We start from the raw sequence: 259565 nt of genomic DNA, 5'->3' as shown, positions 1-259565 counted from the left end.
ATTATTTGCAGGGATTCTCCTTGTCAAGGTGTTATAGCGGAAGAAATGGAGTTAAGTTACAATGTAAAGAAAGGGTCATTTAAAGAGGGTCTCTCTCTCACTCCCCTGCTATTCATGATTTCCTTATAGAATTACACAAATAAAGCAGAGAGGGTTGTTGAGGTGGGGGGACACCATGTTCCCAGGGTGTGTACTCACTCATTCTCACTGGTGACAAATACAAGACGGAGACACAGAGATGTCAAATTTCACCAGGACTGACTTGAACATGGGAAAATGTACAAGTCCATTTTTTTAAGCCAGATAAACATCTGCTTTGCTAAATAAAAGTGGTGCCATTATTGTCTTTATACATCATTAAGTCAGACTTATTATTATTATTATTATTTTATCAACACCGCGTCTGCATGCTATATTTGTTGACTGAACACATCCACAGGTCTTCATCAGTCTGTAGCACCAGAGCCTGACTGAAAGATTATGGCAGTGACACTGGGAACATCTGAAAAGACATAGTTCAAGTCATATAAATCTAATAAAATGGCTCTTAAACAAAGACTTCATATCATCCATGTAACTTGGGTGCATCTCACCATCATCACAAAGTGATGGATAGTGTTTAGCCTCTGTGGTTTCTCTAAATGCAGGGAAACATGCAAGGTGCTTGTTTTCTGGTGATACAATGCAACCTCCTGGACTAACGTCACTCATGATGATGTTACACCCTCCAGAGCAATGAAAAGACACAGTGGAAAGTGTCTCACCAATCACACTGCAGCAGACAATAGTATGACAGAGTAGGGAGAGCAGGAATAACAGCAGCAGTTGGTGAGATTCTCCAGGTTTAGTCTGAAAATACACAGACTAAGGAGAAGTGTGCTTGATGTGAGGAGTGCAGAGACCACTTCACTGACCAGTGCTTCAGAAATCAGTCAAGGAAACTAATTCCACTGGCACACAGTCTGGGTATTCAAACTGCTCGAGGTGACCTGGGTTATGGTGGTTATTCTGCTGAATATTCAGGCCTGGATTAATGGGACATAAGCAGCAATAATATAATTAGAGATATAGCCAGAGATACTGAAACTTTTTGTTCTTGTTTTAAAAGACTAATTACCATACATAGCATCAAAACAATAAATAATTATTCCTATGCATTCTTACTCTTACTCTATCAGCTGCATGTTTCTGTGTACCTGAGTTAAGTCCATTCAGTAACTTAGGAAATTATCAGCAGTTTAGAAGAGCTGGCTCCTGATTCAACAGAAGTACTTTTTACTGTAAAATGAAATCAGCTGTATAATAGAAACACACTGGGAAGAGTAACATCTCCTCTAATGTTCTTGAGTTTGTGTCTGTATGTCAACTGAGCCACAGCACAGTTCTCTAACAACACAAATTGAACAGGTGTGTGAAGTTTGCATGGCACACCTTTAATTCATGCACTAATACAATTATTATCTTTATGTATAGGGTATCAATTTATTGATTAGTACAAATCTGTTAACTTATTTTCAGCACACTGAAGTACTACTAATGGACAAATGTACTTGTTACATGCAAAAGTGTGTGAGTGTGTGTGTGTGTGTGTGTGTGTGTGTGTGTGTGTGTGTGTGTGTGTTTGGTGTTTGTGTGTGTGTGCGTGTGTGTGTGTGTGTTTGTGTGTGTGTGCGTGTGTGTGTGTGTGTGTGTGTGATGTCTAATGTCATCTACTTCTGTTCAAACACTGAGCTGACAATGGCTGACTGATTATATTGCATCTCAACAGTGACTGTTACCAAAGGTACCAAATGTTCCCTTTCAGAAGTATCACAAAAGAGCTGAACACAAAATATACAGAAGATGGCGTCTACAAAATACCACATCTGACCACTTTTTGTAAGAGGGGTGTTGGGTGGAGTGTGTAAAACTATAACACTACTCAGGGGCCCCAGGTTTGAGAGGAGGCCTAGTCATTTACTTTCTAATTCCATCTCATAATTTTATGTGGTAGTGTATCCTGAATGTATCTGAAAATGTTTAAATAAACTGGAACCAAATTTTTGTGCATGTTTCTAACATGATCATTGTTTTTAGACATTTAAGCCCTAATGTGAAATGAGGAGTTTAGCTTTCAGATAGTTTGGCTTTAAGATATTATACCCAGTGCATTACGCTCAACGTCACAGACACATCTAAAACTGAGGCGCTCTTCCACATCGCAGTCTTGTCAAATTAGTGCATTCACCTGGGTGTTTCGTTTCCTTCACTGCCGACCAGAGGCAGAGCCGATAAACCTGTCTCTTCAGCAGAGTGGTTTGACCCGGGGGTGATTGCAGATACATATCCAGATGTTGGTGGGTGTTAGTGTGTTTTTGACCAGTGGAAAAGGGACTTGAGTGTAATGCAGAACACAGTTTGCAGTTGGCGCCTCACTGCTCATTAATAATTAGGATGGGACAGATGCAGTTGATATATTTACCCGTCTGCACGTACTTCAGCGCCAACCTATTGCTTTGTGATTATCCATTAAAGGAGTTCCCTGCATACAAAAGCTTGTCACTTTGAATGTACATCAGCACACTGGCACGTATGTCACAGCCATTTAAGAGCGGTCGTGCAGCTGTTCTGCCCTCAGTGAACCTGGCCTCCTGATTCATAGCCGGCTGTGGTGCAGGAATCTGGTCTGACTGCACCAAGCATGCACAGACCAGCGCAGGAATCCTACAGGCTCTGCGCCAGCCAGGAATGTGATTCAGTAGCATTACGTCACCAAGGGGGGAAGCAACTAATTACAGTTACCTCCTGTTACTCCAGTATTTGAAGTGGTTCCATTATAATTTTATTGATACATACTCAAATTCCCTTTGCTGCTTCGTAAAACCATGTGCATCATAAAGTAAATAACCTTTTTAAAGAGATTACTTCATGAAAAATGAAACAAATGTTCTCCAGCAATTTCAGAACGGAATAAGTGATCTTTTTCACATCAAAGGTTAGATGGTTTTATATGGGCTGAAGGGTTTAAAACACAGCAGTGAAAGAAAAGAAAAACCTTTCCATCCAGGCAACATTGATGCTTAACTTAATCACCAATGCTGGTAAAAAAAAAAAAACCATACACATGGCAATAACTGAATAATGTGGAGTTTCTTTTAATCCCAGATTATATAAAGATTTGTTATTTATCCTATATATGATATACTTTATATTTTATATTTTATATTATATCCTATATATTTATTTACTGCTAATTAAATGAAAGAAGGCTTTGTCCAGATAAAGCAAAATCTGAATTTATAATAACACACGTGTTTACTTCACTTGCAAGGATTAAACTAAAGACCTTAAAATAAAGCTTTACAACATAAAAAATACAATGTTGGTTTTAGTTATGTTTATGTTGGAGCCAGCACTCATGTATGCTGGTTCACATTTTGATTCATCATAGAAGAAGATGTGTGGGTGGCTCTTTTTTTTTTTCAAATAAGTACGTCAGAGCAGTTTTACTTTGGGGCAGCAACATTGCAGCCATATAACTGATTAATGTGTTTCTCCACATGTGACATGTCAAAATGTATTTCATTAGACATGGATACAAACATATTTATGTGTATTTTCAATCAGATAATATATAACCAACATCAAAAAGAAGGGACACAATAATGATAATACCTGTGATAATGTATCTTCTACTTATTTATCTTATTTTTTTATTCTTTGCAGACTTTGATACCTTATTCTTTTAAGTCTTTATACAACATAATTGTAATGTCCCATGAATCACATTTTTCATAAAATAGTAAAAAACCGTCAGCTGCAGCACAAAGATTTCACTTAATTTTTTTCAGTTTTTCCTGCAGAGAAAAATCTTGTTTGTTAACTGACAAATGGCCCACTAGTTTGAAACAGGCTAAAGGATAATTTGCTAGAGTTTGATTTATTTATTTTTTCTTTCATATAAAACAATACCACAATCATTCAGAATATCTGGGACTTAGCTATAAAGGATGTGATGTTTCTGGGACTATGGTCATTTCTTTCGCCTGAATGTGAAACACAATGATGTCTTCCTCCCCAGCATCAATGAGGCCTGGGGCCGATTATGTTAAACGGCTAAATGGTTTTTGTGTTTGTTCTCCAACTGATAAAATCAGAGCTGCATTTAACCAGTCAACTGAACCCAAGAACTAACAGGCCTATTTAAACACCATATTGGCTCTGCACGAGTTACTGTGAGAGGAAAAGATGTAAGAGCAGAGCTTTGAAAAAAAATCCCATGTAATGTAACCAGTGACCAAACAGACGAGTGCATGGATCTCAGTTGCACTGTACCTACTGTATGTCACCTGGTTCCTGGCAGTGAAAACAAGCCTTGTGCTTCTCGGTTTATCAAGTTAGCCTACTGTGTGCGCCCATAGACTGGGACACAATGAGGGCTTAGCTGGTGGGGGGAACTCACGGGTAAATTGAGGCATTTAAAAAGAAGCTCTGTTCAGTGGTAACCTGATCCACACCTGACTGGGGCTCGGCATTCCGGTCTGTCCAAGGGAAGAGTTCACAATCATCAGAAGCTGCTACAAAGGGCCAGAGCACGGGAGATGTGAAAAATAAAGATTGTAGAAACTTGGTAGGGAATAGAAAATGAACAGAAGAGACATTTCAAATTTGATTCAACTTTATTTAATCTTTTTGTTTACATTACATCATATCACAAAAAAAAGCATTTAAAATAATGTACAGACAATAGTGATGTTTAAAACATTGTGCACATTGTTCTACTTTACCTGAAAGCTCCTAGAAGGAATGTATTTATTGTGGTTAGAGGAATAAAGATCTTTCAACAGATAAAGGTATTTTTTATTAGATATTTTTAGATAGCTTTAAATTTAACACTGCTGCCGCTCCACAGTGCAAACTTCATCAATAAAGCCTATTGTAAGTAGAGCGATTGTAACCTGGACTGCTGCTCAGTGAAGAAACTCTGACTCCAGTCACATGGAAGAAACCCCTATAATCAATCACTCTTCCAGTGCAAGGATCATAGTTCCATAGTCATCATCATCATTCTGCCAATACTGTCAATATGTCGATTTGCTTCCCTGGACTGCCCTTTGTCAATACGCTGCATGTCAGATGCAGGAAAAGCGACAGAGGGGGAAGTAAGAGAGCAGAAGGTAATGCCATTTAATGGACGGCATTACCAGACAGTATTAGACACCAATAATTACATCTAACCATGTCTGGTAAGACGCCTATCAACAGGCTGGAAGGATGACCTCTGAGCTTTCACCTGTGCAGAGAAGAAGAAAAGTGCTGGAGGAAACAGAGCAGTGTGTAGCAGAGACAGAGTGAAATGAGCAGTTCCTCTTTTTGTTGCAATCACAGATGCTGTAACGCTGTACTTTCATTCATTCACACATTTAAATTGCAACCCATCAAGCACAGCGAGAATAAAAGCTGAAAGTCAACATATCAAGTAAAGAAGCAGAGTAAGCTTAGTAAACTCTGTTCCAATCTTTATACATTATTGCATTAAAAGACAAATATGTGACGCCAACGCAAATGTCTCTGTGGCTTGGATAATGGAGCTGGGTGGGCAAATAAAGGTGTGGCTCAATGTTTGCGGGGTAATTCTCCCTCCTTACACAAATATTAGGTTTCTGCTCGCCTATGTCTATTATTTACCTTTGTTTCTTTTGTCTGTTGAAAGGCTGTATACTTTAAATTATCATTTTTTACTTTTCAATGTCCTCAGTCAAATCATATTTAGTCTCCATTGTTTTAAATCAACAGTGCCACGGAATCAGTGTAAGTTTTACATTTCTACATATTTAATTGTACAAGCTGAAGCTCTTTTTTGAGTTAAAACTCTGTTTAGTGTCTGCCTGAAGCATTAATCTGTCAATCGTCCTAGAAAAGCCTCAGAAACCAGAGAGGAGGCAAAAGCTTTCGATGTAAACCTGCTTGCACTGAAAAAGGGCCGAATTTTTTCCCTGGTGGAGCTAAAGTAAAGCAGTTGTAGCAGTTTTTCTTCTTCTGCTTCTTTAACCAGTAAAGCGCTCTCAGGTGAGCTCATGTGTCAGTTTCAAGATCTGCCACGCAAGTAAGGCTAGTTGGACCAATCAATGACACGTAACACAAAGACCAACAGTGTTGAGGGGAGGGAACAAGGAAACAAGGCCTCGCAGGACCGGTGGAACCATCAACCGACTGCTATTCTTTGGGTGCGGTGGGGTTGCCATAAAAGTAAAAAAAAGACAGGGAAGTAATTCAAAAAAAAACATGAAAGCTGACCTGAGCAAGTTGTTCCTCTCCACAGTCGGCAAAGTGCTGCTCATTGTGGGAACTGTTGGCTTTCTCTATATTAATAAAATTTTAAGGTCTTGACCTTCTATGTAAAGTGCCTTGAGATAATGTACATTATGATTTGGTGCTATATAAATAAAATTGAACGGAACCTTTAGGACTATCACTGTGTAAAAGATCTGTTTGTAACAGAAATCCATCTCTTTTAAAACAATTTGAATTAACTCCACAGAGGAAACTTAACTTCGAGTTAGAAACTTGACAAATATTTTCCAAGCGTTCAACCCCTCAGAAACCAGAGCTAACCATGTGATTAACCCTAGTGACAAGATCAAAAAGAGAAAAACAGTTCTGGATTTAAAGATACATTTTAAAAGCAACTACCCAAGAGTCACGCCGGAGACCACAGAGTCACCCAGGAAACATCGTTACCAGACAGTGTTAGAACAACAGTTGTACAATCCAGCACTGTAAGGTAAGATGGATCCTGAGAGCCATTTCTTGTGCCGCTCAAGCACCTGAGCCGACCCAGGGGCACGTCGCTTCTAACATTGCCAAGGTGGTTTGTCTGGTTGCGGGCCGTAGATGACTATCATCATCATTACCAGGCAGTATTAGAGAAAGTGATGATATCCAATGCTGCCTCGTAAGATGGAGATAATCACCCAAACACAAAAACATCTTGTAACTAAACCCTGAAGTGAACAGCACTCACTGATACTAGGCTGAGATACCTTTGCCTCTGGAACATAATGTGATATCAGTGCCCATTATTAAAGGTTAATGAATAAATCAATGTGATATCTGCTGAGGCTGACTATGATGTGAGTAGTAAACGAATCTTACATATCTCTGTCTGAATGAAAAAAGGGAACTCAGCCTTAAGTAATTGTAATATGATTATATTAAAAAGCAGAATATTAATGTAAATAAGAATGTGGAAGTCCATATTTGGAGACCACCTCTATGTAGTATAATTATTGAGTCCTTGTTGTGGTTAAAGTTTTTAGCTTAAACTTGCTGTCACAGAAGACTGGGCCACAGCAGTTGTTAATGATTGCCCAAACCTGTTCCAACTAGTCTAAATCTATGGCACGGCAAGGCAGAGAGGGCTGCTTTTCACACAATACACGGCTGTTACTAATTTTAAACACCACACATCACAAACATGCTCTCCAAAAGGCCACCAAGTCAAACGCATGCTCAGGATGTTTCTGCTCCTGTATCCCAGCGGAGAGGACATTGTGTTTTATGTTGCAACTTCTCCTCTTGGCTCTAATAAAGCTATACCGTCAAATCGCTTTCAACAGATATTTTTCGTGGAATGGACGAAAAGGAAAAGACGATTTTTTTTCTTTCAGTTTTTCATTGGTGTACCTCTCAGGCCGTTGTCTTTGTTTGCTGAGTGATGAAAGGCTGATGGAATGCTGCTTAGCTCGACCTGAGGCTACGCCGTGTATGCAGAAGGTCACTGAAACAGCCCTCGTTTACTGAATAACGCGGATAATTCACAGGTACACTGTGCGAAATCCTCACACCCCAAACGGACACTTAAACGTACATTATTATTTAATTACCTAAACATTCAAGAACATTAAAACATCAGTTATCCTAAATATCTATATATTATACAGTATATATCATCCCATAAGCTATTTTTTGTAGTTGAGAGTTCCCTTTTTCTTTCAAACAAAGATTTGATCAGGTGTACATTTTTGTTAAAAAAAAAATCTTCCTTCTCTTCTTAAAAGCACATGAGAAACGATTTTAGAACAGAAGCCCTGTGATGATAAGGTGAGATCTTATTGTGTTGGATAAGAAAGAACAGGTTTCCAGTCATCCTGAAAGCAATGCAAAAGTAGAGCACAAGCACGAGGGGGAGGGAGAGGGAGAGAGAAAGAAAAGAGATTATAAGGGAGGGAAAAGTTCAGGGAACGAAGGTGGAGAAGGAAAATGGAGAATGCACCTGTAACCTTACCGTCATGAAAGGTACCCCAAGGAAAGAATGTAACAAAACCAAAGTAAAGTGAGTATATTTGGAGGGAGGGGGCTGAAAAAAGAAAGAGAGAGAAAAAAAAAGATCTTGAATTTCCAGCCCGCTGCCTGAGAATGCTTCGTCTTCCTCCCGGTCAGTCAGGCCCCATGAAATGAGAAAGCCAAGCAGACCTGCTCTCCCAGACTATTTAGTTAATCATCAGCATTATAAACCAGTGCTGCAGGCCCTCTGAGGAAGAAAAGAGGGAGAGAGAGAGAAAGAAAGAGTGAAAAAAAGATTAGCCCAGAAAATTCTAGCCGGTGGAAACGAGCTGTGAAAATACCTGATCAAAGTGGAGCACGTCCTGTGTTACCTTTCGAAAATGTCTGACCCCTGCTTCCAACAAACTTCCTCTCACTTTGTCCTCCTTAGTCCAAATATCTCCTCCTCTGCTCCCTCTCAAGGTTATGCACTTCAGAGTTTTCCTCGTTCATTTACATGGTGCAGCGGGAGCTTCAGCCGCTGACGGCTGCCCGTGCTTTTTGCCTGTTGCAAGTGAGGCGTGATCAGGTAACTCTGCCCTCTGTGCTGGAATGTGACTCCACTGTGAAGTGAACAACCCGATAGGCAAACTGGCCTGGCCCTTAATCAATAGTTGCTGTCTTTGTCAGAAAACAATGGCGGGGGAAACCCAAAACCTTATTTAACTGCGGACGTTATCTCAGCGCCACCTAACTGGGCCTTCAGACTACTGAGGAGCAGCCTGTAATATTCAGGCCATGATAGTGATAATCACCACATCTCTCTGCACCTAACTATTTTATGAATGTATACTGTAGTTACAATTTACATATCATTTTAAAGCTAGGAGCTCTTCCCCCTCACTTCCTGTTACTTCACCTCTGTGTTTTATTTAATTCTAAATAAACTAAAATCAATGATCATCAAAAAGTAGTTTGGACTTTTCTTTTCATGTGCAAAATGTTTTGCGAATTAAACCTACATACTTAAATTCAGCTGCCTATCCATGGCTCCTACCACAGTAGTTTTAATAAAAAGTTAAATCATTCATAATATTATGAATAATTTCATATTAAAATGTCGTCACCTCCCTGGAAGCACAAAATGCAACACTACATCTGTCAAAGTTGATTAAAGGTGGAATAAATTAAAAAAGAGGAAAAGATCTTATTTTGTTAAATCATATTTCCTCATCATAGTGGCTACTGGATGAAAAAAGCAAACGGCTTTCTTCAGACATTAGCACACCATTAAATGACCCTTAATGTTGTGTCATTCCTCCTATCAGCTGCATCAAACTGCAGCTTTAGCTTCACCTCTCAACCTATGAGGTGATAAGAGCAACAGTTCCCCTTCCTTTCAACCCTGTGACTGGAAACAGGAACAAACAGCTTTAAACCGCTCCACCATTTCGTCTGGTCTCAAATCCCATGTTCTGCTGAAATTCTACTCTGCACTTCCCGCCCCCGTCGCCGCACACTGGTAGAGTGACTCGCGCTCATGTGACTTGCAGCTATTCAGGTTTATGAAAGAAATGAACAAATGTTTCTCTTTCCACCAATCACAATCCTCCACCTCGCTCTGGGGCCGCCACCGTACAGTATGCGGTCGACATTTTCCCTCCATTTTCCCTCCTTCTTCCCAGACTGCATCAGTCCTCATCATCTTAGAGGAGGCTATATGATATGAGTTAAAAAATGTTTTATCTAGTGGAAACTATCTGCTCTGATAATTCCGATACGCTGTGTGTCTAGACTCGCAGCGAAACCTCTGAGGGATGGAAAACAGACGAGCAGACATTTTATGTTCGACAGAGATCCACTTCAATATACACAAAACTGTTACTGTTCAATCAAATACCTATCCTAAAATGCTAATAGAGGAAAGCAGAAACAGGAAGACTGTGGAAATAAAAACTCTGAACAGGTAACTTTACAGTTCAACAGGTAGTAAAGAAAATTTGTTCTGAACTAATTCAATAATTATATAACAATTTTTTTTGTTAAACTAATGTGTTGTTTTCAGATTATAAATTCGTAAAGCTGTTTCATACCGTAATTTGGTGGATGTCTCCTCATAAAGCATATTTGAACGCCCTAAAAGAAGAAGGAGTCAGCCGCTGTCTTCATATCCTTTGACAAGTCTGGCAGTTTGCCTGTACCTGCCCCAACTGGTCGATCCAGTTTAGGAATGAGCGTTGGCTTCTATTGTTTCCTCTTCTTTCTCTGTGGTTAAATGGAACTGGAATTCGATACACATTATTTTCGCTTCCCATCGAAACTACCTATACCCTGCTAGACCCGCACAAAATTGCCGAGGGCTTCGTACAATGATCTAACTTGTTTGTCGCACATTTCCTGATCTTAGCCGCTGAACAAATGTCCTTAAAGTTTTTTAACTATGCCACCGCTGAGCAACAGGTCATGACGACAGCTCGAGCCTCAAAGATGGAGAATGAAGACAAAGAAGGGATCACGTTTGTGAATTTACCCCGTCTTTTTCCCAGGTGTGGTCGCCGAGCCATAAACCCAAGACAAGAGGCATCATTGTATGAGGGCTCTTGACGCCCCGTTGGCTGGTCTTCCTCTTTCCTGCTCCCGCTGAAGGACAGTCGACCTCTGGAGTGGTGGTTAGGAGGAGAAAAGACGTCCCTTTCAGGTCGATGCGGCCGTAGACAAACCCCGGAACAAAGCCAACCAGTATGAAGAGCGTCAGCTATCTTCCTGCTGCCCGAGCAGAACTTGTCTTTTTTTCCCAGGTGCTCTTGTCAGCGGTGTTAGGCGGTTAAGCTCCTCGAGTAGACAGTGGCTGAATTTGTAAAGGGCTTGGTTTACATGTAGCCTGACCCCCCCTCCTCCCGTTTTCCCCCACAGGTGTAATTTTCAGGTCGCAGCCAATGTCCTTAGCCTCTGGCGCTCACAGGTGTGTCCCCCATGCAGCCTTCAGCCAATGGTGGTTGAGACCAAACCCAAATCCCCCCCACCCCTCGCACCCCAACTCCCCCCTCACCGGTTCGCTCACCTCCACCCTCCTGATCAGCCCCCAGGTACCTTGTTGTGTGTTTTTTTATGATGTCAGCTCAGGCTTCTGTGGGAACAACCTCCACTGCTCCTATTACTACACAGACAACAGCAAAACCACCATCATCCTCAACTGTAGAACACACCCATCCTGTCCTAGCCGGGAAAATAAATCATGAGGCCCGACATGCACCATGGGGGCCTGGTCACTCAAAAATACTGTCTGTAAAACTATGAGGTATTTTCACATGTATAAACCTTCACCTGCTTCTCACATGTATAGCTCCGCCATAACCTGAAATACCTGCCCTTTGCTCTCATGCCTTCCCTCTCTTTGTGTTCACACACCTTTTTTGTCCTGACAATAATCCGGCTGAGTTACAGCGAGAGCGACAGATGAACAAAGTGCAGGTGAGTAAAAGTTAAGAAAGACACACCAGCACAGTGATGTCAGTCTGAGGTGGGGGAGCAGCAACAAGTGGGGTGGGGGGTGGGGGGGGTCATGGCCCCCTTTGGGGCAAACAGGGGCCCAGTCCAGAGCCTGCATGGCCACGACTTGGCTGGATGCTGGGCAAGGCAGCCACTTTCGGTCTTGAGGTGTAATTGTCGGGATTAGTCTCTCACAATGAGCACAATGCCAGACCCGTATCCTGTTTCAGCAGGGGCGTGGCAAGGGTTGCTGCGGAGCTACCTGGCAAAGATAGAGGACAGCGATTGTGTGAATTTGTAAGTCATTAAACTAAAAAGACTCCTGAAAATACTGGGCCAAACAACCATACATCACCCATTATCCACCAACCAAACAGTTTTACTTTTAATTCTAGGACAGTCACTACAATAAAGGTTTGGTTTAAATTGCACTGTGGATAATGAGCTGATTCAGACTGAATGGATAATTATCTTACCTGAACAGAAAAGACCTTATCCACATTGCAGAAAAAAAAAAAAAAATAAAATCCTTACTGTGTTAACAACAGCTAATAAACCAGATTATAGGAATGAAACAATCAAAACCACTGTTTTTAATAAACAGAGGTTTGCTTCATTTAATACTCAACCAGACCAGCACACTTAGACTAAGTAAGTAGTGACAGAAAGGATATGCTTGAGCATTAAAAGTAACCTATTTGTTTTTTTGTCTGTCACTGCGTCAGACCTGAGTGAAGCTCAGTCTCTTCAAAGGGACAGGTTTGTACATTTCTCTGTGCTGAAAGCTTTGCCTTGTTTAGGTTTTTCATTTGCAAACCAAATGAGATGTGGAGTGAAGCACAGGGGCCTGACCTGAACTTATTTGGGTACTGATGGCTATCTGGCCTGCAGGTCACGCAAGGCAGGGTATAAGCATATGCATCAGCAGCACTGACCTAACAGATACATTACTAATACAAACACACAGGAGCAAAAACCTATGCTCACATATACACTTTAATACTCTGCCTAACAATACTCTTCTGCAAGGATTATTTATTTTTTTTAAAACATAATGAGGAAACATAATAGAATTAATGTAGGAAATACATTAAAACGTATGTCCACAAGTTTCCACTCTCTAAACAATACAAATCTTTGCTTTCAGTGGAATATGAATTATGCCTTGTAACGTGCAACCTTCAGACTTAAACTATGCATCATTTATTTTGATATTGGACTGAGAAATGTGGATACACTGAAAGTTTTGACCATAAACAAATCTAAAAGACTGACTACATGCTGCCCTTAACACAGTGGTGGAAGACGTAGATCTTTATTTAAGTAAAAGTAACAATGATTTTAAAATGATATAAAATTACTTCATCTAAAGTTAAAGTCCAACATTTTAAAATCGCACCACAGTTGGAGCTATACTCGTTCTACTCTCCGCACAGTTCATTCAGGTGAGAGGGTTTTATTAGTAGTATTTTATAAGACTTCTTTGATTTTTCTGAAAATCATTACCTGATGTACAACTGACTCATAGTCACATTTTGATATGAAGTCAAATTCAGGGAACTACTGGTTTAAGCTTTAGTAATGTATTGTATTAAATAATATTATCATATGACCTAAACGTATACATCTTAATCATAAAAGTAACAACTCTAGTGGATTAAAAAGGACATTTCCCTCTGCTGTGGCATGGAGTATGAGAACAAAGAATCATAAAATAGAAATTACACAAGTAAAGGACAAGCACTTCAAACTGTACTTGAATTAATGTACTTACTTTCCACCGCTGCTGATACAAGAGGGGTAGGGACAAAGTATATGATGTTCATGAGTATTTCAGGCGCACACATTTTTAATTTGAAAACACAAATGATTAAATTGTTCACACAAACTGGGAAAAAAAATCTCCATGACGTCTCCCTGCTCTATGTGATACACCTACGTTTATTTTAACTGTTGTGTTGTTGTCACTTGTTTACTTTCTTACCTCATCAGTTTGAAATTTGAAACTGAGGTTGAACTGTGTGGACAAATCTGTGACATGTACTATCCTGCTCACTAGGAAACAGTTAACGTCATTAACGGACACGCAACAGTTTGACAGGTTCGTATGGATATTGTCAGTACAGTAACGTGTAAGCAGAAGTGTGGATCCCGGTCTGGATCCATGCCACAGCTCTGTCAACGGAGAGAAGAAAGACAGTGACTCATGTTTGTTTGATGTTTCCCCATGCGCTGTTGCAGAACCCTCCACTTATCTGCGTTCAGTATCCAAGGTTACTAGTAAAGCTGGACATGAATCTCCCCTCAGGCCTTTAACTGAAGTCATGATGCAGCTTTTATGGTGCTTACCCAATGAGAATCACGTTATACACAAGACGTGACCTTGAAGGGTTCACTTAAAACACAAGACAGACAGAGTGTAAACCCTTTACTGATAAACACATGAAAGATAAAGGAATAAATCATTTAACTCAGACGTCTCAGTCAATCCCTCAACACGCTGTGTCTTTATGGGACCATCTTGATTAAACTCTGACTTAATACTTATTTCATATCATCACTGGTGGTATTTTCACCTCGTTTTGTTACAGTTTCCCTTTTAATAACTCCAGAAATCTCTGTTTGTCTGTATGTGGCTCGCATATCTCAAGAACTGTTCATCTTAAGGGCTTCAGACAAGGCCTATGAAAGTGCAGTGTCAACTTTGGTGTGATTTGGACATGTGATATGAAAATTCAGCCACCTTCAACAACACGTTCACAACAACACGTTCACAACAACAACAGCAGACTTTTTCAGTTCTGTGTTATGCGTACTGAATAGAGCTTACCTTAGTGGTGCAGCTTCAGGGTTCTTGAGTCTTTACTTGAAACTAAATTACTGCAGGTAACTTTCACAATTTCAGAGAGAAAGCTGCACCCAGCGATACCACAAATAATTCTTCACTCTCTCTATCTCTTTTACTTATTTTATGAATTTGTCCTCAGGTAAAAGGTAAAAATGAATAATAAATAATCATTATACGTGTGATTAAGACTTTGCTGTATTGATTGTCTGAGGTGAATAACACGCCTTAGTAAAATGATTTTTATACAGATCTGAAATAAACAGAAACCAGGTGCAGCATGCAAAGCAAGGCATTCAATTAAAGAAATATGGCACCATTTAGAAAATAGTGTAAAGCACTAAATACTTAATTTGTGTTAAATGAGCTACAATACTGTATTCAATTCTCGCTACTCTCACATAACAAACCTGCTTATGTGCATGAATATAACACTATTGTAATGGTTCCTATTGAATGATCATCCGGTTCAGAACAAAACTGGATAAAGTAAATTTAGCTTAAGGGCTGCTAGGCAGAGGTCATCAGTACAACTTACCTAGAGATCCATGTCTAAGCACTTTTGAGGTCATGGCAGAACTGTCACAAATAATGTACAACAATAGGCTTTTACTTAAAACTGTTGTCTGACTGTTGTTACTCAGATTCTGGATTTAGGACAGTTTCCTGATAGAAAGAGTAAATCCACCTGAATATTCCAGTCTGCTGCTGGTTTACAGCCTCTATGAGTCTGTACACAGGGATAATACATTAGAAATCACATTAGTTTTAATGTTTATTGTTCACTTGCTCATCAACAACTGAGACTTAGACAAAACAAATCAGAGATAATAGAGAAAAATTATATATATATATACAGATATAGATAGAGATACATATATCTTTATGTATACTCTCTGGAATATTTCCGTTCTTCATATAAACACTTAAATAAATAGATAGATAAAACACACACATTCTCATCACATATGACACATCCTCTGAACAGACCCAAAGCAGCCTGGCAATACAGTGTGAATGCATCTCATATAGATAGTGATTATTAAAGCAGTAAATGTTTCATGCAATGGACAAGTCACAGCACTCAGATGAGGCTGTGTTTGCATGTCCTGAAGTAAATAGACACCTCGTACTGTAAACCAGGCAGCTCATGAAACTGATCCTGAACACTACCCAGTGTGTTATAACAAATTCATCAGTGATGAATAATGGATAACAATCTTTCCATGCTCTGTGAAAACTCATAGACACGGTGTGAAGCCATCAACAGCTGATATTCTCATAGGTTTTCCCCAAATTAGAGGCTTCATCTCTCAATATGCAGCATCTGTCTGCTGAGTCCTCTCTGTTGTTTTATCCACCTGTCTCCTCGACGCTGCCCTTCTGCTCAGGTGACTGTGGGATAATTACAGAGATTTACTTTGTCTATGAGGAAATTGGAGGACTTAGCCCAGGTGTGATGTATAAAGGCCCCTCATTACACTGATCAGCACTCAACCACTGATTTTTACCAGGTCTCTCGCCAATTAGCTCCCTGTCTGCCTCACTACCGGGGCAGCACAACCCCACACCATGTTACTTTATAGTAGATTGCAGATATATGGATAACATCCCTTCTTAGCAGTTTGGTTTTTTTCCTATATTGCAATATTTAAAATTGTATATTCAAGTTTTGTCTCTGCCTGGTGATGTGAGGGGATTCAATCCTGATTTAGTTTCACAAAAGCCAGAGAATCATCAGGGGAGCAGCGTGCACACCAGCGGTCCAAGAGCCACAGCCGTGCTCCGACTTGCCGCCTGCCACCAGCAGCGGGTAATTGGCCCCCAAAGGATTTAGGGCGGGATGGTGTGTGTGGATGGTGTGGTCGTATCCCATAATCTCCGATGGGGCACGTTGCCATAGAGAAACAGAGCGAGGCATACCAATTATTATTGCATCTTATTCCACAACACACCTGTTTGGCTCATCTGCTAGGTCAGAGCCAAACTGCTGCTGTGATGAGTCTGACATTCAGGACAAGCAATAAGATAAATCAACTAATAGTCATTAATTCAGTTATATTTATAAAAGTCTTCCCATGTTTATTGGTGAGGATTTATATGTATAATAAATATCCTAAAAAGGTTAGAAATACATTCATATACTTCACTTTTTCACTCTTGCTAAACATGTTTGTGTCAGATGATTATTACTGTTCAAACATAATAGAAAACATATTGAGTTATGTGTTGGTTCGAAGCTTAAATCAGAGGGTTGGTCATAGTTAAATGTGGATTTGTTCTGGGATGCCTGCATATCCTCCAACACACTCTGTAAACAGCACAATACTCCATTAAAGTTGCTCTGCTGTGTGCATGGCACTAAATCACATTTTACTGAAGCCACTGAGATCATGGTTCCGAGTATAACCAGCGAATAACATAAAATAACAGTAACTATACAGAACTAATTAAACATTAGTTCTGTATAGTTAATGATTTGAAACACATGATCGTTGGGTGCGACAACAAAGATGCATTGTCGTTGTCAATGGCAAAACTTCTTTGTGTATTTCTGTATGGATCCCGGTCCTCCTTAAACATCCATGTGCACACATCTTGCACAAACAGTGACACACACACATGCACACAGTCACTGTCAAACACACCTGCAGAGCTGACTGCCGGGTCGAGTTTCATTCATTCACAGCCGAGACGTTGCAGTTTGTTTAGGAAATGAGCTTAAATGCAGACCTCAAGGTCATCATTCATTGTGACTGACTCTAAATAGCATGTCCGCCTTTGCGTGCCACGTGGCAAAATGAGGCATTGTCAGGCAGTGAAAGGTGTGTGTGTGTGTGTGTGTGTGTGTGTGTGTGTGTCTGTGTGGTCACTGAGGGCATTGTGAGGTGCTATGATAGCCTACCGTCTCCAAACACACCTGCCTGTTTCTTCCATAAGACTTTCTCCTCCGTTTGTGTAATTAGCTCACTGTCTAACATGTTTACTGAGGCATTAGCATGTGGAGAATGACAATGATTTTCAGAGAAAGAGCTAAATGCTTTAGTTTGTGTGTGTATGTTGAATTCATACAGGCATGAAAACATATGAATGGCACAGACAGAGAGTGAGTGTACCATAACATGGAGCCTGTTGAATCCTCTGGGCAGAAAACGTCATTCTGTGAAGCTGAAGCTTTACAGCTGAGGATCATTTGAGTCAATGCCACACTTATTAGATTAGTGAAAAGGCTTGAGATAAATACTAATAATATTTACAGTGGCATTTACATTAAATAGAAACTCCTGTCTCCTCCAGATCAGTCCAGAGAACTGGACTCGCTCCAAAACAATTTGTAGGAGAATTAAAACTGGTTTAGAAAAGCTCCTGTATGATCATAGTTCTATTGTCAGAAACATGGCTGACAAGTCTGGTTTGGCGTCTTTGTGTATCAGGCAACGTGTCACTACTTTCACTTTAGATTTTCACTGAAAGTTTGTTTGAGTTGTAATCTTTGCTCATGATGCTACAAGAAGACAGAGTCACTATGTTGTTCTTTTAGCTCACAAACACACAACGGACAGGAAGTCCACCGCACAAGTTCTCACTGTTGAGAAACATTGCAAGTTATGTCCTCTCACTTATTCGCTCAGTGGCTTCCTATCTGATTGAATGCTGCCACAGTGTAATGAATGGCTTGTGCCCGACCAAACTCCACCCTGAAAGTTCCTGGCTGCCACTGAAGCAGGGGCCATTTCAGAGAAGGGAGGAGGAACTAAATGTACTTAGTTCCACTGAAATGCAGGTAAACTCTTTGAGTTCCTTAAAAAAGTATCCTGAAAGGTGCCTGTGGTAATAAAAGTATTACAAGACTTTAGACCTAAGACTGTTTTCTGCTCACCACTATTCACACTAATAACCTGCTCTTTGTATCAATGCCCCAAACTACCAAGAATTTCATCTGTAGAAAGACTCTGGATCCCAGTGTCAGCCTGACATCACATCTCTGTCTCAAGTGTTTTATCAGTGGAAATATACAAGTCTCCACTAACAGGTGTTTTCATACCTGACTCAACTATTTTGCTTTTTTTTTGTGAATTACTATTCTATCTCTTTAAAAGATAAAAAGATAAAAGAACAACAATAGCCACTCTGTTGGTGTATGCTTTCGCCAACCAGTGCAGTTTCAGCCTACATAATATTTTTACAGACTCATATGAGGTCACACTGACCTTTGACCGCTGAAATTTGATCAGTGTCCAAGTGACAACAGGTCAAAGTTTGAAAGGCCAATAACATGTTTTGTGACCTTGACCTTAAATTGCCCAAATCTAAGACAAGTGAACATTTGTACCAAATCTGAAGAAACCCCGCCCACGTGTCCGAGAGATATTGTTCTGACAACAATTCATCAGATGGACAGATGGACAACGTGGCTGTCGCCAGCACTGAGACATAAAGTTCACTATTTAGTTAAAAGGGTCACAAGTGGAAATAGTGACAAGAGGTCCAAGTTCACATTACTTTATTTGAAGGAGATCTGAAGTAAAAAAGTATTCTTAAGGCTTCAGCAATAAAAACTTGTGGATGTGGGAGTACAATGGATTGTATGACATATAAATACACTGTTTATACTGTTATCCTGTAACACGCATTCAGCTGGTTTTATTTTGAAGATGCTATTTTGTGGTGGCATGAACTTTGTTAAAAAATCTCCACAAACACTGTAAAGCTAATCATAGGACACAACCGTAAACCCCATAATACAGAGGTCTTTATAATATAAATGTGTCTTATTCATGCTGCTTTATAACTTTATATTGTTGTAACGCTCCATCTCTGTGTGTGTACCTGCTGGTTGATATGAGGCCTTGAGATAGGGGGTATTCACTGTGTGATGGATAATGACTGATCTCTCCCACTGAGTGTATCATGGGCTCTGGCTGCAGGATAACAGCAGCTCCTGCTAATGATGCAAGACATGTTTTTGATGTGGAGGCTCTCTGGGGAGGCAGGGTTCAGGTGAAGCTGGAGTCAGGCAGCGGCCCAGTGGGACCAGTTACCAAGAAACACAGCCCACCAACCCCCCCAACACCCTCACCTGTACACTGCACCTCTCCACTTCCTCTGTTCCTCTGTCAGGGTGAAGGCTGGGCCAAAAGTAAAATCATATCAGACATTTGAATGTGCCTGAGGAAAATTGATGTCAATAAACTTAAATCTAGTTAAACAAGGATGTAGGTTTTTTTAAATCAACATATAAACTGAAATATCAGGGGGTTAGTTATCATATCACCACATTTCCCAGAACTCTCCTCAGCTCTTCCTGTATCATTTACCTAACTGAAAACAATCACCATGTCAGGACAGATTTTCCAGTCAACTTTTACTGAAGAACAACGCCCTCTTTACTCTATGCATGGTAAAGGAACTTGTGCAGATTCATTTTAAACCTGCCTGTTTGGGCGGTTCTCTTGTCCTGTGTTAATGCTCTGGAGCTACTTCAGAATTATTCCTTGCCTTTAGTGAGTCCTCCTCAAACACTTTTTATTGTTTGTGTGCTGGACGTTGTCTTGAGAGATTTATATTAACAGTCACACAAGAAGTGAATCTTTGAATGTTGCTCCTATGATGGAGATTAGCACCTGCAACACCCGTGAATGTCTGTGTCAGTCCGACATGGTGAAATTAAAATAGTCAGCCTACTGCACGTTAATGAGTTTATCTGAGGACATAGAGGAAGACATGTTCAACTCGCTCTGCAGACTGAAGGCACACTGCCCTGCCCCCACTGAATCCAAGCTGTTGTTCACATGTTTATCCAAATCCTATTAATAATGAACATATCGTGTGTCCAAATCCCAAAACTGCAATTCCTTGGGCCACTAAGCACACACAGGTGTTAAGTCAATAAAAAGAGCGGTTCATGAGATGCGGTCCACATTTACAAACAGACAGACTTTTGTGGGGCAACTTTCACTGCACATCTGATCTGACTGCACACAATATTAAATACAGTGGAAAAGCAAATGGAAGCTGTCAAACGTGTCCCTCGTGTTCAAGTTTGTTCTTCATCATCCAGAAAACTGTCAGATATAAGTCAACGATTCCACCCGGAGAAAATCTTCCATCTGAGAAACCTGCCTCCCATTCAAACATAACAGGTGACACTTACTGCATGCATGGCATTGTTAGCTTGTTCTTTCCATTTTAACTGTCACTTGTTTATTGTTCCTCACAGGGAGACGCATGTACACAGAGACCTTCCACAAACTCTATTGTTTTTCTACACAAAATATTTGTGCATTACACAGAACTACCTTTGACAAACCACTTTTTCATGTTTCTGCATTATCTCAGCTTATAAAACTATCATGAGAGAGTTGTTTCCCATCAAGGCCTGTTGGCAGTAAATTACTGCTGAGAAATGTAGGACAGTTGCAATTAAGTGAGATTTATAGCTTGGAAAGATTAAGTGCTCTTTGTAACCGATAGCCAAAATGTACAGCTGACCTCAGCAGCGAGCAGGTTAGAGAGATACCAGGATATTCAACCTGCCCAAAGGAAAAACATAATCATAGGGAGGAGAATATGAGGGGAGATCTTAAACATGTATGATTCATATTAAAAAGAAAATCGATTTAAAGGTGAGCGTTGTCTTCCATTAATCCGATCTGCAATGAGTAACTGAGGAGGAGAGCACTGATGTCTTATAGTTCTCCTCAAAAGAAAGTGTTACTGAGAGTGCTACAGATCTTAGTCTGTTTCTTTTGTTCCTCATGCAGACAATACTCAGGTTCCTCAAATGTGAAACTATGACAAAGGTGGTTGAGTGACTATTTTAGAGGAAACTGATTTCCCTGCTGCGCTGATTAGATCCTGTTGTGATGCAATGATTTCCCCACATGTCTGATAATGGTCTGTATTTATATAGCGCCTTTCAAGTCGTTATAACCACTGATAGTGCTTTACAGTACAGTTTATTACCATTCGCCCACTCACACACATTCACACGGTGCATCTATGGGGAGAACTTTCTCTATTATACATCAATCATACGCAGCCGCCAGGGGCAATTTTGAGTTCATGTCGGCACGCAGAATGGGAGAGACAGGGATCAAACCAACAACTTCCTGAACCATAAGAGCTCAACAATAACTCACAGAAACACATGGAGCATAATATGTACAAAGGCTGTGTTGTTGAGTGGTTATGAGACAATTGTCTGTAACTTCAGCCTCAGTTAACAAAAAAAACATCAGTGCAATGTAATGTGAAGGCAACAGCCCTGAGTTACAGTCTGATATGAAGGGGTGAATAGCACTGGGGTTGAGAATAAACCCTCCTATACAGGCATCCTACTCTGGAAAAATCTCACATCGGCTTCAACCCTGAGTAGCTCTGAGTCTGTCCTGAGTTTGAGTGCAGGTAAATGATCGGCCAGATTTCATTCTTATGCATGAATCAGGCAGAGACGTATCAAAGTCCACAGGCCTAAACATTACCTAAACCTCGTTGTTACACAGAGCCGTCACTGTAAAGAGCTACACATTAACACATTCAACACACTGGCCCTTCTCGAGCCTCAGCCAGGCTTTTACAACCCTCCAAACACACCCTTTGGATTTGGGTGCCGCTCTGTCAACACTGTAGTCTCCAGACGCCAGGAACATTGGTTTGTCTCGTTCTCCCCGCCAATCAGAGAGCGGCAGCTAGGTGAGACGCGGTCCCATGAGAGCCTATAGGAGAGCAGGAGCCATGGAGACCAGCTGTTCCTCGGACAGTGATGTGCGAGGAAGTGTTGAGGGTGCAGGTTGAGTGTATGCACTGAGCTGGTGGTGCAGGTGTTTTACAGTCAGTAAACTGTGCATAGTTTATAGAGTCTAATCCGTGATCATTCAGGAAGCGGCTCTGAATCAACATGGTGGAAGTTAGCTGCACAGTGGAAATATATCACAAGCTGCATATAAACAGCTTGAATTTACAAATGCATCCTAATCACCTGCCTTCATCTGTTCTTTATACCTGACTCACAAAGAAAATGAGCAGACTCTACTCTGTACATTTCCCATGAGTCAAACCTCCCTCCTGTTTCCATACTCTGTCTCCTATCAGGTAGGAGGCTACAGACACTCAATAGATGTGGGAACACCTTCAGCTTTAACCCCAGCTGACCTACCTCTTGATGAATATGACCTCTGCCCTGGCACATCACCCAACCTCTCCGTCTATTCAAGAGAGAGAATCTTCAAACACAACGCCTTAAGTCCTGTCTCCTCTTGAAAAGGCTCAGAATGGGAAACTTGTTCTGTCCAGCTCATCCTAGGCTGTGAGACAGACTGTATTTAACTGGGAACTGGGAAAAAACCAAAGATGCTGGCAGCCGTGATGTGTGTTGAGAGGAATGCACCGGTGTTATCACTCACTGAGTTATGCAAGAACGACTCGGTGGAAACCTTTGCCTGGTACAGTGTTAGGCCTCAGCCTCCTTTTGCAAAGGGTAAATTTACACACACACACACACACACACTCAGAGCCAAGCAGATCCTGCCCTGAGGATTTTCTAATTACCCTCAGTGAAAGGGAGGCAGTCCGACACATAGAGAGCTGACTTCCCGGGTTATCACACACACACACACACACACACACACACACACACACACACACACACACACACACACACACACACACCACCATGACTTCCCGCTCTTCTTCCGAATGTCCTATTTTTAGCATTCATCTACAATTTTTTTTCCCTGGAGGGCATTAGGTTTATGGGAGGCACAGTGAATAGAAAACTTGTTTAACTGAAACTTTGTACCCTGAGCCAAAACTTACATTTTTACAAAAAAAGGATGCCCTGCCAGCTGCTTCTCCTGCTCAGAGGAAGTGATCTGCAGATGCCTCAGAAAAACTGGTGCTTGATCTAAACAAACAGAAGTCTTGACATTTTCAAGTAAACGTTCTCAAAAAATATCAAACATCTGGCAAATAAAGCCAGAAACAACGGAGAGGCCTCTTTATTGGCTGGATGCAGAGTGAAACATAAATTTAGCATGAGGAGCTTTTCACCCTGTTCATTGCCTCAGAGAATAGTTAGTATTTTTAGGATATTTCAACTTTTTATTTTGTGTCCAGTATGGCTGGATTTACAGGTTGGGAGGCCTCAGGGTAAAAAATGTGCTTTCGAGCCCTGTAGCTCGATTCCTTCATACATGTTGCTGTTCCTTGTCTTAATGTCTGTGGTAATTTGATTAAAACATGATCCATGTGACAGTGAAATAATAAGGAGAAGAGTTATAGAAGATCATATTCCCTCCTGAAGACAGCTCTACCACAACAAATGATCAGGATGCAGGATGTGTTTACAAACTAGTTCACACAGGCTTCAAATCACTCGACAACCTGCATGACCCTGGGATATTTACGTTTAAGTGTTTGAAGACCGTGGAGGACCACAACAGCCACAGACATAGTCTTAAAATTAACGTTAATTCTACGATACAAAAAAGGCATTCGCCATCACCATAGAGAAGCAGTTCCAGCCATCACATGAGAGAAGTTAGTGTGACATGTTCAATAATTCAGAGAGGCCTTAAAGGACGTAATAAAAATTGAACTAGCCCTTGACTGGACAAAGGTTCCTGACCCCTGGTACATCAACGCTGTTCATTTCTAACACAGATGCACTTTTTTTCGTTTCTCTCCCTCTCTCTCTCCTGTAAACATTCAGGGGGACCAAATGATTCCACATAGTCCGCAGATAGAACACAGCGCGGTAACAAGCTGCAGCCTCAGGCCGCAGAGCTGAATGGAGTGACAGTAAGGTGAGGAAGACTGGTATCGGATGAACACATGAAAGAGGGAGGTTGCTGGATTTAAGGCCTTTTTTGTCTTTGGTCGTTCAAAGGAGACAGCTGTCGACTGCACAAGGCCCGACTCCATTCATGTGGGGGGACCGCAGACAGGGACCACGCCAGTGCGCACACATATACACACACACACACACACACACACACACACACACAGTTCAAAGAAAGGTGTGTTTGTGTGTGTGTGTGTGTGTGTGTGTGTGTGTGTGTGTGTGTGTGTGTGTGTAACCTGTTCCATCCGATTCACACTATTATCATAATCACAGGACATTACCTTATTTCCAGTAACCAGATCCACGTATCTGTTCACATAACCTGAAATATTACTCATGGAGAGGGGGTGTAAGAACTACAATACTTAACGCACAGTGCGTCTGTTTAGTAGCAGTGATCTCTGGTTGTGTAGTTTACTTCCTGGATTCAGACAGGCCCTGCACTTTAAAGGAACCCTTTAACATTTAGGGAAATGCCCATGTTTGTTGTCCTCTCTTGTGTAAGAGGATTTAAATGGCAACTTGTTATCTTAGCTAGCTTAGCACAAAGACTGGAGGCAGCTGCCTTAATTACATGGTATGTCTTGATTATGAAAATGAGTGTTTACGGTCAATCACAGCTGGAAATATACTATAAGAATGAATCATCCAGGACTTGTTGGAGTTGTTCTAAAGGTTGTTTCATTCAAGTCCAAATGCATCTGTATCATCACGGAGATGAAATGATGAAATCACATGCTGAAAACTATGAATAAATAAAGAAAAAAAGATGGTGTCTGTGGCCCTCGCAGGACTGTAATGAACACGACCAATGTTTGACTTGGACCAAATAAAATGATTGGCTGACGTACCTGTCTGTCACTTACCTGCCTGCCTGCCTGCATGCACCCTGCCTGTGTTCACACTGCCGGAGTCTCCACAACTCGGAGAGACATACACCGCTGAAGCAGAGACGAGAGCCAGAAGTCAGCGAGCGAGTATCGGAAGAGTTGTTAGTCAGTGTGCATTCACATGGGTGTAACTTCCATTAGAGGTCCCATAGAAGGCAATGGGATGTGTTGATTGGAACTGTATTATTGCCTGCTCTTGTTAGTTTCTCCAGGACCTCCAACCCTAGTTTTAAACTGACATGGATTAAACACACCTGAGAGAATATGTTTGCACATGGATCAAAATGAAACCAACCAAATAAAGCATTATATTTCCTTGGCGACGTTGTTTGGTTGACATGTGATCTCAGTGAAGTAGAATTGACTGCATAGTAAGGATTTAAAAATCTTAATGAAAACAGAAAAACTAAGAATTAACTTAATTTTACAACTGGAATGGTCACACATATTATGTGAGGGTGATGCAAACATTACAATTGAATGCCCATTGCTCAGTGTGTTTACAGATTCCATATACTATTATATATTTTGATAATGAAAAACTGACATGACTGTTAACAGTGTGAACTGAGCAGATAACTCCTGCCTGGTACTGAAAGTCAAATCTCTCTCTTTTGCCTACAGTCATTTTTTTCCTGCTGTCTGAGCCGTGTCTTGGCTGCAGCATATCTTCAGTTGATATTTGCATCAGAGGCAAATCAGTCAGTCAGCCTGCCAGTGTGGGAGACTGTGTCTATTAGCAGAGCTGCAGCTACAGAGCAAATTACACTGTAAAAGTCATACGTTTTGTAACAGTAAAATAAAACATAAAGCAGCTCAAAGGGAATTTTTCGTCACAGCTCTGGAAAAAGCTGTAGTAATATGTAATGAGTAAACATCCACTTTTTCTCCTTAGTGGATCCTCTAGTGGTGGGCCACACTCTAACTCCCCTACTCCAAAAGACTTCACTTGGATTTTCCTATGCAAATAACTTTGCATTCAATGTTTGGATGCTTCAACGGCTGCAGGAGACAAGGCTGCTCTCTCATGCTCAGGTCTCTTCCTGATGTCTTTTGTTCAAATCAAACCAAGATGCAAAACCTGCTTCAACAGCTGCAGACAAAGCTGAGACACCACCCTCTGTCTGTGAGATGAAACTGCCTGAGATGATAAAACTATGTAGATTGTTTTGGGAGGAGAAAATTTGTTTTAATAAAAAAAAAAAAAAATAGCACTTTTCGAACAGGTAACCAAGTGCTTTACAACAAACAATAAGAAATTCACCAACAGAGTACCCTACTCGTCGGAGTAGGGAGAAAAAAGGTCTGAAATATAGGGAGGGGCCGGCCCATGCCTGGCTTTAAAAGTAATTAAAAGACTTTTTAAATCAATCCTAAAATAAACAGGCAGCTAGTGCAAGGATGCTGAAACAGGGGTGATATGGTTTCATTTTGGATTATGTTAAAAGCCAAGAGGCAGCATTCTGGACTAACTGTGGATGGTGGATTTATTTGAGAGGAAATAAGGGTGTGAAGGATTTTTTCCAGTTCTGTGAGAGATAAAAGATTTAACCTTGGCTGTGTTTCTTAAATGAAAAAGCACGATTGCACAACCTTCTTAATGTGAGGTTTAAAGCTCAGGTTTTGGTCAAAGCCCACCCAGATTTCTAACTGAGGAATTGATAGATATATTTTCATCGTGATATCATCCATGGGACCAAAAAGCATTTCATCAGATTTGGAGATGTTTAGTTGGAGAAAGTTGTTTGAATGGGACCTGGCTTTGAGCTCTGTGGGACCTCATACTGCATGTTTGAGGGGGATGAGACTGAGACGGCCATTGAAAACTTGGGTTGGAAAGATATGACCTGAACTTGTTTAAGGGCATGTGGGTGATACCTGGCCACTTCTCCAGTCTGTTAAATCTCATTTGGTTGTCTAGAGTATCGAAAGCAGCGCTGAGATCCAAAAGAACAAGGATGGAGGATAAAGCAGAATCTTCAGCCAACAGAAGGTCTTTCATGTGCTCATAGTAAAAAAAAATGTTGCATTTCAAATGAGACAAATTCCCCGCAGGAGACAGACTTTAAAGAAAAACAGTCCTTGTATATGACTGCGGCCAAAGATATATTTTGTGGATTCCTTGAATATTTATAAATTTAGAATGTATGTTTTTTTATTTTTTGAAGGATATGACATGATGAACTTAGAAAATATTGTGATCGATGTGGAAAGTTTATTGAAGCTGAGAAGCGGAACAAAACTTTTATTTAACCAAAAAAGTCAACAGTTTTTTCTTTCTCTCCCTGATAGCCTATGGGAGTTTCCCTTTGTTATTTAAGTAGGCTGTTGGGCCTGTTGATAAAGTTGTGATAATGTCTGTAACGGTCTGGTATCGTTTGGTGTGATTTTGGTGTTGTGTTGTTTTTGTGTGTTTATTGATGAGTTATGTTAAGGCTCTGTTGTTAATGATAGAAAAAGAAAATCCTGATAAGACAATATCTTATATTATTGATGTTTTTCAAACAACTTGACAGACTGGACTTTAAACCACCTGCGTTCAATTTTGTTTAAGGAATCTCCAAAGAAAAGGCGTCACATGTTATCTGGGTGGCATCAGGCGTTAACTAACCTGCTTCCCATCTAATTTACCCATCTGCTGCTGCGAGTCTCTCTACATATGGTCTGTATTCACCTATAGGAAATGTAATGACCACCTTCTTAACAAATCCGCAGCAGCAGAGGCCTCTGGGCCGAGGCAACAGCAGGTCGATTACAATGAGGGTGGGATGGAGGAGGGGGGCTCACCAGTCGTAGCATGGGCAGGCCATTAAAGTGTTAAGCAGTAACACAAAGGTAGGGCTGGTCTGCAGGGAGTTAAAAAAGAAGGCTATACATCGAGACATGGCTGTTCAGGTGATTCTTTGTCACACAGAGGCATATGAAGTGGAATAAAAAGTGGATTTGTATTTAAGAGCAGTTATGAAGTCACATGAAACATGATCTACTGCTGGAAAACACACAAAGAAACTGGTTCTTGTTACACCTCTCCCATAACAACTGTAATATCACGAGCGAAAACACGACAGACTAAAATTAGGCCGTGTCCGTGTACCCAGAGAGGAGAGCAGAGCTCGGCCGATATTGCATCAGTGGGAATCCCATCATAGCAACCAGGTGGCTGTCGTCAGCCTGGGAGGCAGAGATGGAGAAAAACAAGATGCTCTCTCTTTAACTCACCTGCGAATGTGAACATCAGCTCATCATTTTAAATTCAACACAAACACAAGCTCCTATATTATTCATATCTATTGTACATGTGTTTTCTATCTCAAATCTCATAGTGACACAGCAAAGTAGAACAAAGCACAATAAACCTGAACGCCCTTAATCATTAACCACTGATGACAAAGAAGTGACTGTGGCAGCCAATAGTCAGGCCATTAATGTGAATATCACTCATCATCATCAGGACACAAAGACGTTTCCCACTGAATATGAATCAGGACCTTTCTCATCTGAGTTATGACCTATAATGTGTCACGTGTTACTCATATGACTTCATCAAGTAATGGGAGGATTTACATTTTCATGTTTGAGGTGAAACATCTGTTTTCACCCCTGTTGTTGGAAGGATGTCGTATGTGTCAGGGAAACCCATTACATTTGGATGAGTATCTGGATCAGGGCGTGGACCCAGGAATTGTTAGTATATGATTTTTCACATTTTCACAGATTTCCCAGTTAATGGAGCTTGATGAAATAAATCAGAAATAAAAACTGAACTTTAAAAGTACGTGTCTCAGATTCTGCTCAGTATGTGACAGTAATTCACTGCATAAAACAGATTCTTAAACATGGTCAAAATAGAATATAGCAGCTAAGGCTTAAAAAACAGGTCCTACATTTCCCATAAGTCATTAATTTCTGTCATTAAAGCCTTCATGTCTAAAATGTCCATTTCATTAATGACCACTCTTCCAGTTTATAACACAGGCTGATTTAACTGTACTTCTACAAAATGCAATCAAACATAACCAGTGTGTTTGTGTGTGTTTGATGCAGTTGTAAAAATTATGTAATTAATGGTCAAATTTCCACAGGGTGGACAAAAGGACATAATGAAAAACACAACTAACAAATACAGAGCTGTAGTCACAGTAAGTGACTTCATGATGTAATCTGTACAGACACATTATTCTACTATTCTTCTTCTTTTTTCTGTTATATGTTGTGTTGAAAAAATATAAATGAAGTGTTGTGATGAACTGAAATAATTCCTAAAAATACAATAATGTCAAAGACATGGTTTAACAGAGGGCCAAAACAGGAGCTCAGTGTTTGTGCTTGAAGCTGTTGATTGTGTTAGAGGAGAGGAGGGACAGTCACGTCACATTTCTTCTTTGTTCCTGTCCTCCTCCTTTGGTCACATTTTACTGAGTGACTAAAATTATCTGATCTGGCAACTCTAACTTCTTTTTTTTTAAATCATGCACAAAGAAGAAAGTCTCTTCCTCTCCCGCAACCAGCATCTGCCCTCAGACATTTTAGAGCTGTAAGATGATCCCCAGAGAACCATCGGATGCTGCACACATGAAACAATAACGTAACAGCAACGCCATCTCCCCCCACCCTAACAACACAGTTTCACCACACAAACCACATCAGCAAATCCTCTGCAATTGTTCAACTGCCGGCGATCTTTTCGTTTTCTGCGTGGAAGGAAAAGCCAATGATGCGGCGCAACTTGTTGATGGAACAACAGGTGTGTAGTGACAGTGTAAACAAAGCCACCTCATCTTGAATTGCTGGTTTCTTTTGTGCTGCACATGAGTCCATTCTATAAAACCCGAAGCTGCAAAAAAAAAAAACAAACAAAAAAAACAAATCCCAGGTCCGCATGGTGTTTTTCTCCAAAACACGTGATTACTGTATAAAGTTCAGATGACGAAGAGGAGCAAAGGCTGCTCGGACAGTATTTTGTCAATGTGAAGTCAGGACACCACACCATGTGACATACAGCTCATTGTCATGGGTTGAGTCTTTAACATTCAGTTTGTTTACATCTAGTAACTAGAGTGGCACCCAGCAGACCTCACACCCTCAGCTAAGGCCCAACAGCCTCTTAATATCCAACCAAGCTGCGCAAACGTCACACACTCATAGATATCAGTCTCTAAATATGCCTGATTTTTTAAATGAAAACATATCGTCATTGTTACAAAGGTGATCAGAGTAAGCCGGAAATTCCAGATATGGAAGCTGTTATTCAAATAAGTGAATCTGATCATCATAATTTCATCATGCTCATAAACTCTGTTAGCACAACACAATCAGGACAAAGAGATTTCTGTGTTTGATTGATGTTGGCTGGGGATTTAAATATTTGCTGTATCTTCTGAAACGTGAAATGTGTGACAAGAGGAACCAGTGTCTGAAAAACTGCAGTGGTGGAAATAAACTGAATTTATCATCATGATATAGAGTTAAAAAGACTGAGGAGGTAATAATGGAGAGATGATAGTCACTAGTAACCAGACAGTTGTGTTATCAAAGAAAAGTCTGAGCTGTGAATGTAGCTTCGGTAGTCGTTGATTTTATTTAAGGCTTATTGTGGAGGATTTTGTGACACCTAGTGGTGGAGTATGCAACTTAACTGAGTACCCTCCCCTCCAGGCCGACAGGAGAACCGTGGCTCCCAGGTGATGTAAGAATACACACCTTTCTCAAAATACGTGAATCTTTATGATTGAGCGAAACTCACTTGAACAAAACTGAACTGTTGACCTGTCAACAAGTGTAACTTTATTTAACTAAATCTAAAGCTACTTTTATAAAATGTAGGGATTGTCTCTCGTCTTTCATCCTTCTCTTCATCTGCTGCAGTCATGTGAGTGAGACATCAGCTGCAGCAGGATGAAAACATGTCAAAAACCAACAGGAAACAAGAGTTTTAATCTGAAGGGGAAAGTTGATGTAGATGCTCTTAAGTTAATATTGAAACAGAGATACAAGGAAGGTACTGGAGAAAAATGAGCTACTGTGTCAGTAGGAGGAGGCAGCCTCAGCTCACGTGGAGATCAGGGAGAAGTTCTGTTAACAAGTGCGCCCCCTGGAGTCCACCTGACACTGAGAAGTTGATGATGACCATACAGTATATGATGGCCTACCAAATACCATGTGTGTGGCACTGGGGGGGGGGGTGCTTCTTGAAGTCCAGTTATGCAACAACATTGAATGGCAGTGGATGCAGTCGTAGTAGTGATGAATTGCTCAAATAGAATGAAACACAACGAGCATACATATATTGTAACTCCATTTGCTTTTCCGGAGGGAGTGTTTGAACTTCCCAGTTGAAATGACTCTGTGAGTGCGTTCTGACCTTGCTCGACTTTGCTGGGTGAAGCAGAGTAGTGCTATGGGTGGGGGGGGCAGTGCAAGTCCCTGCAGCATGTGGTGCATCTCTTTAGTTCAGACAACGATCTGCCCTCTTGTATTGTCCCATGTCTCTTGAAAAAGAGAAACCCTATTTAGTCAAAATGAACAATTTAGATCATTTCACTGACATAAAATACATTTTGAAACTGGGCTGAACTTAATCATGTCCATGAAATCCCTTTGTAAAGGCTACTCAGTCCTGAGTCTCCATAGTACCCAACTATTAAAATCCAAAATGACAAATTCATGTGAAAATAAAGAGAATGACTGATTGATGTGGGGTAATTTAGTAAATTGCCTCGTTGGTCTTGTGAATCTAGCTAGAAATGTAATCATAATGATTCAGACATAGTATAAAATAAACAGAAGTTGAATACAGTTTCTACAGATTCAACAATTGGTTTCATTCAAATCAACCACTGATTCGCCCTGTTAGATTTGGAAATTACACAATGACAAAATTCTAATAATATCATATTCAGTTTGTGTGTGTGTGTGTGTGTGAAAAATTACTCATCTCTGTTATCACTGTTGTTTGTCTTTGTATCACTAGGTGGCGCTCTCATCCAGTCAAGGTGTGGCACCTGCAAACAGCCCAAGCTTAAGAAGGTAAATGTTTTGTTTCATGACTATTACAGGAGATATTGAGTAAAAATGCTTCACCACCAAAAAGAGATCAATAGAAACAGCTGAAACCAGTAGAGCAGTAGAAAGGAACATACATGTACACAGAATGTACATAGTAATACATAGTAATACATACATGTGGATCTATACTGGAGTGTAAACTGTGAAAACATTTTAAAGCATGATCATATCCATAACAATGGGTAATAGTTTTAGATGAAGAAATACACAAATTCTTTGCTGAATAATAACACTTCAATAAACAATGTGCCGAACGGATTTCATACATATGCTGTGTATCAGAACAACCTATTAATACAGGTTACTATATATAGATATATATATAAACAGGACAGTTGTGGAAGGGCACTGTGGCTCGGTGCTTGTTCCCAGTGTTCAGAGCTCTCTTCCTGTCATCAGAGGGACGTCACTGCTAAAGCGCTGAGTCATATGCCAAAGCCATCTGAGCCCTAAGACAATTAGGACTGAGAAGTGGCAGGCAGCAGCAGGAGACTGCTGCACAGATACCAGCCTGTCTAAATGGGTTAGTGAAAACACAACCTGCTCGCCTGCTGTTTACCTGCACTGTGGAGAAACTCAGGAGGAGGGAGTAACTCACAAATAGGTCAAGAAATGTTGAGATAATAATTTATTTTTATTGTGATGTTGTCAAATTGGCATTTTTATTCATTTCTCCCAAAATTTGAATACATTTTTCAAAGAAGTCTTAAAGGTGCAGTGTCCTGAATTTATACAATTAATTAACAATTATTACATCGCACTAATAATTAATATCAAAGAAATTAATCAAAACCGCTGTTAATAATGTGAATGTCAATCATTCACATTATTAACCATGATGTCACGTCTATTGTGACTACCTGCCTTAAATAAACCACAAAGATATTCAGCTGTCACCAAAGTTAGGAGACAACACTTCAAAATTAAAACAAACTTGACACCAGGTCCTTAGAAAACAGTTCCATATTTATTGCAAAATATTTTTGTACAGAATACAACTGAAAAAACACCAACAGAGGAGGAATGGACAGTAAGGCCAACATCAGAACTCCAAGAGCAGAACTGTACAAACACCAATAGTAACGTTTGCTGCTTTTATCATGTGTTTATACATAAATTGTTTCCTGCCCTTGCAGCAGCCTCTTCTAACGGGGAGGAAAAAAGGAACTCAAATGTCTTCCCCATTTTTCTAAAACATTATTGCCTTTTGCCTATCTTAGAACACCAGTGGACAGATCCTTAAAATGGTGACATTTCTGTAAGAAACTCGTTGCTCGACTGATAACGTCTCACAAAATATAAATATAGATATATATATATAGTTGTAAAAAGCTCCAAACAATATGGGACTGATCATATTTTGGAAGTGAGCGTAGCGTCACCTGTCACAGAGAGCATGAGGAGGTTGGGAGCACTACAGCTAACGCCATTAGCTCAGCCGCTAATGTCAGTACTGTAACCAGGTGTGCTGAGTTTGCGGAACGAAACACTGACTTTTAAAGTTTGCTTTTAGTTTACTTCACACTGCTGGAATTACAGAACCCTCGCTTGAGCTTAGCTGGGTTTTTTAAGATAAATTCGGGCGTACATGCCCATGCACATCCTCATGCGATTTGGCACTGATGTAAAAGTTCTTTCCTCAAAGTAAACCTTGTGGTAAACACATCACTCCTTCTCTTAAACCTTTTCTTTTACACATAAAAAGGCAGAGTGAGACAGGATACATTTCCCCCTCGACATTCAAATGTACATCTTTAACATTGGCTCTCCCAAAATGTGGGATCTAACAAAGACCAAAAAACTCCTGTCTGCTGGAGTTAATTGTAGAAAATAAAAATTAAATAAAAGATTAAAATACAATGTTTTTTCTCATATGCATAAGCCCTTCAAGAAAACACACCGAGACAGAAAGGATGAGGATGATGTACAATCCAGAACTCCAGAGGAGAAAAAAGGGGACAGGGTTTATACTGAATTGACTCTAAGGACAAGGAACCACAGATGCAACACAACAGTGTCATGTTTTTGCCCTTCTGATTCTATATCTTACAATACTCTGGTGGATAAATAGTGATATCATGGTGGAGTACCCTCCTTGAAAGTGTGAGCTTGATACTCACTGGGGTCTCAACATCAGTCAGAACACAGACAGACAGAGAGACAGACAGACTGTGGTCAGACTAACACAATTCTTTCTGTCCAAAATTAAACAGAGTTAGAGCTGAGCGGTGCTTCTGGGATGTTTTAAGTTCATTTATTTTGTATTCTTTTAAATTAGAATGGAGGAGAATGTCAGTTCTGTTGCAGAAACTCATCTGCAAACATTCAATTCACTAATGACAGAAAATAATAGTTATGAGTTTATTAAAAAAAAAAAAGTTCCACCATCTACAGGGTTAGTTATCAATGACCTTTTCTTTCAGTGACCCTCCACTCAAATGATCTGACAAAATGCAGCTCTATTGTGTGTGTGTGTGTGTGTGTGTGTGTGTGTGTGTGTGTGTGTGTGTGTGTGTGTGTGTTGGAGGGGGGTCTTTAACCTTTTATGGATATCACAAGTGCTTTCAATAATTTGATACCCTGAGTAGAGGACATAGGCTTGGGGTGAATTTCAGTAGAAACAATAACATTTTTGCCAAGCAAACACCAACTGAGAAAAGGACATCACCAAGTAAAACCACCTCTCACACATAAATAAAAACCTGCATTTATCGGTACATTAAAATCCACAAATGTAACCAGAGAGAAATAAAAACAACGACGACGACGACGACGACAAATCACCCATGACGACACAGTCATTTTCAGCTTTACAATATGCATATACTCATGCATATATAGTGTGTATTTCCCCTTGCATACAGGCGAGTGGTTGGGGACTATAAAGAGAGGCTTTAGTTATATCAACTCCCTCTGCAGAGACTAACACTGATTATTAAGCGATTGATACAAATGAGAGCAAACAAAACTCACAGGACAGGCCAAGGGGGCGAGGACACAGGGACTGATTCTGTGCAGCCTTATAAACAGAAGGGGCCAGACAGCCAGAGAGGATGATGGGTAACAGACATCCACTTAAAGCAGCAAAAGTAGGACAGCTTACAGGTGATGGAAAAGAAGATGCTGAGGACCTTTCTCTCCCAGCTTCACATTGTCTGCTTCCCGTTGAGCTCGCAGATGATCAGTACTAACGGCGAAAAATAACGTTAAAATGATCGACGTGTTCCTGCCCGTGCTGCTCACGAGGGAAACTACAGAAAATGTAACAAACAGTTATGATGTAACAAACAGTTATGATGTAACACAGCGTCTTATAGTAAAGCATCATGGGCAGAGTGCGCATTTGATTACGTGTGGTGGGCATGAGCAGGAGGGTGCGACAGGCAAATACAGGTCGCTGGGTCTTCAAGCGATAACAGCTGCCCCCTCCCACCCCCAACCCCCACCCATACTTCTTTCCAATCCCCTGCTGACATCCTCTTTGGGTCACGTACGAGCTACAGAGGAGCTCAGACAAACAACTGGATCCGCTCGCGGATGGTTTGCCGGCAGATGGGGCAGGTCTTGAGCGCAGCGCTGCAGTCGATGCAGGAGGCGTGTCCGCACTGGAAGACCAGCTTGATGTGGTTGTCGATACAGATGGGGCAGGTGATCCGCTCCTCCATCTGCCGGTAGCGGGACTGCAGCTGCTCCAGCAGGTTGTGCTGCTCCGAGTTCTCATTTCCAGGACTGCAGTCCACCTCTGTTTGGTCTGTGTGTGTGAAGGAGGCATCAATATGAATGTAAATGTCAATTAAGAATGAATTTACAGACTTAGATTAGATCAGTAACATTTACAGGAATAGATGCAAAACTTAAACCTGGTTGAAGGGACACACTGAAACATGTAGGCCAGTACATGCAGTTACATACAACATACAAGAATGGTTTAGTCTTACCTTGTCTAATTTTCTTTGTGATTGTGACTTGGCATTTGATGCATTTCTTCATTCGATGGGCACATTCTGTTTGGACAAGGACCAGGTCAGCAAAGACAGATCAATATGATAAAACATGTTGTCCATTTGATCTTCTTCTTTCATTTCACCTTGTTTTTGTTTGTGTAAAACTGAAAACCTATGTTTTTCCCTCAGTTTCTATCTTCATCATCACTGCTCTCAGTGAGTATTTTCTTTCAACGTAAAGATCCATGTTTCTCAATAACGCACCTTCACAGGCCACGCTGTGCTGGCAGGGGCAGAAGAGAACCAGCAGAGCCAGCTCGGAGCAGATGAGGCATTCGCTGGGCCCCGGTGGCGTGGGAAGAACCAGGTTTGTCATGGTGTTGGGCGTAGTGTGGACCCTCCGCAGGCTCGCACTGCTCAAGCCCTGTCCACTTGTGATGGCCTGCAGACGCTGCAACCTGATAGACAACACAACACTCGCTGTAACAATGCATAAAACCCAGTGCATTTTTTTCCAGTAGTAAAGTAAATCCCACAGACAGTAAACATATAATTTACACATCACACTGTCAATGGAATATACTGTATATGAGAACATATGTATAAAGAATGTGTTTTTTGTAACTACCTGTGCTTCTCTGAGAAGTTTTTGATGAGCTGCAGCATTGTGCTGTCAGCCACAAGGTCCAGAGGACTCTTGCCCTTGTGGTTGGCATAGTTGATGTCAGCCCCTTCCTGTGCTAGAAAACAGGCCATAGCTGCCCCGACGCTCAGCTCCGTGTTCCCCAGAAGACCTGAAGCGCTCAGCTGTGGATACACACAAAGGTGATGGGAAGAGAGAAAGAAAGAGGATAGACAGAAGAAGGGAGAAGTCGTTTGAGTCAAAACACACGCTCAATAAGGCCAAGAACTTGTGCAAATGCTGACCCAAAAACTTTGTCAAGGACGATGTAAACAAGGTAACTGAAACAAAACGAGTGCAATCCAGCTAATGCCGCTACATAACCCCAAATCTAATAAAAACTCATCTGCTGACACTGGTCAAAACAGCTCTGAGCACTTAAGTCTACCCACCTTCAAGGCTGTGTGTGTGTGTGTGTGTGTGTGTGTGTGTGTGTGTGTGTGTGTGTGTGTGTGTGTGTGTGTGTGTGTGTGTGTGTGTGCATGTGTGGGGGGGGGGGGGGGCGTATTTGGCAGGTTCCCAGGACATTGAGTGGAGCTGCAGTGTTTGCGGTCATGTAGACTGGAAAGGACGTTCTTTATCTGTGCAATGATATCAACACTAACTGAGTAAAAACAGTATTTCAAGCGCAGCACAGAGCAGAGAGTCGAAGTCTATTAATGATGAAAACCAAAAGAGAGTTGATGTCTCTCAACAGCATGAAGGGGGTTTATTTATTTATTATTTATTTAAATTCTGATCTCATTACAGTGTGGACACAGTTGTGAACATATTATGAACAAATCCCTTAGCGGGTGTTAAAAGCTTCTCTAGTCAATATATTTATATTAACAACAGGTCGGTTGACTACATGAGTAATAATGAGAGGATGAATCCACAAAGGATTATCAGATTTACAGAGCATCTCTCAGCTCAATGTTTTGGTTTTACGATCCACAACTTTTGCTGTTTTGCTTCAGTCTCGCTGCTCCCAGCAGCAATGGACTGTTTAAAAAAAAAAACTCTGATAAACCAAGTGTGCACTACCAACCTTGCAGGGTTAACTGAGCTCAAACTTGCTTATATGACTCGAAATTAATGTTATCATAATGCTGCTTTGTGTGTTATTTGCTATATAAAGTGAGGATGTTTCTGTGATGTGTTTACAGCTTGCTGGTGGGAAAGATAATCAATCATTTCAGTGTAATGATACTGAACTCCAGTGAAGAGTCACATGCAGCCTGGGGTTTCATTAAACTCTTCATGCCCTTCATCAACATGAACAAGTTTATCCTCGCTTGTGATAATAAACATTGGAATTGCCATAGATGCAGCAGTGATGTATTGAATCTTCCATCCACAGATAAAAAATGATCACCAAAGAGTAGATGGAATCCTGAGGATTCAATCACTTATGTCTTCTGGGGAAAAATGACACAATGTGTGTTTACACTGTACTCCTTTTACATTTATCATTTATCATAACTGGAGGGACGTCTTTGCCAAATCAATATTGTCACAGTAAAGATGTTCTGAACTCCCAATAATCTCCTTAATTATCCAGAGGGACTGTATGTGAAATCGCAAATTACAGAGTCCGAGGCTTTGGACAATATCTGGAGGTTTTCTTACCAGACCTCTAGTAGCTAGAGTGAGTTTGCGTGATGATTAGGTTTTTATCACGCAACAGACACAAAAACTGACAATGAAGAACAATGCAAACATCTCAGGAAGGAAAAGAGATTGTCATGTATGAAGAAGACGCCAAAGAAGAAATCAACTTGGAAAAACAACGAGATTCAAGGGCTTTTGGTTGTAAGGACCGGTATAAATGTGCTGTAAACAAAAACTTGATCCCCCCAAAGGAATTTACACATTATGTCCTGCCTCTTGCATGATCTACTGAGATGCTCGTAGAAGGTACTGCTGTATTTTTCATTTATGAAATGCAGAACTCAGCACAACGCCCGGACCCCATTATGCAAAGATGAAAGAGTGCATGTCTAAATACATCCATTCTTTGCCTGTGCTTCCTTTTAAAACTTGAAATTAAAGGTACACTTTATCCATAACAAAATAAGTCCTCAATATATAGAGTTAAATAATTCATCTGGTTATTTTCTTTATGATTCTTTGCTCTTGTTCCCCCCAAAACACTCTGTAGCTGAAACACCTGCTTCTTCCCTACATATGATATAATACCACCTCAGGGCACTCTTATCTGATTACTTTCTCCTCAGTTAAGCCATCTCTATTATCCTGTTTACACAATAATCTTAAATTAACCATCTCTTTAAGTCTGCCTACTTGACTCACCACATTCGTTCCATCGTGTACCTGGCAACTAGCTTCTTTATCCTACATTAAAGCCTCAAGACTATAAGCAAATGACACTGACACTCATTCCCTCAGGTTTTGTTTACCATTCTCCCCTTGTGCCTCATTTGGTTATTAACTCTTAGTCTGTATTTACCTCCTTAAGACTCTACTAATCCCTCCTCCAGGCTTCAGTCTTAATTAACCAACCATAGGCGTCTACTTATTCTATCTTTGAATGTTATTTTGTTCTCTTCCTTTCGTAACTGTCTTTATTTACCCACTCACCAGTCTGTATTTAGCCACTTTTTCTTCCTGTGGGATCTTTTTTAAGTTTTGTTGTGTCTTTTTTACGTCAATCTGTCCCAGCAATACCCAGAATTCAGCATATGAGTTGAGTAATTTAAGTAAATACAGAATAAGGCATGTTAACAATCTTAAAAAAATAATTAAAATTAAAGATATTAGATGTGGCCTATTAATGTATAAAGGCACATTGTCTGCAAACTTGATCAAATATAATAAAGTAGTTAAGTTCTATTCATATGTTCATATTGGTTGACACATGCACCACCATCTCCCACAAATCCCAACGGTTACTGAAAGTAATATGAATGATAGAATCTTCCAGCTATTGTTAATTTATCGAATTGCTTTCCTTCTAAATAATTTAAAAATCTGTTAAAACAACAGGTCAACAATATGCTACTTCTCCTCCACCACCCTGTCAGTTCTCACCCTGCAGTAGAGCGACGTGGAGGAGCAGCCCTCACTGCTCTCCTCGGTGCTGCTGGTTCCCACGGTGGGACTGAGCATAACATTGGCCAGCTGTGGGCGGAGGAGGGCAACGTGCATGGCCGTGTCGCCATCCTCGTCCTCCATGTTGACGTCCGCCCCCTCGGCCACCAGAAGCTGCACCAGCTCGGTGTGGCCCTGCGTCACTGCCAGCTGCAGTGGCGTCTGGTTGCGGTTGTTGCGGATGTTGATGTCGCAGCGTCCCTGTGGAAGAGGTGGTTTAGAAAAAAGGATATTGAAATTCCCCTACTAGGAACATGTGCCAGAAATTCATAATGATTAAAAACAGTGAATAAAAGATGTATGGACGTATGAGCTTTACAGGACTCTGATTTGCTCCTGTCCTCGGCTCACCTCCTTGATGAGGATCTCAGCAACATCCCTGTGGTTGTTGAGAGCGGCCAGATGCAGCGCGGAAAAGCCATCCTCCTTCTTAACATCAACCAGCTGCCGTGCTCGAGCCATGATCTTCTCTGTGGCCCTGCCGCCGGATCAAACAACACAAGACTCAATTAGCCAGTTTGCAAAACAGCCCTCATGGCTCATTATCGTTATTTTAACAACAGTTATATATAAATAGTTGCCCCAGTACTTTTTACTATCTCAAAGAAAATACTTTAAAGGCTGCTGAAGGTAACAATTCAACTGTAATTGAACGTGATAAGCTTTCATGAGGTTAATTCTGCACCTATATCTTAATTTTAGTCTGGTGTTGTCACACAATCCTGATCAGACAGCGACTGCAATCACACAAGTTCAGACAGCACAAGAAAAACGCAACATAAACCTCCTAGAATACAAAGCTCTTCCTGTGTCACAGCATACTTGACCTGAGCTTGGGCAGAGACAGCTGTTGCAGAAGTGGATCTAACAAGAAAACACTGAGACACAGCAGGCAGACAGTTGTCACTAAATATGGTCACCTGACCTGCTCTTCTGATGAACGGCTGTCCGTGGTGAAAAGAGCCAGGCCTTTCTGCTGCACACTTCTAGTGTCCTTTAAGTGTTCCATGTAAATTGTTGCTTTAATCTTTAAATAATAATATATAACTGCCATCCTTGTAGTTTTCCCTCATATTCAACATTCGTCCAGACTGTTAATAATAAACTCCACGTCAACACGTCGCAGCTCAATTCCTGACACAACTTGGGAAATTAGATCAGATATTTTAATCTTAATCTCTTCTACTTAAATCAGATTGTCTTTAAAGTGAAACTTGCCTAGGGAGTAAAAGGTCAGTTGCAGTGTATCATGAGGCCACATTCAGTAAAGTGAGACTATGAGAACTTTTCTTCTGATTTATGCAACGGGCTGATGCTGCAGTGCGAGGTTGGGCTGCACTGTTGAGCTGTCCTCTGCTCCGTCGCTGAGTTAGTTTTATGACGTGTGAAATTGAAGCCGACAGCCTCAGGCTGCACAGCAAGCTGTCTAGTCACCATGGGGGCTTCAGAGAGAGGTGACCTAAACTTTCTATGAACATCTGATTTATTTTAGTATTAGCTCTACTGGGGTTTACTGTTTGTAAACACTGGTGTAGCACAAGTTAAGCTATAATTACCAAAATGAAGCAAAAGAATGAACGTCTTAAGCAAGCTAACAGCTGGGGAACACATGATTGACCTATACATTTTATTTAAAAAGAAATGTTCACTACTTATGATGTAAAGTTATTTCTATAAATGAATAAATAAATCTCTCTACTATTGCCATTCCTTAACACCAGTTTGGAGCCATCCTTCTTTCAGAAATTCAAATATTTTCATGTATTTGTTATTCATTCATCTGCCACCAATGTGCATTCCTGCTACAAATATATGCACATTGGTGATCAAACTATCAACAAACAAAAAATCTTTCTACCAGAATAAAACTCCTATGACACAAATGACTAATATGATACGGTTTTCGATTCACTCATTCACACACACATTCACTCTGATCAGCACCAGGAGCAGTTACATTTTCAACGTCTTGCTGATCTTTGCTCAGTGTATCATTTCTTGAGCTGTGACACTGTGTTGGAAGTCATTGGTACTTGCGATGCACCTCAGTATGAGTGTGTGTGTGTGTTTGTGTATGTTTGGCGCACTTGTGCACATGTGTGTTGTGACTTTAAATCACCTTAATTAACTTAAAGAGCATCTTGAGCCACTCAGATTAGAAAACAGCCAGGTCAGTTGTGTCACCTCTGTACCCACAATCCCTCACTTCTCTGGATTATTTCCATAATCATTACTCCAGCGTGTTCATGAATATTCAGACCTGGGCTGACGTTTGGAGGCAGTTTTGTGCAAACATGCCTTTGCACAAAACAGCCAGAGGGCATCCTGGGTAGACTGCTAATGACTTTTATGGAAACTGATGTGATCATTTGGTTATTTTAGGAGTTAACATCCCTATTTTAAAAAAACTCAAATCTGAAGAGATTTACCAATTCTACGCCTCTGTGAATGAAAAATAATTAAAATAAAGGATTTTCATTTTGTATATGTGTGAGATGGAGTGTGTTGTGGAATTAGAATAATAATAGAATAATTGTAGTGGGACAAAGTGCTTCTGGTGAAAGTGAGGAGAAAACAAAGCTGCAATGAGGAGATGAGATTACAGGGAAAGAGGGAGAAATTCAGCTAAGTAAACTTACAGTAAACAGACTAACCATCCTCTATATCTATTTGCTTCTTCTGTCATGCCGGAAAAAAGTCTGGCTGCTTGCCTTGTTTCATTTCTTTCCCAGGACTGTTAGTGAACTTGGCCTCTAGACCCTTTTTTCCATTTCCCCACAATAAATAAATAGTCTAATAAACAAAACATTTTCAGCTTTCTCTCAGAAAAAAACAACAGAGGGTCACAGCTGCTGACAGGAGCTCCATAGTAGTGTCAGACATTAAATATATACTTTTATGGATGGATACTTTTGAAGCTGAGGAAAGTAAAGCAACTATCAATTTAGGCACCGCAAGAAAAAAATCCCAGGCAGAGGAACAAACCATCCTTAAATCCCTTAAAACTACTATTAATCTTTAATTCACTCTACAGAGGCTAAAGTAACCCTCAATCTAAAGTCTGCATAGATTCAACAGCAGATTATGGTTTGTATTAAAGCCAAAACAAACTAGGAAAACACACAGCGACTCCGCTGCACCTGGACTATATCAGTGTAATGTGAGGCCGGCTTGATGATATATGAATGAACTGGTGAACCAAGCTTGTCCTGAACACTGTAAATCCTCTGGGGTTCTGCTTTTGGCGCAGCGGCCGATGTCAGGCTAAATGAATGCTGGGGAGCATGGCCTAAACTCAGCACCGCACATACGACACTAGCCAGAACAGATTGGACATTTAATGAATGACTGTCCACTGCGGCCTCTGTTCCCTTCCTTCTTCCTCTCGCAGTTATTGCTCGCAGACTGTATTTCTTTCCTGCTCCGTCCGACATTCCCCCATGAACGAGGCTGTCCTGAGATTGTATTTTCTGTGGGATCATTTCTAGGAGGGTGGCTGACAGTAGAGGGATGAGGACATGTCGGCTGGAAGGAGAAGTCAGGAGGTCAGATTCTTCACAACTTTTGATGAGAAATGACATGTGTGTGACTCATTTTTGACTAGTTTAGTATTTGACAGATGGCACTGTCTGATGGACTGTCTGCAAGCAAACAGTCCATCTACTCAATCTGTTGATGAGAACAGCGATCCCTTCCTCTTTGGAATTTAAACATCCAGGATATTATGCATCAAATGACATAAAATACCTTAAACTTCTCAGACTGAAACCTTAGTAAAGTGGCATCTCCATTGCATGGCTTTGTTGCAATTTGGGAAGGAAAGTTCATATCAGGTAATAAAAACCCCGGAAGCTAAGGACCAGAAACTGCCACCACAGTCAGGCGGACTCTGCACACTGTAAAAAATATCAAAATATCATGCATATATAAGATAAATGATTTCTGAATAGTTATATGATGCTGCATGTTGCAAACAGTCATCAAATATCATATCAGAGACAAAATGAACAGAATGGTTTATAATGACAGGTCACAGGATTGGAAAAAGTATTCATTTCATAACTTGTACAGCACTTAATTTATCAATAACATGATTTCATAACATATTCACAGTACTACTGAGAACTGTGATAAAATCAAAAAAATAAATAAAGCAACCACTGATTATGTTTAGTTTTTTCTCACAACATTTCCAGGGTATTCAGGGTGTGTGGGAGCTGATGTGGAAAAATGCACAGAGGCACAATCACACTGCACACACTGATACATTCAAATGGAGCCAGACATAACAGTCGTGTTTGGGGAACCTTATCATTGTGAGAATGTTCACTCAGGCCGGGTCAGAGCCTCGTTGAGGATCAGCGTCAATCAGAGTAAAATCAACACTGTCAGAAGACAATGGAACCTTGGAGGCAAGCTTGTTGTGTGGCCTCAAGTGTCTTGGTGTGGATTAAAAGAGCCTGAGCAGATCTTTCCCCAGTTTCCTGATGGTGTTAATGGCAGTTGTAGTGAGGAATGAAAATTATGGAGCCAATCAAAGTGTTTCCTTCTGACTCTCACCATGACAAAGCAGTGATACAACCTATAGTTGAGTCATTCTTTCCTGGGAAATAATATGCAGCTTTTGGATTTTTTAAATTTTTGTCTACTCACGGATCCCAAATCGGCATAGCCCGAGAAACAGCTGCACTAAATGTAGTTTGGGAGAAGATCTGGAGGACAAGTCAACGTATTGGGTGCAAAAGTAAAGGTTGCTGCATTTTTTTCCTGATATTGACCGCCAGTCTGCTGACACCAGCAGAAGCTGTGTGGGAGATGAGCTCTCCATTTGTAATGATAGTGAAGAGAGCTGACCTTTGAGTCCTCATTTAAACACGCAGGAGAGATTCCCACATAAGCCCATAGCAATCAGTTCCAGTGCTCCCATTAGACGCATGCACATGAGAACAACTGAACTGATAATTAAGAAAAAGACATGAGACTATTTACTAGATCATATTGTTAATTTCTACCAAGTGTCAACCACAAAGACTGAAAGTTAAAGCCTGTGTTTTATTTCTACTTACAGTTTGTTTCCTTTTAGAGCAGCATGGTGCAGGAGGTTGAAGCCTCTATGGTTCTGCTGAGTGAAGTCAATGCTGGGCACCACAACCAGGATCTCAATGATGTTGCGGAAATCTTTTGCAATGGCGTCGTGGAGAGGCGTGTCCCCATATGAATCCTGATTGGGGAGGAAAAAAAGAGTAAAAATTGGTGCTGCAGGTTCACAGACCTTTTCTTGAGCAAAATAAACAATATTGTTATAATGGCAATTATATGGATCGCAGTAACTTAAGTCAACTTGTGCATCATTAACATCTACAGTATAATATCCTCAACATCACAAAGGTGCTAATTAGTAGACTTACATGAGTTAAGTCTCTAAATAGCGCACACACACACACACTAACAGACACTCGCGCACATTTTCTGCACACTAACGATGTCTGTGCCGACATGTTTTTGGCTGAGTAGCTACACAACTCAAGCAGAAAAAGAAGAGTTATTAATTCTGGGCCTGGTTGCAGGCGTGTAAGACAAAATGCCCTAAAAGAGAAACTAAACTGCTTTAATGAGGCTGAGAGATGAAGAGAAACAGGGACACAGTCAAACACCATAAATGCATGTGCTTTTGCAACTGCTTGAAAAAAGGCAACGTATGAGTGGTTTATGACATGTGTAGGATAAATTACACAAGCAGAGAAGCTTGTTTATTGCTACCCTACACTCAGTGGTTTACGTTCAATCTCTTGCTACATGCTAAGAAATGAGCTCAGTCTCTATTCGGTCCTGATGAGCCAGAGAGAAGTGTGACAAAGGTTTGCTGTGGTGGTTGACCCAGAGATATTCATTTTAGGGAAGTAGAGTACTACATCAGTATGGACAACCCGCAAATATAATGCCTGAAAAAATCTGACCTAAATGTTAAAATCTCACCTGGAGATTGACATCAGCTGAATGTTCAGTCAGCACCCGCACCACATCAGTGAAGCCCTTGTTGACAGCGATGTGGAGGGCCGTGCACATGGAGTTGTTCAGGAGGTTGACGTTTGCCCCCTTGCTCAACAGCAGCCGAGCGATCTCTGCCTGATTACTACACCGAAAGACACAAAAAGACACGCACACACAGATTAATCCTCATTGTCATTCATTTACGTTGAGTGATTCAACCTGTCCAAACAGTGTTTTGAATTAAGGTCATTTAAAGCAGAATATAAACAAATCGCACGTGTTGGTTCTGAAAACCTACGAGGAGCCACACAAAGCTCCAGGGTTGCGTGCTAAGGCTGACATTTTGTTTGCATGGTGTCCCGCTGCTGCAAGATGTCAGCATCACAAACTTGTTTTCAACAAGTAGAAATTCCCACAGAGATTTTATCAGATGTTGGGTTTTCTGAGCATGTGTTCATCTTGTGAGGGGGGGAGGAGATATGGCTGGCTGATTAGGCAACACTTAAGTGCTGTCACTGGTGTAAATGGATTATCACATTACATGGTAGGAGAGCTCTGCTGAACAAGTGTTTGTGTGTGTGTTATCATTGCAGCTTTGTATTCTGAAAATCCGTGTATGTATAAAAAAACCTGAGCATATGTGTGTGTGTGTGTGTGTGTCTTCCTCACCCAAATGCAGTGTAATGCAATGCCGTGTCTCCATCTTCATCCTTGACCTCGATGGAGCTGTTGGCCTGCAGCAGGGCCTTCACCACCTCCATGTGGCCTTGGTGAGCAGCGACCTGCAGTGCAGTCTTGCCCTGGTTCTTTATATCCACCTGCCAGAGACACAAACGTGGTCGAAGATTCATTTCGGACGAGGGAGGCTCAGACACTAACGGAGCGGAGCACAGACCGGCTGGAAATAATCTGAGCATGAACAGCCACCAGCGTCATACACATGATACATAATCCCAGCATGTTGTGTAACCATTAACATGGAGATGCAGAAATGCTGTTGAGAACACAAGTGAAATGTGCTTTTAAGTTTTACTCATTTTAAAATAGAAACACATCTCAGCTAATAATATTCTAATCTATATAATGTATTTATATAAGATTTCATTTTGCAGGTTATTACTTTTTTACTGATTTTAAAATAGAAACACGTCATATCATCACTTGAATTTCCTTCAGGATCAATAAAGTATCTATCTATCTATCTATAATATCTATCTATCATATTCTATTATATATAATGTGTTTATGTAACTGTCATATTACAATGTCATTCCACAGCAGGTCAAAGCATTTTGTATATGTATATTATAAATATTTTTAAGTAAATAATTTTTATGGTGGCTGTTGAAAAAGAAAACTTTGTCCCTCCCTTATTTTCCTATTATCATTACTATTCAGCCTCACTCTTGACTAAACAAGCCAATGACATAATGAGAATCAGTTTCATAAATTATTAATGGACACAGTTATCCTCATCATGTCCAGTATTAAATTATTCATCTAATTTCCATATTCATAGGTGTAAATATAAATTAACAACCAAAAAAAGAGAAGCTGTCGACTCTTGTGCGTTTAAATCTTTTTATATGGGAGTCCACAACCTAGGAGAGTGATAAAATAAACAGCACCATATTTACAACAACAAACAGTGGAGAGAAAAGTGCTCCACCCCATGTTCTGATGCTGGGTGGTTGGAGGGGTGTTCAATGTGAAAATTTTCATAAAATTATTATTTGACATAGCCAGAGCAAATTCCAGTGTATCCTGTGTCACCAAGTCACTCTGTCCCCCTAAATTCCCCACCCCCAGTCTTGGTGTCCTAGTGGAAGGGGCTCTTGGAACGGGCAGAGGACTGCAGCAAAGAAAAGGGAGTGCTGCACTAACCTTGTCAGGATATTTCTGCACCAATTCCCTCACTTTGTTGGCACTGCCATGTGCTGCCTCAATGACCAAGCGACTGGGATTGTCCTGCTCTGTGGACTGAGACAGCAGCTTCTCCAACACTGAGATGACAGTACCTGCACACAGATGTAGTCAGATGGACAGGAGATGGGATAAAGGGAGAAGAAAAGGGGAGAGAGAAGAGAGACAAAGTGATTAACTAACTTTAATTAGACTAATTGGAACAACATGATTAGAAGTGTTGTCACAAAGACTTGCAGAGGCCAAAACAGCACAACAAATTCACACTGGTTAATCTTTCAAGGCTGAGCCAAATGCAAAAACCACAGGAATGAGTCAAAATGTCCCCCCATGCAGTGCAATTGGACCACACACATGGACACACATCACTCTGTTGACAAGCTCCCATCCGCTGAGCTGAACACATACAGGAAAGGTTTAGTCATGATTAAGAGACCGCTGAGAACTTCTGACATGATGACAAATGTCTGCTGTGCGGCAAAACCCTCTCGCTGTCAACATGCAGGATCACGACATGCCACAGAGAAGAACATCCCAATAAATGGACACCCTGTCCACAGATTGCTGAAAAAAGACACACAGGGAATATTTGTGACTGTGGCCGTTAATGACACAGCAGCAGCAGCCTGTATGTGAAAGCATGCACGAGGCGGAGGCAGAGTACAGATGAAGGCAGGGGAAGATGAGTGAATGCATGCTGAGGGTAAAGCCGGAGCTGGAGTGTTACAGATGAGCCCCCTTGTCCAGGCAGAGGTCTTACTTCCAGATTCGTTGGGGTTTTCGGCCGTCATGAGGTTGGCGTCCACCTCCACCGGCTGGGCCGAGAGGCACGCTGGATTGAACGTCCATGTCTGACCTCCGAATGCCACCCGAAGGTCACCATCCGCATATACTTTCAACACCTTCCCGACCTGGCCAAGCACCTAGGACAAAAACCAGTAAGTGAGGTGGAGGGGGCATGAGTGGGTGAGACAGGGACCAATACAAAAAATACAAAAAAGATAAGAATCAAGCAGCTCCCCAATGTTAGGTAAATACCGAGGCTTTTCATTCACCAGTGTGCTGTGTCTATCTGAATGTGAAATTGGAAAGTATCATCTCTAAACGGAAGTATTGTCTTATTAGTCATGCTGTGTTCAAATGCTGGTGTTATCAGGTTAAATGAGCGTACAGGAGCCATGCTGTCTGTCCACTCTCCATGGCCAGCCTGCAGTCTCTTCACGCTCTCCATGTCCTCCAACACCCGTACTAGTTCACCGACTCCAAATGTGTTCACCTGGGAGAAAGACAGATGGACAAACTATTGACAAAGTTGAGGGGCTATTATAATCATAACTAAACTCTGTCTCGATCCTTTAGGGGAAATGGATCTGTAAGTCTGTACCTTGGTGAGGGCCCCAGGATGGAAAGTCCAGCGGATGTTGTTGCTGTACTGGACTCTGACATCTCCTCGGTCAGTGATTCTATGGACAGTCCCGATCCGACAAATGTACTGCAAACACAAATAGATAGTTTCACCCCAGGTCCCTCTCTGCATGTCTGTGACCTTAATGCTCCTTTAAGCAGCTGTGATTTGAGAGTTAGATGTTCTGTTTCTTTTCACTCCACTGCACACCAACATCCAACTGAGCTACTTATATAATACAGATATTCTATATGCCAGGTTCAAAAGTCATGTGTGAGGTCATGTTTTCCTAAAGCACAAAAAACAGGTTTATCCAAAAAGTAGGTGTTGTTTTAATTGATAAAAACTGTGGTTTGTTTGTTTTATGAATTATCTCCAGGTTATGTTTTCACCAACAGCAAGATCACACTAAAAAGCAAAACAGATTTCCAGGAAAATTGGTTCAAGGATGTGGTATGTGTCACATTGCGACATGATGTATTTTCTAACATTTTCCCCTGGAATAATTAATGGATTTTAGTCAACTGACATCTATGAGTATGTCAGTATGTGAAATTTATAGCAGCTAGATTGAATTCAAGCGAACTGTACTGAGTGCCAGTCTAGTCCTTGAGATCTGCCTCAAACTGGGATCCAACTGTGGCAAACTGAATTGATTGAATATAGTTCAGAAAGGGAAATAAATTAATCAATCAAGAGTCTGAATACTTTTGCAATTAGAACTTTTAGTTTTTTTAATTTTCTGAAATTATTTCCCAAAAAATCTAACAACAATTTCACTTTGTAATGATGAATTACTGAATGTAGATAGATGGGAAAAAATGGAAGAGTAATCCATTTAAAATGAAATCTACAATCTAGTGTGACAAAAGTGAAGTGGTCTGAATGCTTTCTGAAAACCACTGTACACGTTGTACTTTGCATTAAAGAACAGCTCAACAGGAAGTTATGTACTGTCAATGGTTTCATCTGAATTGTGTTATTTGTCATTATGTCAGAAGAAAACAGTTTAGTACCTCTGCCATTTTGGGGTTCCACCCTCCGTGGCCCTCCTGCATTTGTCGCAGGATGTCCACCTCCAAGAGACACTTGACTTTGTCTCCCTGCTGGAAGGAGTGGCCATCAGCACTCTCCTGGCGCTGCAGCTCTGCGTGCTCTCCTGGATGGAAAAGTGTCAGCATCAACAAGTAGACCCCGATTTATGGGGGATATTTAAAACTAACAGCAACGATCGCCTGAGTTTAAAACTAGTGTTTATCGCTGTATTGTACATTGCAGCGATAAAGAAACCTACTAGTAGCACTTTAGACAGCTGTCAACCAGTAATTACATAAATCAGAGGCTTGTTTTATACTTATCACAATGTAGTGAGATTACAGACTATAATCTGATTATGCATGAAGGCAAATATCCTTCGCTTTACTTCTTATTATGAAATGTGAACCACTGAACAACTGAGAAATTAACGACTTAGTGTCTAGGGAGTGCAAACTTAAATAAAACAGGACTCTGTCTTACCGAGCTTTGGTAGGTGGTCTTTGTAATAGAAGCCTCCTTGGCCGTCAGACACGTATTTCAGGTCTACCTTGCCCTTGTGGCCCATTCGGTAGACATTGGTGGTGCCGTTAGACCAGGTGACACTGGCCACGCTGCGACCAGACTCTGTATCCCAGCCACGAATATCCACTACCTTCCCAACCTTACCCTCCCCGCCTACACACACATAAATGCAGACAGATAAATATGCAAGAACCAATATCATATCAGCTCGTTAAAGAAAAACATGGTTAGATAAAGATAAAGGGGATTTTGTTATGTTTGTGAGAACATTTCAACAGAGTGAACAAGAAGTGACAAGAACAATATTTAAACATCAGGTAAGAATGGAAGACAGAGACATGTGAGACAAATGAGATGACACAGAGAAACATTTTTCCTCAGTCACTCTCATGTAACCTGACAAAACACAGTCACCCTTCTCAATTCAAATACAAAAACATGAAAAGTACAAAAGCAGAATCACCATTTAACAATTCCATAGTTCCAAGCCACAATATTAATGTCAATGCTGTTTCACAAGATTGTTCAGATCCATACATCAGGTTTGAGGAGAACCCGGAAGTCACTGAAGTCCTCAAGCTGTCTCAGTAACCACACCAACTAATCCAGTGACCCATAACACTACACGGTGGGCTGGGGGTTTGTGAGCATCCTCAGAGCGTCCCGTATGCACGCCATTTAAGCCTGATGAGTGACTTGACCAAACCCAGGGGCGTTGATTTCAAAGACACTAAAAGGACATTTTGACTCATTCGCTCCAGCCCAGAGAAGGGAGCATTACTATTCTCAGAGACAACGATGACCCCAGACCAGGAAATATAAAGATATATTAACATTCTCCCTCTCCCTAAAGGGATCGTCCAAGGGTTTAAATTTAGTCCACTGATGTGGAAGATTGTTTTGAATTAATATTTAAACAATTTAAATTTAAACATCACCCTGTGTGGGCTGTTTGTATCTGATAGATGACAAATTTTTCAAAACAGTGCAGACTCACAGCTTGTTATCACGTGGTAAAAAAATGCAGACGAAAGCATAATTCAATTCAAGAAATAATCTCCAGTCTCTGCTTTCTTATTACTTGCACCGCAGACAATAGTGACTAAATAAAGGGGGTTCTCAGTTTTTGCAACTTAACGGGTCTGAACAAAGAAAATCAAAGGAGACACAGAGACTGGCACATCTGTGGAACAGACTCAAATAAGTCACTGGCAATATAAGTGCACGCAGACTAATTGAACATTTCATGGGTAGATGAGACGTGAGGTTACAGTGACACTATGGGTTATGGATAGTGGAACACTTTGAAGAGGCACAGCTCCATACTCAGGAAGGTAGGGGGGCTTTTGAGTTGGCGTTGGCAGTTCGACGATCCCCCCAGCACGCACACATGCACACATACAAACCACTCACCGTCTTGGTTGCCCCAGTCCCAGTCAGGTCCTCGAACGACTTTAACCCCCTGGAAGATTCCTTTGAGGATGATCCGTGGGAGGTTCTGCCTCGGTGCCAAGCTTACTCTGTGATTTAAAAAGCATGGACACACAGCTGAACAAACCAAACTACACACCATCTGAGAAAAAGTTAAGACTGCAATGAAATTTACAATTTAACACTTCAGGACTGTCGCAATATCGGATTTTCACGAAACGATTATCATGGCCAAAAGAATTCATAACATTATCATGATATCTAGGTTTGAAAAACAACAATAATGCTATTGGTCAATTTAATTCTTAACATAGTTTTAAGTGTGTTTTATGTAATTTTGCAAATTGGTGACACTGAAATTATTCCAAAATACAAAAAAAATTACTAAAACCAAGTGGGGTTGTGCAGAAAGATGTTGATGGTCAGAGTAATATTATTTGCATAAGGGAAACTGGATTGATGACACAATGTTATTATATTATTATTAAGGCTATCAGTCATTTGTGTTTCAAAACTGATAATCATCTATTCTTATGATTATATTATGAGTTTTAAAGATACTGTATTATTTCATTGGTCTTTTTGTTGATTTTTATTATTTGCTTTATTATCTGTCTTATTATTTGTCCTCTTGGTGAAGTACTGAAGTAGCTGTTTATGAAAAGTACGATATAAATATGATATTTTGATTTGATTATTATCATCATCAAAATCAGGATGTTGCGACAGTCCTACATTGATTATGTAACCATATAACAACCGTAACAAAGCATTTCATGTCTTACAATAAATTATAATAAATCTGTGAAAACCAAAGCGATAGAAAACACATAAAAATGCACAGTTGGAAAACCAATTATTGAGGTTTAAAAATGTGTCGGCCAAATAACAGATTGATAATTAATTAACCATTTAAACCTCATGAGGTACAAATAATCAGGGAACAACATTCTTGATGACCAATGAACACAGGGTGTAGTTTTTCAAATGATGTCTATTCTGAGGTCGCTCTTCCACAAGTGGCCAGGAGATAAACAGGATATCAAACCTGAGACAATGTCTTTGACTGAAAAACTAAAACACACTAAGGATACATTCCACACCAGTGTCTAAACCTCGCTTTCTAACATATTGACCAATATCCTCAAGTGCAATCATAGTCATGTCCTAAAATGTGACGTACCTTATGGTAAAGATTTGATCAGATCTTGGTGCAAAGGAGCTGCCTATTCCCATACTTTTTGAAGAAATCAAACCCCAGCTTCCATTTCAAGCAAACAACTTTTTAGATGAAGTCAAAATCATATAAAATCCAGTGTGATCAGAAGTAGAAGAGCCTCATGAGAGCTGTAGCCCTCAGGCTTTGCTGCCTCCTTGTCTCTCTAACACCAGGTTTTGCTTAACGTTCTAGCATCAGCTACTTTCATCCTTCTTCACTGGCCAGCTCTCTCAGGTTCCTTGGTGCTACAGCAGTACACAGTCGTACGCTTGGCTCTTTGAGTCGAATAACAGGAAGTCTCCTGTGTGAGACTGACCTTGCGCAGGTCTGTTCTGAGAACAGAGCACAGAGCTTTGAGACTAATCCTTGGACAGCAGAGAATCAGAAAGCAGGCCACCTCAGGGCAAGTCAAAGAGCATGTATGTCTGTGAATGCATTTCTGTCTATATCTTTATAAGATGGAAACTCTCTACGTGCATATGTAAAAACAGTACATAAGGTTTGTTCGCACATTATTCTGCGCTGCTTTAGTGTATCTGTGTTGATAAAGCTTATATATATATATATATATATATACACGGTACAATTGTGATAAAGATAACTATATCAAACTTGGTTAATAGACTTCCTGACTTCATAGTATTATGTTCCATGGAGATACTGTGACAAATTATTCCAATTTCCTGATGGCAAAAAGAATATTTAGTCAGAATTGAAGAACTGAAACCATACCAGAGAACGCTCTCGGACAGGAAACTATTACTATAACTCGACTCAAAAATATTTCATGAATAAAGTGGATGCAAACTGACAGACATCCCGAATTTACATAAAAAATACATGACCTTGGGGTTTGTTGTGTTGTTTTGTAGTGAAGCTTCTCTGAAAAACAAAACAGCTCTTTCTAGGGATTAAGATTTCTAATCCTACATGACCATGTCACCTCTGCTCCCAGACAGGATCAGGACAAGAGGCCTACACCTACTGACACAACTGCCAGCTCTACAGTCAGCCAAGGGTTAGCGTGAGTCTCTGAAACAAACTCAGTGGGATACACAGTAAAACCTTTGCTTTGCAGGAACCAAAAGGACAAGAATGAATGATCAAAAATATTTTATGGAATGATAACCGGTGTAGGTGGCACGAATTATCAGAGTTTTCACTTCCAAGTACAACAGCTGTGGTTTAATGTATCTGCCCTGTTTGCCCTCTACTTAAAGGCCTAGTGGAAACTTGACAACTGTAAAAACACAAATCCAGACTAAGTCTACTTGGACAGACACAAAATACATCAATACATTGACCTGTCATCCGCACCAACTTTTCTTTTGTCCACATCTTGCATACGATGAAACCCTTTTCAAAATACATTTATAAAGACAGCAGTTTTGTGGTGGGAGTAAAAACAAGAGTAAAATCTACATTTTTTCCAATTCCACTTCCCCAACCAGAACCAAGTTTTTGCAGAAATTCCAGTCACTTCTTTTTTTTTTTTTTTTTTTTTTTTTTTAGAACAGAGAAAGCGCTGGAAAACCCTGCAGGAAAGTTGTAGAGATGAGTAGGATATACTTTGAAAACGAACTGAGGAGATCAGGTGTAGCATGATATGCAAAGAAAGGATTAGACTGATAGGTTCCTTAGCAAGTGCATGTGTGTTGTTTGTGAGTTGAAGAGCCGATTAACTAACTGCATACCAACCATCTCCTTGTAAACATATGGTAAACACATATGCTGCCCTGAGCACTGTCAGCATGCACACACACCTCTATATACTACGAGGCTTAAACCACATGCACATGAAAAACCACTGAACACAGTAAACAAGCAGCAACAGCACCTCTCTGCATTTGATTCAGAATAATTAGGTTTCAAATATAGTTTATTTGAAAGTTATATTTGAAAGAATGAAGAAACACACAACATTTAATGTATCACAGGCACACAGCTTAGTGCTTTAGGAACAGCACATTAAACCTGCACCTAGATTTACTTCCCATCTCACCTGTTATCTAATACATCTTCTAGGAAACTGGAAATGTTAATATGCTAATCTGCACATCTGAGAATGTTAGCATGCTAATCCTGTGAAATCCGTTGTAATTACAATGGAACACTCAAGCAGAGTACATCCAGCTCATGTCTCGCACTGTGTCTGTGATGGTGCCGCTCCAGTGTCAGCTTACTGCAGCAGTTTATTTTGATGACAACTTCCCATTGCTCCCTCGGGACACTAATAAAGTTTCTGCCTACAGATTGGCTGTAAACTACAAATAGATCTACCCTGCTTAAGTTGCCATTAAAGTCTCACACATGTTTGGTCCACATGAAAGCGGTTCCCTTTTAACTACGCTGAGCCCAAATCAGTCTCCTCACATAAATCACTGCTGGCACAACAAGAACTCCCACTCATTATGTAGCCAAGTTAAATTTGCCTTTCCAGGCAAATATCAGAGTGTCTCATGACTGCCAGATAATAAATCAGTCTTTTGAAAATGCTGTCAGTGAAATATGGGTCAGTGTAGTGTGAAAATAAAGAAGTGCTGTGTGTTTGGTATCACATACTGTACAGTACTCCTCTCTTTAACTCATCTGATGAGAAAAGAAGTGACTTTCATGTGATGTTCTACCAGATATACACTCTGTCCCAGCGCCAGGCGACAATCACAACTCTTTTCACTAAAATTAGACAAAGATTTATTTGATAAAAGAAAGAATGCACAGTTACTATGAATAGACCATTTAATGCTAAAATGGTGTGCAGCAAATTGTGATTTCTATTGATAATCCATGTCTTGTTTGATTTATTTATATCTGTTAAGCTGGAAAATCTGCAAACATTGACTTGTTTCTGTACTAAAAGTAAATTGAATGAATGTAATTGCGTGAAAGAAAATCTAACAAATTCAAACAATATTATCGTACAAAATGCACACACACACACACCAATCACGGGTACGTGAGAATACAAATTTGGGAAAAAACATCAAGTAGGACAGGACGATATGAGGAAGATATCGATATTTATGAGCATAAATGACAAATCATTATTTCTTTTCAATTCAAAGACTACATTGTTGCGTGAGTGAAGGCTGAGGTTTTAAACTTTATGAGCAGAGACCAACACTTGATGAACAGCAAAAGATTTTACACATCTGAGATTGATCCTCAATGTGTTATATCAATACATATATCTTAAATTTTTACATTAATATTAACAAATTGCAATAATTATTGATATTGACAAATATTTAAAATCATGATTAACTTTTTGTAAATGAGTTCTCAACACTGCTGTCTGTAACCTTGTCCGCTTACAGTGGTCAGTGATGAACACCAAGCCAACATCCCACACAGTGTCTCAAAAGTCACAAAGGCTCTGAAGTGATGTCTGAAGACTTCATTCACATCATGGCTGAATGACTTCAGTGGAGTCACAGTCTTTTATGACACTTATGAACATCAATATACCATTCATGTTTCAGACACCATGGAAATAACCTCACTGAGAGCTAAAGTGGAGAGAGGCCCAGTGGGTTAGCAGTGACGTCAATTCATTCAAAAGTTCTGCAGACTGGCTGCTTGAATGGTTCGCATTTATTATTTTCAATATCATTCATATTTAATTAAACTAATACAAGGGATGCCATTATTTTTGAAAAGCAATATTCATCCATGTTAGAAATGAAGCTCTCAATCTACCAATGTAGACTTTCAAATATTAATCTTGACTATTTCATAAAGATAAACAGTTTTAAAATGTTTACTGTAATTTCATCCACATTTTACTTCACTCTTAATAAAGCAGGAGGACGCTTATAATAGAAAAGGTCCCTACAGTGTTGGACAACCAAACAACAGCATTTTGGCAATGGTATTAACACATTATACATCTAAAGGTTTAGTGCGTATAATTGAGGTGAAAGGGATCTATAGGCAGGAACTGGATATAAAATAATCCTAGTGATGTTTTTCCTAATGTGTAATCACCCCTAAATTTTACAAATTGTTGTTTTCTTTACCCTAGAATGGGCCCTTTATATTTATATACTTTATATCTACATCAGGAGCGGGTCCTCTCTATGAAGGCCGCCATGTTTTTTACATTAGTCCAGACTGGACAAACTAAACCTTTTGAGTTTTTATGACAACTGAAGCTACCAAAGGTTCTTTTTCATGTTTGGAAAGGGGAGGGTGAGGTGAGGGGTGTTCATCTGCAACATGCAACTTCACCACTAGATGTCACTCAATCTTACACACTGAACCTTTAAATTGTAGCTCTGATATTAACACGCCTTAATCCTCAAGTAGGGAATCTCTGTCGAGTTATTTTTAGTTGTCTAAATTTAGCGTCATCTCACTCAGATGCTATGTACCACCCCAATTCAAGTGGGATTAAAACAAACTCTAAATAACACAGATTAAAGATGACACATTGTCCCTAGTAAAAAAAAAAAAGGCAGGTTCTGCTCTAACCAACATCAATGATCAAACAAATCACTGAAATTGTATAGTATAAAATATATTAAAAAATATATAATTATTACAAAATATTTCAAATAATTCCCAATTCAGCTAAATGAAAATTGATTGATCAGGGAGACCAAGCCAGTGTTAATGCGGTGTCGACAAATAGAAAGCAATGACCTATTGGGAGGGTCACGTAAATACGTTTGCTCCACCAATAAAATATCACCTTAATGAAGGACACTGCTGAGCCAAACAACATTTGGGCCTCAGTGATAAATCAATAGTGAGGAGGGAGATGAAATGAGACTCTACCTCCTGTCAGAATGCTAAACTGTGCTATTCTGTCTCGCTGGGAGAGGCAGGGTTTCACTAAAAGTCCAAATCTACTGCTCCACTTCCACCCTCGTCCACGTGGTACACAATCAAATGAGGCCCCAACCAAAAACTAAAAATAGATTCTACTGAAGTTGTTTTTTCTGTTTAGCAGAGACGTGATCACAGATAATTAAAAGCGTGAAGTGATAGAACAGAGATGGCAAAGATACTAGGTTCAAGTCACGACCAGGAAATATTTTGGAGGTAGAACAATTCATTTGATTCACTGATGCATGAGGTGAACTGTTTCAATAACACACTAAAACTGTGAATTTGATGTTCTGTTTGTGACACTGCTGTTATTGTCAGACATTTGCAGATTTTTCCCATATGAACTTTAATAGATAAACTCTTTGTACTCATCCTGACTGATTTGAATAGTGCTTTTTAAACTCTTGAGAAAAAAACCTCTGGCTGACTTCACTATTCAGTTGTATTGAAGCGACAAGTCATGATTCACACACACCTATTCACAGCTTTCACTGAACATCAGACACAGGAAAATAAATGCTACTGCGTTGAACCCGGACCAGGCTAAACTATAAGATGAAATCTGGGTCATACATATCACCTCGTTAAAATGAGAACAGGCAATCCAGCTGACATTCAGACAGTGCCTGAAGCCATTTGGAGCTTTACTGTGAACTGATGCAGAAGAGTGGATTCTGAAGAGGAGAAGTCACTCTAGTTAGTCTGCATACATAGGACACTTGGAATCAGCTCACTAAACATTAAGCCATAACAAGGCCAGGCATGTTTCTGACCAAGCTGAGACAAACAACATAAACAGCACCTTTTGGTTCTAAGCGACATCCTGCTCACCATAACTATTAATGATTTACCTGTCCTTCTTATGTATGTTAGGATTACAAGGTTCTAACATCTAGCTGTTTTCCAAGAGGAAATTTTGTAATATTAAACATTATCTACTACTAGAGCAGTGTCCTGTGTGAATGCTCCACAGCTACTTCAGAATTATTCCTTGTCATTAGTGAGTCCTCCTCAGACAGGTCTACAACAAAGTGTCACTCTTTATTGTGTGTGCTGGACATGTGTGCAGGGCTTTTTCAAAACAGTCTATTGTGCGGAGTGAAGTTCGAAAATGTTGTGTTCATCCTATCTGGTTTATCTGCAATGAAGATTTTATAATCAATGTTTTTCATAAAATTAAGCTGATTTGCTTACTACTATTACTACTATTACTGTTTACGTGTTGGGTTATATAAACGTTTTAAGTTTTTTCATACATTGCATGTAGACTATTTCACCTTATTATCACAATGATCTGTCTGCGATTTTGACCAAAAGTCAGACCCACTTGCCGACGACTTTATCTGAGGACTTAAAGACAGGACATGGTCTGCAGACTGAAAGCACACTGCCCTGCCCCCACTGTCTGCTATATAAGTTAATAGGTAGATTTACTTTTACGGGCTAAAGCTATAGTGAGTTAAAGTGCCTTTATGTTTTTAGTTAGAATGGGCTGTGTTTGACACAAATAAAGTGAATCATGATCACATAGAAAATTGTCTTTTGGTTTAAATTTGTGAAATTAAAAAAACAGGAGCCCAAAGCACCACACCTCCTCAAATCCTATCTAATCCCTTCAAAATAAAATACCTGTTTGTTGTGTCAAAGGGTCAATGCTGATTATTTGACCCGAGTCTAAGACCTGTGAGATTTATGCTGCAGGCTAACATATGAGTGTATGCAGCAGTAGGAAAGTCATTAATTTAAAACTGCTGTGTATTGAAAATAAAACCAGAAATGCTGCATCTGGTCAGTTAACTGAGAAAGACAAGCTGACATTAGCTGATTACCAGATTACCAGAAGAAACTTTGTAGGAATGAACCAAAGTGGAAAATGTAATGATATTGCCAGGAAAGCCCTGCCTAAACCGAATGTAGCATGAATTAACGCAACAGCACAAATAAAGGCTTACATCCTATGAGTTGAATTCTATGTAAACAGAGCAAGTTGAGTTGAGCAGAGATATATCATAACTAGAATTGAAATGAGGATCAATTGTGGCAGCGCAGTACTCACGGCTGGGAGTGTGCCGTCTCGTAGCGCTCGAAAGCGTGGCTCAAGTCGTGCTTGTTGTTCATGTAACATTGGGTGCAGAGGTCGTAGTCGAAGCACACCTTGCACTTCCATCGCATTCCCATGATGCCATGCTTCTTGCAGCTGTCACAGATGATGTTGGAGTGACGCACGCCTGGAAAGGTAGGAGAGATGGTTAAACATATGTTCCTATTTTTATGTCTTTCTATTTCATTTCTGTTGCTTAAAACATTTGTCCAAAAACATTTACTTCCAGTACCGCAACTCACATTTGCAAGTAACTAATGGACAAAATACATATCTCACATCTTCACTGACGTTACACATCACACAAACGCAAATATCAAGAGAAGTAAAGGAACTGAGGCACAAACAGCATGACAAAAATACCCTCACGCCCTCAGTTCCTCATCTCTTATCTTCTTTTGCTCCATTAATTGAAGGATCAGCTTCTGAGGCAGAAAAATGTCACTTTAAATAGAGCAAAATGCTAATGAGTTGAGCATAAGTGTTTGTGTCATTCAAGTCCAAAATAGGACTGGATGGGCTGATGACAAGAAATGGCACCATGCTTTCTCAAACTGGGCATTGTGAAGGCTGCATGAGCCACAAACGCCATGACCAACAGACACAAGCAAGTGAGATAAACACGTGGACACAGCTTTTCAACAGAAACATGACCATTGCAGCTGATAGAGAATTAGGAAAACTTTAACATTAAGGAGGTGGGCTTCTAAAACTACTGCACTTGTTTTGTGGTCCTGCCTTCAGAAACTGTCACTTTGACACTATCGATATCTGATAAAGGGTCTATGTTGCTGGCAATATTGAATTACACTGTAACAATATTAAACACACTGTAACAATTGTTGGGGTTCCAATTGAGGATTGGATTGAGTGCTTACCGATTTGAGCATTATCATAAAGCAGCAGGTCATAGGCACCCTGGTAGCCTGTGCGGTAGTTGGTCCGTGTGCCACTGTCCCACTGTACCACCACTGTCTTGTCCGGTGTAGTAGTACTGCCTTGACGACCAATCTCCACCACAGTGCCCACGTGACCCTCACCATCATCCTGGTTTCCCCATTTCCAGTCCAGGCCACGCACCACACGCATGCCCACCTCCATGCTGCCTCTGCTGGGGCCTGGCCTGGGGGCTGAGCGCAAGGGGCGGGGCCTGGCAGCACTGTCACTTCCGCTGCTGCGCCTCTGAGGCTTATGAGGGGAGGGGCCGGCTTGCGCCGATGATATTGCGCGTAGGGACGGCCCCAGGGGTGTTTCCGGGAACAGATCAGGGGAGACTGGAGATAAAAGAAGAAAAAGGTTCAATGAAAAACACATCAACAAATCTCTGGTTAATACTAGTCTAAATTAAGTCGATAAATGGCTGTAACAAAGTAAAAAAATATTAAAGTGTCTTCAATTTAATGCTAAACAAAACAAATAACTGATCCTCACCCAGGGTTCATGTCATATCTTTATATAAGCCTCAGTGGGGTCATTCCACTGCTTTTAAACAAGGTAATCAAACAACCAGTGTGTGTCTTCTTCGTGTCTATCAGTGGCTGCTGAGGGACTCATAAAGCAACATGCCATATGTCTCCATTTCTGAGCACTGTTCTCTCTGCTGGTGGATCTTGTACCGGAGGCCTCACTGCGTGTCATGGCACACTTCTGGAGAGAGCAGCTGGACTCGACTGCAACGCCCTAGTGAGCTAACGCTCCCTGACCTGACACACGCAAACACAAACACATGCATGTGCACGCGCACACACACACAGATATTAACAGACAGGCTGGCCACATCCATACACTAGACCTCAATCATACACACAGCTACTTAAACATAACCCTATACTTGAGGTGTAAACACTTGAGAGATCATAAAGGAAAAGTACATGAATCTGGAATGCTCAGCACTGTACAACTCAGATAACATTTTGTATGAACCTTCCTTGATCTCATAAAAAAAGTCAAAATCTCATCAAAAGGACAGATGTACAAGAACTCACACATTCACACCCATGACTGATGACTGCAGTGTTTGAACAAATTCCTCCAGGCGCTAATACAGGAAGGAAGCAGCATTTACAGCATGTGGAAGCTTGAGTCAGCAATATACTCATAGAAATGAACTTTTGCAGAGGAGCCTGAGCTGCAGGTTTCATCCAATGACGTGCATTAATCAGAAATATACACTAGTACACTTTCATACACTGCACCTCCAACAATACGATTATAAAGAAGGTTTAAAACAAATTGCTACAGCTAATGCTGTCTGTGTATAATCATATAATAAAAGTTGTAGTTGATAGCATTTGTTCAAATGCACTACCAACAGTATTACAGCTTTAAATAACAGAGAGAACAGACTGTACCTACATTGTGTGTTCCTGCTTCTTTCCTTCACAATGATATCTTATTTGCATCAAGAAGAGGACAAGCAAAATAGAGAAAAAATCTGAAAAAATCTTTTAACTATAAGTTAATACACATAGACACACATCCTAATTGCTGTCACCAATCACTGTAAGGACAGACTCACACTCACAGCTCCTGCTTTGAATTAACACCCCATACAAACAATACCACCCTATGTGTTGCAGTGAAGATGAAGAAAATAGACTTTTTAAAAACCTGCCTTGTATGATTGTACTTTGAAAAGGGCTTTTAAAACCAGTGGCAGCACCTGGGCTACAGCATTAGACTGCATTTCAACATAAAACAAGTGATAACAGAAAACAGCCTGCACCCTAAATCACGTCTCGTGCTTGCCAAAAGGGTCATACATTTGACCACATTCCCTAGCAGATGGTGGTGATAATCCATCATGCTCCTGTTTACAAGAACCACAGATCTAAATTAGAAGGACAATGAAGACACTTAAACCTTTTCTGTGGCTGGAGAAAATCTTGTTAATCATCTATAAATGCTGGTGTAGACTAAAACTTTCAACACACTCCACATTTGTGTGAAAGAAATCCTAAAAGCTTGCTTAACACCCTCCGTTTATCAGGTAGTTTTCACTCAGTATGACAGCTCAGTCAACAACAGGGTGGACAGATGTCTGTAATGTAGCGGAGATTACACTCACATGCTTATCAAGATTACAATTTCATTTAGGTATTAAAGGCATCTGCTTACGCATGAAAGCATATGGGATGTAGGGGATCAGAGGAGGGAAAGCAGGCTGCTTATACTCCATTTTCTGTCCAAAACGACAGCTTAGCCGCTTTCATGCGCTGGAATAATATCCCAGCCAGTCATTTACCATATCAGCGTGCAAACAGAGACGCTGTCACAGACACACAGATCCCAGCATGCTGGGTGTGGATGGATGCAGGAAATGCCAAGTTGATCTAGATCTGCCGAGAACAGAGTAAACAATCATGATGAATTTCTCAGTGACCTTAAAGACGCCACACAGAAACCTAGGGAGGGGAACATTCCGTTCAAACATTACAAGCTACTGAAAAATTTAAAATGCGTGACAAAAACAATTAACAAACTTGCACTCTGGGTTGGGGAACTGTTTTGTAGACATAAAAAGACTCTACCTACCACCTACATTTAAAACCCCATACATACCCACCACCACCTTCTGTGTTGCTCCCACACATTGTGCTCCAGAGAGGATTCAGGCTGAACACATTGATATCATTATTAAATAAACTAGGACTGGTACTGACATGTATACACAACACAGGGGGTGAAGGGGCTGACTCTATACCCAACACACAACAAGCTCCTATCACATATCTACAGGGAAACCACTTCATACTGTCAGCTTTATCCTTTTTCTCTGTACATAATGAAGCAGAATCACTGGCTTTACCGAACACTACTCAGCACCCTTTTAAGTAAAGAACATACAAGATTTACTGTAAAAAAAAAAAAAAAAACTTTCTGAAGGTTTTCAAGAGGTTTTAGGAGCTTAGCTTTAAAAATGTTTTCATGCAGAAGTGAAAACAACTCTGTTCTGTAGCCTGACATGTCAATGAGTGCTGCTACTTCAATTTTTGTATTTGCACTTCTATGTTGACTTTAACGTCATCTGCGGCAACGGTCAGGCCAAATTCCAGGGCCTTGCTGACGACATAACTTGTTATGGATGTTTTTATAGTTCACTAACGATCGGGCACACATTAAATGCTGGACTGAAAATCACTCAAATCACCAATAGCGAAGATTAGAAACCATGTGACTTAAAAGACACAAAAGAGCCCTTTAAAAATAAATCCTGGTTATTGTCTAAACTTTAATAGTGGTTTAATACCAATAGCAGTTTACTCATTTAATAATTTGAGACATCTGCCACAGGCTGCAAAGACTAAACAAATTCAACATAAAAGTATATCTGTCTCAAATTTGGTTTAAAATACATTTTGTAATTTGTCACCAGACCCATTCTCTGGTTTATTTTGGATACTACATCAGATCCTGATGTATAAACTGAAGGACAGATCAAGTCAAACAATTCCTCTTCTATATCATTTAAAGCAATTATGTACTTTTCAATGTGAAGTTCAAAGTTGACAAACAGGTGGCAATTGAAAAAAGTATTTTTTTTAAACTGAGAAAGGTTGAAGGCTTCATAAAGATGAGCCATTAAAATGGTATGAAAAAGTTTGTTCTGTTGTTTATAAACACACAAAATGACATTTTATCAACAGCTTTACAAATATGTGGTTATATTCTTATAGTCTCCAGGTGTCTAGTGTCGTCATATTCCAACAATGCAGGTAAACAGCTAAATAAAACAAGTGCAGCTGAAAATGAGCACTGTTCTTCCAGAGGTTGACTGTCCAGCATACATTCATTCTGCTTTTCTGTGTCCGTATGTGTGCGTGCGGAAGGCAGTCATGACCAGGACTCCTGTGTTGCTGAAATGTCGCTACCAATCTGTGACAGAGGGCTGAGAGAGACAGGATTACAGCTCTCTGCCTGCAATAACAGATGGGCTAGATTCCGTCATACACACTGCTGAGGGCCAATCACACAAACAACCAGGGGTATGGCCACAACAATAATACACACCATAACAATATACACAGCACACACTCAAAACAGTTGGTCTGGAAGATTATGCAATGTCAATAAAATATGTTTAGGCCTTTTTTTAGGACTACACCTACATGCAATTGATAATGTAATTGTGATATGATTTTTTTTTAAATTAAGTAAGTTCAAAATCATACCCAGTGTATTACAAAATGATATCACAATTAGAAGTTTAAAATGAGTAAGGCTTAAATATTCTATGCATTCTACCATTTTGTACGACCTGTATATAAACACCACTAACATTTTACTAAATAAGTAGTGACTAAACTTGATGTTATTTTTACAGTATAGATGTGCTGCATACTGAAAAGTGACACTTAATGTGAAAGCTGTTGAATTGTTTCCTTTCCCCATTTGTGCTCTCAGCACGTTTCCTATCGAATATAACCAAAGGGAACTAAGATGTAGCGTGGAAGTAGACAAAACACAGTCAAGGGAAGTGTTGCAGAGGGACCTGGAACCCAAAAGTCCCATATGATGTGTGTCTGTGTGAGGAAGTGAGCGGGCAGTGGTGATTTCAAATTCTACAGGTGCACGACTGAAACAATAGTCGGTTTGAGGTGACCACATAACATGTTTAAGAATCAATACAACAATGGAACACATGTCCCAAGGCCAGTGTTATATAAGACTGAGGAGCAAAGGCCAGGGACCAAACTACCTACAGACTTGGATGATTTCACTGAGGTCGGGACAAACACATCGACCGTGAAGCAGATAAGCATATTCACAGCTCTTTATCAAACCTACAGCCAGACCCAGTTCAGCACTGTAATAATTGTCACTGTGCAGTTTCAAAATGGAAAATGAGTCAAGAGTATTATTATTGGCAGAACCAGTGCCAGTAGACATGTGCTAGTGCCTGAGGCCTACTTGGGGCTGTGTGTCCTGTGACACGTGGTCTAACTGGATTGTATCTTCACTCTAATGTCTAATAAGAATAGGCTGCCTGCCTGTGTTATTTTTTTTCTTTTTTCATCATGCAGTAGCCACTGGGCTCTAAATGCTTAGCAAAGTGTAATCTAAACATAGGCTTTTGTGACTTTAGCCTCATCGGCCTTAATATCAGCCTGCTGCAACTGGTTCATGTCAGAAACATCTGGTGGCCGAGGGGGCTTTCAGGAAAATCAATAAGGACCCTGAGTAAATAACACATTTACAAAGATTTCTTCAGAGTGAGCGACTGGACTCAAATAGTACAGTTCAGGCTTTTGCATGTTCTGCCTTTCTTTTCTCAAGTCCCACTAAGCAAAGCGATTTCATTATCTCCATCAACAAAAGCAGCCTTTGAGTGAAATAATTCAAATTGATCACATATAACTATTGAAACAAATCCACACTGTACTAGATTACCATCGTTACACAGCTTGATGCTTGCAACAATATTCAAAAAGACAAATTGATACCAACAGTACTGTTCCTATATCCCTATACCCCTGTATCCTTTCATGAAAAAAATTGCACCACAGTGAAGCCTGTTCCCTTACTTTGCATTGAACACTGCTGAAATCATCATACCAACATTGTAAATGATCATACTCACTCCCCATGATCTTCAGCCCACTTTTGAACATGCTGTCTGCTGTTACGATTCCAGTTTGTTGTGTCACCGTGAGCCTCGCTCTGCTGCTATCCCAGGCCAACCCGCAGGATCATCTGAAAACCCTGAGCGCTACGGACCGGATCTTGCTAAGAGGGGAGTGAACCCTTTTTTGGCACATTCCTACTATTTGGTGTCTTTTGAACTTTGCTCTTTGATTTTGAACATGCAGGGCTTTTTGTTCCTCTGCTTGGTTGATTTTTTTTGTCAGGCAAATGTTGCTCAATTAAGACTGGATAAGCCTAGTGCATTATCTAAACAAAAAAAACTCTCACACCAGCTGGCTGAGTTAGGTAAAGAAATGACCTACAACAGAGAAGTTGTGATCCGATGAGGGGATTGTCTTTCAGGAAGAGACTTCACTTTTTATAAACGTGAGGCATTGTTCCTTTGCATAATCAGTGTTGTGTGGAAGCTTTGATCTTCTCCAGTGTTTGTTAGGCTTCTCTTGTAAGATGAGCATGATTCACTTAACTCAAAGTGCAAACTGCCAACTGACCTCAAGTCAAACATCAAGTCAGAAGTCAATATTGAATCACATGTCGGCACTTACGTATTAAGCTCCCCTAACTTCATCTGATGTGAACATTTAAAGCATTCAGTTTTATCTAGCAATCCTGGGATGGGATCATTTCAATCAGTGGTCGAGAGGTAAATTTAAATACAGTATTCTCAGCAACACAAACGTCCTTAAATTAATCCTTCACCTACACCATGTCATTAAAATCTGTTTTTTTGGTGCTGATCCTTACTTTGCTGTGGCCATTCTCAATGTGAATTCAGTGCTACCTAGCACTAAATGTTGTAAAGCTAATAATGAACTCTAATGCCACTAACCCCTGCAATACACATGCTGTGATTAAGCTTCCAGTAATCAAAAATCCACACACTGAAACCCCAAACTACTTGCAGGACAGGTAAAATAACAATTTTTGTGCCTGTTTGTCACCAGTCAGTCACACAAAAAGCAATGAGAAGCAGCCAGGCAAGCACGGTGTCGCTAGCTGCTTGGCACATCTACCAGTTTTACTTTAGATTGCAATGACATGTGGCGCAACAGTGGTTACCAGCCACGCGTGTTGGCTTTGCACAAGATCAAGATACCAGCCAACTTGTCCACTGATGACAAAGAAGCAGCCATATTTCACTGAAAATAGATGGACACTGGGTGGATCATCCTTTTTCTTAAATGCTTCCGGAATTTATTTTCAAAGAGAACAAAAACTGTAACAATATATTCTGCTCTTTGTTAAAATATGAACATCATCAACAATCAATGGTTTTAAAAAAAGACTGAAACTACCCAAACAGACAAGATTGAGATGTATGCTTGCATGTCCTGTTTAGCTGGTTTACCTTGTGGTATAGTGATGTGCAGCTGAGCGAAAAGGGAAGGAGGGGAAGCAGCTCCTATCTCCTGCTACATAAATGCAACAGAGGATGGAGAAAAAAATATGCTACCAGTGTGCCACCAATAGCTTAACCAGCAAAAGAAAAAAAAGAAAGCCTCCTCAGGGCTGAAGCCGTGTTCTGACGCCCTCCTTGAATGAACCGGCTGAGCAGGAGGAGGGGATGCAGGGGGCAGAGGAGGAGGAGGGCAGCCAGGCCGGTATTCCAGAGACGTGATATGCGAGTAGTGTCCGGCTGTACAGGCAATCAGCCTGGCTGTAGAGGATCAAAGCAGGAGGAAAAAGAGGAGAGAGCCCTGCTGCTGGAGGATGCAGCCAGCATTTAGTCCTTTGTGCGTTGTGTCAGCAAGGATTACGAGCGTGTAGGAGGAGGAGAGGAACAGAAAGGAGAGGAGAGGGAGGAGGATGGCCAGCAAGAGCGGCTGCCCGACGAGCTCTGCATTCAGGTCGACGTTCTCCGGCTCTCGCATAAAAACAGGCCAATGGGCTTTGCTCTGCATAGGACTCCTCTGATGCTGTAGTCAATCACCGGGGGGACGTGGGCTTCAGTGACACGCGTGTGAAGCCGACACACTGTGTTTATGGATCAGTATGTACGAAAACATGCGCATCACGCTCCACATAAGGATGTGCAGCCCTCTCTTTCATAGCCCACAGGGACACCGTTCGCTCCACTACCAATGAGCTGACAAGCAGAGGGGAGGGGGGAAGGGCATACGTTTCAGGGGGAGGGTTTGCATGTTGTTATTTTTTTGGGGGGGTGGGGGCACAGCAAAAAGAAAAGGGCTGGGGTTGGAAGAGATTTTGATGAATGAGCACCTGCCATGATGCTCATTTCCAGTGGCAAACTGGTCTGTGCCACTGCTGTTGCCGATGGGCTGGCAATACCAACCTGTGCGTGTGTGTGCGTGTGTGTGTGTGTGTGTGCGTGTGTGTGCGTGTGTGTGTGTTTCAGGTATTACTGTGCATTTTGACAAATGTTTTTATGTTTTAAGGTTAGGATAAGGTTGGTTTCAGGTAAGGGTTAGGCTAGTAGTACTATTGTTTTTCACCATGCTTCTCTAACCTTGAACTACACTATTTACTGAGGCCACAGCTGTGGGAGACATCAACAATATGGTTCCAAAAAAGAAATCCAGCCAAAACGGCATTCTATTGATGCTGCACGCGGACACACATGTGAAAGTACAGCTGGCACTGCCAGGGAGTGAATAGCCCATGAATGGAAGAATGAATGGGGCTTAGGAAGTGGTTGAGACATAGGTTTATAATGAAGTTTATTACAGCACTCTCCATTGTAAACAAAAGTGCTACTGTCCATGTAATAGACTTGTTGATCTAGATCATATAAAAGGAAGCATTCATGCACACAGCTCCGCCTCCAATAAACACAGACACACACACAGACACACACACAGACACACACACAGACACACACACACACACACACACACACACACACACACACACACACACACACACACACACAAACAAGCATGGTAGTCATCAGACCAAACAGACTAGGCGGACTATTGAAATATGGGCTTGTTGCAGCCTGGGAAAAACTGATCATCATGTGTCTGATTATTCTGCAGGTAACTTATTATATTAAAAAACAGGAGGGAACTGCAAACGTTTGTTTCATTTGTTTCACAAATTATCTGCTATGGTCTAACTCAACTAAAGATATTAATGTAAAAGATTATTTAGTATTAATCAAAACTATTAGCACTCTTTTAGCATTATGTTTTAGATGTAATACTGACCAACCTTATAAAGAGCACAGCAACTCAATGGTAAACTGTGTAAGTCTAACTACACTTGTAATATGTAAGCATAAGATAATGTTTTGACTCACCAATATATGCATTCAGTTCACAACAGGATAAAGGCCAGTGAGAGTCATCCAGTAGAGTTATAATAAATAGGTGGGAGTTTGATTGATTACATAATGTATGACTGAATCAATAGGATCGGTTGCCCACTTGTACCAATCCTTATGCAACATTTATTTTGTTCCATACTAGTGCTTCTGGTTGATTTTCCTCTGGCTGAGTTGTTTACAACCCAAGAGGAAACTTTCCTCTTGCAAAATTGAACAGTAGAAAAATATATACATTTTATTTAAATATACAAAAGCAAAACATACAATAATACTCAGTCAAACGGCACATGCTACTGTGAAAGCTGTTACTGCACTGTGGTGATGGCTACAACTGCCAAGCTCTTACATTTCAATATCACATTAGTCTGTTCGCAACTAGTCTGTCTGACTTGATTCCATCAAGATCCATGAACTATTCTCTAAGAGATCAAAGAAAATGTTGATTGAATCAATGTTAACAATAGTTTTCTGGATCTGCCCCCCTATCCAGATCAACACCAACATTTAAAGGATTCTTCTTTGGCCCCATGTCCCATCCTTCTACCAAATTAAGTAAAGTCCAGTTAGTTGTTTCTATGTAATCTTGCTTACAAACAAATATACATTATATAATATCTTGTAAAAGAATTCCTGGAGTCTGGAAAAACTATGTACTTGCCTTCCAAATGCTGACAGAAACATGTTCAGAGACACATTGTGTACCAAGAATCTATGGAGCTGTTCAGAACACCGAGCACTCGAATACAATCAAACAAAAAGAGCTCTGAAGAAATTTTTTTTTTTAAAGCTAGCAATTGCACAAGCTGCCTCGATATTACCAACAGAGGGATGACTGCAGGGGAAAACCTTTCCCATAACTTATGCCAAGTGTTAAAACGTCTTACCTTGAGAATTTCCACTCAAAACTTCCCCCATTTCTTCTCAAGTCGCAATCAGCTGATCAGCTCTGTTTCTCTGAACCACTAGTCATCTCTGTGATGTAACCCAGGGAGCACTTCAGGCTTGATTACTGGGATTCAGATGTGTGGAGCCAGGCAGGGGAAAATAAAAAGAACCGAGATACAGCGAATGGCTGAAACTTTGCTCCCCGGAGTGGGTGTGGCTGAGAGCAATCCTGACTATGTCCAGCAGCAGCAGCTGGGCTCTGCTTCATCACTGTGCCACATGATGAGCAGAGGGATGACAGCTGAAGCAGCTCCTATAACAGCTACTGCTCTTTAATGTCACAGTCCTGCAACGCATGGCAGCTCAGCGACAACACTGGACTCAAGGAAACAACGAGTGCGTCCATCATTGTGCTGCATTTACTCCCATAATGCTTCATTTGGTGACAAACACTGACCTCACCATGTAATGTACAGACTGACAAACCTGCCCAGAGCTGTAGGTGCAGTAGAACAACCGGCACCCCCCACTGGTCGGCTAGCATGACCTAGCTTCCTAGCTAGACAAACAAAAAGCCCAGACACTTTCGGTTTTCTCGTGTGGGAGGGCGGGGGGACCTTACACCAAACCTCGTTCAAAATGTTGGCAATTGAATCGCTTGGGTGTCTGGGAAGAGCAACCACACGATGTAAAATAGGAGAGCCGTGATTAATCGCTGGATGTGAGTGATCGGATTTGCTAAACACATACACCAACCAATCAGACGCATTAAATGACAGGTGCTACAATTCACAGCTGACGTGAACAAGCTTCCTATCAGCCCCCATGACATTCATCTCTGACGGGGAAATGCACTGGACACGTTGGGTGTCAGCAGCAGGGACGAGCAACATGGCAGCTCACATGTAAACACATCACCGGGTGCTGCGGCTCATAGCGAAGACAGACGCTGCGTTAAACCGGGGGGATTGTGAGCGGAGTTCTGCGTGACTTTCCGACAACAGAGCGAGATTTAGCTGGGGTGACACTGACGCTAGCTAGCTAACTCGCATCTGTCCGTCTTCCACCGCCGGGAACACCGCGGGTTCTCTGCAGCAGCCACTTACCGGACCCCCGTCAGGACTGTTTAGTCTGTGCCGAGCTGGGACTCCGGGCCGCGGTCCGCCGCCAGCACCGACATGACGAGTGTTAGCTCAGTAGGTATTCACAGCGCGGAGCCGTCCCGCAGCGCAGCCATGACAACACGCCCATGTGTTGCGTCACTGCTGATGCTGCCTTCACGTGCTCCCCGTAACAAACAAAACATTTCCTGAACTCGACCCGGTTTGTTTCAATGTGACCGGCTGCAGAGGACAAGACAGTGAAGTCATCACGCATGGTCACATTAAAACACATGTGCATTTCTCTGGACTGGGATCTATTACTCAATTTAAGAACATTTATGAAGAAAAATAAACTCATCAGTATTACATAGATTTGTAATTGTGACAGTATTTATTTTGTTATTTATATGGAAGTTGCAGGTTCTGTTTACGCCTTGTTTTGGTCATGAAATTTGTGTAAGTGTATTATAAGAGTATTGGTTTGTAAAATTTATTTAGCTCTGCACTGAACAAAATCAAATAAATTCAACTTTTACACTAAAATGTAATTATGCACATGGGTGACCTCTTGCACAATGTCCTTATAACGTGTACCAATTGTATCATATTATATTATATCATTCCACATGTGTACCTCCTATTGTGAAATGTACCCCTCTGACTCACGTATTCAATATAAATTGCACCAGTAATGATTCGATCACTTACTTAAATAAAACCCATGTCAACAATATCAGTGGTCCCCAGAGTTTATTTGTATTGATTTTAATGATTTCACTTATTACTTTTCTGGCTCTTCATTGCCCATCCTATATATCAGATCTGTTATACACACCACTCTCCTTCTTGTTCTTAAAGATAATCGTCCAGAGGTTTGCTACCTGTCCTAGACTACCAGCTGAAATCTGAAAGTGACAAAGGATTTGCAGTCAAGGACTTCTTCTTAGCCCCTTCTCAAGACATACTGTCGTCAGAGAGTATTTCATCATTTTAGTTGAATTCTAGTTTTAATTCAAGTTGAATTTTGATTATCTTTAATTCTGACGAGTGTATGACATTTATTTTGATTATTGTCTTGTGATGAACTTTTTAATCTGTGCTCCATAAAGTAAGATGGTGATGATGATGATAATGATGATAGTAATAATAATAATAATATATTAACCCTCAAATAAGTGATTGAAATAATAATCACCATTTTAAGGAGATATCTTGTCATCATGTGTTTCAGCCTTTTAATCACAAGACAGGGCAGTCCACCACAGGTTCTTCAGACCTGGCATGTTTCCAGCATCTTGGGGCCCAGTTGGGATCTTTCCTCCTGATCCAGAGCCAGTGGCTGCAGTGTTCTGCAATGTGTGATGTTTCTTTTATGGTCTGGAGCAGGGCTTGTCTGTGGATCCCCAGATGTTTGATCAACCTGATGGTGGATGTTGCAAAGAAACCCCTACAGCCAACCTCCACAGGGCAAACTATTGCTATCCAGCCACATTGCTCTGCCTCAAATGCCATGTCTGCATACCACAGCCTTTTCCTCTCAGTTGCTTCATCAACATTATCCTCCCAGGGTACTGTCAATTCTATGAAGTAGACGACACGCAGGGTATTGGACCAGAGTCAGGTCTTAGGGTGGTAATAATAAAATGTGATGGGACTGTAAGCCGCTGGCCCACATCCACCAACATCTCCCAGTCTCAAGCTTGCTCCAACTGACCACTCCTGGTCAGGATGCTAATCCTGCTTGCTTCCATTCCCCACAGGTTCTTCCAGCTGATCTTTCTTTTCTCTATGCCCTCCCATTTCATCCACTGCCCCTGTCTGGCTTGAGTGACAGCCTTTGCACATCTTGCTGCCTCTTTCTAAAACTGGATTTCCAGGACTATCAATTTTTGCCACTTCTTGCCTTGTTCCACAGGAGTCTACTCTGACCTAGGCCCAAAACCTCCCTGTTGTTGTATGTGTCCCTCTCTATCCCATTTCTCATAATGAAAATATATTTAAAAAATAAACACACATATATATATATAATAAAGGGTTTTAACCACTAAATTACTATTTTATAACAGCCGTGGTAAAAATACTATTTCATAACATGATCATATTAATATCACATGTATATTCTGAAAACACAGACAAAGGCTGATTATGAACTCATTAGAATTTAGATTATGTATTTAAAGCATATACTAGGTGGGTGTGGCAGGCTCCTATTACCAAGTCATCCTCCCTGCATGTCTTAGAGCTGTGGGTGGAAAAAAAAGCACCCACAGACCAGCCACAGAGATGCAGAAGAAACTCAGATAATAATGAAGCCTGGGGGCCAACTTATTAGTAAAATTAAATTAAAGTCAACACATTTGAACACTGTACCTAATGCTAATTGTCAAAAGGCTGATATGTTTTCTCTGCACCTGTAGAAGAATGGGATACACTGCAAAGACTGTATGCAAATTAATAATAAATATTAAATCTGGCTGCTGCAAAAGATGTGGTGTCTATGCTTTGTTGTTTTTCTTTCGAGGGTTTTGGGTGTATGTTAACAAAATGGCAAAATCAATCTTGTGGTCTAATGGATGTTGTGCTATAATTGAGAAAACCAGCTTGATCAAAATACTGGCACCAACCAGACAGACAGACAAGGAGGTTAAAATAGATCAACATCAGCTCTCCAGTTACATTAGTGTGTATAAATGGGGACTTTGACATACATTTCACAAAGCACATAGCAGTCCTCCATGTTGATTTAATGGTTGTCGAATATCGCCTCCTGCTGACAGTAATGCCACTATACAGATTCAATTTAATTTTTTATGTTTTTAGTTAATTAGTAATGAAATTAATAATAAAGTGAAGCAACTTTTATTTATCAAATGAGATATTTGACCTATCCTAGCAATATAGGCCACGTCATTGATAGAAACTTGATTAAAAACTTTTCAAAGCAAAATGCAAATATCTTAAAAAGAAATGATCCATATAATTTAAAAAAATATGAGGGGAAGGATTAATGTTGCATATCGACTCACAGAGAGTTTGTAACAAAGAAATCAAATACTATATCTACTGTACTCTACTACATCTGTAGTGTTTGCTCTCAGGTGTGAACACACACGAAACTATGGAGCCTTTTGTGTTTTGCGTAGCAACAAGTGGTAACTATGTATTCTGCCAACGGTCAAAGCAAACTTTGTATTTCTCACTTCACACACGAGGAATGTTTCTATTAGAGAAAGTATGCTGCTCTGATACTGTCCACAGCTGCAGGTAGCAACTCAGTGACTGAGAACCAAGGCCTTCATTTTCGTTACAATGATACAGTTCTACCCTGCAGTCATATTCCATCAAATATTTTGAGTGGAGATAGTGGTGTATTATAACAATAATATATATATATAACTATAATTTTAAGATATGTATTCTGTTCATCTGAAATGGAACTTGTGAATATTCAAAAGAAACTGTCATGTGTTTTGTGTTAAAGAAACATGAACTTAACTGATCCAGAATGATGACAAGAAACATCAGCAGCAGTGAGTTTTATTACAATCTCAGAAAGGACTATTGAAAATCCCAATGAACAGTATGTACCGTGCAGAGAGTACAATGTTGAAAATAGTTTTATTGAGGTTTTAACAATCAATGTTACAGGTTGTGTCTTTAAAATTATGGCAACTGTTGGTTTACTGTCTATCCTTACATGAAAATATTGCCCACCTCTACAAATAACAAACATTTTTTAATTTTAGACATGTTACAGCAGGCTTAATACTGGAAAAAAAAGCTTAGGTTTTCAGTGTCACAGAGGAGGACCTAATTTAAATCTCTGCTCGACATATAAATTAAACAATAAATTAAAGCCAGTGAAAGTCTTCAGATAGCTTTGTACAAATACAAGGAGATACTTAACTAGTCTGTGTTAAAACAAGAAATTTGAAATATCAAACCTAGAGAATCACAGTAATGGCAAGCTACCAGGAGGTGCCAGAATGATTCCAAACACGTAGAAAAGTCCCATGAGGAGGTTGAGCTTGGCCGTCTTCTGGGGGATCTTGGCGTAACATCGGCCGCGGAACTGCCTCTCCAAGGGGAAGGCCATTGGCAGCGTGAGCAGAGGCAGCGCCATGCTGATGGTGTAACGGGTGGCGAGGATGCAGAAAAGCACATAGGGGACGAAGAGCAGGAGGTTGTAGAGGACATAGGAGAGCGTAGGACCTATGAGGATGGCCAGGGTGACGATGCCTGCTTGCTTGTCAGAGTCCATGTCTCTGGTGTTGTTGCTATGGAGGATGGCTTCTGTGTTGAGCGCCAGCGGGACAGCGTACACTAGAGGCAGCACTGATAGGTATCCAACCTGTACTGCGTGGGAAAACATGACTGCCAGAGGGCCGAAGGTAATCAGGATCACCACGTCCCCTAGTGCCACATACTTGAGGCCGATGCCTGGGGAAAAGGGGAAAAGAGCAAACAGAGGCGATATTTGACTTTTTGATTAATGGATGTCCACACCTTATCATCAAATACCCAAGAGCGGTTGAAGGGTAGCATCTGTTTTCTTCAAATCTCTCATTAGCATCTAATGTCATCAGGGTTATTTACTCAGACTCGCAATAGCTCTTCCAGGGCTACATTAGACATCTAGACAAGTGTTTTCTTATAGGGTGAGTAGCACTACCCATGACAACGAAACCAACTTTGTTTTCCTTCTTTAATGAAATCTAGAAAACTGTAGCGTGAATCACAAAGTGATCATTCAAACAAGTCTGTACAGTTCTGTATTTTGTTAAATGAAATGTTGATGCTGATGTATTGACATTTCAAATCAAAGGGTAAAAAACAAAACTTTTTTTTTTATACATTGCATTTTTCTACCCCCACATTTTGTGTACGTCGCACATGCAAGAGATATGTTCACTTTTTGAGCCTCACACACAAGTTTGTGTTTTTCAAACAGCAACATATTTCTGGCACAAGGAGCCATTAACATAAAATATTGCAGAGTGTGTATTTTAAATGAAAGATGTATGCCCCTCCATGTGTGAGTGAATGTGTGTGTGCTTTTTGTGACTGAGGTGGCTTATCAAATGAGGAAGCAATCCAAGAGATGTAAGTTAATGATTTACTCACCTCCGGTGTATAAAAAAGAGCTGGATAGTCCCCCAAAGTAAATAAGGGCTAGATGCTCCAGTCTGAGTGTAGACAGGAAGTAGAGCAGGGTGGCACACAGACACCCCAAAGAATATAACAACGCTCCAAACATGACAACATCCTGCGGTGCGAGAATTTCATCCACAAGAGTCCTATCGTCACTCTTCTTGTGGTCAATCCCTTTGGAGAAGTCATAGTAGGTGTTCACAAGGTTGCCTGCCCCGTGGACTACAAGGACGGTCACCGCACACACCATCAGGATGACCAAGTCCACAGAGCCATCAAGTTTGTACGCCAGGGCGCTGCCGAGGGCCACCGGCGTGAGCGAGGCACTGAAACTCCATGGTCTCAGCGCCAGCACGTATGCCGCACACTTAAGCCTGACATGTGAGGCGACGCGGGCCATCCTCGACATGTGGTTGGCCCCTGGAGGGTGATCGGTCGTGTTATTCATGCCAGTCTGCCATTGTTGGCCGCTGTGACCATTAGATCCAGTCAGAGAGAAAGTCTCCGCCCTGCTTTGTTTCTGCTCTTTGGTCATTTCTGTGCAAGGTGTCTACAGTAGCAGTGACGTTCCCAGATGCCAGAGTTTGATGTTCCTGCAGGAAGAAAAACATTTTACAGCAGCTAGCTTAGGAACTACAACTATGACATATGATCACATCACTCCCAGTTTATTTTTTGGGATTGAGTTTAAGATTTTATTTTTTACTTTTGAGGCTGGCTGCAGGGTGTATCTCTAATCTTTACGGGCAAGAGTCCGCTGTCTCTTCCTGAATCTAGACTATAAACTAGTGGGACATAAGGAAATAAGACCGTCCGAGAGGGCACCTTCTTTTAAGTACTTGCTAAAAACACAATCTTTTCAGACGACATGTTCCTGAATTTACTTGGGATGCCAGGCTATTATTGGTCTCTTCTTACTTTTATTATAACCATTATTATTCCTTCTTAATATATTGACCATTTGTTTTCTTGTGGTGCAGCACATTATTAAATCAGAAGAAACAAACTCTTACTGCACGTCGTCTGGCCATTTAACAGAGGACTTTCATAGCCACCACTTTCCTACAGAGTATAATATTTACATGTGAAATGTTGTCGCTGCAGCAGCAGCAGTAGTAGTAGTAGTAGTAGTAGTAGTAATCAGGTGGTCCACAGCAGATCCAGCGGTCACAGAGAGCAGGCACGTTCTGACAGTAAATGTCACCAACACTTTAACTCCAAGTGGTTTCTGAGCTCAACTCACATTGGCTCGTTGTTGATCTTATTATTACACACGTGGGATTAAACTATTATAGATCAGCCACTCTCACTCTGAGAAAATACTCGGTGGAGGCAGCAGGTAAGGACACCGATCCCCGTGAGGTGCAAACGATCCCTGGCTAGCTGCTGAGATTATGGGATTAGAGCTAACTCCGCTATCCGCAGAGCTAACGTTCTGTGTGCGGGGACAGCGGCTACTTACCAGCTATGTCCTCCGTGTCCGACACCACCCGGGCTCCTCTCCGCTAACAAACATGTTCCTGTGGCCCGCAGAGTCCGCTCCGTGTGTCAGCTTACGTGTCAACTTGGAGGATACTTGACTGTCTGGCCACTGCTGTGCCTGACGGGTGCCATTTCCTCCACCTCAAGTGCAACGCCGTACACGGGTCGAAGGAAACGCATCATCGCTCGCACAAGGTTCCGGCATGTGTTTCATTCCGGCAAATAAAAAGAAGAGCTAAAGAAGAAAACTTGACACGAAACGATGGAAAATAGAAGAGTAATTCTACACCCACATCTTCATGAACATGTCCGTTTGTATTGTAGAATCATGGCACGTCCCACATTGGACTTTATAGACCACAGAACCATTAAATGAAGGAAAACTTAAATACACAAATAAACACACATATTTTCTTTCATACAATAATACAAGAGCAGGCACAAGTCAAATCCCAGAGCCCAACTTGGTCTAATACACACACACACACACACACACACACACACACACACACGAACACACACACACACACACTGGGTAGAGATACAAATTATGTAAACAGCAATGCACATCATCAACAAGCAATTGTTAAATCCAGCCAGTCAGGTACAGGTACACAAAGCAACAAAACAAACAGAGAGGGAAAAATAAATAAATAACATTATATAAACACAAATTTGGTAAATTAGTACCTTAAGATTCCCCACATTTGATGTTATTTGGTTGCAGTTTCTCAATGTGTATGACTGAGACACGTTCATGCAGCCAGTTAGTAAAGTAGGGTGGAGTTGATGTTTTACAGACCGAGTATAATTTTTCTTACTATTATTTTGTAAGTGGAGTGGACAAAAAAAACACATGGAGTTCCTCAAGACTCCACACATGGAACCTCTTTTTTTTAAATTGAATCAAGTATTTACTCATTACTTACACTCCACAAATACTTACAATCTTTATTTTCTTATTTTAGTTATTCATTTTTATTCTACATACAGCTCTTTTTTATTTATATTCAAATGCATTTATCTATTATCTTATGTTACTTTTACAATTTGTTATTATGCCTTTTATATTTTATGTAAAGTACTTTCAATTGCCTAATTATTGAAATTTGCTCTGCAAATAAACTACCTTGCCTCCTCTTGCTTTACAAAAAGAAATTCCAGAGGAGAAGAGCTGCATAGCATCATGGGAACAGAGAGGCCTGGTTTGGATTAGGACACAGTTCTGGATACAACCTAATTTCCTTTGCCAGTAATTAACCCAGCTATTGACCAGATTTGAGGATAAATGTATTTGGCTAAAGCTGAACCATAACACAACCACGTGGCTACCAAAAGTGAATCTGTTCAGACTCTCTGAGGAAGAACAACCCATAGTTTAGTTTTTATGATGAGTAAAAAGGTGGAGCTACGTACAGAAATTCTATGAAAGAGTTGCTTGCTCACAGATGAGATGGATGAAATTTGCCAACATGCTATTTGGTATTTTGGACCCCAGCAGTGCTACACATCCCATTATCACCAAGGAAACAATTAATACTGGCAGTCATGCTATGGAGATCACAAGATCACACATTGTCACAGACATCAGTTCCTCTGTGCAGGTAATATTTTAATACATCATAAAGTTCATGTGAGGGTCACAGTAGCAAACAGACTGCTGTTGGGACCTGACTATGGGACATGATTTAGCAGAACCATTCCATTTTTTGGCTTTGTTATGGTGATGTGGGAAGTGTGAAGACTCTGTCTCTTTGGGACAGTGGTGCAAAAGTGCAGTGATGACAATTCTGAAGTCATCCTGTTTGGTCTCCCTTTAAAGGTCCAGTGTGTAAGATTTACGTGAAAGGGATATATTGGCAGAAAGGAATTGTTGTTTTCTGTACCCTAGAATGAGCCCTTCATATTTAAATACTTTATATTTACATCAGGAGTGGGTCCTCTCTACGGAGGCTGCCATATTTATTTTACATAAATCCAAACTGGCCAAACTAAACATCTATTAAGTTTTTATGAAAACTGAAGGCTGCCAAAGGTTCGCATTCATGTTTGGAAGGGGAGCTGAGGGGTATTCAGCTGCAACATGCAACTTCACCACTAGATGTCACTAAATTCAACACGCTGAACCTTTAATTCCACCTGAACCTTGAATAATATCAAGCAGACTGCTGGGATCATTTTCACTTCAAATTAGGTTTTGATGCACTAGTGAAGAATGTTGTTCTGTCTCCAAATTCAAGTTGTTTTAATCAATTGCTGATTTTCCAAGATGTATACATGTTTTGTATCACCTCGCCTTAATTACTGTAATGCACTTTACTCCAGTATCAGCCAGAGCTCCCTCCACCACTGCTGCCCAGCTTTTCACTGAGACAAAAGACATGACCACATTACATCTGTGCTTTCTTCTCCAAACTTGCTCCCTGTTAAATTCAATAAGGATTTTAAAATACAACTTCTCCCTTCAATGTCTTTGCACCACGATACCTTTCAGACCTATTGACCTTCTTACCACTAAGTTCCATGGATGGATTCATTGTTTCGTCCTTGTAAAGCAATCAATAACAATGTTAGGAAAAGTCCCACATAAATAAAGGTACTTCTTGATGCGTCTTTGCATGCATCCATTGAAAAACAAAGACTGCATTTAAAAAAAATAAGTGAAAAGGACAAGCTGCTTTCGGTGATGAATGTCTGCTGTTTGTACTTTGTACAACTCGTCACCCACCCATAAGCCCCAGAGTCACTTCTGCTATGGCATAACCTCAGACTTATTCAGCTTTTCCATCCCAGGCCGAGTCATCTGTATACTCACCTGCAATCTTCCTGTCACCCTGTCCTCACTGAACAAAATAAATACTAACAAATCACAGTGGGAGGCCATGCAACTCCAGTGCTTTGACATTTTACAAAACTCTAAACAATAAATTGTTTGGAAAAACTCTGAAGCTGTATTTCCATTTAGTTGAAAACCTGGAATGTAAAAACTGGATTTTGTTTAGAGTCCTGGGTTGTTTGGGGTTTGGGGAGATGGTTCACACATTGACCATTCTCCCTCCATCCAAAGGCCTCTTTGTTTGTGTTCTTCCCTCTTGCAGAAAATGTGTGTGCAGGCCATACACTGAAGTACCTTCTCTCTTCCCACAGCAGCGCTATTACATAAACCTTTGAAAGCCATGTTCAAAATGAACCATCTGATTCTGCTTTAGCTCTTCTCCAGCGGTTGCAGCAAATGGTTTTGATCGACAGAGCGCGTTTGGTTTTCATTAGATCGTCTCGACGCTGACCCCCTGCCCCCTCTGGAGTAATGTGAAACCAGCCCTCTGGCAGACGCGCTGTGCGGCCGGAAAGGAGCCGAGCGGAGCTGCTGCAGTCTGCGCTGCCTCCACCACCCGGTCCGCAGGCTGCGCCGCTGCCGCAGAGCCCCGCACATCGACCCGCGCAGTGACACACTGCCGAGACGTGCGATGGCAGAGAAGTAGCGTTCATACATGGTGAACCTGTGCAGTCTTCGCTGAGGAGATCATTTATTATTGGTATTACTTTTCCTGGAGGTGTGATACCGCAGCCATGGTGAGCTGTCAGACTCCCAGAAGTTTACGGAGAGGCGGCCGGGGCTTCGCTCCTCTGCTGGCCGCGGCGCTGCTCACTCTTCTGTCCGCAGGGATGCAACAAACCACAGCGTTTCCCTCCTGGAGGTTCGAGGTATGACCACCCCATCACATGCATCTCACCGCGGCTCCAACACCACACTGTGCGCCTTCTGATCATGACGTTACGGAAGTGAGCTGCCGTTTTCTTGATCATGTCAGGAAAATTCAACACCAAACTCTATTCAAAATGTTATGACTTGTGATTTATTATTTGTTTTCTGTAAGACGACACTCCAGGAATGCTTCTGTTTCAAAGACTTTTTATTGACCAAAGACCACTTTTAAATTCGGCATTAACAGTATTGTTATTACATGAGGCAACACTTATCTTAAAGGGTAAATGTACGAGTTAATATACTTTTTAAATTACTAGTTTATAGTCATTAGTATGATTATAATAGCAATTTAATATTAATAAACATTAAAAAACTATGTGTAAAGTGAATAACCTCCACTATCCCTCACTAATACATTACTAGGATACTCTATAATTAAAGTTATTTTCAAATTAAGGTGGATCCTTCATACCACAAGTTCTCAAAGTATGTCCGAATTAATAACCTGATTCTTAATATGCAAACTGGGCATATTTGAGAGTCAGTGTGGTCTTCAGCATAGAGAAAAAAACTGGTTTCAGGATAATCACAGGTAAACAAGAATAATTCGTTTATGCACATTATTTTCTTTTGCTGTTATCGAGTAAAAGTAATTAGTGTTTAAAGACTTTTAATAAGGACCCACTTACTGTGCAATTTCAGTCACTTCTCTGGTTTCCTTAAACACATCATCAGATTCAATCACTTACGCGTGAGCAAACGCATACATTCAATTAATGTTGGGTCTCTTTTTGAAGTTGGATAAATCATATAATTAGGTTAGGAATGGAATGGATCCCTGTGCAATGATATCTTCAGTGAATTGGATAAGTGTGTTAACTCCACACGACTTCAATCACTGCCACCCACCACACTCTCACATTAGATGTCAATCAAGCCTGGCTGCTGGTGAGGATTATATAACTGACTTAGATAAGCTTGTGGCAGGCGAGTGAATAAAGAGGTCAAAAAGCAGCCAAAGAGCATTTTAATGAGTTGTTTTTTATCTGTACTGAAACTAATGCACTGATATATGGGAATCCTCAGGGTCAGCACTCACTGGCTTTAAAGTTTTACTTTAACACCTCTGTTTCTGTATTCATGGCTTATTTGTCTTTATTTGTGCCACAGTGTGAATAGAGATTTGCAGTTAAAGACACAGGAAGAATCGAGGTGACTTTACTGCAATAAACACCTCATGAATCACTGCACATAAAACTGTGTCAGCTGAGGTCAGGAAAGCAACTTCTGCATAAAATAATGACCTTCACATACATTGCAATATAGAAGCATTATGTCAGCAAGAGACGTCATCCAGTTCAGCAGCAGTGTTGGAGCGTCTGCCAGACGGCCTGCTTCTCTATTTTGGTAAGGAAATGAAGGAAGTACGCCATCTTCTTGTCTTGACTGGGCGAAGCAGGTCCAGGAACCATACCAGGATATGGTGTAGAATACAAAGTGGAGAGGGTGGCTTTGATATTTTCTCACATGTACAGGATTTTTCCCCCATGCAGTAGGAAAATGCTGGGGCGTGAGTTTTAAAGGCTTTGCTTCTTCTCCTGTTTATCAGATTTATCTTACAACGCCCAGGCTCTGAACCGCTAAAAGTAACACTGCAATGGTTTTCATCCCAGTGTATTAGTCAGACTGAAAAATTGCACCAGTATACCTGAGCAAAAGATCTGTACAATGGGAAGAATTTTTTTTTCATCACAAAACAAAGTTGTGGGGCGCAATCCCCACAAATCCGCTGTCCAAGTTTTAGATGCTGTTGTGAAGTCTGACACACTTTTCTGAAGCATGGCCAACTCTTGGACGTGTTCCAAAAGGACATTTCCGACACTGTTAAGACAATTCGGCAAGAGTAGTTTGAAGCACATTTAGGCTTTTACTCTTACTGAACCCTGCGTGTCATTGGCAGGCTCTGTATAGGCATGTATTCTCATCAGTCTCAAGTACATGATGTTAGGGATGAAATAGGAAAAGTTCTAATTTCAGAGAAATCTAGATTCAGGGTATGTTGATGGTTGCATGTACCTTCAGCTGTTTTTCACTTTTAATATCTTTGAATTTATCACTGAGGACAGGCGGTCTCCCTGCACGAGCACACAATGGGCTCCTTGGGTCTGAATCACGGCTCAACTTCAAGTGTTGGAAGGTGGATTCACTACTTAAACCCATCTCCATAAAGAGTTATAGATTTTATCAACTGGTGCTAGCACTATTATGGATCTATTATGGACTATTTTGCAGCCAAGACAAACCACAACTTTACTTCAGTCACAGAATATTTATGAAAGCAGTAAAATGCAAAGCACCCATAGACAGCCTTTCAAATCTGTAAAAAAAGCACTGAATCCAGGTGTGATTATTTTTGAGTCACTGTCGACCCTCCCCAAAGAGTCATCCGGTACAACCTATCCGTGAAAAGGATCGTATTTAATGTTTGGAAAGTACTTTTACTGCTGATCACTTCCCTTTTCCAAGAGATGGAATGCCCTTGCATGAAAATAACTTTCACGAGTAAAATGCTGAAATTATAGCAGTTGAGCACCGTTTTAACTGTCAAGATAACAAATGTAGTCTAATGCCTGCAGCTACAAAAGTCAAACTCTTTCCAATAAATGTAATAAGCGAAGAATTTAACGCATCTCATTGGATTCCTTCAAAAGCCTTTTCGAGAAGTTAGACTGCATCCTCTTTCAATTAGAGCACAGAACCAGTTTCAGATGTCCCAGATGTTCCGCTCCTTAACTTCACTTTACGGTGCGAGCTGATTAATTAAAGGTTTTTCTTTGTCCAAGGAAGAAGCTTACACCACTGCGTTACTCATCGGGATCCGCAAAGAGGCCCGGTCACAAGTGCTTCACCTCTCCAGGAACAAGCGCTACACCCTCACACCGGAGAAGCTCAAATGGGACAAGTTTAAGCTGACATACAAGTATTGGTTTGAAACTCTTTCTTTAGCCAGCATGCAGAAAAGTGGTACTTTAGGTAGAGGGGAAAGAAAGAAAGAAAAATACTTCTGGGAAAACAAACAAACAAAAAGTTTCACTCATGGTTGTCCGACCACCAAAAGTTCATAGTGCATATTCAAACAGTGTTTACCCAACAGAACTCTACATGCATTTGTAAGAGGGGGAATTATAAGAGCAAACTTTGGGATGGTGTTCTAACTATCTGGAGAAGTTCAAGTGACATTTAAAAGATGATCTTATAAACCTTAAAGAGTTTAGACTGAGCTAGAGAGGTTTGATTGTGGTGTTTGTTGATTCTGCAATCTTAAAGGAAGATTCAACTAACAGGGCAGCAGATAAAAATTCTATCCATTCTGAAAATAAGTCATCATCTCTTCCATATTACAAACACATCCACATTAGCCTAACTCTAGCTGATACATCAGCGAGTATGAAGTCACACAAATGGAGCTGTATTTACAATGCTTGTGGGAGTTCTGGTCTGTCTGAACAGTAGCCATTTAGTTTTGGCAGATTTCCCCGCTGTAGAGGGATGTGTGTCGAGACCAGTATTACCTACCCAATGCTGTTGTGTCTGAGCAGGTTGCTCTCCTTCCCAACAAACCTCATAAACGCCAGTGACACACGTCGAGGCATCGCCAGGGCTTTTGGCAAGTGGAGCGACGTCTCGCCATTCAGCTTCAGAGAGGTGCCAGCTGACCAAGAAGCAGACATTAAGATTGGTGGGTACTCTGCATGTGGCTGTATCAGCCCGCAACAGATGTTCCTTGGCTTCAAGCTCCAGACTTCTGCTTTGTCGTTACTGTTTTTCTGTCTGCGCTGTCGTCGCTGAAATGCCTTGGCCTCCAAATTCATTTAATCACACTACCGCAACTATATTACCAAGCTTATATTCAGCATGATTCATTATTCTAAATGAAAAAAATAAAAGCTTAACATCTTCCATGCATGTCAACCCATGGTGAAGCTGTCAAAATTATGTTTATCCCGTTGGGTGCTAACGCTGTAGTCCTGCATAAATTCTCAGTGACAGTGAAAGGAATGGTCGTCATAAACCTCTGTCTTTAGTAATTCATCATCCCCCTGCTGTAGTCCACACAGCAGAAGTAATGGAGCGAGGGTTTCCCTCCACGGCTCTGAGGTATGCGTCTCTCTCGGTTTTGGCAGGCTTCTACCCCGTCAACCACACAGACTGTCTGCAGTCCTATTTGCACCATTGTTTCGACGGCATCACGGGAGAATTGGCTCACGCGTTCTTCCCGCCAACAGGCGAGATCCACTTTGACGACCATGAATACTGGATTCTTGGAAACATGCGTTTCAGCTGGAAGAAAGGTATGTGTCTTTATCATGTTTGTTGGAACCGCTGATATTTAATCCAGAAGGTGATGGAGGAAGCAGACCCTGAACTGGACAGCTCGTGGGGGTGGAGGGGTGCAACATAAAGAGAAAATAATCACCAATCTCTGTTCCAGGAGTCTGGCTCACAGATCTTGTCCACGTGGCAACTCATGAAATTGGACATGCCCTGGGACTCATGCACTCCTTGGACCCGAAAGCGATAATGCACCTGAATGCAACTCTGACGGGGCGCAAGCTAATCACACAGGATGAGGTGTGGGGTGTGCACCGTCTCTACGGTATGTTCATATGCCCGATGTTCCTTACAGAAGACAAATATGGAAGTTCTTCTTCAGTCAAAGGCAAACTTATTTTCTTTTAATATACAATGCATTTCATCCAAATGGTGAACAACTGAAACCTTGTAAATCTAAGTACCATGCAGGGATCAGGGGACATGATAGGACTGATGGGCCTGAGTAGTTTTATCCTGATGCAGCACTTGAGAAGCTTCATCACATTCTGACTAAAAGAACCAGCGCCCAGTGTGACAACTTCTACAACAGGTTCACTGACGTTGGCGTTCAACAGGGCAGAGTGACCCTTTACACCATCTTAACCTGTTTTTCATTTAAGATATCAAGCTAGGAGAAGTCGGAGTCTGTCATGTAGTCAGCAAAGTCTGGTCCCAACATTACAAGGATTTATCTAGATACTCTTATGAAAAACTAGTGGTACAAAACCAGTGATCCATCTTTGGTCACAACCAACAGAAAGTAGACCACAGTCTTTGACACCTTACACTTAAAGCCAACGTGGCATTAATGAATACTATATAAACTTCTCATGAGTCATGATTAGTGTGTATTAATAGTGAGTCATTTTCATTGGAAGAAAAAGCCGAACAGGGATCCAAATTCTTTAGCTGCTGACTGAGAGCTGCTGTCTGATCCTCCTCCTCCTCCTCCTCAGTCAATCTCCTCCTCTCTTCCAGGATGTTTGGACCGGTTATTTATCTGTCCTGCCTGGGCTCGGAAAGGCTATTGCGACAGCAAGCGCAAGCTGATGCAGAAGCACTGCCCTTCCAGCTGTGATTTCTGTTACGGTAAGACACAGCAGCAGCAGAAAACAGCAGTGCTCCAAGGGGAAAAAAAGAGAACGTTTTCTCTCAATTGAGCAGCACAAGGAGCTGCTGTGAACCGTTTGCCAATGGAGCAACGGGAGCCAACAGGTCCAGCCATGCAGAGCTGTGATGGGGGTTTTCAAGAATTTCATTTGAAAGGAAATTGCTCTTACTACTGAAGGAGTGTGTGTTTAGTTCTGGAGAATAGCAGCAGCCCAAAACACAAACAGAGAAGAGAGGGTACCTGTTGTTTCCTGTGACTCTGTCTACTGATAACACATCTGCAATTTAACAGCCTAAGCCTCTTCAGGCTTATTTGCGGCGTGCTGGTGCTGAGCCCTCTGCTGCGCAACAGGAAGTGGCTCCTCTTAACCATCATAGCTCACAGATTGTTGTGGCCGTCTGAGATTTTTGTCAGCAACAAGGGACAGTGTGGAGAGAGGCAAGAGGATACGATTCCTGGCTCACAGTAATCTGTTCCTCATTGTTGATTGGGAGATGTTGTACGGCTGTGGAAAATTCCTGAGTCAGTCCAAACCCGCTGGAATTTCAGACTGTGGCTTGAGGGTTAGAGACACACAAGGTCAATTTGGATTTTTGTGGCATTAACGAGAGCGACTGTTTTTAAGCAGAATTTGAGTTGATCAGACGACAGACTGTTGTGTTTGTCAGGAACCAGATGGGAGAGATTATATCGATAAGGCAGTCACGACACCAGCAGGTCAGGGGTTGTGAAAAGTAAACGTGATAAGGTTTGCATCAAGATTTTGACCATAGTGGAGTTCAGTGGTGTTTTTGAGAGCGTATCATCTCCAGATTATGAGAGGATCTCCTCTCAATCTTCTTCCAGAATTCCCGTTCCCCACGGTGGCTCCCACACCGACTCCACCAAGGACCAAACACAAGCTAGTCGTCGAAGGCAAAAGGCTGACCTTTCGTTGTGGGAAGAAAATAGCATCAAAGAAAGGAAAAGTAAAGTGAGTATTCCTGTGATCTTTTCCTACCTGCAGCAATGCTACAGTACAATTTCACCTCACGCTGTCTGATGTCTCAACCCCCCATTCCAGCTGGTACAAAGACGGGGAGCTGCTGGAATTCTCTCAACCCAACTACATCTCGCTGACAGACGACCACATCACCATAGTGGCCAACGCCATTAACGAAGGCACATACACCTGCATTGTGAAGAAAAAAGACAAAGTTCTCACTAACTACTCATGGAGGGTACGCGTGCGCTTCTGAAAGCCGCACCAAACATCGAACAGGACACATTCACATACGTGGTCACCAGAGGACCTCATTCTCTCGGGCACATAGTTCTTCTTTTTATTTTTTAAGAAATTGTTTTCTTGAATTTTCCACACACAACTGTCTTAGCATCGACTGTCATTGTGTAAATGTGTTTTCATATGTTAAATAACTAATAAATGATCCGTGACATGTAGCCTTTTGTGAATATACTACAGTAAAAAATACTGCCACAGTGAAAAGCAAGTAATGACAGACGTTTTATTTGGTGATGAAAAATACTTGCGACCCTTGTCAGCTCTTTGGGACGATATCCGCTCTGCCGTCATCGAGCCTGGACCTCTTCAAACATCTTGCTGCTAAGACAGTTATGGCGTGCAAAGCCACCCAGGGGTTTATGGAGTCTAACTTTCAAAAAAGGGGGCTAATTTGCTGGATAGAGCCTAATTTGAATCAAAAATATATTAGCACAGTTGGAAAATTCTCAGTCAGATTCTAGGTTCCAAGAAACAACAAACCAAAAAAAGAGGCCAGTCCCTAATGTGTTTCTTTTCAGCCTAACAGAAGCTCTTTGGTTAGTTGCATGCCATTTGAGTAATTTACACACTGACCAAACTAAGCTAATAAAGCCAGAATAAGCAATGTTGTCTACAGCCTTTAGAACAATTTGGACCTTAAACCGCATATGGAACACCTCAGACGTCTAGCTTACTTTACTAGCCTCGCAGTGAAGCCAGCAGTCTGTCTCCAGAGGCCGAGCAGTCAGCTCCACTAGCAGCTCTCTTTCCAAGCTTATTCAACACATCAGGTGTAATAATCTGCAGAAGGGCTCCGCTGGGGTCTGGGGATAGATAAAACTGATTAATGAACATTTCCATTCAGTTCTGGCTCTAGAAGTCCGAAGACCAGGGTGTTTTTGCGCGTGTATTCCAGCGAAAGCAGGGAGTAGGCTTGCAGGCAACGAAAGTGCACTGTTTATTTTTCTTCGGCTCAAAATCAAAGAATTTATTGGTTTAATACTGAAGCTGCAGAGCCATTTAAAAACAAAGACAGAGCAAATTCTGGGCCTCTTTTCCCCTGAAAGAACAAAGTACTGAGACAAAGTGTGCAGTGCAAAGAATGACATCACTTTTGGACAGCGACTATTAAATTGGGTTCAAGGCTTTTTTTTTTTAAAGCTCGACTTCCCTTGATTTTTTTTCCTGCCGTGGCAGTGTGCGGTTGTGTTTACATAGCTTGTAGAGAGTTTATAAATACGGCGAAAATGGCAGACAAAACAAAGTTTCAAGCTTTATTTCTAACAAAAACATCGTCCCGCTGTAATCAAGTGAGCTGACAGTCCCAAGTAAATTTCTAACATTATGCCGGAGGGAAAACACAGCCAATGCTGCATCATTATACAGTAGCACAGGCAGCCAGGAAATGCCAACCATTTATAAAATCAGCTCCTCTCTCATGAAGTATAAAAGGGAAAATAAAATATGAGAGCTTAAGTTCTGACAGATTTATCGTTGTCTTCTGTTTATGACCATATGTGAAATGGTGAAATGATTTGAAAATACAGAGAAGTGGATTAAAAGTGGAGGGAAAAATTCTATATTTTTCGAGCCACCAGTCTTGCTGTGAGACAGTCCTGACTATTTGGTGAGAGTTGTAATGGATCAGACATAAATCCAAAAAGTCCCAGAACTCTTTGCTCCCCCTCTTCCTCGGTTCGACAGCCAGGTGTCGTGCAATCTTGGGCTCAGAATTTGAGGCTGAATCCTGGACCGACTGCCGACGCTCCCTGGTTGCTGGTTGTCAGATGAAAGCCTGTGTCTTTTAGATCATCGTCACCCTGAAGACAAAGTGGAAACAAAGTTAACTTGTGGTAAATGACTTTCAGTTTCATCAGATCTCTGAAATCATCTCAGTCTCATTTCTTTTTTGTACAACTGATAAATACAATACTGGTTAACTTTGGAAAACCAGAAATGAACCCTAATAAGACATTTATTGTATTCCACCAGTATGCATGAACATGTTTATCATTAGTATTATTATTATTCTTCCTTGGTTTTTGAGTGTTGATGGTCTCTTACACCAGTTTTTTCACCCTGACTATAATAAAACTGATGTTCAACATGGGAAACTTTGGCAAATTTATTGATGAGAGGGAAAAATATCACCTGTAACTTCCACTGAAAAGAATATCAGCATCATCGGCCTTTAAAAAAACCAACTTCAGGGTGGGTAGGACCACTGCTGAAAACATTAAGATCTAAAGGGTGCTCATCATGGAAAACACAAGGAGGAAATACGCGGACACAAAGCAGAAGCCTGTAGGTCTGTAATCTATTTAACACAGGCGGCGTTCGGAAAGCCTGGTAGCTGTATGTAATGGAGAAAGTGGAGCCTAATGTCCTTACCAGTTGACTGTAGCCCAGGCCTCCCTCGGGTGGACGGGGACTGGTGCCTCTCTTCACCCTCTGCTGCTCGCTCTTGGCCGGCCAGGTGGGGAACATGGACGGTTCAATGGGCAGTGGCGTCTCTCTGAGGTACTCGTGCTTCAGTGCCTCATCGGACACAATCCTCTTACTGGGGCAGTAAGTAAGGAATCTGGAAAACAGTCGGTGATCAAATTCCTATTGAGATTCAAATACACTAAAGAAACATTTCAGTAAAGAATCACATGCCAACAGGCAGCTCAGACTGTTTGCTCACTGCAGGTGGGCTCAAGCGTGGAGGTGATGTCTATCGGAGACAATGCTCGCATTTGAAGGGGATAAGCTTCCACTTGTGTCTGAATTATTGTTTGTTTGGAAATTCCAAGAATGTGTGCTTCTTCCTGTACCTGGGGGTTTGATCCTCCCCAGAGCTCTGCTGATTTTTATCTGAAGCATACAGACTTGTTTATACCAAGAAAAGGGCGATGAATCATTTAGTAGTAGAGAAAACCAGTAAAATTCTGCGTGTTTAGGCTCAGGATTAAAACCTAAATCTCTTTTCTATCAAATCATATTGAAGTTTGAAGAAGCAAAGATCAGACGAGCTCAGAGAGGATACGCAATGCCTTGACCTTCAAACACTTTGCTACACAGAGGGGTGTGATATTCCAAACAGCTCTGTGATGTCTACCTGCCAGCCTAAACCTCCAAACGTCTTTTACACAGCTGCCTGAGGTTTTTTCAACAGAAATTCTACGTGTTGACCTCCTGCAGTGTGAATGTGTCCCGGAGTAAACGCTTCGTGAGCCTTCTGACAGCTGGACAGCTTCAGCAGTGTTGGCCATGCGCCAAACTTCCACTGAACCACGATCCCTCTGGCAGCACAGTGGACATGTTGTTACCGTCCTCTGCAGCTGTGAGGAGAAGCCAGTGGTATGGTTTTGTCATTTACAGGTGCAGGCAGAAAAGGCTCTGTGGGTGGGTTAAGATCTGAGGGAGGCAAGTGGAGAAACGCGTCTCTGCTCTTTGTAGCTGCAAATCTATGCTGATCTGTGGAATATGCAAGATAGAATTGTAAAGCTATTATTCTTTATGTCTCAAAAATGATATCCCAATTAAATGTGAGTTTTCTAAAACATTTTCCTGTAGCGTGGAGCATCACCATGGTGAGTGTGTGTATGTGTGCGTGTTGGAGAAACAGAACAGGAGGATGGAAAGGGACTGCTGCTAAGGTATGCTGATAAATTACCAGTCCACTACCATTGTCATGTTTTAAGTCAACTTGCCAGAAATGCACTGACAGAAAAAGAAGCTCTGGAAAGACTGAGAGAATGCAACAGAGCAGCACTGCGTTTATCCAAGTAAGAACATTTCCAGCGTCAGCGTGATGCGGATTGTTACTGATATTAGTGGCTGATATTTGCTTTTAGCTGGCCTGTGATATTATATTCTAATGGTCTGAAAACACTGCCATCAAGTATTTTAAATATAATGCATACATAGATATTTAAAAAAATTATCATTATTAAACTTGATAGAACAGACTCTTAACGCTTTTAAGAACCCTAAACTCTTTGAACATTAAAAATGTAAACTTGCAAAGACCCCTCTTCTTACTCCTCCCCCCTAATACGTCTCTTAAGCTACTGTCAGACATACTATGAAAATCTGGAGATTCTCTGCAACTTCTCCAGGAAGGTGCATGTGTGAACACAAATGTCCGAGTGAGAGCCTCCTGATTATCTGCTAACTTTCTCCACCTGGCCTCCTAGCATAAAGTCTACAGAAACACAATGAATCTGATGTGAGAATCCAGCGAGGGATGCCCACAGCGTGGGGGGATTGATGACACCTTTTAACACGGGACAGATTCAAAAATGAGCCACACACGTAGAAGATACAGATGGAAATGTTTAGAGAGTTTGTAGTGATAACAGCAGATGCTGAAATACCATGATGAGCCTCATTGTGGTGCAGTAAAGATGCAGTGTAGTGTGGAATAAGACAGTCTTTAAGAACCCTACTTGTTCATGAGGTCAAAGCCCTGGTCTGAGAGCAGTGCTCCAAAGCGCTTTCGCAGGTTGTTGTAGGGATACTCTGTGAAAGTCATCTTCTTCACAGCGGGCAGCTCGCTGTAGCCGGGCCAGATCTTCTCACTCGGTGACCCCAAATCCTACAGGCAACAAAGACGAGCCAGGAGACAAACTGTGAGTGCGAGGACAGATGCATTTGAGATATTTCCATTTTAGCAGAGTAGTTCATCGACCACAGACATGTGGTAATCCACCAGTCCCAAGTACACTTCAATACGTTAATTCATCACGGTTGACGACTGTAGGATGACATAGTCTCAGTGACATCAGTCCACACACAAGGCTGTCACACTTAATGCAGATCATCTACTGAAAATGATTCAGCTAACTCTGATGAGCTTCTTGGTTTAATAACTTCATCAGCTGCGCTGACATTTACCGACAGCTACACCCTGTGGCGCACTGCAGAACTGCAGGCTGGCATACAGACATAAGACAAACAAAAGATCAACAGGCAGTTAACAGAAGAGCTACGTATACTTTATGGTGAGGATTTATTTCATTTTATGACGGAAAATGACGGCACTTACCTTAAAAATCTTGTTAATTTGGTCAATTTCAGATTTTCCAGGGAACAGAGGCTTCTGGGTCAGGAGCTCGCCAAATATGCAGCCCACTGACCACATGTCCACAGCTGTGGAGTACTCCTGCGGAGAGAAGAACAAACACAGTGGCAGTCCACAGAAACATAAAATCGTCAGTCTTCCTGGCAGATTTCTATGCAGATCGTCTTGCTTGTAAAAGTGAATGTGCTCTGACAGGCTGCTGGACTTCTGTCACCTGGGCTTGTAAACGATACACTATAAAACTCAAATGGTGTTTTGCAGTATTTGGTATCTTTAAATCAAATGCTCGATGTCTCTAGCAAAAAAAAATGCATTGGTATTTCGTCTGCTCCTGTGATGTAGGGAGGTAGTGTGAAATTGAATTCTCACCTTGGCTCCAAGCAGCAAATCTGGTGACCGGTACCACAGGGTCACCACTATAGGGGTGTACGGCTTCAGGGGGGAACCATACTCCCGCGCCAAACCAAAGTCGCCAATCTACAGTACAAGACAGATGGAGGGAGAAAAATAACTTAAAGACATTTGTGTAGTGTTTTTTGGACGCAAACACTTAGCCCACTCCATCGCCATGGTGGTGACCTTTCATAGAAAATAAATTAACCATATATTCTGTTGCAGCAACACATAGGATACATGCTAATGTTTGAAAAGATGGATTCTGATTATTTGCTACTGCTACTACTTACATAAATTCACACTGTCTGTATGAACCTAGTCTATTTACGAATGGACACTTATTGACGTCTAGTAATCATAGCTGTTTATGCAGCTGGACTGTGCCGCGTCTAGCTTGGAGGAAAGTTGTGCATCATAGACAGACGAATCAAAGGAAACCCTATTCTTGAGTTTGTGTATTGGTGCATTCATATTGTGAATTTGAAAAAAAAGGGGGAAATACTTTTTCCTTCCCAGTTCCTTCCCTTTTCAAGGTAATATTTATTTAAATGTTAATTCCATTGCTGGACGGGGGGGGGGGGGGGGTTTCTAACTACGCCAGTGCTCATAAAAAAATTCTATCTATCTCTCTCTATTTAATACTGTAAGATTAAATACCCAACTGTAAATTTCATTTTCAGACTTATTTACTACACTTTCACAAAGAAATATTAACTTAAATATGTGTTTGGGTAGGATAGTCAACTGTGCTTCATGATCATGAACCTAACATCATGTTGATGTTTTGACATGACTGCTGAAGCCACTTGTTGAAAACAAGTTAGGATTACAATAACAGATATTGGAAACACCAAATATATAGTTATTACATATTCATTTTATTGTGTCTCACAAAGAGAGGATGCTATGCTTTATCACTACTGGGGTGATGGGGGAAATGTTTTCAACATGACAACAAACCCTAAACATAATTCAGGACACTGCTGCATTCAAAAGGTGAAATTGTGGCAGTAACCAAATACATGACCTGACCTGTTTTGATTAGTTTTAGTAAGTTAGCTTTGGGTTTTTAAGTTTTGAGGCGAGTTAAGAGACAAGTTGAGAACTCCACATCACACTTTAAGACTGTTATAGTTGCCCTCCAGAAGTAGAAAAGGAAAAATGTAACATTTGATATCAAGAATGATTAGCACAGTACTTGTAAGTTATAGAGGGCATCCAAAGCACTAGAACGTTAGACAGTCATAAACATACCTTGAGGATTCCCTTGTGGCTCAGCAGCAGATTGGACGTCTTCAGGTCACGGTGCAGAATCCAGTTGTCATGGAGATGTCGGACTCCACGGAGCAGTTGAATCATCAGAGTCTTTACTTCACCTAAAATGATTTAATATTATCACTGCTAAAGGTCACATCTACATGTGCAAAAGAGAACATATTTCTATCAGACGAAACGCAGCTCAATCCCATCTCTAATCACCTGGTAGGAAGGGCTGCTTCATGGTTTCCATCAGACTCTTCAGGTCATGTTCTACATAGTTCATCACGATGTAGATCTTGTCCATATTGCTTCCAACAACTATTTCCTGATGTAGTGAAAGAGCAGAATAGATTTTTTTTCTGGAACAGCATCAACAAAAGCATTGGTGCCTAAATAAGCATTTTCTAAGTCTACTCACCCTCACTGTGACGATGTTTGGGTGTTGAGCTTTCAGAATAGTATTGATTTCTCTTAAAGAAGTTATGGGGAAGCCCTCCTTCTCTTTCTCCATCTTCAGCCTCTTCAGGGCCACAATCTCATCTGCAAACATCAGACTGTGCATTTACTGTCTCTTCAAACAACATGTCTGATAATCATCAATGCAAATCTATCTGCTCAACCATTCTCATACCAGTCTTTTTGTCCTTGGCTCTGTACACTACACCATAGGTTCCTTCCTCTATTCGGTTAAGACACTGGAACTCCTCAACACTGCGACAACCCTGAAAACAAACAACCCAACAATATAACTGACTGAAGACTTCTACATATCACTCACTTGTTTTAGATGATTACATACAGTATGTGCATAATTTGTGGGGATGTAGAATAGTGTTAGTTTGGTGCTGACCTGTAAAGCAGGCAGATACTTTGGCAGCTCCTTCTTCAGCTCCACAGGTGAAATTGGGGGGGAGTCTGGGATGTAGTTCTCCTCAGGAGTGGGGGAGCGTGAGTGAGTCTGAGACTGAGGAGTGGGGTCACCGTCACCTGCTTCATCCTCATCCTCCTCCTCATCATCCTCCATGTCTTCTCCACTTTCCTCTGAGTCGTGGTCAAAACGGGACTCAGGCACTGCAAGGTGAAGGATTAAGTTAGTTTGGAACTGGTAGGTGTAATTGTTCAGAGCTGCAAAAATGTGGATATGGATCAGTTAATGTTATTTATACTGAATCTGATGCAGATTACTACCTGATTTAATATTTACTAATTGTATTCAAATTAGGGTTGCATCTAACAATTACTATCATTAGTCTAAATCTTAGTAAGTGAATAAAACATCATGATATGCACAGTATTTTTCCCCAGACTGTACGTTTCTGTATGTAGACAGCTGATTTTGTTTTGTTTGACCAACACTTCACAACATATTCACTTGAAAACAAAGAACAACCACTTGTAAATCATTATATTTAAGCTGTTACAAATGTTTTAATTTTTCACGTTTGCTCGAAACATGAATTGAAAGATGAAGCTTTTTCGCTTAGTCATATACAGCTAATAAATATTTACAATATTCTGAAAGCTTTGCATTGTGTTTCTTTAGCAACTTATCACAATTCAAAAATGTGTAATTGTAAAATTTCACAATATGGATACCTGAGTGACCTCAGTTTAACATGAGACACTTGTCTGGTGTAAACCCCAGAATTAAAAGACCTGTCAACATGTCTTCCCCACAGAAAACAGAAAGTTGTGGACATTGCAGTTTCAGCCACATCATTTCTCAGCTTCAAACCCACCTGCAGGGATGTGATTTCCATTTTCCCTCTCCTCTTCAAAGTCTTCGTCCGACTGCTCTTCCTCACTCACATCCTCTGAAAAGGAGGAAGCCAACGTGTTAAACCTAAGAAACTGTCAAACTGAACCTGTCAAAGTAACAGAAGTAATAATAGTGTAGCAGTTTGAAAATGTTTTACCTGCACTCTGCTCAGACCTTTCTGAGCCTGAGACTGACTCTCCTTCATCCTCTTCTTCTTCCTCACCCTCACTCTGGCTGCTGGACTCCTCTTCATCTTGGTCATCCTCTTCGTCAGAGCCTGATCCTGATGCTAAACAAGAATGAAATGATTGGAGAACAACTTTATTAAATAATCGGAGGACATTTAACTATAAAACTGCCATGTCATCCTGATATTGGCTCTGGTGGTTATGTATTAACCTACAGTTATTAGCTCTGATGTCAAACTCAAGTGAGCGTTTCTCCTCCCATCAAATTTTTCATTCTAAATAAGTCGTCATGTCCCATCAGATATTGAACATAAAATACTTAGTACATAAATTGGCCTTTGTATGTGCTGTCATTTCTTTGCTGTAAGTGTAGATTAGACCGTCCATTACCTATGGAAGATTCTGCAGTGCTGGTCTTCCTTTCACTGTCACTGATGTCCTGAAGGTCTGCGAGCAGGTCTTTGCCCTCCTGCTTCTCCTCCTTCAAAGCTGCAGAGAGAAGGTAGTGTGAGCTATGCTGAAATGTGATCTCTGAGAGAATCATACCAGAAAACAATGAAAGGATACTGTTCGACTGAAAAACATGAGCAAATAGAGATTTTTGTGAGAGACTAAGATAAAATGGTAAACTCACCTGCACTCGTCCGTTGTTCACTGTGTTCAGATCTGTCTCGGGGAAGGCGGGTAGGACTGCGGCTGCGGTGAGTTTGTTTTGTCTTCTCATCATATTCATCAGGGAGCATCCTGTGGTGAGACGGCACTGTGGGAATGAAAGTCTCTATTATTCAATGCTGTAGACACCACCTTACAGTAAGCTGGGTTCATCACAGCCCTTGTGTTTGGTGTTCAGTAAACTGACAACGAATGCTGTGGATTTTTTGCTTAAATTAACTTTTCAACATTTTGGGAAATATGCCTATTTGCTTTCTTTCCCTGGGCATATTATTATATAATGCAATCGATGTGATTCTTGAGTGTATTAGCAACAGAGTTGGAGTTGGGAAGTGTTTTTAGATAAAGACTGATGACAGCTAGCTTGGCTCTAAGCGAAGTTAAAAAAGCCCCTGTTGTCCAGCACGTGTCTGGGTTCGCTCACTGACCTTCTCGTCGACCTCCTCTTTCTTTGCGTCTCTCCTCTGCCCTCCTCTCTCGATCCTTGAGCTCTCGTTGCTCTTTCTGCTGTTCGCGCAGCTTTCTGTCCCGTTCACGCTGGCGCTCCTGCTGCTCCAGGCGGTCCCTGTGGTCCAAAAAAAACCCAGGAGATTCCACTCGAGGTCTGTTCAGATAACCAAAGGTCCAGTTTTGTCATTGTTTGCTGTATTTTTTGTTTGGGTTGATAAAGTTTGACACAATTAGTTTATGGCTTTGAAAATGCTCTGTTGGCTTCACAGCAATACTCAGTGATTGACATATTGACCCATATGAATTTGTGGTTCTGTCTAAACAAAATATTGTAAACAAACATTATTAATGATATGGTGCCTCTCTAAGGTCAACACTCACCTCTCTCTTCGAGAATGAGCTCTGGCCTGTTCCCTTCGTTTCTGCCTCTCCCAGTCTCGCCGGGCTTTGTCCTCCTCCCACTGACGCTTCCTGCGTTCACTCTCTCTATCTTTTTCTTTGTCTTTCGGTCGGACATGTTTACCTACTGTAGAAGCAAAAACCATGTGTAAAAAGACCCACAAAACAGTTCCAAAGGTTTTTTTATTCAGCTTCAAAACAATGTTTATGTGTTTTAATTAAAACATATCTCATACCTCCTTCATCAGAGTGACTGCGGTGACGTCTCTTATCTTTTCTCTTTTCCTCCTTTCTGTGGTGAGATTTGTCTTTCCTCGCTATCTGCTGTGGAGGCTTGATAGCTAATGATTCATCTTCCTCTCCTCTGCAAATAAATACATATATATATATATCAATGAAATACTGTGAGCCAGCGGTACTGGCTTGTATTTTTTCCTAATTTCCAAAGGATGACAAAACATTTAATTACTACGTTAAATTATTACACGTACACTTGCTTACACCATAAAAACACAATTTCCTGACTTATCATTCAACAACATGTTTACTCATGATAGTTTTATAAAAATTCCAAGTACCTGTCCTCTGTTGAGTCCTCCCGTGTGTACGGGGAATTACGAATTGTTATTTCCATTCTTTGATCCTGTAGTTCTCCTTCCTCCGGAGTGTCTCGTTTGGATTCCCGATCATCCGCCTGTGGAACAAGGCTCTGTGTGAACTGTGTGAAACAAAAAGAGCAGAAGTTAATGCTGCAGCTACAGATCAATTAATAAATATATCCTCAGATGAAGATTATATGTAACAAGACGTGTAATGTAGCTGCAGATGTTTGCTAATTTCTTTTGATTTGTTTATTGTTTTTACCAAAATGACTTATTTGTCAATGCCCTGGTGCAAAAGCTTCTGGAAACTCTAATCTTTTAAAAACACAAAATAATCGTAAAAAAACAATAGAAAAATATCCATAGATTTTAATAAAGTATTTGTTAACAAATATATATGTGTTGAAGTTAATAAATAATAATTTATATTAAACTCATCACATTGAACTGTTATATTAAATTACATCATTTTTGAATCAACGTGTAGGTGTCATATGTGTGTTAGATTTTGAAACACTTTACATTTTTCTGGCGCTTGGGGTCTGCTCTCTCTTCTAATTCTCTTCTGCGTTTTTTCTCCTGTAGGATTTCGTCAAGAGTTTTAACTTTCCAGGTCTCCTTTTCGTCCCCCATCAGCATCCACTCTGCACCGCCTGGTCCACATCGAACACACATACACAACACAAGTGTTCTTTACATGTTGTCTCAGCTCAGGCTCATGTTAGTACATAAAGAAATGTGGTTATAACAGATCGATGACAGAGAAAAAGCAACTACCTGTCAGTCATTGCTATGTTTTTTCTTTTCACCTGGTGTACTTGGACCTTTTTACTAACTAGATCAAGTGTTTATATTCCATATCACTTTTCTGTTCGTCGTGAAATAAGTGCGCTTGTTCCAAACACGTATTTATTAACGAACCTCAGACATAAGACAATATAAAACATGGTATTCACATGCCGCATCGAACCAGTCCAGACGATAACACAACGATTTAATAAAACTTTAATCGCATGATTATGTCTTAATTCCTTCACAGTGCATCTTCGCACGGACAACGACATGCAGCTCGAAGCTCCCTGAGTTTACAATACGACGCGTTTCTGGCGATGATCTGTTCAGCTGCAGTGCAGCAAAAAATTACGGCGCGTGTTAGCTGACAGGCTAATCAACGAGAAACGCAGAGCCTGCTAACGTGATATAATGGTTTACATTAACGCAAAGGTTGAGTTCAAAGCGGCAGCATGAACCAGCACATGGAGCAGAATGGTAGGTAACTACTTTTAAACCCGCGGTGTGTTGTTAAGCCCAGCGTGATGCTAGCACGTTGGCTAACAGCTAGAACTAGCACGGGGGGCAGTTGCTAAACAACTCCCGCGGCTAACTGCGCGGTTTTAAAGAGAATGAATAATTCAGCTGTTTGGGGAAAGAACTACAGAACATGTATCCGTTTCCAAAAGTCTCATCAAAAGCCCAGATTCAGTAACAGGTGAAGTTATCCACGGCGCAGTGAAGACGGTTCAACAAACCTGAAGTATGCGCAGCGGTATTATGGCAGACACCGGAAGTGTTTATGCGGTGGTAACGTTTGTAAAACTTCCGGTGTGAAACAACGACGTCCTCATATAATCTGACATATTTGGGTTTTTCCCATTTTAAATTAAAATGTTTTTTAAGGTTCAAAAGCATTGCTAATTTAAATAAGTAACGTATTTTTGATTCGGCAGGAGACATTACAAGGTTATTATCATTTTTAATATGTAATCTATCTGTCAATATTATATTTTATACAACAAGACAACACTTCTCAAAATGTAGTTTCAGTGTCTACCTGTCCATGATGGGGCAGAAGTGTCCAAATATGACATAAACTCCACAGATTCTTCCGGAGTTTGTCAAGGTTACAACTGAGCAGTGAAAAACGAACACACGCAGACCTGCTGAGGGCTATGGGTCTCACACAAGGTTCCATGTGAAGCCCAAAACCTCCTAGAGGCAGCCTCATACTTCCCCAACCGGTGAAAAAGTTAATATGTAAACTGCAACTTAATGTTTGATGTTTATCACAGTGATTATTTTGTCCTGATTGTGAAAAAATAAATAAAAATAGAAGTCAGTTTATCTCTTCATATTCTCGGCAGTATGTTTGTACACTATATTATGGTGCAGAGGAGGGAGAACCAGGACATTTTTGAAATCGCTTTACAGTCCACAATCTACACAGGATGTGATGAAACCGGAGACTAACCACTGATTGAATTGCTCTTTATCACTGAGTAGGAGTCATATAAGCAGGAGATGAACAACAGTTGGAGAACAACCAATGAATTTATGACAGAATGACCTCAGTAGACACATGAACTGAGGCCAAGGTTCTTACCGAGCAGGAAGAATGGCTCTCGCAGTCTCAGTGTCTGTATTTAAAGAGCTGGAGAGCGGAGCTTTGTGTTAAGAGCGTTGACTGTTTCTGACTCAGGTGAGTACAAACTGTGTTTATTTGAATGTGGGGACATAAACTGAATTCTTCTTTGAGTAGGAATCATCAAATCATGGTCTGATTAACCAATGTAAATTCGGACTGACATGATTTTCTGTAAATATTTCTAACGTAAGGTAAAAAAACACATGTGATAGAACTTTAAATACAGTATGATGTATCTTTAGAAGATTATGAATACATTTGTAAAAGTAGTAACATGTTGCCTTCATTTTTTGAATTCCTTAGTATTATAATAAAATATTTAGCTTTCCTTGTTGTAATGATGCCTTAAAAATACTTTTTAGATGTTTTATTGACCACAATCGACTATTCTTCCTCACTGTGTCCACTTCATGTGTCCAGGCTGAGCAGTGGGTGAACAGTGATTCCAGCATAAACCTCTGAGGAGAAGAAGGATTTCCCAATGGAACCCAGCAGAACCGAGAGTGTGCAGTATGATCGCTGGAACGAGGACAACATCAACATGAATGTGGCGGCATCACAGTCCACTATGACGAGGTGAAACATGGTGACACCTGACATAAAGATCCAAACGTTTCTATGTTTGAGAATTATTCTGATATTGCCATCAAGGAGCTAAATATTAGAGTTATAGGTGTGAGATAAATCAAATACTGGGACATGACAGGACTAAACTGGTTGGGTGGGGTTCTGGAAAAACCTTTATAGTTAAACTTAAGTCCAGCAAAGGCTATTTCACTCTTTGACTCTTCCTCCTCTTCTCTTACACTCCCAGGATCTACAACACAGTGTGTGTCGGCAGCACTGGTGTAATAGTGAAGACAGCAGGAGCTCTGGCTGCACTGGTGTCTATCTACATCATAGGATACGCGACAGGATACTACGTCCATAGGTGCTGATGGTGGAGCCCAACCTGGAGAGAAAAAAGCCCTCGCACATTGTAGATGAAGCCACAAATTTAAGAAGACCATGATGACAATATGGCATCTTTATGCAGAAGAGCAATCAATCCAAGTGTGTTCAGGAAATCAGTGATCATTTCAGTCGTATTGTTATTAACACAAACTCAAGCTTCACATAGAACTATGCAAGTAAATCCTTGTCAGTTCAGTTCATTATGTTTGTATTAATTTCTATTCTGAAAAATAATTGTTTATTAATTAACCTGCAGTGTTGCAACCATGAATCCACAAACTGTCAATTGGATTTTCAAAACAAAAGTATAAAGTATAAAATGGTGTCTTTCTGAGGAAAAACAGGAAACAGGTTTTGTGTCATAATTGAACTGCATTCATTCTGTTGTAATATCTGCTTCACAAATAGTCAGTGCAGTGACAGCAGCAGCAAGGACTGAGGAGAAACAACCCACTGCAGTTTTAAGCATCATTACTGTCATATTTCTTTCGTAATACTAGGGCCACCTGCTGCAAGAGCAACACTGATTATATTAATTATTTGGCTGTAAGACTTCAGACTTGTTTCCGCATATTGTGTAAATAATACATGAAATTCTTTATTTTATTTGATTCCCCTTCAAATGATATTCCTCTGGTAAGGCTGACCTTTCTTGTGCAGCAAGGTTTTACTGCTTGTTTTTAAGAACTTGTGAGTTTTTAGCACCTACAACCACTGTGGTTGAACAGAAAACAGCTTCATTAACACATAAGACCCACATTGCCTCAGAAACACCACACCAATCTTTGACAACCTGTTTGACTGATGAAACTGATTTGTTCTGCAATGAAAGCTAACTTTTGGATTTCAAATAAATCTACCACTTAAATTAATTTGTGTTGTCTGTGTTTTCTGTGATGCATTTTATGAGTCTGATCACAGAGAAAGGTTTGTATTTGTTACATCTCTGAAGTATTTGCCACTAAGGGTGTCCAATTTTTCCCTGACATTGTGGGCATACGGAGCTGGATCTTCAGAGTTTGTACTTTACCTTATGGTCTTAAACTGAGTCATCATAAAATTTATTACAAAGAACATTTAAAAGGATTATTAAAATGTTCTTCATATTGGACCCTTGACCTGTGAAGATTGTTTCCTGTCTCTGTGCACACAGCAGAACTGTGTCCCATAACAGCTGCTGGACACACTTCCATTCAAACTTCAATTAACATTCATTCTCTGAGGAAGAATCTAAGAATTTATATTTTTGTCTTTAGGGCAAAATATCAGCTACGCACCAGATATCTCATAAGCTGAGTCCTTATTCTTTACCAATACCAATCACCATTAGGTTCCACAGTAATACAATAGTATTCTTGTAATTGCCTTAACTTGTATAACATATCTATATCCTTTGATGGGTCACAGGGGAGCTGGTGCCAATCCCAGTTGATATTTAGTGGGAGACAGGGTATACCCTCAAGAAGTCACCAGTGTGTCACAGAGCTGACACAAAGAGAAACACAACCATTCACACTCACATTAACACCTCTGGTCCATTTAGAGTCTCAAATAAACCTAACCCCAATCTGCATGTCTCTGAACTGTGGAAAGAAGCTGGACAGACATGACAACTCCTCAGCCAAACAGGGAACCGTCTGGCTGTGGGGCAATAGTCCAATACCATGCCATCCCTTGTTTTAATGTGAAAAAGGAAATTATACAAGAAATACAAAAAAAAAGTGTTATTAACCCTGCTGGCAATGTGCCTATTGGTAAATGATATATTAATTGTAGAGATAGTCTTGCAGTCCCTGAAGGATCCACATTAGTGCATTAAACAGAAGTGGTGTTTTCATGTACGTTATTTTGTACAGATAAAACCAAGGTCTATTACAGGATAACAGAGGAAAGAGAGTGAAGGTGGCCATGTTGTCTTTAAAGACCAGCAGGCAGGTTCAATTCATGAAAAACTAATCTCTGGTCACCAGTCTGATCTGTACAGTGCAACCAGCTGATCATGAAAAACATTAACATTGATATCTGCATTACATAATAAAAAAGAAACATCTCCGGATCCACAAAGACACTGAGCTGACGTGTACACTTAGGTCTTTGAGTACATGTTGATATCAGTCAGCATCAGCTCCTGTGTCCGGTCCAAATCTCAATGAGATATATTTTTACTGCCCTATCTCTCAATGATAAAGAAAGTGGGAAAAAACCCTGGATCTGCCAGACACCACGCACCTAAATTTACCCATACTGCATCCTTCCATCAAATTTCATCGGAATCTGTTCTTTTGTTTTTGTGTAATCTTGCTCCCAAACACATGGAATCAAATCTCAGTGAGAGGGTTTAATATGAAGCAGATATAACTCCAGTAGTAATAAGGTCTGACGGAGCCATACTGTGCTGCCCTCATGTGTCCAAACAGAAAAGGTCTGACCTCAATAGTGCTAACAGAGAAACTGCTTGAGACAGCATACATAATGTGCACCACAGGCACATGTGTAGTTTGAAGAGCTTCTGTATGCTCATTCAGACAATACTGTTGTAAAACTAAGAATGAAGTTCAGAAATAAATAAACTAAACTATTTTAAAACATGCACTTATTTAAAACTAACCCGCTTCTGTATAATTCCTGCCCTGAACTTAATATTGTCATCCTGAAAATGACTTAACAAAGCTCAACCTGAGCCAAGATGAATACGTTCTCAGCACTAACATAAATACAGAACAAACTACAATAGCACTAGTGGAGTTCATAGCCCCGCCAACAACCAACAGTCTCCACCTTGGATTCAATTAAGCTGCATTTCACACACTCACGGACATCAACTCCCCAAACATGAAAGTTTTTTATTCAAGATCAATTTATTATTATCTGGGAGCACTGTGAAAATGTGGAAAAATGCCCTATCTCTCAATGTTAAAGAAAGTGGACAAAAAAATCTAAATTCAACCTTACTGCATCCTTCCATCAAGTTTCATGGAAATCTGTTGTTTTGTTTTAGTAACAAAACAAGACGGGTGAAAAACATGATTTCCCTGGCAGAGGTAAAAACCCCAAAGAAAGCAGTAATACACACACACGACTGATAATATGTGTGCACTTTCTCTATAAAGCTGAGCCCCGACCCCAAACCAAAAAGAATACATCAACCAAATAAAGTAAACACTGATAATCAAATATTGAAAACAAATACTGAGAAATAACAGAAACTAATAAATATATGCTCTGCCCAGTTTAGTTAATAAAGTGACAGAAATGACCTCAACACTTAACACATTACTTTTACACTGTTTTTTCTCCACTCGTCTCATTTTGTTATTTGTATCGTGATGGTGGCTCTAAATAAATCCCCATTGTATTTCCTGAACGTTTTGCTGGTCTGCAGATCACTGCTCCGGCTCTGTGGTGTCCACGTGAGCTCCCTCGGTGGTCAGCTGTGTGCAGGGGGGGGGGGAATCCGTCAGTGTGACGTCACGCGCCGCAGACAGCCGGGGGGGTGGGTCCCTGGTAGCCGGAGCAGCCCGGGAGGAGTGAGGGGGAGTCGGGAGGAGTCAAGGGGGAACGGCCGCCTCCTCCACCACAGCGTGTCTGAGCAAAATGAAACATGGATGAGGAGGTCGCAGAAAGTTGGGAGGAAGCCGCGGACAGTGGGGTAAATGCCGGAGCGCTCTGTGTGCTTCCACCGTGGAGCCGCTCGTGTCTCTGTCCGCCTCGGTTCCTCTCCGGTGCTTTCACAAGTTCCTCGCTTCGTTTATTTTCCGCGTTAACGACTCCCACGGGCCAACAATGTGGCTAATGCTAACGCTAGCTTTGCGAAACTTGGTGAGCTAACGTCAAGTAGCTGGCGAGCGACACGGCTTCAACACAGGCAGGCCGAGGATCATTATTATCTCTCACTGACTTCACGTGAAGTGGCGTTAATGTGCCAGTTTAACGGCTGAACGACGCACACGGACCGACCAAGTGAAGTTACCGTCCGGCTCGTTCAAATGCTAAGGCGTCAGCTAATGCTAGGCTAACTGTGGAGTACATGGCTAACGTGGAAAAACTGTCAGGTGGATATTGATTGTCTAACCTCACCACGCGAGATGAACCCATGTCATCCACTTTAGTCTCGTTCGGATGAGATGTACAGCTGTTATTTGAAGAATATGTCCAGAGCACTGTTTCCTACAGATCCGACCAAACGGCGGACGACGACTCTTAGCTGCGCGGATGACTTTAAGAGTCCACATCTTGTGAGGAAGATGAGTTACTTCACAGGATCGTTGGCTTTCACTTGTCAGATCTTAACATGGATCCTAACTTCATCTGCTTGAAATGTTAGCAGGCTGGATGTTGGCGTGGCGGACTAACTTGTTGGCTTCCTGTTAGGTTACAAGGCCATGTAGTTGGTGCACAACATTATCGGCCATGTTAACAACTCGTAGTAGAGCATCGAGGTAGTTCTATGGCCGGACAGGCAAGTTGTGATCGTCCAGGTAACATTCATCTTAACACTAGCAGTCATGGCGGTGGTCCGGCAGACGATCACCAGCTCGTGACGTCAACAACGTGGCTCTGTGAAGAAGTTAACGTCATCAGCTATTTACCCTCGAGGTTCAGATCATTTGTCTGTGACTTTGGTTAGTTAGTGTGAAACGTGAATAAAAAGCAACCTCAGCTAACCTCTTCTTCGAAAGTTTCGGTGTTAACATCTGCTGGCTAATGTTGGCTAGCTGAGCTGGTCTGTTTTGACTTGGCAGCTCCCCTACACATGTATAAATAGCTCGTAACTGAATCCTGCAGTTCCAGTCGCTCTCCTACTTGCTTCATACCTGCCGCACTTTCCCTCACATCCACAATCAACGTGACCAAGTTGTTTGTTTACACGAATACATGTCTGAGTTATTTTTTCACCCCCACAGGAAATGGAAAAACGGCTAGAAGAGAAGCTAAAGATCAGCCAGAAAGAAAGGTAAACACCTAAACACCTAATTTGAGATGCCTTTCTTTTCGAAACTGCTATTTTGTTTATGATGAGTCTCATTTATTCATCAAGTTTAAAAAGATGAAATAATATACATTTGTAGAAAAAATAAATAAAAATAATCTGCAACAAAGGTATTAGGAACATAAATATTCAGAAACACAGATTAACATTTCATTTCCTTTCAGAAAGGAGAAGTTAAAATCAACATGCTTGTCTTGTTCTAACCCTATTCTTTACTAAATCATCACACATATATATCCCCACTCTCCACCTGGTGTTCATCACCCACTCCATCGCTGTAGTTTTCATGTCTTCTTATGTGCATCATAATGCTTTCCATTCATCTTCTTGTCCTGTCTTCCTCTCATAAAAGATCTCTTTGTACATCTTATTAAACTGTTTTTGCTGTTTGATTCCTTCCTTAAGCACATTCCATAAAATGTGTCTTTATAAGTACCTACCAGACCACAAACTAAGACTTTTTTTTACAAATGACTATGAGCGACTCTTCAGTCCACTATGCATGTGATCTACGAAGAACCAATAATGCACTGATTCATCTACTGGGTCTGTATGGTGGCCGACACCGACTTTATTCGGTAGATTGGATATTGGTCTGACTTGACCGATGTAACAGTCTACAGTTATATTCATGCATTCCCAGTTTTAGCATCGCAGTGATTCCTGTCCTCATACCTTAAAATGTACAAAAAAAGGTTTCATGCTGAATAAAATGCAGTTTTTTTCTTAATGAAAAACAGAGCACTGGTACATGATTCTGTATAGATACTTTACCTTGAGTTGAAGTATTAGATTTGGTATTAAGAGGGAAATAAATTAAATTGTTGCATTCACATTAACTTCATAAAAAAATATTTTGTCAATTGTAAAAAAAAAATTAAGTAAGCCTACTTTAAGAACACATACTAACTACTCTATCACCACATGTTACATTGATGAGCAAGAAGAACTGAATCAGTCATGAATGTGTTGGGGTTTCTTTCATATGTCTTTTGGTCATGTATGTATCCTCTAAGCTACTGACGCCTTGTCTCTAATGATGGGGCCTCTTTCTGTCCTCACTGTCGTATCACTAATCTATTTCTACCGTGTCCTCCGTCCAGGGAATCCAGCAACAATTCCATGCGATCTCCACTAAAGACAACCATGATGATACAGGACGACTCTCTACCAGCGGGGCCCCCACCTCAGATACGCATTTTGAAGCGGCCGACAAATAATGGGTCACTGGGATCCCCCTTGAATCAGAACAGACCTACACCGCAGGTCAAGTCTCTGGCTCAGCGAGAGGCAGAGTATGCAGAGGCAAGGAAGAGAATCCTGGGCAGCGCCTGTCCAGAGGAGACGCCTCAAGACAAGCCCAACACTGACAGGTAATGTTCCACAAATATCAACAGACTGAATGTTTTACTCACAGCCCAATAAAGCTTTGCTGAAGGACACTTGTAATCAGTATCTTGTTCTGTGGTGCTGAGAACTGTTTGAAAAGTAAATATTCAACTGAAAATTGTAGGGCCACTCCATTCACAGAGGTTCCAGTAGTAAACACCTGTTGTTGTTCAGTGTTTAAATGTTTTTATCTCCAAAACACAACCATCACCCTGATTTCATAGCAGTTTTTTGTGTTTAATAAAAACATTTTCAATCTATGCTAACATTTATAATCCAATTAGACTACTTGAAACAAAACAGCTGTTTCCTAAGTGAAAGAACTTTATTTTAACACATAAATCCTTAAATAAGACAAACAATGTTGGCAACACATGCTAACAGTCAGCTAAAACTCAAAGCATGCTTTTGAAAATGGGTTTAAATGCAGTTCTGAAGTTAACTGTCCTAAAACCAAGATGGAGCTCTTTGACTAATGAGAGACAGCAGGGATCCTTTAATTAGGACAGTTCAGGAGAAAGACTCGTGGAACACAAACATGCTGCTGAAACCTGCCAAGGGGACTTGTGAGCACTTTCTGTCTGGCCGCTGGCATGTGGAAAACACTGCTGTCTCTAATTTATTCCTATTTCCCCTCTTTCTGACAGACCAGGGCGCAATAACTCTACAATGCCTTTAGAGGAAACCAGATCAACCAATCACACTGTCCGACAGCCAGCCGGTCCAGACGGCACCCATGGCTTCAGACAGCACAGATAAGTGGGCCTCAGCCATCGAGAGGAGAAAGATCAGGGGCCTCCTGCGAGCAAAGACAGTATTGTATTCTTAAACTTCCTTCAGTTCTATGATATCAGAGGGGGCAGTGAATTACAGAGGGGCACTGCTGCTCCACTCCTCCCACCAGCAGTCGTGTGGAACTGACAGGGAGCAAGGAACTCCAGGAGGAAGTCAAACATGCTCTTCTCTCTCTCCCAGTCCTGTCTGTTCGACACTGTGATTATGGACATCTTCTGGACTCACTGTGATGATCCCTTTAAGAGACGCCTCTCACCTCCATCTCTCTCCTCCTTCAGTGCCCGGCGGCTCCTCCTCAGGATGCCTGCAAGGCAGAAGCAAAGACTTTACAGGAGACGTGATGGGCCATAGCAAAATGAGATGAGCTGGTACTTGTGCAGCAGCTTCTCCCCAGCAATAATATCACACATCACTTCTCACACTATTCATGTTTTTAGTTTTTCAGATTCACAATTTGTTTTATCTTTTTAGGGATGCTCTGATATCGACCAAGTGCAGATAAAAGTATTTAATTATTAATCACCACCAAAACAGCAATTATATATTTTTTAAATAAACAGCAGTGGCTGCAGGTTTTATTAAAATTAAATCATTCAAAGTTTCACAACTTGCGATAAAATGATAGTTAAATGCCATATTTAGCTTTTTACAGTTTAAACGCAGACTCCAGGGCTGCAGCTTGTGGTGTCAGATCTCCCACAGTGAACTTGCCCCCAATGCTGAGTATTTACCTGCTACCTATCCAGTGACCCAGCTGTTAGCATAATCAGTGCACCCCTAATGTGTATATTGCCATTTGTTTTTAAAAACTGAGGGTAAGGGTCAAGTGTGTCTAGTTGTATGTCTGACATGTTCTGTTTACGGTTTTTGTTTTTTAATTGAGCTTACAGCTGTCTTCTTTTGACTGTCACTTCATTATTTCTATTTAAAAGTAAAAGCAAAAAAAAAAAGATTGTGGATTTAGGTCCATTTTTAAGTAGCTTTTCTGCATTTTTGTATGAGATGGCAGTAATGTCAGCAGTATTTTAATCAAAATGAACCAAAAGCCCATTTTAAAATCAACCTGTACATGTTTCAGGTAAATCAGATGTCATTATTCGAAGGTGTTGTTGGCAGCAAGTCAAAGGAGCCGATTTGTTGCATCTTAACCTTGTCATCGGCACGCTCGTCTGATCGCGTCCTTCGCTGACGGACAGTATGTGGGAACTCAGGTGCAAGTGATTGAGAATGAATGAATGAAATGAACGAAGATTGTATTTTTCCAGCAGGTTTGATTGCGCAAAAAGCAAATGTCCATATTTAAGTTTGGGTCTGCAAACTTGAAACAATGTCCACGTCCCAAGGTGAATATGTTTTATTTTTATCTTAAGTGTTGGCATCTTGGTCACAGTATGAAATGGTTACACCCACTCGTGTTCAGCACCTGATGGTCCACTCCTGAAATGTAGACACAGCTGGATGTGAACCAGAGACGTAGCAGCTAGCTCCCTTTCCGCTGTGCCCTGATAGACATGACTAGTTTTTCCACATTTACGTGTTCAAATGGAGAGATCTCTATAAAGCCATATTCAACGATGCACATCATCAATAGAAAAGTAATAAGAATGGTTGAATTCAGCGTGTGCCTCCTGTGTCATGTCTTTACTTTGCGGTTGTTGATTTTTATTAGTGTAGTTCAAGAAAGTGAATATATTTGAGGGAGAATTCACGATCCTGGTAAAGAGATTTTTAGTTGAGGAAGTCAAGCAGCAGAGCAGGAGACAGACTGGTCCAGCTGAGCTCTGAGTGAGAACACAAACTGCCTGTAAATACTGATTTAATAAAATGATTTGCCAAAAAAATATCTGCTGTATGTTGTGAAGTTTCATTTCTGTAGTTGATAGACCTCGTGAATGCTGATATTAAGAAAATCTTTTTTTCAAAACTAAGCATTACAACACAAAATTACACAACTACTCTGGGAATGAAACAGAACTCTCAACCCACACAACTAAAACCAAAACTACACCCACAGAGGAGAATTGAGATTAGATTTGGGTTGAGTAGCAAACCAACCAGTAGACTATACTAATAATCGCAACGATCACTGATTGGAAATAAGAACACAATTCAAGACAGTTAAATTAAAAATAGTTTTTAATAATAGAGGTAAACATAACTTTGCATTGTTGGTCAAATTGTGGTCACAGCTCAGACATAACCACCGTTGATCGACTTCTGACTCAAGTGCCTGTACGAAGGGAAGCGGATGCTAGGACAAGCGAATGAGTGTGTCATCGGCGGGGAACAGTGTCTGATGCAGGGGCGGCCATGATGGCGAGTTAGACAGGAGGGTGTGCAGACGTTTGTACTGTTTCTTGGAGGAACGCTTCCTACGCAGCAACCGAAGACAGTTCAGGAGACCCGAGTCAATCAGCACCTGGATAAAGATAAAACAGTACAGTTGACAAGGTCTTCGGTACCATAGGAGATAATCCATCAAGAGTTTATTTGTTATTGGTGCAGATATTTAAACTTGTCATCGGAGCCCACACCAATGTAAAACAGGAGTAAAACATTTTCGATACCAATAAATATTAAAAGAGATGTCGCTATGTAACCCTAATGGCTAAGAAATGTAATTGAGGCTTGATATTTTATAGTTAAGCCATAAACCTCATCATAAATATAATCACTTTTGTGAAAAGGTTCTGCTCTTTGAGGTGGTCCTGGAAAACTCAGAAGACTTCTCCGGAAAAACAAATCTAAAAATTTCCATTTATATCTAAATTATATTTCAGATTTTCCATGACATACAAAAAAAAAAAAAAGCTTATGACAGTTCAAGGAAATAGACCACACACAAAGACAAACCAGTGGAATATGGGGTGGGTGGGGGTGTTAAATTCCCATTTGCATTTCTTTTTGACACATAATGTGTCCATAGAAACATTTGCATGCAAGCACTGTTACCTCAACACATACCTGGCTCCATCACATAAATACACTTTTTTTACTAAAGTAAAATTTCTCCCTCCCCTAAAAGGTAGAAATCCCTTAAACAGATAAGAAACAACAAGGACTGAAACACTGATTCCAGCCAAGACACAACTGTATTACAAAAAGAGGAGTGCATGTTGTGAGTTGAGAAAATAACACTTTTTTGACCCATAGGCCATCACCACCCTTTCCTCCGTACTTAAAGAGGCTCAGTTAATGATTTAAGCTTAAAAAAATAGCCTTTCTGACTTCCCAGTCTTTAAGGACAAGGTGTTTTGTTGCCAGACAGCTCGCAATCTCTAAACACAGGAACTCTAAACACTGAACATACATGAACATTAGTGTTTATCAAGTAACAATAACAATTAAAAAGTGTCATAGATCCTAATGTTCATAGTGTTACAGGAGTCAAGAGGATAGAAGATCACTCATGGAAAGAGCAAGATACACCATAACCGTAAAATGGCATCTCTAAATGTGAGTGAGGAACTCTGGGGAAGTTCCAACCGGGGGAAGCCACTACAACTTCCAGCCTGTGCAAGATCGTCAAAAGTTTCAGGACCAAACTCACCTCCACAATAAAACAGACGAGGAAGTTGAGAGCAGCCAAAGCGACGAGAAGCATTTTGTAGTCCATATCAGAGATGTTGTACAATGACAGTATGAGGCAAGCCACAGACCCAGGGTACAACACCAGCCAAGTCATCACGGAAAAGAGGATGATCAGCAGACAGAGGAAAATCACTGGGAATATGATATTAAAAAAAATGTATATATGTACACGTTATTCATTATATTCACATTTTATTTGATAAACCAATTTTTGGCACTGCTCTGAACACACACACTTCCAGACCCCAAAACCATCGTGCTCATTACTGATGACTCACCATTGTAGTAGAGAGGTTTTTTGTGGGGGTAGCCTTTTGTAACAACCACAGCCATGATGATGTACTGGAAACCAGACAAGGCAAATATACTGGTGTCCTCCATGTTGGGAAGATTGGCTATTCCGAACACTGTTGAGTTGAGTGGGGTATACCTAAAATGATGCAACAGATGCATATAACAGATTGTATAAATCAGAATTTGTGAACAAGATTCAAATTTTTTCTGAGTTGATAAAAAAAATGTTTTGTTCAAATGTTGTGATGAGAAATAAAAACGACTTTTTTCTACTGACCAGTCCTGTGAGGTGGTGATGAAGAGTGCAGCCAGCTGGCCCAGGATGATCATGCAGGTGTGGATGAAGAGGCTGCCCAGCACGGGCAGGGCCAGAAGGTTGGCTGGGGGTCTGCAGGGATGCAGCTGGTTGCTGGGGCCCCCTTGTCCCATTACGATGGCCAGAGTCGTCACCAGAACAATGTCAAAGTACAGGAACTGCAGGTCAGCCACAGATGTGCTCATCTGGACATACACATTAAGAAGTCACATGTTACGACAAGGTCTGCCAACCCTGCCTGCTGAGAACTGAATGCCTGTTGCAGGAACGTGCAGCAACATTAAGACAAGGTCTGCTGGAAAAATGTGGCCTTGTCTAAACTGCTGCTGATATTTTTCTGTACAAATATTTTCACCTCAGTCTTCAAAAAAGTTCTTCTACCCACACAACTGTTGATTTACAACAGTGGTCACCACTGTTGTAAATCAACCTTTTAAAGCACAAGATCACTTTTTAATTCAAAACGTGAGCCGAGATCTACCACCCCGATGTCTTGCAAAAAACCCACTTAGGAGGCTCATATTTATTATTTTAGTAGGAATTCATGCATCTTCAGCTCCTGCAAATATTTCACAATAAAACACTTTTTAAACAAAAGAATGGATTTGGTCAACAGAAATGCTGGAGTGCTTTTCTTATGTGTTTGTGACATAAATTCAACAAATAAACATTCAAACTCAGGTGGAAGATCATTTTATTCTGCAGTGAAACACAAAGTTGATCTGTCTATGTCACAAATGTATTTACAACACTTCTTGAACCCGTTTCAAAGTAAAAGCACTCCAGCGTTTCACTTCTGAATCCATTCATTTGTTCTTTGATTGTTGTCGACAGACCAGAAGATGCAGGACTTCATACCGTAGAGTCCTGACATTTAGTTCAGTGCATAATCCGACTTGTATTGCAGGAAATGCAGGAGATAAACCTGCTGCTCCGCCATCAGTAGCGGACACACAGCGGGTCTGCTGCTCTACCGCAGACTGTGAGTCTAGAGAGTTACAGAGATCGATGGTGAAGATTTTCGAGATCGACCGGTAGATCGAGATCGACCGGTAGATCGCGATCGTCGGGTTGGCGACCACTGATTTACAAGATACTTATATCTAGACAAGAACACAAAAATAACTACAAACGCTCAGACAAGCATGCCAGACCAGCAGGTGGCGTCTTCATCAAAAATCTGTCAGCCAAAACAAATTGCTCCAACAAGTCATCACTTTTGTTGGTTCCTTTCCTCCCTCGCATCAAACTCGGCAGTGATCCAACACACAAACACACAAACAGAAACATCGCTGCTTTGACAGTGAGGGTCGACTGCTACTCACTGTGTGAAGGATGAGGACGGAGCAGAACTGAATGAGGCTGTACAGGGCCATGTATCTGAAGAGACCGAAGGAGGTGACCAGAGAACATCGGCCCTCTCTGCAGAGACAACAAGCAAAGGTGTGTTGTTATTTCTTACTCTAAATTTACTGTACCACAAACATTAACAGTTACGTTGGTTTCATAGAAGTCATCCACATTTACCACACCAACACTTCCTCACCTGATGAGCAGCGGCACACAGCTGATGTTTTCGTTTTTGGAAGTGAAAGGTGAAGCAACCGAAGCTTCGGCCTCAGACAAGGAAACCCCCACATCAGCAGCTCTCAGGGCCCCACAGTCATTGGCTCCGTCCCCACACATGCCCACCCGGTAGCTGCAGTAACAGAAGAGGAGCAGTATAAATTCACTAAGAGCTGGTATCTTATTTAAAGTCAGATAATAGCCAATTAGTGTTTGCCACAGCGACATGTCACTGACATAATGGAGTACAATTGTTTTTCTACAGTGGCTTTAGTATTCAGACAACAGAAAGTTGTGCACACTTTGTGTCGTAAATTCCGTTATTATAAACATTTGGCACTCGTGATCATCTGCATCTTGCTTGCTTTAATTACTTTTAGGGTGTGTCTATAACTTGGATGGAGTAAACTGTTCATGATGTTTGAACTCACTCTAGTTTCTGCAGCTCCTTCACCAGCTGGGTTTTCTGGTCAGGACTCATGCGTGCAAATACTGTGGTTCCCATCAAAACCTGAAAACATGGCATAACAAGACAAAGTACAGTAAAGTCTTTGTTTTAACCAAAATACAATGTCATTTGATCACTCTTCAGGTCACAGCTTGGCCGATGCTTAGCATGGCCCATTCTTTCTGCTAGGATTACACATCTTACAATACCTTTGGCAAGTACTCCGGGAAGTGGTCACAAAGCACAGCAAAGGACTTGCCATTAATTGCCAACTGATGACCAGACCCCCCTTGGTACAGGCCCTGAGTAGAGAGGGATGAAAATTCAGTAACAGCAACCAAAATTGACTGCTATGGTTGTGCTTTTATGTGTTAATGAGATAACTACTTAATTATCAAATATGAAAAAGCAGATTAGTAAAAACTGATTTCCAGAGTTTGACCACTGAGGAAAAGACCATGATTTCTACTCAGTCCGACATAATGAAGGTCATCCACTTTAACATTCATCACAGAGAAGCATACTTATGGCTAAAGTCTCAAGAAAGTCCCATGAACCGTGATTCTTCCCAGATGATGACAACTGTCTTAAACAGCGTGAGGACCAGTGCATCACAGCGTTGTGTCTGAGCAGGACTAACCCACGTGTTGATCTCGACTGAGCTTTGTGCAGAAGTTGTCCCATCGTCTTCCAGGGTGAACCTTAGGGTGGCCATGGCCTGGGCAGTTTGGGGGGTGGCACTGACGAATATCACCCTCTCATCAGATCCCACCATCCCACAGCTTTTTGCTACATTTACTGCTGTTAAAATATTGTCACCTGTGTGGACAAAACATGATTTGACAAGAGTGAGGATATAATAATCAACACAAAAGCAATCATATGGAAACCAGAGTTAATATGTATCAATAACTTCAGAATTTCTCTCACCAGTGACCATGACGCTGCGAAGTTGTGCATGTCTCAGGATGTTGATGACACTGGCACTCTCTGGCTTCACCAAGTTCTTCATCATTAGCAAACCCAAGAACTGCATGTCTTTCTCTACCTCCTCTCTGTGAACAGACACATCTGCATCAACACACAGCTCCTCTTTTATTGCTTACAGAAAACAAAAAAAAAGAGTCTATGAAGAAGCCAGACATGCAGACTGGGTTCTCACCTTTTAATGGTCCTCAGGTCAGTGTTGTTATCTAAGGGTTTCCAGCCAAGTGCAAGAACCCTGAGGCCTTCACTGGAGAAGCTGCGTAGTTTGCTAGAGAACTGTGCCGGCACTGTGAACAGAGAGCATCTCATTTCATTAACATGTCACAGAAAAATAAAGACAGAAAGAAAATTCATTGCTATACCCTACATTTAGAGAAAGCCTGTTTGTTATTGATAAATGATTTTGCATTAGTTTGTGTAAAAACAATTATTCAAAACATACTACAGTATATATATTTAAGCTTTTAAAGCACCAATTAAACATGAGAAGTAGAAAATTGATTGAGAACTGATTTAAAGCTTATTAAGTTATTATAAATGTTCTGACCTGTTTCTGCTCGACAGAGGCTTGCCACCATCTCAGGGGATCCTTTAATGAAAGCGAGAGCTGAGTGACCCCCAGGGGCCACAGTGACCACACTCATCCTCTGCAGGGCCGAGGAGAAGGGAAATCTCTGAACGAGAGCCACCGCCTTGCTGGTGGACTGAAAAAGAACAGTTAAAATGAAAGAGAAGAGAAAAAGCTTTGCATAACTGAAAACTCCAAACAGATGCAAGTTCTAAATATTTCTAGACAACACTGTACAGGTTAGACTTGCGTAAACTAGTGATGTGTCTAGCACATATCTGTTGCTTTAAATAACAGGTAGCCCCAGAAATATCTTTTATGCCAATGAATAAGAATTGAAGCTACTAGTGCAGGGCCTGCTCTAAGCCTGCCTGTTTGAATTGGGCTGTTTTCTTGGCCTGTGATAATGCTGGTTGCAGATTTTTCACTGTAAAAGTGACCCACAGGAACTGAAGCCACAGCAAGTAAAGCAGAACTCAGTCCATATAACCCTGAATCTGTGCCACCCCCGCTGCACAAAGAGCTGTTTATTGAAAGTTCAGTGAAGCTTGAGTCAGTACGCAGAACCCCAAACTGGAGAATCAGGTGTCGTTCTGAACGCACTATTGTGATAGACAACCACTCTTACATTGTATCCACATCGCAGCAAATTCAACACTGCACTTCCTTGGACCATCAACTACACAAATACACATGCAAAGTGTGAAGCACAGTTATTGAGATATGCAAACTAAAGATAAACAGAGATTTCTGGAATTATTAGATGGATGGAACAATCAATGCATGTTCAACAGTGCTACAGTGATAAGGGTTTGTTCACTTGAGTAACACCTAACTCTCAATTGTACAGACTATATGAGACTGATGCCGGGGACACTCACCGTTCTTTGAGCTTGGAGCAGTTGAGTCGGAGGTCTCATAACAGCCAAAACTTTGTAGCCTCCAAACTCTGCATCCAGCTCCATCCCATCTCCCTCAGGCTCCTGGTGGGTCTGGAAATTATATAAAAATACTGATGTTCATTAATGTTGTAATGGGAGTGGGTTTTACTATCTCCCAGAGATGTGAACAAGAGGGAAACTTTAAAAGCATTATAATGTGTCAACGTAAAAGGAAATCATGACCAAAATGGAAGTCATGTTTATAACGATTGGAATTTGTGAGATTAAAATATTTTTTAAATTGTTGGTTTTGGTATAGAATTAAAATATAATAATTTCTGCGAAATGCGAATCAAGCACATGGCAACAATTCTGTTGTGGTACTGACCAAAATGTGTTTGTAACACCGACTATCCAAAATTAACATTTGCCCAAAAGCTGGAATTAAAGACTATGCATTGTATTTTTTACCTTATAATTGCAGCTTCAAAATTAGTTTAATGGTACATTGACTTGAAATAGGGTGAATGGTGCTGCTTTCATTCCTCACCCTGAAAGCTTGTTCTTGCATATTTATGTTACTTTATCAAGCGGGTACAGTCTCCTGCAAGAAGTAGTCCTGTGTGACTAAAGTCAGAGCTCCAGTCAACAGATTGACAGAGGTTTTTCTCTATGTGACATACATTATTAGACACATAACCCAAAGCAATCAATTATTATGTGTGGCTCAGTAAAGGTTTATAGTTTATAGTGTTAAATGTCTGGTTCGATTCAAGGTCTTCATGGTCACTTAGGCAACATCTTTACCTGCTCCTCATGTTTAGACCACAACGTTTGCTTCTTTCATTAAATGATGAATTTGTTTCATTAAACCAAACTTTTATTTTGTGTATAGTTCATTACTGTAGTATTACTAGCAAAGACAGTTATTGTGTCCAAACTGTTAACGAAAGCCTTCAAACAATATCAAGTAACTAATATGAGCTTTGCACTATCATACCCAACCAGTGGACTCAACCATCTTGAGCTCCAGAGGGTCTCCAATGGGCTGACCTTGCAGCAGCGTCACAGTATGACAGCAGGCCAGGCCTGAGAGCATGGGCCCTGGGGCCAGGAATCTGGGTTCTGGGACCAGCTCTGAGAAACCAGCTGGTCTCGCCTCAATCACGCCCCACACATCCAGACCCTCCTCCGTTAGAGTTCCTGTCTGATAAAAAACAAAAAAAATCACACTGATGCCATGACTGTTCTCCACATACAGAGTAGACTTTAGTTGATGGACTCATCCTCACCTTGTCAAAGCAAAAGATGGAGACCTTGCCGCAGACATTAATGCGAGGTGGACTGATGCAGAAGATGCCCTTCCTCTTCAGTCTTTGCTGGGCATAGATGGTGCCAGTGGTGATGGCAGCAGGCAGGGCAGGAGGCACTGCAATGGTCACAATATCCAGGCACCTGATCACTAAAGCCCCCCAAGACACCTAGAATGCATCACAAGTCAGTGACATCACATTAGTTGTTGTTCTTGTCCAGTAAAAACATAAATCACAATTTACTGTCAAATAAAGATTGGAAAGAAAACTGTTTACAGTCCATTATAGCTTACACTTACATTGGCTCTGAAGAGGACCACAAAGTTGTAAATGGTGCCAATAAAAGCTGAAACAGAGGAGGACAATGTTGACATTTGTATTTATTAATGTTCAAAAAACATTTGGTTTTGAAATAAATCAACTGGGAAATTCAGCTGCAGAGTTGCTTGTTGTTTTAATTGCACGTTATTACAGTTACCTTTAACTCTTTCCTTCATTCTTGAAATAAAATTAATCAAATTGCTATTTAAGTTCTTACCAAAAAAAAACAAAATGAGCAGGAATTTAACAGCATCTTGGTAGAAGCGGAAGTTGATAGGCTGAGGATACAAAATGGAGCTGACCAGGTTTCCCTTCGCTGTGAAAAACCCTGAGGATGAGAAGGAAGATATAAAACTGTTTAGTACTTGTAGGGCAGTTCCTACCAAACGAGGAGGCTGGGGCTGTAGCCACAGAAGATGTAAAACTGCAGAGAAACATAAGGCAAATTTGAGTGGAGAGGAAGTGATGGTTTAGTAAATTCAGCAGCTATTTTGAACATTGAAACTAAGATTGATAGAGTCTTCAAAGCTAAAACTGTGTAATATGTTGTTGAATATGGTAAAATCATTTGCAAAGCTGATTTCTTTGAACATTTCGAAACATCACTTGCTCTCATTAATGCGTCTTTAATCATTATCTCCTTGTTTCCTGCCTTTTTTGGCATTTTACTGCCACCTGTTGCTCAGTGGAATAACAAGGAGGCAGGAGCAGGCCTGTATGAAGCATGATCCGCAAGCATTCCTAGTGGCCAAACACTCACCAATGTTTATTTAACCTTCAAACAACGGCTACTAAATCAGATATAATTTAACCCTGTAATCTCACCGAAATGTAACTTCCTCAGGTCATGTTTCACTACTCACCAGTGCTCGTAACCACAGCAACAGCACCGCCACTTCCCGCCCTGCCCCCTTTGGCCTGAATGAGCTGGGTACCACAGAAGAGAGTGTGTCTGCGCTCAGTCTCTGAGTTGTACCTTCCCTCACCATCCGGCAGTGGGGTTTTTAGCACCGGGACACTTTCACCTTGACAAAGACAGATGACAGGTTCACACACCAGTAAACTGAGTTTACTCTATGTTTTTACTTTTGTTGCACAAGAGATTTTTAGATAAATCCCAAGCACAGAATGACAACTGCAACACTCTAAAGATAAAAAAAGTCAGGTGAAACTATTCTATAAACTGATTTTCTGTTGAAGAACGGAATCTTTTTTGTTATTTTGTGATTTCTGAAAAAGTGTCAGGGGCCTAGTGGTTGCGGCATTTTATCAACACAAAGAGGAGAAAATGACCTCATATCTGAAGTTATAAAACATGACAAGTGGCTCCAGATATATTCTGCCTGGTGGTGGCGTTGAGGGTTGATCACCTGTGAGCATGCTCTCGTTCACCAGACATTCCCCAGCCAGCAGGGCGGCATCACATGGAAGCAGCAAACCTTCCTGAGGGATGATCAAACAGTCGCCAGGGACCAGCTCCACCGAGCTCACGCACTCCTCCACTGAGAAACACACAACTGAGAATTAACGTCCTTGTAGATAGTTCTGGATTTAAAGCAGAATGACTGGGAAGAAACCTGATTTATCCCATGGCTCGGCTCATGTTGAAAAGAGAGCTAGACCAAATAGAGAGGTGTGATATGCATGCTGCAGCAAGTTTATTAGGTACATCTAGCTAAAATGTATTTGGTCTTATACAGATGACCTGCAATATAGCCTACATTCATGGGGGATTTGACTGTATGTTTGCTTTGGAGGATAAAGTCTGTGTTGAACCGTAAAGCATCATGTCAAACATATCTCATACTGAAACTGACAACTGAATCTCAGTGATAACGCTGAGAGATCACCTAAAGGTCTATTTCAGACTTTCAGTCCTGAGGAAAGAGGAAGGAAAACTTTGGTGGTTCAAGATGCAACCACATACCAGCTATAAATGTCTAACATCTAAAACAACACCTGCTACAGTGTCAGTTAACAAAACAAAGCCATCTATCACTGTTTTAGATCAATTCAAATTACGGTTATTGTTATATGAATTCATTAAATCTTTGGCAGTAGCATGGGTGTGTTTGCACACATACAAAGGCCTCTCTCATGTGCAAGATTCTGAGGGACAGGTACACAGACAAGAGAACTCTTGAGAGAGACAATGATACCTCTTGTGGGTACGCACTGCAGACGAAACTGATGTCTGACTGTCTGCGTGCGCAGTAACTTTATTGATGATCGCACAATGACCCTAAATAAACAGCCATAACTACATGCATCATTTTCTGAAACAAGCAATGCAAAATTTGCACTCACCTCCAGAGTTTCTGCGTATTGTAACATTTGTGACTAACTGGGCCATGTTGTGAAGAGTGATGCTTTGCTGAGGGGTAAGGTAACACAACATTCATATACTTCATATTAACATTAAAAAACACATCACAAATAATAATCAGATTAAATATCCCACTAGAGACTCACCTTACGTGTCTCATAAAGAGAGATGCTGATAGAGAGAATGGATAACAATAAAATACACACGGCGTAGAAATAATAATCATCAATCATCCACAGGGTGATACTGAAGAATTGGAACACATAGAAAGGGTTGAGGACCTAAAGGAGCAGATAGAGAGCGAGAGACAATACTTATATTTTGAATAAAATACATTGCACCAAACCATCTGAAAAAGGGATTTCCATCTCACCTCCTCAAACAGCAATTTTATATAAGGTTTCACAGGCACATCAATAAGGTTGGGCCCATATATGCGTCTCCTGAAAGAATTCATGTTGTGTCACTACTCAGCAGTGTCCAATGAGATTAAACAATCCACTCATTTCTCCATTTGTGCAGCTCTCCCTACCTGAAGCTCTGCTCCAGGTGGCTCAGGCCGTTTTGGAAGCCATACAGGTCCTTGCAGGTCCAGTCCTCATTGAGGACACTGCAGACAAAAGGTGGAAATGCTCAACATTAATGTGGAGAAACAACAACGGCTGAAGCAAATAGTATCTAATGTTTACTAGTGTTTTCTTAAGTTGAATTTTAACTGAAATCGTCAATGTCAAGCATTTGAGAATTTCCACACAAATATGTTTCTCTTTCCCTCTGTGTTTCTGCTTTTCCTGTTTCAATACCTAACACGTAAGAAAGCCCCCTTCCTGTCCAGCCAGACGTAGCGCAGCCCTTCATACAGGTAGTAGCGTAGCAGCGTTTTCTGTAACATGATAGAGGTAAATATCAGTCTGGGAGAGAAGACCACACTGCACCTTATTCTACAAAACTCAAGCTCGTTCCTGACCTCCTCCTTGTACAGCTGAACTGTATCTCTCCACTCAGTGACCTCCTGCTCTCCCATCAACTCCAAACTGAAGGGAAAAACATGATGTAATGAACAGTTTAAACGGTCACTCAGATTCAGTAAATTTATTGTGATGAGGCTGAAGATGATGCTGGCAGAGCATAGAAACATGAAGCTGACCTGCCATCCTCCATCTCCTCTGTGAGGACATCCACGACATGCTGCTGGCCAAAAACGTCCTGAGGGTGAAGAGTATATAAATGTGTCTGTGAGAACAAGGCACTGACCAACCATCCTTCTGGTACTAACATCTATGTTGGGTGATTAGAGGTCATTAAAGAAAGAGATATAAAGCAAAGTGTAAAACCAAGTCACAGATAAACTCTATTCTTCAGATTTGGTGGTAGATTTGAATCCAGATTTCCATGAGCACGTATAAATCAAACAGATGATAGGCAAATATATATAGTACATATGAGATTATATATATTGTGAAGGCAACCCTTTCAAATAGAAGCTGGTATTTTCCAAGATTTTCTTTAAATATATACAAAAACTACAAGAACACTATAAGTAATTTATATCTTGCCAGTGTGGAAAGAAATCTGCATCAGCAACGCTGGACACTAAAATTCATCATCTTCTTCTTTCAAGTTTGGAGCAGTACTTAAAATGAAGATGATATTCACCCATAACATTTAATTATATTACTACACCGACTGGACTGAGAAACTAACAATTCAGAGCATGTTTTATAGACTGCTCAGCCATACATTTATAACCAGGCTTCATCCATTATGAGCCTGAATGCGGGAAAATGTGGGACAAAGGTAAAGGTGCAATTCAAATCTAGACAAACCTAGGGATATATAGTAATAACAGAACCATTTTCTCACTCTTATTAGCAGAACATGAGCTAAAGCCAGAGGGCAGGAGCAGCAGCGTGCGAGGACGCCAAGCCGTGGGCGCCAGTGGATCACAATTAAGAGGACACCAAAGGTCAGCATGGCAGCCAGGCGACAGAACCACACCCGCCAGCGCACAAACTTATACCCCTGGACGTCCTGTTGAGGAAAAGGAGTCAGACAGTCCATTCAGATTCAAAAACAGTTTCAGAGTTTAACAGGTTTATTTCTATACACCTGGTTAGCATATCAGCACAAGTTACATGACATAAACTGCTGCCTCAAGATTTGAGCAGTGGCTTGTTTGCTTTTGACAGTGACCCCTGGATCCGATGTGAAAACGTTTGAAACCACTGGTTCCTGTGTCTGTATATATAACAAGGTTATGTATACTTCTCTATGGATCTATAGATCTGCAGGTGACAGGTGTCAGTGGAAGCTTTCACACCACATCACCATAACTGGATGTAGCATTTTTATCTTTCAGCTGCGATTCTTCAATTGTATTTTCTGTATCTCTCTGTTTTCCTTGCCTTTTGACATATGTTTTGTTGCTTCCATAAATAACAGTTTAACAGCTTAGAATTAGTGATGTCTTGTTCGTGAATAATCCAAACTCTTTGGTTAGAACAAAGGGAGCCGAGTTGTGGGCTACTTTAGACGTTCCTTTTATAACTGTGCAAACATTCTGCTGCCCTAAAGCGAAACCACTGCCTCTGACGTGAACAGTAAGAACCAAGATTTCTATTTGAGAAGAGAAACAGGATGGGGGACTTCTCATTAATTACTTTAATATGGCAACACCCTGTCTAACGTTTACAATGCAGATAATTGAGATTAGGTGTAGCATTTAAAGTAATTTTGTGCTGCTGATTGATTGATGGAATATCTCTTTACATCAAAATTAGAGGTGCAAGTTTTTTCTACTTACCATGTGCGAGTCAGGGCAGAGAAGAGGGTCTCGTGGACTGGGTGAGGGTAGTCCGCTCTGCGGCTCCACCACACTACCTACAGAAAAGGTTATCAGGATCTTTTATTAACCAGTGAATTGATATTGATAACAGGTTCATGCAGAGCTGATGTCTTTATCTCTAAACCCTAAACAACAAGTGATCTTTTTCAGTGCATATTATTGTTTGTTGTCTGGTTATGTTCATTTTGAATATATGCATAAAAGCAATAAAGACTTAAGTCAGACAAAACGGTGTCATCGTCTATCTATTTGAGATGCAGGTCAAGTGACCTCATACAGACATGTCCAGAGTAACACACACACACACACACACACACACACACACACACACACACACACACACACACACACACACACACAGCTGTTTACAACACTTACACTTTCAGTTCCAAGCAAACCTTATCTTTACAGAGTAATCAGGTCGGTATATATGTGATAAAGTGTTGTATATTTGCCTTAGATTCTTGTAAACGCTTCTCATTAACTGCATCGATAACTCAGGAGATAAAATGACGTGCAGTCCGGGGGTAAAGCTTGTATTTGACCAAATTCTCACTTCCGGTTCCAAACAAAGTACCGACGACTGCACAAAACCAACTGTGTTTATGACCGAACAGCCACAGCAAACTACTGAACTCACCAGCAACACGACACCACTTTCAAATCAACAGATTCCAGACAGGTTGAAGTCATCAGGAGGATGACTGTCAGCGCAGAGCTTCTTACGTGGAGTCTACAGACTCATGGTGCGCGTCTTCTACTGCTCCTCCACCTCCTGTCCCTCACCTGAGAACAGCGCCCCCTGCGTCTCATACCTGACACACACCTGACGAGGACCAGCCTGGGGCCAGAGATTTATTGTAGCCAGCCCCTGTTGGATCTCCGCGGTATAACACTTTCCAGCACTGCTACTACGACTACTACTACTACTACTACTACTACTACTACTACTACTAGGCTTTTCTTTTGGAGCCGGAAGCTACGGTCATTTTTTATATACAGTCTATACCTGCTAAATAGTGATCGACCACTCACTGATGAGCAGTGGAAAGGTGACTTCAGTGAGCCGTATTGTCACCTTCAAGACTTTTAAACTGATAAAGGGGCATGGATGGGTTACAATAAAGGAAATAAGGCAACATTATGATAATTAATATTTGGAAATACATACTTGCTTAAAATTACATCTAACATCACATTATTATCTAACACCCAAATATAAAAGGATTATTATAGACACAATCAGAAACAATGAGATTGCTTATAATCCCGTAGTTTAAATGTCATGCCTGATTACCCTCAAACACTTGACAACAACATAAGAATTTCACGAATATGGATTTACAATAACCCCAGACATAAAGGTCAGTGTGTGTACAAGTGATGATACAGATAAATGAAGCTGTAGACATATACAAACTGTGTAATGCAGCTTCAAAAGGCTGCACTATCACTTTTTTGGCATAAGTAACACAACCAACTCTGACAACAAATAAACCAACGATCAACAGCTCAACAGAGATGGGTGGTGATGGTGTAAGATCCATGTCAGATTGTTTAATCTGACAGGAGAGGTAGCCACTCATTACAGTTCAATAAACTCCTTATCATCGATAAATATTTTAATAAAAGGGTCATATCTTTTGTAAAGGACACCACGTCTGTTCATTTGCCTCATTTTTGTATTTACGTCAGAACCTGCTGGTACTTGTTGTGCTACATAGACATGAAGCCACACAGTCAATGAACTGTTTCATCTGTGTTGTTATTGTGCACATGATTGAACTGTGCACATGATTGAATTGAGTCAAGTGGAGGTTTATGGAGGCTAAGTAATGCTGCATTCACATGCTCTTTGGACTGTGATATTCCCCGAACTGGGAGGTTGTTCCTCAGACTGAGGTGATGTTCATGTGCTTTTAGCGGAAATGACATGGACGCTACAAAATAAAAAGATGTGTTGTATTTTATTTCTCAGAACAAGTTGATTGTTGATTCCAGTAGTTTTTTGTTTCATCTGACTTGTTATCGTGAATAAATACTCTCACTCTTTCTGCTTATATGAGCTAAAAAACTACTTTTGACTTTCCAGGTTGTTACAATTTGAGGGGTTTCCAGGTTTGTTTAAATTCTTTTACTTTTCAGATTATGCCAACAAGCAATTTTCTACAGCATATTATTGGCAATCCCTATCAAATGCTTTGCTGTGGAAGAATTTTTGGAAAACACCAAAACACACATTCACACTGAGGGGTGCATGTGAATGTATCTGCTCACTGGTCCACATGCATACATCTTATGCTTTTGTATTGATACATTTGTTGTTGTTATTATTTGGCGTAACATTTTATTGTTAATATGATGACAACCAAAGGTAAACATATTATTTAGTTTTTAACAAAGTTTAGGAAAAGGCTTCAATATAATACCACTGGGTTTTCTGCCTACCCCTGCACTATTTATTATTTATTTTTTTATCTGTTTTGAGTTTTTTTAAAATCTATATGACCTGTTTGAAACCACTTGTGGGAACTGTTGGGTTTCTTTATAAATGTTGAGGGTCTTGACCTTCTATGTAAAATGCCTTGAGATAATGTATATTATGATTTGGTGCTATACAAATAAAATTTAATTTAATTGAACTAATATTTGACAGTAATCCACCCATGTACAGCAGCCAGTGTTTTTTTTTAATGTGTATTCATTTCCAACTGGTTTCAAGTAACAAGATCATTCACATACCACACCTAAATAGACTGTCCCTACACCCACAGTCCAGACATTAGCATTATGGCACTTAAGTTACCCTTTGTCCCAGGCACCAATCAATAACCCTGTTTAAATCCACAAGTATTTATTGTGTATTTCAAAATAAGACCTTATGAGCTCTACTCTGTTCAAGATGCAGATCTGATCAAGCTGGAAGATTTTCAGTTTCAGTTTAATCCTAAACTCTGTGTGTCGTCAAAAGAGGGAAATGGGTTAGAACAGATGAGAAGACAGACACAAGACAGTCATCTGAGCTGAGGGTGCAAAAAACATCCACACTCATCTGTTTGGTGTGTGGCTCTGTTCAATCATAGAGTGTGACTGTGTTACATTTGTCACAGCAGCAAAAGTTAAGTTGGATCTGGCAGTGACAGCTGCAGCGTCAGCCTGATGTGTTGTGAAGGGTTTGAAGCATCAGCTCAGAAACCGATCATTACATATGTTAACCCTGGAGGTTGTTGCGTTATACACAAGAAGAGGAAGTGGAACTGTTATCAACTTGAACCCAGGACAGGTTGTTCAGAGCTTTCTTCAGCTAAATGTTAGCAACCACTCTGTGCAGCTTTCCCCTTATTTAGCAGCTTTGTGGAGGAAACGGCTCGTTAGTAGAGATTTGAACGCTCTTACCACGTCTGTCCATGTCTGTGGTCACGACGGCAGCCTCCGCATGATCTTGTTGTGTGAATAACAAGCTTCTTCTTCAGGCTGAGCTTGTGAGAAACATTTCTCTGCCCCGGTCAGTGAACTACACCTCTCTACGGAAACCCGCGGAGACCAAAACAGTGACCAGCGCGCCCACGTGTGGAGACAGCACCAGGCTGATAAACATTGTGTCCCTGATCCAGTCGGCTGCTGTTTGACCTGTGTTCATGGATTATATGTTGGGGAAAATGTTACATATGACTGTAATCATCACATATTTTCTCTCGATGGTAAAATTCACATCCATAAATGCAGAATGGCAAACATTTTTACATGTATTTATTTTATTTTATTCATTTATTTTGACTCAAAGAATGTCTAGAGGTTGAGAAGTTATTAACAATATTGCCGAGTATAGAAAATACTGATATTGATATTGATAGTGAACATATGAAGGAACAGTATAATTTGCCAAATAGCAAAACAAGAGCAAAAAGCCTTTGGAATATATATAGCACATAAAATTAGCTGGAGGTAAAATTAAGTGAGATTTGATTGAGTTGAGCTTTTCAGATTGTTCTGAATGTTGTCCCATGTTGCAGGTGCAGTGTAATCCAGTCATTTCAGCATGGAATTAGCATCAATACCCCTATTTTCAGGACTTCTACATGAATTTAAAGAATATGTTAAGAATCTACAATTTACGGAAGCCCTAAAGGGTCATACATACATACATTTTTATTCCACCCGTTTTCCCGTGATAACGAGATAATTAATTCGAGATCTCGAGAAAACAAACGTATTAAATCATTGCAGGAAACATCATTTAGTGTAGCAATGTCAGAGGAGCAGGAGAATACCGATCACCGCATCACACATCTCTTCAATCAAGGCCTGACACAGGCTGAAATAGCTTTATGCCTTGCTATAGATAATGTACACATTAGTGTGCGTCATCTGAGAAGACTACGGAAGCCGAGAACGGCCATCAATTTTTTATTTTTATTATCTCGTTATCACGGGAAAACGGGTGGAATAAAATGTATGTATGTATGACCCTTTAGGGCTTCCGTAACACAATTTACAGACAATAAAAAAGTTACAAAATTGTCCAAGATGAGAGTGAAATTTTCAATGAAAATTAAGAAGCTGTTTACCGCTGCATTCTGCTATATCGTTTTTACTTTATGGTATAGCTCTTTAACATAATATATGAAGATACTGTTTTCTTAACTAGTATCTATTTATCAATCTGTTTATTAAAATTGTACTGCGGTCCTACTGGATGTCAGTAATGTCTTCACATAACACTACATACATACATATGTTTTCTTGGGTGGAGTTTAGGATGAGGTGATCAGATTTCTGTCTGATATTTAATCTTGGCTGCTTCTGTGAAAAGTTGGGAATACTTATTGTTGTATGCAGGCTTTTATGTTTCACATGGAGGCTCTATTTCCCATTCAGTATATCTAAGAAAAAGATTAGTAACATTTTTGCTAAATGCAGTGACCACCTTCCAGTGGACCCTCCTCACAGCATCCATAACAATTTAACACTAAATTGAATAATATTAAAGATGGCTCCATATCACTTAATACAGAGGCTTAGGACCAGTTCGCCTGAACGGAATGCAGCCATCATTGTTGTTTTGTTGTGCTTTTCTTGTTGTAAGAAAATAGACACAGTTGCACTTTGAAGCTGCTGAACAAAATGTGTTTTTCATTAACAGGTGGAAAGAAAGAGAAGTGACAGACAAGGCAGGAAGCTGTGTTAATGCCGAAGCGACTGCTGCTCTCAGCGACTCCCTTTCAAGTATTTTCCCTGACAACTAAGTGGACGAGATCTTGAAGTGGTGGTTTATTATCCAGAGGACATTTTACCATGTCACAATAAAAAGACACACATGTAAACAAGGTAGATAACTGAATTTCATTTAGCTACTCTGGCTCGATGTCACGCTTGAACATAGCAATTGTTAATGTTATTAGTAATGCCTGTATTTTTTCTATAACCATACTTTCTGCTGGAAAGGCAGACTGGTATGAAAGCACACATGCTACATGTTTTCTTACGGCTATAAGATGGCAGTGGTGGCAGGTTGAAGCAGGGTAATCCAGACAACACTCTCCAGCTACATTTTTTCCCCTCGGGGACCCCAGGAAGTTCCAAGGGCCTCCCACCTGGTGGTCATGCCCAGAAAACCTCCAACAGGAAAATCAGCTCAACTTGCTGAGCTCCTAATTCTTTTCTCCTCTATCTATTTTAAGTGTAAACCCAGCCACCTTATAGAGGACACACATTTCTGGATGTATGTATTCACAACCCCATTCTACCACAGTGTGACCATAGTTGAGGTTTATTCTATAGATGAACTGGTACATCAGTGGGGCCTTCTGGGCAGTGAAAATGTCTCATTAGATCCTTCAGTACTTTTTATTGTAATGCAAGTTGAAGAGACAATTGACAAGTGTACTGTGTTCTTTCCTCATCCAAACCTAGGTTTGACTTCCACAATGAGCTCAGCACATCTTTAATGAACAAATGTACAAATATTTACAGCGAGAACAACATATTTGCGACAGATCCTTGTTTTTTTTCACTATGCACACAAATAGCAGATATGTGGTCCATGTTCCATCACTCAAAATAATTTGCTTGAAACTCCATCATCTTTTTCAAAAACTAACACTTCCCTGTTTTCTTCCGCCTCACACACACTCATTAAAATCATAAAAGGTGCTTCTTTGCTCTTGTTAACTTATTTTGAGGTATTCTTAGTGAATCTTTAGTGAGCATGGTCTTCACGAAGCTGCTGCTTTCTTCTCTTTGTAAGTCGCCATCATTTTCTTGATCTCTGCAATGGCCTTTCCTGGGTTGAGTCCCTGTGGAGCAGTGGGTCAAACAGACTGTGAGAAACTGAAATTCTATTAACTCTGTATTACTGTGTGTGTGTGTGTGTGTGTGTGTGTGTGTGTGTGTGTGTGTGTGTGTGTGTGTGTGTGTGTGTGTGTGTGTGTGTGTACCTTTGGACAAGTCTTAGTGCAGTTCATGATGGTGTGGCAGCGGTAGAGAGAGAAGGGGTCCTGAAGTTTAGACAGACGTTCCTCAGTGAAGTCATCACGGGAGTCAATCATCCAACGATACGCCTGTGGGACAGTAACAGTGTGTTGTTTACTCCATTAGGAAATATTTATGCTCACTGCTATAGAAATGCAGGTTAACTAGAAATAAGAGAAAGAAACTTTTTTCACTATCAGTTAAAATTAACCACATATCTAATATTCAGTACATGACACAATATCACGGTAAATTGTTTGTCAAGTTGTGTTTGCCTGGACTGTGAAATGTGGAGTATTGACAATATTACCTTCAAATATTTGATATGAACATAACAATTCTAGGTCAGAACTGGTGAAACTAATGACAGCTGAGTTTAAGTTGCTCTAAACTGGTAATTTATCCTTGTTACCACATTTAATTAGTCTATTATTGGGACACAAATCTCCTCATTAAATATGTTTTATGCTGCTTTCAGACATGTACTGAACCTGGACATTCTCCTGAAATGATCCAGAGTCAGTTGCTCAGGACATTCTCCGCAGTTTTTCTGGAGTTAGTGTCCAAAAGATAGATGTTCTAAGACTGTCTTCAACCCACCTGCATCAGGACGGCAGGTCCAAGGTATTTGTCTCCGTTCCACCAGTAGCTGGGACAGCTGGTGCTGCAGCAAGCACAGAGGATGCATTCGTAGAGGCCGTCCTGTTGGATTAAGGACGACAGCTTACTCTGACAGTCTCTGTGGTGTTTTACAACACGCCATAATGCTATTGCAACAAATGTGGTTCTGCTACATTTCCTTGTGAGTGTAACAAACCAGGAATGTGAAGGAAATACTGGTCAGCGCATCTGTTATCTGCCAGTGCCAAGATATGACAACCTGCACAATGGCTGCCCAGGGGGTGCGTAATATCTTCTGTGTAACCTTCTGTCTTTCTCACAGTAACATGCTGGTTTATTTACCAGTTTTTGTCTGTCCTCCACCGACTGGAAATACTGCTCCTTCCCTTCTTGAGCTTCATCCTTCTTTTTCAGGTAGGGCTCAATGGATTTGTACTGTGCATAGAAGTTGCTCATATCCTGGTGGGAATTAAAAAAAAAAAAAAAAAGTAATGCCAGACATTCAAACATGCAATTTTCTTAATATGAGATATTCATTATTAAATTCATGCCATTTTTACATGGCAGTCGTCATTATGCTCTGATGTTAATGACCATCTGCTTTAACAATTTCAAATATGGCCATTGAGTTTAACTCCTTTTCTCCTCTTGCAATACTTACAGGCACCAGATCTTTGACCACATACATGTGGGGGAGGGGGTAAATCTTGGTTGGTTTGCTTGTGTTTGTGTCGATTTTATTAAGACACGCCAGCGTGTTGCCTCCATTAATGTTCATGGCACATGAGCCGCAAATACCTGAGGAAACACACAGTCAGTTGGTCACTGACATCTGAAACAAAGGGTCATGTCTCCATGTTTCATTTGCTTTTTTTGAATCGAGGTAATTTTTGTTTCCTACCCTCACGACAGGAGCGTCTGAATGTGAGTGTTGGGTCCATCTCATTCTTAATCTTAATGAGGGCATCCAGAACCATTGGGCCACAGCTGTATAAAGAGGAAGACATCAATAAGTTATGTGCTACACTAACATAAAAACTAAATTCCAGCTTGGTAATGTTTTACTAATAGAGCGGCTCATGACTTACCTGTTTAAATCAATTTCATAAGTCTGCATTCGTGGCTTGTCTCCGGCGGTGTCGGGGTCCCAGCGGTATATCTGGAACTTCTTGATTCTGGGTTCAGTAACCGGAGCAGCTGCTGTCTGAACGCACCGCCCCATCTGGATCACAGATAATGAACAGAAGCAGAATATAAGACTCAAACTCAATTAAGAGTTGAGTACGAAAAAAATCATAATGTTACCAAGCTGAAGGTCATATTAACTAACTGCACATCGGCACAGCACTTACAGTCAAACACAAGATGTACATATACTCCATATAAGCTGAACATGTATAATGTAAGAATTTGGACAAATTGCACAATCACACAACCTCTATCATCAACAGTCTTGTATTTCCATTTTTATTGTATATAGTATCAATATTTTATAATATTTCATATATATATATATATATATATGTAGCTTTCATTAGTATAAATATATAATTATTTATAATATCGTGTGTTTTTTCTCAGTATTACTCTTACTTAATTTTTCTCCTTGCCCTGCTACTTCCTTGTGCTGCTGTGTAAATGCTTCCCTATCTTATCTAAAACTAAGCACATATCCTGTAACACCAGAGTATCTACTTGTAGTGTTACATGAAATCATAAAACAACAATGATACTTCATTTCTATTGCTCATTTCTAAAAGAACAATGAAGTGATAACACCATACCAAAGTCTGGCATGAGATCCAATTCATAAAATCTTTCTTTTGAAAACCTTACAAAAAAAATACAATTATTAAAAAATCATGATGTTCAAAACGTCAGAATATAAAATGGAATAATGTAGACTCATTTTCATGATATCACCAGGTATTATTACACGTTATCATATGGCCAGTTACTGAGCAGAAGCATTAAGAATTTATATACACTGAATCATAGTGTTTATAAATACTGTGTCCTCTGTTTGCATAAGAAGGTATTGAGTCTCCTCCTAGTGGTAGGTTGGGTGAACTGTCAGGACAGTGTTACATCACTGTGCTGTCTGTGATTACCTAACTGACTTTACAGGACAATGAAAGACGTCCTTTAACACAATAAGATCAATAACTCTGCTTAGATTAAAGTATTAAGATATTTACGAGGCTTAGCTGCTTAAACAAACGTCCAGACCTGCTTTATCAGTCTTTAACACGAGGGAGCAGCTGCAGCACAGCTCCGCTCATACACAATGGAGAGGTTAGCTACTGATCAAGTAGTGAAATGTTTTAACGGAGGAATGTAAACAGATGTTTCTACTGAATGACTTCACAGGTATCAGCGTGTGTCCTGTACGTCCTGTGACACACACACACACACACACACACGCACGGTGTGAGATCAGGGTGAGTCCCCACAGGTCAGTGTCACACACTCTTTTAGGTGATGCAGTGTAGCCTACCAGGAGATACATGGTCCGTACATTAACAACAAAACACAAAGCTGCTAACACAACATGCCTCAGAGTTGTGTTCAGGCACGTGTTGTGGAAGAGGTTGTACTCACCACCATGAAGCCACAGCTCCTGACGGCCAGGACGTTTCGACTCAGGGAGACACAGACCGCCGACATGTTGGAGGCTGGATGTGTTTGACTCACACTAACACAGGAACACAATACAGACACACACTCTCTCTCTCTCTCTCTCTCTCTCAGCTGCCTGTTGTCTACTCTACCCTCTGTTACATGAAGCCCCGCCCTCACCTGCGTCAGCAATGTTGCCTTCACGATCTCCCGCTGAAATCGCAACTACCACACAATGCGCCTGTAAACAACAATGCCGCCACCGGAGAGGAGCGACAGCACAATGGGATTCGGCCATTAATATGGAACCAGTCATTTATCTTTGTTTTATCACTATTTTAGCAGAACTAGGGTGCGAATAAAGACGTTGTCTGTACCTCTGCACACGCCTAGTTCAACTGTCCGACAGCACTTGAAGAGGCCATATGTAAGAGTCTTTCACAACTCTCATTGCAGTGATCCAGGGTCAGTTACATATATACACTTATATTTATTTATATATAAACATACAGAACCATGCTGTATGTGTAAGTCATTAGAAATGATCATACAAATTGTTTGACACTTCCAAATTGTTCTAATTTGAACTTAATAATAATAATAATAATAATAATAATAATAATATGCTCCACAATGACCTCTGAGTTTATATTTTACCTTCTTTTATATGGAAAGCACTTCTTGCTTAAAGGGATAGTTCACCCAAAATTGAAAACTCACTCATTATCTGCTCACCACTATGCTGATGGAGGGGTAGGTAAAGTGTTTGAGTCCACAAAACATTTTTGGAGTTTCAGGGGTAAACAGCTTTGCAGCCAAGTCTAAATGTCCCCTGATATCCTCCTCTGTGGCCACGTTTATGCGTGGATCACATTTAGGCTAAAAACATGGTGTAAATGATACTGTTTTGAGTCGAGTTTGAATGTCAGAGCTCGTGCACACTTGGATGACACAACAGGACTGGTGTGGAGGCATTTAATGTTTTATTTTTCTGTTTTAAGGTTGAGGAATCAGTCACCATTTACTTCAATTGGATTTTGCTGCAACACTGTTTACCTTTGAAAAGAAATTCTGATTCTGTTTAGTACTAGTAGTAGTATCTTTTTCAAAATCAGTCCTAATTCTTCATTCATCTTCTCATCTCACTTAAAACTGTTGGTCCAAGTGACATGTCTCTGATGTGATTTTATGATCATCAATCAATCAATCAATCAATCAAGTGTATTTATATAGCATGCTATCACAACAAACAGTTGTCTCAGGGTGCTGCACAAAAGTAAAAATCCAACTTGTTCCGCACCGAGCAAGCATGAGCAACAGATCATCTGCTGCTTTGTTCAGACAAACTTGCCAGATAGATATGTGACGATCAACCCTTTGAACAGACACCTGAAACTGAGTACCACTTATATCTGAATCGAGAACAAAAGAGGCATCTGTTCTGAAGGAAAAGGCTGTAAAATACAGTAAAAATAAACCCAAATGCACCTTTTAATCACACATTACTCATCCACTCATGATGTCATATACTAACTCTTTTATTATCCTACTTAAAGATGCAGTAGGATTTGTGCGGCTCCATAGTGAAGAATGACCATTATATATCTGCAAGGATCAATAAGGTCGCTGATCAGTACCAGTGACTCAGAGATTACATGACTCTCTGTGAGATTTGTGGCCCACAGCAGAGAGGCCCAATCCAGCGGAGTTTCAAGACATTCAGAGAATAATTGTTCTTAGGGCTACAACTAACAATTATTGTCAGTATCAATTTCATTATCAATGAATACTATTATTATCTATAATTTCATGATTAATCAATCATTAATTTTGTCGGTAAAATATAAGAAATTGTGAAAACGTTTTTCTCAGCCTAAGGTGACATCTTCAATAGTCTGATGAGAAGCTGTGACCAGCAACTATTTGGAATTACTATAACCTCAACCAAGGCCCAACAGTCCAATTAAATTCAATCAGGCTGCACCAAATTTCCCACACTCATATCAGTCCCTAAATATGCCAGATTTTTTTCATCAAGAAAGTGTTAGAGTTAGAGAGAGAGAAAGTTTTAGGGTTAGAAAACCACAAATGTGGCAAAAAACATAAATGCTACCTTAAGATAAGCAGTATAAGTACACAGAACGTGCTTAACCACATCCTGCAGTTACACAGAGGAACAATAGAGGAAAAAACAGGAGCAGATGCTAAAACATTTAAGCCACGTATACGTTTTTACTATTGCTTAACAACCAACATATCTGTTTAATAGCTGTTTATTTAGCAATTCTGCATCTAATCTAATTATTTTACTCCCAAAGATTTTTAGAGGGTTGGAAACCAGCAACAGTGTTCACCCTTGGGTTGCTTCTTCTTTCCTCCAACTAAATTTAGCATGCTAACTGGCTAGCCCTGGCCCAGTCAACTCATCTTAACACTTTCCAATTGTGGTGTCCAGTTTACCCCGAGGGTGTTGTGCTCAGAGGGAACATTATAAACTCTAATATTGCAAACAGTGCAACAGTGGCTCACGCTTTTGGCAAGTGACCATCACCACCATCTGGCCAAGAGATTATATATGAGACAATAAACAAGAAACAATGTACCTCTATACAAAAAATTAAGGCTAATGTTTTTTTTTAATGCATACATTTGTAGGGTTTACATAGAGCCAATAAGTACAAAGGAACTGTATCTTTAAATCAGTTGAATCCAGTTTTAACTTGGTATGATAATAAACCAAACTGATTTAAAGTAGGCCAAATCCACAGTGCTGTCAGACGTGAAATTAACCACATAGTTATAAATATCTGCTTCTTTTCCTCCCAGCTATGACTGAACATGAAACGGAGATGAGACGCCGGAGTGATTGGATTGACGTGGAGGCCAAAGCTTATGACCCGGTGGAGCAGGAGGATGTGAACCTGATCCCGAAACAGATCTGCCTGAAAACTGCTGAACATGGACTAACTAGCCTTGAATGTATAAGGTGAAGGTAAAATGACTTTCCACTCTCCTTAATCCTCAGGGTAACTGGCACGTTGTCGTCTGCGATCGCTCTTAGCTGTAAGTAGCTGTTAAACAAAAACCCCAGAGGGCAGCAGTGAGTGTAGCTGCCACAGTGGAGGCAGTGGAGGTGTTAATTGTGGTTTTATTTTCCTGGCAGGACGGCAGGAGCAGTGTTTGGGGAAGGATTCTGAGCTTTCATCGCTGACTGGAACAAACTCACAGCCACAGTAAACCCATGTCAGACCTGTCAGGGTTTGTCACACTTTGACCATAGTAGAACTGCAGGGGATTGTGGGAGTTAGTGGTGTTCATAATTAATGTACTGTACACTATGTTTCAAAATGTAGGTTTTGTTTTTTTCCCCACAGGTCACTGGGTTGGCCCTGTTGACAGTAGGAGTGTACTTGGCCAGGAAGGCCACAGCGGAGACAGGGCGCTACTTCAAGGCTCGTCGCTGTAAGCCCACACCAGTCTGAGAGGCCTCCAGGTGGTTAACAGTTGAAATGGCCATGAAACAGCCAATCAAGGTCAACCTAAGGGGCAAATCCAAGAATGGAGCCAGGGTTTTGTCGGTGGTCTTTTTAAAATTGTTATAAACTATTCATTTCATACAGTACTCAGTAGGCCTAAACAATGAATTACTTAAATGTCCATCTTACTGTGGCCCTTTTATAGCCCCTGATTTAGAAAAGTCCTCAATCTGCCATTAGTCAACCTTGATCAAAATTGTTATGTTGTTAATTATGTTATTATTTATGGTGTTAAAATTCCAGTTTACATCATCCAGACTGGAAGGAGATATGCTTAAATAATAATGAGGATTATTTGAAGTAAATGTAAAATCCTTTTTACCTAGGTTTTTCTTTTTAAATTAAATTTTGATATTTTGTCATTTCTAAGAACCACATTTAAATCAAGTGAATCATGTAACAGCAAGAAATGCATTAGATGTATTTTCTGACAAGAAACAGCATGTATATGTGTATTTACAGTGTCAATCTGCAGCACATACTGCTAATCTTGCCAAATGAAATGCATTGGAGAGAAATTTAGAATAGCATAAAATAGCAAAAACATAAGTGTGAAAAATAAACAGAACAAAACAACAAACGAGGTATCTTATAGATTGTGCCTCTTGTGTTCCTCCTGTGGGTTTTTTTTTTTACTCCAAAATCTTTATAAAAGAAAAAACTATTATATTCTTTGTTTCTGTTCTTTTCCCATTACCTTTCAGAAAATCTCTCTGTTCATTCAGGGATGGACTATGTCATCATGACAGGTGGAGATGTGGCACCCATGGGGCATGATGCTGTTAATGCCATATCACAATGTGTTTGAGTGGTCTGGCACCAGCAGGCGAGCGTCCAGGGCACTTTAAATTGCCCCTTTAATGCTCACTGCATCACCATTCAAATGTGTATTAACTATTAAATGTTGACTCTGACCGTTCAGTAATGTACATGTTACATACAGCAAATCATTTAACTTAACCCTCAGATAAAATAGCCGTTTTTAAAGTAATTGACTTTGCTCTTTTTACCACTGCAGCCTCTTGCAGTTTGCAGATGGAGTCACTGTGTTCTTGTAAGCGAGCCACAGTGAGTTCAGCTGCATTGCCATACACACGGTGATGATGCCCTGTGGTTTCATCACATATCCATGAGTCATGAGTTTTGCAATGCAGGAGATCGCTGCAAGGACCTCAGAGCTATACCTTCCATGCAGTCCTCTGCTGCTCCGGGAAGCAGAGCCACAAGTTGATGTCTTTCATTATTCACGGTGCATGGCTGCGCTTGAAAAGGTCATCGCCATGACTGAAAAGGTCACTGGCCAGGTCCTAGTAGTCTCATGCTGATTTTAGCCAGTAACCAGCCAGAAAAATTCACCTGTACCATCAAGAATTGCTTTCATGACATTTTAAACTATGCATTACCAGGTCTGGAGAAGAGGGGAAACATTGCTGCACAAATGTACAATTTTGTGCTGGGAGACAGTGAGTATACGGATATACGGATATATATACGGATATACGGATGAGTATACGGATATTATTTCAATAAAGTCTACTGTTTCTGCTCTATAGCAGAGGTGATTTGCCACTGCATAGGAGAACATTTGTCCCAAGAGGTTGCCTTGCAAGCTCAACTTGCATTACTGTGTGTTTAATGTCTTCAGTTCTGAAACCAAATTGACATCTGTATAACCTATTGCTTTCATGAAATTGTCTTTAAGTCCTAATAAAGTAGTGCACACCCAAGCAGAGGGCACTGACAAGTTCAAACCAGATAATCAATGATAGGAAGCGATTTAAGTGAAAGGCTCACTTACTGTACAGACAGGACTGGAGACTGGACAGAGCTGTGCAGCCATTGCAAAACAAGCTGAGTGAATAGTTGGTCATGAAATATCAAATATGGTGTGGCCTAACAGGTGAAGTAGAACAGCCTGTTGACTCAAAATATGACACTACTCTACTCCCCCAAATGTGGAGTTTTGATTGAAGAGATGATTGACTCAAGAGCTGATGATGCCATCAAGCAGCACTCACAGAAAATAGATTGGCTGCTGATGGAAGCAGGTGTAAGGAGGTTGACAAGGTCAGTGTACTCCTCCCTAAGGAAATGGCTGCAGGAGTCATAGCCCAGGAAACTATAAGTCCTTCCACAGCTCAATAGCAGCTCCATACAACTTTAGATATAGAGGCAGGTGTTATCCACAGAGAGGCTGCTGCTTTGAAGAGAAGTTTTAGGAACTTCAACTTGAAACAGAACCATTGGTGCTTTGGAAATTGAGGCCATCAAGGACACAAGTGAGAAGGCTTGAGGCACAGCAGTAGCTACAGGCACTGTTGTACTTGAGGTGATATAGTCACAGAGGTTCCTCTTCAGTCGGTACACTCAGGTATTGTGACCTTGCAAGACCAACCTTAAGAACACTTTTTAACATTGGGATTGGCTGTGGTTGAGGTGGAAGAGCAGTTGTTCTTCAAGCAGAAGGTCAGGGGCTTGAATCCAATCTCATGCCAAAGTCTGTGGGCAAGATGCTGAACTCCCCCCCCAAAAAATGGCCCCTCGTAGATGTTAAATGCACTAATTGCAAGTTACTTTTGCGTCAGCTAAATGACATGTAATGTACCATGTCTGTCAGGGTCAATGAACTTGCTCCTTGCCCAGGGCATTGCTACAAGGCTAGTTCCTGCGTTGCGTTTGTTGCATGACACTGCACCCGATTAACCCAGTTAATTGAAAATTTGACCCAGCAAACCTCTTTAGCTTGCTAAATGGCCACACCTTATCTGCCACTGGTCAGCAGGATACCGTCTAGCCTGCTGAGGGCATACCACATTCCACCACACAAGAAAAACAAGAAACCAAGAGACAGAGGCCATAGAGGTAGAAGGAATGTATGTAGCCAACTTAGATAAGGAATAAGATACGTGGTTGTGGAGTCAGAGTCCAGTCAGACTTTTCCAGGAAACTGTTGTCCAGGAAGATGAGTCAGCAACAGCCTCTGTTGATTTTGTAGGAGCTGAAGACTGTAGAAGAAGTAACAAGTAATGCTGCAGAGGTGGTAGAGAGTGCAAACAATGTGGCTGAGATGAGTCATCGGTAAAGGTTGTAAAAGAAGATAACCAAAAGCAGCTGATGTGACTACAGTAGAAACCATCACAGAGGAGATGGAGGATGCAGTAGTCATGTTTGAAGCAATGGAAAGTGAAAACATAAATGAGGCTGTAGTGGAAAGTGAGTCTGAAACATCGGAGGTGAAAAAAAAGGCCAAGAAGTCAAATAGTTTGAGATTATTAAGGAGTAAGACTTATGAGTACAGACAACATATTTAGTCTTTGCGAACACAAATGATATTCCTGATTATTTCAATATAGAGCAGGGAAGTGAGATCTGATCACAAGTGGTCACAGGAGACACATTAAGGACATATTTTTAATGTCAGGTGTGAACAGACAAACTTAACTCTGTTCACTTGTGATTGGATCTCTCAGGACGGATGTTGATTCCAGGTCGGAACAGGGCCTCAGACTCCCAGGACTGAAGAAGCTGAACCGAGTCAAACTCAAAATCCTCTTTCATCACTGTGGTGATGCCAAGTACAAACCTCAAGCCAAGTCTCGTCCCAAGAAATGTTCACTCAGGATTTTTGATGAAATGTAATTGTCAAAGTGTTTCCTTTTTTTAAAAAACTTTTTAATAGCTCTTTTACAGCTTGAGTTTCAAGACATTTTGTTTTGTCTACTACTGGCCACACAGATGTTTAACAACCTGTGACCTTTCTTGAATTACTGAGATTACTTATGGAATAGTGACAAAATAATCAGCAGACACGGTGAGAAAATTGATAAAAAGCAATTTTTCATGCTCAAATTGGCAAACACTACTGGTTTCATCTTGTCAAAGATCACGATTTTAAACTTTTAAAAAAAATTGATCTTAAATTATATATTTGGCTTTCACACTGCTGGTTGGACAAGAGAACCAATTTAAAGATTTCACCTCATTTTATAGATTAACAATGCTCTTTACTAATCGCTCTTTATAATCAGTAATAAAAAATAGTCAATAGTTTTACCTGTAGCTTACATATTAAAAGAATAACACTCTCCAACCATGGTTGAACATTTCTTTGAAATGCCCTCTCTGCCTATGGAACGTGTCACCACTGGATGACAACAGTAGAGGGCTTCGCTCAGCAGCATTAGAATGTAGAATGTATAGGCACTGTTAGTCATTTCAGAAGTGTCGTTATGAAATTTCTATTTGAACGTATAACAAACAGAACAGGAGTTGTCGACAGGACCTCGCTGTATAATCCGTCTGTGCTCTGAAATAACCCTTCGCTATGAGAATGTGTTCTCGTCTTCGCTCATGTGACTGGAATGACACAATCAAACATCAGAGGTCACTGTTGTGCTTCAATGGCACTTTTAATAAAACAGACATTTCATCCTCACAACAGCAATGTCTGGACAGAGAGGGCGAGGGGGGGCCGGGTGAGGGTTCCCTCTGCTGATAGGCTGGTTGCTCCTGATAAGTGAGAGGGAATTGGATAAAGAAAATTGAACTGTGCTGCTGAGCTCAGTGTGGGGGAAGATGGAGAGGGCTGTATGTAAGTGTGTGTGTGTGTGTGTGTGTATGTGTGTGTGTGTGTGTGCGTGTGTTGAACTGACTGATCTTGGCTGGCATTTATTTCTCCCTCGTGTCTTCCATAGCATGGTAATACAGCAAAGAGAACCCTGACCACAACTGTACACACTCCCCTCCCCCTCACATATTTACAGAAAAAATTAATACATTCAGTTAATTCACTAAGTAACAAAGCTAATTAATCTGTGTTTTTAGCAGAAATCACATGGTTTCACATCCAAGTTCCCAAACAGACTCTGTCTTTCTGTCCCATTCCTACAATCTTTACCCACACAAAGGTCTTCTACTGATGACCGACTCACACAAACGCCCACCCCCCACCCCCTTCTTAAGACTGTCAAATCCCATTTTCCATTATTTATAACTATTTACAGAAGCAGCAATCTAACTATCACAAAAACCCACCCACCCATCAGTCGCATTCTCCCCTCCCCACGCCAACAAAGTCCCCCTCCCGCCCATCAGAAAAAAAATATCATGACACCAGTCTCGCCACCCCGTTCCATACACTGCCCACATCTTACCCTGTTCTAAAAGAGCATGCCAAGTTTAACAATGAACACAGAAAATGTCTCTATACAGAAAAAACACCCTTAAAAATGTTTTCTTTCTTTCTTCCTCCTCCCACAACGGTGGACGTGGACATGGACATAAGACAAGATTTCAGTGGCAACAAATAAATCGTCATCTTGCTCCATTTTGGTTTTTTTTTTTAGTGCTGACAGGGGCCAGGTTTAGTCATAAGAAAGTCCTGTCATGGGGGTTTAAGGGGGCCATGTTATGAACAGTGGGAGGGCAGTTTTCCAGGTGTCTCTGAGGCAATAGCTGGCCAATAGGCTGTTTGAGGAAGGGGGGTGAGGTGTGTCGGAGGGAAAAGGGAGAAGGTGTGTTGGGGAGAAGGATCTAGTTTAATTTCTTTTTGTTGTTGGTTTTGTTGTTCAGTTTTTCAGATTCAGAGGTGGCGGGGACTGGGGTGGCCGTTGTGGTAGAGCTTCTGCTTGATGTGGACCATGTTGCCACTGGAGTCCTCCAGTTGCCGGAGCTGGGCCCGGCGACGGAGGTCTCGGAGGTTGCAGAACTGAGGCAGCCATGACCAGGACGGGGTATCTGGAGGAAGGAGATGAGAGGCAAAATAGCTGTCAAGAATGACAAGAATTTACAAGACGTTGCAAGAATTTGCTGTCTGTTTAAAATAAATACAATAAGATTCTTCAAAATAGGTTAAAGAATCACAAGGTAACTCCAGGCAAAAATGGAAGAATCTGCACAAACCTGCCATAAATTCAACTGAAAAATAAATAATATTTAAGATATCACAATAATATTTTGTTACACTTTTCACTTTCACTTTCCAGTAATACACATTTAAATGAAGAACTTGATTTCACAATCAGATTTTGTTGAGCTTGCACTCAAACATACCCTGCTTGTACTTAGATTTGCTGCGCTCCAACTTTAGCTGTTCTCCTCGCACCCTGGCAGCTTCTATGCCTGCATGAAACGTCTCCTCTGCCCTTTGATTTTTCTCTGCTATTCTTCTTAAGAACCTGGAGCACATGTATCCCATATGTTTTGACAGTATTTCAGACTAAACTAGCTGAAAGCAGAATTTCAGACTTCAAATGTCTGTTGCAAAAGAATTGTGGGTCGATATTCCGTCAAAATCACAACACATCACAATATTGATTATTTCCTTTTCTGTTTCTCTACTTCTACTCACAGTGTGCCACCACAGTATGTATGGTTTACTGTTTAACAATCTTGTCTCACTTGTGCAGATGTGTAAAGTCAACTGAACGCTGGCTTTCACAGACACAAGAGTCGAGCAGCTATAAAACACACTCATGAGATCAGGAAACACAATAGAGTTAAATCCTTCTTAGTCTGGTTTTATACATCGAAATCCAGTTAAAGTGACAAAGAGACAGCAACAAATAATCTCAGTGCTCTGAACTGTACTTTTCCAAGCCCCAAAACCCCTATTTGGCTCAGTTTATTTTGGAATAAGAATGAATAATTTAGGGCTACGCAGATATTGGGTTGTCATATGATATGATGCTTTTTATATGATATGCTCTTTTTCAGTGGAGAGATGGACAGTTCCATGGTGGCCTAAATAACAAGTTTCTACTTTAAAGGACCAGTGTGTAAGATCAAGGTGAAAAGGAACTATATTTTCATTAGTTCGTGTCATTTCAATTTTTATGAATTGTAGTTTTCTTTACCCCAGAAAAGGCCATTTATTTTTAAATACTGACAACTGAACTGAAGTTACCACAGGTTCTTTTCCATGTTTGGAAGGGGAGGGTGAGGTGAGGGGTGCTCAGCTGCAACATGCAATTTCCACATTAGATATCACAAAATTCTACACAATATACCTTTAACAGGGGTTCTGAACAAAAATAATGAATGTGTAAGTCATGTCCATGCAACACTCAATATTTCTTTAATTTAATCTTTTCAATGTGAAAAAAGCAAAAGAATCATTATCTCACATAATCTTAAAGTAATATTGTGATGTTTTTTACATTTTTGAAATGTTATGATTATTATTATTATTTTTCCAGTTCTGTGATATGAGCTCCTTAATAACTGAAGAAGAAAAAAGGATTTACTTTTCCAACATTTTGAAAGAGACAAATCCATGGTGTAAGTACGACTTTACATAATGTCAACATTAAATATTTTCACAGATCGGTCAGTTAAACCAAAAAATGACCCTGAATCAGATGCTTTAATCGTTTTACACACCATGGTTTACTGCATAAAAGTAGTGAGCTCCATACAGACCCCAGATTGAATAAAGCTGATATTTAATATGTCTTTAAGCCACCAGCTCTATCATAGCTGAGACTACTTTTAATCCTGGGAAGTAGGGGTGAACTTTTTTCAGTGAGGACAGAGTGACAGAGACGACATAAAAGCTCAGGACGTTGAAATATTGGATGACAATGGTAAACGGCACCAATCTCTTCAAGTGCACTGCGGCGTTGCCCTTGATTCTTTTTTACATTCATGTTTAGCTGCTGCACATGTGACTATACATTATTTCTGTACAGTCAAAAGCAGGTGAGATTAAGGCTGAACATTCATTTTTTAGAGTTTTTAATGAAGTATACATAAAGACTACACAATACAAAAGCCGGCCTGCTCTGAAATCAGTAGCTGTCTGGAAACAAAGTGGTATTTCATGAATTTGTGGCATATAGTGTGAAGAGGGGGAACGGCAGAGCAGACATTCGTGCTTGTTGGGTTATAAACTGGAGCTGGTGAGGCGGAGCGAGGTCCACAGAGACAGCAGAGAGAGAGAGAGAGATAGAAGGAGCGAAGGAGGGGAGAACCCCAGACAGCAAAACCCAGTGGCAAATGGCCCCTGCGTGGAGGTGTGGTGGTGGCGGTGGTGGTAGTGGAAGAGGAGGTGAGATGTTGGGTGGAGGGGAGGAGAGAGAGAGTTATTTATAGCTGTGAGTGAGTATGCTGTCCACAAGGACTGCTCTGAAGGGTATCCAAAGGAAAGGGGGCAACGAAGACAGGTTTCTCTCATTTGAATAAAAGGATGGAGATGGAGTCGGGAGAAATGATAATGAGCGGCAGAAAATGGGAGGCGACGTGGCAAATGTTTAGAGGAGAGGCAAAGGAGAAGCGGGGTTTAATGCTGAACGCCAAGTCATCATTTTCTCCATTTTTTGGCATACTTTATTCCTTTTCTGTTTCCCCTGTGTCTTTGCTAAAAGGAGATGTGGGAGTCACAACAGGAAGCACTGTTAAGGAAATGACCAGGGTAGATTTAATAAGGGAGAGAGGGGGCGCTAGAGATGAAATTAGGAGGGGGAAAAAAACCATAAACGTACATCTCAATGTGTGTGTGTATGTCTGTGTGTGTGTGTGTTTCTCACTTGCCATTCCAGCTGCTCTCTCTCAATCTATTTATAGCTCTGGTGAAGAGAATGTGTGTAAGTGGGGGGTGGGGATATGACAGCATCTCCACCCTGCACCCCCAACACACACACACACACCCTACCTCTTGCTCTGTCAGCCTCACCTTCACTCCTCATCTCGGGTAGGCTAAACGAGTCTGACCTAGCATTGTCAGATCCGACACACACACACACACACACACACAAACACACAGACAGGGGATATTCCCTCACAGCACAAAAGAATAAGCCTATATCCCTGCTCTATAGCAGCTGCTAATGAATATGGATGTTACCTCCTCCCTGAGGTTTTTTTTATGATGATGCATTTTACACTGTTATACTAAAGCACTGGAGAAAACAGCATTGTCTCACCCGCTGCTGCAAAAACCTTCCACACCTCTGTGCAAAGCAGATGCCTGCAGCTATCAAAGCCACAGTTGCGGCACCTTGTTTATTGCAGCAGCATCTAAAAAAACACCCTGAAAAATGCCAAAACACTAATATATTTCCTATACCGAAAAACCCATGTTTGTGAACCTTCAGATAGTGTAGAAATAATAACCATCATTCTGATTGCTGCTTGAGATTTTCCCCTCCTTGCCTGAGGAGCTTTTCCATGGCGCTCCAACTATCCAGGTCACATATCACCTACTTTTGCATCGTCTTTAAAAACTGAGGATCCAGGCCAGCACCGCAATACAGGCCTGACACTGAGCACACAATATTCAGCCTCCAAATCCACTTATTAAATCATTTATTTCTATTCAGTATCTCTGAATTTAGCTCATTTCTGTCAGCAGAAACACACAAACTTCTAGAGTTTAATCCTGGCAGGGTCAAGAGGCCTGTGACACATCCAAGACTGTGTGAAACTAAAACACTTCACTTGTCTGTAGTTGATGTCTCTTCAGCACATGCATCTATTATCTGATTAGCTCTAACTTGTGCAGTGGTCTTTCTAAACCTGCCTGTTTTATCCACAGTCTGTGGTGCAGAGTAAAGTAAGAAAACGTTGTGTTCACCCTACCTGGTTTGTCTGCAGTGAACATTTTGTAGTTAATGTTATTCATAAAATGAAACCGATTTTGCTTTAATACTGTTGTACGTGTTTGGTTTGTATACAATTTTGATTGATTTGCTTAACTTGCTATTTTTCCATATACTTTGCATTACAGAGGTTTGTTCAACACAATCTTATCAGCTCTTTACTGCAAAAAAAAGAATGTGCTTTTACCTAGCGATAGTGATGCTAAGAATGTTGTTGCTATGACAGAGATCAGCACCACTGACACCTGCATCTGTCAGTGTCAGTCTGAATGAATGGTTCGCAAGATATGCGTTCCTTATACAGACAGACAGGCGTTTGTGGAATTGGTAGGTAGATGTCACTTTTTAATCTAACATTTTGTGTCTTTGCTTTTCTATTGTCCGCAACAGCCACACAAGCCAACACACACGTGTGAACATTACACCCTTTGTTCTGCCTTATTAAGGCTGCTGTGACCCCTTTTCTATGTACAAAAGTAACATGCATCCTTCATCTGTCAGGAGGAGATGGTACGAGAAATGATAAAGACATTTCAGAGAGAGGAGAGAGAGGTTGCTGACAATAGACAGGAAATTAAGGAGCAACTATCACACTCGGAGTTGGAAACTGAGTTGGATTTAAACACATGGTATGTGGGAATGTAGCTTTCTCCACAGCACAGCAGATGGTGGCAGTGCAGTCATTTCTCTCTCTTTTTCTGTGTTTCAGGCCTGGTTTGAAACCAGTCTCAGGAACTGATACTATCACACAAAAGCGGTTTGTTTTGTACCAATGACAGCTTGGCCAGTGTTTCCCATAATAATTTTCAGTTACAGGATTTGCACTTTGGTAATATACATTTAAATTTATGTACATCTACACACTAAGACACTTGATGTATCAGTGGCTCTGGTTTTCTACAAACACTGTGATTAATGTTGAAGTAACATGGCTCCCACCACTGTCAACCTAAGAGGGGGTCCATTCAGCAGAAGTGATGATGTGCAAGCTTTTTTCCCCCCCAAAAATATTTTGACATAGTATAAAAACTAAAGGCGTAAATAATACAATTAATTATGGCTGTCTCAGTTTCAGGATCCCGATGTTCCCTGTCACTGTCCGGACTTACTGCAACACTTATAGAACTCCTAGAACAGATTCATGGTGAGTGTTATCTGTAACACCTGAGCTCTTCATACCATGACAAGTCCAAAATGTCTCCTGTGAAAAGGTTATGTCTAACACACTATATAAGACCCTCTCTGACTTAAACAAGGGCTCAAAATCTAAGTTAGCTGTCCGTGTAAAATTGGATCAGCACATCGTCCTGGTTCCTCGTCTTCAGTGCATGTTTTACACTGCACAGATCTAGTGCCCAATGATCAAACTGGTTTTTGAAATAAGTACATGATTTCTGTAGGATATGGGTTGACATTTTTGAAAATATGCTTAATTCTTTTACTTAAAAATTACAAGAAAATATGGATGTCACTCTCATCTCAGTGAAAACTATGGAGCTAGCGCTTGCAACAAGACAATAAGCACAGCTCTGTCTAAAGTTCAAAAATGCCCCTACCACCATCATTAAAGATTAATGTTAAAGATATAAATTTGTGATAAATAAGACAATGTTCCTAGTTGTTATCACATTTTTTGTGATGTATTCAAGCAACAAAATATGCATTGACTTGTTTAAAATGTGTTTTAGTTGTCCTACTTTATCAAACATGATCGATAAGATGGGACAGCATGCTTTGGACAATCTGGGACAGTCATTTAATTTTCTAAATGGGGGAAATATGCTTTTAAGATTCATATGATAAAACAAATGTAAAATATGTACAATAGAGAATCTGTGCAATAGAAAAATGAGAAAATCAGGTTCCACCGAGACTTGAACTCGGATTACTGGATTCAAAGTCCAGAGTGCTAACCATTACACCATGGAACCACAACATGTTAATCAATCATTAGTGGTCTCTCAGCTGTAAGGACTGTCTGTGTGCTGAGTAACCCCGAATGACTAACTGATATTTTTATATTCTTGCTGTTGATTGATTTTTAAAAATCTTTAATTGAAAGTTTTCAATGAATATCATAGTTTCTTTATTTAGGCTTGGGTTCTTTATAAAAAAAAAAACTATGATGTTAATATGAGTTAAGGAACTTTTTATGAATAACATACATTTTCTTTGTAATTTTTTTTACGATGGTTTTTAAAAATTGCTAATATTGACCTTGACATGCATTAAGCCTAATACAAGTGTCCCAGATTATAAAGTGACCAGTCTCAGATTCTCAAATGTTTTTTGGCACAATGTCTCCTCTGAGTATGATATCTCCATTCTTTCTTCCAGTATGGTTAGAAAACCCTTTTAGGATTACAGGAAAGTATAATATGTTGATCTAAGGTGTAAAACAGATATCGGATAAATCGCAGAAATCCAAATTGCAAAATAATTTCCCAGACTACCCCATTTCACCCTAATCCTGTTTCGTTGAACGAGGGCAAATCATGAAGATGATATTTTTTTCTTTTCCTTGGTACCCTGGAGAAGGTCATTCATGCTTGTGTCTCCTCCAGGCTTGATTGCTGTGACATACTTGTGGTCAAGAGAAATATCAACATACTACAGTTAATTCAAAACTCTGCGCAGAGGCTAATCACTGTCTCACTGAGAGAAGTGGCCAAATCACTTAAATCCTCCCCTCCACAGACTGCCTGCCAATTTTAGAACAGATTTTGAAGTTTTAATTCAGCCTATTTGTGTGATTTGTCAACCCCATGTAAGCCTGACTGCTGTTTGAGCTCCTCTTTCAGAGGCCCTTCGAATGATCCATCTCCTCATCACCATGGGAGACCTGTTAACTCCTGGCCCATTAGGGGAAGTCCTGGCTCGAGGCTTGCAGGCTTTCAAAGACTGTTCGTTTTTTAACAGTCCTTCCTCAAAACTATCTCTTATCTTCTGCATTCTCCTACTTTAATTACTTTATTACTAACTCCAAATTTTTTTCAGCAGTGAAATATAAAAGTTAAATCTTAACACACACTCATGAATTAGTAAATTTCAAAATTCCTAATATTGATAGCTGAGACAGGCATCCAATAATAAATGTTATGATTACAAATGTCCTGTTAGCAGACTTAACCCTGCATGGATATTTTTTTTACTCTTCCCAATTAAATTTGAAGGTAAAAAATCTCCATTGTTTCAGTTCCTATTTATATTTTATTTCACTTCACAGCATTGCTCTGCAGTGTCTTTTGCAGTGTCCCCAGTGACACTGTTAAAGCTTTGACTTGGTATTTAGCACAGAAGCCAGCAGAGAACTGTGTCAGATCAAGCATGAAAAATGTAAGGATTGATAACCATTTCAGACAGGTGAACAATGAGAATACCTCATTTTCTGTTGCAACACAATATTTTAGCTCATCCCAGAAACAGCTGCCAGTGCAAGAGTGAAGGAGGTTTTGAAATGTTTAGGCTTTTCCAAAAAAAAAGGATCCAATAACAATCAGTTTAGCTGTTTCAATAGTCAGAATCCTCATACTGCTAATAAGTTTAACTGATCAATGGCTTTCTGCATGCAAGCATTTTGCTCATAAGATGTATTTCCGCTAATTTCTTTCTTTACGGCTCTCATCCAAATTAAGATTGTTCAAACTGAAATCAACAGAGAAAGATGTGTGATATTTTAGTGTTTGTGTATCTGCAGTGATGTCCAGCTTACCGTAGTAGCGGCTCGCCCTCCAGGCCCTGACGGCACAGTGTAGGACTCCGTCCAACCACAGCAGCAGCCAGCTAATGCAGAAGCCCAGCAGCAGCCCCAGCATCAAGTCCATCTCCTGCTTGGTCACACTGTCACTCACAAAGTAGTTCTCTGATGAGTCCACCAAGGAATGGTCCCCATCATATGGGATTACATAGTGGACATGATGTCTGGAGGGAGGACAGATAGGGAGAGGTGATGGATGAGTTAGATAAACTGATAACAAAGATCTAAATCCATTTTATGTCCTTAAAGCAACATATAATTATCTGAATTAAAGCTACAAATTAACATTTCATAGTCATCTCTAACTGTATTAAATCAAAGGAAAAACCAACAACCTCAGTGCACATTATTCTCTGATCTTCCTGGTGAGATGAAGAGCATTGTTACAGAATGTTTTCCCACGTTTGGTGTTTTCACGATGCTGGTGGAGAGCTCTGTGTGGCACATTGCTCAAGAATCCCTTCAAATTGTTTGGTTTCATTGAGATCTGGTGACTGTGAAGGCTGTAATTTATGATCATTTTCTTACTCACTTAATCTTACTCACTAATCCAATTTAAAAGCGTCTTCATTTTTTACGTTTCTCATTTCATTTATTCAGGTGTTTGCTTTAATTTACCACTTGTCTTTACATCCTTACTTTGAAAAGGGACTTTTCCAAATGTTCTTTAACACTGAGTACCATGGACATCATTGGACTAAATACTCTATAGTGTTTCACATACTGCCTCTACCTCAGATGGTACCTGAAAATATTGAAATTTTGATCAGATTGCACTAATCCACACTTTGCCGGTAACGCCCTGAAGCCTTCTCGAGGACCCATGGGTGTCTCCAGGCTGCACTTTAGGCAGAGAAGTTTATAGTCTACTTGTGGAAAAGCTCATGGCCTGAAAAGAGATTGAGTGATAGCTTGCTTCCTTCTTCGGTAGATCCTGTTGAGGGGCCTTTCAGCAAAGAAGTGATTCCCATATCCAAACAGGTACTTTCTCAATAACAACTTATCTCAAATATATCATCTTAAATGCACTAACTCAGAAAGTATACAGGTTATAAAGTAACAGGTATTTTGTCAGAGTGGCCTTCATCTTCTTCATGATGTTATAGAATTAAGGCCGAATTTTCTTACACGTGCCAGAAGCAGTTGACCAATCACGACAGAGTGGACCAGCTGGCCAATTAGAGCAAACAGGGCTTCATCGGGAGGGGGGGCTTAAAGAGACAGGAGCTACCAAGTGTTTCAGACAGAGGCTTAAAAGAGGAGCTGCAGCAATGGACAGTTAGAGGAAAGGTTTGCCTTTATCTGCCTGAACATTAGAGCATGTAATAACCCAAATTAAAATCATAAACCTGAACCTGAGCATAATAAGTCTCCTTTAAATCATAAATAGGATTAGATAATCAATTTGAATTTGCTCAAAATAGGAGAAATGTGAAAGGAATTAATATGAAGCCAGTTTTAATTGTTTTCCACAAATCCACAGGGTGTGTGAGAAGAACGTACCATGGTGAAAAATATGGAAATGTTATACTGATGATTGGATTTAATTCAATTTATAGACCCCTGGTGTTTTCAGTGTATCAGAAAATACGCTGGTCTGCTGTTACAGCTAATGTACAACATGCTTGATAACATGCAACTTTGAGTATTCACTGTTGCCACTGCTCAACTTACATTCACTTTGTTCATGTTGTCCATTACTGACTATGCTCCCATGTAAAAACAAATACATGCTGTTGATATAAAAGTCTCACTTCACTGGTACAACATGCTCTTCTCAAAGGGTATGAAAGCTTTTAACAACAACTAACAACACAGGCAGCTGTCTGTGACGGAACACACTCACACACTTTGGGTTATTACTTTGACAGGTTTGGACTGATGCAGGTTTTCGAAGGCCATTACCAAAACTTTTTATAATGAAAGAGTACTCCAGCAATCTAGTATTGCACTTCTGAAAATTGAAATACTTTCAGGAGACAGATTAGAACAAATGTATGCTCGAAATTTAATTTCTGTAATGCAACATGATAGCGTCTTTCATTAGACATTCCCAGCCTTCACATCTCACAAACTCCGCATCCCAAGTTTGTCACACACATTTCAAACCTATTTAAATTGTCTGCGTTGCTTATCTTTACCTGTGCTATCTGGGAGTATGTGTAAATCCTTCCGTTTTGTAGTGAGGTTTAAGTTAGAATCATGACCAGCTGTAAACAAAGAGTCAATCTCCCCCTACAAAAATGACACTTCATAAACAGCAAATCCAAGTACATTGTTCGAATGACAGATGATTTCTGGAAAATGTAGACAGCACTTTGTATTAATGTGGAGGGAAAAAAATGATCTTGCAGTTTAACACCTTAAGCATCTTACTGAAGAAGTATAGCCACATGGGGGATCAAACCCCTCTATTAAACCTGACTGACCTGAGCTATGCCGTCACTGAGGTCCATTAACGCCAAAACATTTTTCACTATAAAGCAAAGGTGACAAGATAAGACAAAATCTTCCTCTGGATTTCTTTCTTTTTCCCTGAGGTAGGCTCTTGCACCTAAATCAGTAAATAAAATAAAGGATTATTTAATGCTGCCTGACTGTCTATCTTTAAACTCACTTAAGTCCTGTTCACCTGTGCCCTACAAATCTTTGAATGTGTGTCTTCTACTCCATTATAAAAAAATGAGATGCATTCTGCAGTATTAGGATGAAATGTCTCAATAAGAGCATTTAGATCATCTTCTGATAACTCTAATGCTGCCTCAAATAAACACCAACACACTGTGTCAATTTCTTGATCTCTTCTCTGCCACAGAGGCAGATATTGCAGGTCAGGCTTTAGCCTGTCAGAGAAGCCACAACTGCATCCGAATCAGAGCGTCGAGGCTGCCAAATAAAACGACACTGGCTGTGTCCTCAAGGCTGATAAGGTGAGCGCTGTGGGCGTCATGACACCTCCACGTCTCAGGGATGGAAAGGCTACACATGTAAAGGCAAGCTTCGCACTATTCATCCAACTATCCTGCGTTTCCACTGCTTACATGAAAACCTAGAACTAACACTTGTGTTTTAAGGTCAGTGAAAGACTCTGTGGTTAAACAGTAACCTGAAGACTAGGAAGCTGAGCAGAGGTTTGACTGTGCATAGTCTTCAGTGGGATGTTTTATTTGATCAAACAAATGCTTATATAGGAGACAATGATCATTTTGTCATTATCAATAAAGTAATCACTACTTAATGAGTCGATAGTACTATACTTGTTTGCGCTTTCAAAATTCTGATCGTATTCCCAATCATGGCTCTTTTAGCAGCAGCGTGACAATGACCATCAAAATATTAAAAAATAAGACTGTCATTGATGCCTGCTCTCATCATAACCCCCCTGCTCCAAACATGCTTTTATTTTGGTCTTGATAAGTACATTACATCAGGTACATAAATGTGTACAATAGGCCTTTTCAAACTTTAACCTTTTCAAACTTTAACCTCTCTCTCTCTGATAATCTCATTGCACCTGATGATGAAGGATTTCTGGGTTTTTAGGCTAAAAAGACGCACAGTGGAACTGGCTTGTTAATGCTGCTAATGAAGTCCTAGCAGGCTTCATCTACCCCCACACTGCAGTATGCACACCACAGGCTGCTGTTTTGGTTTCATGTGCATCTCTCCAGCTTTTGCACTAACAGGGCTACAGTGACATTTCCCTTCCCTGAACCACTGATCTGTTCTGGTGGCTGTAGCTAGGTTGCCTGTAGGACACAGGCCAATCAGGATCCAACATCTGAGGACAATATAGAGGGTGAATCTATTGGCTAAAAGGGCTCTTACTTTAAATCTTCTCCCAACATTGTCGCCATACCCTCAGGCACTGTGGAGAAACTAGGCCCTCTTGCATCAGTGCTCACCCACACACCCTGCAGCCTGCTGTATTCTACAAACTGTTGATGGGAAAATTTATAATAATGCAGATCAAATCAGAATGAAGGTATTGATGAGGGTCTTGCTGCTGTTTTGGACCCCTCCTCTTCAAACCTGCTCTCACCGTGACAGCAAACAGCAGGTAGGCTGATGACTGTACCTCAGCCCCGCAGCTCTTCTCCAGCCACACAAACCACCTCACTCCGGCTCTCATATGATCAACATTGCTTTAAATTCCCATCGACACACTGTAAACCTGTGTGAATCGCACACTTGATGCTCAGATTGTTGTTGAACGGCCTCGTATCGCTCATAGTTCATTACCTATTTATGGCTCCGACACACACCTTCGCAGGCTGGATGCTGCAGAAGCCGAAACCCTCGCAGCCGATACACAGCTACGATATATATATATATTTGTATATAGAAACACACAGGGCGATCAAACGAGCCATCGGACCGTGTGTTGGAGCCGATGATAAAAACACGAGTCGCTGTAAAGGCTCAGCCTCTGCGGGGCTTCACCGCCACAAATCGCCCAGGCCTCTTCAGCAATTAAGAATTGACGGGTAAAGCGAGGAAACACACACACACACTCACACACACATACACACACCACCATGTTTATCCAAATATTGCTCGAGGATGATGGCATTTACCTTCCACAGTTGCAGTGACAGACGCGGTCCTCCCCTCGTAGATGCGGTAGGATGTAGTTGTGAAAGCGGTCCAGTAGTGCGTTCATGTCCATTAAACAGGCTATCGCCTGCAAAGAACCATGCCAGTCAGCTGGGACATGTCAAGCAATAGGCAAGGCTATATTCCTACAGACAGCGAATCAATCTTCTTCTCAGGATTATCAAGATACACAACAACAGGGAGGGAAAATCATAAAGAAAGGGACAGAAAAAACACATCCTGGGTTAGATCCTCCCGATTCTAAGAGGGGGGACTCTTGCCTCAAAACGGAATTAGATTATTTATTGATGACAGCAGGTAATTATAGGTGGGCTAACCTACTTACACATGTCATTGATAGGCCTACTGGAAGGTGGTGTGTCGCCAGAATGTGATGCATTAACGGCACATTTGTATCAATCGGATTAAATATTAGCCTCAGTGATGTGAATTAGAAAAAACACACTGTGGCTGAGGGAGGTGATGAACGTGTCTTACCATTACAACTGAAGCACCAAGAATCATAAAAATCATGGTGGTTGTGATCATATGCATCAAAACTTCCAAACTGGCCGCCGTCCTGTGGCCCGGGTCTTTTTCTACCCGCGGCGGCGGAGACGCTCCGGCTGCAGGGCTCCTCTGGGCGCTCTGTCCCGGCAGGAGCCGCTCATGGAGCCGCTGCACCGCTCCTGGCTCCCCGGGTCCCTTCGAGCCGCCCGGTCCCCCTCCGTCCCTCCGCAATCGAGCCGCTCTCTCAGCCCCTCAATGCGCCCTCTCCATCCAAGGGTTCCCCCCACCCACCCCGCGCTGTGTCGGCTGCGGCTGCCGCTCGCTCCGAGGAGGCAGTCCTCTAATTACCGATGCAAAAGTGATCCGTTCTTCCAGGCGCCTTGTGATCTCTATCCCGGTTAGAAACCCATGAAGAAAAGAGAGATTTGCTCCTTCTATATATCCTCTACAAGGCTCCCCTCGGTATCCTCTCCGTCCTGCTCCAAGTTATTCCACACCGGGGCTGCGCTTTTAGTCGTACCGGCGATGTCTCTCCTCCTCCATGGGCGAACACGGTGGATTTCTCTCGGCCCGGACGTCTCAAACAGCGGCACAAACTCCTCTCTCGGTCATCGCGCTCGTTAACATCGACATGAGGTCCGGATCGCTCCAGAACTAGACCCACCCAACGCACCGAGTCCACTCCGGATCCAGCTGCACCAATGCCCGAAGCCAGACACGCATGATTATCCCATCCTGGCTCCCAGCAGCTACAAGAGCATCCACTCCCACCCCTGGTGCACGTGCGTGTTTCTGCGCGTGCGTGTGTGTCAGAGAGAAGGAGGGAGGGAGAAAGTGTGTGCTCGTGTGTGTGTGTGTGTGTGTGTGTGTGTGTGTGTGTGTGTGTGTGTGTGTGTGAGAGAGAGAGAGGGGGGGGGGGGGGGGGACTGGCCTATAGGCTCATTATTTATAGTGGATACCTGTAGATACACAGGAGCAGGCTTCATGAATGGTACTCTTCATGATGATCCAACCTCATTAGGCTTAACCCCTTTTATCCTCCAGTTACACACAACCTTGTACTTGTATTCTACTATAGACACCCATTGGCAAAAAAGCACTCCCTCACAAAGATATCTGTACACACACCATAAGGAAGAAAAGTCCCCATGACATGACCATGTAAACAGATTTACTTCTGCATAACATGCAGAAACACAAATATCTATCTTTCTTTCAAATTCTCTTACAGACAATATCATGCTCCTTCTGCCCCCACTATCCTGCATGTTTAATGTCCAAAGTGACTCTGAGATACACATTTTATCTTCTTTTGGAATATAACCCACATGAGTTGTGTATAAAATAAGCTTTAAACACTCCACACTGGTGTTGTCAGGCGGTAATTCCCCCCCAAACCTGCAAATCGTGATAATTAGACAACAAAGCTCACTGAGGAAGGCACACTTTTTTGGAGATTTTGATTGATAGGATTATATTTTTTGCCATGGGATTTTTGTCCTGCATTTTAACAATAAATAAATGGTAAAATGTTGCTGACCTGTCCCATAAACTATGAACCTGAGAAGAAATGTCAAGATACAATTCAGGCCGACAGTTCCCACAAGCATCAGGTACTTCCTGTAGTAAGCAAACTAATCAGCCTCACTCTTTTCACAAATTAACAATTTGACAGAGAAGTGCTTCGTGTTAATTCACAATATCACTGCCGTGAACAGTGATTTACATATGTCTCAGCACCATGGACAGCGCCCATAAACTAGCCTTCTAATGTGGAACACATTTTCTGAATCTGATTCTATTCTTTATTAATGTGTGGGGCTGGGTTGCAGACTTCAAAAACATCTGCTGTTGTTACCCAATGCCCCCCTATAGCCGTTCTAACCAACCCCAGTGAAGAAAACACAGCCAAGCTTTGCACCAGTGCAATAGAGTCTCATTACAAATCGAATGGGGGGAAGAATGAACCTAATATAAATGTTTCACCATAAATTAGGGACCTTAAACCAGAGCAGTAACATACAGCTACAAACACAGGGTTGATAGTGGGTTTACAGTCTTTCTCACTTATGAAAGTGGCCAGTGCTCCAAGTAGTTGCACAAGCAATCAAACAGAAAAGGGCATCTTCGCTGATAAGGCCACTTTTGTAGCAATGCTTGTGATAATAATTAGGTTCACATTAAAAGGGCAGGTTTAATTATTGGATTGTATCTAAACATGCAGGTTTATTTGTAGAGATTCCCAGATATTTGTTTCTTAGATTGGTGCTGCCATCCAGTATGATTGACTGAAATATTAGACGGTTTAAAAAAAATCAAGTGGTTTTCTTTTGAAAAACTGTCCTATATACTCTGGAATAAACCACAACAGTTTCCATGGAACTAATTTAAGAAATAGTCCCAGAGAAAACCTCCTGAGGTTTGTCAATTATTGACAGTAACTCAGGGATTTTGTTGTTGGAGAGACACTTTGCGTTTTTCAAATATCTTGATTTAATTTGAGAAATGAAGTTTACTTAATCTCAACTGTATGTAGATGTCAGGAGGTTTTTTCAGATATCTGATGTAACATGTTCTGTAACTACCTTCATGGATAGATATCAGTAAATGAGAAGTTTAAATAAGGTGAACTAACCCTTTAAAGTATTCTTTTATGTGGGTACTTGCAGTAATTTACCTCCTAAGGGCTGTCACCTTTAATAAAATCACAACATTTACCAAAATCTACCAATATTTGCATTTGGTTGCATGGAAAATGTTCTTCTGCTAAACTGGGAGTGGCCAACTGGGAGGAAACATCTCCCACTTGATCTCAGCCCTAAACAGCTTCAGCTGTTCTGAAATAACAGAATTTTGTATGTTGAAGCAGTTAGTTTAACAAAAATATACTTTTCGCCATTTTACATTTTCTCAGTGTACCATGATATTTCCTCGTGTCGGATATTAGCACAAATCAGGGGGTTAGGTATGAATTATAACCACAGTTTTGAAGATGGTAATTATACAAATAACCTTGTGCCATGGCAAAGAAAATATTTGAGCATGTCAGTGCAGTATAAACATATGCAGCCTCAGTAAAATACTTTATTAGTGTCTATTTTAGCTTCAGGCCCTTCCCATAGCATAATGATTTGAAGTACCTTGTTCGACTCTCATTCACACACAAACGTATTGTACATATACAGTATAAATGATATGTTGTTCATGCTTGGCTGATTTCTGTGTTCCACTCAGGTGACAGACGCTGATTGCAGCACATGCATGGATGACCTCCTGGGTCATTACATCTGCTCACACACAATGCCATCACTCACCAAGGTCTATAATGAACCACATGCCAACACACATTTGCAGATGTGTGTCCTGTTTCTTTCACACCAGCTGGCATGGTGCAAATTAGTATTTGGTTTTATAGGAAATGGAATAGTCTTACGACGTCCTCCTGTTTTCTGATGCAGTTTTATGTCTCCAGGCAATTTTTTTTGTATCAGTGCGTCTGCTGGTTTATTTCACGTAGCAAACATCCTGTTTATTGCTTCTCAGCTCACTCCTCCCCCACACGCACCAACTGTGTGGAGTCATCAGGAGGAGTTGGTGGTGGTGACTAGATTTTCTCAGATTTGTGGAGAGGTGGAAATGCAAAAATTTCTTTCAGAGTTGTAACTGTAACCTCCTACTTTGTCCTGACTCACAGTCTACAAAATAAAATGACTCAGAGCACCTCTACTCATGCAATTATTGAATAGATAGATAGCTGGATAGATAGATAGATAGATAGATAGATAGATAGATAGATAGATAGATAGATAGATAGATAGATAGATAGACAGACAGACAGACAGACAGATAGATAGATAGATAGATAGATAGATAGATAGATAGATAGACAGACAGACAGACAGACAGACAGACAGACAGATAGATAGATAGATAGATAGGTAGATGAAATAACGAATATGAAATGCATTACTTCTATGTATAATTCTTAAATAAACACGCTCTATGAATAAATGATTTAATTTACATTTAGAAGTTTATTTATATTTAAATAAATTATGTATTTATATTTATACCCACAATTTCATATAATATTGTAAAATATAACATAACACAACATAACATAACATAACATAACATAATCTAATCTAATCTAATCTAATCTAATCTAACATAACATAACATAACATAACATAACATAACATAACATAACATAACATAACATAACATAACATAATATAATATAATATAATATAATATAATATAATATAATAAAATAATATAACATAATATAATATAATATTGTTTTGCGGATTCGTTAAATAAACCTGCCACCACTTATGTATGGCCCATTCCCCCTTCCGTAGGATTTGACGTACACTGACATACGTATGCGGAAGTAAAATTGTAAACAAAAACGACAATCACTACATTTCTCCTCTGAGACAACTAGAACGCAACAAAGACATACCTCCTGGAGTGTATCTTGCTAAACGTAAGTGTTACTGTTCTGACTGCGTCTAATTCTTCACGTGCTCACTCTGTATTCAGTGGATCCGATGAATTACGTAATATTCAGACGTGAATGCTAGCTCGCTAGCAAACTAGCTGCTAGCTGATGAACTTCATGTTGGCAAACCTGATGCCGATAATATTCTGTTTGAATCAGCTAAAGTAACATTACCGAGTTCTAACTTCTACTGGTTACAAGACAGTGCAAACTAGTTGTAGTTCGCTGTAGTTAACGTCAGCACTGTTGACAAGCTATATAACGAAACTGGGCGAATTTATCCTCGGTGTTAATGTTGTTAAAGCTCCGGTCAAATCACATTTTATTTGAAAAATAAAATAGATATAGTTATAATGACAGTAACACCGGATTAAAATGCTTAATACGTTATTTGTATATAGTTTGCTACAACCAGAGAACCAGAGAGATGTAATAAATCACGGTTTCTTCTATATTGTTCATATTTATAGTCTCAGAACCCCATGTTTAAAATGCCTGCCAAATGCCCTTATATAATATATATGGTATAATGTCTTCTTGTGCAAAGTTACTGAATACCAGCTGGACACACACCCACACACACTCACCTCTGCTCCTGTGTATTGTTAATCAGGTTCCAGATGAGTGACAGTGCTTGATGCAAGAGCTGGCTCAGTACTGTAAGAAGACATACTTAGGTGTCGTAGGCCTGGAGACACGACTGCAGCCAGCATGTCAAGGAAACAGACATCAAAACCTGTGCGGAGCAATAAGAAGAGCGAACTGGAACGCAAGAGGGATGAGCGGGCAGCTCGCCGGGCCATTGTAAAAGACCGCAAGAACCGGCCTCAGGAGGGTGATGAAGGAGCAGAGTTTGCCAGTTTCTCCATTCAGCTCCAGTCACTGGGACTTAAGCTGAGGGAAGTCCCCGGGGATGGGTAAGAGCCAGAATGAGATTGTGGCGTCTAGTCCACACTTGTCCTTTAAACAACATTAATATAAAGAAATCTTACTAACTAGGAGGAACACTATGGCTCCAGCCTCTGTGTTCATTTCTCTCACAGTCAGTTACAATATATTTTCGTCTGAACTACAATGCTTTTATAGCTGCATGGCTGCGACGTAGTAAAAGCTAAATTTGTCACTCTTCATCAATCATGTTTACTACTTGGCTGGAGATCTAGGAACCTTGTGTCTTGCAGGACTTAAGTCATTGTTATTGTCCAAAACCCGGGACTTTGCCAGCTGATACCAACTCTAACAAAGACACCTGAGAAATATCAGGGCTTGGATTCAAACTAACTGACACTTTTGCCACTGAGAAACATTCACTTAGGCTTTTTTTCTCCCTGCAGAAACTGCCTGTTCAGAGCTTTAGGAGACCAGTTAGAGGGTCACTCCCGGGGTCACCAGCGGCTTCGCCAGGAGACTGTCCAGTATATGATGTCTTATCGACAAGACTTTGAACCTTTCGTCGAAGATGACGTGCCCTTTACACAGCACTGTAAGAAAGTGCCCCAGTATGAGACACAGTATGAAACAGTGCATCATGATATTGTCTTACTTTCCTTGTAACAACTTGTATTTACACTTTATATAGAAATATGAAACAAATTTAAATGAGTAAAACGTTGAGGATAATGAGTGTGTTTCAGTAAATAAACAGCTTATTTGCTGTGAGGACACAACAGAGAGTTTGAGAAAATGCTTTGTGATCACTGCTTGGATTTATCTTGTAAAAAAATCTTTTTGTTTCTTTCCACCCAGTGTCGAGCCTCTCTCAGCCCGGTACATTTGCTGGCAATGATGCTATCGTAGCCTTTGCTCGCAGTCAACAGGTGAAAGTGGTCATCCATCAGCTGAACACACCACTGTGGGAGGTAGGGACAAAAAAAGAATTTCCGATTACACCACGTGACGTGATGTTACTCTCTATCACCCTTTTGCTACTTTGCCCACTTTATATGTTGTATTTTCTTTGTAGATAAATGGTGCAGAGAAGCAGGTGTGCAGAGAACTACACATCGCCTACCGTTACGGAGATCATTATGACAGTGTCAGGCGGATCGGAGACAACTCTGAAAGTCCTGCTCAGCTCCGCATAGAGGTAAATACTGTAATATACAAAGAGCATCAAGTATTTAGGAAGAATCGCTGTTATCCCTTTCATCCAACAATAGCTGGAATCATGTAGTATTTTGCCTCTTTAGATGTAAAGAGTGCATCTTGTTGTGTTTAACATTACCAGCTCAAGTATTGTAATACCACGTGTATCCAATACGCCACTCTTTACCGATGTGCCCCAGATGATTTGTCGCCTTTGCTCTCACCAGAATATGCAGAATTCACCAGGCCAGCAGCGTGAGTTTGGGGACGGTCAGAGGGAGCGACAGAAAAACTCTTCCCCCACAGCCTTGGAGGAGGACAACGTGATCCTGTGCTCCATCAAGAATCGAGGAATCCAGGGTCAGAAGTTACATTTGACTCATTAGCTGCAGGAAGAATTAGACTGTCAGAGCAAAAGAGAACAACGAGGCATCAAACTTCGCTACAGACTTCATAACAATGGTGCATTCAAGCTTATCTCTTCTGCTACATTTTCCATCAATATTATAGAGAAATCAGCCTGTTCTTCAGTAGACAGTTTTCTCTATCTTTACAGTGACCATTGCATCACATTGACTCTTTCTATTTGAGTGTTTATGTGTGTTTTCCTTCTCAGTGGATGAGGAGAACCTTCTCCAGCTGAGTGCAGCTACCATCAATGCTGAATGGCTTGTCGGCTCGGTGCTAGGTCAGTCCTGCCAGGGCCAATGCTCCTCAGGATCCTGCTCAGCCTGCAGAGCTACAGCCACAGACTGCAGCGAGCACAAGCAGTCAGCAGAGGGCAGCAACATACAAAAACCTAAGGTGGAGTTACAAGCAGATTTGCCAACTTACCGAAATTCCTGTGAATTGCCATTTTACTTTCACAGCCTGTCTAGCCTGACTGTTTTTAATTGACTAATTCACTTTGATCATAAAACACCTCAGTTAAAGAGATATGTTCATTAACATGTCCAAAAACAATACCTACATTTTTGTTGACTTGTGTACTTACATTATCCAAACTGTTTCCAACAGCGTTCAAACCCAGAGAAATCCACAGTTTCAATCAAGGTAACAGGAGGTTTCATTTAGGTCGTCTTTCAATTGCGTCTTATCCACTTTACCCCTCTGCTCCGCTTGATGAGTTGCTAACTAAGTATAAAGAAGGCAAAACACAATGCTAGCCTTAGGCTGTTGGCTGTTTTTCCTACCTCTGTTTGCACTTGTAACTCAAAATGAATCATGATTATTCCTTGCCATTTGCTGTGTAACGTGATTGTAATTTTAATACATTACCTCAGCCGTGAACATGAATCACGCGTTAGACGTGTCAGGTAGATTCTCATCTGCAATAGTGGTGAAGAGAACAACTCCCATGATTCCACACTGCTTCAGGCTTTATCAAACTAGGTCTTTTGTCATTATTTAGATTGAGAGACCCCTGGTGGCTGAAGTTACATTAAAAACACATTTCTGTTTTCATCGTCCCTAGGTATCAAACAAGCAGAGGAAGGAGCAGCAGAGGCAAGAGAAGAAGAAGCGTCAGGAGGAGAGGCATCGGCAAAAGTTTCTCCAGAGCAATGGAAGCCAGGACCAGAACCAGAACCTGTCGGAAGCTGTTACTTTAGTACCGGCTCTCAACACTCTCAGTATATAGACTGGAGCATGGCCAAAATTACCTACTGCTTCTCTAGCGATTGGTGGCTGACGCTGACGACAAAGTTTTGCACATAGTCAGAGTTGATTCAGTCACGGTGGATGACTTTTCCTCAAGAGAACCCTATAGTTTCTTTGCATACAGTATAATGGTGCCTGCAAACAGTGTGTGTGTGTGGGTGTGTGTGTGGGTGTGTGTGTGTGTGTGTGTGTGTGTGTGTGTGTGTGTGTGTGTGTGTGTGTGTGTGTGAGTGTGAGAGAGAGGTATGAAAGATGAAAAAGGAAGTATCAGTGTTTATGCTAGGTTTTTGACGAAGTTCAATACCTGGTTGGTGTTGGTTTATGTAGAAACTCCTCAGAGCTGCTCTACCTACCATGTTACCTATCCCCTCTCTCTATGCTGGACATCTGGCTTTCCATGATAACCATGCAGATATTTCATGCAGCTGGGCCTTTTGGTTTTGCCACAGATTTGAGTTTGTTTAGATGTTCAGATCATTCGGTTTGTTTGATTTGACCAAAGAATAAAACAACGTAAGGGCAAAAGTTGAATGATCATACACACTGTGTAAGGAATGTGGCAATAAAACTTCAATAAATTATAAAATTGCTGGTCATGTGCATCAGATAATGCACTTCATATTATCCAGTGTGATGGTTCCTCTTTATTTATTTCACTTGGTGCTGGAGAAAATAACTTCAATACAACACATTGAACATAGACATAAGTCTCAGTTAAGAGGGGCTGAGGTTTCACTATATGCATTACAAAGATGGCTACTGCATATTCAAAACTTGAATGGCCCTCACAGAGTGAATACTACTGCTCCTTGACCTCAGTCAGTGTGATCATTGATCACAGCATTCTCATCAACAGACTTAACACAGTGTGTCGGCCTATCTGGAATTGCCCATAGATGGTTGAAGTCTTATCTCAGATAAAGACATTTCTGTTTCCATGGAAATAACGTCTCATCCTCAGCTAATAATCTTTGGTCCTGATCAGCTAGCAGGCAAACCTCTACGATTTCTCGGTCTCCTGGCCACGCATATTAAAACAACAGCTAACAGTCAAAGTGTCACATTTGATTCACAGCTGAATGAAATCTTTAAATCCTGCTACTACGAAATAGTTCCAAAATTAAATCAGTTCCTTCTCTCCCTGACTTAAAAAAGCTGATACCTGCCTTTTTCTTTTCTCTTCTGGACTATTGTAATGCCCTTTACACATGCCTTAGTCAAACCTTAGTAACTCGTTTGCAGCTTGTTCAAAATGCTGCTGCTCGTCTCATATCACACCAATCCTTGCATCCCTTCACTGGTTGCCAGTTAAATTCAGGATTGATTTAAAGATTATTTTAATAACTTTTAAAGCTCAAGATGGGCTGGCCCCCACTTACACTAACAGCTCTTGACTCTGTACAATCAGTCTCAACCTGAGATCAGCCAGCCTGTCCTTGTTAGCTGTCCCTGGGTCAAGGCTGTCTACTCAGGGTGACCAGGCTCTCTCTGTCAGGGCCCAGGCTCTGGAACTCCCTGCCTGATGAGATTAGACTCACCAACTCACTATCTATCTTTAATCACTGCTCAAAACTAATTTTTATAGGAAAGCATTTTTAATATGTGATTTGTAACTCTGGTGCTACTGTGTTGTTTTAACTCCTTTATTGCTTTTTATCTTACTTTTATTGCAACCACATGTAATGTAGTTTCTTAAATAAGACAGCTTCTGACTCTGCTGCCTGTGACAGTGGGTAATTACTTTAGTTTAAGAAAAGGCATCGAGGTGATGACGTCTACTGAGTGGGCCACATGGCTTTCATAGCACTGCCATACAAACCAGTAGCCAGTCAGATTTACCTTTAGTCTCAGTGTAGCCTGACGCTAAGGTACAATTTAAGTTTTTTTTTTCATTATAACAACCAGTCTTACAGAGATCCCTATCTCAAAAAGAACCTGAACAGAAAAAGTGAAAAATAAATTCCTGGATCCGCACCCTGACCTGGATCCACACCAAGGTTTAATGAGTTCTTCCATCCATAAAATTTTATGGAAGTCGGTTGAATAGTTTTTGCATAATCCTGCTATCTAATAGACAAAGAGACAAAACACAGCCTTTTTGGTGGAGATTATTATTATTTGGGTTTCGCCCCCCCCCCCTTATGTCTCAAGAGTGAAATCTCAGCAGTTGACCTATAATCATGATATGTACTCACAAAACAACAACACAAACATACACTGGATACTAATGATCCAGTGTGTGCACTAAGGATAGCGTAATGAGCATGTCCTGAAACCTCTGAATGTTACTTAGTTCAACACTATTAGGACATTAATGTGTGAGTCAGAAACATTTTCCAAATTGTAAAAGTTTGAAACTTTAGGATTGTGAAATAGAAAAAATCCCTGTCCATGGGTTTTTGTATGATGCAGTACAGCTCTGCCCACACTTGTGTTGTGAGGCTCAGGTGTTGTGATTCTGGCAGAGATGTGCTGTTTACAGTTTATGGTCAAACAGCAGCTGAGGCTGTTGTGTAAGACTGTATAATTGGAAGTAGTTCATATTATTTTGCCTCTTTGTACTCTACAACCACTCACTTACTGTAGTTGATGAGTTACAGCTTACACAAATCATCTACTCTTATAATCAGTGAACATACAATAAAATACTGAACTGGCTGTGGGCAAACTGACTGTAGATGTGTGATTAGTTAACAAAACCTCCCTATTGGTACTCTCACCAGTGTAGTGGGTCTGATAGCTGAGTGTAGTGGAAAACTGCCTTTTATATTCCTGTTTGAGCCTTTTATGACCTGAATTGTCTGTGACCTGAATCTTTTATGACCTTTCTATTACTTTTATGACCTCCCTATCACTTGTTTTCTGTCTGCTCTATCTTCAAAGGAAACTTATACAAATAAGTTCTTAATTCCTGTCTCAAACTGGCTCTACAGAACCAGTCAGAACTGGATCAGACAACAGCCTTAGTTCTCCTTTATAAGATGTTTGTATTTGACTGTTCTCCATCAGCACTCTGAGATCCCTGTGTTGACTCTCTGTGTTGATCCTGTCTGCAGAAAGATCCTAATATAAAACACAAAGACAAATTTGTATTGTAATGGCTTCTTCCCTGACCCATTCAACATTGCTCCACCAAGTTTTGTGGAATCTGTCCAGTAGTTTGAACAGGGGTGAAAATATCACTTTGGCAGAGGTAACAATGATTTTGCCGTTAACAGAATTATACAGTAAAGGTGGGTTAAAGCATGTACAGTTGTAGTATGACTTCTGATTTGAGAAATAATCCAATTCAGACTAAGAAATATTAAGAAATGTTCACTTTATTAAACAGCATAAAAAAATACATAAATTGAAGTCAAGGTGGGGCTCACGGAGATTTGATTCAGAAACTATGTACAATATATGAAACCTGCATGTTTGTATAAATTACATTTTAAAGAGAGACTATGTAACTTTCACTTAACGTGACACACATAACAGTAACACACAAAGAAAAGAATGACAAAGCCTGCAAGTTACAGTTCGCTAACATTAGCCACGATAAGCTACTGGCTGTACTGTAGCAGCAAAACCAGAGTGTAGTGACGTGAGAAACGTTTTTTATTGGGGTCAATGTGTTGATTGTACATAGTCTCCCTTTAAACATCTGTGAAGCTGCATGATACCATATTTCACCACTGTTTTTAAAGTGGAATACAAAGTGTGAGGTCTGTAAAATGTGTGTTGTCACTTAAGTTTCTGGGCAGATCCTTCTGAATGTTATTAGATGGTGAGGTTTCACATTCGATCTCCTCCGGACAGGTAACGCTCCCTCCTCTGGCTTCTCAGTCCAGTGAGCCTCATAAAACCAGAGGGAATCTGTGCGACTGACGGAGGTGAAAGCTGCTACAGCCACTCTAGAAGTCCTGTCGGATGTTCTCCTTATTCTCATCCCCCTGCTGTTGTCTGAGCTGAGTGACTTCGTTCTCCAGCTGGATGATGGCCCGCTCGATCTCGTAGTTCTTGCTGACCAGAGACACCCAGCTGTTGAGGGACAGATACAGATGTTCATATAGAAGGGAATCTAACCTGCGTATTCTCTACACAGAGTGATACAACCATGTGAGCTCTTCAAAAAACGTACTTGGACTCGAGCTCTCGCAGTTTGGCTCCTCCTGCCAACTGATCGTTCTTACGCTGCCAGTTCATGTCCTGAATTTGCTTCCTGTGGACAAAAAAAACAAACTAATAAATACTTTCAAAATGTATTTTTAACATGCAAAACATTTTCCTGTCATCACTAACCTGAATTTCTGAAGTTCCTTTTGTGCCATCTCAATCATGAAGGCCAGGTTACTGCAGGGGAAATATAAAATGACACATGAGCAGATTTAGACAAATTCTACACCGAGATACTGTCTGTGATAAAAAGCTGCTGTCACATACTCATTGTAGACTTTCCATGCGTTGGTTCCATATTGTGACATGAGCTCCAGGTTCTCAATGCGGACTGCCTGGTGCTCAAGCTGAGCCATCGAGTTGTTGACACACTCCTGCCATGCTGTTATGTCGTTCTTCTGTCCTGCGGAGGGCGCAGGCAGCTCATATCTCCACAGGGAAGAAAAAAGTCATGAAATAATCAACATCTGAAGCAACAGGGCAAAAATAATAGTGGAAGAGATAGAAATAAAAATAGACCTGTTCTGTTCTTTTCTTTTACACAATACAGTGGAGTTTTACTTGAAGCAGCAATCTATCAATTATTATTGTATTCATTGTGATTCTTTTTATTTTTGGTCAGAGTGAGGTTTATTGAGACAGCCTAAAGGAAACTTGCCAAATATCTAAAATAAATGGCCTGGACAGAGCTTAAACCAGATAAATGTAAGACTTTTTAAGATGATAATCAATGAAATGTAATACCTATGTTAAATACTTCACATATAAGTCCCAGAATCATTTACACTTCCTCAAAATGAAGTGAAGTAGCCAAGCAGAGTATAACCCTCAAATCAACAATCGAATCTGTCAAACTGCAAGCAGATGCTAAGTATCCACAGACTCAGTTCCATACTGGTAATTTTTCCAGTTTGTAGTTGAGTACAGTGTGCTAGTATGTGTATCCTTGAAAAAGAACTACAACACACTGATACAGTTCAAACTATGCAGGCCACTCAAACTGTAGGGCAACGGAAAAAGTGTTGTATGAACATTAACATAAACCTATATGTATATAAGACGTAGTAAGTATTATTTTACCAGATCTACAACTTTTTAAATTCAAATTAGACTTTTTAAAATCCAACACAAACCCGGAAAATATGTCATTAAAAACATTGAAGCAACTCAATAAGTAGTATATTTCAATGTAGTGCACATATAACAGCTTCTGTCTAAATAAGAATGAGGCTCCAGCACAGGCTCCAGCAGTGTGTAAGGTTTACCTCTTCATGCTCAGGAGATCCATGGGCTGTCGAGCCGCAAGTCGCTCAAATTCATTCCTCATGATTTCTGTCTGAAGGGTGACAAGACAAAACAAAGGCTGTTTATTTCTGTCAAAGCACTGGCCCAAGCCATAAAGAAGGTTTTGGAGGTCTCAAGAGTTTGTCACCTCAAAAGTAGAGAAGTCAGGGGTGGACAGGTAGCTCAAGTAGTTCTTGGTAGGTCGGTATCTTCTGGTCTCCTCCTCAACCAACGCTGCAGCCTAGAGGCCAAACGAGAATCAAGACCGTGCACAGGAAAAGTCCTGGAGCTTCCATCAAATTAACTTCTTTCCCTTTGTACCAAAACTCAACATTGACTGGTGCAGCTGATTTTCATACTTAATGGAATAGGTGCAGTATGGAAGCATTTGATGTTTTTTATGTTAGAAGGAGTCCCCAGTGACTTAAATTGTATTTGGCTGAAACGCTGTTTACCTCTGAGACTCCAGAAGTGTTTTGTGGACTCAAACACTTCACCCACCCCCCTTTCGGCATATTGGTGAGTAGATAATGAGTGACTTTTCATTTTTCCTTTAAGCTGAAGGGCAGATAATTAAATTGGCAACTGACAATAGATTTCTCCACAATCTTATATTTTGGCAGACTGTGGAGTTCTCTCAAAGAGCTTTTAGGCCTAACACAGTGCTGAGAGTCTGTGGCATAGACTATATAAAGATAAACACAATCGACCAATCGCAAGTCAGTCTGTCTCAGCTGTCAATCATGACGTTCCTTTCAATTTGTATCACAGCAGATAACTAATTAAACCCAATATTATCAGAAACACAAACCGTTGACTATACATCCGTGTGATAAGAACTACCTAAAATCACAGAGATCATCTTTAAAAACAATGTATTTGATGTGAACTTTGACTTTTTGGTCCATGTCCCGTCTGTTAACAGAGAGGAGGCCAGATTCATGACCTATACTGCAGCCAACCACCAGTCGGCAATCCAGACAATTTGGTTACACTTTTGGGGAGCGGTCCTGTCGTTCATCTTTATATAGGGCCTATGGTCAGTGGGTTATAAAAAGGCTACACAGGCTAATTTTACTCGTGGTTTTAAATATCTCGGACTGAAAGTACACTCATCATAGTCATGTCAGCTTTAATTGGACTGACTAAGACCACAGAAGGTAATATAAGAGCCTAGGGTGTGAATTTGACGTAACTCTTTGTTTTTCCACACTCTTGTTGACATATGGGAAGATGAAGCCTCAGACCATTAACATGACAGATTTATGACATGATGATGAGATGTTCATGAAGTGCAAATAAAGGACTATGACGACAACAAATAGTTGCCTTCACAACTTATCTTTCTTTGCACTGTATTACTATCTCAGTCCCTGATTTAGATTATTGTGGGGAGAAGAGGTGATTACTAGATGTTAAATGTAGTATTGAAATAATAAACCTGGATTATTTTTGCAGTTTTCAAGACAATTTTAATTTGCTGTCATTGAAGATGTTGAATGTGTCAGGTGTGAGCTACGTCATTATTATTATCATTATTGTAGGCTAAGGGAGCAGAGGAATAAAGAGGGAATATGATGTGCGTCATACTAAACTGACAAATGCGCCCAATGTTTTCAATTGGTAGTGAAACACCTAACCGCAGAGAATCAATGTGTTGCTTCAGTTAATGCTTTTCAAATGATGTGAGTCAATAACCTCCGCCTAACAGATGCTTCCAAACCAAACAAGCCTGATCATGAACTGAAAGAAATCTTCACAGACTATTATATACTGTGCTCCTGATTGCTGTGGGAGTGTCATGGGAGTTTTTGGAGACATTAGTGGTATCTCATCTTAAGTGAACTATCCTAGTACCTAATTCTGGTCCTCTTTCTGAAGTCTATGTTGTGCTTTTATGGCATATAATGTTGGTTCACAGCGAACTATGTAGAAGGGATCCAGTCTCTAGTGAGATAATTTAAGTAAATTTAAATTATATCAATGTGACAAGGAAGTGATATGTCTGCAGCAATGCATAAATATTTGTGCATTAGCATAATGTAAAAATGTTCATTTCATAAACCAGCCAAACTTGCCCTCATTCTCAAACACAGGCGTAACAAAAATGAAGGTGCATAAGATTATATTTGGCAGCACCAGCTCACTGCTTTAGAAGAAGCTAGTGGAAAAGCGTAGCCTATTGACACATCAAAATTTCAACTCTGACATCAAAATGTCTCAATTGATGAAGTCTACGTAACTTATGTGAAAGAACATTCTATCATAGGTGCACTTGAGCATTAATAAAAGGTCTGAAGTCCTCTTCTGTGAGGTGACTGTCTGGTAGGAAATCAAATCATATTAATTTGACAGATACCTGAATGGAGTCTAATGTGGTGAAAAGTACAGAATTACATGAGGTGTCACAAATATGGGCCTTTTCCACAGCCAAACATTTTGACATGTCATGGCAGAAAAAACACAGGTAACATTGTTAACATGAATTAAATTATTGGGGGCTGCATTCGTAGAGATGCCAAGGCTCTGATAATGTCCATGCTGGCCTATTAAGAGGCATTACCATGATACATGATTGGGATATAAAAGTCATAATTACAAGATAAGAGCTTCATTTTATCCCCTTTGTTAATTGTGTGTGCCTCCTTATAAATCAAAAAGCCATCATGAATGAACTACTATGCTTTATGTGCAAAGGTAATAAAGGATGTCTGCTGTGAAAAAGATCTGTGCGAGGGCTGGTTCCCAACAAAAGGAGAAGGCACTGTGTTTACAGTAGAGCTGGACAATAAAACAATATCAATAATAAGCCCTATATCATTTTCATCTATAGGAATATAACAGAACTTATGATATATACAATGACATATTGCTTATAAGGTGTGCAAAGACAGTGAGGAGTAATAACACATGATTGATCTACCTCAAATGTGTGAAATGTTTTGCTGTTTATCAAGTGTTTGTTATTCTCCATCATTTATGGCCATGTCGTCCAGCCCTAGTTTACAGTGCAGTGTCAAAACTTAGGTTCTCATCTATCACACCATACAGCCACTGCTGGAGGGATCTGCTTTGTCTCACATGCCAGTCCATAGAGATTTGGCCTGGGAGCCGGAGGGTGGCCGGTTCAAGTCAAGCATGGACTAAAAAGTATTGAAGGTGGACTGGTGGCTGGAGCGGTGCCAGTTCACCTCCTGGGCACTGCTGAGTTGCCCTTGCTCGCAGGGCTTTTCTCCGGGGCTGCCCATCACTCTACCATCTCTCTCCATTTATTGCATGTCTATGTGTGTGTGTGGGATTGTAGTTAAAAACTGCTTGTATAAGGAAATGAGTTAAAATAATTTGGGGGATCAATAAAGTATCTCTCTCTCTCTCATTCCCAACTCATACAGGGAGAATAACAAGGAGTCCTGCAGCAGATGATCTGACCCCACAGAGCACCGATCACAACATCATGGAGTCAGATCAATCTGGAATAATAAAACATGATATGATAGTATACTACTATGAATAGACTATTAGTTTGTCATGAGATTGTTCTCTATTTGCTCGAGTTGAAATTGAGTGAGTGATGTAAAAACTGACATTGTGTTTGAAAGCATCCTTTAATTACTAGTACACGAAACAGTACTACAGGAAAAAAAAGGAATCACTACCACGTGGATTTCTATTATTAGAGGAACCTGAGTAACTGTTATTTTGTCTTTATTTCTAAAGGGACTTTGCTTCTTCACTAACTGTGCTCATGTTGTATGTATATTTTCCACTCCTGGTGCCAGTGATCTATAAGCTGGAGTGAAACATCACTAGCCGGAATAGGTGCAATAAACAAAACTTGTAGTTCTTATCTGAATGTGTTGTTATATGCAGAATATTCAATCAAAACGTTACACTCCAGTGTGTTCTTTTTATCTGTGGGTATAGCATGCTTGGCTAAGCTAACATGCTGCGGTTAGCATGGAGCAGTTTCCCGGTCTGATTCAAAGGAAGTATCGCTTCACTCACCGCTTCCCGGACACCTGCTGCATCGTAACCTTGGTCAAAATATGGCAAAGCATCGACGAACACTTCACCAGCGACTGAAGCCGTCCCGGCCATTTTCAACTGGTCTTTATGGTAGAGTTTATTGAACTTAGAAAACGTCTCTCTAGGTTGAGACACTTCCCGGAACAGCTCACTAACAACTGTAGGGATTTCAGGTCTTGCGATTTTTACTCGTGACATCTAGTGGAGCGGAATGGAAGTGCAGCCAGGTGCAAAACTGAAAATACTCAAATAGGCAGATAAGTTAAGACAACATCAAATGATCCTTTATTAATTCCACAATGGGGCATAGAAATATAGACATGAGTAAAAGTAATAATGAATAAACATGAAGGAGATATAAAAATATGAATATAATAAATAAGAATTTATACAATTTGAACAGAGTGATCAGAAAACTGTAACAGATTTCACATGCTTATATATTGTGTAACAGATTGAACATGATGGATGGCACATGAGCCATTGAATTTCATAGACAGAAAGAGTAATGCATAGTTAAATGAGTTACATTATAGAGCAGATATAGATACTGTGGTAAAGGTATTTGCTTTGTACTATTACTATTGCTTTGTACTATTTTACATTTAAATGCTGATAAACATTAAAGCAACATAAACACCATCTCTGCAGTCAAACGGTGGAATTCTTAGGGGAATCATTTTAAATGTTGTTTCGTTAATAAATGAATAGGACCAAAACATGGAATGATATGAGCTTAATGAGGAGGGTTTGTTTTTTGTATTTTTCATTTGTTGTATAGACTGTGTGTGTGTGTGTTTATGTTAGCATAGAATCACACATATACACAGAAGGCAGTCACAAGCACAATAAGACTATATATGGTAAACCAGTTGGATTTATTTTGAAATAGGATAGGTAATGTAAAATTCCTATTCTCCCTGTTCCTTTTTGATCATACAATGTGTAGACCCTATGTTTCTTTACAGACTACAACTTGTTTTTTGTGTAAGATTTTGTGTTGGAATTGCACGGTGAAGAAAAGGATGTATGAATGCGTGTGCAAAATCAACAGATGTTTCTATTTCAGCTGTGTCCAGGTCTATAGGGATGATATATTATCTAACATATTCATATAACTGTTAATATTATGACATTGAGCTTGAAGAGAGAAAATTAAACAGTAGTTAGACTGACCTGCTGTACCTCTTAGGTAATGGATGGATATTTTAAAAAACTCATCTATGTTCGACAAGTCGTTTTGGGTGGATAGAATGTGGAGATCATTTCCCTTAGCAGTGGAATCTATTCATACATTTTTTTACCCTGAAAATGCTCCCATTTTGTCAAAGGGGGTCAAAACGTTAAATTTTCAACCCATGCATCCTTGAGGTCTTGTACACAATTGTTGACATCACTACAAAAAAGTGCAAACGTGGCAAAAACCCACAGTACCAATCACGCCCCTAACTCTAACCCTAATTGTAACCCTAACCCTAACCCTAATTGCAACCCTAACCCTAACCCTAATTTTAACCTTGACCGTAGGGTGAATAACTCGCTCGAAACGTGCACCAAGGCCAATATTCACTATTGGACTGTGAGCTCTTCCTCTCAACCAGTCAGCTTTCATTATGGTAATTCATGGTGTTGTGATTGGCTGCCGGGTTGTCAGCAGTTTCCTCTGCTGCATTTAACTGCGCATCTTGCCCCCTCTTTTTCTATTGCACAAAAAAGGTCTGCTCAAACTGTTATAAAATGATTTATTGAATAAAAGTAGCAATAACATATTAAATACCACTCTGTCAGAAGTACTACATTCAGTATTTTACTTAAGAAAAAATGAGCAACAAATCTATCAAAAAAAAAATTCAGTTATTGGATTATTATTGTTGATGTATTAAGTGCTTCTGTATGTTGTAGTTCGTGCGCTCATCTTTAACCTTTTATTTCGTTAATCATATAAGTTGTTATGCCTCCAAGCCGGCGGCAGCCAATAGCATGAGACTTGTTTTCGGGTTGTCGGTGCGTACACACACGTCTTTGGTCTCCTGAACATGATATCTCAAGTCTGCCTTTGAAGAATTTCTTCAAATTCTGACCCGTCATCACTTGGATTGAAAGATGAAGTGATTAGATTTCAGTGGTCAAAGGTCGGGCCAGGGTGACCTCATTTCATTGTGAATGCAATATGTCAGGGACACCTTGAGGGAGTTTCATATGAAACAAACATTCACTTGGACTGAAGGAAGAAGTGATTAGGTATGGGGTGGTAGAAGTCAAAGGTCAAGTTAACTGTGACCTCACATCGTTGCCTTTCTTGGATTGAATATTTCAGAAACAGCCTTATGGAATTTCTTCACATTTGACACAATCGTTCTCTGGGATTAAAAGATGTCTCACAGCATGTTTCCGCGCTGTTTGTTCAAGACTATATCCCTATTTCTTGTTAGATTTCTTTTAGAGTGTGGTGTTTCAGTTTGAGAACAGGACTTATTGATTTCATGTTCAGATTTAATGATCTGAACATGATGAACATTAAGCTTTCAGATATGTATTTGCTCTAAATCTAAATGTTAAATGTCAAATCTAAAGGTTAAATGCTCAACCTTAATAGTAAAAATCTAAATGTTAAATCAAAATGCTAAACCTAAATATATAAATCTAAATGTTAAATCAGCGTTATCCCCTATATCATTCATTCCAATATAGTCATGCAGTTCATGAATGAAGTATCTGGACCTATTCAAGTTGTTTTTTCACTTTATGACTCTTATGGAAAATAGACACTCTAAACTTCTGTTATTGAATCATCTTTATATGGTATAGATAGAATCATCTTTATTATTATTTTAATGTACATCCTAACCACACAGTCACCTGCTGATGATCAGTACTCTACGACACTCTCCCACCTGTAGGAGGTCCCAAAATGTGTTTTTTTACTTGTCCAGGCACTTCCATACAGACACCTCCTTACAAAGGGGAGCCATTGAATATGGGCTATACAAGTACAATTTGATTGATTGATTGATTTATTCAACCAACAACTCAACACTTGTGCAATGCCAACACAATCTGAACATACAAGTCAGTCTAGACTATATTAGCTTTTAGCTGAGTCATGTGACACAAACAGAAAATAACCAGCTCAAGTGACCGTGCAGTTGAATAAACACACATGTAGATAAATAAATATTGGAAAAGTAACTTTATATAAAATGTGAAAAACAAAGGAAAGTCTAATAAAGTACCAAGCAGAGCAAATAAACAAAGTTACGTCATAGCTGACGTCACAACGTAAGCATACGTACTCCTGGCTCGAGCAGTTACGCAGGACGTGCAGCGGTTCAAAGAGGAAGGAAGATGGCGGACAACAAAGACGAGGAGGATATGAAACCCTCCAGTAATTCGGACTCAGTGCCTTCGGCCCAGGACAACGAGCAACCGGAGACGAAGGAGGAGAACGCGGTGATAGTGATAGAGGCGGACGTGAAGGGCAGCGAGGAAACAGAGCCCAATGAAAACACTAAGGAGGCACCGACACCCACCAGCTACGGAGGGGACGCTAGCAGCGGCGCTAGTGCAGGAGGCGAATCCAACGGTCGCGCTAGCAACGCTTCGAGCCCGACGGGGACCAACGGTTCCGCCGCAGAGCAAACGGCAGCTGAAGCTCCGACCGCCGGGGATGCTTCCGCTGGTGGACTCGCCACGGAAATGTCCCCCCCTCCTACCGCTCCATCGGCCACGCCGGTATCCACTCCCATGAATCTGCTGGATACGTGCGCAGTGTGTAAACAAAGTCTCCAGAGCCGAGACTGTGAACCAAAACTTCTGCCTTGTCTTCACTCGTTTTGCCTAAAATGTATCCCGCAACCGGAGAGACAGATCAGCGTGCAGGTCCCTGGTCCGCACGGGCAAACAGACACGCACATAGGTGAGTTTTTAAGAGCGGGATCCACCTGTGAGCAGGAACCCTGCCCTGTCCCCCCATGTTAGTCTGCATCGATAAGTGTGATCGGGTCCGAGTAGACTTGACGAATTCATTTTTAATGGCTGCTGAGAAGACTTCAGTAAACTGGTGACAGGTGGAGTGTTTGATTTTAGACTTGGAATCTAAACACACTGTTGCTTACCGACAAGAGGAAGGTGTCAGTACACTCCCACCTCCCCTGCAAGCCGTCATTGGTGCTGCTGTTGATCACTTCTTCCCCACACTCACAGCATCCAGACGATCGTGGGCCAAAAATGAATTCACAATCATTTCACTGATAATAAGGTGAATGTTAAATTTTAAATCTAAATGTAAATGTTAAATCTAAATTTAAATGTAAATGTTATGTATCTAAATGTAAATGTCTCTCCCAGTGTAAAGCAAAATATTTAGGACATTTTCAAATAGCCCAGGCCCCTTGAACCGACCTCAGGGCACGAAATCCCGCCCACACCACAGACTGTCAAGTGGTCCTGGAAGATGGCAGCATGGTTAGCTCTCTTCATTTAGAAGATGTAGAAAGAGAAACTGTTGATTGAATCACACCTTGAATTGCAGCCCGCACACCTGCCATACCCGCCATTTCTATATTATTATTATTATTATACAATTTTTACATTTGGCACCTCATACAAGGCGATTGGGAAAAGGATTGCTGGTGTTTGGAGTCTTTATCCTTCTCAGTTTCTACACATGCAGCATTGCAAAATGTAAAAAAAAACTAAACAATTTTCAATGGTCAGTCTTTCAAACATTCATGTTAAATAAATACCTTTCCAAGAGTAGTCTTCTGCAGTAGCACAAATTGATAGCTTATCTTATGAATGAATGTATGAATTATTATATGAATATATAACTATGAATGTAAATGTAATGTTAAATATATATATATGCGTAAATGTTATAAATCAAATGCAAGCTTTAATACTAGCGATGTGTTAAGTGGCCATGCTCCCTAACATTTAAAAATTAGCAAGGTTAGAACATGCAACATTTTTCAAAGGGCACTCGATATTGGGGAGACATACGTCAAAAACCATTTGGAAAAGACATCAGCTTGTGATTTATCATAGTTGCCATGGTCAATATAGGCAGCCAATATTAAATTGACAGACTTTTAGTGGCTTCTGATTTGTCTGGGTCTCACAGTTAGATCTATAGTATTATGTCTTCTAAATATCTTTAAAGGTTCAGTGTGTAGAATTTAGCAACATCTAGTGGTGAAGAAGCATGTTGCAGCTGAATTCTCCTCATTTTACCCTCCCACTCCCAACATGAAGGAGAACCTGTGGTGAACTTCAGTTGTCATAAAAAACAAATGTTTTTAGTTTGTTCAGTTTGTTCAGTTTGTATGACAGTAAAGAAAACATGGCAGCCTCCACAGAGAGGACCCCCCTCCGTGTAAATATAAAGTATTCAAATATAAATTCTAAAACAACAAGGATTATTTATATTAAATATCTGTCAAAAATCCCTTTCACCTAAATCTTACACACTGAACCTTTAACACATATCGACACTAACATGACTGGTTCCTCATTAAACTAGTCAAACTGATAATGAACCTCTGCATATTCAACAAGTTTGACTGTTATAGAGAATAATTATTAACAGTTACACAAAGTAATTCAGTATTTCTACTGAATTGATAGAAATTCACCTGTCATAAGATAAGTAGAGCCTTTACAATAAAGTAAGTTAAGGTAAACGTTATTGATCCCACGCAGGGGACAAGTTAACAGCATGTTGTACATGCTAATTTCTTGTCTAAATAGCACTTAGTAAAATGCAATTCTGGAATATCGCTGTCCTAATTATTTTGAGAGATTTTCTTGTAAACAGGGAATCTTTTCTTGAACGTACAAAATCCTGATCTTCAAATTCCATTACTACGAAATTAATAACAAAAGTGATTACTATGGGATATGAAAGTAATAATTCCAAGATATGATCTACAATTCTTAGGTTTTTTGTCAATGCTAATCAGTATAAATTCCAAACATTGTGAAAGCTGATACATAAACCTGTCCTACCAATATGTTGACTGCCTCAATGTTTTTAAACGATGCACATATCACACTGTCTGCCAAGTAGGCGCTGTGATTGTAAGTACAGGTTTCGTAAGCCTAATTGTCAGATACCTGGCAAGAGCTCTGATAATATACTTGCAGGCGTCTGGACTAATTTCATGTTTATGTTAACCCAAACCACAGAATCATTTGAATTCAGGCTGCACCACAAAATGTAACCACCCTTGAAAACTGAACTCAGTAATTGCAGTCTACACAAATCAGTGTCTTATTTCAGGTTCAAAGAAGTGAGTCTCGTGGTGATGTCTCATATTACTCCTTATGGCTCCGGTTTCTTAAGAACCTGCTACAAAGTTTATATAAAGTTTTACTACACATAGTGTAAAATGTATTTTCAGGAATCACATTTATTTGGTCTCAGGAGAGATTCAGTGTCACATGGTCTGAATTGTATTTAGATAACTGTAATGGTTTTTGGGGTAAAACTGGAATATATTCTGTTCAGGGGATTTTAAATAATTTAAATAAATGATAAGTTGTTGTTAGGTGGATGCATCTCAGTTATCGTCATAATGAACTGTACAACATATTCTCCACATAACTCTTCTACATCAACACCTACAAAAAGTTAGTTAGTAACTAGATTTGTATCATTGACTTTCATAAAGGATTACAAATTATGTAATCTTGACCCCTGTCACAATTTAGCCAGGGTATAGTGTTAAGCCCTGTGCTTTACCTGGTCAAAGGAAGGCTGTTTAATCATATGCTATCTGAAACTGATAATTACACAGAATACATCATCAGTTTGAGTGCTGTTAAATGATGAAAATGTAAAATCCTGTTGAGTTTGTTGAGTTCATAAATGTCACATGAAACAACTTTGTTGTTTACTTATCAGACTGACAAAACTCATAATTCATTTATTCATCCTCTCTACTTCTCATTTGTAACAGCTGGGTGCAGCTTGAAGGGCAACAAGTTGTTCTTCTTAAATATAAGTTTTAGAATAACCTGAAATAGCTCTCACATGTGTCTTAAGAATGTTTCATCTGCTGCATGCATGTTAGACATGCGTGTTAACCTTTAGTCTCAATACTTATGACTTTATTGTCTAAGGAGAATTAAATGTAACCAAGATATTATTTATTTTCTGCTATCCCAAAATTGCCATTTCATTTAAAAATGTAAATATATTTAGGCATATTTATGAAAGCTAAATCTTGATTGTGAGTTTCATATTATAATTAGTGATAGTGAACACTAAGTTCAAGTATAAATGATAATGATATGTCAATTTTACACGATGGGGGTGTCACCTGTGATTTCTGTTATTATTGTTATTCCTAGTTTAATATTTGGTTAAGCTTTGATTTGTTCATGGGCGGTGTTCAGAGTGACAGCTGTATGATGCATTTATTTGTAGCTGTGTGTTCGTGTTGGGGGGGTGGGGGGGGGGTTGTTGTTAGGGCTTCCAAGTGACAGATGTGCAATCCATTGTGTATGTGTGTGAGAGTGTGTGTAGCAGCTGGAGCTCACACAAACCGGCTGTGTGCTGCTTGAGTCAGTGTAGACTGGCTCAAACCGGCTTCCACTGGTTTTTACCTCTGCTGGCTGGCTGGAATTTATGGCTCTATGAGTTACCAGAGGGGCAACTTATTATGCTGACTAAAATATTTATGTGAAGTTTAATCTTGTGCCTCATATTAAGACTTGGCAAAGTTAATTCGCTGAACTAATTATTGGTCGGGTTGTATGATTTCAGCGGTAATTCAACTAATTCCATTAAAAAGTCCCAACTAAAGTGATTAAGTGAAACAGTCATCGTTGTTTGGCTGTGTGATTTAATATTCTAATAAAAATGCCAGGGATGATGAGATTGAATCTTCTGGAGACAAGTGCTAAATCAATTAACTGCCATGGATAGGAGGTGATGTCCCAAGAATTTTTAATAACAGGAATTGACCTAAAGGAAATTATGGAAATGAGCTGAAAACCTTACTGAAGGCCTTTTATTAATTATCTTTTATTTGAAGCGAGACACTTCTTAGCTCCAGGTATCTGAGGCCTTCAAATTGTGGTTTATAATTGTGCTTTTTCTCAATGGTGCTGGTTTATTTGCCTTTGTTTCCATTTTTCCTTTGCACCATGTTTGACTCATGTTCTGTCTCTTCTGTCTTTAGTGAATGTCATGCGGTGTTCAGTGTGCCACCAGGACTACAAACAAAGTGACATTATTGACAACTACTTTGTCAAAGATACCACAGAAGCAACCAGCACATCTGATGAAAAGGCTGCACAGGTATGTCATAACAATTGGCCCAGTGGCAACGTACATAACTGTTTCAACATCCATGTTTGTTGGCCCCCTGCTATATTTTTGAGAGGCTTCAGCCCAACCTTGGGATTCTAATGTTTGATTTTATACTATCAAGACAAAGAATAGTCTTGATAAGCCCAAATTCCATTTAGTCCAGAACAAATAGAAATATCAAGAATAAGATCATTTACTTATCCTTCTGTTAACCTCAACCATATTTTTTACTTGTTTGAATATTTTTAAGTATGTAGGTAGACATAGGTAATACCGGAGGGTTAAAGAAGGCTTTCTTTGATGAGTGATGACAGATTCTGTGATTGACATACCCTCTTATTTTGCTTATGTTGTCTTAAAACATAAGACAGTATTTCATAAATGTTGTCCAGACAGTCTTGGTGGTGGGAAGGCAAACCTGATTGATTGCTGCAAAAGATTATCTTAGGAAAGATTTCCATCCTGTGCCACAAGTTTGTCTGGGTCTACGCTCAGCGAAACTGAGAATGAGAAAAGCGGCGGAACTATCCAGAACTCCATAGCAATCTTTTTTTATTGCAATTTTTTTATCACCCTGCATCTAGCATAATTCTGTCCTGGAGGGCTATTATCTGTCTTGAATGGTTCGAAAAGGATTCTCAGTTGCATTAAATGTTGTCTCTCTTATTCATATTATTTGAGTCATCCTCTTCAGAAATTTGTACTTTTTAACTCTAATGCAACTGCCTGCCCTTGATAAATGTTTTAGTTTATCAAGGGCAGGCCTTGACCTCTGACCTTGATATAGTGAAGAAATGTTTGTTTTTTATGTTTCAAAAGATAGAAACAGCTCTTATATTACAAATTGCACCTACAACCATGTGGCTAAAACAGATTAAAACATAGATAAATCGTAGTGGTTGTTTATACATAGATCTTGATTGTCTTGTTTATAAGAATGAAGGAGGAAGTCACCTTCAGCCATACAGTCTTTTGTTTGTTTGTGAACACAAAATTAATTGAATTGAAAATACAGAGGAAGAAGCTTATTTTTATTTAAAAGTCTTTTCTCTAGTGCCACTTATAAACTCTTACTATGTATCTTTTGACCCATTCGTCAGACACAATTGAGTTGTTGAAAAACCCATGGCCATTTATTTAGTGACACTCATATGGAGATAGGGTCTGTCCCCATGATCGTGATCTTTCTTTCACGTAGCACCTGCTCATGTACACATGTTCTCTGCTCCTCGTCAAAACTGTTTGTCTATACTTACACACAAATTAACTGGCAATACATAAACGTTCTGTGTTTCACTTTGAGTCTTACCCCTCGTGCACAGGCTGTCAGTGTGCTCTCAGGTTTTGTGGGAAAAGCTATTTAAATGAAAATAGAATAGAAACTCCATACTAAAGACTGTTACTCCCTACCCCTGAAATAATACAATACAAACAAAACTCATTTGCTAAGAACATGTACAAAGTACAATGTTGACTGTGAAAACACAGCTATAGTAATAGTGGACTGCACTCCATGGACTATTTGTGTATATATATACTGTTTTGTTAGCATTATGACACTTAAATGAATAGGCAATTTATAATTACCTCATACGGTATGCTTTTAATAAAGTATAGGTGCTATTTAAATACAATTATTCGAAGGTTAGCTCTTCATGTCGCACATTTTCGAGGCTGGAAATGTGATAGCCTGAGTTACTTCTTGATATAATGATGGAGGCACATCTAATGAGAACAGTTGAATTCAGACGTGAGAAGGAAGGTTCGCAGTTTTAATTAAAGTGCTGGAGTCTTTACATGCTGCGAGAAAGATCATTAAACACAAAGTATTTAATCCATACTATGGAAGTGGCACAATTAAAACTTCAAGGTTTTGTGTGTAAGATTTAGGTGAAAGAGTCCCATTGAGAGAAATTGAATAAAAAATAGTTTTTATGACAACTGAAGGCTACAACTGGTTCTCTGTCCTTCCCAGGGTATTCAGGTGCAGCATGCAACATCACCAGTAGATGCCACTAAATTCTACACACTGAACCTTTAATATGTCAGGTTTGAATGGTTTCTCCATAAACCAAAATCTGCGGGTATATGCAGGTTTTTGAAATGTGGGTCAAACGTCTTTTAAGGTGATTGACTCCTTTCCCAGTGCCAGTAGAGAAGACTGTCACTGTTTTTCCCCCAGTGCATTATGTTCAGTTTCACAAATGAGGTGTTCTCTCATCTTACTGTCTTGCCAAATTAGTGCATTCACCCAGGTGTCACATTTCCACCACTGCTGAACGGAGCCAGTTAACTACTGCAGAGTCCTTTGACCCGCAAATGAATGCTGATTGTATCCATTGTATCCAGCCCGCATCATTTCTAACAAACTATGCATGCCCAAACTAACATCATGCTTTGAACAGTTTCAGCATAATCTCTCAAACAAAGTTTTTTTTACTGTCCCAATATGCTGCAAATTATCGCAGCAACATTTCTTGATGATTGATCAGCAGATTATTATTAGACTGAGGAGACTTCTGACTCTATCCAGAGTTCTTCCAGATGTTAATTAATGTTATCCTTCTAGGTGTGCACAAGTTGCGAGGACAACGCAGGAACTATAGGCTTCTGCGTGGAATGTGGAGAATGGCTGTGTAAGACCTGCGTGGAGGCCCACCAAAGGGTCAAAATTACCAAGGACCACAAGATTCGCACAAAGGAGGATGCTGATGCCTCCACTGGTAAGATGGGTGACCTTTAAAGTGAAGGGCAGGACAATATTTACTGTAGCAAAAACTGCAAAAGCCTACGTTAATGTTGTATTGTTTTAAGGTCTTGACCTTTAAATGTAAAGTGCCTTGAGATAATGTTGATTATGAATTGGCGGTATATAAATAAAATTAAATTGAAAATAAATTGAAAAGGACAAAATGTAGTTGAAGTACTGTGCATGGGGCACTGCTGATAGGCTGTTGCCATGGTAACAATGCTGCACAGTCTTGTTGCTTGGATGGTACTCTGGAAGACTGTACATTCTGAAGCTCTTACCAGAGTCTCTTAAGCCTTTTTCTGTCTGTTTGCAAACTGTCATAACTGCTTAAAACTCAACTTTGTTTCCTGATGTGTCTGCAGAGTCTGTTTGTACGTCAGGACAAAGGCCCGTTTTCTGTCCCATTCACAAGCAGGAGCCATTGAAGCTTTACTGTGAGACCTGTGACACTTTAACCTGTAGGGACTGCCAGCTGCAAGAGCACAAGGAGCACAGGTAATGAACACTTTATCTGCAGTTAGCATAGATTTTACATTTCTGGTGACAGTATCCAACATACATCAAACATAAATTTCAACCTGCAATATTATGACATTGGTCTTCTCCTTGGTAAAGGTTGTAAAAGGACAGCAGTTTTTTTTTATAATTGTGTGGAACATGATCACATTGAGTAAGACTATTGATCTTCCTCCATAATCCCTTTTAGATTTCATTCCTTAGTATTTTTCAGACAGTCATTGAGAAATTGCTACCTGTTTCTGCAGATAATTACAATTCTCAATGACAGTCACCACCTGAGCTTGTTACCCTGACAATATCAGGACAATCTGATGTATAATTTCAAAGTAAAAGCCCTTGGAAATATCATATTTTCTCAGTCTTGGTTGTGGCAAGAGAGAAAGAGATTCTTGACTTGCACTTGACAATAATTACGTAATTGAAAAGATGGCAGAAGGCAATGAGTTACTGTGTTGCCTACTTTTTTTTACTAGTCTGGTAGCTGTTACATCTACAAATTGGGTTAGGGACCGTTAATATAAGGGGGGGATTGGCGGTACACTGCCAAACCGCGTGTTGCTTTATCATCGCAGTGAGAAAAAAGTCCATACTGTCACAGCTAAAGTGATGTGAAAACATCTGTTGAAGGCCTGTTTCTCTCTCACCCAGCACTGCTGAGCCAACACATATTAAATAAATGAAAATACACTTTTAATTTGAATAATATTTATTATTTTTAAAATAGCTGGCAGGACTGACAGTGAATACTTTAACCTTTTTTTTCCCATCATAAAATAAAAAAGAAGTTGCCTACTGGGTGATTCACACAAATCCTGTTCTCTTGACAGTGAGAGACTGCAGTTGCATTTGTTCATGTTTCTTGATTGATAAAAAGTGCAATTGAAAGGGTCTCATTGCGTCAAATTTGTCAAGTGTTAATGGCCCTTAGAAACGGTATTTCGTTTTAAATACATTAGTTGTAAAATCCTGGTTTGTCAGTTTGTTGAACATTGTTGATGTCTATTAGAGTTTCTCTTCTGTTTTCAGGTACCAGTTCCTGGAGGAAGCTTTCCAGAACCAGAAAGGCATTATTGAAACCAGTATAGCAAAGCTCCAGGAAAAGAAAAACTACGTCCATTACTCTGTCTCTCAGGTGCAAAGCAGGTGCGGCTTTGTCATCTCCAGATTTTTCTTCAGTGCATCTCACTGAGACAGTTTCTGTGTCTTAGTACACTCTGTTTTTTTCATCCAGGTTAAAAGAGCTGAATGAGACACACAAGAAGGTGGAGCATGAAATCAAAATTGCAGTGTTTACTCTTATAAATGAGATCAACAAGAAAGGCAAGTCCTTGCTGCAGCAGCTGGAGGTAAGAGATCATCATGATAGGCAAGTTAACCAATAATCTCATACTCAATCTCATTATCATTATGTCTCCTGCTTTTCAACTGCTTCAATCTTTTTTCCTGCTATCTCTGAAACCAGTTCATATAATATTGTATACTTCTCTAGCTTCCTGTTCATTGTGTTCCTATTAATTTATTAATGTTTTTCTTTGCTGCAATCTTCCTCTGTAGTAAACCAAATGCCCCCATATTTAACATGTGGCAATATTTTTGTCAAACTGTTTAACACAGGTGTTCAAGTTCTTTCAGTAGCAGTTTCCTAAACAAAAATATTCTCCTTTTCTGTCTAGAGCGTATCCAAAGAGCGCACTATGAGGCTTATGGGTCAGCATAAGGATACCACCCAGCTTGCCCAACAGATCCACCATGTGCTCAACTTTTGCCACTGGGCCATCACAACTGGCAGCAGCACAGCGCTGCTTTACAGCAAGAGGCTGGTAGGTTTCAAATTAGCTCCAGATGTTGCACAGTTTGAGGAGCAAAAGCCTCCAGTGTACTTGGATCAAAACAGCATTTCCATCACAGACACAACAAGACTGGTTTGTGACCAAAGAAGCACTGCATTTGGTCATAGTTGATGGTTCCCATGGCTCCTCAAAGACGAATGAAGGGACCGCATATTTAGACATCAAAGTAACAATACAAAACATTGAAGCCTCTTCCTTTTTAGCCTCTGTCAAGTAATTCTTGATGTTCAAATTCTTAGTGTTGTAACGGTAATTAATCTTGATCCATGTCTCAAACTATGCTGCTTTGGGTCCTTCTGGAAAATCCTTGAGTCCTTGAAATCAACATTTAAGAAGTTGTGGGAACGCTGATAGTTCAGCTACAAATTTAGTTTTATGTGTTATATTATTTAATTATATGAATAAGAAGTGATTGAAGTTCTAACTGCTTGCTGTGAGATGTTGATAGTATTTTCTGCCTTTTACGTCTGCTTTTAGCAGCAGTGTAAAGCACACAGCATTTTGGTGGTGGTTGGTTTGGAGTATACTGGCTGAAGCTTTTCAGATTTATTTGAACAGTTGCAAAACCAGCTTTTTTCCCCACATTATGTGGACATTGGCAGGAACAAGGGATGCTTCTGCCACGTGTATTCAACTACTTACCACAAGACAGGCAGCAAATTAGATAACTTAGATAACTTTATTGTTGGATTGCATGTTTTCTAAAGGGCAAGATAACAAATAGACTTTTTGCAGCTCTAATATAGCAATGCATACTAACCTAAGCACATTTATATGTTTGTATGCGTATGTAGATACTGTTCCAGCTTCGACAGCTCTTCAAAGCTAGACTGGAACCAGCACCGCAGGCCAATGGAGTTGTGCGCTTCTTCTGTGACCCCACCTTCTGGGCCAAAAATGTGGTGAATCTAGGTGAGATAGCAATCATGACACCGGCTTTAAAAAGGCAAATGTCCATAACTGAATAACACTTACAGACACAGTTGCCAATTTTGCACCTTTGTTCCTACTTATACTTACAGACCCCTTTAGCAACTTTTTTCTCCTCAAAAGATCAACTAGTGAAAAAACGAGAAGCTGTGGGACAAACCAAAAGGAATATTTCATACCTGTTCTTCTTCTTACTGTAGGTAATTTGGTCATTGAGAAACCACCTCCAGCTGCGCAACCGCCCAATGTGTTGGTAGGAGCACCGCCTATTTCACCGGGCCAGGTTCATCCCAGCAAACACCAAGGACAGATCAACCTGGCCCAGCTCCGGCTGCAGCACATGCAACAGGCAGCCTATGCACAGCAGAAGCAGCACCACCAGCAGCACCAACAGCAGCAGCACCAACAGCACCAACAGCAACAGCAGCAGCAGCAGCAGCACCAACAGCAGATCCAGCAACAGATGCGCATCGCCTCCCAAATGTCCCAGCAGCATGCCAGACAGGCTGGTCCACCCATGGCTCAGCAGCAGGTACAATAAAGGTTGCTCTGTAGAAGAGTGATGATCTTTGCTCCAATGGATAACACAAGTGATAGGCCATATAGGACATATTGACATGTCATAGTGAGGAAAGCACAGGGTAATTAATATTAATGGGTCCCAGTAATTCATTTCATTATTACATCCGTGCTTTTCCTACTGTCATGACATCTCAAAATGTCTGCTGTGACTAAGGATTATTGAAATTTCCCTTAATATAAGTCTTAATTCTACTGAACATTATTATGATTACTATTGTTATGGTTAATATTATTATCAGTATCAATTTTATAACTAGTGCAAACCTGCCTGTTTGGAATGGGCTTTTTTGTTGCTTTGTGTTAAAGCTCTAGAGCTACTTCAGAATTATTCCTTGTCATTAGTGAGTCCTCAAACAGTTCGACAATATACTGTCAGTTTTTTGTTATATGTGTGCTGGACGTTGTGTGCAGAGCTTTGTATAAACATTCGGAATTACCTCTCACACACACATGTGAAATCCTCTTACATACACAACTGAAACTGCCACATAAACAACTGAAAAATTATTTGCTCACATACACACTACTGAAATGCTCTCATACAAACAACTGAAATACTCTCATACATACAAGTGAAATGCTCTCATACACACTACTGAAATGCTCTCACACACACACTACTGAAACTGTCTCATACACACTACTGTCCATGTTTTTTATGGTTATCCAGTAATCTGACTTTAACACACTATATGCATTATTTTTGAACAGCCTCCAAGGCTCATTAGTATGCAGCAGCTACCAAGAGGGCCAGGGGGTATGAATGGTGGACCAGGTCCCCCAATGTACCCTTCCTCCCACCACATGCGTCTACCGGGTCCACCACAGGGTCGAATGCCCACAGCCCAGCCGAGACTCAATGGACAGCAGTATCCCCCCATGATGCAGCCCCAGCTACAGAGACAGGTCAGTACAATCACCCTGATCTCACAATGTGGAAATGATGAAACTTTGGTCTTTTCTGACATTGTGACAGGTTTATAAGGAATGCCTTTGTGTGTATGTAACACATTCAATGCTGCAACAGTTGGATTAACTGAAACCTTAAAACCTTTAAACCCAAAATGAAAAGTGTGAAAGCACTTGAAATATTACAGACAGAAGTACAGGAATGCCAAGTATAATATCATCCAATTGAGAGCACAAATCAGTTAATTTTAATTGAAGTAATCCTTGTTAAAACGTTCTTCAATACATTGAAGTGGAATAGAGTAATATAGAAAGCTCTATGGGAAATGAGACGATGCATGTTTTTAAAAGGTTGGTGCTAATTCTGACTTTTCATAGTACTGAGGTCAGAGATGCCAGTATTAAAATCAAAACATTTAATTATAGTGAAAGTTATTTGTATGTGTATCATATACAAAAATACTTAATTACTGACCAAATGAAATTGAATACATAAATAACAATGGAAATGACCTTTTCATTTGCTTGGGTCAACCTTGATCAGAGGCCTGTAAGCTGTCTTGATAGGTACATTTCTGCCAGTTACAGTCCTTTATCACCACTGGAAATTAATCATGGTTATAATCGCTCTTTTTGTATGATAATAATGACAATGTGAAAACAGTGCAACAATGTGAAAGGTCGCTCAATAAGATTTATCACAGGAGTGACTTTGTATGGTTTTATAGCAAGTTTCAACCCATTTTCAACTTGCTGTTCCAATTACATAGGTTTTTGTTTTTAGAGAAACAGCTTGATTAAAACTGTAGAGAGACACTGTTAGTGAAACTGTTAGCTGGTAAACATAGTAGAGGCTTTTAACTGCTAAAAAAACAGATCTCTGAGGCTGGTAGGGACTATAGAGTGAAATTTAGACTTTAATTCACTGCATAGCAAAAACACAACTGAAATATTTGCTAATCTTTCCAGAATTAGCTGGTCTACAAAAAAGAAAGAATGTGTTGAAACAATTTACATTGTATCTTCATTTCTGCTGGATGACAGAAATATTGTTAGAAGTACTTGCCCTTGATGTGATCACACCTTCTGGGTCAATTGTGATCAAGGCTTTATTCTCTGAGCTTCAATTTAAACTTGATCGTGTTTGATAATTTTTAGGTTTAGGTAGAATAATGATTTTCATTTGAAAGAGTAAATGCATACTAAATTTTATTCATATTCGTAATAATTATGGCAGGATTGTACTTGGGACTTCACTGAAAATTATTTGACCATGGGTCAATTGATTTGTTTTAATATTCAAACAATAATATAAAAGTATTTTTTATTGAACAAATACTGATTTATGGACAGTTTCCTTGGTTTATCTTAACACTGCCTCACCAGTGTAGCTATTCATACATCTGGTTACTTTTCTTAAGTCAAGTATTGTGTACAATATTAACATGTACATTCATTGCCTGCATGTAAGACTAGGTAAGAGAGAACACCACGATATCCAGTCCCTTTTTCTTTGTGTCCAGATGTCTATAGAATCTGAGATGAGCCACCCAAGGTTTCGTTTCTTACTACAATCAGGGGTTTGGCACCTTTTTTCCTACTTCTTTATTTTTGTGTCTTGTGCAGCATGTGTTGTCACCGAAATGCATGACCATGCAAACATGTCTTCAGAACAAAGTTTTCTTTATTTTTTCAATTGAGTGAGTGACTTACCTCATTGTTTCCTGTCCTCCCTCCTCTTATACTCTTTATTTTTCTTTCTTCTCTTCTGTCTTTATCCTTCCTTCCTCCCTTTCTTCCTTCATCCCTCACTCCATTTTTCTGTGCAGCATTCCAACCCAGGGCACGCAGGCCCTTTCCCGGTGGCGTCCCTCCATAATGCCAACCCCACAAGTCCAACCAGTGCCAGTATGGCCGGTGCCCATGCTCACCGAGGCCCTGCCAGCCCTGTCATAGGTCCCATCGAGCTCATCCCCTCCGTTACCAATCCTGAGAACCTGCCCTGCCTACCTGAGATCCCACCCATTCAGGTGCGCACATTCTTAACATGTTTGTTTCAACCAAGAATCTTCACCTGCCAGATTTAGTATTTTAATCAGCCAAATAAATCTTCAAATGTCAGTGAAAGCAAGACATTTAAAATGATTTATATATCTTTTAAAAAATAGTGAAGTTTAACTGTATTTCTTAAAAATATTTCATAGTCCTGCCTTTTTCACATCAAACAATATGACATAATGTTTTCAGTTCAAGTAGAAGACATATTAGTGTGACAGTAAACCAGCAAGTGAATTACCAGGACCCTGAAATGGATTTCAGCCTTCATTTGTTTGATATTTACACCTCTGCTATTCCTACTGTGACATGTCTGAGAATCAAGTCTTTATTGCATCTGTAACTCCCTTAAACCACCTTGAGTCACTGTTGATAATTTCCCCATCACTTCTCTGGCTCTATTAGCTGGAGGATGCAGGTTCTAGCAATCTTGGAAACCTCCTGTCTCGATACATCACAGCCAGCACACAGCATCAGCTGGGCTCAGTAGACATGAATCCCTCACCTGGACTGTCTACACACTCTCCTGGATCGTCAGGTACACTCATATAAAAACGTTTTATTATTTTTTCATTCTTCATTTCTGCTTACGAAAAGTGTCCTAATTAGATTCATGATCACATCAAAGGCTTTATGTAGCCATGTCACAAAGCATTCTCAGTCTTACTCAGTCACTCTCAGTGCTCTGTGTAGCTGATGGCTCTGACTGTAAAATACTGTCACTACTAATAAATTAGGCCATTTCTAGTTTTCTTTCTGTTTTCTTTTCTTTCTTTCTATGTCTCTGTCTTTCTGTCAGTCAACCGCTCCTATGATCAATTGGAAGTAATCACTGCTGCTGTATCATCTGTTTCCTGTCTCATCTCGGTTTGCAGGTCTGTCCAATGCCCACACACCTGCACGACCTTCAAGCACATCCAGCACAGGCAGCAGAGGCAGGTAAGAATATAAGCTGGAACCAAAACTCCCTGTTTAAGTTTTTAGTAAATATTAACACAGCAGAGTCCACTAACACATTCGTCAAAATCTTTAGCTTAGAATAGAGATGTTTGCCCTGTGCTTGATATAGGGGCTGCAGTCACTGCTGTCTTGCTGAACTAAATCATGGTTAGCAGTTAAATGGTTTGATGTTAATTTGAAGTTTGATGATTTTTTTCTCCATTGTTTGTTTTTGTTTCTATTTAAGCTGTAGCTCTGCAGGGAGGGCAGGGCCAGGCACCGGAGCTGCCGCGGAGCAGGTGAAGGTGAAACAGGAGCCGGGTACCGAAGAAAGCTACAGCTGTCCATCTTCTTCTCTGAAAACAGAACGCAGCAAAGATGGCGAGAGGAGTGCCTGCATGGTATGAACACATAACACAATTGAAAAAAAATTGTATTATGTGCCTGCAGCTGGTTGTTTGTACTACATGTTGCTGATGGTCAGCTTTTTATAAGGAAATGTTTCACCCTGTCACAGGAAGTCTTCTTCTGATTGCTAATGTTGAATAGTGATTGGTCAAATTAATTTCATCTATTATTTTTGTGTGTTTTCCCCAGATGAGCAGTCCCGAGAACAGCCCCCTCCCTCCATTAGGAGTCGCAGTCCAAGAGACCTTCAAGTCTCTGGGGGACCGCATCAAAACAGAACCCCAGTCTGAGACACCTTGTTCTGAAACGAATGGCTCCATTGCAGCCACAGCATCATCTTCCACTTCGACCTCCACTACCTCATTCACTGAGAACAGCAGCACGACAGGCCTTCCGCTCACTAATGGAAATGTAGAAAAGAGAACAGAGAGCAAAGAGAGCACAGCGTCTGCTGGAACAGGCAATCCTGCTGGGAAAGAGGATGATCCCAATGAAGACTGGTGTGCTGTTTGTATCAACGGTGGTGACCTGCTGTGCTGCGACCACTGTCCCAAAGTGTTTCACATGAAATGCCATGTACCCACCATAAAAATCTTCCCTAAGTAAGTACTCCAAGCAGCAGATTTTTTTTCTCTGAGGGTCGTAAAACCTGGCTGTGGAACTCTTGTAAATCTCACACACATCCATGATTATTAGAATTTGAACAGGAACTGTATCATTTAGGGACACGTTTACTGAAACACAGAAATGTACACCAGCATCAGCACCACATTTAAAAGAGAACAGAAAGAGAGAAGCAAAAGTAAAACCAGAACATGTTTTAAGCATAGACAAAGTTGATGCCTTATTTGGAGAAAACTTGCAGTACAGTTCCTCTTCAGTGCCTGTTAAACCCTGTTCCCATAGGTTTATGGCATTGTTATAAAATAGTCCCTGATGGGCATAATGGGTTCTGTACACCCTCACTGTGATTTCATTGAAGTCACTGATGATGTCAGACTTGTAACAACTTCAGTGACATCACACAAATTGCATTTCGAATTAAATGAGGGAGTTGGGGCACAACTGTGTTAATCTGAATGTTCTCAAATCATTTGGCCTTGGCTGCTGATAATTGTCACTGCAAATTAAAGGTTAAAGAAAATGTGATTGTGACACAATGTCCTCGGTGTGATTTTTAATTTTTTTTTTTCTCAGGGGCGACTTCCTCTGCACTTTTTGCCGGAGCCTATCCAACCCTGAGATCGACTACTGTGATGACAGCAAGAAAATTAAAGGCGAGCAGAACCTGAATCCCCAGGACCAAAGGGTCAGTACATCCAGGACTTCCTTAGAGAACCTCATTGTGTTAAGTACGCAGCAGCTAATTCTCTCTCTTCCTCTCTGCACAGAGATGTGAGCGCCTCCTGCTGTACATCTTCTGTCATGAGCTCAGTGTTGGCTTTAGGGAACCTGTTCCTAGCTCTGTAAGTGGCTCATCACCGCACACACGTACACACACACACACACACACACACACACACACACACACACACACACACACACACACACTCAGGTGCACAGTTCAGCCTGTTTCACTATCATTTGACTGACCATCAGTTTACTTTCTCATTCCTGAAAGATTTCCCTTTCTGTTTTTCAGTTTCATCTTTCCACTTTGGCCTTTAGTAGTTCCCTCTCATCCATGTTGTTGTTCTGCCCAAAAGACTAGCGGCAGAGTAAAGACATGTTTGAAGTAGTTATGGTTGCCACTTGGAATCTCAAATCCAAGAAACCTAGAATGGTCATTTTTACCCTGTCCAAGAGTTTTTTATGTAATGCTGTAATGTAAAACTAACAGACAAACACTGAAGAAAACATAATCTCCTTGGTGGAGGTAAAATTTTTACATTTTGTGGAACCAACAGCAACTTTTGGTTGAGTTTAGTTTTATTATAGTTCATAAGTTTTTCAAACCAGAGAAAAACCCTGAAATGCCTTGGAATGCGCTGATATTGTGTCCTTTATTTAGTTTATTGCATAATTTATAATTTTCTATGTGATTAATTATTTATTAGTTAGCTCTCGGTAGGCTCATTTATTTTATGAGCTCATAACATCCTCGAGACATGCTTTTGATGAAACGCAATACAAGTGAAGATAACTTAATTTATAAGCTTGCACGTTAAAAAATGAGTTGCTTTCACTCACAATCACCTTAATGAGTTTTCAGTTGGGTAGAAAGGAGAGACTCAATGCACTCGTGACTGTGGTGTGGGGACCCACATCATGTGGCTATACCATTTCCACTTCAGTTACACCTGGGGGCTACTTTTTTTTCTCCATGTCATAATCCTTACTCTCCCCCCATCGTTATGCCACAAATATCAAGCTACCAAATACAGGCAGAAATGAGAGAAATCATCTTAACATTAAGTGATTCAGGGTCAGCTCACTCTGCTGATGTTAGAAACTGTTGTGGGTCATATTTCTTATCTCCAGCTCTTATATTACCAGGATCTCCAAAACTGAAAGATCTTCCTCTTGGCAGATTCAGTTCACACCCATTACTTTCTGACAACAGTAACAGTGGAACTCATGGTTGCATAATAACAAGCAATTATACATTTTGGAGTGGTTCATAACTATTGAACCTTTTGGGATATTTAATATCTTTAATGTGGTTTACGATAGCCACTCTCAAAGGTTGTAATATTATGTGGCTATAAGCTCATTATGGATATGGAAATAGCCCCAGTTTTAAATGCATTTCATGTGATAACACAATCATCCACTACCCAGTATTTACACTAGATTTTCTTGCCATTACATACTTCTCTGGTCAGGCCTCTCGGGTATCTCAGAATTATGATGTATGCCAACCTACAGCTCAGTTGCACATCACGATGCTGTACCCTTCATCAAATAGGTTCTGACAGAAGGACTTCATTAATCTGTGTGTATTTTGTTGTGGATGCTGTAAAACGTGCATGTTGTAGCTTGAAATGCTGTTTTTCAAGGGACTGTAATAAACTGGTCTTTCCAGTTACCAGCTGTCTGATAGACCTGTCAGAACTAGAGCCTCAGAGCCTCAGCATGATTTAATATATCTAACTATCTATCCTTTTACAACCAGTGAATAATACATACCACCACATGGGGTGTCCTGATAGAGACCAAAAAGAACCCTTTGTCCTTTAGAGCTGATCCATGCTTTCTTTGTTACTGTTGTTTTCACAAACTACAAGTTCCACTTCCCTCCACCTCATGTTCACAACAAATACAAACTTTTTTACAATCCTCTGAAATGGTTAAAGTTGTTGTCTAACCCACTTTTTGTTTAACATAGGTGCCCAATTACTATAAAATTATCAAGCAACCCATGGACCTGAAGAAGGTGAAGAAGAAGCTGCAGTTACGGAGCTCCCAGTACTACAATACCATTCTGGAGTTTGTGTCCGATATGCGCCTTATCTTCAACAACTGTGCAAATTACAATGAGGTGAGCAGCATGAGTGTTAAGCCTGCTTAGGGGAATGACATCTGCTTGTGTGTGTGCATGTTGACAATGGTTAGACTGGTATGGGTTGAATTTTAAACAGCGTCCAGTACATTCAAACACATAGACCAAATTATTTGACCTTTTTTTTGTTCCAGAATAAAAGACCAATACATAAGCCCTTTAATTGATAAATCATTGACAAAGACACAATACTGTGAAGTATATGTATATTTTCAGTAAAGACAAAGCTATCCAATACATTTGTCTAACCTTTGTGTGAAGATCGTTAAAGGGAAATGGGAAGTTGTGCATTCGGCCTGCATTGTGCATTGTTTACTTTTATTAACACTGGCTGTTGGAGGATGTTTTCTTTACACTGGCTTCAGGAACACTGTCTGAACCCTGTTAACACTGTCAGCATCACTGTGATATATCACACGTTTGTTTTTACTGGATGGCTGTTGTCACTTATTTTGAAGTTGTGCTATTTTTGTTTCCTCTTCACATTGGGATGCTGTTGTGTGGGTACTAGTTAAATTGCTTATGATATCATGTACCCACATGTATGTTCACTGTGTATGCACATGTATTATACTTGAAAACCACATGGGGGAGCTGCTATTTTAGCAAGAAGATTAACAATCAAGACCCAGTGAATTCTTTTGGCTGATAGTGATTGTAAAGGATCTGAGCCTCACTGGACCATCTCACTTTAAATATATGTTGTTGTTATCCAAACAAAATTAACAGCAAGTAGGATCTCCACTTGAGAGGGATGTTGGTAATGTTAAATACATTTTGAATACATTTAATTTGCATTAGCAAACAATATAGTGAAAAACAATTCAGCTGGACATTGTCATTGTAATGTGATTAGATTACATGAACTTCAAAGTAAGTAGTAAGTCATGACTGGCTGAGTAGTAGTAGTTTCTGGGTGGTAATTTAGAGCACACCCCATGGCAACACATCCAGATTTTCAAGATCAATCTAAGCTCTTCTAATTTATTCTTGTCACACTATGCTGAATCATATGATTAAAGAATCATTTTATGCAAAAAGTGGCATTGTCATATATATATGATAATGCCAACCTTTATACACATTGAATATGTGGAGATCCTAATTTTCTAAATCGGAGCATTTGAGAAAACTAACTGTAGAGTAGTGTTACCTTAGAATGAGTCCTTCATAACTATATAGAGAGTGAGTCCTCCGTGAGTCTGTCGTGTTGCACTGCAATGTTTCTACAGTAGCCTAGATATGACAAACCTATACTGTCTCTAGAGAGGGTCTTTCACTTTTTTACATGCACACTTGGAAAGAGAGGGTGATGGAAGGGGTGCTCAGTTGCCTGCAATCTGAATCTTTACAGCTAGATGGCACTACATTTTCCACATTAAACATATACGGATTTTTTCCTAGCAGTGAAGAAGTAAGGATGTAGAGTGTTGCAGAACAGCACAAGAAGCAGGGGCAGACTGAATAAACTCAGATATGATTAAATAATTCATAATTAGTTCTGGTTATTATGTCACTTGCAAAGACAAAATTCTTAATCCATAATATCCATAATAATGAAAGAGTGACTTGTAATACCGGACATGTGGTAAAACAGGAAATGTGCCCGTTCCAAAAAGTGCACTAAATGAACCATTATAGAGAAGAAATTTACTGCAGAAAAATGAAAGTCTCATAAACTCTGGATGACCCTAAATTATTACATATGACTCTGCAGTGTCCCACAGCCTGCGGGCTAACTTGCTGTTAATTTGTGCAGTAACGACTTGGTGATTCACACATCGTACGCCCGAGCACAGTAGGCTGTTAGAAGATTTCTGATCTTATCAAATAACCTGCCTGTGCTGTGAACTCTTTTCTTCCCCCTGCTGCTTCACTGTCTTTGTTGTAATGTTATTGCCCCTTTTAGATGTCTCGAATAATCCAGGTTTATGATGAGGAGAAACAGATTAATACACAGGTAAGCCGTTTCAAATAGAGTACAGATGTCTTGTCCCCACCCACTGAGGCTCCAAGAAGCATTTTAGTCTTCATCCTAGAGAGAATAGAGAATCCATGAGCATCAGATTTGAGCAGTCAAACTGTTACAAACTGAAAAAATTTATATTTCCAAAGATGGTCTGAAAATATGGATTAGATTATTTTCATTTAGTTTTAAATGGAAAAAAATATGATAAATTATATGGGGTTTAGAGATACTGGATAGCCTAAAATGTCTCCATCGTAATGTCTCATTTGATTCATTGTGAAGGAGGAATCACATGAGCTTATTTGGAGATATAAATTATAAGATAGATGTGTTCTAAATTGTATTTGTGACTATTAGTCACAAAATACACTGAAACTGCGATACAAATGTCCACAATATCATATCGCAAGACAAGCCAGAACCACGATACCCCAACTCGCTGCCACTGTGGGATGCGGTGGTGGGATGCAGTCTTCTGAGCTCTGATTTCTATATAGAACATATTTTTCATTTCCCTTTTTCTTATTCAAATAATGTCACAGCAAGTTACATACATAGTTAATATTACACATTATTGTTTTTCAATGTTCACGTTGAAGTGATCACATCTGTGGGAAAAGTTAGATCAGTTCAGTTAGCTCAACAATCTCACTGTCTATCTCGATTCCTGAAGACTCTGGGAGAAGAGCGTAAACAGCTTTCCTATCAAGTAACATCTTCAGTGTAGTTTTTCTCCACTATCAATTCATTTCCTGAGATTGATCTTTTTCTCAGTCTTTTTAGTTGATCATGTTAGGTAAAAAGTACATCAATGTTATGGCTCTGTGTTCGTTCCTGCTTTAATCCATGATAGTATTAATAACACGCCAGGTGTACAAGAGCACTGGGGCTCAAGTTTTCTGAAAATATTTATCATATCCAAGCAAAATTGTATTCTAACTCAAATATCCCGGAGCAAATCAATATTGAATCAAACTGGAAATTGAATCAAGACCTTGTGACTTGGAAATTAGTGAGTTATAAGACACACAGCTGCACAGCGGCCTCAGTCCAGACTTTGTTTTGATGTAACATGTTTTTTTTAAGACTTAAGTTTCTCTTCATGTAAGTGAACTTCTGAGTGATGGGCTTGTTTCCTGTAGCTGGTTTAAATCTTACTCTCAGGAAATGAGCTCTGAAATCATTTAGTGCCAGTAGAGTTAGGATGGGTCTTCCTCTCATAGGGAGGGTGGTGGGTGTTAGATGGAGATCATACAGTAAATCTCATAATAGAAAATACATTTAATTTCAGAGTTTTTAGTAAATTGCTGTCTAGAAACCAGGGAAGTCAGTGGGTGTTGGATGGGCTTTGAGGTTTTTCTACAAAGGAGTTTTTTAATGTCAGTGGTATTCAAATATTCTGAGTAGCATTAAAGCTTTGCACATAATTTATTTCTTCCCTGAAACCTGAAATTTGTTCTTAGTATCGTGAACCAGCTCACTGAAATTTTGCCACTTAACTGTGAACTGTGTAAATGCTTCCTGGAACCACAGTGGGAGAGGGAGGCCGGATATCTCTGCTCTGTACAACAAGGTTGAGCCGGGGCCACCGTGCTGCCAGGAGTCTTAACCCCATCTAATTTGTCTTCTCATTGTCCTGTTCATCCTCCCTGCTTCACCCCATTCATTCCTCCCCCCACTCTATCATTCTCTCACACCTACTCCCTCCATATTGCTCTCCCGTCTCATCATCTGGCAGGTGGGATCAGAGATGGCGATATCCGGGAAGGCGGTGGGTCTGTACTTTGAGGAGAAGCTACAAGAGATGTTTCCGGGGCAGATCTTCCCAGAAGCGCCCGAGCCAGAGACCCAAGATGAAAAGGAGAAAGAGAAGGAGAAGGAGAAAGAGAAAGAGAAGGAGAAAGAGAAAGAGAAAGAGGACAATGATACAGACGAATCTGATGAGGACTTCATACAGCCCAGACGCAAGCGATTAAAAACTGATGAGAAAGTGGTCCACATCAAGTGAGAACCAACCAATTCAGAAACAAGAGAGGTGGAATACTGTCTTCCTCATGTCCTCCCACTTTTCCTTTGTTTGATGCAGCAAATAAAAAGGACTCGCTGTATAAGCTGCTTGGTTTATCTGATCCTTGCCTTTGAAAGAAATATCAACTACATATGAAGTCTGCCTTCATCAGAACTCTTAAGGACAAAAACATAGAGGAGCTGCATTCCCTCCTTATTTCATGGACACTTGACTCGCCTGTACAGATTTTGAAGTAGTTAACTATTTGTCCTTTTCTTTTCTATCATCCATTTTCATTTGTAGATTTGTTGTGACAATTGCTTTATGAAATATTGAAACCCTGTGTTCTGTTTAATGTATTATATCTATCCTTTGACCTAAAACCTATTGAGTATTTGTATGACTTTGTGGAAGCATTGTGTAAATAAGAGAATCTAGCCCACTGAAGCTACAGTATAGATGTTTGGGTGCGTCATCAATAAAACCTGTTCTTGAAATATATCAAAGAAAATTTGTGGCATGAAGTAGGTTTGAGGTTTCCAGGGAGCAGGTCACCTCAAAAAACATGTTCTCACAGATTCCTCATGGCATCTAAGCATGTGGAAAGCTCTGATCGATCACTCTGTCTGAAATCAACAAACCTATAAATTGATTTGTTTATTTTGTTTGAGTATGAGGAAATTGTCCAAGGACTTGAATACAGTTTGATTTTGGGAGTGGTTTTGCCTTAAATATACTTTAGAACCATACAGTCCACTTCAGATATCATACGGCAATAGTCTCACTGAGCGAACTCCTGTGAATATACCAGCAAACCCTAAGAAAAATTGTTGTGTGTTTTAATATGAGGAATCAAACCATCCAAATATTAAGATGCATTTTGATTTAAGGTTTCATTCTTCCAAACTTTGTACAGTTTAAATCATTAAAATGTGTTTGTTTGGACAAGGTAATGCTCATTCTGAACAGGTATCTATTTAACATTTCATTTAAAGTAGTGAGGAAATTTCTTTATTGTCAGTTTGATTTTTGTTTGTTTTATATGTTTATCATTCAGAAGAATTACACAAAAACTACCAGAGTTTTCCAGGATACATTGTGTAAGGATGGAACAGGTGACAAGAAAAAACCAATACTCTCTGACACAGATGCAGAGAGAGGGGATATCAGGATATCAGGATCACTTTCTTTAACATTGCAAAATAGGACTTTTACATTTTCACCAAATTCCCAGGGAATAATCTGTGTATCTAAGGCTTATTTAGGGGGACTGATAAGTGAGTGTGTAGAATTTGGTGCAGCTTGATTGAATATGAGGATCACAGAAAAACTACTGGACAGATTACTACAAAACGTGGCGAACAGATAGATCACAGTAAAACCTGTTGAATTTTGGTGTGGATCTGGGATTTTTGGTCACTTTCTTTTGCATTGCAAGATGGGATGGTTTCTCAGATAATCATGGATCTTGATTTTAAAAAAAAATTGGTATATTAAGGGGGACTGAAATAATGATTGTTTGCAATTTAGTGCAGATCCAAATACAAATCTGGATCTAGTGAATTTAAATGTGGTTTCATAAAGGGACTGTTGGACCTTGGTGGAAGAATACACTCTGCTGAGAGCTATTCTAGTATAATGCAACTATAGTTGCTGGGATTTGAGGAATTGAAATGTCAGAAATAATAACCATGTTTCCATGGTTATATACCACTTCATTCTGTTTGACAAATCTGCTGTACTCTGTTCACATTCACCTTGGCTGCTTTCAGCACCAGTACCGTAAGTGTAGGAGGAAACGCACAACAGAATTCAAATGTCAGCTGACTAACGTCAGCACTTTTGCCTACTTGACCACAATCATGTGACAACAGTGGAAACTTGCAGCAGACCTGAAAATAAAATTGCACGAGCTGACGTCAGCATGTTGAGGTGCTGAGTCGTCAGTCTGACTGATGGTCAGCTGACAGCTTTTTAATCACCTCAGATCGTTTAGGAAGTATTTAGTGGAGTCTTCTCTCTCTTTCCCTTTCATCTAAAGTGTGACATTGGATTTGATTGTTTTCTCCAGGTAGGACGTTTAATCTTGATAGTTGCTCTTTGGCCTTAATGGAGTCTTATGTGACAAAGAAGACTGACATTATAAACTTTTACTTCTGGTGAAATAGAGACATCTCATCATCTCTGCCTATAACTAAAGAGAGGAACAGCTGTCTACAACATCTCCGGGTGAGTACATTTGCATATTAGCCTGTGGTGTTAACCCTTGTGGACCTGGATATCATATTGTTTTTCACAGCTGCACACTAAAATGCAAAGCTTGTTGAAGAATGCAGGAGGCCTCAGGACTAATGACTGATTTACTACGTAGAGTGAAATAATCAAATTAGCAAGGCTTGTTGATATGTGATGAGAGAACGTGAAAACGTGTGCGAGCTGGAGCATCAGATCTGCACCACTAAGTTTTCATATTGAAAAAAGTTGCGCTAATGTGAAAAGTGTATTACGAGCTTGTTCTCAGCTTTAATAAATATTATTGGACAGTTTCCACCATGAAATGATGTGTATATATATATATATATATATATATGTGTGTGTGTGTGTGTGTGTGTATAATTATATATGTCCTCGACTGTGTAGAAAAGAAGAAGAATTTGCTTCTCAACCTTCACATTCTGAACAAGTCATTAGAGGTAAGGAAGGATCTAACATGTTTCAAAAATATTATTTCTTTTAATGATCATGACATCATGGCAGCTTTAACCTCAGGGTTATAGGCTGTTATTGACTCCTATGCTAAACTTGGCAGTTTTATTATTTTCTCAGGCTCCCAGAAACCAACCAGTTTACATCTCTTGTGTCTTTCAGAAATAAATGATGCTTTTCCTCTATTTTGTAATATTGTATTAATCGATCAATCAGTTACTAGGCAAGGCACTTTTATTTTTAAAGCACATCATATGGCAAAATAAAAGAGATTAAAAACGAGAGGTTGAGAGATAAACAGTTAAAATAAATAAAAAGTGTACATCTGTATACAAATCTTAACAAATAAGCTAAAGGAGAATGATACAAGTAAGATTGTAAAGTAGAAATGTGTATAAATATAAAATTAAAATAGAATAATGACCTCGTAATATAGTTAAGGTAAAGTCACATGTGAATAAAAAAAAGTTTTCTCTCTGTTTTTAAAAACTCTAATGGATGGAGAATGATCATGCAGCAGTTAAAGAGTAAAGAAAATACTTGTCAGATATATTAATCTCATATAACATACATTTATAACATACATATAATATATATATATACATAAATTATTGGTTGCATCATTACAGTATCTGTATGATGAACAATAGTACCATTTATTTTGTATCCTTGGCCGTTTGGACGTAGAGCTTTTATTATGAAGGCGACTCTGTTTTCCTGCAGTGACGTTTCAGCGCAGCGACCAATCAGCTCGCAGCTGCAGATCCGACTTGTTTATCTGCAGCTTCCGTGTTTTCTCCGTGTAGAGTGTGTTTCTGTGTTGTTGTGCAGAGGAGTTCACCGACATGTCAGCAGATATCCAGGCAAGATAAACACGACGCTTTACTCTTCTGCTGTCTGACGCTTTCTACATGTTTGTCTTGTCCAGCTCCGGACATGTTTTATGTTGTTGTCGTAGCTAGCTCGCTGCCTTCTTTTGATTTATTTGTTTCCTTGCTCTCTGTTGAGTTTATTATCTGTGGGTGAAACATGTTTTCCTGTGTCGGCCTATGTCGAAATGCAGCTACACTTACAGCCTCTTTATTCAGACGACACTGTCTTGATCTAATCAGAGGCTCTATAGCTGAGTATGGATCGAAACCAGCTGTTCTGATGTAGTTCACAACAACCTTTGACCTCGTTTCAACCGTGTGAACTGGCGATCTGTGGGCCACATGTGATGGTTCTGCGTAATGATTGCATATTCATTGTTATTTTCATTTTCATTTCGACGATTCAATCTTTGAAGCATCGTGTAGACATGTTTTGTTGTCATAGTAATGATAATAACAGATCAAGTAAAATGTATTTGTGGAGCCCATATTCACAAATCAGTTTGCCTCAAGGGTCTGAACAATGTCTCTGCCCTTAACCCTCGACTGGAGTCCAAAAACTCTTAAACAGGGGAAAAATGAAACGCAGAAATCTAAATTTAAAGAAAGAAATCAGGATCGCTCTCCCAGGATGTATAGAAAGAAGTGCAAGAGCTATTGATTGTAACAGGGAGCGAGAGAACAACATTTGCGAAAGACAGCATCTATCACATGAAGAATAGTGCATCAATGTTTGAAGCATTATGCTAAAAGAGGTGTGGATATTTACAGATGTTTTTCTCTCCGGCAGAGTATGTGGACAGCCGTAGCCCTCACTCGGGGTCCCTTTGGATTGACCAGTCAAGGGAACTTCACCTCTTTGTGTCCTAATGGCTCCCAGTGGGTTTGGAATGGTCTCGGGGAATGTGCCCAGGATTCAAGGGACATGGCCAGCATCTACCTCGGCCTCCTGTCCATCCTCTGCTTCATGGTGTCTTCGCTTCCGTATGTGTTGGCGTCTGTTTCTCAGGGGTAATGATTTTGAGAAATCTAAATGTGTGTGTAATTGTGTGATTTGTGTTGTTGCGATTGCAGACAGTACTACAGCTCGTGCAAAAACGGGAATATGGACAGTGCCCTTTCCATTTGGTTCCTGTTGCTGTGGTTGGGAGGTGACACGTGTAATCTGGTGGGCTCCTTCCTGGCAGACCAGCTTCCACTTCAGGTGACTTGTGATAAAATGTTTGCTTTAGTGTTTACTATCATGAAGTAGAGCTGCGAGACATCTTCTTTCAATCTACAACTTTTTTTAGCAATTGATTGATCTGTAAAGTGCCAAAAGCAATGGAAAATACTCATGAGAAGTTTTTTAAAGAAGACATTATATCTTAAGATAAGATTGTTTTCCACTTAAAGAAACAAATGTGTTTATTTTATGTTATCAGTAAAAAGGAAACTAAATTATCATGTTATCAGAGCTTTTAACTGCTAATTAGAGTTTATGTCTTGGTAAATGACTAAGATGATAACTGTTGATTGATGATTTAACAAACTGTGTCATCATTACAATGGGAAACTCTTTTCCATGACAAAGACTTTGTGAAGGAAATCACATGTTTCCTTCTTCTCTGATAACATGTTCTGTGATAACATCTTTCTCCTTCTCTTTCAGACATACACAGCCGTTTATTACGTGATTGCTGACTTACTGATGCTGGCCTTGTACTTTTACTACAAGTTAAACAACAGAATGAAGGAAAGTGAGTGTTTTTTTCATTTTCATTTCTGTTAGTTTATTTGAGTTACAATGCCTTATTTGGATGACTTGTATTTCACGCTCAACACTCAAACTGCAGCCACATTGTTTTCTGATCCAGCCACCATCACAGCACGGATTATTTCTGTTGTTTTATTTTACACATCTCACATAAATGCTGATGAGCAGTGGTCCAGCGCTCGCCCAGAGAGAGGAAGAGTGTAATCTTGTGTTCCCTGTGATGGTGTCGTCACATGTCTCATGTCGCTGTGGTGTTTGTTGCCTTCACCACCTTTGACACAGTAACCTCTGTCTGAAGTACTTGGGAATGTGCTGAGAGATCTTTCTCAGTATTAACAAATAAACTCAGGTGGCGTCTCTTCTCCAGGAAGGAGGGTTTTGCACGTGGTGGGTGTAGCCTGCGTCCTGGGCTTCACAGCAAACCTCATCCACCTCCCAGGGTTGGCTGACCGACAGGAAGTTATCTCCTCTGGGTTCACAAGTCGCGCCTTGCTCTCAACCTCTGACCTTAGCCAAGTCAAGGTGCGTCCTATTCATTTGTTTAATAAGCAACCCAGGGAATGTGAATTAGTGATGTCTGGATTTTTTCCCCTTAAAAAATGTTGTGTCTCTGTCACTTCAGACTTTTACCTCCAAAGAGATCATTGGTTTCTCCATTGGCTCAGTGTCATCGGTGCTCTACCTGTGTTCTAGACTTCCTCAGATGTACACGAATGTGAGTATGACCAAGCAGACTCTGCTACAAGCTGCTGCATACTGTAGATTTACTGATACTAATACTGTTGACATTAATAATGATAGTTAGAGCAGTTATAATAATTACAATATTACTTTTGCATAACTGTGTCATGCAAATGTTTATTTCTGATTAAATCGGTTTTATCATTACACTCATTTTGTTGAAACCACATCCACATAAAACAAGTTAGAAATAATGTTCAGATAGTTTTGTATGGAGGTGGAGTCTTATATTGGGTTAGGTATTCATGGTTACCTGATGGGTAACAAGTTAAAAATGTAGATGTTTGTGAGTATGGATAAGGATCAATTCATATATATTATATATATAAGGTACCACTATGCTGATGGAGGTAGTGGGTGAAGTGTTGGAGTTCACAAAACACGTCTGGAGTCTCAGGGGAAACTTTGTTGCAGTAGAATCCAATAAAATTGAAGTCAATGGTGACCAGACGTAATTAAACAACAGAAAAACCTTCATACTGCTCGTGTGGTGTCATCCAAGTGTCTGCAAGCCTAGAAACAGCGTCATTTACACCAAGCTTTAAGCCTTAAAGTCCGCTGGGAGTGTCACTGTGTAAATTACCTCGTTTCGAGTCGAATGTGAATGTGGGGGCTTGCGGACACAACACGAGCAGTATGGAGGCATGTTATGTTTTTTCTGTTGTTTCATTGACTTTAAATAATATCGTTTTCGGCTGCTACAAAGTTTACTTCTGAGACTCCAGAAGTGTTTTGTGGACTCAACACTTCACCCACTGCCTACATCGACATAGTTGAGTAGATGATAAGTGTATTTTCATTTTTTAGTGAAAAAAACGCTGTTAAGGCAATACAAGCTTTTTGTATATTTAATAATGTCCAAACTGAAAACTAAAGCGAAAGCTATGAAAACTGAGCAGGTCAAAACACTAAACTGCTGACAAAGGTTTTTTTCGCTTCTGCCCTCTCACATATACATGAATCTATCAGTCTGGTGGAAAACATGTGGAGACTGTATAAAACAACTTCTATTGCTTTTGTTTAAATGTATCTTTTGTTTTTCCCACTTAACCTCCCCACAGTTCAAGAGGAAGTCGACAGAGGGAGTGTCTTACTTCCTGTTCGCTCTGGTCATCCTGGGAAACACCACATACGGCCTGAGTGTCCTACTGAAAAACCCGGACGACGACCAAGGCGAGAAAAGCTACCTGATCCATCACCTGCCCTGGCTCGTCGGCAGCCTCGGCACCCTCTCTTTAGACGTCATGGTATCCTTTAAACAACTCCTTGTAAAAAAGGCATGGGGCCTGCTGCCTGTTTGTCTTAATCCCATGTACTTCCTACATATCAGCCAGTGCTGAGCTGTGAGAGAGGGAGGGTTCCACAGATGGTTACGCTCTCGTGACTGTGTGTGAAAACACAATATACAGTCTCAAAGGTTTATTAGTGGCCCCTGGAGACCACGTGTCTCTTCAAACACTAGTAGTGGACTTAAGTTGCGGCCCTCTGTTTTCAGTGAAGATGTAGATGATGCAGATGCCGGTGACTAGATGATGATGTCGGGTTGTGTGTTTTTTCATCAGCTGGTTCTGAAAAGAACCAGGAAAAACCTTCTACTGAACTTATGATCAGATTGTCCTCTGACTGTTAACATGAAGCCGGCCCTGGGGCAAAACACAACTGCTCCTGGTAGTTATCAAAGGAATAGCTTAACATCGTAAATACACTTAAAAATTACTTGTATATCAGTTTCAACTGTGCTGACCAGTAAGTGAGCTGCCAGGAAGTCACTTTTCTCAGCAAAGAAATCCAGCACAGTGCCTCTAAAACCACAGTTTGTTGTTCCTACACTTTGATTGTATGTGGATTAAACAAACAAGACTGACATGTTCAGTAGTGAGGCTCAGAGCTATTGTACCTTTGGTCAGAGTCTAGAGCTGTTTCCCCTGTTTCCAGATTAGCTAAGATAATCAGCCCCTGGCTGCAGCTTCATATTTACTGTACAAACAGACAAGAGTCGGATCAGTCTTCTAATCTCTCAGACAGTAAGTAAATACATCAAAATGTTAAGCACAGTGCTCACCAGCACAATATTCACAACAGAAACTGAAATAACAAAGGTGTTGTGAATTCACCAATTGACAGGGGTCTTAAAAAATGGTCCAGGAGGAAATGTGTACTATGTATTGTCGTCTTTTCTGTGTCCCTTCCATTCAGGCGGAAATCTACCTTGATGTCAGGACGGTGGCGCTCAATTCCCCTTAAATGTAGTAAAACAAAAGTAACAAGCCTGTTTTGATATTTGTATTCAATGTAGCAGGTAAAAGTAAGGAGGCAACAGAAAAGTAAATACTCAACTAAATTACAGAAATCCCAAAATATCTACTGAAGTACATTATTAGGAAATATTTGCACTTAGTTACCTTCCACCTCTGCACAGGTCCCCTTGGTAAGATAAGACTATGGTGTGGCTACAATGTAGGATACAACTTAGTAGATAATGTATTAATTAAGTTACAGACAACAATGAACTCGGTCTTTAGCCCCTGGGCAGTTTTCCCTCTTTGTTCAGTCAATAACTGTTCTTGCATTCAACAGACTCTTTCCCAGGATTTCTATTGATTTCCTTGACACTGTGGTTCAGATCTCCTTCCAGTTCATCATTTACCGCAAGACTCCAGGGCAGCTGGACGGAGGCTATGAAGAGACGTCGCCTCTGATCAGGAGCTAAATGAACAAACAAAGGGGGGTGGGGGTGCACGAGCACTCGTTTTCGGAAAACCCTCAGAATCACATTAACAGCACAAAATCAAGATGAGAAGAAAACTGTACATTTTAGTTTAATTTCATTGTTTTTATTTATTATGCTCTTTTATTACAATGTTTAAAATGTGTTTTTAAGTGAAGCGACAGATTCTTCAGCTGCAGTGGTGTGACTCATGCTGCTCTTTTAGTTTCTTTTAGATTTCAGTCCTGGAGGATGAGGTGACGCCTGTAGCTGGTGGTAACAGCGAATATGGTTTTACACTGCGGCTCATATCATACCGAGAGAAAACTCGCTGTTCCTGTTCCATTGCTTCCTGAAATATTTCAAACTAATCTCCTGCCGGTAAAATGCTTTTAATGCGACGCTGCGGCAGTTGGAGATGTTCAGTTTGCATCAGCAGTAAAATGAAACAGCATTTAAGAATGTTACCACAGGCAGCCTGTTCATAATACTTCTAATATATGAACATGGCAATAGGCTCAGGCTCAGTCACCACTGTGTTACCTCATTCAGCGTTAGATCACACATCAATTTAAATGAACATCTTTGAGATTGCTGCTTTAATATTAGTTTTAAAAGGGATGATTGTGTTGTTCAGGCGTCAGATATGTTGATTTAACTCCTGTCAGCCTCCTCTCCTCTTGATTTTAGGTCAACATCAGTTTTATAAAAGACCCGATAGATGTCAGAAACCTGCTGTTGAGAGCGAACAGTCCACACAGAGGTTTCGTTTAAAGTATTTCATTTTTAAAGTTGCCAAAAACTCAGACCCTTATTAAATAAACGTTTGTATGAAGCCTTGACTGATTTTATTTTCAGGGGTTTGTCTGATGCTCTCCGACAAACGCACGCAATGACACGTCATATTGGAAAGAAAGGTGTAAATACATATGCCAACCATGATCATAAAATATTTTTGAGAATTTGTTTTATGTGCATTTTATTGCTCTTTTAATTGTAATCATACAACCTCATTTTATTTTTTTATTTTATTGTTAGTTTTTCAAATACAAACACTATGTTTGCACTGGGGATAAATGTCGCATGACTTGAAACAGATTTTCACTTCTTAGTTTAATTTACACATTTTCATTTCCACTGTTTTTGCACATTTTGATGCAAAGGTTTATTTTGTACTTTGAGAAATGTTAAAAATGTCTGGTGGGTCATTGTACTGTAAACATTAAAACAAATGACAACACTTTTTTATCTCTCTTTGCTTTTTCTTAAAATATTCATTCAGGCGTTTAGTTTCGGCCCAGCTCCGTCATTTACTTCTTCTGACTTATACATTTTATCTCATGGCTCTTTCCCTCCACAAAAGTTGACTCTCTACACCTCTCACATCTTTTGCAACTCAGCAGAGGTTGCGGCCTACCCCTGGACTTGATGCCGACCTTTGACCTTGTGACCCCCTCTGACCTGGACCCCCCCCCAGCCACTGTGTTTGACCTGCTCCTGGGAGGCCCTGACAGCCATGTAGTTTTTCTTCATTAGCAGACTCACACTGGCCCCTCAGATGCACCCTCCTCCCCTATAACACACACACACACACACATTTTCCCTCACTATTAAAAATAATGCAATCACATAAACTCGAGGGCCCACCCACCGAGGAAGAAAGGTCAATACTGAAAATATGGAGGGTTCAGTAAGTGGAAGTGTGTGTTTGTGTGTTGCAGTGTGTGGTTGTGAAACAGTGGCAGTGAGATTGTTAAAGAGGATTTGGGGAGTCAGTAGGAAAAGCTTGTGATAGGGAACACACATCCATCACCAGGGATGAACAAGAGCCTGTTTATAAACACTCTATACTGGGAATGTCTTAATGAGATGATTCCAGTTTCTTCTAGTGGGGGAGGCAAGGGGATCCTCAAAGGTTGATGGTTCAAATCCCTAGTGCAACTATAGGGCCCCATACTGGGAATATTGATGGTAGATTTGTGTCATATGCACGTTTCCTATCAATGAAATATATGACGACACAAATTGCTTTTGTCCCCTTTAATGTTTCTCCAATTCATTCCCATAAAATGTTCATGAATGATCTCCTTTTTTTCTCACTGACATACTTTTGTCCCAAACAAGAACATTTACAGGAAAAGGCGAAGATCTTTGGTCCGGTTGCTGCATGTCCCACTAAACACACATGAGGAGCAACTGTCTCATGTGAAAGGTTCTGTTTACTTTATGTGTGTGTGTGTGTGTGAGTGAGTGAGTGAGTGTGAGAGAGAGAATGGAGGCTGGTCTGCAGAACATTACAAAAAGTGAGAGTTGGACACCGTGAGAGGACGTCCAGACGCTCGACACCACAGGAAGGCTCATCAGCGGTGAGTCCACAGCCTCTGTTCCTGACTAACACAGCGGAAGATGCTGACTCAAAGATCAGGAGAAAGATGAGTCCTGAACCAATGTTCAACTGGGAGTAACTGATCGAACCAAGAGGCGTTTAAAAAAAGGAATGTTTAACATAACCTTTTGTCATTTGTCTGTTTCAGTATGTTGGTGTGGATCCTCAACACTTAACTGACATTGCGATCTTGGTATTAGGAATTTCAATTAGAAAGGAACCTAAAGACAAAACTGATGAAGAGAAAAGTATCAAATGTTTTTAAAATGACCTCTGTCAAACAGTAACTTTAAAAACAATGTATACTTTAGTATTTAATAATGACATACAAAAAAGAAAACAATCAGACACACAACAACTGCAACATTAACAACTGTCAAACAAATGGACAACTAATAAACCTTATACTATTTATATACCACTTATTTCAAATGCAATTCACACCAGCTGATTATGGTCACAAGAGCTATTGTGAACAACACATTTTACAATCAATCACACATAATCTATATATATTTAAAAGACAAAGAAGAAAATGAGCAAACAATGTTCATTTGAAATTCCAAGCTCTCAATAACCTCGACAGAACAAATTCTGTAAGTGGACATAACTAACACTGGATATTTACATTCCTTCTCATGATAGCCAGATACCCCGTGACTGCACCCACCCGCATATGCTCAGAAATGAACTATGGACTGTACTCACAAAATCCAGAGGCCACTTTAAAGTTAGCGTCAGTTTCCTGCGTGGATCAGTAAACAGTGCGGGCCATTATCGAGCTGCAGCTACCAGCCAGCAGCTCCCTGATAACAGAGCTGGCCACATGGAGACGACGTCCCAAAGGGATTTATGATGTGCTGAATTTATCTCCAGGCTTTGTACTGTGAGTGATTCAGGACTAATGAGTCCAAGAGTTTGAACATGCCACCAGTTTGGTATTTTTCTGGTCTGCACCACAGACGTAGTTGTGTGTTCAAGTTTGGTTTGTGTTGATCGGAAACTGCAGATTTGACTGTTTTCACCGTGTTCACCTCATCGCACTGCATCTCTTTTTAAAGCACGGCCTCTTGGTGCAAAGACAACTCATTTAGGGAACCAGAGTCCAGTTGAAGTAACCGTGCTTTATGTGTATGTGCTCAAAAACCAGTCATCTCCCCCTGGAGCGAGCCCTCGCAGCCGGGCCCATGTCCAACAGCGTGACACTTCCAGAAGATCCATGGCGACATCTGCACGCTCTCAGATATTGTCCCCATCGTTTAGTGTCACTCCCAGTGCTGCTGCCTGCTCTCTGCTCTCCTCCCATTCCTCTGGGGTCAGAGAGAGATGGAGGAACGGCCGATGGCTTGTTTTGCCACATATGTGGTGACAGGTCAGGAGACCTTCGGCTGTTAACTGAGAAACAACAGTAGACTCCAGTGGATTCCTGCCATTCTTCCCAAAACGACTGCCAATCTATCATAGTGGCATTTGTTTGCGATGCACTCATGCTTTACATAGATGATACCCTGCTGTCCATTCTACACAAGTGAATTGCATATATGTGTGTGTGTGTGAGTGTGAAATTCATTTTATATTATTCTTTTTTTTCTGCTTCTGCTGTCTGCTTCTTTCTTAACTATAGTGTCTTGAAGCACAGTTGTCAATGTGAACTGTGGCCACTTGTACCGGTGTACCTTTTGGACATTATCTAAAACACACACACACAATCAGTGCAGCTAGCAATTCCTGTTTTATTTGTCATCACGATCGATTGTTATCACTCAGTTCAGGCTACAGCTCCAGTGACCGTGACTTTGCTTTCCACGGGTCGGCCCTGGTTCCCATAATGAGCCGGTGAAAGGGATGATGTGCGGGTGGGAGGACGCAGTTAATCCTCAGCGAGCATGCTGCATGTCGAACGACCCCGCTCAGAGATGCACGGGCCAGTGTTGAGGTCACTTCTTGGAGCCTCGACTCCTCTCGCTCTTTGCCCGTCCTAGTTAACCGCCTGTGGGGGAGGCCGAGGTCCCCGGGCCCCTTAAATCTCACGACTGTCCAATATTAACAGCAGCACAAACAGACCAGCGGTAAACAAAAGGCAGAGTAAACACACTCCCAAGGCTTGGTGGACAAACGGACAGACACACACACGTATAGAAAACAGCTCATTAGAGGTTTGTTTAACTGGAATTAATATGTGAGAAAATTCAAAAACTTTACAAGCAGCATTTAATGAATGAAATGCTCATAAAAAATATTACAATTCACTTAATGATAAGATATTTTTTTAGGGTACAACTCGTCAGATTCAAATGAAAAAATGTGTCTTTTGCCCAGGACACACACACACACACACACACACACACACACACACACACACACACACACTGCATCCATCCACATTGACTTCATGATCTGTGAAGTCCCTGCCAGGTCCAGCTGTTTGGACCACAGTCCCATCCCTGTCCTTCCTGGGTGTCCCTGCTTTCCCTTTCGTCCCCCCCTGAGGGACGGTTTGAGACCTCCTCCAGCACTTCATCCACCACTGACCAAGAGCCTCAGCTGCACTTTTTCCTCTCTGCTTTTTTAAAAATAGGCTGGGATATCAGGCTGGACAGCTAAGAGACCTGCACGCATCTTGGGGATTAAGGAATGTCTCTGCACTTCCCAGATCCTTCATATCTGTGTGAATGTGTGTGAGTAATTGTCTGTGTGTGTCTGTGTGTGTATGTAAAGAGATAGATCCAGTATTAGTAGCTGAAGAGGGGATCTTGTGTCCAGATGAGAGAGTGGACAGAGTTGGAGATGAGCTTTTCAGCAGGGGGGTTTCTCTCCGCCTCGGATGGTTACTGCTCCAGCGAGCAGCTCCAGTACTACGGTGAGTCCACAGTGACACTTCTCTTTCTTGTGCTTCTTCATTTTATGATTAATATTCCTCCTCCTTCTGTTCTCACTTCTCGTTCTACTTTCTTTTGCTTCTCTAAAAGAAGCTGTGAGGTCAGTGCAGTTACAGAGAATTAATGATGCTCTGTCTTTACTGGAGTGTTGTGATAATACATGTTACTGCCAGATATATTTAAAGTCCACGTTAGAAGTTACAATCACAGTCGTCATTTGAATCTGTCAATTTGAATCTGTCCATTTTTCCAGATATTCTAATAAAATCCTGACTCTAGTTCTCCAATACAACAAATGAACAGAAAACACTAAGCAGCTCAGAGCTTGTTAACTTTTTTACATTTCTGTCAGAGAGCTCACAACTTAGACTCATCTGCATCTAAAAAATTCCAAAGCAAACGTCTCTTTCTAGAATCTGTGTCTCTGTATGTTATGATAAATCTACAGCAGAAACATGTTTGGTTCAAATGAACACTGTTGACAGTTTTCACCTGGGTTATGGGCAATAGAACTGCATATACAAACCAATTATGTACCGCTAGTGTTAAGATAGAAAATACATGTTTTATATATTAATAAAACAGGAATCTGTAATAAATCAGTACTATTTAAAGTGTCGGGACTACTGAAACACTTTATATCCACTCATGTTTTGATGCATTTTATTAACCATTTTCATTCCATACATAACATTTTGTCAAAAATTATTATTATGTAGATTAATATGATCATTTCGAACAGCAGATTTTTCCACTGTTGACTTAAAGAAGCATGAAGTAACTTGTTTACAAAAGAGAATCCGTTTTCAGAAACATTACATTACACTTAGTTTTGCTGCTGCAGCTTCTCGTGACAACACAACCTCACTCGGTTGATGAATGATTGCCAAGCGTTTGTTTTATTACCTTTGAGAACCTCATGTCATGTAGGAAATAGTTTTTGAGCCGACTCGCAGCATTCACAGATGGGAGGATACTGACGTATATCATCAACAAATTCCCCCCTGTTGTCTCCCCTCTTGGCCTTAAGGAGTGGGGTGAGGCGTGGGGGGAGCTATGGGGGGTGGTTTGCGGGTGTTGTTTGGCTTCCTTGCATGCGTGGGATGGAGGGGAGGCCGAGGAGTGTTTAGACAGCATTGGAATGGTTTACAAACAGTGCGAACCACAGCTCTGTCACACGCCGAGGAAGCAAGGACCCCCCCCCCCCCGCCTCCTCCTCCTCCTCCTCCCACCAAATAATTGCTGTCACAGTCTGATGAAGACGGGAAACATCTGGGGAGAAAACCAAAGGGAGGAGACAAAAGACAGGTTAATGAGTCACCGTTACGTGATTATTTACTTACTTGATAAGAGCAGGGGAGTCAATCCATCCAAATCTAAGTACGTTTTTCCATCATAAAAATCTTCTTCCTGTTGAAACGAAAGTATCTGTTGATGAGTCATTTACTGAATTAGTCATTCATGATTGATTAAACGTGACAGTGGCTTGCACAGACATTTTCAAGGCCACTTCGGCATTATGGTTTAGATTATGTTTTATTTTGCCCTAAAGTCACAGTAGAGAATATTTCAGTCATTTCTCCACCGTTATTATAAAAAAATCAAGTTAAACATCATCGAGTAAAGCTGTGAGCTGGTTGTGTCAGTGAAATGAAGGGACACATGAGAGGAGCACAGCAGTTAAGGTGCAGAGCCTCAACTCACAGACTCAGCGCCCACAGCTGACTGTCAAACACAGGCAAATCTTGGAGATGATGAGAGAGCGAGGAAGCTTCATGGAGGGAAAACTATTATTTGGAGTTGCTATGACTTGACCTAGAGGGGGACCTGTTGACTTCTGCACTTTAGTTACAGTAGCAACATTAAGTAATCCATCATTGGTCATTAGGATGATCTAAACCTGAGCTTTGTGACGTTCTAACAGAACGCAGTCTCATGAAAGAGAGGTGTAGAGATACCTTCATTTATTAGATGGGGAGGATCTGAGCAAACACCTCCCTTGAGTTGCATTATGGGAAAAGTTGGATACAGTGTTTTTGAATCTTGACTCAAAGTCATGATTCCCCTGACTTTATGGACATGCATTACCTAATCACATAAGTAAGTTGAGCTTAAAGGTAAAGATGGTGAGATGTTTCTGAAGCACTACTTTTTTTTATTTGTTGAGAAATCCTCTTCACAATCCATCAATAAATACGGTTGTCTGAAAAAAGGTGTCTGTGGCAGATAGTCCGAGATTAGCGAGCGAGTCACAGAAAAGTCGGCTCCTCGTTCATGTGTTTTGGAGGCGTAGCTTTGACAAGAGCGCTGATGGAAAGTGCTGGAATCGGTTGCATTTTTTTTTCAAGTGTAGCATTTCCAGGATTACCAACCGAAGCTTTAAAGCAATTCTTCGACCATTTTCCAGATAATAACTGATTGAGTATTATTATCAACCCTCATCTTCATGTTTTAAACTGTTTTACCCTTTACAGAGACAATTGGGTGGGCTCTCCTTTTACATTACAGATCCCACAGCAGTCCCAGTAGTTCTGGTCCAGCTGTACATTAAAAAGCTGCCAGTGGTCACACATGTTTTCTCAGCAGGACTCAGATGTTTTAATGCCGTCACGACACTCAGTGACCAGTGCAGTCTCAATGACGAGCCCAGGAAAAAAAAAGATGAAAAAACTCTTAAATGGCAGTGGGAGCTCTCAGCTGCATCCTGTTTCTGGACCAGTTCACAAGGTCTCGCTCTGCTCATGGTTTCTTATTGTATCCCCCAAGAGTTATAAACGCACCAAAGTCACACAAGTCAACTCACACCACATTCCTGTCACGCTCTTTGACTTCACATATTAATTCACATTTCTGCCAATGTCTCCCTCCATAGTTGTTTTTTCCTCCTGTAGCTCAGATCAGGACAGGAATCACTGCTACAGAGGGATAATTCCTATACCTCAACTTTCTAAGATGACAGTTATGCACTTGTTCACAGTGGGAGAGGAAGTACTCAAACATTTTACTGAAGTTTAAGTACAAATGAATAGACAGCAATGTACGAGAGTGAAAGTAAAAATACCCCATTCACATTTCTGTGTGAGTAATAGTAAGAACTTTGTACTTTTGAAAACCCCCACAATAAAATGAGATCAGTCTTAAAGGATAACTCTATTCCTTTAAACCAAGCATAATAGTCTGTAATTCTTTTTCCCCTGCCAAGAGCATGTGTTCCTATTGAAGATGTACATTTTTAAAAACAGATCACACACACATATACAGTTTCATTAAAAAAGAAAGAGAAGGCTAAGTATTTTCCTGAAAAACCTGAAAACAGCAGTTTTTTGCAAACGTTAGTCAAACAGAAGTGAATATTATATATTCGGATTATTTTCAGCTGTAGATTAACACTAGCAGTAGGACTGTGTGTGTGGCTTTGACTCAAAAAGGTGGATATACTGTTAAGATCAATTAATTCCTCAATTCATACCTTTGTTTCGTATCCTTTAAAGTGTAGTACAGTGGCTAACTGGAGGCAGTTTGCTCTTATAGAACAAACAGAGGCAGCTAACCTTCTGCTGGAAGTTGACAGTTTTCTCAGAAGTTCAACTTTCATGTTCTTGTCTTTTTAAAGATCAGGTCTTAAATTCTGAACTCTGATGTTTGAATCATCTTCTAACATTTGATTTTGTAAAGGATACAAATCACAAATCTGAACACAAAATATTAACCTCTGCACTGCCACCCTTTCCCATCTCAGACATGCTGGCAGACCCTCTGGGCTACCCCCTGCAGGAACCTGACTTCCAGCTGCTCCCTTACAGCCAACAACAGTACACCTCTGCAAACCTGCCCTTCTCCCTCTACGGCTCTTCGCCCTCCTCTACCTCCTCACCGTCCTCCTCTTCGTCCTCCCAGCTCTGTCATCCCCCGTACCACTACAACTCTCACTGTCTGGAGGTCCCCTGTGACACCGGCCCCGAGCCCTACTGTGCGGGCCTGGGTCATGGGCTCGGAGCAGTCGGGCTGCCTCTCGGGCGGAGGTCGCGGTTGGGGTCGGGAGGGAAGAGCAGAGGTCAGGACGAGCTGTGTGTGGTGTGTGGAGATAAAGCATCGGGGTATCACTACAACGCTCTCACCTGTGAGGGATGCAAAGGTATTCCTCACCTCACCGTCTTTGCCTTTAGAGTCATTTACTCTCAGGTTCAACCTCACCTGGTCCCTCTGTCCTCTTCACCCCAGGTTTCTTCAGGCGTAGTGTCACTAAAAAGGCTGTGTATCACTGTAAGAGTGGGGGGGCGTGTGAGATGGACATGTACATGAGGAGGAAGTGTCAAGACTGCCGGCTGAGGAAATGCCGTGCTGTGGGAATGCTGGCTGAGTGTAAGACTCTTTTTTTCCTACGCTGTGAAACTAACTCATCATCAGATCAGCAGAATCCCTGTCAGTTTAAAAACGAGTTAAAAACTAATTTTTTTTGGTGAATAGTTTTTATATTATTTATAGTTAAACATTTTATTTATTATATTATTCGACGGTTTTCTGGCTTTTGTATGATTGGCTGTCTTTGCACTTAGCACCTTGTAACTCTGGCTTTATAAGACGCTATAGAAATACAGTTTATTATTATTATCACATTGTTGAGCTGCATCAAATCAAAGGTTTAACTGATGGGAGCAAAAGATTGGTGCCAGAAACCAGTACCTCCTGAAACAAAATGTATTTGAATGATTTAACTGATCTGAGAATGTATATATCTCTCCCCAGGCCTTCTGACCGAGGTGCAGTGTCAGTCCAAGCGACTGAGGAAAGGAGGTAAAGGCAGAGGACAGGAGGAAGAGGAGCTGACGGACAGCAGGAGGGTCAGCTCCACCAGCAGACTACCTGGACAGGTGCGGCAGGAACCACTGTGACTGGTTACTTTGTCTGAAAGGATGTAGCTATGGTCGTTACATGATGGTTCAGGAGGTGGCGCTGTTGGTCATTTGTAGCCTGAGCTATCTCAACAGCCAGAGGCATCATTTAGGACACATTCCCATCAGCCTCAGCATTTCTTTATGAATAAGTCTCAAAGGTCCAGTGTGTAAGATTTAGGTGAAAGGGATCTATTGTCAGAAATTCAATGTAGAATAATCCTCATGATGTTTTCAGTAGTTCATTTCATCTAAATAGTATGAATAGTACTTTTCTTTACCCCAGAAAAGGCTCTTTATATTTAAATACTTTATATTTACATTGAGGGGACCCTCTCTACGGTGTCCGTCGTGTTTTTTTACATTAGTCCAGACTGGACAAACTAAACACCTTTTGAGTGATATCAGATTAAAGACATTTGTTTAATCTCATGTTGTGTTAACTTCCATCAGACTCTGTCCGCCAGTTTAACCCAGGAGCAGAAGTACATAGTGGACCGGATGGTGGAGGCCCATCGTCTGTACAGAGCTCAGAGCAGCAGCCACAGCAGGGTAGGTCACAGTGTGGAAACTATAACGCTCCCAAATCAACATCTTTCATGTTGTCCTCATGGTTTCTTGTGTGTTGGTCAGTTGTTCGAGTGGCCTTACACAGAGGAAGTGGAGGGTCTGTCTCATGTCGTGTCACCACACCTGGACAGACTGCTGCAGTTTGCCAGGACAGTACCAGGTACGACGGACAGAAATATGTGACCCTCAAAATCTATTGTATTCTGTTTATTACCCTAACAAGGGTGAGATTCTAACATTTAAAGAAAATAAAGAAGAGTGGATCTGTGAGCTTCATGGAAATAAAAAGCCCTTGTGAAATATAAAACAGTGACCTTTAAATATTAAAAGTTTCAGAAACTTTCATTTTCTACCAAAATATTGATAACAATAGAGAAGACTAACTTTATTCTTTATTTTTTTGTTGTTGTGAATGAATCCCATGAAAAGGTCAAAGCTAACAAGGTGCTATTTTCATGTTATAAATTGCTTCATTCCAAATAGAATTACATGAAATATGAAAATACCACATAAAGAATAATGAATTTATATTATATGTTCTATAAATTTCAAACAGACACATTGTGTTTGAATATTATAAGAATTAGACTCATGCTGAAGGATAAGAAATGCAGTGTATTTGAATGCAGTACCACCTGTTGTCATAACCATTGTGTGTAGTGCATGATGCTAACACTATGTTATATCAGAAGCAGTAAGCTGTGTTGTATTTGTTCCAGGTTTTGAGCTCCTGGATTTTTCCGATCAAAGCTCTCTGTTGTCTGTCTCCTCACTGGAGATCATGTTTCTGCTCTCAGCTCAGCAGTTCTCCAATAATCCCTCAAGCCCGATTCCAGGTAAATACATTGGCAGGAGACAAAAATCTGAAAAGAATCACACCCAAAAATCAAGATTTATGACTTTATGAGTCTCTGAGTCATTTATTTTCTTTGTACTATCAGCCCTGCAGGTTTTCAGTACATCAACACACAACTGGCTGAGAAATGTAGACTCAAAGGAAAACATCCACAGTAGGACGCTGGTCGACTCAGGTAAGTTCAGAAATACACCCACTCAGAAAATAATTTGCAATTTCTAACCCCTGCTCCACACCCCATCCCTCCACAGTTTGGTGCTAATCACTTCAGCAACCTTTCTGCTGACAGACTAATGAAAATGAACATGGCCTTTCCCGTTTGTTTGTGCGAACAGGAAGCAGTGAGGATCTCTTCGGCCCGGTGCTCACCTTCTTCCACAGCATGAAAACTCTGCGGGTGACGGAGGCAGAGTACAGCCTGCTCGCTGCCACAGCTCTGCTCTGCTCAGGTCAGAGCAGGAACGTGTGTTTGGTTTGAATTAATCCAATCAAGTTAGAACATGGACGTTCTCTGTTTAAGTGTAAATAGTCAGTATAAACCTATCTGCAGCTCTCCAGCAGGTTCACATAATCAAATACAAGCCTGAATAATTCACTCAGAATGAGCCTGTAGATTTGATCACAGCTTGAACAGATGAATGTAGCTGTTCAGCAAGTTGAATATATCGAATCAGTGTTAGGATATGGAAACTAAGAGTCAGCGCTCATGTGTCCCTGTCTTACAGACCGGGCATCCCTGCACATCGCCAGCTGTGTTGAGAAAATGCAGGAGCTGATCCTGGACCTGCTGTCCAGGGTGTGTGGGGCCCAGCCTGACGCCACGCGAGGGGGACCACAGCGGTTTGGCTGCCTGCTGGGCAGACTGACGGAGCTCCGCACCCTCCGTCACAATTACCTCCTGCTGACCAGACAGCAGCCTGGACCCTGACGGAGAGACACACCACCTTCTTCACCTCTGGAGAGTTTCATGAGTTAAATGCACTTGATGCTCAGGTCTGAGCTGAGGAATTGGACAAAAAGTGCCTTGGAGGATGTGATATTTTGGAAAAGCTTTCATCTGATATTGATGACATTTTTCACATGATTTCAGTCAAACACTCAATATTGAATTTTAGCACTGAATGTGATCCTGGACTGCTCTAGTTTTTTTGACCAAAGAAATGTTGATAGGTCTTTTCATAATTGTTTTTAGCCGACATACTTCTCACTTTGATAAGTGTGTTTAGAATAGAACAAATATGCAGGGAAGTAATTTTTTTTGGACTGAAATTTCCCTAGAAAAACACAAAACAGCAGTTAAAATATCTCAAAATGTTTTTAATTCAGCATTTATTTCCCAAAAAGGAGGAAATACCGGTTCAGACAAAATATTTGGTGAGCAGGTGAAATATGCAGGTAGTACAAGCTTATAAAGGTGTATTTGTCCATTTGATAAAATGGGGCTCTCAACAATAAATAGACACTTCTGGGGGGTCGTCAGTGAATGATGGCGATTGGTTCTGAGTCAAATCATAAACCAAACGTAAATTAATCTGTTCAAATGTTGGCTGTATGTTTTATTTTTTTAAAACCTCACTCCATTTGTTTAAAATAAAATTTAATTCTCAACTTTTAACCAATATAGCTTTATTTCTATAGTTCTGTCTTCCATAAATAAATTATTTCTCTCTGTATTAAAAAAGAGAATTCAAATATAAAGAACAGTTCATTGTGTTGTATGCTCTCAATGTACACACACGCACGCACGCACAGACACACACTCTTAGTCACGCACACATACACACACAACAAAATTACATTACATCAAACAACCTAAGTACACTGCAGCAAGTCAGGAATTATTTCATCTCCACAAATATACACAGCCTCACTTTGCCCCTCGTGGGCTGATTGAAATACGCAATTTTAAAAACGGAAACGTTAAATTAAAATTGAGTTTCTGATAATACACATACATATGTACACAAAGTGTGCCTTTATAATATACAAGTGTCTTTGTAAAAGGTTAAAATGTAAAAAGCTATTGTATAAAAGATGGCAGTGATCCATTCATTTGTCTTCTGCGGTTCATATAAATATGTCAAATCTCTTTTCTGACAGTTTGATTCCTTGGCAGTAGCATTAACAAAATAGAGGGAACTTCTTCTACATTTGATCCAGACACAGTCTCATCACACAGAGGTGGAGAGAGAAAAAACCTCCACACTCTCAGAGACCTGGGACCTGAAGGTGACTTCACCAGCATCTGGAGCTCCACATCCTCAACACAAGGCAAACACAACCACTCTGCGTCCGACACTAGTGGTTTGGTAATCTACAGTTCAGGATACTGTGCTGCCATGGCAACCTCTTCAGACCACAGTGTGAATATAAATGAAGCCAGCAGTGGGACTCGCCCCTGCCGCTGCTTTCAGACCAAAGATGGATGCATAGTGGCTGACTGTGGGGGTGCACAGGGGGGCTCACTGTCGCCCTCTACAGGAAGTTGGAGGCCACAAAGCCTTGGCTGTGGCTGACTCTGCTCTGGTGGATCATAGCCCGGTCGTATGCCACCTGGACAGACTTGCGGATGCTGGACTTGCGGCCCTCCATTATACGCAGCTTGTCCCCTGTGTCATCTACACCCAAGGGTGTCACCTTTTCACGTGGGAGCCACTGCCTGCAAAAAACCAGAGACACATGCAGACTGTGTTTAGGTAGATTTTTTGAATTGTTTGCAGAGATGTTGAGTAAAATAACTCAACAATGCATGGACGGATTTTCACCAACATACTACCTGGTATCTCAATATGAGTAACCTTTGGAGCTGATTGGTTGGGTACTGGATGTGTGGGAGATGATACCCCTGCTGTACAGAACTGTATAGTTGCAGCTTGAACGCAAAACGCAAAAGCGGTATCTACCAAGTTTATGCCAAATCCTGTCGGCCGAAGATGGAACATTTTATAGATGTTTTTTTAAGCCGGGTGCTGCTGATGGTCACTTTGACAGACTGGTGAGTGTGGCATGGTAGAAAGAGGGAGAGAGATGTCCTCATGTTCTTTTTGATGCCATTCGATTTCAGTGTTTTAAATAAACTGCGGATCCAATGATTTACTTTAGCAACATTAACTATAGGATGTTCACCTGCACACCCAAACTCTATCGGCACATGCAGCTCTCTCTCATAGGGGATGGGTTTAGGCAGGCTGCTCATTTTAATTGAAAATCACCTCTGGTTTTAACTCAGCAGCTCAAGAGTCTTAAACACTGCTATTCAATGATGGTTTGTCTGACACGGTGATAAGAGGAGCACTGTTTGATACTCACCATGTTCGCTTGTTGTCAAAGAAAAGCACCAGGTACAGCCTCTCGTTGGTGTCCTCCTGTCTCTGCTCCCCTAGGAGCAGGACGTCTTTGGGTGGGATGGGGATGGGTACCCCGTTGTGCAGCAGGCCTTCCTCTGGCATCTCTGGGTCAATGATCTGGTACAAACAGACAGTCAAAGAGGGACTTCAGGTTTGTTCTTAGCTTTGTACTCTCACACTGTTGTAACAAAATCTCAGGGAATTGAAGCTGCCTATTTAAAAGCTTCTCCACCTGTTGACAGCCCACATAAGCTGCAGCTTCAGAAGTGATGAAATAGGGGATTACCAGAGCAGGATAGGAGGGATATCCACGACACTTTGCCCAAACCAGATCTAGAGGCTCCAGCTCTGTCTCATCCTCTGATATTTGGCTGAAGTTCCCTGCAAAACAGCAGCAGAGTCATAGAACCATTGGTTTGTTTTCTCAACTTCCAGGAAAATTTGATTGGCTGAATGCAGAGAGGTTCTTTATCTGCACGGATAGGTAATACATGACATACCGACTGGTTTAATGCTCAGACAGAGGAAGCATTCATGCAACCAACCAAAATACAAATATAATTTTCCTATAGATAGGAAGGAAAAAACCCCCAATAAATTTCATTTTCTGTCAAAAACAGAGACATACCAGTGTAATCTGAGTCTCCATTGACTATCTCCATGTAGGGAACTTTGGAAAGAGCCGGTTTCCCGAGGCTTCTTTTGGGCGGCGAGCTGCTGTAAGACAGCACGTGTTATTGTCAGTGTATTGTGTATCATGACTATAGGCAGACAAGCGACGACCACAGGGACACCATGTCTTACATTTCTTTTTGGAGGACAGGGCAGGGGCTGTTCTCGGAGTCAGAGCTGCCGTCTTTATGCTTGTTGAAGCCGTTGGTGAGTCCTGAAATCAAATGACATGAATCTCAGAAAAGCACCTGCAGAAATGACACGACCCAGAGCAAGACTATAGAGAAAATATGTTAAAAAAAAAAAAGAGCCCCATATATATGTGTGTATATATATGTATAATCATAGATAATAAGAGTAGAGGGTAGCTAAGGCATTGTTTGATTTGTTAGGGTTGACTGAAATAGAGAGAAACAAGCTCATTAGCCATTTTCCTCATTTAACAAAAAGGAAAATATAAAAGCTAAATAAAATAGTTTGACATGTTTAGAACATGTAACCAGTGTTTCTTGAATGGCATGGCCCATTAGTCTCTTTGGCTCATACCCTACGCTTCCATCAAGTTTTAAAAATTAAGATCTGTAGTTTTGACTACTCTTGTTTTTTAAAGAATGGGATGACGACATCACAACATTTGTAACTCCACTCCAACCTGTACAGTCCTTTAAATCATTTTGTCTGACATTGTCATTATTTGTGCATTTGTGATATTGACTATTGACACAGTCAACTGGTAGTTCATTTCCGATTCCAAACTGCAACCTGTGTGATCACATCATAGTCAGTGTCTTTAGTGCCAAGAGTAGACGGCTCTGAAACACCAGCCAGAGTTAAGGACCTGAAACCCGAGGTAAAGACGTGTCTAAGTTCAGTAACCATGTTAAACTACTCACCACTTTCCAGTGTATGATTTGGTGTTCTCTCTAGTTCACTATCTGTGCACATGTCTCTACTTGGGGTCCACGGTTCATTCAAGGTGGGGGGTCCTGGGCTCTTCTGTGGTGTTTTGGAAGGAGTGGAAAAAGGTGTGGAGCATGGGGTGCTGGTTGTAGAGTTGGGTGTTGTGGGGCTGTTGCTTGCCTTGTCGTCCTGCAGCCCCTTTCCATTCAGCAAAGGATTTTCTCTGTCTCTGAATAGCTTTGCTCCATTTTTTGCCTTCTTGAACAACACAGAGGTTCGTCGTCCGACTCCCCCAGTGGTGGGCCGTGGGGGGGCACCGGGCTCTGGCAGACCATTGGCCACTGCCTGCCCTTCGCTGTGCAAAACAGGTGGCGACGAAGCTTGCCACTCCTGTGTTTTAGTGCAATTAATGTTCTCTGTGGCGCTGTCTGAAAGGTCACTGTCCATCTTTAGGCGCTTGCAGGGCCAGCTGGGGGACAGCGGTTCCCCTGTGATTGGCCGCAGGGTGGGAGGCTCCAGTGGTGCATCCCCCTGACGTGGAGGAGGAGCCGGCCCTGTAGGTTCCAGTGTTGGTGGTGAAGTGGATTTGAGGTCTTCTGTAAGATGAGAGGAGAAAAATTGAATTCTGTTTGATTCAGCATTGATTTGAAATGAATGCCCATTGAGTATGTAGTGTGATGTGGTGGTGTAGTATTCACACTGGAAAATGATTTACATTTCATTCTTACAGTCTAACCACAGTCCAAAGGGAGTTGAACCATTCTGCAGACATGGAGGACCTTGTCAAGACGAGTGAATCAATAACTTTGCTCTCACAACTTTGAACCAGCAACATGGTAACATGGCAGCATTTTATGACTGAACTGACACAAAACCCAGGTGTTCTGCTGCCCCCTGTACAGTGGCAGGAAACTGCTTGACTGGACTAGCCTGCAGTAAGTGGGATGATATGGCATGACAGTACGTGGCCAATGGAGAGTGGTGAGTCCATGAGTGATGTACTGAAGAGGTGCAGACATAGAGTGCACTGGGAGAGAGGAGTTGTGAGGCAGCCATGGCTAACGAGACTCTGTGGGCCCCTACTTACTAGACTGGAGACAGTGGGGTGGTTGGGGTTGGTGCGTGGGGGGGACCCTGGCTCAATAACCTGAGGACAATGTTTCATTAGCTCATGTTCACAACTGGTCTCATCGTTTAAAAAGTGGCTTTTAAATAAAGGTACATGCATTGGCAATTTCATACTGTAGAACCGTCGGTGCTTTTCATCACCCACCTTTCTCTGAAGACGAAATGCCGTTATCTGCCTTGGTCTCTTTGTCATCGTCTTCCTCCTCGTCGTCATCCTCGTCGTCCTCTTCTTTCAGATGTCCGTTGTGAAGGCTGTGGCGGGGGTGCTGGCCCTGCTTGTAGCGGATGTTGTTGATCTCGCGGCGAAGCAGGCGCATGCGTCGAGTTCGGGCGCCGCTGCATCGCATGGAGGTGACAAAGTCCAGCTTCTCTAGCAGCTCTTTCAGCTGTTCCTCCACTGACATATGGAGCCGGTTGTCAGGATCCAGCACACTGTCAACTGGACGCAAAAGAAATGAGTTAGCCTAACACAACTTTTACATGTACTGTATGTTCCACATAGTATGACAAACTAGAGTTAGAAACTGAATTTTTTTTAACTGAAGCTTAAGCTAGTTGACATGCAGCAGTACAAATGCTAATGTAATTGCAAAAAAGATCCTCAAAATTCAAACACAAAAAGTCACTCCTTAAAGGATAAGCAGTATAGGGAGAGAGAGGGAGAAAGGGAGGGAGGGAAGGAGGAAGGAAGGAATATCTATTACTTCTCTAATCCCACAACATGTCTGCACTACACACACACAACACACACACATGGAATCTAAAGTCACATAGAGCAAGACAGTGACCAGCATCACAGCAATGAAAAAACTGAAGACATGAATGTGATCATATTTTCCTTTAGAGTTCCATCACTGTGGCTTACCATCATCCCAGGTGCAGCTGTAAAAGTCTCTTTTCTGTGGCGACTCTGGGACGTGCATGCCAGTGTCCAGGTCCAGGCCGGTGTTTGTGGCTTGTCGTTGTGCATGGCGGAGTATAGCCCCTCCTAAATCTCGTAGACGCAGTGCTGCCCGGTGAAAGACTGTATCCTTGGAATTGTAGAGGAGGCAGTTGGACACCATAAGGTTGAAGTCAGCCTCCAGGTCAGCCACTGAGCAGTAGACGTGACTGTCCAGCTTCAAGCGCATCATGGAAAAGTCTATGGGCTGACTGATGAACTCCAGATAATCTGGGACCTGAAGATTAAAAATGTATGGTTGAAAATTGGTCTGCTTACTTAACAAGAATTTCCTGTAAATGGTATTATAAACTTATTGCAGGGCCGTGCAGACAGGGAAGTGTGTCATTCTGCACTAAGGAAAGTCCAACATGGCCTGAAATGTAATCTACTGAAATATAACATAGACAAGTGAAATCCAGACTACAGTCTGAAAATGTGTTTGTTCTGTGTGCGAGTCCTCTCCTTCATCTGGTGATAAGAACATAAACCTGTTGAGTTGTTACATTATCTGGAACAATCCTGCGGTTTTCTGTTTAATAACAATGTGCATGTCCTTGAAAAAAATATGAATGTGAATGGAAAAAAAATCTGCGGGCTCTTCTAATCAGCTCTATATAAACTGTGTGCATGTATCTGGTGTAAATGTTGTAACAGTGACATGTCTGACCTCCTTGATGTTGACTGGCTGTGAAAAGATCTGGGCTGTGTCCTTCTCCTGTAGTTGGTCCATAGTGGAGCGGAGCAGCATCAACATTGGGGTCAACTGCATCTCCAAAGCCGCCTGGTGAACTTTGACCTGTGATTGTTAAATGATACATGTGTGATGTCAACATACGTGAAAACCGCATCCATTTCCATTTCTGACAAGTTAAAAGGTTCAAATGAAGAGAAGGAACACTACGTGTTATTTTATGAGGGGCTGTGTGATTTTTACTAATTAATAATATGCAGAGGTCATGAGAACACATTCATATCTACATCAGTCTACAAAGATGTCCATGGACAACCAGAATATCAATTTGAATCTGACATCTGGTCAGATATCAACAGCCACAGATTTACAAAGCTATTAGTGTGTTTTCCTCCTGGCAACGCCTCCAAGAACTTGATGTAGAAGAAGTGCTAAGGAAAGTGAGACCATCCAAACAGCCTTTGTGCATTCATAGACATAAAATAGATAAGCCTGAATGGGGCACCCAGTTAGGGTAAAATTCCTGTGAGCATTTTACAGTCGTCCTTGTTTGTTACCTGTTCTCGTTTCAGTTTCTCCCTCTTGCGGATGAGCTCCACCAGCAGCCTGGCTTTTTCAAGGTCATGCCGAAGCTTCTGCCAATACCTCAGTGCCTCTCTTGCTGCAGAAACTTTCTCATCCACCGGAGGCTACAAAGTACAACATATTTCTTTAGAGATCCACTATATGACTTTTAGCAATGGCTTGGTGAGACAATTACCAAGCACATACACAAAATAACAGCACAAGGAAACTACAGGCCATTCTGTTTCCTACACTGACCTGTTCATTATTCCTTTGTGGTTGGAAGTTAGAGTGCAAACGCCGGACCAGCGGCACACCGTTTCTCGCCTGACGCTTCAGTAACCAGTAGCTGTGCAGCCTTTGCATGAACTGGTTTTTCCTCTGGAAGAGGATTCCTTTGCAGATGATGTTCAACCTGTATAAGTGATGGATAAAGGTTGGTTGTGAGGTTAACATGACTGACAAATGATAAAAACAATCTGTAAATTGTTTTTCAAAAAAGCAAAAAAGTTACTGTTAAATTGTTTATGAGCAACAGAAGCACAACATTTTAGCTTCTTCAAAATAAGAGAATCTGACCTGCTTGTGGGTATCGGATGCACGGTCACTTGTGGTGAAGCAGTTTGTTGAGCTGTTGAGTCTGGGCTCTTCTTCCCTTTCTTTTTGTCTGTTTTGCCATCATCATCAGATTTTCTGCCTTTTTTTGGTGTTGCTGGACCCGCTGTGTAGGCACTCCGTCCTCTACTAGCCCTCCCTCTGCTGCCAACCACTCTTCCTTCACTCTCCTCATCTGATGCAGTTTCTTGTCCAGGAGGTGAATGAGCCTCACAGAATGCCGTCTTCTTAACGGAGAACATGGTCCCGTTGACATTCGTCTCTCGCACAGGATCGATCTTCATAAACAGGCCAGCACGCTGAGCACATGTGACATGAAATGCAGTGTAGCAGTTGGCCTTGTGGCACTGAATAGATGCACCACGGCCCTTCTGCTTGCACAGGTAGCAGGTCAATTTCCAGCGTGCTGGGGGAATGTTACTGACCCCTTCCACTGGCTCCAGAAACACTGTGTTGGCAAAACAGACTTCAGGGATCCAGATGGCACAGACCACATGCGCCCAGCGGCCATCACTCGTTTGCTTGAAGGCGCCACCACGGTTTGGACACAGAACACAGTCAACAGGTCTCTGAGGGGATTGGAGGCAGCAGCGGCACAGCCACTGGCCCTCTGGGATATAGGGAACTCCGTAACACTCCTGGTGCACAGCCAGGTTGCAGGAGTCACAGAAGAGGATGACGTTGCTGTTGAGGCACTCGTCATCCAGGCATACGCAGCAGAAGGCATCATCGTCATCAGTACTCTGACAGGGCGCCCGGCTGCGGGCTTCCTGGTACGCTTCCTCCTCCATCCGGTCCACCAGCAGCTCGAAGGTGTCTTGTGAGACAGCCGAGTTACTCTCTGACGTCCGGCCAGCATTGACCATCTCCAGCCAGGCAGTGTCCTCTTCGTCCATATCATATTCTGCCTCAGCTTCCTGCTCCTCAGCTGAGCGTTCCATGTAACGGTAATATGCTGTGGGCAGAGGAGCTGCCTCGACCGGTGTAAAGGTTTCTAGCACACGAAACGTAGGCTCGGGGAGCGTATTGTGGTGATGGTGGGTTGTATGTTGCTTTTCAGGTGTTTGGGGATGAGAATTGGAGCAGTGGTTCTTAGAAGGAGGGGGCGATTTGATAGTGGGGCATTTGGAGTCTTTTCTACGGCCTCGGGGTGTGATTACTTTGCGGACTGTTTGGGCACTGCTGGCGGGAGGTGATGACAGCTCACTGTTCTCCTTGTTACTGTTACACTCACTAATGTCCTGAGCCATCATCTCATCTTCAGTAATGACCTCCAGGGGGTCATGTATAGAAATGCGGTGAAGCCTACCATCCAGTTCCACTTCCACCACCTTCTGGGACTGGGCATAGGTCAGGGTTTCTCGGCTTGGAGATGCTTTGAGGCTGTAAGGGGACGGAGATCGCTGTCGGGCACCCCCACGCCCACGCCCACGCCCACCCCCACCAACAGTCCCATTGGACTTCTTCACATCTCCTTCACCACCTCCGGCCACCTGGCCTTTTCGACGTGGCTTCCTCATTGGCCACTGATTACACTTTCCCTTCTGTTGGTTAAATAGAAAATAAGACAATTAATAATAAGTTATACATAATATATAATGTATATCTCACAAAATTGATCATTTGATGATGCTACCAAATAATATGAAAAATATTATTATGCCATTATTTTCCCTTTTAAACTATCACTGATATCACATTCAGTAAACTTTGGCTGTGGCTTACATGTCATGGACGAACAGTGTAATTTTCAGGGCGCTTAAGAGTACAGACAGCAATATCTAACCAGACCTCTGAAGTGGCATTTGAAGCTGAATATACATGGATTATTATTTTTTTGTATTAAAGCAAAACTATAGGAAATCATCAAACATAAATCTGTATTTATTCTCTGTTGCTTCGACTTTTCTTGTGATCATTGTATTATATTTTTAAAAAAACTAAGCTAACTTGTTAAGCCTTACAACTAAAACCAAAATGACAAACATGCTAAGTCAATCTTAAAGTGTCATGCATTGTAGTGTACTGTTCATTGTTATTAGGCAGGGCTATCACATGCAGTGTAAACATTCCTTCACACAACACTCAATGCCATTACTATACACATCATTACTAACTATGTTGCCAGTGAATCAGCTGCCTCTTGCTCTTCACCGTCCACACACGAGTAAATAAGAAAAACTGTGTGTAGTTTATTACAGAGACTTTTGATTATTTTCGACTTTATCTCATTAACTGTTGACAACTACTCTCAGGGCTAACCACAACACAGCGGGGACATCCAATCAGCTCTCAGGAACGCTTGACTGATCCACAGCAGAGCCAATCAGCATCAAGAACAGCACGGTCTCAGCAGATCAGTGTCCTTATTTCGAGAGTAAAATGTCAGCCATATTTACAGTTTTAAAACGCTGCAAAAGGCTCTTCTACAGTTTGAATCCAACTGTTAACATGTCACGTTGAAGTGTCTTGTCCACATGGTTTGAGAAAGGCGCAGTATTTTGACACTTTTCCGGGAATCTGACATAAAAGTGAAGATATCAGCTAGCTAGCCTGCTAACTTTAACACTGACAGTACTGACGACTGCTAATTTTACAACGTTGACAAGACGAAGAAGAAACTCGTATCAGTGCGGATTAACATTGAGCACATAGTTTAAACCCACTTCACTAGAAAAGATATCAAACACAAGCGATCTTACCTATTATTGCGACGGACTGACCCACGGAGCTCGTCAGCCGGCGGTGCGAAGCCGCCTCTACAGTAATGGTTGCCCAGCCAGCCGCTTCACTGGCTGCACTCTGGAAGCTAACAGCTAACAGCGTTAGCCTGCTACACTCCGCTGGTACAGCCGGTATATTTCGTCATTTTATAACGCATCCGTTTCTTCACAACACGGCGCCTGGGAGGCAAGAGGTCAACCCCGGATATGTTTCGAGAACACGGGCGGGTTTTCTGCATCAATAACCCGAGAAACAACTTACTGTCGACCCAATTTTACGAGGGGCAGAAATACTTGCCTCCCTAAGCTAGCTGGCTAGCTGGTTAGCTGTTTGGAGCCCAGAGTGAGTTCTACATGGATGTTAGCCAAAGAGAGAACACGGGACATCCGCACACCGCTTTCAAAATAAAAGCCCCACTGTCGTATACTGTATTTCAGTGACTACGTTTAACGGGAGGCTGATTTAAATCACATCTAGCAAACGATACAGTTTTCTATTACCATTCAGTCCATGTGTAGTAGTTTTCAATACACATGGTGTAATGTAGGAAACGTTAGATGAGCACTATTTTGGTATTTTGGGGGCTGCAAAATACAGCTATACAGTTTTTATTTATTTATTTTATATGAGTTTTGACTGACTTACCCATATTTAACATACCTAATTTTCAATGTTTTTAACTCTTCAGGGATTATAATTAAAATTACATCCAATGTCCACCTCAGAATATGCAGTGTTCAGCCTTTCAGAATGTAGGATTTGTTTTTAAGTAATGGAATAATTATAGGTTTAAATCCAGCAGCTTTTCTCTTTCCATTGTACATGAGCGATAGATTATTTTAAGAATAACATTTAGGTTTGGAAGCTTGACTTTCAATCCCGAGTGATCAAATGAGTTGGAAGAATTAGTTTTTGTTTTTCATGTTTACACTATTGAATTGGATTTTGACGGGGAAATGCCCGACTTCCGCTTGTGTGGTCTTCTGTGGGCTACCTTGACAACAGCGGACTCATAGAAGTTTAGCCCGCCCTCAAGACGTCACACGGCCATCATTTTCGCGCGCAAGTTATGTTACAGATTGAGTAGTTTGTATTGATCTGATCAACAGCTCCATATGCTCTGAACACGTGGTTTCACCACAGTGCTCTTAACTCACTCTGGAGTGGTGCTCTGGAAACCTGACACCTGTCCTGTGTCATCCATACGTACACAAAACGTGTGCACACATGCACGCTCATGCTTATTCTAACACACACACACTTATTCAGTGTTCAGTGGAAGAGTGCCAGACAAGCATCACATGTTTAAAATCAGTCTCTGGCAACAACATGTCTTGACCTAGATCCCCATTCAAACAGATGACACATTCGAGTAAACTCACCTTTAACACTATGAATGACCTCTGCACAATATTATATCTTACATCACACAGCTGCCTCTGAATGTACCAGCGCAGTCAATAACATGTTCATATGCAGCTAGACATTGAGAAGACCCACATGGGTTAGGTTTGAAAGTGTGTGTGACGTTGATATGGCAGAAACGACAGCTCTGAAGTATATGAAATATCCAGTCGTCAACACAGACATGAATCAAAGGAGTGTAGCTGCTCTCAGCATCATACACACTGTCATGATCACACTTTTCAACAGACACTAGTTACACGTGACTTAAATGTGCTCCATAACCCCCCATGGCTGCTACTTAACATAAAGAGATGCTATTTTAACACATGACAGCATTCATTTGAATGACACAAGATTTGAGTTGGCTATGAGTCTTCTACTTTAATCAGAAAACAATAATACAGTAGATCTTACAGTAAACCCTGTGACGTTTGGTCACAATACATTTGCAAGACATTTCACTGATGTGACACAAAGAGCAATCTACATTTAGGACATAATTGCACATTACAAAAAGAAAATGGTAAACTTTCATTCATGAATCTAAACATATTCAGGCCAAACATAGTGAATCCATGGTGAGAATGTACAAGGGCACCGGTGGCTGTATTCTGTGTTGGTTGGGGCACGGACAATCACGGAGGTCACGGAGACATGGTCAGAGTGTTTTTCCTCTTGGAGTCCCTCCGTGGGAATGGCACAAAGCTTTTTACCTCTTTGAAACATAACCCTGTGGGCAATAAGGGGAAAACCATTTTGTCCACAATAATTACCACTGAAAAATAAGTTGAGGACATATTGCAGGGTGTTTTAACATTAATTATTCATTACCACATTAACAGAAGCCCAGCATCAGAATGTATGTATAGGTGTAAATAATTCAACGTGGCCAACATGGTAAACACTTAAAAGAAAATGTCCACTTTGACCATTTGAAAAGCACATTATTAAAACTGTTCCACTGTTTACTGTGTCCACTATAGCTGCTTTCAGACGTGCACTGAAGTCTGCACGTTTTCCAGAGGGGCTCTATATGAGCCCCCCCCCAAGTAAAATGTCCAGAAAATGGCAGAGTGAGACCAAGTGAGAATACAGCAGGAAAAAGTCCAAACAATTTCACAGCGAGCAAATGTGTTGATGACGATTCTAATTCTAACACAAATACAGCAAGAATCCTCCTCCAAGGCCCAACAGTCACCTTCAATTCAATCAAGGTGCATTGATAAAAAAAAATAAAAAATCTAGATCCTTAGACACCATATAACCCAAATTAAATTATTACATTATGGTTATTTCATTCTAATGTATACTGAGTTATTGTTTTTTTTACTTACGCTTCCACTCCTCCAGGGTCAATGTGGAATTGTCATGGCTGTCATCATAAGGCTGAATCTCAGGAAAGTCGTCTGGGTCCCTCAGGCTGTCGAAGTACGGGTGCTCCAGAGCCAGTTCTGCTGTGGGCCTCTCATCTCCATCTAGAACCAGCATCTTCTCCAGCAGGTCGATACCTGCAAACGGTCAAACGGAACAAAAACAATCTGAACATAAGAATCATCAAACTGTAGATGTCAGTGAATACTTCTAAAATGTTTTTAATGCCACGTTACTTCAAACTTTCCAGTAAATGGATTCCAAAAGACTATTTTTCTGCTGCTAGAGACATAAAATATCTCACTTAGAGATTTTGTCCTGTGCTTTATCTGCCTCACACAGACAGTCTGTGCAGGGGGAGTCTTTATTTTGTTCCATCACTCAGAGACAGAGAGAAGCTAAACAGACGTAGCAAACGAAACACATGATTACTATGAAAACAAACCCCTGACCCTGACCTCCTTGTGGTGGGGTGGGCCAGCCCTGTGGACGTCTCTGTGTAAAGGGTAAATACAAACATTTGTGGATAAGTCGTGTGGTGCCAGTAGCTGTTTTTCAACTTACCCTTTGCACTGGCTCTGGGGAACAATGTTGAGAAGTCTTTTCTGGGATAACGGGTAAGAGCCTTAATATAACTTTTAGCCTGATAGAGACAGAAAACACAAATCAGAAACAGCATATTTAGAGTGAGTTATCTTGTGAAAGATAAACATATAATTAAAGATTTTTATTTGCAATGAACAGAATATCACAAAAAGCAACTCCTGAGCCTGAAACGTAACAATAAGTAGACCTCAGGACACATTTTAAACCTTCAGCATGACATTACTGTGGTATGTAATAAATACTGCAGCCTCTAAGGGCTGCTAGTGAGACTTTATTCTTGTGTGTTGTTTTCATGGGTCTCGGGGAAAGATTTAGTGAACAGTATGCTTTGTAAATCAGTAGCACTTAACTAATTCTTTCCGACATTAAGCATTAAGTGATGAATATCAAGAAAATATTATTCACATCAGGGATGATGAAGAACTCTTTCCTGAGTATTATGGTTGCAACCTTTACATAATTTCTTTTGATTTTTTATTTTATTTGTATTTATATTATTTCTTTTTATATTTATTTGTGCTGACTCATTTTTAAATGTGCCTTAAATATATACATGTATGAATGTACACATACATTTTCCTTTGCTTGTTTGTTCTGTTTTTGGAATACTTTGACTTTCATTGTCCTGTATACGCTTCATTACACCTAACCATGCCTGCTATGTTTGAGTTTGTTGTATTATGTATGGAAAGAATAAAAAGCATAATTTGAAAAAAACATCTGAGTCAAACTGCAGTTTCATGACATGCTGTATAATGACAGTAATTTATCCTACCTCTGGACTGTCCAGCTTCTGGATAAACTCCGGTCCAGGCACTCCGGTCACTTTCATGATCTGAGTCAGCTGGTCCATGTCTGGGGTTACGATCAAGGATTTCAAAAAACTGGCGAGTTGTGGTGCTTCAGTACGTGTGTCCACACAGATGCAAAGGAAAGTATGGGCTTCTAAGGAGATCCATAAAGCAGATTGGTAAAGAAAATCAAAGTCTCTTGATAAGATAGCGGCAGCTTTATTAGTGAGCCGGTGCTATAAATTACTGAAGCGCAAAAGGTGCCAAATAGAACATAAAAAGCGAACGTAAAAATGCAAAAAGAAGTATGTAATAGTGAAGTAAAAGCAGCACAGGATGCTGCCTGAGGAAATGTGTTGCTTTTACTGCATGTAATACACTACCTCCTTTCCCTTCCCTGTTGAACCTGATTTATGATTCTCACCATCAAATAAAACTGTCGCTATTTAATCAAGAGACTTTCAATCTCATTTATTATCACAGTGATTTGATGGAACTTGATGTGAGGTTATTTTGGTGTTCAAGGAAACTTGTCATTACTTAACATGAGATCAGCTTCAAAAGTTAATGTCCAGTCGAAGGTGAAAGGATACAGTCTTTTCCTTTGAAAAGTGTTTTTCCATTGATCATTTCTGCCATGATACAGCCCACAGACCAGATGTCCACTAGAATAAACACCAAAGAAAAAAAACATCAGTGAAAATCCAAGCAGGAACCACATCACATCAACACAAGAGTCTTTTAGGTTTAGCTCAGTGGAGCAGAAATGAGGAAGGTGGCATTTATATGGTAGAGCAAAGTTCCTATTCTCAACAGAGTGCAGAATCTATTGTGCTGTTTATACTAGGAACACTCAGTGAGTAATACAATCCTATGAAGGTTGTAAACGTGCCAGAGTAGCTCTCTGTGCCACAATCCATCCTGTAGATATAGTTTACAAAATGAGAAACCTCCTAAAACATTCCCTAAATCAACATATAAGTCACTTTCATCTCAGCAACAGTTCTGTCATTCAGTCATCAGGCTGCTGTTAGACCCAATGGAAAAAAAGAATGTATCATCAGATGGACAACCATGCAACCTCAGACGATTTCATGCACCAGTGACAGGATTATAAAAAAGACTGTTGATCTATAAAGTACCACAAAAGTCAAAAATAAAAGAAAGTAATCCCTGAGTCACTGCACCGACAGACAAACTGAACACTGAGACAACAGCGAGGAGGACACGGGTGTGAATATGTAACAGCTATGATTGTCTTGCCGGTCTGGGTGTAATGCATCCAGTTCAGAATGACCTCAGGTGCCCGGTACCAACGGGTCACCACGTAGCCTGTCATCTCAGCATCAGCCCCACGAGCCAGACCGAAGTCCAGGATCTGCATTAAAAATACAAAATCTGATCACAATCTAGCACATCTGATCACAATCTAGAACATAAACACTGTATTAAGTAGGGTAAAGTAGGCGTCTGTTAAGTTTATAAACCGTTAGACAACATGTTAGATTCTTTCATCTATGACTAACATGTGTGGACACTTTATATATCACAAACATTATCTGCTTCATATTTTCTGAATCAAAACAGTGACATCTGTCTTTTAACAAAAACAACTGTCAGTAAATCCATATGTTTCTTGTATATTGCTCATTTTATTATAATGAAAAATGTATAGAACACTTTTCAACAAAAAAGTGCTGCACAACAAGTAAACAATGGTAAAATACAAAGTGTTGCACAACAAGTAAACAATGGTTAAAACACAAAGTGCTGCACTACAGGAAAAAGATTAAAATAGTGGAGGAAGTAAATGAATCATAGTGGTGATATAATAATAACAATAGAGGTAAAAGAACAATAATAGCATAGTAAATTCAGGTGTTTTTAGCTGAGACTTGAAAGAAGACAACGTCTCAGACGGCCTTATTTTCCTCAGGCAATTAAATCCAGAGCCCTGATGGCAAACACTCTGCCCCCCTAGTTTTCAGTCTGGATGGAGGAAGTGACAGCAGACCCTTGCTCAAAGATGTCAAACTGCACAGAGGTAAATAAGGATTAAAGGATCAGATTTCCAGCCTGGAGCCAGACCATGAAGAGCAATAAAATAAACCAATACAAATCTTAAATCAATCCTAAAACAAACTGTTAGCCAGTGTGAAAACGATAAAGCAGGTGTGATGTGATCTTACATAGATGTTATATATATGTATGTCATCACATTCTTTTAGTGCAGCTGCACCGTCATTTAAATGTGTTCATGTTGTTTATGTTTTTCTTGTCCAATCGTTCAAAGTACCAACCTTCAGTTCGCAGTCTTGGTTCACTGCCAAGTTTCCAGGCTTAAGGTCCTGTAAAACAGAATGAGCTGAGTGTTGGTTACTTATTGCGCATGGTGATTAATAGAAAATTACAGCGCTGGCACTGTGCAGCATCAGAACTACGCCAGGGAAGAGCTTGTAGTTCCTGTGGCCTCACACGGCTCAGCTCTTTGTCTCAGTCATGCTGTGGCATTTGTGCAGAGTCTGTCCCACAACCCTGTGACATAATGTGTGGTAAGTATTGGACTGTTAGAGAGTGTTGATAACACCTTCACTGCTTTAGGAATCCCTGCTGTTAACACACTGCAGGGTAACACTTAAAACAGAGGACTGAGCCAGGGTGTGCACAACCATGTTTTCTGCAGATGATACACAAACACACAATGACCCGAGTGCACACTAAATGAGCCAAATGAGAATCTAGTTTAGCTGAGGAATATGTTGTGGTTAAAAAGCTAAGAAAGCAACACTGCTCATTTATTGTAAATCATTTGTAACAGAGGGGAATATTAATCCACTATTTTCTTGCATCCAGCAATTATTATTTTATGCACATTTCAATTTATTTTATCCTGCATAAAATTACAATATATGTCTTGGAAGCTGGATGTGATTTTGTTTGTGCTTCATTGGTGTAGCTCCCTGCTCCACACACACACCCACAGATGTTGGCACCGGTGCAGCAGGGTGTGAGAACAGCTCCAGACATGCATTCAGGCATCAGAGGTGAGTCAACTCATCTTACCTGTTGGGGCAGGGTTTATTCTGACTTGAAAGCTATGATGAATTAGATCAACAGGACTTTGCTTCTGAGTTACGGGAATATGTGCACGTCTGAAGGATTACACAAAAACTACTGAATGGATTTTCATGAAACTTAGTGGAAAGATGGGACATGGGCCAATAAAGAACCCATTCAATTGTGGGGCAGATCCAGGATTTTTCTTTCCTTCTTTCTTTAACATTATGGTTTGTTTCTTCTCACCAATTTCCAAATGAATAATTCCTTGATCTAAATTTTTAACAAAATCAGACATGTTTATTGGGCAATTATCTACAAGTATGTACGACTGAATTCAAACGGACTGTTGGACCTCGGCTGAGGAATCTGCTCTACTGAGTACTACTCTAGTTTTCCCTAAGCTCTAACGTCAGCTCTGTACTTACCCTGTGGATGATTCCAGCCTTGTGGATATACTGCAGACAGGGAGAGACAACACAAGCAGACATTGATTAATATTGCATCCACATCCAAATGTAATACTGTGGTACACTGTTTTGTGTATTTTTAATAATCATAATTATTAGAATGTCTGAATGCATCAGCTCACCAAAGTGAGTTTCTGACAACATACTCGCACTGATTGGACGTTTATTTAGAATATTTTTATTGTACATGACATAGAAAATAAACTATTGTTCTTAATAATACATCTATACTTCTTTCCTGTCTTAAAATAACCTTTAATTATATAGCATTCACTATTATTTTGTCTTTTAAGGCACAAAAAGTACCTGTACTTCTCATTTTATATATGTGCGACGTGATTAGCATTAAACATATTCAGCAAGCTTTGAGACCTGGTATTAACATCCTGAGTGATCCGATTACACGTGGTCAGCTCTGGTCTGAAAGCACCGAATGCGGAGGTGGTCTGGGACACATGTGGCCACATTCTTTTCATTGTACACAAATGCATCGTGGGCCACATATAAAGGAACTACTCAGCTGAGCTCCTCTGACCTACTACTGTTTCACTATGAGTCAAACATTTTTGCGTTTCTCAGTGACCATGAATTGATTTGTTTGGGCCACAGTATGAACACAGATCACCACATAATAATTGATACTTATATTGCTAAGACCTGTCAGCTCATCCTGACTCTTTTCTACCACTCGTGCCAACAGACACAACCACACAATGACATCTGACCCATCTACAAACTGGGTAAGAAGAACAAAGAATTTGGTCGTCACAAACATAAATGACCTATTTTATTATTTGCATATAAAGCGGCAAAGGGATCCGATCTCAAATGGTCACAGAAACATGGACACATTTTAATGTCAGGTGTAAACTGATGAACTTATCGCTGTCAACTTGTGATCATATCTCTCAGGGCGGATCCAGGTCTGATAAAAATATAAACGGTTTGAGTGGTTGGCTTCCTTCGCTCACCCTGAGCCCACAGAGCATCTGGTAGACGAGGAACTGCACTTTGTCCTCTGAGAGGTGACCTCGCACCTTTGACAGGTCAGTAAACATGTAAGGCATCACCAGGTAGCTGAGGAAAAAGAGAGAGAGAGCAAAGCATGAAGATAGAGAGAGAGGTCATAAAATTATCACCTCTGCCAAAGACTCCAAACATGATATTTCACAGTCATCCAGTCAAAGATCACAACTAAGCGTAAAAAGAAGCTTTCCTTAAGTTGTCCCACTGTTATTTGACACACCATTGATGCTGTGATCCATTTTCACACTTTCATTTAAGGAGCTTAGGGTGCTTGTGTATGTTTCTGTGGCCTCAATATACAGGATTCTTTTCATTTATTGTATTCTCTTAATGTGCTTCAGTCCACATTTGCAGCTCTGTGTATACGTCTTATTAACACACTAAACATAAAAGTTATTACATTTAAAGTAATCATTCAGTTCAATAACAAAATCTTGTGTGGTGCTATGTCAGGAAGCACAAATCAATAGTCCTCAATGAACCTAAAGCTTATTGTTCAACACCAGTAGGATAAGATCATATCACCATGCGAGCCGTGACACATTTGTTGAGCAATCCTGACTGAACACACAAACTGAGTTCACTGGCAAGCTCCTGACGGACCATCGAGTTTTGTGATTGGTCTTCTTGAAGTTCCAACATCAAGACACAGAGTTCCATCTTGATTTCATGTATTTAATGGATTTAGTTCGCTCGTTAGTGATTCATCCTTATGCAGTTTGACACTTTCAGTTGCACTTCACAGTCGATTATTCTACTAAAGCAAACACTATAGGGTCATAAGTATGTGGACACCCCAGGGGCTAATATTCATTGCTTCTGTTTTAAGGCGGTTGGGACCTTTAGCTCCTGTTGAGGAATTCTCAATGCTACAAGGATATTTACCTCGGCCCTCAAGGGTTGTACTTTCATCTGTTAGTTTGCAGGATTATGCAAAAACTATCCAGGATTTTCTTTTCAGTTTCTTTCACAATATGAGATGTTAATTTCTCAGAGATGTTTAGGGGAATAAAGTAAAAATAAAGGATCTAGTGAATTTAAATGTGGTTTTATAGGGGGACTGTTGGGCTTTGGCGGAGGTATGCGCTCTTCTCAATGTTACACAGTGATAGTTTAAGGTAAAGTGCTTCCATGTTTTTTGCAACAGCTTCCAGTTCTTCTTTCAAAATGACAATGGCCAAGTCAGTTTTTCTTTTACCCATTGTTAAACTAATCCAATACAGAAAACAACCTTTGTCCCCAGTCCTGTAGTCAATGCTGTAGGTGAACACTATATATCAGAGGGGCGTTGTCTGACACTGCCTGAGGGGTTTGCTAATATGCTGAAAGATACTCACAAGTCTTGGAAGTCACTGAATCCTGAGGCAGGTGTAAACACATTCAGAAGTCCTATCACCTGTTTGGAATGAAAAAGAGATGTGACAAATACAGAGCTGTGGGAGCAGGCGTGTATGAATGTAGAACAGATTATTTGATCTACAGCTCACAATGATTGTGCAATCGTAAGGTCAAAAACAAAACACAATAATCTGCCAGTCTGTTTAAAGAACTATGAAATATGCTTCCTTCTACTCACATTCTCATGCTTCATGTGTTTCAGCAGCCGCAGCTCTCTGTAGGCCCTCTTTGCAAAGATCTCTGACTGGAAGGGCCTGTGGAGTTTCTTGATGGCCACTTTCTCTGTAGTCTTCTCATTTATTGCTGAGCTGTGGTGAATAATGACATAACAAGTCACAGGCTGCGCAGGCTGAGTCTGCATGCGTTTTCTACTTTCATTATGATTCCACTCGTTTGAAGACACAGCAGTGGGGGGAAATGACAGAGGCTGGTCTATTTTCAGATTTCACTCTCGTTGAGAAGAAGCTCTGCTTGAATTCATACTGTATGACACAGAAAAGATGCTCAGATTGAGCTACTGTATGTGAGACTCACGATCTCACTGATTGTGTGTGTGTGTGTGTGTGTGCGTGTGTGTGCGTGTGTGTGTGTGTGTGTGTGTGTGTGTGTGTGTGGTGTGGGGTCTGTGGTTTATTGAGTGTCAACATGTAAGTGTTTGGCAGTTGATGATGTTTGCAGTGATCTGCAGGGCATCAGATCGTAGGAGGAAAGGCTTGTTAGGCTATTTGGAGCTGCATCCACCAACACACTGTACACACATCACTTGTGCACAGCGCTGACGCACTCATGTCGGATACAACAGTCAGTTTTACATGCAACAGCTGAGCCATGTCAGACAGACATCTAAAACAATATGCATCTCATACATACAGTGGACAATTAGACAGTTAAATATGTTCCTGTGTTATTTCCTTCTCCTCTTGCATCTGCAATTTCTCACAAGATGTGTCTATGAGAGATGTGCAATTTGGCAAATTACAGATAATGGAGATGGTGGCATGATCCAAGTTCTTCAGATGGTGCATCTTTAAAAGGTTAGACATTTTAAGCTGCAAAAAAGACCACAACTCCCACATTACAAAGCTGATGTAACACAATCTAACACCATTTCAATATTTAGGAAGAAAACCTGTCTCCCTTTCACCAAGTTTCTCAGAACATTTCCATTGGTCGGTGAACGCAGGTAAAGGATCGATATACCAGTGGTGAACTGTGAGTATTAGAACTGAGCATTCAACTAATTCAAAGACGCCCAACACCAAACCTGGCCATAACTCAGTGACTGTTTTCCTGAATTAAACTGAGAGTCAATGTTCATCTGATCCCATGCAGCATCGTTGGATTACATAGTTATCCCAACTGAGCTGCTGTATATGAATAAAATAAAGAAATTTGATAAGAATCTTTTAAACATGCAACTCGTGCAAAGAATCAACAGTCCAAAGATGGACATGGAGTTTGAGTTAGAGTTAAGTTGACCAAAGTACTTGTGGTCTTCATGATGAAATTAAAGTGTAGCCAGAACCACAAGGGTATGTCCTCTGTCAGCATTTTTTATATTTTCATGTTACACATATTGGGCTTAGTAGACTGATTCTGATACTGAAACTAGATATTTATAATATCTATATAGTATTTATATATATTATTATACTATTGCTAGATATTTATCTTTCGGCAAAGAACAATTTAAATTGAAACAAGAAGAATTCATTATCCTGCATAGGTTACAGGATGGAGGTGCATTTGGATAATGTTAATATGAAACGACAGTTGTGTGAATGCCAGCTCTTGTACCACACTGATTTCATTTTCCTTGTCAGCTGCAATGCAATACAATATAAACAACATGGCACCTGTAAACCAACATCTGTGAGTGATACTGGCTGTGTCTGATGTGTTTACATGAATAGATTACTTAGAGTGTGTAATAAATGATGTTATATGTGTTCACAACATGTGAGCATAAGTGTTTACATTTTAATGACTTTGCTTTCTCACATGTATCATCTACTTTAATCATTCTATACTGTTTTCATTGATCTTGTTTTTGCTACTGCCTCATGTGTAACTTTACTTTCTGTACCTGTGCTCGAAGTTGTGAAGCACCTGCTGACTTTTGACAGATGCTAGATTATTATAGTGTATTATCATAAATACATACGATCCGATTCTGTGGCTTTCGCCATTGTATCTTGTGTATCACAGCATGTGGAGATGGAGGAGCACAGAGACCATGTTTAACACACAGCTACATCCTCTGTTATGGTGCATAGAACATGTCTGAGAGCTACATGCTATGAGGCTGTGACATGAGTGCTGCTAACACACGCTGCTGCTGCTGCTGGCCTGTGTAATAAGAAGGTGTAATAACTTGTTCCACGTCTTACTACAGTGTTGACAGTGTGTTGGAGTCCAGGATGTAACCTGGGCCCACCTCAGGCTCTGCAGCACACACACACACACACACACACACACACACACACACACACACACACACACACACACACACACACACACACACACACACACACACACAGTAGAGTAAAGGCTGTAACACTCACCACACTGAGCCGTACGCTCCGGTGCCGATCTGTTTGAGTCGTGTGTATTTCTCCGGTACTTCCCACACCGTGCTGTTGATCTCCTCCCGGACGAAGTGAGCTCGAGCCTCCATGATGAAGGTGAGAAGGTGAAGTCAGAAGAAGCAAACTTCTCCTCCCGCCCCCTGATCACTTGTTCACGACGATCAGCAAAGAAGGCATGAAGAAAAATACGACTGAAGCTGCAAGGGGTGAGCCGCACAGCTCACTTCCGGTGTGGCTTTTCAAAGTCATGTCCGCCAGGAACTAGACGTGTAAGTAATCAGTCATAATAAACTTTATTTATATGGCAGCTTTCAAAACAGGTGCAAGGTGCTTTACAAGTTAAATTGAAGGCAAACTATTGAAAAGCAAAAGACGAACTTTTTAATTTATATTTAGAATAATCAATCTTCAATTTGAAGATCACACAGCAATAGAGCACAGATACAGACATAAGTAAAACCACCGGAAATAAAACATTATAAATGATTACAATCACCACTAGGAGAAAGTACATACTATAGTACTATAGTACTAATAGTACTATAAAAGAGTGTGCATAAGGAGTTTGCCAGGCGGACATCCTCATGGACAAAAGGCCTGGTCACCTCTGATCCTCAGCTGGGAATGTAGGAGTGATGTAAACAAAAAGCAAAACACATGCTGTACAAAAGAAAACTCAATGTGATCATCTCTAATGACAAATTGTGATTTTAGATCTATAACCTTGCTGTTCTCTAGGATTTTCAGTCATAATTTATTTTGCGTTATAGCACAGAGACAACACTACCTTCTAATTGAATCTGTCAAAAGACCTGTCTCTAGAATGATAACAGTAATAATATCTTCATTTATGTTGCACTTCTCAAAACAAAGTTACAAAGTGCTTCACAAATAAAGGACACACAAGTAAAAATACAGAATAAAAAACATAAATACTAAATTAATAAAATAATGACAACTCTTAAAATTAAGCAAGACCACCCATTGCAATGATTTAAACTAAAATTAGATCAAATCAGGGAATGTGGTATGATAAAATTAAATGTTTTGCTATGATTTAAAGGAACCTACTGACTCCATCTGTCATATTTTGTCAGGCCCTAGAGCTCTTATTTTAAATCTCTGTCCTACTTCATTTTTAGCCGAGAGTCTGGATCAGTAAAAAGACCTCAAAGTGCGAGCAGAGTTATATGGGGATAAAGGATCTGCAATATATTGAGGCATTATGTGTTTTAATTTGTTTACTCTGGTTAAAATATAGTTGGACTGTGCTGAATCCTGTGTCCAATTCATGAGATTGATATCATTTTGAATACATTCAAAATATGTTATCTATATATGCAAAAGTTAGTTACGACTTCCACAAGGTTCTGTGTGTGGATCAATTCTATTTACCTTGTATATGCTGCCAATTTGAATTCCTGCTTGACCACAGCCTTCCTGTGTGGAGTTTGTATGTTCTCTCCATGTCTGTGTGTATTTCCTCCAGGTACTCCAGCTTCCACCCACAGTCCAAAGACATGAAGATGGGGGTTAGATTAATAGAAGACTTGCTAAGAGGTGTGAATGTAGTCTTGAATGTTTCATTACCTCTGTGTGTCGGCCCTGTGATATGCTGGCGACCTGTTCACGGTGTATCCCACCTCTCATCCAATGTCAGCTGGGATTCTCTCCAGTCCATACATTTGTTACCTCGAGGCTGGATCACTGTAATTCCTTATCATCAAGCTATCATAACAAGTTAATCTAAATTGCTGCTGCATGTGCACCAACAATAATTATGAAAACAAATCATATTCCTCACACGTTAGCTGTTCTACACTGGCATCCTAAAATTCACAATAGAATTAAAATTCCTTCGCCTCAACCACAAAGCCCTTAACGTTCAGGCACCATCATATCTTTGCTCTTTGCACCTGAGAAGAATGGATTCAAAACTTTCCTGTTTAGTAAATCTTATTGTTAGGACCAGTATGGTTTATTGTTTTTTTTAATTTTCCAATATCTTTAATAGTCATGAAACTAGCTTTTAATTTGAAGAGAAAACAGCCCAACTTCCTGTATAATCCTCTGTTGTTCTTTACACCACATCACAATGTTGTACTGTCAGTAAACTACAGTCAGTCTGTTTCAGCAGACAACATGTCTGAGGACCAGTCAGCATGTAGTCTCATACAGAAACACATTTCAAAGCCCTCATCCACCGTGTAGAAAATAAATAAATGACAAAAACACCAAATACACCATGAAATCCCTGGTTTGAAAAATCAGACGATTTGCCTGCTCCAACATGTTAATGACTCGATCTGCTCCCACCCACACACAGTAGGTGTTACTTGATGAATAATTACTGTACATTGCCTGGAGTTTATGAATCACGACAGTCTATGGAAAGACATTCACACCTACAGGAGATGAGCAAAAACATGTACACTGATTATCAAATGTATACTCTGTCTTTTTATTTTTAATAATAATCTCTCACAGATCTTTGCTTGCTTGTGTGAAACAACAGGTTTCCCTTGAGAAGACGGAATAATCAGATCAACACTGAAATCAGTGTCATCATGATACATTATCAGCTGCTGCTCCCATGACAGCTGATAAAAGACTCTGTTTTTTGTTTTTTTCCTCTCTACATCTGAAAGAGTGTCCTGTTGCAATGATACAGAGAGTTTACATTTCTTTGCAATACATGGAGGCCTATGGATATATATACATATCTATACCTATATCTATCTTTGACAAGATCCATCAATAACAATACAAAATGCAACCTGACCATAATATGAAATATGTAGTTAGATGTGTAGTTAATCATTTCTGTTTATTTTAATTACGCTTATATCAGTTAAATGTTGTCTGTGAGGATATTAGAAGTTCTTTCATTTACTTGGTGAATGTAAGCTTGGTGGCGGAGATTGAAAGACGGCGCGTATCAAATCAAATTAAATGATTATACAGTAAAACAATAAAAACAATCCCATTAGTGGTACTGATGTGTAATGGCTGTTTGTGAGTTGAGTCAATGCAGGCTCCATATTTTGGTGGCAGCACTTAAAGTAAAAAGAAAAGGATGAGATGACTGTTTTTTAAGTGTGCAATAAGTACGATCTTTACGGCTGATGGCACAAAATGACCATTATATATCTCTGAGGGTTGAAAGAGTCATGGATCAATAGCAATGACTCAGCCATTACTTGGCCAGCTGCTGAACTTGCTGGAAATCACTTTCCATCCTGTCCTCTGTTGTGGAGAGATAACAGCCCTCACACCACCTGAAGTTTTAAGATGTAATCTACTCTCTGTTTAGTCAAGTGAAAGTGATTAGTGGGCTAGCCTTAAGGAAGACAAAAGCAGTCTGTTGGACAAGGAGGACTCACTATGAATAACTTGTTTGTCAAGCTCAAGCTATATTTCTGTGTTTTTTTCCTGAAGTGTCCTCTTACATCATATCTGAACTTAACTTGAATCCAACAGCACAAATGGCACGTGCATATATTCAAAAAGAACTGCGACCATGTTGGTGTTTGGCAGGTATGATGTTTACCATCCTCATGTTTTAGCCTGTTAATTTGCAATTGTTTGCTAATTAGCACTGGACACTAACTACAGCTGAGGATGATGGAGTACAAAAAACAATCCCCGGGAGACTGAAACATACGTGTAACAGTGGCGGATCTAAGAATTTTATCTATAAAGGAGCCACAATTTACACAGAGGGCCCAATTATATGTCAAAGATCCATGCACAATTCCTGATTCAGTATGGTAATGTTTAAGTCAGTCCTTGTTTACTGTTAGCTCTATAGCTTTAAGCAAAGTCGCACCTTGTTGAATACATCATACGCCACTAATCCAGGTGACATTTAGGGAAAAAACATATATTACGAGACCACGAGATATATGAACGATATAAATAACTCGGCCACGAGATATGAATCTGTTCTTTATGAACAAGACTTGTGCAACTGAAGTGAGGAAGCCTGTTAGATGAGAGATAAAACATTTCACTGAATCACGTGATGTAGCCTCTATAATGAGCTTTAATTTTACACACACTGTCTGCACTGACTCTGAGGACACACTATGGTGGGAAACGTTTACAATTGCTAATCAATATACACATATGGAGCTATTTTTGTTTGCCATGGCGCAGGGAACGTGACTGTGCGCATTTGGTATACAAGTGACAGGATGTGCTTAGAGCATCTGGAAACAGGGAAGGATTGAGATGTACTGACTTAAAGGTACAGTGTGTAGAATTTTGTGATATCTGGTGTTGAAATTGCATGTTGCAGCTGAACACCCCTCACCTCACCTTCTCCTTCCAAACATGAAAAAGAACCTGTGGTAGTCTTAGTTGTCATAAAAACTCAAAAGGTGTTTAGTTTGTCCAGTCTCGACTAATGCAAAAAACATGGCGGCCTCCGTAGAGAGGACCCCCTCGATGTAAATATAAAGAATTTAAATATAAAGGGCCTTTTCTGGGGTAAAGAAAACTACAATTCATACAATTTAGATGAAATGAACTAGTGAAAACATCATGAAGATTAATCTACATTAAATATCTGCCAATAGATCCCTTTCACCTAAATCTTACACGCCAGGCCTTTAAAGTGAAGGATAAAAATATAAAATTGAATGTTATCCCACTGCTAACACACCCACTACACCAATGTGAGTAACTCCCAGAAGAGAAGAAACGTAGATCAATGTAGACAGTCTGTGTTTGCGAGCACGTTGCTCCCACGTGTCTGGTTGGTTATGTTTGGCTCCAGCAGCTGATAACGGTTTATTATTCCCTCTGATGAGAATCTTTATCTTTCATAATGATACTCATCATGTCTGAAGACCTTTGTCCTCCTGAGAGACCCTCTAACAATCCTTACTCAGGTCCACGGGATCCTCTAAGAAGGCTGATATCATGTTTCAAAGGAACTGATTTCCTTTGTACTGCTTCGTAGTACAGGCCCTTGGTGTGTGTGTGTGTGTGTGTGTGTGCGTTTATTTATTTCTGATCCAAATAGGCTGCATTCAAAATTACTTCAGCACTTTGTAAAAAAAACCTCAGCCCCCTCATTAGTTTGAATGGGGCTGGTCCAGCAACACAGCAGGGGGTGCACTGCATTGGCCAGTAATACTTGCATACACACATGACTGCGGGGATGCTTGTGTCATAAAGAGCATATTTGTACTGTCTGCTGTAGTCATTTTAAAGAGAGATACATTCGGCATCATTATAACTTTTCAAAGTTCTGAGCTCTGTCTGTGGTTATAACAACCTGCTGTGTATTGTTTGTATCTGACAGCCCTTACAACCTGCGGGTCTGTCACTCAAACAGGAGGTTTTTCCTTTTGCAGAGGTAGCTGTCATAGCTGCTTGGTTAAATTGTGCCATTATGGTTCAATAACATCTCCGGCTTGCGAAGACCTTCATTGCTATTCATGCATGGATTAACACAGACTTTTGGGTCATCAGTAGATTTTGAGATACTTCACAGGATAAGTAAAACTTTGACCTGCTGAAGGTTCTAGAGGGAAAGGTTAGGACTCACCAATGTAATCCCTCTGGGGCGACTGAATGCTAGTTTCTATATATATAGATATTTCAGTCTGAAGAATTCTATGCACCGACTGACCAGGGGCCCTGGAGCCACACAGCTAGCAAGGCTATAAATAGTGTGCAGTGAGTTCAGTCTGAGTCTGTAGCCGCAGAACCAGTTTGACTTTGTCTGCAAAGGGGGAGATCTGTCTGGATGAATATCTGCATTTATCAATTCTTTGGTAGAACTATCTCTTTAACATACCAGCACCTCCACACTGGAGAAAATAAGTATACAAGAATACAAATGCACTAATGATCTGTATAAACATTACAAAACCTACTAAACCTCTGGTGGTAAAGTTAATTCACTCTATAGTAAAGCTGTGTAAGGGCTGTGGGATGAAGCTGGAGCTCCCTGAGGAAACCCCAGCCCAAAAAACAGATTTCCAAATGTAATGGTCTCATCTGATATTCAAATCCTACAGACCTTACTGCTGTAACTGTTGAGCCACAGTGAGGTGCAGTACAGTACCGTACAGCTTCGGTACTTCATTACCCAACAGATGCATCTCAGTATAAAGCATATTAAACCCCTTGCCCACGATATATTCTCGTGTCTGTTTTTTACGATGGTATTTCTCCTGCAGAGTAACATTTAGAATAACAATCCACTCATGGCACACAATCCACTCCAGTACATTTTATCACCTGGCACTGGTTTACTTTAATGGTCTCACTATAAAATGAACTGAATGAGCTAAAAGTTTCCTTCGCCTTGACCAGAGGCTGGAGAGTTTCAAGTATATTCTGGCAGCCACCCTGTCCCGTGGAGATGTGCATTTGATTTATGCTTCTCTTTATCATGAAAGCAGATTACTTCTATGTCACTATTTCATTTTTAGTCTGAGAAACACAGAACATGAACATAAATTATTTGGGTTACGTTCTTGATATCTAATAACTTCCGTTTATCTGACTTCATCATGTATAATAATAAGTGACCATTTTTCTGTAGAAAGTATGGTAGACTTGTCAATTACTAGCTACACATGAAAGGAAGTAATTTGCCTTTTCTTCACAACATAACATTTCCATCAATCTATTATCTATATATCATTTTATCTATAAAATGTATCCTTTGAAGGTTGAAGGGGCTGGAGCTCATCCCATCTGACTTTGGGTGAGAGACGGTGTACACCCTGGTCAGGTTGCCAGCCCATTGGGCTGACATAACTCCAATCTGCATGTCTTCGGACTGTGGGAGAAAGCCAGAGGAAACGTCCCTCTCAAACAAAGGACATGCAAACCCACACAGATACACCCTAAGCCAACCAGAATTTGAACCAGGAGCCTTCTTGCTGTGAGGGAACAGTGCTTACCACTGTATACATATATATGTTTTGTCAAAGGTTATAACATTTTCATGGCAAAAAATTCAGAAGCTAATTAAATGATTTTCATACCATTTGCCAACATGTAAAGCAAAATAAATTCATTAAAATGACGATGTGCTTATGCATGTTTAATATTACCCACACAGTGATTGAAATAAACAGTCTGTATTATAAACAGAAGCATCTAGGAGGATTTATGTTTGGCAATGAAACGATGATCCCATTTTCAAAACCATCATCACATATTCTTAAAGCCTGCTAAGCCCCACCACATGTGCTCTGAGCTCTAAGCCTGAGCTGAAATGCTACTTTTGCAAAATATATCAGATTGATGACTTCAGCCGCTCCTGATCCTACTATACAGTCCTATGCAAGCTGAATATTGGCCATGTGAATAAAAGCGATGAATGTGGAAATGTGAAGGTTGTTGCTTTGATGCTGCAGCTTAATTTTAATTTTCTGGAAATATGTAGCCCACAAGATGGCACTGATGTCCTGCATAGAGCCTCAGAATGAGCTGAGTGGTGCAGTCAGGCTATTTAATCAGACCAGGAACCACTGCAGCTTTATGCAGGCCTGGTTATGTGCACATGTGAACCTTCATGTGTCAACAGTTCAGAAAATAAAATAATGTTTATGGATTTTTAATGTTGTAAAGCATGTCTGACTCTTGTGTCTGCGTATTCTGCTGATCCTGAAGTCCATCTTTTCCTGGAATTTTATTTGAATGAATTTTGAGTTTTTGTAGGTGCTGCTCTTTTCTTACAGGAAAGGGTGACTAATGCTAACTACCAAGTTGTTTTATTCATAATAAATCAGACATGAAAAATGCATCACTTCCTGTGTGCAGAAGGATTATTCCCAGGGAAGATCTTCCAGGCACTGACAGATGCAAACAGCAAAAATAACAATATTCTGGTTTAATAATTGGCAACTGAACCAAAGAGACTGAATGAGACAGTAGTGCATGACACATTTATTTATCTGAACATGTCACTATTTTTTTTTAAAGTAAAAACCTCTGGGTGGTACCATGCATCAGTATACTCAGCAGGGATTGGTAGATGATGAAACAAGATGGCATGTCCTCTATTCTTGCTTGTGATGCAGATAGGCTGGCATGACTTGCAGCACTAATGTGAGTCCAGACAAATGCAAACACATGTAAACACATATGTATACATCATTGCAGAATATATGCACACACACCAACAGTCTTGCAGTCACATGGTTAGAGGCTGCATCTCTGTTCACCCCCCCCCCCCCATCTGCCAAAATCCTCTCAAGCAAAATCTGACTTGACATTTTCCAACACTGAATCAGCAGAGAAAGTAGGCTGGCACGTATGGACACTGCTGGAGAGACACAAGAAGTGGGGAGGAGAGAGAGGGGGGAGAGCAGCTTGTCTCACAAAAGGCCACGGCTAGAGGAAGACATCCATTTGCCCCCGTTGCCACCGGAGCAGACGATGGCATTAACCTAATGAGTCTTTACATAGTAATTGAAGGTTCCCCACTGAATGATACTCTCTGTCGTTCTGTACTGAAGGAGAATTAATTATTAGTATTAATCAATGATGTTATCTGTGGGTGTTACTTGGTTAAGAAGGGAGATGGGCAGACAGTGGCATTTAGCTGTGATTAATGAAGTGACCTTCCCTACAGCCTTGGCTGAGATCTAGAAAAATCTATTCCATTTCAAAGTGACCTCCAGGGGGGGACGGCTGGTTGGAACACCCATACACTCAGCATCCAAATGCAGCAAAACACACATGCACGCACACAACCATGACGCACTGGGCAATGTTGTCGAACCAAAAACTTCAGAAACTATTGTCAGAGAAAGTCACAACTGAGACTCTTCTCTCGTATATTTATCAGTTTCTGACACGCGACGGAAGATTATCATCATCACAGCTCAGTATGCCGAACTGATATTAATCCTTAAAAACTGTAGTGCACCGTCCCAGCATGCAAATAGGATGTCGTGGTGATGATAATGATATTAATGGGCGCCCAAAGACTTCTGCTAAGAAATTTCCATACCGTCCCATGGGCCTGAGTTGTTGGAGCATGGCATTAACATTTTCATATTGGTAAGATTCCCACTAGAATGGGACCAGTCAAGCATGTAGGCTACATTCATTCTTCACACTGGAAAACAGGAGGGAGGAACCGAGTTTTCCACATGGAAGAAACTCGCCAAAGAGGCATGGAAACTGTCTGTGATGGAAATAAACATTTATACTACTTCTTAAGTATATACTGTACATTTTAATATTATGCTAAAGCATTAGCTGTTTAATCAATTGCAGTGCATCTGGACATGCACACATTTCATATTCGTACATATAAAGTCAACATGTAGAAAGCACTGTATCAGTTCCAGCACATCGTGTGAGAATGTACAGGGGATAATGAGGTGCAGAACCCTTGAGTTATGCTGCAGGGGATGTTTGAGAAAATCGCTGGATGCTTTTTGAACTGCACGAAGAGATAGGATGGTATAGAGGAGCTGAGACAAAACTAGACGGGATATAAGTGACTGTGTCTGGTGACCCCAATAATGTCCAAGTAGAAATACAGTTGATATGGCAATGCCACGAGGAGATAAACATAATAATGACAAAAAAATAATCTGTGTTAGTTTTAGATTGAATGTTATATAACCCCCCTCTAATGCTGAGGTTAAAGTAACGCAACATGAATTAATAAATACAATGACAGAAACACTTCTGCCAAACCTTTTGTTGATGTTTAATTGAAAGAACATAACTCATGTCTTTCATTTCCTGACCTGTCCTCCTCATTCAACTATAACTCACTGAGACTCAGATTTAAATTTTTAAATGAAATGAAAATACTGAAGACCTGCATAACCTGGTGATAAACCAAGATCTTATCTTATTGTATTAAAAGCAAGGTCCCTGATCCTAATTCAGACAAAAATCAGCCTCATCAACAATCCTTACAATGATTGAAACATGTTATCTCTCTGAGAGCAGGTGTTTTAATAAAGAGAATAACACTGCACATTCCCTTTTATTTAGTTTAGTCTTATTTACATTTATTCAACATAATTTTATTGAACTTTGGTTTGGTTTTAAATATTTTTACAAGGTTTTTTGAATCTATAAAGGAGGCATGTCTAAGCTAAATTGGGGTATTAGATAAGTGTATGTTACTTTTAAGACATTTAAAACTGCAATCATTTTTTTCCCCCTTTTTTTTTTGAAGTCTGGACTCTGACTGATCCTCTCAAAATGGTGGCTCACGTTAATTTGAAGTCATTAGTAGTTTTACTTGCCACCCTGACATTATCATGTAAGATACATCGTCATTTCCCCCCTCAATGATGTGGAGTTGTCCAGATTCAGAGGCAGCAAAGCAGCCACAAACCATGGTCCTCCCTCCACTCACTGTTTTCATGATGATGTGCAATTAAGATTTTTTTCATACAATGAAATGATGAATATCTAAACTTTGAAATGACTTTGTAACAATTTCCAGCTTTATGCAAATCAACAACTCGTGTAGGTCCTCTGAGATCTGTTTATTGCAATTAATGGTTGACATAAGGTTTGTGAATAGCAATTTCAAAATGTTTGAGTGTTCAGAGAACCTTGTTTTATTGACTGGACTCCAAGTTCACCAACTCTTGACTCCAATTAGAACAAAAGAGACAATAACTTGTTCATGTTTAAATAGATTGTGTTTGTTCATAATGTCATTCCGGGGGTTCACTACTTTTCTTGCCACTGTATACACACTCTTTAATCCACTGTTAATATCCAATAAAAAATTTGGTGTAACCCATCCTTCTAAGGAAGGACACAAACATTTAACTTAAGCAAAAGTACAAATAAATAGACGTAACATTGACTCAAGTAAAAGAAAAGTACCACATAAATGTTTCTACATGAGTGAAAGTAAGTAAGCACTCAATTCAAAATAAGTATTAAAAGTAAAAGTGTAGCCTATTCCCAAATGCAATGCTCTATTACATCATTATGTACTTTGTTATATCCCACCTCTGTCCCTTTCAGTGATACAGACATTTTATTTTAGTTTAAAATGAAAGAGCTGGTGCAAAATGGTGCTGTTCAGTTTGGAATTAGCCGAGTGAGCAGACAGCTTTCACTGAAGTCACATCATCTTCTCTGATGATACGGACTCTGATCACGGATGGTTTTATGATCCCACATACGTCCATTCCATTCAGACGGCCACCTGGTTCTCCTTCCATCTGACCCAGCATCAGGTCAGAACCTAATGAGGATGAAGAGGAAAATACATTAGTTAAAATACCTCTCAGGGTGTTGCAGATGTTGCTTTTATTTTGTCACAGATCAACATTTGGTAAACAGATGGGTAATGCACGCACATGTACACAAACAATGCTCACAATAGGTAACACTCCAGTGCTCATCCAAACAGCGATTACCGTCTCGGATGAGGCTGCTCGGGCAATGACAGTACGGAGGGTCCCCACGGTGCCACTTTGCCGAGCCTCAGAGGAATGCAAGTCATTGTGCCTTGTTTCATCTCATCCACTCATTAAGGATGCTTGCTGGCCAGCGCATGACAAACCTCACTTTTACCATTGTTTGTCTGCTAGCAAAGCTGGCCAGTCCTAATAGTATACATGGAGGGTAATCACTGCATTTCTGGACTGTTCGGCAATAATGGGCAATGGGAGGCGAAAACCGGGGTGACCCACAGCATAATGGCACAACGCAGGTTTTATAAAATATTCAGGACATTGGCTTTTCATTCGTGAGTGTGAGACTGAGGAAGAAGGAGATAATAATGAGCATCAGCCAGGCTGGCGATTTCATTTGTGAGAATGACGAACCAATGTGTCAGAGGTTACAGAGCCATATGAGCGAGAGGACATAATCAGACCGTAGATCATATCTGCAAAATGTGTCTGTCTGTACAATGCAGTTTATATGGTGATTTTCAACAACCATTGAGCTGGGTGTGTGTCTGTGTGTGTGTGTGTGTGTGTGTGTGTGTGTGTGTTTGTGTGGTTTTATTTGGCTTCTCTAAGGAGAAAAGTGCAGCAAGTGCTGATCAATAAAATTTTACAGTCAATCCTAAATTGCTCTTGTAGCCATTGAAGTGAAGCTAAATCGGTGTATGAGGCTGTCTTCTCCACTTAGCCACCATCTTGGAAAGTGGCTGCAGAATCCTGGACAAACTGTAATCTGGATATAATCTGATGCTTTTGACAGCTTTCCAGGGAGGCGTAACGAAGGAGAAGCGTGGGGTTGCACTTTTTAGCAGTGAGTCACAGACAGAAAATGTAATGAAGTAAAGTTATGGAAAACACAACTAGACAACAGTCTAAATATGATCCTCTGAGCACAGATAAGAACAGAAAGTTAGTCTGGATGTGTTCTAAATATATAAATCATGTACCTTAAAG

At 40.5% G+C, this 259565-nt stretch overlaps 15 protein-coding genes and 1 non-coding gene across 34 annotated transcripts; 6 read left to right on the top strand and 10 right to left on the bottom strand.

The window, feature by feature from the left end:
- Positions 1 to 33322: 33322 nt before the first annotated feature.
- Positions 33323 to 72654, bottom strand: mib2 (MIB E3 ubiquitin protein ligase 2). 4 transcript variants are annotated; one of them, XM_069527358.1, is made up of 19 exons: positions 72482 to 72654; positions 61438 to 61833; positions 60515 to 60686; positions 52389 to 52495; positions 50934 to 51128; positions 50432 to 50574; positions 49395 to 49502; positions 49182 to 49286; positions 48771 to 48933; positions 47972 to 48105; positions 46757 to 46905; positions 46073 to 46229; positions 45163 to 45317; positions 40448 to 40574; positions 40037 to 40297; positions 36950 to 37128; positions 36586 to 36779; positions 36316 to 36381; positions 33323 to 36128 (listed from the first exon to the last, which is right to left on the bottom strand). In XM_069527358.1, the coding sequence occupies exons 2-19, from the start codon at positions 61658 to 61660 to the stop codon at positions 35887 to 35889; spliced, it is 2880 nt and encodes a 959-aa protein (XP_069383459.1). In that variant the 5' UTR covers positions 61661 to 61833; positions 72482 to 72654; the 3' UTR covers positions 33323 to 35886. The 4 variants fall into 4 exon arrangements, with proteins under 4 accessions (XP_069383459.1, XP_069383457.1, XP_069383458.1 ...); XM_069527356.1 differs by lacking the exon at positions 72482 to 72654 and adding an exon at positions 71375 to 71612; XM_069527357.1 differs by lacking the exon at positions 72482 to 72654 and adding an exon at positions 67140 to 67287.
- A 3345-nt stretch (positions 72655 to 75999) lies between these two features.
- Positions 76000 to 79289, bottom strand: ubiad1 (UbiA prenyltransferase domain containing 1). Its single transcript, XM_020088722.2, has 3 exons — positions 79092 to 79289; positions 77603 to 78222; positions 76000 to 76918 (listed from the first exon to the last, which is right to left on the bottom strand). The coding sequence occupies exons 2-3, from the start codon at positions 78162 to 78164 to the stop codon at positions 76431 to 76433; spliced, it is 1050 nt and encodes a 349-aa protein (XP_019944281.1). The 5' UTR covers positions 78165 to 78222; positions 79092 to 79289; the 3' UTR covers positions 76000 to 76430.
- Positions 79290 to 82549: 3260 nt separating this feature from the next.
- Positions 82550 to 89745, top strand: mmp23ba (matrix metallopeptidase 23ba). The gene is made up of 8 exons (XM_020089187.2): positions 82550 to 82816; positions 85664 to 85800; positions 86420 to 86559; positions 87005 to 87172; positions 87313 to 87477; positions 88173 to 88283; positions 89152 to 89278; positions 89369 to 89745. The coding sequence occupies exons 1-8, from the start codon at positions 82682 to 82684 to the stop codon at positions 89541 to 89543; spliced, it is 1158 nt and encodes a 385-aa protein (XP_019944746.1). The 5' UTR covers positions 82550 to 82681; the 3' UTR covers positions 89544 to 89745.
- A 1081-nt stretch (positions 89746 to 90826) lies between these two features.
- cdk11b (cyclin dependent kinase 11B) lies at positions 90827 to 101964 on the bottom strand. Of its 4 annotated transcripts, none has more exons than XM_020089184.2 (20): positions 101890 to 101964; positions 100883 to 101013; positions 100337 to 100476; positions 99995 to 100122; positions 99741 to 99885; positions 99338 to 99513; positions 98872 to 98997; positions 98628 to 98726; positions 98207 to 98338; positions 98030 to 98104; positions 97141 to 97361; positions 96922 to 97012; positions 96709 to 96830; positions 96510 to 96615; positions 96285 to 96406; positions 95004 to 95111; positions 94599 to 94715; positions 94000 to 94148; positions 91958 to 92147; positions 90827 to 91386 (listed from the first exon to the last, which is right to left on the bottom strand). In XM_020089184.2, the coding sequence occupies exons 2-20, from the start codon at positions 100997 to 100999 to the stop codon at positions 91294 to 91296; spliced, it is 2457 nt and encodes an 818-aa protein (XP_019944743.2). In that variant the 5' UTR covers positions 101000 to 101013; positions 101890 to 101964; the 3' UTR covers positions 90827 to 91293. The 4 variants fall into 4 exon arrangements, with proteins under 4 accessions (XP_019944743.2, XP_019944745.2, XP_019944744.2 ...); XM_020089186.2 differs by having other exon boundaries at positions 99338 to 99474; XM_020089185.2 differs by having other exon boundaries at positions 101138 to 101913.
- A 5251-nt stretch (positions 101965 to 107215) lies between these two features.
- szrd1 (SUZ RNA binding domain containing 1) lies at positions 107216 to 112528 on the top strand. Of its 3 annotated transcripts, none has more exons than XM_020089373.2 (4): positions 107216 to 107385; positions 108641 to 108690; positions 109830 to 110099; positions 110763 to 112528. In XM_020089373.2, exons 1-4 carry the CDS (start codon positions 107338 to 107340, stop codon positions 110872 to 110874), a joined length of 480 nt encoding a protein of 159 aa, XP_019944932.1. In that variant the 5' UTR covers positions 107216 to 107337; the 3' UTR covers positions 110875 to 112528. The 3 variants fall into 3 exon arrangements, with proteins under 3 accessions (XP_019944932.1, XP_069383456.1, XP_069383455.1); XM_069527355.1 differs by lacking the exon at positions 107216 to 107385 and adding an exon at positions 107478 to 107788; XM_069527354.1 differs by lacking the exon at positions 107216 to 107385 and adding an exon at positions 107505 to 107555.
- A 500-nt stretch (positions 112529 to 113028) lies between these two features.
- On the bottom strand, positions 113029 to 129918 carry atp13a2 (ATPase cation transporting 13A2). 2 transcript variants are annotated; one of them, XM_020089509.2, is made up of 29 exons: positions 129763 to 129918; positions 126325 to 126401; positions 125385 to 125552; positions 124669 to 124727; positions 124489 to 124555; positions 124325 to 124404; positions 124054 to 124131; positions 123895 to 123964; positions 123668 to 123802; positions 123503 to 123569; positions 122566 to 122697; positions 122059 to 122220; positions 121413 to 121523; positions 121174 to 121220; positions 120854 to 121042; positions 120562 to 120768; positions 119562 to 119672; positions 118660 to 118816; positions 118288 to 118399; positions 118056 to 118180; positions 117766 to 117944; positions 117335 to 117427; positions 117109 to 117188; positions 116658 to 116810; positions 116437 to 116533; positions 115073 to 115296; positions 114780 to 114931; positions 114461 to 114633; positions 113029 to 113329 (listed from the first exon to the last, which is right to left on the bottom strand). In XM_020089509.2, exons 1-29 carry the CDS (start codon positions 129773 to 129775, stop codon positions 113162 to 113164), a joined length of 3486 nt encoding a protein of 1161 aa, XP_019945068.2. In that variant the 5' UTR covers positions 129776 to 129918; the 3' UTR covers positions 113029 to 113161. The 2 variants fall into 2 exon arrangements, with proteins under 2 accessions (XP_019945068.2, XP_019945069.2); XM_020089510.2 differs by lacking the exon at positions 129763 to 129918 and adding an exon at positions 127007 to 127160.
- Positions 129919 to 132194: 2276 nt separating this feature from the next.
- Positions 132195 to 136253, bottom strand: LOC109630501 (succinate dehydrogenase [ubiquinone] iron-sulfur subunit, mitochondrial). Its single transcript, XM_020088732.2, has 8 exons — positions 136060 to 136253; positions 134547 to 134680; positions 134360 to 134445; positions 134120 to 134256; positions 133801 to 133917; positions 133438 to 133539; positions 132804 to 132926; positions 132195 to 132662 (listed from the first exon to the last, which is right to left on the bottom strand). The coding sequence occupies exons 1-8, from the start codon at positions 136123 to 136125 to the stop codon at positions 132582 to 132584; spliced, it is 846 nt and encodes a 281-aa protein (XP_019944291.1). The 5' UTR covers positions 136126 to 136253; the 3' UTR covers positions 132195 to 132581.
- Positions 136254 to 143997: 7744 nt separating this feature from the next.
- On the bottom strand, positions 143998 to 158878 carry tmem240a (transmembrane protein 240a). Of its 2 annotated transcripts, none has more exons than XM_069527253.1 (4): positions 158061 to 158878; positions 157544 to 157730; positions 152922 to 153130; positions 143998 to 145349 (listed from the first exon to the last, which is right to left on the bottom strand). In XM_069527253.1, exons 2-4 carry the CDS (start codon positions 157633 to 157635, stop codon positions 145195 to 145197), a joined length of 456 nt encoding a protein of 151 aa, XP_069383354.1. In that variant the 5' UTR covers positions 157636 to 157730; positions 158061 to 158878; the 3' UTR covers positions 143998 to 145194. The 2 variants fall into 2 exon arrangements, with proteins under 2 accessions (XP_069383354.1, XP_019944369.1); XM_020088810.2 differs by having other exon boundaries at positions 157544 to 157650.
- trnaq-uug (transfer RNA glutamine (anticodon UUG)) lies at positions 151069 to 151140 on the bottom strand. Its single transcript has one exon. It is a non-coding gene; the product is annotated as a tRNA-Gln (tRNA).
- Positions 158879 to 162415: 3537 nt separating the features above from the next.
- On the top strand, positions 162416 to 166947 carry otud3 (OTU deubiquitinase 3). Of its 2 annotated transcripts, XM_020088949.2 has the most exons (9): positions 162426 to 162564; positions 163193 to 163496; positions 163914 to 164062; positions 164326 to 164438; positions 164543 to 164665; positions 164892 to 165024; positions 165281 to 165468; positions 165682 to 165717; positions 166139 to 166947. In XM_020088949.2, the coding sequence occupies exons 2-9, from the start codon at positions 163291 to 163293 to the stop codon at positions 166301 to 166303; spliced, it is 1113 nt and encodes a 370-aa protein (XP_019944508.1). In that variant the 5' UTR covers positions 162426 to 162564; positions 163193 to 163290; the 3' UTR covers positions 166304 to 166947. The 2 variants fall into 2 exon arrangements, with proteins under 2 accessions (XP_019944509.1, XP_019944508.1); XM_020088950.2 differs by lacking the exon at positions 165682 to 165717 and having other exon boundaries at positions 162416 to 162564.
- A 2678-nt stretch (positions 166948 to 169625) lies between these two features.
- Positions 169626 to 175962, bottom strand: bcas2 (BCAS2 pre-mRNA processing factor). Its single transcript, XM_020088726.2, has 7 exons — positions 175771 to 175962; positions 171914 to 172006; positions 171747 to 171817; positions 170749 to 170910; positions 170608 to 170658; positions 170447 to 170527; positions 169626 to 170346 (listed from the first exon to the last, which is right to left on the bottom strand). Exons 1-7 carry the CDS (start codon positions 175861 to 175863, stop codon positions 170220 to 170222), a joined length of 678 nt encoding a protein of 225 aa, XP_019944285.1. The 5' UTR covers positions 175864 to 175962; the 3' UTR covers positions 169626 to 170219.
- Positions 175963 to 178975: 3013 nt separating this feature from the next.
- On the top strand, positions 178976 to 203042 carry trim33 (tripartite motif containing 33). Of its 4 annotated transcripts, XM_020089337.2 has the most exons (21): positions 178976 to 179707; positions 183978 to 184096; positions 186678 to 186831; positions 187223 to 187355; positions 188406 to 188522; positions 188611 to 188725; positions 189053 to 189199; positions 190024 to 190141; positions 190360 to 190691; positions 191453 to 191647; positions 193174 to 193230; positions 193480 to 193680; positions 194111 to 194243; positions 194581 to 194644; positions 194892 to 195045; positions 195242 to 195654; positions 196250 to 196361; positions 196444 to 196518; positions 198381 to 198533; positions 200464 to 200514; positions 202262 to 203042. In XM_020089337.2, exons 1-21 carry the CDS (start codon positions 179137 to 179139, stop codon positions 202529 to 202531), a joined length of 3684 nt encoding a protein of 1227 aa, XP_019944896.2. In that variant the 5' UTR covers positions 178976 to 179136; the 3' UTR covers positions 202532 to 203042. The 4 variants fall into 4 exon arrangements, with proteins under 4 accessions (XP_019944896.2, XP_019944899.2, XP_019944897.2 ...); XM_020089340.2 differs by lacking the exon at positions 193174 to 193230; XM_020089338.2 differs by lacking the exon at positions 200464 to 200514.
- Positions 203043 to 204460: 1418 nt separating this feature from the next.
- slc66a1 (solute carrier family 66 member 1) lies at positions 204461 to 212553 on the top strand. Of its 4 annotated transcripts, none has more exons than XM_069527487.1 (11): positions 204473 to 204602; positions 204700 to 204760; positions 205172 to 205224; positions 206044 to 206100; positions 206900 to 207093; positions 207184 to 207313; positions 207761 to 207848; positions 208233 to 208387; positions 208488 to 208580; positions 209668 to 209853; positions 211230 to 212553. In XM_069527487.1, exons 4-11 carry the CDS (start codon positions 206083 to 206085, stop codon positions 211314 to 211316), a joined length of 951 nt encoding a protein of 316 aa, XP_069383588.1. In that variant the 5' UTR covers positions 204473 to 204602; positions 204700 to 204760; positions 205172 to 205224; positions 206044 to 206082; the 3' UTR covers positions 211317 to 212553. The 4 variants fall into 4 exon arrangements, with proteins under 4 accessions (XP_019944679.1, XP_069383588.1, XP_069383587.1 ...); XM_069527486.1 differs by having other exon boundaries at positions 205961 to 206100; XM_020089120.2 differs by lacking the exon at positions 206044 to 206100 and having other exon boundaries at positions 204461 to 204602.
- Positions 212554 to 213563: 1010 nt separating this feature from the next.
- On the top strand, positions 213564 to 224594 carry nr1h5 (nuclear receptor subfamily 1, group H, member 5). The gene is made up of 11 exons (XM_069527485.1): positions 213564 to 213679; positions 216418 to 216559; positions 220318 to 220713; positions 220800 to 220940; positions 221325 to 221449; positions 221924 to 222022; positions 222104 to 222200; positions 222760 to 222876; positions 222982 to 223071; positions 223232 to 223345; positions 223622 to 224594. Exons 2-11 carry the CDS (start codon positions 216463 to 216465, stop codon positions 223822 to 223824), a joined length of 1479 nt encoding a protein of 492 aa, XP_069383586.1. The 5' UTR covers positions 213564 to 213679; positions 216418 to 216462; the 3' UTR covers positions 223825 to 224594.
- Positions 224193 to 234857, bottom strand: brpf3b (bromodomain and PHD finger containing, 3b). Of its 2 annotated transcripts, none has more exons than XM_020089112.2 (13): positions 234459 to 234857; positions 231721 to 233300; positions 231400 to 231556; positions 231135 to 231266; positions 230554 to 230682; positions 229809 to 230121; positions 229089 to 229382; positions 227809 to 228411; positions 227048 to 227129; positions 226872 to 226960; positions 226530 to 226624; positions 226206 to 226360; positions 224193 to 225555 (listed from the first exon to the last, which is right to left on the bottom strand). In XM_020089112.2, the coding sequence occupies exons 2-13, from the start codon at positions 233274 to 233276 to the stop codon at positions 225372 to 225374; spliced, it is 3789 nt and encodes a 1262-aa protein (XP_019944671.2). In that variant the 5' UTR covers positions 233277 to 233300; positions 234459 to 234857; the 3' UTR covers positions 224193 to 225371. The 2 variants fall into 2 exon arrangements, with proteins under 2 accessions (XP_019944671.2, XP_019944672.2); XM_020089113.2 differs by having other exon boundaries at positions 226872 to 226957.
- Positions 234858 to 236242: 1385 nt separating this feature from the next.
- Positions 236243 to 247427, bottom strand: mapk13 (mitogen-activated protein kinase 13). The gene is made up of 12 exons (XM_020089559.2): positions 247171 to 247427; positions 244785 to 244914; positions 244546 to 244604; positions 243154 to 243259; positions 242141 to 242170; positions 240956 to 241003; positions 239919 to 240033; positions 239249 to 239320; positions 238640 to 238719; positions 237823 to 237901; positions 237222 to 237395; positions 236243 to 236617 (listed from the first exon to the last, which is right to left on the bottom strand). Exons 1-12 carry the CDS (start codon positions 247281 to 247283, stop codon positions 236532 to 236534), a joined length of 1092 nt encoding a protein of 363 aa, XP_019945118.1. The 5' UTR covers positions 247284 to 247427; the 3' UTR covers positions 236243 to 236531.
- Positions 247428 to 259565: the final 12138 nt, after the last annotated feature.

The sequence above is a fragment of the Paralichthys olivaceus genome, chromosome 6, assembly GCF_024713975.1.
Source record: "Paralichthys olivaceus isolate ysfri-2021 chromosome 6, ASM2471397v2, whole genome shotgun sequence".
Lineage (NCBI taxonomy): Eukaryota > Metazoa > Chordata > Actinopteri > Pleuronectiformes > Paralichthyidae > Paralichthys > Paralichthys olivaceus.
The sequence above is the reverse complement of the archived record's forward strand: the minus strand, read 5'-3'. Positions and strand labels throughout refer to the sequence as shown.

Excerpts from the sequence above, each read along its gene's own strand:
- trim33 (XM_020089337.2), top strand. The coding sequence starts at position 179,137 with ATGGCGGACAACAAAGACGAGGAGGATATGAAACCCTCCAGTAATTCG. Across the intron at positions 190,692-191,452 it reads CACCCATGGCTCAGCAGCAG|CCTCCAAGGCTCATTAGTAT; the intron begins GTACAATAAAGG and ends ATTTTTGAACAG. Across the intron at positions 191,648-193,173 it reads AGCCCCAGCTACAGAGACAG|ATGTCTATAGAATCTGAGAT; the intron begins GTCAGTACAATC and ends CTTTGTGTCCAG.
- mib2 (XM_069527356.1), bottom strand. The coding sequence starts at position 71,405 with ATGGGGGAAGTTTTGAGTGGAAATTCTCAAG. Across the intron at positions 48,934-49,181 it reads GGACAGACAGCATGGCTCCT|GTGCTTGGCCAGGTCGGGAA; the intron begins GTACGCTCATTT and ends TTTTTGTCCTAG. Across the intron at positions 45,318-46,072 it reads CAGCTGATGTCAATCTCCAG|GATTCATATGGGGACACGCC; the intron begins GTGAGATTTTAA and ends CTCCCCAATCAG.
- tmem240a (XM_020088810.2), bottom strand. The coding sequence starts at position 158,117 with ATGCATATGATCACAACCACCATGATTTTTATGATTCTTGGTGCTTCA. Across the intron at positions 157,651-158,060 it reads TTGGTGCTTCAGTTGTAATG|GCGATAGCCTGTTTAATGGA; the intron begins GTAAGACACGTT and ends GGTTCTTTGCAG. Across the intron at positions 153,131-157,543 it reads TGTCACTGCAACTGTGGAAG|ACATCATGTCCACTATGTAA; the intron begins GTAAATGCCATC and ends TCCTCCCTCCAG.
- mapk13 (XM_020089559.2), bottom strand. The coding sequence starts at position 247,283 with ATGGAGGCTCGAGCTCACTTCGTCCGGGAGGAGATCAACAGCACGGTG. Across the intron at positions 243,260-244,545 it reads TTCAGTGACTTCCAAGACTT|CTACCTGGTGATGCCTTACA; the intron begins GTGAGTATCTTT and ends CTTTTTCCTCAG. Across the intron at positions 242,171-243,153 it reads AGATGCTCTGTGGGCTCAGG|TATATCCACAAGGCTGGAAT; the intron begins GTGAGCGAAGGA and ends CCCTGTCTGCAG.
- bcas2 (XM_020088726.2), bottom strand. The coding sequence starts at position 175,863 with ATGGCCGGGACGGCTTCAGTCGCTGGTGAAGTGTTCGTCGATGCTTTG. Across the intron at positions 170,911-171,746 it reads GATCTCCTGAGCATGAAGAG|ATATGAGCTGCCTGCGCCCT; the intron begins GTAAACCTTACA and ends TTCCCTGTGGAG. Across the intron at positions 170,347-170,446 it reads CTGCGAGAGCTCGAGTCCAA|CTGGGTGTCTCTGGTCAGCA; the intron begins GTACGTTTTTTG and ends GTCCCTCAACAG.
- nr1h5 (XM_069527485.1), top strand. The coding sequence starts at position 216,463 with ATGAGAGAGTGGACAGAGTTGGAGATGAGCTTTTCAGCAGGGGGGTTT. Across the intron at positions 222,201-222,759 it reads GTTTGCCAGGACAGTACCAG|GTTTTGAGCTCCTGGATTTT; the intron begins GTACGACGGACA and ends TATTTGTTCCAG. Across the intron at positions 223,072-223,231 it reads TAGGACGCTGGTCGACTCAG|GAAGCAGTGAGGATCTCTTC; the intron begins GTAAGTTCAGAA and ends TTGTGCGAACAG.
- mmp23ba (XM_020089187.2), top strand. The coding sequence starts at position 82,682 with ATGGTGAGCTGTCAGACTCCCAGAAGTTTACGGAGAGGCGGCCGGGGC. Across the intron at positions 82,817-85,663 it reads TTCCCTCCTGGAGGTTCGAG|GAAGAAGCTTACACCACTGC; the intron begins GTATGACCACCC and ends TCTTTGTCCAAG. Across the intron at positions 87,173-87,312 it reads GCGTTTCAGCTGGAAGAAAG|GAGTCTGGCTCACAGATCTT; the intron begins GTATGTGTCTTT and ends TCTCTGTTCCAG.
- atp13a2 (XM_020089509.2), bottom strand. Across the intron at positions 125,553-126,324 it reads TCTGCCCTGACTCGCACATG|GACGTCCAGGGGTATAAGTT; the intron begins GTAAGTAGAAAA and ends TTTCCTCAACAG. Across the intron at positions 114,634-114,779 it reads AAAACCTCTCTACTACAATG|TGATTTTCCTCTGTCTGCTG; the intron begins GTGAGTCATCAG and ends TCATATTCCCAG.
- LOC109630501 (XM_020088732.2), bottom strand. The coding sequence starts at position 136,125 with ATGTCGGCGGTCTGTGTCTCCCTGAGTCGAAACGTCCTGGCCGTCAGG. Across the intron at positions 132,927-133,437 it reads GACCTGCCGTCCTGATGCAG|GCGTATCGTTGGATGATTGA; the intron begins GTGGGTTGAAGA and ends ACTGTCCCACAG. Across the intron at positions 132,663-132,803 it reads GCACTAAGACTTGTCCAAAG|GGACTCAACCCAGGAAAGGC; the intron begins GTACACACACAC and ends ACTGCTCCACAG.
- szrd1 (XM_020089373.2), top strand. The coding sequence starts at position 107,338 with ATGGATGAGGAGGTCGCAGAAAGTTGGGAGGAAGCCGCGGACAGTGGG. Across the intron at positions 107,386-108,640 it reads AGGAAGCCGCGGACAGTGGG|GAAATGGAAAAACGGCTAGA; the intron begins GTAAATGCCGGA and ends TCACCCCCACAG. Across the intron at positions 108,691-109,829 it reads AAGATCAGCCAGAAAGAAAG|GGAATCCAGCAACAATTCCA; the intron begins GTAAACACCTAA and ends TCCTCCGTCCAG.
- brpf3b (XM_020089112.2), bottom strand. The coding sequence starts at position 233,276 with ATGAGGAAGCCACGTCGAAAAGGCCAGGTGGCCGGAGGTGGTGAAGGA. Across the intron at positions 230,122-230,553 it reads AGCCAGTCAACATCAAGGAG|GTCCCAGATTATCTGGAGTT; the intron begins GTCAGACATGTC and ends TTTAATCTTCAG. Across the intron at positions 225,556-226,205 it reads TTTGACAACAAGCGAACATG|GCAGTGGCTCCCACGTGAAA; the intron begins GTGAGTATCAAA and ends GGTTTTTTGCAG.
- otud3 (XM_020088949.2), top strand. The coding sequence starts at position 163,291 with ATGTCAAGGAAACAGACATCAAAACCTGTGCGGAGCAATAAGAAGAGC. Across the intron at positions 164,439-164,542 it reads TGAACACACCACTGTGGGAG|ATAAATGGTGCAGAGAAGCA; the intron begins GTAGGGACAAAA and ends TTTTCTTTGTAG. Across the intron at positions 165,469-165,681 it reads GCAACATACAAAAACCTAAG|CGTTCAAACCCAGAGAAATC; the intron begins GTGGAGTTACAA and ends TGTTTCCAACAG.
- cdk11b (XM_020089184.2), bottom strand. The coding sequence starts at position 100,999 with ATGCTGATGGGGGACGAAAAGGAGACCTGGAAAGTTAAAACTCTTGAC. Across the intron at positions 100,123-100,336 it reads GAGGACTCAACAGAGGACAG|AGGAGAGGAAGATGAATCAT; the intron begins GTACTTGGAATT and ends ATTTATTTGCAG. Across the intron at positions 91,387-91,957 it reads GCCTGGGCTACAGTCAACTG|GGTGACGATGATCTAAAAGA; the intron begins GTAAGGACATTA and ends CTTTGTCTTCAG.
- slc66a1 (XM_069527487.1), top strand. Across the intron at positions 207,094-207,183 it reads TTCATGGTGTCTTCGCTTCC|ACAGTACTACAGCTCGTGCA; the intron begins GTATGTGTTGGC and ends TTGCGATTGCAG. Across the intron at positions 207,314-207,760 it reads CAGACCAGCTTCCACTTCAG|ACATACACAGCCGTTTATTA; the intron begins GTGACTTGTGAT and ends CTTCTCTTTCAG.
- ubiad1 (XM_020088722.2), bottom strand. The coding sequence starts at position 78,164 with ATGACCAAAGAGCAGAAACAAAGCAGGGCGGAGACTTTCTCTCTGACT. Across the intron at positions 76,919-77,602 it reads CTCTTTTTTATACACCGGAG|GCATCGGCCTCAAGTATGTG; the intron begins GTGAGTAAATCA and ends CCTTTTCCCCAG.